Source organism: Oncorhynchus gorbuscha, linkage group LG04 (genome assembly GCF_021184085.1).
Source record: "Oncorhynchus gorbuscha isolate QuinsamMale2020 ecotype Even-year linkage group LG04, OgorEven_v1.0, whole genome shotgun sequence".
In the NCBI taxonomy this organism is placed as follows: Eukaryota; Metazoa; Chordata; class Actinopteri; order Salmoniformes; family Salmonidae; genus Oncorhynchus; species Oncorhynchus gorbuscha.
This window is the reverse complement of record NC_060176.1, coordinates 61,410,312-61,665,180: the sequence shown is the minus strand read 5'-3', so window position 1 is coordinate 61,665,180 and position 254,869 is coordinate 61,410,312. Positions and strand designations below refer to the sequence as shown.

The 254,869-nt window shown below is 42.8% G+C and overlaps 11 protein-coding genes and 1 pseudogene across 31 annotated transcripts in view; 4 read left to right on the top strand and 8 right to left on the bottom strand.

The window, feature by feature from the left end:
- Window positions 1–18,920: 18,920 nt before the first annotated feature.
- LOC124033354 (uncharacterized protein C22orf15-like) lies at window positions 18,921–24,106 on the bottom strand. 5 transcript variants are annotated; one of them, XM_046345366.1, is made up of 6 exons: window positions 23,972–24,093; window positions 23,619–23,705; window positions 22,141–22,263; window positions 21,838–21,912; window positions 21,512–21,670; window positions 18,921–18,977 (listed from the first exon to the last, which is right to left on the bottom strand). In XM_046345366.1, the coding sequence occupies exons 1-5, from the start codon at window positions 23,994–23,996 to the stop codon at window positions 21,537–21,539; spliced, it is 444 nt and encodes a 147-aa protein (XP_046201322.1). In that variant the 5' UTR covers window positions 23,997–24,093; the 3' UTR covers window positions 18,921–18,977; window positions 21,512–21,536. The 5 variants fall into 5 exon arrangements, with proteins under 5 accessions (XP_046201322.1, XP_046201323.1, XP_046201321.1 ...); XM_046345367.1 differs by lacking the exon at window positions 18,921–18,977 and adding an exon at window positions 19,183–19,242; XM_046345365.1 differs by lacking the exon at window positions 18,921–18,977 and having other exon boundaries at window positions 19,451–21,670.
- A 2,815-nt stretch (window positions 24,107–26,921) lies between these two features.
- LOC124033353 (adenosine receptor A2b-like) lies at window positions 26,922–37,235 on the bottom strand. 2 transcript variants are annotated; one of them, XM_046345362.1, is made up of 4 exons: window positions 37,053–37,235; window positions 35,123–35,207; window positions 32,141–32,865; window positions 26,922–28,897 (listed from the first exon to the last, which is right to left on the bottom strand). In XM_046345362.1, exons 3-4 carry the CDS (start codon window positions 32,473–32,475, stop codon window positions 27,874–27,876), a joined length of 1,359 nt encoding a protein of 452 aa, XP_046201318.1. In that variant the 5' UTR covers window positions 32,476–32,865; window positions 35,123–35,207; window positions 37,053–37,235; the 3' UTR covers window positions 26,922–27,873. The 2 variants fall into 2 exon arrangements, with proteins under 2 accessions (XP_046201318.1, XP_046201319.1); XM_046345363.1 differs by lacking the exons at window positions 35,123–35,207; window positions 37,053–37,235 and having other exon boundaries at window positions 32,141–35,112.
- Window positions 37,236–49,475: 12,240 nt separating this feature from the next.
- On the bottom strand, window positions 49,476–74,544 carry LOC124034423 (cytospin-A-like). Of its 6 annotated transcripts, none has more exons than XM_046347620.1 (16): window positions 74,330–74,544; window positions 67,632–67,806; window positions 67,113–67,251; window positions 65,364–67,006; window positions 62,905–63,112; window positions 62,370–62,443; window positions 61,992–62,167; window positions 60,531–60,715; window positions 60,272–60,375; window positions 58,315–58,405; window positions 57,674–57,769; window positions 57,289–57,439; window positions 56,410–56,512; window positions 52,920–53,036; window positions 52,184–52,243; window positions 49,476–51,492 (listed from the first exon to the last, which is right to left on the bottom strand). In XM_046347620.1, exons 2-16 carry the CDS (start codon window positions 67,779–67,781, stop codon window positions 51,403–51,405), a joined length of 3,387 nt encoding a protein of 1,128 aa, XP_046203576.1. In that variant the 5' UTR covers window positions 67,782–67,806; window positions 74,330–74,544; the 3' UTR covers window positions 49,476–51,402. The 6 variants fall into 6 exon arrangements, with proteins under 6 accessions (XP_046203576.1, XP_046203578.1, XP_046203579.1 ...); XM_046347622.1 differs by having other exon boundaries at window positions 57,674–57,766; XM_046347623.1 differs by having other exon boundaries at window positions 60,549–60,715.
- LOC124034746 lies at window positions 70,092–70,253 on the bottom strand (annotated as a pseudogene).
- A 1,636-nt stretch (window positions 74,545–76,180) lies between the features above and the next one.
- On the bottom strand, window positions 76,181–114,402 carry LOC124034421 (breakpoint cluster region protein-like). Of its 3 annotated transcripts, XM_046347616.1 has the most exons (24): window positions 114,243–114,402; window positions 112,437–114,060; window positions 96,648–96,826; window positions 95,706–95,810; window positions 95,366–95,551; window positions 94,389–94,496; window positions 94,146–94,203; window positions 93,843–93,895; window positions 92,831–92,971; window positions 86,862–86,983; window positions 86,492–86,657; window positions 86,188–86,307; window positions 85,914–85,989; window positions 85,711–85,815; window positions 85,488–85,562; window positions 84,849–84,946; window positions 84,624–84,755; window positions 82,348–82,407; window positions 81,905–82,014; window positions 80,520–80,659; window positions 80,002–80,136; window positions 79,743–79,848; window positions 79,437–79,599; window positions 76,181–78,116 (listed from the first exon to the last, which is right to left on the bottom strand). In XM_046347616.1, the coding sequence occupies exons 2-24, from the start codon at window positions 113,770–113,772 to the stop codon at window positions 78,027–78,029; spliced, it is 3,864 nt and encodes a 1,287-aa protein (XP_046203572.1). In that variant the 5' UTR covers window positions 113,773–114,060; window positions 114,243–114,402; the 3' UTR covers window positions 76,181–78,026. The 3 variants fall into 3 exon arrangements, with proteins under 3 accessions (XP_046203572.1, XP_046203573.1, XP_046203574.1); XM_046347617.1 differs by having other exon boundaries at window positions 112,437–114,366; XM_046347618.1 differs by lacking the exons at window positions 84,624–84,755; window positions 84,849–84,946; window positions 85,488–85,562; ... (12 more) ...; window positions 112,437–114,060; window positions 114,243–114,402 and adding an exon at window positions 83,300–83,891.
- Window positions 114,403–114,682: 280 nt separating this feature from the next.
- On the top strand, window positions 114,683–135,985 carry ift81 (intraflagellar transport 81 homolog). The gene is made up of 18 exons (XM_046347615.1): window positions 114,683–115,249; window positions 115,664–115,767; window positions 116,840–117,020; window positions 117,644–117,733; window positions 117,866–117,931; window positions 118,255–118,365; window positions 118,625–118,709; window positions 119,340–119,503; window positions 119,663–119,758; window positions 124,113–124,259; window positions 127,113–127,262; window positions 129,113–129,241; window positions 130,908–130,997; window positions 132,647–132,733; window positions 132,951–133,022; window positions 133,126–133,211; window positions 133,607–133,652; window positions 134,632–135,985. The coding sequence occupies exons 1-18, from the start codon at window positions 115,106–115,108 to the stop codon at window positions 134,812–134,814; spliced, it is 2,031 nt and encodes a 676-aa protein (XP_046203571.1). The 5' UTR covers window positions 114,683–115,105; the 3' UTR covers window positions 134,815–135,985.
- A 3,335-nt stretch (window positions 135,986–139,320) lies between these two features.
- LOC124034418 (sarcoplasmic/endoplasmic reticulum calcium ATPase 2-like) lies at window positions 139,321–170,690 on the top strand. 2 transcript variants are annotated; one of them, XM_046347611.1, is made up of 21 exons: window positions 139,339–139,919; window positions 143,375–143,392; window positions 143,598–143,680; window positions 145,730–145,834; window positions 147,395–147,533; window positions 156,666–156,746; window positions 157,479–157,564; window positions 157,908–158,372; window positions 163,036–163,124; window positions 163,251–163,353; window positions 163,449–163,580; window positions 163,676–163,795; window positions 163,916–164,134; window positions 165,777–166,112; window positions 166,225–166,445; window positions 166,545–166,747; window positions 166,941–167,026; window positions 167,122–167,255; window positions 167,398–167,515; window positions 167,607–167,727; window positions 169,956–170,690. In XM_046347611.1, exons 1-21 carry the CDS (start codon window positions 139,802–139,804, stop codon window positions 169,967–169,969), a joined length of 2,991 nt encoding a protein of 996 aa, XP_046203567.1. In that variant the 5' UTR covers window positions 139,339–139,801; the 3' UTR covers window positions 169,970–170,690. The 2 variants fall into 2 exon arrangements, with proteins under 2 accessions (XP_046203565.1, XP_046203567.1); XM_046347609.1 differs by having other exon boundaries at window positions 139,321–139,919; window positions 167,607–170,690.
- LOC124034419 (anaphase-promoting complex subunit 7-like) lies at window positions 170,078–176,652 on the bottom strand. 3 transcript variants are annotated; one of them, XM_046347613.1, is made up of 12 exons: window positions 176,506–176,641; window positions 176,226–176,343; window positions 174,909–175,095; window positions 174,614–174,733; window positions 174,347–174,458; window positions 174,082–174,235; window positions 173,809–173,951; window positions 173,532–173,649; window positions 172,654–172,850; window positions 172,282–172,506; window positions 171,990–172,140; window positions 170,078–171,835 (listed from the first exon to the last, which is right to left on the bottom strand). In XM_046347613.1, exons 2-12 carry the CDS (start codon window positions 176,324–176,326, stop codon window positions 171,646–171,648), a joined length of 1,698 nt encoding a protein of 565 aa, XP_046203569.1. In that variant the 5' UTR covers window positions 176,327–176,343; window positions 176,506–176,641; the 3' UTR covers window positions 170,078–171,645. The 3 variants fall into 3 exon arrangements, with proteins under 3 accessions (XP_046203569.1, XP_046203570.1, XP_046203568.1); XM_046347614.1 differs by lacking the exon at window positions 176,226–176,343 and having other exon boundaries at window positions 176,506–176,652; XM_046347612.1 differs by having other exon boundaries at window positions 176,226–176,631.
- A 4,226-nt stretch (window positions 176,653–180,878) lies between these two features.
- Window positions 180,879–203,348, top strand: LOC124034417 (ubiquitin-conjugating enzyme E2 G1-like). 3 transcript variants are annotated; one of them, XR_006838570.1, is made up of 8 exons: window positions 180,904–181,002; window positions 183,077–183,198; window positions 183,292–183,394; window positions 183,501–183,598; window positions 183,728–183,906; window positions 184,041–184,143; window positions 184,253–184,459; window positions 203,260–203,348. XR_006838570.1 is itself a non-coding variant. In XM_046347607.1 (7 exons), exons 2-6 carry the CDS (start codon window positions 183,129–183,131, stop codon window positions 184,125–184,127), a joined length of 537 nt encoding a protein of 178 aa, XP_046203563.1. In that variant the 5' UTR covers window positions 180,904–181,002; window positions 183,077–183,128; the 3' UTR covers window positions 184,128–184,143; window positions 184,253–185,642. The 3 variants fall into 3 exon arrangements, 2 of the variants coding, with proteins under 2 accessions (XP_046203564.1, XP_046203563.1); XM_046347607.1 differs by lacking the exon at window positions 203,260–203,348 and having other exon boundaries at window positions 184,253–185,642; XM_046347608.1 differs by lacking the exons at window positions 183,077–183,198; window positions 203,260–203,348 and having other exon boundaries at window positions 180,879–181,002; window positions 184,253–185,642.
- A 4,215-nt stretch (window positions 203,349–207,563) lies between these two features.
- Window positions 207,564–223,516, bottom strand: LOC124034416 (protein phosphatase PTC7 homolog). Its single transcript, XM_046347606.1, has 6 exons — window positions 222,953–223,516; window positions 214,432–214,611; window positions 209,909–210,107; window positions 208,955–209,078; window positions 208,697–208,826; window positions 207,564–208,479 (listed from the first exon to the last, which is right to left on the bottom strand). Exons 1-6 carry the CDS (start codon window positions 223,152–223,154, stop codon window positions 208,421–208,423), a joined length of 894 nt encoding a protein of 297 aa, XP_046203562.1. The 5' UTR covers window positions 223,155–223,516; the 3' UTR covers window positions 207,564–208,420.
- Window positions 223,517–233,583: 10,067 nt separating this feature from the next.
- LOC124034415 (serine/threonine-protein phosphatase PP1-gamma catalytic subunit A-like) lies at window positions 233,584–236,651 on the bottom strand. Its single transcript, XM_046347605.1, has 7 exons — window positions 236,263–236,651; window positions 235,645–235,776; window positions 235,309–235,539; window positions 235,051–235,155; window positions 234,643–234,866; window positions 234,417–234,551; window positions 233,584–234,220 (listed from the first exon to the last, which is right to left on the bottom strand). Exons 1-7 carry the CDS (start codon window positions 236,315–236,317, stop codon window positions 234,131–234,133), a joined length of 972 nt encoding a protein of 323 aa, XP_046203561.1. The 5' UTR covers window positions 236,318–236,651; the 3' UTR covers window positions 233,584–234,130.
- Window positions 236,652–251,797: 15,146 nt separating this feature from the next.
- Window positions 251,798–254,869, top strand: part of LOC124034414 (homeobox protein cut-like 2) — a 130,134-nt gene continuing 127,062 nt past the window's right edge. For all 4 annotated transcript variants that reach the window (XM_046347604.1, XM_046347603.1, XM_046347602.1 and 1 more), the window contains exon 1: window positions 251,798–252,055. In XM_046347604.1, coding sequence (XP_046203560.1) covers window positions 251,993–252,055 — 63 coding nt within the window. In that variant the 5' untranslated portion in view covers window positions 251,798–251,992. The remainder of the gene's footprint in view (window positions 252,056–254,869) is intronic.

The window sequence follows — 254,869 nt, the reverse complement described above, 5'->3', positions numbered from 1 at the left end:
AAATGTAATATACCAGAGTTTGTTATCGCGTAACTGAACATGATACAGGTTAGACCAGACAGTGATGTCTGTTAGTGTTTCACAGGTAGACAACCTGCAACTTTATGCACAGATCATGAGGTCTATGGATATGAATGTGCTGTGAGGCTAACGTTCAGCAACATGACACTTGTTAACATGTCAGTAGGCCCCGGGCCTGTTCTGGATGCAGAATGTAAATGGCAGACAGACACACTGCACTTGGGTGTGGCTCATATATCAAACATGCCATTGAGGCTCACTGTCAATGACGCTGGTATAGACCTGACCCATTTCTGGATATCCCTTTTGTATGCTTTACTTATTCAGAAGTATCTCTATTCATGCAGACATCCATGTCACATTCTTGACAGAAAGATACAGTGTTGATTGAGTACTTAGTTGAAAAACAGATATGCAGTAATATGCATGATACTACACGGTCCTAAAACAACTGAAAGATGTATACCTTTTTTTCCCATTCCCAGAGGTGAACTCATTCTTAAAGTGCTCCTACATAAAACAAGAGAGATATCCTCTTCAGAAATCTGCATTATGATGGTTCATACATAATATAGTTGTGTTCACCAGCTGTGAAGTCTGGCAGTGGCATACTGTATGAGGCTACACACAAAAGAGAGGATACCAGTATATCATGGATAATTGGACTATGGAGGCAGTAGAGGGCAGAATGGAATAGTGGTGTGGGGGCTGTGCTTTGGCAAAGTGGGTGGGGTTATATCCTTCCTGTTTGGCCCTGTCCGGGGGTGTCCTCGGATGGGGCCACAGTGTCTCCTGACCCCTCCTGTTTCAGCCTCCAGTATTTATGCTGCAGTAGTTTATGTGTCGGGGGGCTAGGGTCAGTTTGTTATATCTGGAGTACTTCTCCTGTCCTATTCGGTGTCCTGTGTGAATCTAAGTGTGCGTTCTCTAATTATCTCCTTCTCTCTTTCTTTCTCTCTCTCGGAGGACCTGAGCCCTATGACCATGCCCCAGGACTACCTGACATGATGACTCATTGTTGTCCCCAGTCCACCTGGCAGTGCTGCTGCTCCAGTTTCAACTGTTCTGCCTTATTATTATTTGACCATGCTGGTAATTTATGAACATTTGAACATCTTGGCCATGTTCTGTTATAATCTCGACCCGGCACAGCCAGAAGAGGACTGGCCACCCCACATATGCTTTCTCTAATTCTCTCTTTCTTTCTCTCTCTCGGGGGACCTGAGCCCTAGGACCATGCCCCAGGACTACCTGACATGATGACTCCTTGCTGTCCCCAGTCCACCTGACCGTGCTGCTGCTCCAGTTTTAACTGTTCTGCCTTATTATTATACAACCATGCTGGTCATTTATGAACATTTGAACATCTTGGCCATGTTCTGTTATAATCTCGACCCGGCACAGCCAGAAGAGGACTGGCCACCCCACATAGCCTGGTTCCTCTGTAGGTTTCTTCCTAGGTTTTGGCCTTTCTAGGGAGTTTTTCATAGCCACCGTGCTTCTACACCTGCATTGCTTGCTGTTTGGGGTTTTAGGCTGGGTTTCTGTACAGCACTTTGAGATATCAGCTGATGTATGAAGGGCTATATAAATACATTTGATTTGATATGAATAGATTTCAATGCCCTGGTACTTGGCTCAGCAATAAGAGGTTGTAAAAGAGATCATGTGGAACAACATAAACCAGTCTTTGGTGGTATTTACTGTCCCAACAAGGTTGATTCCACAGGTGAAGCAGTGGTTTGCTATAGCTGCATTCCTAGCCTCAATTGACCACATGGGCTCAGTGTGTTGAAGAGGATTTCTGCTTATATATCTGAGCCTAGAGGAAAGTCATTGTCCTCAGGCCTGGAGGGAAGCCAAAGTCCTTCCGCTACCCAAGAGTGGTAAAACAGGCTTTACTGGTTCTAACAACAGACCTATCAGCTTGCTGCCAGCTATTAGCAAACTGTTTGAAAAAATTGTGTTTGATCAAATACAATACTATTTATCTGTAAACAAATTAACAACAGACTTTCAGCATGCTTATAGAGAAGGGCACTCACCATGTACTGCACTGACACAAATGACTGATGATTGGTTGAAATAAATAAATAGGAAGAAGATTGTGTGAGCTGTACTGTTAGATTTCAGTGCAGCCTTTGACATTTTATTTATTTATTTATTTATCCGTTATTTTACCAGGTAAGTTGACTGAGAACACGTTCTCATTTGCAGCAACAACCTGGGGAATAGTTACAGGGGAGAGGAGGGGGATTAATGAGCCAATTGTAAACTGGGGAATATTAGGTGACCATGATGGTTTGAGGGCCAGATTGGGAATTTAGCCAGGACAACGGGGTTAACACCCCTACTCTTACGATAAGTGCCATGGGATCTTTGATGACCTCAGAGAGTCAGGACACCCGTTTAACGTCCCATTCTAAAGACAGCACCCTACACAGGGCAGTGTCCCCAATCACTGCCCTGGGGCATTGGGATATTTTTTAGACCAGAGGAAAGAGTGCCTCTTACTGGCCCTCCAACACCACTTCCAGCAGCATCTGGTCTCCCATCCAGGATCTGACCAGGACCAACCCTGCTTAGCTTCAGAAGCAAGCCAGCAGGGTATGCAGGGTGGTATGCTGCTGACATTATTGACCATAAGTTGTTGTTGAGAAAACGTATGTGTTATGGGTTTTCAACCTTTGCTATAATATTATGATGGATTCAGAGCTATCTATCTTATAGATCTCAGAGGGTTTTCTTTAATGCAAGCTTCTCTAATGTCAAACATGTAAAGTGTGGTGTACCGCAGAGCAGCTCTCTAGGCCCTCTACTCTTTTCTATTTTTACCAATGGCATTTAACAAAGCATGTATGTCCATGTAAGCTAATGATTCAACTATATACACATCAGCAAACACAGCTAATGAAGTCATTGAAACCCTTAACAACGAGTTGTAGTCTGTTTTGGAATTGGTGGCCAGTAATAAACTGGTCCTGAACCTCTCTACAACTAAGAACATTGTATTTGGTACAAATCATTCCTTAAGTTCTAGATATCAGCTGAATCTGGTAATGAATAGTGTGGCTGTTGAACAAGTTGAGGAGTCAAAATTACTTGGTGTTACCTTAGATTGTAAACAGTCATGGTCAAAACAATTCAATGGTTGTAAAGATGTCGAGAGGTCTGTCCATAATAAAGAGATGTTCACACTCCACAGAACAAGTCCAGCAGGTTCGAGATTGATCTTATCTTGATTATTGTCCAGTATTACAGTATGGTCAAGTGCTGCAAAGTGTTACGTTCTGACCTTAGTTCTTTTATTATGTCTTTGTTTTAGTATGGTCAGAGTGTGAGTTGGGTGGGTTGTCTATGTTCCTTTTTCTATGTTTTGGGATTTCTGTGTTTGGCCTGGTATGGTTCTCAATCAGAGGCAGCTGTTTATCATTGTCCCTGATTGAGAACCATATTTAGGTAGCCTGGTTTCACTTTTGAGTTGTGGGTGATTATTTTCCGTGTTAGTGTTTGTTACCACACTGGACCATTTCGTTTGTGTCACTTTGTTATTTTGTATTTTTGTAGTGTTCAGTTTGTCTATTTAAATTGAAAACTTAGCACGTTGCAAATTGGTCCGACCTCTCTTACTTCTCATCAGAAGAAGACGACGAGTGTTACACAAAGAAAGACCAAGTTAAGCTGCAACTGGCCCAGAACAGAGCGGAACATCTCGTTCTTCATTGTAATCAGAGGGCTAATATTATGCCAGTCTCTTTTGGCTGAGAGTTGAGGAAAGACTAACTGCTTTTATAAAAAACAATGTGTTGGAAATTCCAAATTGTTTGCATAGTCAACTTACACACAGCACTGACACACACGTACACCACCAGACAAGCCACCAGGGGTCTTTCACAGTCCCCAGGTCCAGAACAAATTCAAGGAAACGTACAGTATTATACAGAGCCATGAGTGCATGGAACTGCCTTCCATCTAATATAGCACAAGTGAACCTGGTTTAAAAAAAACAAGTAACGCAACACCTCACGGCTCAATGCCTCTCCCAATGTGACCTACTTGTTGTGTGTATGTACTGACATGCACGTGTAACTGATAGATGCACAAATTACACTACATGTTAATGTTTTTAAATGTATGTCAATTGTAAAGTCTTTTGTCTGTATTGTATTTTTCAGTATGTTTCAGACCACAGTAAGACTAGCTGTCGTCATCGGCTAATGGGGATCCTAATAAATAAAAAATCTAATCAAATCTCAATCCATTCATACTGTACATGAACCAGTTGAGAGGGTGATGGTGCCCATAATAGATGTTCATAGCAATCTTTCCAAACTGGGTCTGAAACACTCTGTGGCCAGTGTCGCTCTCCATGTAATTTGTGGACTGAGTTAGGGAGGGGGAAAAAGTCCAAGCAAAAGTCTGTGCATATCTGCATCCAGTATAGTATATTTGCCATAAAAAATGTAAGAGATCATTTTAACAGGGTTACATGTAACGAAATATAGAAGAAAATACAAAAGAAGAAGGTTCAAATACATTCTCAGAAGCTCTACAAATCTAATGTATTCCTAAGGAAATGGTTGATACTGTAGGTGTCAGTGTAGGACAATGAACATGAGCAATGCACATGTCATGCATGCCTTGTCATCTGCATGAACATACAGAATCCGTTGACCTGAAATAATAGGTGTAGTGGATGACATGACATGATTATTAACTTCTTGAGAAATGAAACAACAGCCCGTTGTGTTCAGCAAGTAATGAGTATGTCTTCCTACTGTAGACACACCATTGTGGGATGGCAGCTGGAAGAGTATAGTGTTGTGTGTGTGTGTGTGTGTGTGTGTGTGTGTGTGTGTGTGTGTGTGTGTGTGTGTGTGTGTGTGTGTGTGTGTGTGTGTGTGTGTGTGTGTGTGTGTGTGTGTGTGTGTGTGTGTGTGTGTGTGTGTGTGTGTGTGTGTGTGTGTGTGTGTGTGTGTGTGTGTGTGTGTGTGTCACAGACACAAGCAACTTTAGAGTATAAAGTACAAAGATGGCTGGAACAGTCCTCCTGACAGCCCTAATTACAAAGGTCTGTTCCTCACTCTGAGTATGGACATGCATCTAATGAGACAAGCACACAGGCAGATAAAAGAGATGGGGTCGTAAGCAGGGAACCTTTGTTGTGTTCAGGCCGTACATTGCAGAGCTGCAGCAAGTGTAGAACATATATAGCAGGGTGGGTTTCTTAAAAGGCCTTTTCCATGTATTCAAAGTGCACCCGCTCCAATTAACACTCATTTATTTTTGTCAGGGGTGAGCTACTGGCTCTAAATTCATGTTCCTGTTGGTTTACAGATCGGAATGCCAGAGACATGAGGAATTATTGTTTGATGAACAAATGGGACACTATTCAATTAACATGTACTCAATGATCTGCTCGGGACTTGATGTACACATACACTACGGTTCAAATGTTTGCGGTCATTTAAAAATGTCCTTGTTTCTGAAAGAAAAGCACATTTTTTGTCCATTAAAATAACATCAAATTGATCAGAAATACAGTGTAGACATTATTAATGTTGTAAATGACTATTGTAGCTGGAAACGGCAGATTATTTATGGAGTATCTACATAGGTGTACAGAGGCCCATTATTAGCAACCATCACTCCTGTGTTCCATTGGCAAGTTGTGTTAGCTAATCCAAATGTATAATTTTAAAAGGCTAATTGATCATTGGAAAACCCTTTTGCAATTATGTTAGCACAGCTGAAATCCAGAAAATTCAAATGTTTAGACAGAACAGTTGAAACTGGACAGCAGCACAGTCAGGTGGACTGGGGACAGCAAGGAGCCATCATGTCAGGTAGTTGAGTATCTGGAGCATCAGCATTTGTGGGTTTGAAATTTCTTCTGAAACTCATCAGTCTATTCTTGTTCTGAGAAATGAAGGCTATTCCATGCGAGAAATTGCCAAGAAACTGAAGATCTCGTACAACGCTGTGTACTACTCCCTTCACAGAACCAGAATAGAAAGAGGAGTGGGAGGCACAACTGAGCATGAAACTAGACACATTAGAGTGTCTAGTTTGAGAAACAGACGCCTCACAAGTCATCAACTGGCAGCTTCATTAAATAGTACCCACATAACACCAGTCTCAACGTCAACAGTGGAGACCTCTACTGCTGTGTTCCAAAGTACGTTGTGTAACTTTTCTCGCTACAAAATGGGCGATATCACTACGCTTTTGTATTTCTTTGCCAGCTGAAGACAAAACAAGAGTAGAGTTTAAGACATGAGTCATCATACAAAGACAAAAGGCTGGAATTGCCCATCTCCATCAGCACAAACAAATGCACGCACACACATGCAAACACAGAGGCATATGTGTGTGACAGCGCACAGCTACATGCTGGAATGCTCATATCAGACTGGAGCTGTTTTTATGTTCTAGACCCCAAACTGAGCATGAACTCCCACCACAAACATCTATTATTCACTATGCATGAATTAGATGACAGCATGCAAACTACCCCAGAGTACAATCACTCTTTGTTTCTCAACAGCTAGGCCTACATTATGTTGTAGAATGTGGCTTGTCGTTAAACATAATGGAAAATTATTTCACATGCTAAATAATACACCAAGGAGCGACACCAATCTCTAATCTATACAATGGCATTATTTGACTACAGTTTCATATCTGTTAACCTTATACTGCAGTGGGCTAAATCAGGGTCACACAGTGTTTCTTGGTAGTCAAATAAATCTACTCTGAAACAAAAGTACTCACCTTACACACATGGTTATGGGCTTACAAAAAGAAGACACCTGGACCATGTCAGATATAGAGTTGAATGTATAACATTTTTAGTTTGCAACTCAATATTACACTTTATATACATCACAGAAGACTGAAATATAACAACACTGTTTGATATAGAAACACAGGATTTGCGCCACAATTGTTTTGTTTTATTAATATGGAAATTATGAAAAATATGAATAACATTCCACCCATGAGGCCACTAGGTCATTTGACTGCAGGGATTTGTAAAACTACAGTTAAATGATGCATACTTACTACTACCTATACTATTGAATGGCTTCTACTATGACTGTTCTCAGAGTATGAGTCACTAGCAGTATTGCATTGGATGTGGTATATTCTTGTGCCGTGGATGACCCTTGACCTCTAACCTCTTGGCAGAAGCGGGTGGTGTATCCACCTTATGCAGACTCTGTCCACATTTCTTTCTCCCGGGTACGGAAGGCAAAGGGAGTACCTGTGATGGGGAACAAAGCAGGATCATCTCGAAAAACTCAGAGCCGTAAAATGGAGGTACACACTAGAGAGCACTTAAACATAACTGTTCATATAAGTATATCTCTCAGAGGACAGAAAATAAGCATACGATGCTCCAAAAATGTATCACGTGATCTGTCTTCACACCTTGTGAAGCATTTTGATGAACATCTCTGTGTATGCTTATTACTGAGGCACATAGCTGTGGGGATGGGGGTCAACTCCCTGATGGAGCACTTGGGGGTGTGTTTGGTGTATTTCTGCTATACTAGGACACTCTAAATAGGCAAGAGGCCATAGGAATGCACACCTCTTTCATCACGTTCAACACATCGTAATGTTGTTTAGGAGCCCAAACAAATAGGATAACAGACTGTGTTTGGTGTGCTGCTGATGTCCCTTTGACCAATTGAGGACAAATGAACCCTCTGCCGTATACCCAGATCCTATCACCCTGGCTGATCCAGTTAAAGTACAGTAAACAGATTGCACAAAGAAAATGTATGGAAAGCTCCAATAGGCTACCTCAGTAAAACAGATCTGTAATCTCACTCACTCCAGGCCTCCTGAAAGGAGACAATGTTGACCCCACACATGGCCGCCACATCGACCATCTCACCAATCCTTTTGTGGAGTGCTATTATCCGGGTAGAGGGATGAACACCAGTGAAGGCTGCTGTGGGCAGGACGGCTCATAATAATGGCTGGAATGGAGTGAATGGAATAGTGTTTGATACCATTCCATTTACTCCATTCTGGCCTTCATTGATGAACACAGAGATCAGTCACCAAGCCCCACGCGTCTTCTCAACACTGCTCATAGTAAGGACTTCAAATTGCAATTGGGTAAATCCATTTCAATTCAATAACTTTTTGACAGCACCCAATTAGATTTGAACAAAACGTTCCATACATATTTTCCAATTGTAGAAGGGCTCAGAAAGTTACTTTTTGGACTGAATGCCAAATCATTTAAGAGAAAAAGGTGGTCAAAGTTGACCCACTATACGATGAAACATCCATGTCATCACTGGAAAAGATAAACGGTTGAGATTAAAATAATAAAAAAGTTTACAAACAGGGTTGTCAAAAATGTTAGGTCATGTTTTAGCTTAGACCCTATTTTACATCATCTGAGGTTTATGTGTTGTGACCGTCATCAGTTGAGACACAATGTGCGCTTGAATACAGGGTGGGTGCCATGTTTTGGCTGATAAATGTACTAAAATGGGAATATATTGAGATGTCAACTTTCAAATGGTACGACAAAGATGGTTAGAGGTCCACACATCAGAGGATGTTGACTTGAATGGGAATATCTGTTGTTTTAGATTATACTTCCAATCCTCCATAAGAAACATGGCCATTAAGTTCAATATTCAACGATGGTTGGACCGGTGGTAGTAATTAAAAGTTAAAATTTCTATTCAATTTTAATGGTGTACCAGCTAAATTGCAGTGGTCTGAAAGGATATGGTCTGTTCTCTGAATTCTATTTCTATGGTTGAAATGACACCCACCCTGTTTTCAAGAGCACGTCGTGTCTCAACTGATGGCGGGCACAACACAAAAACCTCAGATGTGAAAAAGGGCCTAAGCTACAACATATGTGAATATGAACTAAATCTGAGTTAACGTGTGTTTAGATCATTTTCATTAAAGGTTTAAAATACACATTTTTATTTAAAAGCATTTTCTCAATAAATAATCAAATAGTGTGACTAAACTGTAAGCTTTAAAATGATATCGAACTCAACCGTTTATATTTTCCAGCAATGAAGACATGCATGTCTCATGGTATGTTTTAGCATTCAGGTCGTTTTAGCATTCAGAAAACTACTTTTCTGACCACTTTTTCCATGGGTAAACATAAAACATTTTGAGTAAATCAAAAGGGATGCTGTGAAAAAGTGATTGAATTTAAATGGATTTATTGTAACTTTACATGCACATATAACGAGAAGAACGAGAGAGTGCCATAGATGCAAACAATATTGCAGCAGGCTTTAGTTGGTAAAGAGATTGAACCTAAGTAGTCATTATTCTCTAATCTGAACCAGGACAGGGGCGTCAGTGGGCAGAACGATGCGGTTCTGAATGAGGACGTTTCTCGGGGGCCTGAGCTACTCCGGAGATGCATCAAGCAAGTACCCATGAAGCTCAAAGTCCCTCTCCAATGCAGCCTCCACCTCACATGCTGGGAGATCAAACTTCCTGCAAGAGATTGTCAAATGTGCTTTAAAGGTCAGCTAAACCTAATTATCCAGACAGAAGTGACTCTCATCTGGTTTCACAGACCCTCAGCAACACCTATATGAAATGCTGGTAAACCCTACAAACAAGTGCATCTTTGTGTGATTGTATTAACAGTTGAGTAATTAACAAAATACTACACAATTTCGATTGAACCATCCCTTTATTTTGCCATTGCTGCTAGGTGGCACCAGCCTGCCAGGCAGATAGTGTGTCGGTTGCTTAATGTCCATATATACTAAAGACTGAAGATTGCCCCTATGAAAGGTTCAATCATAGACATTAAAACCAGGGTTCAATACTGCCCCCATTTACAGGCGCTAAGACAGGGGTTGGTTGAAAGGACACTGTTTTGATCAAGTCCACTTGATTGTAAATAAATGACTCACTCTGCTGAACAGTAGACTCCAAACGAATAATTGAATATCAACATTTGAGACATCAACATTTACATATATTTTTCACTTTATAACAGCAGTGTCAAAATGTGGCTAAACCTCATGGATGAGAACATATTGTCCACATAGTTATGAAATGCAATCTACTGTATTTTCTATGGTCCCATGGCAACCTGGTATCATAGCATTTCATATTATTCTGTACATGTATCTGAAACATTCCATTTAGTATGATATGTTATGTTAGGTTTCGTATAGTATATATTTAGTCCCAGTATCCTTAGCTTAGCTCATCACTAAGCTAAGGATCCTGGGACTAATCACCTCCCTCTGCAACTGGATCCTGGATTTCCTGATGGGCCGCCCCCAGGTGTTATGGGTAGGTAACAACACATCTGCCACGCTGATCCTCAACACTGAAGTCCCTCAGGGTGCGTGCTCAGTCCCCTCTTGTAGTCTCTGTTCACCCACGACTGCATGGCCAGGCACGACTCCAACATGTCATTAAGTTTGCAGACGACACAACAGTGGTAGGCCTGATCACTGACAACAACGAGACAACCTATAGGGAGGAAGTAAGAGACCTGGCCGGGTGGTGCCAGAATAACAACCTATCCCTCAACGTAAGACAAAAGAGATGATTGTGGACTACAGGAAAGGAGGACCAAGCACGCCCCCATTCTCATCGACGGGGCTGCAGTGGAGCAGGTTGAGATCTTCAAGTTCCTTGGTGTCCACATCACCAACAAAATAACATGGTCCAAGCACACAAAGACAGTCATGAAAAGGGCCCGACAAAGCCTATTCCCCCTCAGGAAATGGCATGGGTCCTCAGATTCTCAAAAGGTTCTACAGCTGCAACATCGAGAGCATCCTGACTGGTTGCATCACTGCCTGGTACAGCAACTGCTCAGCCTCTGACCGCAAGGCACTACAGAGGGCCGTGCATTCGGCCCAGTACATCACTGGGGCTAAGCTGCCTGCTATCCATGACCTCTATTCCAGGCGGTGTCAGAGGAAGGCCCTAAAAATTGTCAAAGACGCCAGCCATAGACTGTTCTCTCTGCTACCGCATGGCAAGCGGTACTGGAGCACCAAGACTAAGACCAAAAGGCTTCTTAATTGCTTTTACCCCCAAGCCATAAGCTTCCCGAACATCTAATCAAATGGCTAACTGGACTATTCATTGTGTCCGCAACCCCCCCCCCAACCCCTCTTCTACGCTGCTGCTACTCTGTTTATCGTCTATTACTTTAACTAATCCAACATGTACATATTTCCTCAATTAGCCCGACTAACCGGTGCAAACGCACATTGACTCTGTACCGGTATACATAGCCTCGCTACTGTTATTAAAAAAAAAAAAAAATTCTTTAGTTATCTATTGTTTTCCTAATACCTATTTTTTACTTAAATACTGTTGGTTAAGGGCTTGTAAGTAAGCATTTCACTGTAAGGTCTACTACACCTGTTGTATTTGGCGCATGTGACAAATAAACTTTGATTTGATTTGAATTTGTGATTACAATTCGTATGATATGTTACGAATTGCAAGTCGTACAATATGTTACAAATTGCAATTTGTAACATATGTCATGAATTTTCAAAATGTACAATATGTTACGAATTTGCAAAATGTATGATATGTTATGGATTTGCAAAATGTATGATGTGTTATAAATTCCAATTTGTTGTTGCTAAAGTTAGTTAGGTGGCTAAGGGTTAGCTAGGGTCAAGATTAGGAGTTAAGTTAAAGGTTTAAGGTAAGAGGAATAGTTAGCCAACATGCTAAGTAGTTGTAAAGTTGCTAAAAAGCAGTAAGTAGTTACAAAGTTGCTAATTTGCTAAAATGGTAAAGTTGTCCATGATTGGATTGGAACACACAACCTTTGAGTTGCTAGATGTACGTTTTAGGGTTAGGGGAAGGGTTAGCTAAAATTAAGGTTAGGTTTGGGCGAAGGGTTAGCTTCATGCTAAGTAGTTCAGTTTTTGATTTGTTAAAAAAGTTTGAAATATCCAATAAATGTTGTTCCACTTCATGATTGTGTCCCACTTGTTATTGATTCTTCACAAAAAAATACAGTTTTATATCTTTATGTTTGAAGCCTGAAATGTGGCAAAAGGTCGCAAAGTTCAAGGGGGCGAATACTTTCGCAAGGCACTGTACCTCAAGTCCTCTTGTAATCCACCCCATTCTTCTGTCTGTGCCTTGGTAGGGCGAAGTCCAGCAAAAGAGTGTGATGTCCTTCCTGCCTCGATAGCATGCCTCAGAAAGTGCCGAGGTGATTTTTTTTTCTATAATAAATTAGCTTAGAAATAGTAATTTAATATTTGTTAATGTTTGGATAACTATTAGTAGTTTAACTCTCTCTCCCTTAAATGCAGCTGGTGATTCCGGAGAGCTGGCAGGCAACTCTCAACAGGAAGCAGCAGCAGTGGATTGACCGGACGCTGTTTACCAATAGCTGCCTACGGAGCTCACAGTTCATCACTGTCCTTGCCCCTGTGGGCAAAAAAACAGCAGAGGGCGATGTCCTTCTTGCCTCCAAGGCCTGCCTCAGAAAGTTCTGGGATGAGTTTTTCTATAATAAATGAGAAGCTTAGAAATGGTAATTGAATAGTTGTTGGGTTGACTATTAGTATAGTAGTATAGTAGTAGCATAACACTCTCTCCCTCTCCCTCTCTCTCTCTCAGCGCTTGCGGGCAACTCTCAACAAGCATCAGCAGCGGTGGATTGGCCGGACGCTGTTTACCAGGAGCAGCATGGGGAGTTCATAATTCATCACAGACTTGCTTGAGACACCAGACTAACGACGGTCCAGTGTTTGCTTGTCTAACCCATGCTGACAAGAGACATTTAAGTGTGACATTTTGTAACTAATCAGCATTTCACTCAAATGTGTGGCATGCATATGCAATGCTTAAAATTGTCTACTACAAATGGACAGTTATACATACACTCCTGTTATGTCTATGGCTTCCTCTAACTTCGAAATGTTAATTGTAAACTTAAAATAACTATGTTTTAAGTTCTGCTGAGTGGAAGATTGTAGAACAGTGGCTGGCGGAGATGAGAGACGCTAATGGGCGAGGTGCTGAAGGAAACTGAGCCACTCGTAGGCTGGTCGTGAAACAATCCTTTTGTATATACACTGAACAAAAAATATAAACGCAGCATGTAAAGTCTTGGTCCCATGTTTCTTGAGCTGGAATAAAAAATCCCAGAAATGCTCCATACACACAAAAACATATTTCTCTCAAATTTTGTACACAAATTTTTTTACATCCATTTTAGTGAGTATTTCTCCTTTGCCAAGATAATCCAGCAACCTGACTGGTGTGGCATATCAAGAAGCTGAGGACTATTTCTGTCTGTAATAAAAGCCCTTTTGTGGGGTAAAAGCTCATTATGATTGGCTGTGCCTGGCTCCGCAGTGGGTGGGCCTATGCACAGTCCCAAAAGACATGGCGCACAGTCACAAGAGGACCTTGGACAGGTGGGGGATTGCACCAAACTATACTGGTACATGATGGAACGTACCGGCAAGCAATTATGGAGGCTCAACCAATTCATGTCCTTGAGCCTGTTGTCCAGACCCCGCGCCTGCACTCCTTCCCAGACCACTTCCGAGATGCCCACTACAGGCGCCGGACTCCCTGCTTTTCTGACCTCCTTGTACAGGTGCCTGTGATCTAAACCTACTCGGGCAACTTCAACCTCAGGGTGCGCACGCAGCCACTTGGCCTCATGACCAAAGTGCCATGGCAGCTGTTCCGCCAGAGGACCCTTGTTAGACCACACCATTACGCTTCTCGCCTGATACGAGAAGAACACCCGCAGGAGGTAACCGGACGGGTGTATCACTGGCTGAGCAAGCTCCATTAACAAGAAAGAAACAAAAATTGTTTGAGGGGGAAATGTGGTACCCCCCTACCTCCCTCCCCGATGGGACAGATCATGGGACAGATCATGCATGCCCTGGCGACCCACTCGCACCTGCCACTCCACATACACTGAAACACAAGCCTCACTAGAGGCCTCCTCAGACAAGCCGGCAATGGGTAGATGTATGCCAAATACAAAAGAGACAGCAACACATCCACCTTTAGGACCAGGACTTTGCCCATAAAAGACAAATACCTAGCCTTCCACATTGCTAGCTTCCTCTGTACCACTGCGATACGCATGTTCCAGTTTAGCGTCGCTGAGCCGGAGGTCTCAAAATGGACCCCGAGAATCCTCAGGGCTCCCTCACAGAGAGATAACCCCCCAGGCACATCCGTTCTACCACGCCATCTTCCGAAAAACTTGATGGAAGACTTTGCATGGTTCAGAACTGCTCCCGACGCTCGGGTGAAATCCCCAAAGATGGCAAGGGACATTGTCAGGCACAAGTCCTTGCACAGCAGCAAGGAAGTGTCGTCTGTGTACTGCGTCATCTTAACACACACTTCCAGGGATCAACAAGCCTTCCCCCCCTGTGTCTGCCCCCAGAGGCTCCATGTACAGAACGAAGAGGAGAGCCGAGAGTGGGCACCCCTGCCTGACCCCAGACGAGAGGTCAAAAACGTCACCCAAGTGACTATTTACACTAACTCGGCACCCCGCTCCGACATATAATGTACGAATCCATCCTATGAACTTCTCCCCAAATCCTAATCGACCTAACACTCTGAATAAAAAGGATCTATTCACGCGATCAAAGGCTTTCGCCTGATCTAGCGCTGCTACCATTAAAGGCAGTCCTCTATCTTCAACCCAAGCGATGGAGTCCCTGACTAACTGTAGGTTCCATCTAATAGAGCGGCTCTCTACCCCGCACGTCTGATCCTCATGGACGACGTAGGGAAGGGCTGTGCGCAACCGGTTTGCTAAAACCTTTGCAAGTAGCTTGTAATCTACACACAGCATGGTCAACGGCCGCCAGTTGCCAAGGTCTGTTACTTCCCCCTTCTTATATAAAAGTGATAGCACACCAACAGCCATTGATCCCCCCGGGACCCCCGTCTCAAGGATGGCCTTCAAGACTTCGAGGACCACTGGTCCAAGTATACCCCAAAACTTGAGATAAAACTCAGCCGGCAGCCCATCTATCCCAGACACCTTCCCTTTTCCCATCCTCCTAAGAGCGCTCTCAACCTCTTCTAGTGAGATCTGGGCCTCCATCACTTCTCTAATGTCCTCCGGCAACCGCCTGGACAAGTGTTCTAAAAACACATTTCCCTGCTCTACATCTATTTCCCTTTCCTTAAATAAACCTTGGAAATGATCAGTTGTCACCCTGACCATATCCTCTGGTTCTCTAACTATATTACCTTTTTTCTTCCCTAACGCCATGCATTACCTTCCTACTCTGTCTTGCCCTAACCAACTTAAAGAACATAGCAGAACAAGTCTCATTATGTTCTAGAAAGCCACTATGCGCACGCTCAAGGAAAGCTCGAGCCTTCCGCTCCTGCAACTCCCTGAGCTGCGCCTTTAGGGTTGCGGATCTCTCCCAGTCAAACGACCCGCCGAGGTTGCCTGCCTCGTATTCAAGTTCAATTAACCTCTGGATACGATCCACCTCCCTCCTCTCCTCCCTTTTTTCCTCTTGCAATACCCTATTATAAAAGCCCTAATCCTCACCTTAACTAATTCCCACCACTCTAACACCCCCTCGCACATGGACCGGAGGCCCTCAAGCCTCCAAAAGAAACCATAAAACCCGTCAACAAAAGCCTGCTCCTCCAGCACATCCCGATCTAGCTTCCAGTACCCCCTACCAAAGAGGCAGACTGGCGACCCCACCTGCAGGAGCACCCCGTCGTGATCCGAAAAGAAAACAGGCAACAGCCTCCCAGACAACTTACCCAAAGACCTGGGTACAAAAATATAGTCGAGCCTCCGCTCAACCCCCCTGGAGTTGCGCCATGTAGGACTGTCCATTTTCAGAGTAGTGTGCAGACCACCATCTACCAGACCATGGCAAGCCATTAGCCTGGCAATGGCGCCCACACTGCTATCCCCCCTCTTCCTAAATCTGTATTAAAATCCCCCTATCACTAATTTCCTATTTGTGACACACAGGGCGTCAGACAGTCCACCATCTCCCTCCTGTCTGCCACCACCTGTGGCCCATACACCACCACTAATCTAAATTTACCATCCCTTTTCGTGACATCCACCCCTATAACCCTCCCCTGCATTACCACAAAAGAAACCTCCACTTTTACCTCCCTGTGCCCACACAAAATCCCTACCCCCGATGAGTGCACCCCCCCAACACCCCAAACCGACTCCCCCTTGTCCCACTCCCTCTTAAACCTAATAACATCCCCTCCATCCCTCAGGTGAACCTCCTGTAAAAAACAAAAATCAAACCCCACACCCTCCAAATAACTAAAAACCGCCATCCTCTTAACAAAATCCCTTAAACCCCTTACATTTAAACTAACAAAAGTAAAATTAGACTCCATGAAAAAAATAAAAACATGTAATACTCAAATTCTAAACCCAGACAGAAAAAAAAAAAAACAGGAGACTCACCCGATGCTCCCCTGCTCCATATCTACCGGTGAGAACACCATCCGTAATCCCGACACCCCCCCCCCTTCCTCCATCACACCATCCCAGGATGCAGGAATAGTATTTGGCTCCGGGGTGCCCTGCACCCTGGGTCTACCCCCACAATCCTCCCCCTGCCCAGTGTTGCAGCTGGTTTGGAAAAAAATTGGGGAGGCTGAGTCCCCAAACAAAAAACTCCCCACCTCCTTTTGTACCCAGTCCTGAGTCTTGTTAGGTGTGTCCCCACCCAACAGAAGTTGAGGGCCTGGGGAAACCAGCAGCAACCCAGAGGTTTCTCCCGCCCCCATCACTCTCTTGGCCATCCCCTCCCCCTCACTGTCGGCCAATCGCCCCCTCCTCTTCATTCTCTTCTTTGGTGATGGCGGCAGTGGAGATATACCACCCCCCCCCGCCAGCTCCTCCACCACACCCCTCATCTCTTCCACCAGGGCACTTTCCCCCCAGTCCACTTCTCTTCCACCGTCTCCTTCTCCACCACTCCTCCCTCGCTTTCTTCTCTCTCATGCTCCTCCACTCGGTTGCCTTCTTCCGCCGCTTTTTCTGGTTCTCCTACTCCCGTGCCTTCAGTTTCCTTCTCTCTTCCATCGACCGCTTCTTGCTACTCCTCCTTCCTTGTGGCCTTCCCCTCTGGACCCGAACTCTGGTCATGAGGCGTGCTTCCTTCCCCTCCTCTTCTTCCCCCATACCCCGTTCCTGCTCCCCCCAGCCGCAGACGCATATGACCTCTGACGGGCCGGGCTCCCCCGCCACAGGTGTGCTGACGAGCCACACCCATGGCACGTCTTAGGCTTGTCACAATCTCTCGCCTCGTGATCCTCAGATGCACAAAATCTGCATTTTTGTGTACTGCACGAGGCGAGTATGTGACCGTAGGCCATACAGCGCCTGCAAAATGGGGGCTGACGTGCATAAAACAACGTCCCCCTGTCAGCCCCCAGGGAGAACATAGCAGGAGGATGGAGATAGCCACCATGTCCCTTTGGGTCCTCTCTGAGGAGGGCCTGGAAGCCTCTCCTCCCATTCCAAAACCCAAGGGAGTCTTTGAGGTGCCTTGCTGAGGAGACGTTATCCATGTATCTCCCCAGAAAAGCCCTCACCTCTTCGTCCTTAACGTAAGGGTTGTAAATGTTGACAGTTACAACCCTAAAGTTATTCTTCGCCAGGCTTGTTATATCGTAGTGGCACATCGGCCTCTCACCTCCCACTGCTCTTGCCCTTCTCAGGATATCATCGTGTTTCTCCTCTGTACATAGTGCCACGTCGTATGCTCCCTCCAACGAGTTGCCTTGGAAACAAAACACGTCCTTCACCGTCAACTTTAGAATCCCCATCATTATTATCCTTCCAAAAGTTTCCCGTCCTAAAGGCTCCAACTCCTTTTCCTTCCAAGCAAACCGAATCGTGTTGGCCAGCCCAATCCCAGGGACCGACCGTGTTGATGTATTTAGCACCATCTCCGCAAGGAGAATGGCACTCGTTCTCTTCTTCCAAAACAAGTAAAAAGAAAAACCAAAGTGACTGAGCCTAAACTGGTGCAAACTAACACAGAGACAGGAACAATCACCCACGAAACACTCAAAGAATATGGCTGCCTAAATATGACTCCCAATCAGAGACAACGATGATCACCTGCCTCTGATTGAGAACCAATTCAGACAGCCATAGACTATGCTAGACAACCCTACTAAGCCACAATCCCGATACCTACTAAAACCCCAATACAAAACACCCCACATAAATAAACCCATGTCACACCCTGGCCTGACCAAAAATATTAAAGAAAACACAAAATACTAAGACCAGGGCGTGACATTTTTGTTCAGTATTGTTCACAGTTCAACTTGTTCCCCTCTACCAAGACAGTGTAGAGGCTTGTGTGTTTGGAGGACCCTCTGAGCTATATTGTCTATAGCCTATGACAAACTGCTCTGAGGTGACTCCCCAGCCTGACATCGGTTATTTTTTCAATGTGGGTCTAACCAATGCTAACAATTATTTATTCCAAAGGAACAGACATTTGGACATTGCTGAAATGTGTTTTAAGTTTGACATTTGTTACTAATTTGTAGTTCACTCAAATGTGGGGTGTGAATATAAGCATTGCTTACAATTGTCTTCTACAAAGGGACAGTTATACAGACTTTCCTGTCATTTCTGTGGTCCCCTCTTCAAAACATGAATTGTTTTAAGTGCAAAATATATGAGTACAAGAGACACGGTGTTATGCTGGTGAATGAGGACCCAAAAGCGACTTAACAGAAACAGAGTCTTTATTCCAGTCTTAAACAAAAACGATAATCCTGGATATTATCTTAGGTAAATACAAAACAGGAAAACTGAAATCCTCTCGTCAGTAGAGAGGAACGACTGGAGACGCGACCACAGACTGCAGGTCGCTTCGGGAAGGCACAGGCCGTAGCTGACATAGACACCTGCTCACACGCAGCATCTGAAGAAGGCAAAAACACGACAGGGCGGAACAAGGACACAGAACAGCAAACATCAAACAAGGATCCGACAAGGACAGAAGCGGAAAACAGAGGGAGAAATAGGGACTCTAATCAGAGGGCAAAATAGGGGACAGGTGTGAAAGAGTAAATGAGGTAGTAGGAGAATGAGGAACAGCTGGGAGCAGGAACGGAACGATAGAGAGAGAGAGAGCGAGAGAGGGAGAGAGGGAGGGGGAGAGAGAGAGATAGAAAGAGGGAAAGAACCTAATAAGACCAGCAGAGGGAAACGAATAGAAGGGAAGCACAGGGACAAGACATGATAATCAATGACAAAACATGACACACGGTAAAGGTTTATTTTACTTGATTATACATTCAAAATGGGAAAGGGATATGTTCAAAGAATATGTAAAAAATACCCTCTAAATGAAAATAAATACATATAAGAATTTGTGTGAGGCAGGGGCAATAGGGAGGGGGTGGGAAAGGGATATATCAACAATGTATGGAATTGAAATATGAACTGTAAAAAAAAGTCATGAGTTGAGTAGAATACAAGACATCTCATTTTCTGTCTACTACAAAGGGACGGTTTAAACTTGAACTTTTATGTATTGTAATTTAGTCCATCTTCTATCACCTTAACTTGCACAGTAGGTATACAGGGGACATACAGACAGTGGAGCAATTGTGCTGTGATGGTTTGGGGCACACGCTATCCTGTCATTTCTTTCACTGTGTTGTTTTCCACATTTTGTACAGGTGTGGCAAGCTTCTTTTCAACAGGAGCCATTTACTTTCCAATTTGTGTTTTCCGGTGATTGTATTTCAAATATTGGGAAAGGCCTGTTTTAGCTACGTTCTGTTCACTGAACAATTTTCTGCACGTTCCCAGCTGTAGGCGATTGTGATTGGGCTACACACAATCAACAGCGAGGCAAAAATATAAAATAAGCTATTGATCCTCTGTGGCTAAATTATAGGCCTACTCGTGGAGTAGTCTTATGAATTATTTCACTTACTTTTGAACAGGCAGCAGTAATTCTATAACTTTGGAAAAAGTGTTTAAATGTATCAGGGGTGCTGGGATACATCCAGCTCCCTTCCTGCGGCTATGATTCTATAAGGAAATAAATTATGAAACTGTAATGCTGGAGAGATGAGAGTTGCAGGCTCGTGTTCATCAGAGCAGAGAGAGGGACAGAGATCATAAAAAGTTATGTGAGAGATACAGGTGTGCTTCTCTCTCACCACAGCAAAGGCCACGCATTGGTCTATAGGCTACATGTTTCGCAAACGATAAACCCGGGCCGGCCCGACTCAAATCAATTCGTGGAATATCAGACACTTTTTCACATTACGTTTTTAAGGGGCAGGAGAATTACGGAGGAGGCAACTTGAATGAACTCTGATTGCTTTTATTATAATTTTTACATTGCAAACTGACAATTATTTTTTATGGCAATAGAGATACCAGATCTTGACAAATGGGATTACGGAATGAAACAGTCCAAAACGGAGAGGTGCAGGATCCTGTTCTGGCAGGATCCGTCTCAAATTATGCTCTGCGCTCACCCATCCACCCCGACCAACCACTCTCCTTTTGTTTTTGCCTTAAGTAACCTTCTGTCTCATGTAACCGTACCAAACTTTACATATCATACTAATTTGCATGCCCTGGATTTACTTTTACTATGTTACGTCTAGTCTATGAGACCAGGCTCAGCATACAGACAAGGAGACTTCTGCAGCCTGATAGGGCCGAGTGCAGAATTCAACAACAACTCACTTGGTTTCTTTTCCAAAAAAGATTCGTTTCACTTCTTTCAATTCCTCATCTGGAATATGTGTCTCCAGTATCTTCTCCAAAGATTCAAACTCAGACCCCGGCATTGTGAGGCTCCTTCTGTACAAGTTCCACTGTCCAAACCTTGTGCTTCTGTTAGTGAACCCGATAGCCCAGTGAGCCCGCCCCGTCGTCTATTGGGCAAAATAAACATAGTCATATTTTTATTATGACTATGTTTATGCAACCTGTCCGATTCTATCACGTTTTTCTGTCATATATCATCACGAAGATGATGAGTCACGCTTTACACTGACTACAGTTAGGAAGTCTATGACAGGTCAGGTACAGTATAGACAAAGCTTGTATTGTATAGAAAACGATGTGGTATACCTTTACTAGTTGTTCAACAATTGTTCTATTTTATTTTAACTTCATTAATTGTTGTGAATACATGGATAAGTAGATTTATGCATTTAATAAGTGGTCCATATAGCCCAACTCTCACACATAGTCCTATATGAGTACAAAACGTTTCTGGACCTATACCAGCCTCTAGTATGCACAGCAGACATGCAACATTCTTACATTACCTGTTGGGATATGTTGGAATGTTAATTTATCAACCTAAATGTACCTTTGTTAAAAAAGAATCGGAGTGAATAGTACCACAGCACCAATACATTTACTGTATTAGTATGTGGATCACATCGTTTTATTCATGCATGTCCATCACCACCATTTCACCTTTCTTCCTCTCCTCTCATCATAGTCAAAGTTTTCCAGAATGGCTCTTCTTGTTTCCAGCGGTGGCCTTGCTCCAGGTCTGGTTAACAGAGCCTTTCCTTGACGGAACAGCCTTTCTGTCCCGCTCCTTACAGGGGTTGGACAGCTTCTTTAGGACCTCTGAGGTAGAACAATTGTGCAACAGTAACACGGGTGTAGACAGTACATACAAACGTACAGATTAGCCACCCCTTTTCATAGTCTTAAATCAGACTTGATGTGGGTTTGCTCAAGGGAAGGGCGGTGCACATGTACAGTAACTAGGCAAGAGAGTCATTTGGCATTACCTGCTAACTCAGGATGGCTCTTGTCCAGGTCATTTAAGAGTGGCACATACTTCTGCCCTTCAGTCCCGTCACCTTCTGGGGGCAAAATATGAAGTGAATTAAAGTTAATCCGTTTCATTACTGTAAAATATCTTTAGTAATAATAACATTTATTGCAGCCATGTTAACAACCTATCTATAACATATTAGTAGGCATAGTAATAGTGTTTGGAAAGCAATGTGAGAAACCAAACTTTCATCCCATGGGATTTTTAATATGGACATGTGAAGCCTAGTGCCTTCACCATATTTTGAGAGACTCACTGCAGATGCGTATGAGAACGTAGCTGTGCCTCTTCTTCATCAGACTGCTGGCCTGCTCCATGCTCTCCTTCTTGTCACTCAGGTTCACCAGCTCCCCTGTCCTGTCCATCAAGTCCACACAGTCTGCAGAGTACATCTTCAATGTGACCTTTACACTGGGCTCTCTCGGCCTATTACATATTCACTTATGACATCTACTCAGTCAGGAAAAAATCTGTCTGAGTTACCATATAAACTCAGCAAAAAAAAGAAACGTCCTCTCACTGTCAACTGCGTTTATTTTCAGCAAACTTAACGTGTAAATATTTGTATGAACATAACAAGATTCAACAACTGAGACATAACCTGAACAAATTCCATAGACATGTGACTAACAGAAATTGAATAATGTAATAATAATTGTTCAGAGACACATCTGCAGTCTTCATGCCTCCTTGCAGCATACCTAAGGCACGTTCTCACACAGATGAGCAGGGACCCTGGACATCTTTCTTTTGGTGTTTTTTTGAGTCAGTAGAAAGGCCTCTTTAATGTCCTAAGTTTTCATAACTGTGACCTTAATTGCCTACCATCTTATCAGGATTTGGCCAGGGTTGTTCCGGTTTTTGGTCACTAGATGCCCCCATTGTGCCTTTTGACCTTTTGTTTTCCCTTGATCCCCATTATTATTTGCACCTGTGCCTCGTTTCCCCTGATTGTATTTAAACCCTTTGTTTTCCTCAGTTCTTTGCTCTGTGTTTGTATGTTAGCACCCAGCCCTAGTACTCTGTGAATCTCTTGTTGATCCCGGTGGACTCTCTTGTGGAATTCTGTTTTTTGTTCTTGTTTGCTTGTTTTTGAGTATCTTTTGAGGCTTTTTGTGCTGTGCCTTCCACCTTGTGGATTTACCTTTTTGTCTTGGAGGATTACCTTTGTTCTTGTGGAATTCCTTTTGAGGTTGTGGAGTTACATGTTTTCCTGAAGAACTTCACTTTTTACTTAATTAAATACACCGTCTCAAGTACTGCTGTGTCTGCCTCATCTTCTGGGTTCTGCCGACTATTCGTGGCTCAGTTGGTTAAGTAACTGTTTCTCACTCCGGAGACCCGGGTTCGTAACCGGGTCCTGACACATCTGTAAGCTGTTAGTGTCTTAATGACCATTCCACAGGTGCATGTTCATTAATTGTTTATGGTTCATTGAACAAGCATGGGAAACAGTGTTTAAACCATTTACAATGAAGATCTGTTAAGTTATTTGGAATTTTACAAATTATGTTTGTAAGACATTCCTGAAAAATGGCCGTTTATGTTTTTGCTGAGTTTACATTAAACCTCACACTGCAATGTACGGTTTAATTTATATCCAGTACTGTTTGTATCACTCTTTCATACTGTAACCACACTATCAGGTTGAATTAGGAATGTGATATTTGATGAAACACATCAGAAGTTGAACTGTAAATTATTTTTCTCTATGGGAGAAGTACAGGACAGTACCTTGAGGATCCAGATCACACCTCTCCTTCAAACTGTGGATGAAGTTTAGCATCCTGCAGTTCAGGTTAAACAATTCTGTTTGGGCCTCTTTCAAAGTAATAAAAGAGAAGTATTTTTGTACACGTCCTCTTTCTATAACCACATACTTCATTAAAGTAACCTGATTGTCACATCTAAATACCCACAATGATTTTCTTAAAGTTTGTATTCTCATATGATCCGTTTATATCAACAAAGCTCTCCATTACCGTATGTCAGACATTTCATTATAGGTCAGCTGTTGACCTCCACAGAGATGATGGAATTATGCTCAATCAAATCATGTTGATGATATAGCGCCATCTTTTACTTACCTCCAAACTGCACTGTGACAAACATTTCTCCTTCTCTCTATACAAAATGCTTCAGACCAGACCTCTATAGCCCCCTCCTGTAATGTTGCTACAAGCAGCTGAAGCACTCGCCTCTTCCATAGAGCCAAAAGAAGTAATGAGTTTGGGCTAAGCACACAGTGCCACAATAGGGGGTGTTAAATCAATGTTGTTGACTACAATCACACTTAGTGACAAAGCTTTGGCACTGAGGGATTGGCCATTGTGAATGGCTTCTGCAGTTGCTCTGAGCAAACCGACAGTTGACAGGGTAAATATTCTGTTTGGAATTTTAACCAGACATGTAAACAGTTTTGAACTGTTGCAGGGACCTCACATTCCCCCATGGTGTCGATAACCCCTCTGACACCCACTCTTCTCTCTTCTCCTTTCAAAAGATGAGATGACAGGAAGCCTTTTATGTGAAGAGACTGTTTTTGTTTGTATCCATGGAGTCAATATACAGACAGAGTTTTTACTGCTACTTGTTGAACACTGTGGTCTAACAGCTATACTGTGGGGGATGACTTATTGTCAGCCGACCACTAACTGGAATTGAAAACAAGACTGTGTATGACCTATAGAAACAATGCTACACTACTATCTAGCGAATTAAAATGGCAAGCCAGTTGTTACCACAAGCCTCATCACAACAACTCTAAGAGAGCAATATTCTGTCTTTATGCTTAAAGATGTTAGGGGCAGGAATCAGCTTTTCCTCTTACTTTACAAATACCACACAAGTTGTATTGAATACACTTCACACAATCTTTACTTACCACCATAACACTGACAGGTACAGTAGATCATCTGAGGACCTAAGTCCATTCATGGCAAGGCCTGCTGACTTGTATATGCTACATCAAGCGGGGCTGGTGAGAGATAAACCATCAACACTGAACTATGAATAAACTAGTATTTCCCCCTCTATGACCATGAAGAGAATTGCATTGCTCAAATCACACTATCAATCAGGTGAGCCAAGAATACCAGACCATCGAACACTTGATAGATTGTACAGTGAATGAGGCACTAGAACCACTTAGTGACAGAATTAGATTAGTCTTGTTCAGTGAGCACCATTACTCATGGCCAAATGTACAGTACACCATGTACAGTATCAGGACCAATGGTCATCACTGAGTCATGACAGGAAGGTAACATAACCCCCCAGGTCACTTAGGACAGTCACAGGTATATAATTTTACATTAGATTTGAGTCATTTAGCCGACGGTCTCATCCAGAGCGAATTACAGTAGTGAGTGCATACATGTTCCTACGTTTTCTTATATTAACAGTGGAGGTTAGTACAGTAACACTGGAATAAAAATAAATGTGAGTGAGGATGACACTGTAAAACAAGTGGTGAGTGAGAGATGTATTGGTCAGAATGGCCACAGCTAAAAGGGTGGGTTGTTGAAATCTGATTTAGTTATGTCAGAAATGGGGGGAGAGACAATATGTTGTTGTGCAGAAAACACCAGTCAACTAGGCTGGGAGCATCTTTAAAAAACATTCAAATGTCATTTCAGGAAGCCCGTGAGAGAATATCAAAAGGAGAATGCCCTGTAACCCTGTAACCTGGAATCATCAGGGAATTTGGATAAAAGCTGGGAAAGCTTGAGAAATCTGAGGATCTCACAGCTTGTGATAGGGGACATAAATCCCATAGAGGGCCTGTCTGCTCTAGTCTGCTCCCTCCTCAGACTCACCAGCAAGCCTGCCTCCGGAGCTTCACTTCCCTTTGTCCAAAACTCCTCCCTGCTTGGAGCAAAGCCATGGTGAGCCCTAGAACTTTCTCTGCGCTTATTGATCCATTTTGGGAAAGCTAATTGATCAATAGTTGGGAAAGCTTATTGATCAATAGTTGGGAAAGCTTATTGATCAATAGTTGGGAAAGCTTATTGATCAATAGTTGGGAAAGCTTATTGATCAATAGTTGGGAAAGCTGATTGATCAATAGTTGGGAAAGCTTATTGATCAATAGTTGGGAAAGCTTATTGATCAATAGTTGGGAAAGCTTATTGATCAATAGTTGGGAAAGCTGATTGATCAATAGTTGGGAAAGCTTATTGATCAATAGTTGGGAAAGCTGATTGATATAATATATAATAATATATGCCATTTAGCAGACGCTTTTATCCAAAGCGACTTACAGTCATTGATATTGATTGATCAATAGTTGGGAAAGCTGATTGATCAATAGTTGGGAAAGCTTATTGATCAATAGTTGGGAAAGCTGATTGATCAATAGTTGGGAAAGCTTATTGATCAATAGTTGGGAAAGCTTATTGATCAATAGTTGGGAAAGCTGATTGATCAATAGTTGGGAAAGCTGGATAAGAGCGTCTGCTAAATGACTTAAATGTAAATGTAATAGTTGGGAAAGCTGATTGATCAATAGTTGGGAAAGCTGATTGATCAATAGTTGGGAAAGCTTATTGATCAATAGTTGGGAAAGCTGATTGATATGGGAAAGCTTATTGATCAATATTTGGGAAAGCTGATTGATCAATAGTTGGGAAAGCTGATTGATCAATAGTTGGGAAATTGATCAATAGTTGGGAAAGCTATTGATCAATAGTTTGATTGATCAATAGTTGGGAAATTGATCAATAGTTATTGATCAATAGTTGGGAAAGCTTATTGATCAATAGTTGATTGATCAATAGTTGGGAAAGCTGATTGATCAATAGTTGGGAAAGCTTATTGATCAATAGTTGGGAAAGCTTATTGATCAATAGTTGGGAAAGCTTATTGATCAATAGTTGGGTAAGCTAATTGATCAATAGTTGGGAAAGCTTATTGATCAATAGTTGGGAAAGCTTATTGATCAATAGTTGGGAAAGCTGTACAGTAATTGTAATGCGTAAACAGTGCAACATGGAAACGCAAACAAATACACTTAGAAATGACAATTACATATAAATATTTATTTTCAAACAGGAGGTATTGCGTCCTGTATTGCATCTGAAAATGTGAAAATGCAGAGAATGCCATAGCTATGTAACTCTTGAGAGTATATTCAGTGAAAAATGTAAGCTGTATGTGTCATTGATGAATTATTTTGGCCATTTAATTGTCTGTGTAATCTCAACGATCAGCTCAACAGTTTTGGTTTGTGTTACTGACAGTTAGACAAGTTGAGAAAGTGCCCAGTAGTTTAGATATTCCTCAAAATAGTTTAAAACCATTATCATTTTTTGAGCATTCATACATTTGCAAGATCATAAACCTGAACATCTAAGGGATTGCTCTTATCATGTCCATCTGTATGGGGCACAAACATTCTAAATCAATGCAGTAGTACCGTCCCCTCATCACGAACCTGGAACATCCCTGCCATCCCCAAACACACAAGATTCATCATAAAGGTGATTTAATAAAACCTCACCAGTTATCATAGAACAAAAGTCAATTGTGAGGATTCCGATTTAAGCACCAGACATGTCACAGAGCAAGAGAATAAACATCGTAAACAGAATCACATTTAACCATTCGAGTCACATTAACGTTTCTTCCATAAATAACTAAAATGATTTTTGTTTGCAAATTTAAATAGAATTGTTCATGCCCCCAAAATAAGTTGTTCTCTTCCGCATGGTGAATGTACAGTAGGCTTTGTATGCTTGCCTTTGTGTAGGTCCTCGTTTCGTACTCATTCAGGACCAACGGTTACAATCCTTGGCGATAGAATGCCTCCAAGTATGTGGAATTACACCATCTGGATACAACCAAACTCTGATCCTCAGATTGTGAGCCTGACTGCCCAGTAATCTACTATGAGCTGACTCCAAAACAATGTACACATCAGCAGTAATTTCACACCAAAGGCCAGGTGATAACGATCCTTTGTAGCTGTCTAATGCCCATTCTGTGTCCATTATAACACCTCAGTGAGCTCAGTGAAGCAGGTTTTATGTTTATAGAACAGTGTTTTGACCTGGACAGGGGAGAGATCCTGCCTGTTCTTTACCTCTTCCACCTCCGGACCATTGTGAGACTGCTGCTGCTGGTCCCCATACTGCAGGGGATGACATAACGGGTGTGTATGTGTCTGTCTGAGAGGCTGTGGCACAGGGGGGCTTTCCCTGTCATTGTGGGAGCTAATCACGGTAAGAGGGTGGTTGTGAATGGGCGCTGGCTTCAGACCGCCACCTGCAGGTTTGGTATGGCTATGACAGTGGTGGGAGCTCTCACAGCTGCTGCTGCTATACTCGGTAAAGAGATCGAAGCGGAGGCCATTGGCCTTAGCCCTTACTGAGCCGCTGATACTGTTGTGGGTGGAGGTGTGGCTGCTGCCACCAATGTCAAACGGATCCCGGCGGAACAGGACATGGCGGCGGATGACCCTCTTGAAGGTGTGGCGGAACTCCTGGATGCGGTTTGCGTAGATGAAGGGGTTGACCACTGAGTTGCCGTGAGAGAGGATGATGGCAACGTATATGATCCAGAGGGGCGGGCGGGCACACTGAGGGCAGAACAGGGTGAAGCAGTTGATGATGTGCAGCGGCAGCCAACAGATGGCAAACAGGCCCACGATGATGGCCAGCGACTTAGCCGCCTGGACCTCCTTCTGCAGGGTGGAGTGGGACTTCCCCCCGTGGACAGCCTTCAGTTCTATGAGCTTCAGCTGATGCCGAGCTGCCATGAAGATCCGCAGGTAGATGACCAGCATGAGTAGCAGAGGCATCAGCACACAGGCGAAGAAGTTAAAGTAGACCATATAGTCCATGACCACCACATCCTCAAACAGGCACTCCATCAGGCCTGGGGGACAGGTGCTGTTGGGGCGCTCAGTGAACTTATTCCAGCCCAGCATCGGGGTCAGGCCGATGATGATGGACAGCACCCAGCAGACAGCAATTATCCCCTTGGCACGCTGGCCTGTCACCAGGCTATTGTACCTGTGGGAATAATAAAGATATGGACTGTCAGTAAGACACACATTATGGGCTCTCTTGGCTGGAGGAGGATAAGTTCTCTCTGGAGGGTTAGACTCCCCCAGAGGTTAAGGGATAGTGAGTTAAATAATAAACACTATAATAGTGGGCATATCATTAGCTAGGTTTCCATCCAATTTGCGACCAATTTTAATGAGAATATTCTAAAATCTTTATTAACCAATATGCGCATTTTCCCACCAGAGATGTTTCCATCAAACATACTTTTTGCAGATAAAAGGCTGTGCATGATGACATTTTCAAATCTACTGATGGTTTTGTCACAAAAACTGTTGTGGTATTCAGCAAAAGTGCCCACTCCAGTCTTATAACACATGCACTCTAGCCAACAGCTCACAGATACAGCAGGTAGGCTACCTACATTATGTGATTATTATGGATAAGAGCAATATTATTTTTATTTGTCAAATGGCAGCCAAGCATCGATTATCATGTCACCAGAATAAGACCCTTGATATGTATTGGAAAGGAGCATCAAGCTCATCACCTTTAACATCCACCACACTGTGAAGTTCATCATCAATTCTTTCATCTGTAGCCTAATAAACTGCATGCTTTCCCGAGTCGTAGTGGGAGGACAACACAACATACACTACATGAACAAAAATATGTGGACACCTGCTCATCTAATATCTCATGCCAAAATCATGGGCATTAATATGGAGTTGGTCCCCATTTGCTGCTATAACAGCATCCCCTCTTCTGGGAAGGCTTTCCACTAGATGTTGGAACATTTCTGCGGGGACTTGCTTCCAATCAGCCACAACAGCATTAGTGAGGTGGGGCACTGATGTTGGGCGATTAGGCCTGACTCTCAGTCGGCGTTCCAATTCATCCCATAGATGTTGGGGTTGAGGTCAGGGCTCTGTGCAGGCCAGTCAAGTTCTTTCGCACCGATCTCGACAAACCATTTCTGTATGGACCTCGCTTTGTGCACGGGGGCATTGTCATGCTGAAACAGGAAAGGGCCTTCCCCAAACTTGGGTTGGAAGCACAGAATTGTCTAGTATGTAATTGTATGCTGTAGCATTAAGATTTCCCTTCACTGGAACTAAGGGACCTAGCCCAAACCATAAAAAAACAGCCCTAGACAATTATTTCCCCTCCACCAAACTTTACAGTTCACACTATGCATTCGGGCTAGTAGCGTTCTCCTGTCATCCGCCAAACTCAGATTTGTCCGTCGGACTGCCAGATGGTTTAGCGTGATTTATCACTTTGGAGTCCAATGATGGAGAGCTTTACACCACTTCAGGCGACTCTTGGCATTGCGCATGGTGATCTTTGGCTTGTGTGCGGCAAGTCGGCCATGGAAACCCATTTCATGAAGCTCCCGATGAACAGTTATTGCGCCGGCCTTGCTTCCAGAGGCAGTTGGAACTCGGTAGTGAGTGTTTCAATTGAAGACGGGCGATTTTTACGCAATATGTGCTTCTGCACTCGGCGGTCCCAGTCTGTCAGCTTATGTAGCCTATCATTTCCAGCTGAGCCATTGTTGCTCCTAGAAGTTTCCACTTCACAATAACAGCACTTGCAGTTGACCAGGGCAGCCCTAGCAGGGCAGAAATTTGAAGCTGACTTGTTGGAAAGGTGGCATCCTATGACGGTGCCATGTGGACAGTCACTGAGCTCTTCAGTAAGGCCATTCTACTGCTAATGTTTGTCTATGGCGATTGCATGGCTGTGTGCTCAATTTTACACCCGTCAGCAACAGGTGTGGCTGAAATAGCCGAATCCACTAATTTGAAGGGCTGTCCACATACTCTTGTATATATGGTGTATCATTGCGTGACTCTAAGTTTACTTCGACATGATAGTTATTATATCAATATTTGCGCATAAAGGCATTTGCACTGCTTTTCTTGCATAATTAATTTTATAGACACAAAGAGATCCCACCATGTCGAACTAACAAATTGTCTGTCGGCATATATAACATTGCCCGGTTGTGACTTGTTTCATGCGTCAGTTAATTCATCTGCATGAAATGTTTGGATGGAAATGTGGTTAGACTATCTTTTTATGGGAAAACCTCTCATCTAAGTTATAAAAAGAAACTTAAAAACAAAACGTCAGTATTTAGAAGGGAAGTCTATTTCAAGTGTCTGTTGGTCAGTGTGGGAGTGCAGCTGATTTTTTTGGGCCTGTTTCTGTCACATTCTCTAGACGTTGAGGTTGAAAGGTTAGCTGTGAGAAAACAGCAACCCCCCCTGTGCAGCAACACAGACATGCACAAATGCCCTTAACACATCCCAGGGACACAACAGAACAGCAATCTTGGACGCAATAAAAAGGGAATGAATGGCATGTTGTTTTTAGGTAATGCACACTATCAAATATGCCGGTAGGAGTGAGGTTGAAAAGAGTGTGTGAGCAACAATCTACACACACTATCCAGAAAGTGTATTAGTAATTACTGATTAATAATACATTTTAGGGAATAATGTAATTTATATTTGTATATCAAGGAAAATAAATGACTAGTCTGAACAGCTATTTTATTTTTTACATGCTTATAGTTCTGAATGGGGATCATGGTCTGTATAAACTATTAGTAAGAGGAGATTGCAGTTAACTGGGTGAGATGGCCTCCTAGGAGACTATAGCTGGTTCCACTGCGGAAATCAAAAGCTCATCTGGCCATTTGGTCCAAAAACCTAAAGGTCATTTAAAAATAGCACGGTCCTCTGCTACTCTATTCTGAAAATATCTCACACAGATTTTAAGATTAAGAAAAATGTAGCAATGTGCTACTGGCATAAAGCATGAACTACACAATGTACCTGCAACCTGGGTAGGCAAATCAATCAATAACCCTATACAGCCTCAAAGGGTAGATTTAAATCTTTGAAAAGCCTAACCCAGGGGTGGGAAACTTTTTGACTCGAGGGCCACATAGGGATTTTGAAATTTGGCCGCTCCGATTTCTTGTGGGCCAATTTGTTAGTCAGCATCAATTTGCGGGACAGAAATATGGCAGTTATTTAAAATATAAAGGGTCCAATATCATTTCTACATACTTTCTACTTTTTTTAACCTAAAATAATACTTTCCCCCCAAAAGTTGTTTGCTCACCCCTGGTCTAACCTCTTTCTCCATATATGGGAGTGGAAAGCAGCGCGGCAGCAGCAATATGTTTAAAATGGTTAGCACACTCTCTGTTATGGTCATACAATTGGAACTGACCTGAGGGGTATCTTGATAGCGATGTAGCGGTCTATGGCAATGGCCAGCAGGCTGAAGATGGAGCTCTGGGTGAGCACCAGCACAAAGCAAGCAATGAAGAGGCAACCATAGAAGTTGGAGCAGAAGCCTGTGCTGATGACGATGGAAAAGGGGATACCCAGCACTCCCACAGCAATGTCTGCCACCGCCAGGGACACCACAAAGAAGTTGGTGATGCTCTGCAGGTTGCTGTTGAGACAGACGGCCCAGCAGACCAGCACATTGCCCAACACAGACAGTACAGCTATCAGCAGCTCCAGCACAATGTAGATGACAGACGCAGCATCGTTCAGCATGGTGAGAAGAGCAGCGAGGTCACTGAGGAGGAGGGAGGACCATTCTCCTCAAGGTCCATAGCTGCAGCCTGGCAGCAGTTCACTTACTCTATAGGGTGTATCTCACTGCCTGGGACTATGGCTGAGCTCTCCACACAGAGACCACTTCACCTTAAAGCCTCTTAGAAGTCCCACACAGTTGGTGGTCAGATAAGCAGTCCAAAGGCTAAGGCATTCTCCTCACTTAACATATAAGGCATGACAGTCTCCTTTCTGTTATGGTATCTGCTGTCCTTTTCTGGCCCTCTCCTCTCAAGTCCTTCACCGCCACTGTTTGAAGATTCAGCCCTGTGAAACTCAGATGGGGCTCAGACTGAGCCAGGAAGTGATCACATGGGCGTCATACTGCTGCTGATAAAGGGAAGAAAGAGTAAATAAAGTGGAAATGCTGAATTCAGAAATGACTACACAAAATACCAGTGAATAAGAGACTTTCCATCAAATATTAACCACATTTGAAGTCAAACAATAAATTACAATGTATTGTCTGCCATGATACTCTGGAATTTCCAATGTAGCAAGTCAAATAACAATTGTACTGTTTACTTTACATAGACAATGTACTGCATTCCCCATACAACTGCCGGTCATCATCATTGATATTTGATCCGAAACAACATCAAGATCTGCAATAGTAAGCACTGACATCTGACTACAGTATACTGACTACATTACACTACCTGAGCAACTGCAGTGGTCATGTTAACACATGATAACTGACTTTCCACCAATCCTCCTTTTTACCATTAACAACAGTCACTAAACTGTAAACCAGGGCTAGAGGAAATAATGCCATGATGACACGGTGGTGTTATGGAGCCACTATCACACTGACAGTTAAATGTCAGCTGTACCAGAGAGAGGAAGCAGCCAGATGCTTCAGGGACTGGAATTTTCTATGTCCCCCTGAGATCATCCAACCCCTGCCTGATAAGGAGAAAGTAGTCTTGAGGACATCCAGAGACAGAATCACTAAATGAGGACACCAAATTAAGCATTCAAATTTCGTTAGAGAAGGGTGTCGTCACGCTTAAGAAAAACAAAAAAACGAATAAAAACAATTAAATTAGTACAGTATGTGCTTTGGGATTACAGCAGGCATAATCTACACTTGAAATGACAATTGTTTTAAACAAGGTCTAATTTGTCAATCAACTGTGGTCACTGTGCCACGCTCAATTTCCCTGGAATTATATATGAGTGTGAAAAGGTTTACAAACTCCTTTCATACAGAACTCTGATCATGTTTATGGAGAATTCCCACAGTGAAGCCAATGATGTTTTCTGAGGTTACTCATGGTTTCAGGAGAGAGCAGTTGTGATGGAACTGAAAGGCCTTTGCTCTCAGAAACATTTCCATTCAGGTGGGACTGAGGTTTTTTCCGACCAATCTCAGTTACTGTTTTAAATTTATCACACACATACAGTATAAGGCACAGAGGCTGCTGTTGCAAATAGTGTCAGTCTTGGAGCACATGTAACCCAACAGTAACAGATCTGATAGCCATAGACTAGTATACTGTAGGAAAAACCCTTTGCATTGCAAAAAGCCTATAATGCAGTCGTGAAAAGAAAAGGCAACATTTTGTTCACCCTCACACAGAGTGGTACCTTCAATATAGAGTTTACAACTGGATTAGAAGTGACATCTCAATGTGACTGCATATGTGACCCTATCTCAGTCACCTTACAACAGCAGACAAAAACGAGGTAATAACAGGGTATTTCAGTTGTCCCCTTTGACAGCACTTGAGGGGTATGAATAGTCCAAGTATAGTCTATAATGTTAAATTCATTTTTATTCCATTGTGAAACAGCTGTAGCAAACAAGAGCTCTGATTGTATTTTGCTGAACAGTGGACCCTGGTGGTTGGATTTAAACCAAGCGTAGTGCTTTGATACTGCATCTCAGATTTAATTAAAGTATTATTTAAAGTAACTGTCTAGTGTTTCCAGATTTCTATGAAATATGAAGGGTCATTAATTACGTGAAATTGTTGTAATTCCAATAAATTATGATAAAGCATGTTAAAAAGCATCTTTTCTGTGTTGGAATGGTGTAGACGTACCCCAACAACAGAAGGGTGTGGGTGTATATGGGTCATAAAATAATTATGTAAGTAGACCACTGATTGGCTAGCTCATCGATGACATCATCCTCTATGAGGAAATAGCAAACATTAAAAAAAAAAAAAAAAACGTTATATCAAATTTATGCTTTGGTCACAAATATGAGCATGAAACAAAAACATTATTTGTGTATGAGTTAACAGAATATGAATTTATAAATGTTAGATTTTATCTGGACAGTTACTTTAAGCTTGACACAAAATATGTTCAGGCTTGACACAAAAAGCTAATTAAATAATTCCCATGAAGATAAACCAACTGAAAATACAGGGCCTCAATAAGTGCACATTAATAGCTTCATGTAAGACTGTTTGCTGAGGAAACCAGAGAACATAAGGAATCTGACTCCCACTTTAATACACTTACCTGGAGAGGTAAAACCACTGTGGTAAAATGGAAACCTAATATACTTGGCACACCCATCAACATTATCCTTACCAGTAAGTGACAGTATTAGTATCCCTAACTATCTACTCACCTCCATCTTGTAGTTCCCTATCAAAGAGGGAGTATTTGTTTATTTGGATCCCCAATAGCTTTTGCAGAAGCAGCAGCTACTCTTCCTGGGGTCCACAAAAAACACAAAACATGACGAGTAACAAAACACTGATACACTGCTAGACAAGGACAGTCACATTCATGTTTAAATACAATGATTTACAAACAACATAACACACAAGGGGATCTGTGTAAACATAATATCTAGAAATACATAAAGTGATTAAAAAACTTCCCAAAATGTATTGGGCACAATTATCCATAATATACAGTGCCTTCAGAAAGTATGCATACCCCTTGACTAATTCCACATTTCTTGTGTTACAGTCTGAATTCAAAATCTATAAAAATACAACAAATCTCACCCATCTACACACAGTACCCCATAATGACAAAGTGAAAACATGTTTTTAGACATTTTTCCAAATTGGATAGAATTCCAAGTGTTTGGATTTCTAGTTCACCCTTCTAACTCAATTTTATTCATCTATTATCTATGAATTAATCCATGTATGTAAGCGCTTTGCACACCTGGATTGTACAATATTTGCACATGATTCTGTTCAACATTCTTCAAGCTCTGTCAAGTTGGTTGTTGATCATTGCTAGACAGCCATTTTCAAGTCTTGCCATAGATTGTCAAGACGATTTAATTAAAAACTGTAACGAGGCCACTCAGGAACATTCAACGTCATTTTGGTAAGCTCCAGTGTATCCTGTATTTGGCCTTCTGTTTTAGGTTATTGTCCTGCTGAAAGGTGAATTTGTCTCCTAGTGTCTGTTGGAAAGCATACTGAACCAGGCATACCCATAACATGATGCAGCCACCAACATTCTTGAACATATGAAGAGTGGTACTGAGTGATGTGTTGTGTTTGATTTCAAACCATTAAGTTAATTTCTTTGCCACATATTTAGGAGGCTTACTTTAGCACCTTACTGCAAACAGGATGAAGGTTTTGGAAGATTTTTTATTCTGTACAGTTTCCTTCTTTTCACTCTGCCATTTAGGTTAGTATTGGGGAGTAACTACAATTCTCAGTTTTCTCCTATCACAGCCATTAAACTCTGTAACTGTTTTAAAATCCTCTTTGGCCTCATGGTGAGTTGTTTCTTTTCTCTCTGGCAACTGAGTTAGAAAGGATGCCTGTATCTTTGTAGTGGCCAGGTTTATTGATACACCATCCAAAGTGTAATTAATAAGTTCACCATGCTCAAAAGGTTATTAAATGTTGGCTTTTATTTTTTTTACCCATCTACCAATAGGTGCCCTTGTTTGCGAGCCATTGGAAAACCTCCCTGGTCTTTGTGGTTAAATCTGTGTTTGAAATTCACTTCTCGACTGAGGGACCTTACAGAGAATTGTGTGTTTGGGGTACAGAAATGAGGTAGTCTTTCAAAAATCATGTTAAAACACTATTAATGCACACAGAGTGAGTTATTGCAACTTATTATGTGACTTAAGGAAATCTTTCCTCCTGAATTTATTTAGGCTTGCCATAATAAAGGGGTTGAATACTTATTGACTCAAGACATTTCAGTTTATCATTTTTTATTAATTTGTAAAAAAGTCAAATAACATAATTCCGTTTTGACATTATGAGATATTGTGTGAAGGCCAGTTACACATAATGTCAATTTAATCCATTTTAAATTCAGGCTGTAACAACATAATGTGGAAGAAGTCAACGGGTGTGAATACTTTCTGAAGGCACTGTAAACCTTGCATAGGCTGTCCCGTGTCTGTGTACCTGGCCGAAAATCCTTTAGATTGCACCAGCACTAACTGTTGTATAAACGTACATTGTCTAACAAAATGTTTAATTAGGCTATTCATTAAATAGTTAAAATAATCTAAATGCAAACCCCTTGACTTCTATCCAATTCTATGTTCAATAAAAATAACGTACCTTTTTAAATGTATGCCTCGTCGTATTCGAAATGAATTACAATCTTTTTAGAAATTAGTTTTCACCATATTTATAATCATCGCTTAATAAAATAATATAATTCCTCGAAACCCCGTTGTGAAGAATAAGAAATGGGAAACTCAATTTGTTAGGCTACTTGTGCGCTCCGCTCCCACTGTTTCACTACCGATTCTCCGTTCAATACCTCAGGCTGACCAGATTTACACCACGTGATCGGTGTTGTGTTCGTGCGGATAATTACTTTTCTACACTGAGAAAACGGACAGTTGTTTTGGTTTTAGCCTGCCTTGACCTGTCTATTGCCTGCCCCTGTTGGAATATTAAACCATTGTCAATTTGGCATGTCTGCATCTGGGTCTTACCTTGATTCCCGATAGAACTGCTGTTATTGTAAATGGTTAGCTAACTGATATATTCTAGCTAGTCACCTCCAAAATGATTGGCAAAAAATACTTTATAAATACAAATACTGAGCTATATTGTAGGCCTACGGAAAAAAAGTATATTTTATACAATTGCTCAAATATGTTTTAAGTAATTTTAAAAAAGGTGTCAATTATTAGCACCTTTTTTCAATACTTTGTGTACCTTGCCCTTGTGAGGATAACAACATTAACATTTAGCCTTTTTCTAGAACTCAGATCATTCCTCCATACAGAATCTTTCCAGAGCCTTGATATCCTTCGGTCTGCACTTATGGACTGCCCTCTTCAATTCAAACCACAGGTTCTCAATGGGGTTCAAGTCCGGAGACCGAGATGGTCATTGCAAAATGTAGAATTTGTGGTAAATTAACAATTTCTTTATGGATTTTAATGTTTGCTTGGGTCATTGTCTAGCTTTACGATCCACTTGAGGCCAAGTTTCAGCCTCATGGCTTAGGCAACCAGGTTTTTGGCTAAAATGTCCTGGTACTTGGTAAGTTATTGATGCTGTTGACCCTAACAAGAGCCCCAGGTCTAGTGGAAGCAAAACATCCCTATAAAATCAAAGATCCACCACCATATTTTACAGTAGGTATGAGGTTCTTTTCTGCATATGCATCCTTCCTTCAAAGCCAAAACCACCACTGGTGTGTGTAGACAAAAAGCTCTATTTACATCTTATCTGACATAGCACCCAGTTCCAATCTAAGTGTCATGAGAATTTTCAATCCCAATGATAGTAACTATCAATCAATCAATAGCTTTGACCAATCCCCGAGGTTTGTAAGACCGTGGGTATAATAATAATTAGGCAAAGACTCAGCTTTATGCAAAAGGTCTGTACAGTTTATTCAGAGAACGTTCTAAAGTCAAGAATACAAAGACATCCATTTTATACCAGGCTCCTTAATTACGCACATACTTTCACACAAACAGTAGATATCCTACGCACATACATACACACAAACAGTAGGTGAGTTTCCCAAGTGAGGATGGCTTTCACTTCAGCAGTAATAAATTCATGAACTTCTTTGAGGAAAAGATCATGATCATTAGAAAGCAAATTACGGACTCCCCTTTAAATCTGCGTATTCCTCCAAAGCTCAGTTGTCCTGAGTCTGCACAACTCTGCCAGGACGTAGGATCAAGAGAGACACTCAAGTGTTTTAGTACTAGATCTCTTGACACAATGATGAAGAAAATCATGGCCTCTAAACCTTCAAGCTGCATACTGGACCCTATTCCAACTAAACTACTGAAAAAGCTGCTTCCTGTGCTTGGCCCTCCTATGTTGAACATAATAAACAGCTCTCTATCCACCGGATGTGTACCAAACTCACTAAAAGTGGCAGTAATAAAGCCTCTCTTGAAAAAGCCAAACCTTGACCCAGAAAATCTAAAAAACTATCGGCCTGTATCGAATCTTCCATTCCTTTCAAATATTTTAGAAAAAGCTGTTGCGCAGCAACTCACTGTCTTCCTGAAGACAAACAATGTATACAAAAATGCTTCAGTCTGGTTTTAGACCCCATCATAGCACTGAGACTGCACTTGTGAAGGTGGTAAATTACCTTTTAATGGCGTCAGACCGAGTCTCTGCATCTGTCCTCGTGCTCCTAGACCTTAGTGCTGCTTTTGATACCATCGATCACCACATTCTTTTGGAGAGATTGGAAACCCAAATTGGTCTACACGGACAAGTTCTGGCCTGGTTTAGATCTTATCTGTCGGAAAGATATCAGTTTGTCTCTGTGAATGGTTTGTCCTCTGACAAATCAACTGTAAACTTTGGTGTTCCTCAAGGTTCCGTTTTAGGACCACTATTGTTTTCACTATATATTTGACCTCTTGGGCATGTCATTCGAAAACATAATGTTAACTTTCACTGCTATGTGGATGACACACAGCTGTACATTTCAAAGAAACATGGTGAAGCCCCAAAATTGCCCTCGCTAGAAGCTTGTGTTTCACCCATAAGGAAGTGGATGGCTGCAAACTTTCTACTTTTAAACTCGGACAAAACAGAGATGCTTGTTTTAGGTCCCAAGAAACAAAGTGATCTTCTGTTGGATCTGACAATTAATCTTGATGGTTGTACAGCCGTCTCAAATAAAATTGTGAAGGACCTTGGCGTTACTCTGGACCCTTTTGACGAACATATCAAGACTGTTTCAAGGACAGCTTTTTTCCATCTACGTAACATTACAAAAATCTGAAACTTTCTGTCCAAAAATGATGCATAAAAATTAATCCATGCTTTTGTTACTTCTAGGTTAGACTACTGCAATGCTTTACTTTCCGGCTACCCGGATAAAGCACTAAATAATCTTCAGTTAGTGCTAAATATGCCTGCTTAGAATCCTGACTAGAACCAACATTTTTTATCATATTACTCCAGTGCTAGCCTCCCTACACTGGCTTCCTGTTAAGGCAAGGGCTGATTTCAATGTTTTACTGCTAACCTACAAAGAATTACATGGGCTTGCTCCTACCTATCTTTCTGATTTGCTCCTGCCGTACATACCTACACGTACGCTACGGTCACAAGACGCAGGCCTCCTAATTGTCCCTAGAATTTCTAAGCAAACAGCTGGAGGCAGGGCTTTCTCCTATAGAGCTCCATTTTTATGGAATGGTCTGCCTACCCATGTGAGAGACGCAGACTCATTCTCAACCTTTAAGTCTTTACTGAAGACTCATCTCTTCAGTGGGTCATATGTTTGAGTGTAGTCTGGCCCAGGAGTGTGAAGGTGAACGGAAAGGCTCTGGAGCAACGAACCACCCTTGCTGTCTCTGCCTGGCCGGTTCCCCTCTCTCCACTGGGATTCTCTGCCTCTAACCCTATTACAGGGGCTGAGTCACTGGCTTACTGGTGCTCTTTCATGCCGTCCCTAGGAGGGGTGCATCACTTGAGTGGGTTGAGTCACTGACGTGAACTTCCGGTCTGGGTTGGCGCCCCCCCTTGGGTTGTGCTGTGGCGGAGATCTTTGTGGGCTATACTCGGCCTTGTCTCAGGATGGTAAGTTGGTGGTTGAAGATATCCCTCTAGTGGTGTGGGGGCTGTGCTTTGGTAAAGTGGGTGGGGTTATATCCTGCCTGTTTGGCCCTGTCCGGGGGTATCATCGGATGGGGTCACAGTGTCTCCTGACTCCTCCTGTCTCAGCCTCCATTATTTATGCTGCAGTAGTTTATGTGTCGGGGGCTAGGGTAAGTTTGTTATATCTGGAGTACTTCTCCTGTCTTTATCTGGTGTCCTGTGTGAATTTAAGTATGCTCTCTCTAACTTTCTCTTTCTCTCTGAGGACCTGAGCCCTAGGACCATGCCTCAGGACTACCTGGCATGATGACTCCTTGCTGTCCCCAGTCCACCTGGCCGTGCTGCTGCTCCATTTTCAACTGTTCTGCCTGCGGCTATGGAATCCTAACCTTTTCAACGGATGTGCTACCTGTCCCAGACCTGCTGTTTTCAACTCTCTAGAGACAGCAGGAGTGGTAGAGATACTCTTAATGATCGGCTATGAAAAGCCAACTGACATTTTCTCCTGATGTGCTGACTTACTGCACCCTCGACAACTACTGTGATTATTATTTGATCATGCTGGTCATTTATGAACATTTTAACATCTTGGCCATGTTCTGTTATAATCTCCACCCTGCACAGCCAGAAGAGGACTGGGATACCCCTCATAGCCTGGTTCCTCTCTAGGTTTCTTCCTATGTATTGGCCTTCCTAGGGAGTTTTTCCTAGCCACCGTGCCTCTACACCTGCATTGCTTGCTGTTTGGGGTTTTAGGCTGGGTTTCTGTACAGCACTTTGAGATCTCAGATGACGTAAGAAGGGCTATAGAAATACATTTGATTTGAAGTACTCCCTGTCCTCATAAGTTTCTCAGAGTCCTAGCCAGGTCGGTTCAAACACACTTTAATTGTTCTTCTGTATTTTCTTAGGCACACACACATTTCTCTCTTTCCCAGTCCAACCTAATTGGACTTATGTTTAATACTGTAATTATTCCTTCTACATGCTACATAACCTATACTCCCTAATGATTACGTTTCAGGGTAGAATTATTTAATCATCTTCAAACATATAAATTATTTTATCACTAAGTGCCAATGCCGTTTAGCAAACTCCAGGTGTTTACATGTCATGTTTTGTCTTATATTGTCTTGTCATTATGCTTTCCCTTCTGTTCGTTTCCCCCTGCTGGTCTTATTAGGTTCGTTCCCTTTTTCTATCCCTCTCTCTCCCCCTCCCTCTCTCTCCTCTCTCTATCGTTCCGTTCCTGCTCCCAGCTGTTCCTCATTCTCCTACTCAATCATCTAGTCTTTTCACACCTGTTCCCTATCTTGCCCTCTGATTTGAGTCCCTATTTCTCCCCTTGTTTTCCGTTTCTGTCCTGTCGGATCCTTGTATATTGTTCGCCGTGCTGTGTCTTTGTCTCGCCCTGTCGTGTCTTGTTTCCCTCAGATGCTGCGTGTGAGCAGGTGTCTGAGTCTGCTACGGTCGGTGCCCTCCCGAGGCAACCTACAGTTAATGGTCGAGTCTCCAGTCTGTCCTCGTCACTACGAGTGGAATTAAGTTTTTTATGTTTTGTTTTCTGCTCTGATTGTCCAGGAGTATTGCCTATTTCCTTTACTGGAATAAAGACTCTGTTTTCGCCAAGTCGCTTTTGGGTCCTCATTCACCAGCATAACATTACATTTGTTGTTTGCTCTGAATAAAGTTTTGTTTTATTCCAACTCTTCCAAATAGCCTATAAATCAAATGTTATTGGTCACATACACATATTTAGCAGATGTTATTGCGGGTGTAGCTAAATGCTTGTGTTCCTAGATCCAACAGTGCATTAGTATCTAAAAACGATTCACAAGAATACACATCTAAAAGTAAAAGAATGGAATTAAGAAATATATAAATAGAACTATGTCGTAGTGGTATGAATTAAAATACAGTAGAATAGACTACAGTATATCCATATGAGATCAGTAAAGCAGTTCATAAACATTAAAGTGGCCAGTGATTCCAAGTCTGTCTATAGGGCAGCAGCCTCTAAGGTGCAGGGTTGCGTAACCGGGTGGAAGCAGGCTAGTGATGGCTATTTAAACAGTCTGATGGCCTTGAGATTGAAAAACAGCTTCTATCTCTCGGTCCCAGCTTTGATGCACCTGTACGGACCTCTACTTCTGGATGATAGCAGGGTGAACAGGCCGTGGCTCAGGTGGTTGATGTTTTTGATGATCTTTTTGGCCTTGTTGTGACATCGGGTAATCATTAGATTAAGCCGCCTCAACATTTGTAGCCGTAGGCGGTAATATCTCTCTAGAAGTTTATCCATCGTCAGTATTGTGAGATACTGAATGATTTGAAAGGAGAAAGCTGATTCAAGAGCAGCACTCCTTTTCTTTTGATCCTATCAGTATCGACACATGCTCCAATGACGCACTTAACAGTTTTATCTGCGTGGCGTTTTGGGAAACACAAGTTACATCTTCGGCCATTGTAGGAAAGATGTATCATGAAAACAATCATAAGCCTCAAAAGTTCCATCGTTATCAGGAAACCGGGACCAAGTCAAAACATTGTGTTGCAGTGTGTTAAAGCACTGCGGAGAAACAAAACAACAACCGGGGTTGTAATCAATTAAGGTTACGAAATTTGGTTAGTTTGTAGACTGTGTTATTTTTATTCAAAGAAAATAGTCTGCGAAATGTATAGGCCTAACCTACGTTTCACATGAAAGTGGTGTTTGCATAAGATGAGAGCGGCATCGATTTCAGCGCCAGGGAACTGGACTGCTCCCCCAACTGGATCATGTAAAAAACCGAACATGCCCCCAAAGATGCTCTTAGCAGTGGTTCAGCATATGCGGGAACTCCTTCCAGATTGTTGAAAAAGCATTCCAGGTAAAGCTGGTTGAGAGAATGTCAAGAGTATGCAAAACTGTCATTAAGGCAAAGGGTGGCTGGTTTGAAAAACCTCAAATGTGTTTGGATTTGTTTATCACTTTGTTGGTTACTACATGATTCCATGTGTTATTTCATAGTTTTGATGTCTATTATTCTACAATGTAGAAAATAGTAAAAATAAAAACCCTGGAATGAGTAGGTGTGTCCAAACGTTTGACTCTTACTATATGTATGTATGTATGTATGTATGTATGTATGTATGTATGTATGTATGTATGTATGTATGTATGTATGTATGTATGTATGTATGTATGTATGTATGTATGTATGTATGTATGTATGTATGTATGTATAAATAATTACCAGAACAAGGCTGCTGGCTGTATTCCAAATCCCACTGGCTAGCTGACTGAATTAAACACTATTTCATCAAACAATGAATGTCCCAATCTAATTTGATATAATACCATGATCTAAATCACACCAGTAGTTTAATATGCCCTCTTACAGAGAATCAGAGACAGAGTATTACTGTTTCCTGTTTCATAAGAGACGATTCAAGGAATTAAGTTTTGTTTAGCAGTGCCTTCATTAAAAACTTCAGACTAGCAATCTGATTATAACACATATAGTGCTACAGTTAAATCATAGCCTTTTACTCTATAAAAAGGAGATATGACTGAAATAACCACATGAACAATTGTGTTCACAAAACACGTACCTGTTGCAGTGATCCTTTAATATTACTTTCTGCAAAATAAAATGTAAACACATATAGAAAACCTTAATCAACCATTTCTAAAAAGGAGAAAGAGGATCATAATACACAAGCATTTGGTCTACTTCCCTACACAACACCATACTCTTTCTATTATCAGTATCAAATCACCAGGACACGTGTTTCTTTCAAGATACTCCTTCGGCAATTAAGTGGCAACCATGACTTCTTAAAACCAGAATAAGACGCCATGGATCTCTTGGTCTCTTTATTACCGAGTAAAACTCTGGCAAGAATGACATTCATTTGAATGCAAAAAGCACCATTAATAAGAAAGAAAAGAAAGGCTTAGAAACATTTAAAACCTTTCAAGTAAACAAAATGAACTTATAACAAATGGACCCGTAAAACAAAATCAAACATGCTTGAAGTTCTTTTCACATTTGTTGTGATGTAGTGAAAAAAATAAGCAGAAGAACATGCTGAGCAAAATAAAGTCTAAAGAAGCCATGGAAAATTAGCAACTTATTGAATGAACTCAAGCACTAGCTACAGTTGAAGTCGGAAGTTTACATACACCTTAGCCAAATACATTTAAACTCAGTTTTTCTTAATTCCTGAAGTTTAATCAGAGTAAAAATTCCCTGTTTTAGGTCAGTTAGGATTACCACTTTATTTTAAGAATGTGAAATGTCAGAATAATAGTAGAGAGAATTATTTATTTCAGCTTTTATTTCTCTCATCACATTCCCAGTGGGTCAGAAGTTTACATATACTAATTGAGTGTTTGGTAACATTGCCTTTAAATTGTTTAACTTGGGTCAAACACTTTTCTGCTCTTTTGCACACCAGTATTTCTACTTGCACATCGACCACTCCAGTGTTAATTTGCTAAATTGTAATTACTATGGCCTATTTATTTCCTTACCTCCTCACGCCATTTGCACACTGTATATAGACTTTCTTTTTTTCTATTGTGTCATTGACTGTACGCTTGTTTATTCCATGTGTAACTCTGTTTGTGTCACACTGCATTGCTTTATCTTGTTCAGGTCGCAGTTGTAAATGAGAACTTGTTCTCAACTAGCCTACCTGGTTAAATAAAGGGTGAAATATATTTTTTATAACAAACAGAGTCAAGTTTGTAGGCCTCCTTGCTCGCACTCGCTTTTTCTGTTCTGCCCACAAATTTTCTATAGGATTGATGTCAGTGCTTTGTGATGGCGACTCCAATACCTTGACTTTGTCATCCTTAAGCCATTTTGCCACAAATTTGCATGTATGCTTGGGGTCATTGTCCATTTGGAAGACCCATTTGCAACCAAGCTTTAACTTCCTAACTGATGTCTTGAGATGCTGCTTCAATATATCCACATAATTTTCCTTCCCCATGACTCCATCTATTTTGTGAAGTGCACCAGTTCCTCCTGCAGCAAAGCAACCCCACAACATGATGATGCCACCCCCCTTTCTTCACAGTTGGGATGGTGTACTTTGGCTTGCAAGCCTCCCCCTTTTCCCTCCAAACATAACAATGGTCATTATGGCCAAACAGTTCTATTTTTGTTTCATCAGACAAAAGGACATTTCTCCAAAAAGTATGATATTTGTCCCCATGTGCAGTAGCAAACCGTAGTCTGGCTTTATTATGGCGGTTTTGGAGCATTGGCTTCTTCCTTGCTGAGCGGCCTTTCAAGTTATGTCGATATAGGACTCATTTTACTGTGGATATAGATACTTTTGTACCCATTTCCTTCAGCATCTTCACAAGGTCCTTTGCTGTTCTGGGATTGATTTGCACTTTTCACACCAAAGTACGTTCATCTCTAGGAGACAGAACACATCTCCTTCCTGAGCAGTATGATGGCTGCGTGGTAACATGGTGTTTATACTTGCGTACTATTGTTTGTACAGATGAATGTGGTACCTTCAGGCGTTTGGAAATTGCTCCCAAGGATGAACCAGACTTGTGGAGGTCTACAATTTCTTTTTCTGAGGTCTTAGCTGATTTCTTTTGATTTCCCCATGATGTCAAGCAAACAGGTACGGAGTTTGAAGTTAGGCCTTGAAATACATCCACAGGTACACCTCCAATTGCCTCAAATTATGTAAATTAGCCTAGCAGAAGCTTCTAAAGCCATGACAATTTTCTGGAATTTTCCAAGCTGTTTAAAGGCACAGTCAACTTAGTATGTAAACTTCTGACCCACTGGAATTGTGATACAGTGAATTGTAAGTGAAATAATCTGTCTGTAAACAATTTTTGGAAAAATGACGTGTCATGTACAAAGTAGATATCCTAACCAACTTGTCAAAACTATAGTTTAACAAGAAATTTGTGGAGTGGTTGAAAAACAAGTTTTAATGACTCCAACCTAAAATGTATGTAAACTTCAGACTTCAACTGTATGTTCTTCAGTGGTCAAGATGATCGTCTGATATTTTGACATTGTATTATCTATAATGTTAGGGAAAGGTTTCAGTCCTCATAAATTACAACATATACAGTGGCTTCAGAAAGTATTCACACCCCTTGACTTTCTCCACATTGCTGTTATAGCCTGCATTTAAAATGGATTAAATTGAGATGTGTGTCACAGGCCTACCCACAACACTATAATGTCAAAGTGGAATCGTGCAATTTAGATGATTTTTTAAAACAAAATAATTAAAAATGAAAAGCTAAAACAGAGGCAATAAGTATTCAACCCTTTTGTTATGGCCTAAATAAGCACATTTTTACTCCTGAACTTAACAACTCACATAATAGGTTGCATGGAGTTTATTGGCTGTGATAAGAGAAAACTGAGATTGTAGTTACTACAAAATACTAACCTAATTGACAGAGTGAAAATAAGGAAGCCTGTACAGAATACAACATTCAAAAACATGCATCCTGTTTGCAACAAGGCACTAAAGTAAAACGGCAAAAAAATTACAATAATTATCCCCTGAAGAAAGTGTTACGTTTGGGGTAAATCCAATACAACAAATTAGAGTACCACTTTTTATTTTCAAGCATAGTAGTTGCTGCAACATGTTATGGGTATGCTTGTAATCGTTAGGGACTAGGGAGTTTCAGGGTAACAAAGAAACAGAATTGAGCTTCGCACAGAAAAAATTGAGGAAAACCTGATTTCCATTAGACACAGATGAATTCACCTTTCAGCAGGACAATAACCTAAAACACAAGGCCAAATATACACTGGAGTTGCTTACCAAGAAGACAGTGAATGTTCCTGAGGGGCCGAGTAAGTTTACTTAAATCTACGCCAATACCTGAAAAGGGTTCTCTAGCAATGATCAACAAACAATTTGACAGAGCTTGAAGAATTTAGAAAATAATAAAAATGGGCAAATGTTGCACAATCCAGGTGTGGAAATCTATTAGAGACTTACCCAGAAAGATTCACAGCTGTAATCACTAACAAAAGGTGCTACTACAAAGAAATGACTCAGGGGTGTGAAAACACGAGATATTTCAGTATTTAATTTAATACATTTGCAAAAATCTCTAAAAACATGCATTCACGGTGTCATTATGGGATATTGTGTGCAGTAGATGTGATCAAAAAAATGTAGTTAATCCATTTGGAATTCAGGCTGTAACAACAAAAAGTGGAATAAGTCAAAGGGGTATGAATACTTTGATGGCACTGTACCACTTATCAATACCAATATACATTGGAACACGATCAAGAGACATTGAGGGTGTCTTAGAGATATGCAAAAAACATTTCAAATTCACATGCGTATAATACACACTTGTACATGTGTGAAATAGGACAAATATAAGCATACTCACCCAATTATTATTACATTGTGTACTTGGCAAGAAGTAGCAGAGGAGCTTCACATAATAGAATCATAGCAAACCAACTACTGTTTGGATCCAATGAAAGTCAGATTTTAGCCACAAGTTTGCAGTAATGGCAATGGGAAATATGAATACATGAGATTTAGAGGTAACATACTATTCAATGTTCAACAGTAAATACTGTACAAAACAAAATCACAGCTCATGCGCTCTCACAAATTAGTGTTCATCCATACAATCCCTCCCTACAACTTAAACCACACAGTCTTACTCTCCAACCACACTGATCGAAAAAAAACGACCACCCATGCTCCTACATTTAAGTCATTTCTCCTAGTTGTGCTTGGTCAGTGAGTGCTTCAATCACCTGCAGTGCCTGGCAAGCAGACCAGAGTTAATGTGCTTTCAAATATATATATAATTTTTATTTTTTAAAGTCCCTCAAAAGTTTCATCGCCACATGCAAGTGTGTTATATCGTAGATGTATGGTGGCCTAAACTAAGGTGGTATGGCAACGAGGGAGCATCCACAGCTTCCTGTACCATTCTGAAATTATACAGTAGTGTGGTCGGAAAAAAAAGGCAACAAGCCAGCTTATGTTATGAGCTTATGAGAGATATCAGTGCAGCAGTGTGATGAAGTCATAGATTGGTCACATATACTTTTTGGTTATGTAGTGTGTGGACACCTGCTCGTCAAACATCTTCTTACAAAATCATGGGCAATAATATGGAGTTGGTCCCCCCTTTGCTGCTATAACAGCTTCCACTCTTCTGGGAAGGCTTTCCACTAGATGTTGTAGGAACTTGCTTCCATTCAGCCACAAAAGCATTACTGAGGTCGGGCACTGATGTTGGGCGATTGGGTCTGGCTTGCAGTCGGCGTTCCAATTCATCCCAAAGGTGTTTTATGAAGTTGAGGTCAGGGCTCTGTGCAAACCATTTCTAGATATTTCTCGCTTTGTGCACAGGGGCATTGTCATGCTGAAACAGGAAAGGGCCTTCCCCAAACTGTTGCCACAAAGTTGGAAGCACAGAATTCTCTAAAATGTCAGTATGCTGTAGTGTTAAGATTTCCCTTCACTGGAAGCAGCCTGAAGACCCAGATCTTTATTCCTCCTCCGCCAAACTTTACAGTTGGCACTATGCATTCGGGCAGGTAGCGTTCTCCTGGCAGCCGCCAAACCCACATTTGTCTGTCGCACTGCCAGATGGTGAAGTGTGATTCATCACTCCAGAGAATGCGTTTCCACTGCTCCAGAGACCAATGGCGACAAGCTTTACACCACTCCAGCCAACGTCTGTGAGCCAACTCCAGGTCCCGTTCTGTGAGCATGTGTGGCCTACCACTTTGCGGCTGAGCTGTTGTTGCTCATAGACGTTTCCACTTCACAATAAAAAATAATAATAAAGTTGACCGGGGCAGTTATAGCAGGGCAGAAATTTGACAAACTTACTGGTTGGAAAGGTGGCATCCTATGACAGTGCCAGGTTGAAAGTCACTGAACTCTTTAGCAAGGCCATTCTCCTGCCAATGTTTGTCTATGGAGATTGCATGGCTGTGTGCTTGATTCCATACACCTGCCAGCAACGGGTGTGGCCGAAATAGCCGAATCCACTCATTTGAAGGGGTATCCACATACTTTTGTATATATAATGTCCTTTAACATTTCTAACACTTGCCTCGCTATACTGGATGATGGATTAAACCACACTAATAAACCCACAGAAACTAATAAGCAGAGGCACAATAACATGACAGTCATTCTTCATTCCAATATCTTTCTTGCCAACTATGTAAACTACATAGAATTGAGTTCCACATTAATGTTAGTAAGGCTTTATATCAATTAAGTAAATTTGGTGAAGATAGCGCAGATATATAATTTACATAGGTGTTACTTAAGCATTTCTTTGTAGGCTAGGTAAATGTTACTGGCAAGATGGAATATATCAACTTACAAAAAGTTTGTTTACACACACACACACACACACACACACAATTAGTTAAATCCATTGTGAGTTGAGCTCAGAGTATCTAATAACATCAATCTTATAGTTCAAGAGCACTGGACTGTGAACAATCCAGGGAGTTCAATGTATGGAATGCAAATCAGTCTGCTGTTGGTGGAAGTAATGTGTCAACACTAACAATATGTTAATACATTTGGGTCCAGCAGCAAAACTGATGCATTTTGCAATTGAAAAACTTTACCAATCTTGATTGATGACAACAACAAAAGTGACTATGAAGAATGTTTAACCTTGAGACTCAACATCCTGTCCAAACAGTCCAATCAAATCACCAAGAACCAGGGCTTTTGCCAAGTCTAGCCCTAGACTTCACATAAAGAAAAAACACATTCCTTTTTTTGGTTCAGGATTAAGACAGTTCTATGTGAGAAAGCTGTCACAGAGAGGCATTGTGTTGGTCCCGTAAAGTTCATTGGTCTCTGTTACCAATACAAAATGCTACTGTAGCAATGTTCACGCTCCTAAAAACAGACCAAAAGCACATCAACATTGTAGCTTGAATCTAACAGGTGATCGTGAGAGCACCTGACAGCTTTATCCCTTATGATGTAGCTAGTGTTTTTCATACAACTGCTCAATAACTAGTGTTTTTCATACAACTGCTCAATAACTAGTGTTTTTCATACAACTGCTCAATAACTAGTGTTTTTCATACAACTGCTCAATAACTAGTGTTTCTAAAAAGCTTCACTTCGATTTCTCCAAAGATGCTTTGAAAGCACGGAGCATTGAAACAGTTTCATTGAGACATTTTTGCTACAACCTCTCTTAGGAAGTCAGTGATGCGATTTAAACAGGCACTTAATCCATGACAAAAGATGAACCTGCACCTGACAAAGTGTTCCATTTGTCCCTGTTATTTCCATAGAAAATAAGTGCCATGAACATACTACACACAATGGGTATGGTTTGGCTGAAACATTTTGGATAACCCCTTGGCTAGAAGAGTAAAGGCTGGGTGCAAGGCACAGCGACTGGGATAGTCTGTAGCATGTTCTCCAACTGGTTTAACCAGATCATTTGGATTAAGGGTCATCTCAACCGGGTTATCCAGTAACGGATCAGAGTAAAAATAGAATCCCCAACAGAGCAGGCCCTGAATAGGTGCTTGAAGTGGCCTTAAGCTGTGTGTCCATCACACATAAGGTGTCAGTGAAAAGGGCAAGACTGTTCACAATAGCCATATCATGAATAGCTTGCAGTGAGCTTATTTGTATGTTTCTTATGGTGATTCAAAACTAGCAGGCCTCTAGACCAGAGACAGTGGCCGGAGTGTGGCACGGCTGGGATGAGGGGTGGTTCAGTGAAGTGAGCTATAACACCAGAGTTGAATGTCGAGTTGAAGTGTTGGAAGTGCAGTGAGGTCAGAGGAGCTTCCGAGCAGGGCTGCAGGTTGTGCTTGCAGTGTTGGGTGGGGAAATCACATCAGGTCTCAAAGTACTTGTAGATGGCCGTGACGTAGGTCATCACACTCTGCCAGTCTGGTCTCTCAGTACTGGCCATCTCATTGAGGTCCTGCAGCAGAGAATGAGACCACGGGGGTGACAGAAGCTTTGTCGTTAAGACACATAATGCCTTGGAAAAAGTCCTTGCCATTTGTTCATCTTTGTATCATTTATTTCTATAAAAACTTGAAATAACATGCTGTTGTTGTCTAGGTCAGAGTTCAACAATCTGACTAGAAATAACTGTGGAGGTCAGAAAAGTGCTTTTGTGGCATAAATTCTGAATATAAGAGCTTGTATCTTCTATTTCTGGAACCAAGTGAACCTATAAAACAAATGTCAGGACAATTCACACAGGGCCTGCTTTATACCTAGCTATGGATAGTGATATACACTCATGTGAGGACTTATTTTGTGAGAAGGGCTAAAATAGCTGTCCAGGTGATGCTATGAAACTGCACCTGCAAGCCTGCTCAATGAAGGCAGTTTCATCCTAAAGATCCTCTCTACAGGAGTGTGCCTATAAGAGCCATGAGTACAGTTCACAATCTCAACGCCTCACAGAAAACATACCATCCTCAACATGCAATAGAATAGCAGGCCACAATTCACAACCTTGCCAGTGACATTGTGGTGATTTTTAAAGGTGAAATGATCCTGAAAGATTCTCTATTCAAAATTAGATTTTTTTTTAAAGCTGTCAGATATAGTTTTGAATATAATCCTGTGAAAATATTCAGTTCAGTTAATCTTTCACTTACCAGAGTGGACTTGATCCCCACACTCTCTGCAGCCTGGAAGGCTAGTGTGAAATTTTGCCTCTAAAGATAGGGAGACAAAAACACACTATAATGATCCCTGATGACAGATTAATGAGACAACTGTAAACAATAGCTAGGTTCTCATCCAATTGGTGAGAGATATGTAAATATTCAAAAACCTACATAAAAACAATATGCACATTTTCCCACCCGAGTTTCCATCAAACCGACACGGTGCAGATAAAGCACGTGCGTGCCGACACGGTGCAGATAAAGTGACTTGTGGTTATGTTCTCATGTACCGAATAAAAAAACTAAGTTAAATGGGCTTCCATCGCAACTTCAACTCTAATGATGACTTTGTCACAAAAATTGTTGCGATAAATAGCAAACTTGCACAACCTGGTTTTAGCACACGCTCTCTGGACTTGGCTGAAAGTGGACAGGGGGATATATGATTTTAAAAGAGCAAGACTTTTATTTAATATTTAGCAGCCAAGCACCGATCATCATGTCATCAGCATTCACATAATAGCCTACCTTTGATATTTAGCCTATTGTAAATTAGCATTATTACCGTACACTCAACCAAATAAACTTTTGATGCTTTTCCGCGTGGTGGTAGGCCCATATTATCTTGTGACTCAGAGTTTACTTCGATATGATGTTATTATATCAATATTTGCACATAAAGGCATTTCCACTGCATTTCTTGAATAATTCATTGTAGGCTTGCCTTGTCCTGGCTCGTGAGCTCCTGGTAGGGGATGTGAGCAGGCAGGTAGGTGTGTAGCACAGCACAGAACGCAAGGCCGTCGTTCCAGCTGCTGCTGAAGTTTGTTATGTCGATGTTCTGCCAGAAAGGGGTGCAAAGGGTTATTTTCATTGTAGTGCAAATGTACAGTGTAAAGACATGTGGGATGCAGGAGGAGTTTGGTATTGATAATACAATATATAACTAGGTCAGGTCCCAGACCTTGGTCCTAAAAGCACCATGCTGCTTCATCCTACTGGTGGCTATAATGTCTCAAATAAACAGGCTTGTGTTCCCCAAGAACAAGCCGTTTTATGAGAATGACCTCGTTTCTCTGAAGGATGAGGTCGTATACACTGAGTGTACAAAACATTAAGAACACATTGCAAATATTGAGTTGCACCTCTTTTTGCCCTCAGAACAGTCTCAATGCATCAGGTCATGCACTCTACAAGGTGTCGAAAGCGTTCCACAGGGATGCTGGCCCATGTTGACTCCAATGCTACCCACAGTTGTGTCAAGTTGGCTGGATGTCCTTTGGGTAAGGGACCATTCTTGATACACAAGGGAAACTTTTGAGTGTGAAAAACCCAGCAGTGTTGCAGTTCTTGACACATCACATTTACATAAGTATTCAGATCCTGTACTCAGAACTTTGTTGAAGCACCTTTGACAGCCTTGAGTCTTCTTGGGTAGGACGTTACAAGCTTGGCACACCTGTATTTGGGGTGTTTCTCCCATTCTTCTCTGCAGATCCTCTCAAGTTGTCAGGTTGGATGGTGAGCGTTGCTGCACAGCCATTTTCAGGTCCCTCCATAGATGTTTGATCGGGTTCAAGTCCGGGCTCTGACTGGGCTACTCAAGGACATTCAGAGACTTGTCCGGAAGCTACTCCTGCATTGTCATAGCTGTGTGCTTAGGGTTGCTGTCCTGTTGGAAGGTGAACCTTCGCCCAGTCGGAGGTCCTGAGCGCTCTGGAACAGGTTTTCATCAAGGATCTCTGTATACTTTGCTTTGTTCATCTTTCCCTCGATCCTGACTAGTCTCCTTGTCCCTGCCGCTAAAAAATAACCCCAGAAATGTTTTGGTACCCTTCCCCAGATCTGTGCCTCTACACAATTCTGTCTCTGAGCTCTACGAACAATTCGTTTGACCTCATAGCTTGGTTTTTGCTCCGGAAGCGAAATAAACTCACACCTGTTTAGGCGAGATGCTGGTTAGTGGAGTAGAATACTTGAAAAAGGAGAGCTGCACACTCTAGGAGCTCAGATGAAATAATTCAATAACCAACATTGACAGACAAGCGGTCTTCATCATTGGTTTTTGCTCTGACATGCACGGTCAGGTGTGTGCCTTTCCAAATCATGTTCAATGTCCAATCAATTTAATTTACCACAGGTGGACTCCAGCAAATTTGTAGACACATCACAAGGATGATCAATGGAAAAAGGATGCACCTGAGCTCAATTTCAAGTCTCATAGCAAAGGGTCTGAATACTTATGTTAATAAGGTAACTGTTTCTGAAATGTTCAAAATGTCTAAAAACCTGTTTTCGCTTTGTCATTATTGGATACTGTGCGTAGAGTTTTTATTTATCTATCAACCTTAAAATAAGGCTGTAACATAAAATGTGGAAAAATGTCATTACCTTCCGAATGCACTGTAAATCTTTTGTCTTGCCCCTTCACCTTCTGAATGGCACACATATTGTACACAATCCATGTCTCAATTGTCTCAAGGCTTAAAAGTCCTTCTTTAACCATCGCCTACCCTTCATACACTGATTGAAGTGGATTTAACAAGTGACATTTATAAGGGATCATAGCTTTCACCTGGTCAGTCTATGTCATGAAAGAGCTGGTGTTAAATGTTTTGTATACTCAGTGTATGTTGATTTGAGTATGATGTGTCTGCTCAAGTTATTCTGACCAGAAGAAATGATCAAATATATTTTATAAAGCCTTTTTACATCAGCAGCTGTCACAAAGTGCTTATACAGATATAGCAATGCAGATGTAGAAGCACAGGGGCTAGGAAAAACTCCCTAGAAAGACAGGAACCTAGAGAGGAACCAGACTCAGAGGGGTGGCCAGTTCTCTTCTGGCTTTGCCGGCTGGAGATTAAAAGAGTACATGACCATTAAGGCCAGATAGTTCTTCAAGATGTTCAAACGTTCATAGATGACCGGCAGATAAGATGACTAGCAGGGTCAAATAATAATCAGTGGTTATAGAGGGTGTAACAGGTCAGCACCTCAGGAGTAAATGTAAGTTGGCTTTTCATAGCCGAGCACTTAGTTGGTCGAGACAGCAAGTGTGGTAGAGAGAAAGAGTGCGATAGAAACTAGATTTCTGTTAGCACATTATAATCCTGGCAGGATTATTTCCTCAGCAACAACAAAAGAATTCCCCACAAAAAACAAAGATGGTTAGTTTCCATCCCACTAGCGCAATGCATTACATCCCAATGCTCTCCTCCCAGCCAGGCAAACCACAGCTTTTCTGTCAGGCAGTTGAAAGGACGTGTGTAATTTGGCACAATTCCTAAAGAGGACCTCTGTAAAGGGGGAACCATGACAACCATTCACTCTCTGCACCAGAACCAACAAGACCATTGAAAACAAAGCTGTTTCAATATGATAGAGTGAGTCTTAAAAACGTGCCCTAGATAGAAAATTCAACAAATCAATATAGTTGATTTATAGTAGCTAAATGTTTATTCCCTCTCTGGATGACGCTTGAAGCCGTTCCCAGGCACTGTTGGTCCAATCCCATGCTTTAGAGTAGGAGAGGAACCCTAAGGACAACACAATAAAACTGACAAGTCCTCATGACATCGAGAATGGTTTAGGACTTGAAAAAGAGAGCATAAAGGATGCACTGATATAGGTGTCTGAGAGGGGCTTTTAAAACTCAATCAACTAGACCTCTGGAAGAATAAAGGACATTCTGACGCTATTCAACGCTGTCATTTTTTTATATATATTTTTTTAACCTTTATTTAACCAGGCAAGTCAGTTAAGAACATATTCTTATTTTCAATGACGGCCTGGGAACAGTGGGTTAACTGCCTGTTCAGGGGCAGAACGACAGATTTGTACCTTGTCAGCTCGGGGGTTTGAACTCGCAACCTTCCGGTTACTAATATATTTTAACTTAAAAAGAAACATCCTTAGGATCAGTCTCACTGTTGAGATATTTAACAAAATAAATTATTTTTATTTTTTATTTTTACCTTTATTTAACCAGGCAAGTCAGTTAAGAACATATTCTTATTTTCAATGACGGCCTGGGAACAGTGGCTGATCAGGGGCAGAACGACAGATTTGGGGGGTTTGAACTCGCAACCTTCCGGTTACTAGTCCAACACTCTAACCACTAGGCCCCGGCGGCAGCGAGTAGTGACATGAGGTGAAACACCCAAGATATCATTCTCATCCCAACCCGTCTGTTCTGACTGAACAACACATACCTGGTACCCCTCAGTCTTCTTCTGACACCACTTGAGCAGTGCGTTCCTCTTGGAACCCCCATACTCCCGGGCCAGCGCTGAGAGGGGGTCCTTCCGCTCCTCTCTGAACACACGTCACATAGGAAAGGGCAGAGAGTCATTTGAATTAATACACATATCCAGATTCCATGTACCTGGCTAGTCCACAAAGTCAATTAAAGCCTAAATGCTATAGTCAAAATCAGTGTTGTAGTACTCGAGACCGGTCTCCAGACCACGCATTGAGTGTCTCAGTCTCGACTAGGTCTCGGACAAATCAGGACTCGTCATTTCTTCCCGAGACTATTAATAATTATCAGCTCCCATTCAGTAAGCGCATGAAACCACTTCATCAGGCCTACTATCCACACTTAATTTAGGACACAATAGCTTTTTACCTACCTGGGCTTCCTACTTCAACATTACTGTCCTCTACTTCCGTTGAAAAAATATCCTCAAGCTTTGTTTGCGCTCGTCAGAATTTCCTTGCTTTGCTAGCATTCTCACTATTAGTAAGTTGGAGATTGGGGAAGTTGTAGAGTGGCTCCCTATTTGCCCTCAGCTTGCATTCTGAATGTCTAAATATAAACACACAGAAACACTGGACATTTTCAACTCTTATTATGGTGGCGATTTGACACAATTACAATCAAGGTCTTGAATTGGACTTTTTGTGCATTTTTCTGGTCCGGTCTTGACTCGCTCTCGAACCCCTCCCGGTCTTGGGTTTGCCTCGATTGAGTCAGTCTAGCTTTAAGTGGTCTCGAAAACAGAACTGGTAAAAATAGAATGTTAACCATACAAAGGACTTAGTGGACTCCTATGTATGGTATGAAAGTATGGAGCTGATAAGGCTGTTACCGGAGGCGGCTGCGTGCAGTGGGGGTGACGGAGGCGGTGGGAGAGGAGGAGGACAGGGAGGAAGCAGAGCCCATGGTCATCAGAGAGGACGAGGTGCCACCCTCAGGGGCAGAGATGTCCCTCTTCATCTCCTCACTGCTCCTGCGGGACACTGGCCACCACACAAACAGACAACCATACAGTGTGGCTGACACGTCTTCACAGCAAGTGACACCTCAGAAGTCTGATCTGTGCTGTGTGTGCATGGTAGGGGAAGCAATTCAATAAAATATTTTGTCAAATGTCATTGATTTCTTTCTCAAAATGCACTTAATTTTACTGGTAACCATTTAGAAGAATTGCGGATTTATTTCAAGGTCGATTCCTATTTACAGGACTTTGATACCTGATATGGCCATGGCCTTAGATGATTCCATGTTTGAGACCCTCTGCAGAGCAGAGGCAGGGCGGCTGGCAGAGGAGCCCCTAAGATGATGCTCTGCTGTGGAGGGAAGGACAGTGGCAATATTAACCAGATACAACCAGTCAAGAAACAATTATGACTTTCAAGCAAGAGGGATGTGGGATCAAAAGAAACATTCCAGGCCTGGAACTGCCAAGCACCATGGAAGGAAGTTAATTTTCCATGCAAGAAAACAGCCGGGACATTAAACGAAACACTGGAGGCTATGACCACTATAGTACGTTCACATTTATAGGCCTTTGAACATGAAGTTAGCAGGGCTTCATGTTTACCCACCCATGGTGATTTGTTACACCTCCCTCACCATATTAAAGTCAACATGAAGCTCTGCTGACTGACTGCACGCTCACCTCCTCAGGGGCTAATTACACCAGCCCCCCTGCTTGAGGCAAGGCACCACCACACTCGCTGAGATATAGCCACATAATGAGGACTCACTGAGGTCTAATGTCCAAGATGAAATTGTATTATTTTCCTGTGACATATTAAACGCCTCTCTCATTTTGTTCAAGAGAGATCGAATGAGATCCAGACATGGAGCTTGGTTTGTGCTACTGACTCACCTGGCATGCTGATGTCTGTGTAGCTGGGCCTTTTGTCATTCAGAGAGGATAGGGGTTTGGCTGCTGAGATGGACCCAGTTATGGACTGTCTCTGAAATAGACCAACAATCATTTGATTAAAACTCTCACATACAAAATGTATTCATCCTCCCAACAGAAGTAGCCTACTGTTGGCCATTTCTGGAAAAAGGCCCAGCTTGAGGTCATTTTGACAGCAGCACTAGCAGCCAGCCACTGGCAATAATCCTGTGATTGCAGAGGAGGTAAAAAAAAGAAAGATGTAACAACAAGACTGAAGACTTATGAAAGTTGTATATGAGGAAACAGAAAAACCCATCTCCCCCTGAACTCTGATCCTTTTATATGAAAACACCAGATTCTCTACTAGAATAATGCATGTAAAATATCGAAGGCTCATATTTCCCCCCTCTTATCCACAGTACCCACCTGGACCTGAATGTGTCCGTCTACTGTATAGCACCACAAAGTTCATGACAAAGGTGGTAGTCCTTGAGCCATGAAGCTCATTATGTTCTCAAAAATGTGTGAGAGTTTAAAACATGAGAAAAAAAAAATGGGGCAATTGAATGCACCGAGAAAGAATCTATGGATGATGTGGATGCACTGAGAAAGAATCTATGGATGATGTGGATGCACTGAGAAAGAATCTATGGATGATGTGGATGCACTGAGAAAGAATCTATGGATGATGTGGATGCACTGAGAAAGAATCTATGGATGATGTGGATGCACTGAGAAAGAATCTATGGATGATGTGGATGCACTGAGAAAGAATCTATGGATGATGTGGATGCACTGAGAAAGAATCTATGGATGATGTGGATGCACTGAGAAAGAATCTATGGATGATGTGGATGCACTGAGAAAGAATCTATGGATGATGTGGATGCACTGAGAAAGAATCTATGGATGATGTGGATGCACTGAGAAAGAATCTATGGATGATGTGGATGCACTGAGAAAGAATCTATGGATGATGTGGATGCACTGAGAAAGAATCTATGGATGATGTGGATGCACTGATAGTAAATCACTCTGGATAAGAGAATCCACAAAATGACCAAAATGTGAGGTAATGGAATTAGAGTGGGACAATACTCTCAATCAAAAACTGAATGTCTGTTCCATCTCACGGTCTGTGTATGAGGCAAGCCCAGCTGTGGCAAAGTGCCAGAATAAGAAATGCCACCTGTAGAGTATTGGAGGTCTATAAACACTGTGAATATAGAACAACTCTTGACCTGGTGGTCAGAGTAACTCTTTAACTACTGCACCACTGCCCATCCTACACTGCTCTGGTGGGTTCTAAAAACACTCCATTTGATCTAGACCTTAGTAAGTAGTTCTGTGTGAATGACTGGTCTAGTGTAAGCCAGGGATTCTGTGTGTGTGTTTGACCAGATGCCTAGAACCCACTACCCTGGCGTTACAAGCACCATGCTCTACCAACTGAGCTACAGAAGGACCACAAGATAAAGCATAGCAATACAACAAGATTTACACATGGAATAAACAAACATAGTCAATAATACAGTAGAACAAAAGAAAACAAAAAGTCTATATACAGTGAGTGCAAATGAGGTAAGATAAGGGAGTTAAGGCAATAAATAGGCCATGGTGGCGAAGTAATTACTATATACACACTGGAATGGTAGATGTGCAGAAGATGAATGTGCAAGTACAGATACTGAGGTGCAAAATAAATAAATACAGTATGGGGATGAGGTAGGTAGATGGGCTGTTTACAGATGGGCTATGTACAGGTGCAGTGATCTGTGAGCTGCTCTGCCGATTCCCGAGACCACCCAGAATGTATGCACACATGACTGTAAGTCGCTTTGGATAAAAGCGTCCTCTAAATGGCATATATTAGAGCTCGCCATGCAAATAAACACACTGAAATGGGTCAGTGGGTCAAATGTTCCAGGTGATATACCTGCATGGGTGTGATGGCGGCTGCAGGAGGGGTCTTCATGGGGCTGGGACTCAGGGGAGTGCGTGGTAATGTGACAGCAGGGGCAGCGGTCGGGGGGACTAGGCCTGTTGTCAACAGAAGAAGACACAAAATCAGTCACATCAGGTAGAAATCCCACAGTAATAGAACTACACTGTATAAGGAGCAGTGATGCTTGGTGGGCTCATTACTAGGAATGTACAGGTCAAATTAGAAGTCAGGAAAGGGGTCCATATCTTACACTCGCAGGTTGGGGTACCTTGTGAGGAGGCATTGTCGAAGCTCTTGATGAGGGTTTTGACAGTGGGAGAGGGCTCTGAGGAGGTAGAGGAGCGACGGCTCAGGCCCATACCCTGCCTCAGTGCAGCCAGATCTCTCTCCACTGCATTCATGTAGTTATACACCCTGCCCCTCTCCTCATCCTGCCTGAGGAAATCAACAAAAACACACATACAGACCAAGGCACATCAGGTGTCACATCACCCATTTCATGTATATGAAAATACAGACCAGCACATCCAGCTTGATCAATGTGACTATCACTGTTAAACCCAAACCTGCAGATACATCTCCCTTAATGGCCTCCAACTGCTCCTAAACTAAATGCATGCTATTCAACCGATCACTGCCCGCACCTGCCCGCCCGTCCAGCATCACTACTCTGGACGACTCGGACAACTACAAATACCTAGGTGTCTGGTTAGACTGTAAACTCTCCTTCCAGACTCACATTAAGCATCTCCAATCCAAAATTACATCTAGAATCAGCTTCCTATTTCGCAACAAAGCATCCTTCACTCATGCATGCCGATCCTCGACTTCGGTGATGTTATCTATAAAATAGCCTAGAACACTCTACTCAACAAACTGAATGCAGTCTATCACAGTGCCATCCGTTTTGTCACCAAAGCCCTATATAGTACCCACCATTGCGACCTGTATGCTCTCGTTGGTTGGCCCTCGCTTCATACTCGTCGCCAAACTCACTGGCTACAGATTATCTACAAGTCTCTGCTAGGTAAAGCCCCGCCTTATCTCTGCTCACTGGTCACCATAGCAGCACCCATTCATAGCACGTGCTCCAGCAGGTATATCTCACTGGTCACCCCCAAAGCCAATTCCTCATTTGGTCGCCTCTCCTTCCAGTTCTCTGCTGCCAATGACTGGAACAAATTGCAAAAATCTCTTAAGCTGGAGACACATATCTCCCTCACTAGCTTTAAGCACAAGCTGTCAGAGCAGCTCACAGATCACTGCACCTGTACATAGCCCATCTGTAAACAGCCCATCTACCTACCTCATCCCCATACTGTATTTATTTATTTTGCACCTCAGTATCTGTACTTGCACATTCATCTTCTGCACATCTACCATTCCAGTGTGTATATAGTAATTACTTCGCCACCATGGCCTATTTATTGCCTTAACTCCCTTATCTTACCTCATTTGCACTCACTGTATATAGACTTTTTGTTTTCTTTTGTTCTACTGTATTATTGACTATGTTTGTTTATTCCATGTGTAAATCTTGTTGTATTGCTATGCTTTATCTTGGCCTGGCCGCAGTTGCAAATGTGAACTTGTTCTCAACTACCCTACCTGGGTTAAATGATTTTATTTTTTAAATGATCACAATACAGCTGGCGTCGGCTGACGAGACACTTGAGAAATCAAGCACAGCATGTTCCTCAGTGTCTCTTACTTGCGGTTCTTGACTTCCTCCAGCTCCTTGCCCAGCTTCTCGTTCTTCTCCTGGGCCTCGCGGAGACGGTGACGCATATCCCCAATCTCCTCCTGTGCTTCCGACTTGATGTCATTAGCGATGACCACGGCCGTCTGCAGATCAGCCTGGAACTGACGCCACTCTGCCGACTCTTCCTGAACACATACAGCGAAACAAAAACAAGCGCATCATGAAATACGGCCCTCAATGCTGAGGCTGAATTTTTGGGGGGGAACCAAACATTATTATATTGCTTTCTAGTGAATTCCAGTTGTAATGAACATGGCCCAAACCATAGTGCTGGTGTGCTTGACCGTGTCAGTGAACCCTGGTCCTCAGATGGCCCTGTCCACTCACCCTCAGCCTCCGGTGGAGGATCTTCATCTCCCGCTCCATGTCATGCTTCTGGTCCTGTAGTTTTTTCACAGAGTCTGAGGGAGGAAGCAGATACATGGCTGAGTTCATGTGAACAGGCCACAGGATATATTCACACGCAGCACAGGAAGATACGTGTGCCTTTTATTAGCCTGAGTGACTTATAACCACACAAATAAACAAAGGTGCGAGTACAGAAATCTCTTATTCTAACAGAGGACTATTCACACTTTCCTCAGGCTGCAAGAAGCCTGACCGCCACCATGTGGGCAAAAGTGGATTATGCATTGTGCGGCTCCAGTGATATGATGTGATATGATGACGTGGTTCTATGATGCTGTGCCATGTTTCCCGCCCTTGGCCGAGCCCACTCACTCTCCAGGTCTGTGATGACGTGGTTCTATGATGCTGTGCCATGTTTCCCCCCCTGGGCCGAGCCCACTCACTCTCCAGGTCTGTGATGACGTGGTTCTATGATGCTGTGCCATGTTTCCCCCCCTGGGCCGAGCCCACTCACTCTCCAGGTCTGTGATGACGAGGTTGTCGTGGAGTTTGACTGCTCGGTGCTGCTCCACCTCATCCTCCAGCTCAAATATGGTCTCCTTCATGTCCCCGATCTCAGTCTCCTTCTCCAGCAGCTCAACGCGCTGTTTCTCCAGCCCACGCTTCTGCTCAGCCATCTGCTTCTGTACCTGTTCCTGGAAGTCCTGGTACTCCCCATCCAGCTGCACACACCACCCAGGACAGAAGAAATCAATCCTCTCATTCATTGACTAATGGCCCAAATTAATACTCACCCCCCAGTGGTGAGGGAATGCAGTGGTTCGTCCATTAAAAGTTGCAGCGTACTGCGGCGCAGCTTGTATGGTGCTGCAGAAATCTATGGCACGTTATTTAAGTATGAACCACTGGTGCCATTAATGCTAGTTAGTGCTAGTTTGACCACCAGAGGGCATCTTTGAGAAGCATTTGATAGCCTTTAATAGTGGCTGTATTAGAGAATTGAAAACCTTTTTTGTAAGAAAATAGTATATGGGACTGATTAAGAAATCTTGCTTAATTCATTTAATAAAAATGGTGTTTCTATTCCAAGAAAAACCCTCTGAATTTCCATTAGGATGGAACGGAAAAAATGGTGCTGTACAACGTGATGGTCGGGAGTAGGCTACAATACTGGGCTATTTAGCTAAAGAATCCCCGTGTCATGCGGGCACGTGGGAGACCGGGGTTCAATTCCCCGACGGGGAGGAAGGAGTAGACTGTCCTTGTAAATAAGAATTTGTTCTTAACTGGACATGCCTAGTTAAATAAAGGTTACACTAAGAGCATAACATTTCTACACCCTAATTGTATAATTGTCATCTAACCAATACCCAAACAGAAAATCAGTCAAAATAAAAATCTCATTGATTTATCAAGACAAGTTCCCACGCTCGTCTCAGAGCAGTGATAAAATAGTTGAAGGCTTTTGCTTCTAACTTCAATATGCTCTTTAAATAAATAAGACTCACACCGCTTTTAACAGCACATTACTCAACACTAGTGAGACTCATGTCGCCTACAGTAGGCCTACAGTATATTGAAAAATATGAAGTGACTCTCCGCCAATAATTACATACAGAGGATCCTTCTGTAATTCACCGATATTTATTCCCATAGTAATTTGTTATGGATCCATAACTAAATAAACATCGGCATTTTGAAAGAGTATTTTTATCATTATTTTATTAACGAAAGTATAAAGATGCCATTATTAGTTACATTGTTTTACTTTTAACGTGCAGATTGGCACTAAGCACCCCCCTCCCCATGGGCTAGGTCGGTCTTCTGTGCGTGGCTCTGCGGCCCATCCCGTGCCCCCTGCCCTCGTGCCTTTAACCTTGCACCCTTTCAGTGGATACAGCTGGAGAACTGCAAGGCAATCCCATTGTGTGCCAATCAGGAGCTATGACCAATATATATTGTCCTGCTGATAACAGGGTTAATAATATGGGCGTGAATATCCAAGGGGCTTTCATATAATTCTAAATGAATAATAAATCACTTCGTTTAAAACAATAACAATATTTTGAAGATGAATTTGTTTTCAAATAAAGTAAAATGAGTGAGAAAAGGGCCATTCTTGAACACGGGGTGCGATATTTACTCATTTGTTATTTAGAATGGATTTATTTCTATTGAGTCATTCTGATGGCAGAGTCAGGATTTGGCATAAATAGCATGAATTCAAAGACTCATCCTGCCTGGTGTCAATGGTATAGGCTGGTGGCGGTGGTCTACCGCCATCTGATCTGCAGCAAATATGCGATGCCATCACATCAGCATAGACCAAAATTCCTGTAGATCTTTTCCAACTTGTAGAATCCATGCCCCAAATAATTCAGGCTGTTCTGGAGGAAAAGGTGAGTCTGTCCCGGTACTAGATGGGTGTACCTAATAAACTGACCAGTGAGTGCATAAAGCAGACAGATGCAAAGCTTTAAAGTAACTGTCCAGTGAAAATGTAACTTTTAAATGTTCATATTCTGTTAACTCATACCCAAATAATGTTGTTGATTCATCCTATAAGCATAAACTAAAGAAAACAAATACGTAAACCCCACCTAAAAAATGCTTTCTATTTCCTCATAACGTGATGTCATGTTGGCTCATTTGCTGAGCTGGCCAATCAGCTGTTTACTTGTCATGAATATTCTTAATGACCGGTATACCGCCACACCATTCTGCTGTTGGGTACGACCCATATCATTCAAACACAGAAAAGCTGCTTTTTAACATAATTTTAAAAAATGGAAGGAAAACTATTTCACTCATAATGAATTAAAAACACTGGACAGTTACTTTAAGGTGGTATAGAGGAAAGTGGACTTTTATGAACTTTTCACAAGTTGGATACAGGAGACAGAAGCAACCATCAAAAGGGTTGGATGAAGGAAAGTGTACTACCTCTGTAGGATAGTGTGTACGTGGACTCACCTTATTGAGGGTGTCCTGCAACCTGGTGACATCACTGCAGGCGTGGCCAAGGTCCTCCTGCAGTTTGGCAGCCCTGCCCTCTGCCTCCTCCTTGTCCAGCCGAACACCCTCCAGTAGCTGGCAGATGTCACTCTTGTCTCCAGAGTTGTGGATGGAGTAGAGCTCAGCCACCTTCTGCCTCTCCTGGTCCAGCTGGGCCCTGCAGCGGCTCAGCTCTACCTGGTCACTGCTCACCGCCGCCTTGTACTCCTCCAGCGCTGCCACCATGGCCCCCCGGTCCTGCCTCTCTGACTCCATGATGCGCTCCATGTGGTGGTTTCTCTCCTTCAGAGCGCCGATCAACTCCTGGGCCTCGGCGTTGTCCTGCTCAGCCATCTTCAGTGTGTTGCTGAGGTGCTGCTGCACCCCCAGTAGCTGCTCCCTGTCGAAGCGGGTGTTGTCGGCCAGGTCCACGTAGCGCTGCTCCAGCTCCATGTAGCGGCCGCTCTTGATGTCCTCCTCCAGGACGTAGGACACGTGGTGATCGTCCAGCAGAGAGCGGAAGTACTCAATCTGCCGGCCGTAGTGCTCCAGCTTGTCGCTCTGCTGACACAGAGAGTCCATGAGGATTACCTTCTCTTCCCCTAGCCTCTCGTTCTCTCCATTCAGCTCCTGGGTGATCTGCTGCAGGTCAGCCAGCTCCTGTAGTGTGGCCTGCAGCTCCTCGGCCGTGCTGTGCTGGTTCTCCTCCATTTGGTGGATTCGCTCTGTCAGGCAGGCCAAAGACACCTCGCTGGCGTTTCCGCTGCTGCCCCGGCATGAGCGTTCTCGGCTGGGCAGGCTCTCAGACTCGGAGGAGGAGGAGGCTCCGGAGGGGGCGTCCAGGGCGTCGTCGCTGGATGTGACACCCTGGTAGACCTCGCTGGACTCACTGTCCAAGTTGTCCAATGAACCTCCGTGCTGTTGGTCCGTCAGCAGGTCCTCCAGGGAGCCCGGAGCAGAGCCCTCCACAGAGGAAGTGAGGGTACCAGTGCACCTGCCATCGCTGTGTCTGCTGCTGGCAGCCAGGTCTGGGCTCAGGGAGGCGTAGTTAAAGAGCTTGTCAGAGCCATCCAGCCTCTGCTCCAGGGAGAAGCCAAGCGCATTGAGTCGGTCCTTCAGCATGCGGTTCTCACTCTTCAACAGGTTCAGTTCCTCACGGATGGCATGGTTCTGCTCCTGCAGGAGGAGCAGCGTGGACTCCACGTCCGCTGCTGTGATGGCCGACACCTCCCTCTCCAGGGGCTTCTCATCCCCCCTTCCGCCTTCTCCCTCCTCTGGGGGCACCTCTTCCCGTCCCAGGCCCAGCTGAGCCCTCATATCTCTCAGCTCACTGCGTAGGTGCAGGATCTCCACGTCTTTGCTCTTGGCCAAACCCAGCAAGTCCTCCACCTTGGCCTCCAGGGCCACCTTGTCACTGATCTGGCTGTCTGATTTAGACTTGTTCATGCGGCCCTCTGACTCTGTTAGCTGCTGGCTGCGAGAGCGCTTTCCCTGGGCCACATCTCCCTGCCCTGCCCCTGATGACTGCTTCTTACTAGGCAATGTTCTGGATGTCCGCAGACGATCCCTTGATGAGTTGGGCTCCTTGGAGGTCGAGGACGTCACACGTTTGGCTGAGGAACCTTGTAAAGAGAGAGAACAGAGCAAGCATGAAATGCAGAGTAATAATAAATATGATGAAAATATACTAGAGCATTTGAGGTTAGTCAACTAATATAAAGATAATACCTGTGCTAGTCTTTGGTTTACTGTCTGGGTTACCATTGCAGTTCCCTGTGGAGGCAGTCCTCTTATTCTTGGTCACAGTGCGGTTCGTAGCTGGAGTTCCCCCTGCCATTGCTGCTAGCAGATCATCATTGCTTTTAACCTGGAGAACAATCACATGAGAAAGTTCACTTTGATACCAGTCCCACTGATCCAGCCAGCCACCAGAAGAATAACTTAGCAATGTTCGGTACCATGGTAAACATGTACAAATGGGTGTTGGCCTTTGTATTTTTAAGCAATAAAGCATGGGGGGGGGTATATATGGCCAAAAAAAAAAAGAGCTAATAGCTTTTCTTAGGCACGACGCAACGTAATTAGAGCAGTAACAAGACATGTTTTGTCATACCGATGCTATACGGTCTGCTATACCATGGCTAATCAGCATTCAGAGCTCGAACCATCCAGTTTCTAATACATAATATGGTAGAAGTGTCCCTGGCTTAGGAACAAAAAGTGTAGTGAGAGATAATAGAAGAGTACCTTTGACAGTGGTGCCGTTGTGGTGGTCTTGGCTGCAGCCTTGCCAGTGGTTCCTGTAGCAGTGCCTTCAGTCTTCACCCTCTCTCCACTCTGAGCCTTAGTCCCCACCGGCCTGCCTGTCTTCTTCATACTGGGCTCTCTGATGCCCATACATTTACACCTCAGTGTGGACACACTAAAGAGGTTAAGGACAACACATCAGTGGAAAGATTACAATCAACTACATTTCATTGAAACAATTTCCATAAAAAGGAAAACAGCGTATCTCCACAAGTCTGGAAAACAAGGCCTTCTCCTTTGGAATTCATCTTGCTCAGTCTCAGATTTCCTGTCAACTCCACTAGATGGCAGTCACTGGCTGGTTTGGGTCTAACTGGGGTTGTTCTGCGGTCAGAAGTTCTTACTGTCACAGATGAAGATTTAATACACAATCCATGTGTATTAGCTCACATCTCACCCAGGTGCATGGACAACTGGCCTTGCTGTCATGATGACCAAGGTAGGGAAAGTATGTGGGGCTTTATGACAGCAGAGCTAATAAAACAGTGTTAAAGGACAAATGAGGCATTCTTTTTCATCCGGAAAAAAATACAATAAAATGGTTGTGTAACATTGCAAGAGAACTGAGAATAGCACTGAGAATAGCACTGAGAATAGCCTAAAAATAAACTAAATCCGCTAAATGGGTGAACCAATTAGCAGAGTAATGGCTTTCCAAAAGGCTCGGCAAGGCAATACAGTTCTTAGAGATATGGACATAGTTTAAATTTAAATTATACTGCCGGAGACGAGGGGGAGTCTCAGTAAAACCGTTCTTCTGTATGCTCTCCCCTAAGATTCCTACGATCGAACCCAACCTGCTGCTTCTGGCTATACCTCACTGCATAGCCTATGTGACCATTAAACCAAAACATGCTTTCTGGGTGTCTTTGTGCCTGCTCTTAAGATGGGCGCAGATGGAAGTACCAACTCTCTGCCTGGAAAGTCTCATTGTTTAATCAATTAAGAAGACAAAAAGTTACGAGTAAATATTATACTTGCTTCATTTTAAAATATAAATTACATAGGGAGCATTTCTGGTTAAAGACAATTATCTGTGCCTGTGACAATGTGAACTTTTCCTAAACTCTTTTGTTTGGCGTATTAAGAAATTCCAACTTGAAGCCAAAACTCTTTCAATTCTCTTTCTTCTTTAACTGACATAATCCATCAAAAAGAGTTGCAAATAAAGAGAACACACCGTCTGGTCCTTGTGCTGGAGTTATGAGATCTTTCCAGAGCTTTTCTAACAGTTCTCCGTTGTCCTCCCTCACCTCATTTATGGCAGAGCAGCAGAGGGCTTGTGCTCATGAGGAGTGGGCCTAAACTCTGCCTAATGTCTCTCAGCTGTGCGCAAGTGTGTGTGTGTTGCAACGCTGTGGTGGGGAGGTGCTTGTTTATTCAGACCCCCCATTGAAATATATCTAGTGTACACATTCCTGAACAGCCAGAGGGCAAGAGACAGGCCAGACTGTGAATGTTGAAATAACTAAAGGGAAATACAGTAACATAAACATTCCACTTATTGGCAGTATTAATGTAAAAATTAGCATTGGAATATTCCTTTACAGTTGCCCCTATAATGCAAAACAAAAACACAGAAATAGGGACATCTTGCAACAATGAGTGTTCTACTGAAGCCTATACATTCCAGTCAGGTGTACGTAGGCCTGTTCTCACCTCCATCTGACCTCTATTTGGATTCTGCAATGCATATTGCCAGCTGCTGACATGGGCTCTCAACACACATACTGGGTAGGCTACAGTTGTCTGTAGCAGTTGTCTGTAGCTCAGATGTGAGTCAAACCAGATCACCCAAACACACAACCTGGACCTAGAGGGCCGCTCTTTTCTGTAACTATGAATGAATGGGACTGGGTGACAGAGACTGGGGAATAAACTGACCTTCAGTCTATGCTCACTCTTCTGTAGACCATCAGGTTCAGGTGTGAAGTAATACTTCAATGCCTTTCTTATAGTCAACATACACTGAGTATACTAACCTCTGATCTCACAGTCAAACATCTTCCAAAGCCGAAGAGCCAGTCCTAACAGATCCAACCAAGACATTTTTCCTTTTAAGATCACAAGGTCCAACCCGAGATGTGACTTCCACTTTATCTCAACCCGTCCAAAAGATACACATACCTCTACAGGATAGGTTGGAGGAGGGGGCTGCCACACTGGGCACCTGTGGAGCAGTTGTTTTGGGGGGGGTTAAGTGCCTTTCTCAAGGGCACAACAGCTGGCAATGGCATTTAGGACTTGATACCAGCAGCAACCCTCCAGTTGCCAGCTCACTTAATACCAGAGATTTGACCTGGCAACCCCGTGAAAAGTGGTGCACCATTAACGGGGGTACTTCAATACCGGGTAGATGCTGAACAAGGCAGTTAACCCACTGTTCCTAGGTCATCATTGTAAATAAGAATTTGATCTTAACTGACTTGCCCAGTTAAATAAATAAGTGGAGCAACTCCCATTTCCCACTCCCCATTTGAAAACCCCATTTAATAAGTAATCCCCCGACAGGGGATGTATTAGATAAACTGATAAGAACAGATACTACACTTGACAAGGGTTGCAAAATTCTGGCAACTTTCAATAAATTCCCTGGTTTTCTAAAAATCCTGGTTGGAGGATTCTGCATTTCCTGCTTATTCCCTCCTGGTACCGGGATCCTCCAAATGGGATTTTGAAAAACCAGCGAATTTATTGAAAGTTTCTGAATTTTGCAACCCTACACTTGATTTTATCCAAGTTAACACTATCATGTACCTATTATGCTGGATTGGGAAACACTGCGCTATGCAGTGCAGAAAACATGGCTAGGACCTTGTATGGGAGGTTAGGGGATTTTGGTGAACAACTCACAAAGGAGGACACAATCACACATGCACGAACATATTCTTTTTAAAGGGGGAATTGGCTCTGGAAGCCAAAACAGCCAAATACTCCATCTAAATCGATTCTCAATTATGGTCCAGTTCTAGAAACATAAATCCCTCTATTTTCATATCATGTCAAAATATTTTCACAAATCCAAAATACACCCTGACTGTTTTAACCTGCTTTAACACATTTGCAGCCACCAGTATTTTTCAGTGACAACTTTGTGGCATCGGTCTTCCGTTTACAGGTGTTCGGAGACACAGATAGCTAATTAGCACAGATAGCCCACTCCGTCTTCCATCTGTTTTCCGTAAACAAGCGCTGTAACATAGAAATATGACCATGTGGGAACACTAACCCTATAAAAGGAGTGTATCAATTAAACTTTTTAAAATGATTACTCGCTGATATGAAAGATAAGGTTTCAACACACTATCGCTCGCGGTACGGTTTATGTTCAGACCGAGCATTGCGGCTCTTAACAAAACTTACCCTACAGAAGCCTTCGTCCAATGACTTAAATATAATGGAACTGAGTGTCATGACCAAGAGCTAGTGCTGAGGGAACCTCCAGCTTTAAGAATGTGCTTTGTTTGGCAGGGGTTTCCTTTCAAACTGAAGGAGGAACATTTCCAAGAACTGAAGATTTTTCACTTTGGGACATTTTTCCAGAAGGCAGGCTGCAGAGACACGGAGGAGTAGGCTAGGCCTAATACCTATTGCATAAGTCACATTCCTTGGACAAGACATTGAAGAGAACCAAAGCATCACCAAATTTATATGGGGCAATAAAAAACCTAGGATCAAGTTTTCCACTCTATCGAAACCTGAATCTAAGGGTGGTCTTGCCCTTCCCTCCCTTCAGTTGTACTACTGGTCTGCCCAAATCCGCAACATGCTAACATGGATCACAAACAGACAAGAGTCAACGTGGATTCAGATAGAAGCCCAATCCTGTGGTTCATTGCCCTTAAGCTCAATTATATTCATTAATAACTTTAGTGAAGTGGGCAACATAACCAAAACCTTTGTGATTTACAGCACCCTACTAGCGTGGAGGGACTGTAAGAAATACCTGGGCATTTCCTCCCAAATATGTTCTCACTCGCAAATACGTTATCACTTTTTGTACAAATTTTATTATACTCCTTTGAGACTCCATAGAATGAAAACAGATAGGAGACCTAACTGTAAAAGATGTACCTCTGAAAGTGGAACCTATATGCATGTATTTTGGAGCTGTAGAGAGATTGCCAGATTCTGTACATACTGCTGCACAGAAAATACTAGAGGTACAGTTTGATATGACCCCGTGTATCTATCTTCTTAATGCTCAGCAGGACTTTGTTCTTGATCCTGACAGAGAGAATTTGCTTATGACTATTACATACTTTGCTAAGAAATGTATTCTTCTATTGTGGGCCTCTAATACCCCTCCTACATTTAAAATGTGGATTGACCAGATTGTTGACTTTCACTTATGACCTCCACAAGAGACAGCCCAAGTTTGATAGACTCTGGTCTCCACTATATTTCAAACTGGACAGATTGAACGGGGTGACTAGGGAAGTGCGCAGATACATGTTGTGTAAGGTACTGTAAAGCCTAAAAACAAATTATTGGCCCGTCGTCTCAGCGAATGCTTGAAATAGCTGATAAGAACCTTGATGGTGCAGCTGCAAGTGTTATGTTTTTTTGTGTGTTTTTATTTTAATTTGGTTTTTGAGTACGTGTGCGTATGTATGCATGTATATATGCACCAAGGAAAATAAATAGATTAAGAAAAATAAATGTTTTAATTTGACTTTATCATTCATTTTAATTGTATTTTAATTATCTTTTTCAAATGTATTATTATTTTTTGACTTTAAATTTTTTACGCCTGTCACATCTGTGAATGTGTAATGTGTTGTTGGTTGATTGAAAAACAAGAAAACTTAATAAAACTTTAAATTGAAAAAAAAAGACATTGAAGAGCAGATCATAAAAATATAGCTTAATGATGCACTACGCAGAAATTTCCCCACCATTTCCTGGTTGGTGGGGCCTAAAATTCTAATAGTTCACTTAATTTCAGTTTGTGACAAAACAAGCTAGTGTAGAGAATCATTGTACCATCTAAACCACTGTGAAATACATTTTCCATAAGCAAAAATATTGTATTAACAGCTGGTGTACAAAACCAAAACTATACCAAACAACAATATAAAATGCAACATGTAAAGTGTTGGTCCCATGTTTCATGAGCTGAAATAAAAGATCCCAGATATTTTCCATACGCACGAAAAGCTTATTTCTCAAATGTGGTGCAAAAATTTGTTTCAGTCGCTATTAGTGTGCATTTCTCTTTTGTCAAGATAATCCATCCACCTGATAGGTGTGGAATATCAAGAAGCTAATTAAACAGCATGATCATTACACAGGTGCAGCTTGTGCTGGGGACAACGAAAGGCCACTAAAATGTGCCGTTTTGTCACAACACAATGCCACAAATGTCTCAAGTTAAGGGAGTGTGCAATTGGCATGCTAATAACTGCAGGAATGTCCACCAGAGCTGTTGGCAGAGAATTTAATGTTAATTTCTCTATCATAAGAAAAATGTTGTTTTAGAGACTTTGGCAGTACTCCCGACCGGCCTCACATCCGCAGACCACGTGTAACCACGGCAGCCCACGTGTAACCACGGCAGCCCACGTGTAACCACGGCAGCCCACGTGTAACCACAGCAGCCCAGTAATTACACATCCGTTTTCTTCAACTGCGGGATCGTCTGAGACCAGCCACCCGGACCTAAGTATTTCTGTCTGTAATAAAGCCCTTTTGTGGGGAGAAACTCTTTCAGATTGGTTGGACCTGGCTCCCAGATTGGCCCCTGCCCTCCCAGACCCACCCATTGCCACGCCCCTGCCCAGTCATGTGAAATCCATAGATTAGGGCCTAATTAAATCTATTTCAATTGACTGATTTCCTTATATAAACTTTAACTCAGTAAAAACGTTGCGTTTATATTTTTTGTTCAGTATAAAATATGCAAAAACGAAACTAACAGCTTTTTAGACTTACTTTCAATGAGAATGACAGATTTTTAGCATTTATGCGAGTTTGGTCGGGTTGCCCAAAAAGTATTTCATTAAGTCAAATAAAGTTGTCAGTTAAAAGATCGACTCACAATTATTCTACTGTACGAGAACAGTGTGCGTTTTAACAAAAATAAGTATAGCCTTTAAAGAAATCTCTAAATTGCATGCGGTAATGAGTGACATGTTTCAAGTTCAAGGAATCAAACATTTAATTACATGACAATTGGTTACTAATGTAATGACATTTGAAATAGAACAGTTGACAGAATGTCACCGAATTTACCTTGCTTGTCAGCTATCAATCTAATAGCTTGCTGCCAACATTGTTACCTAGCCAAACGCTTGTTTTCCCAGTGCTTGTATATGACTAACTAGCAGACATAGTTATCATTATACGACAAGGACTACATTAATTTTAGCTCTATTTTCTAATCACGTTCGCTAGCCATCGTTTTATCACGCAAATCAATCAATACAGCCACTCATGAGTTGTCAGCTAACGTAGCTACCTACCGTCGCTAACCGTTTAAGTTAGCTAACGTTTGCTGCGTCAAACTATTCAGCTGTAATACTAACTAATTAGCTAGACAAAAATACACCCACCTAGCTAGTTGAATGTTCCAGGAGCCGTGAACGCTGTAATGTTTTCATTAGCTTAACAGCTATCTAGCTGGCTAAAAGTCATACCTTGTTCTTGGCTTTTTCCATTTGATCCTTGAAGATTAAAGATGACTTCCGGGGTGCGAGTACATCTGAAGAAAGCTTTGTAGCCGAGACAGATAGCTACTGGAGATTATCCCAATATGTCCATCTGACACGATGCTTTTCAGTTGTCAATGCAGCAACTAACAGCAGCCTGATTCTTGCTTGGTCAGTGCAATCCGGGATCCTTGGGACGTCCCTACCCATACATTAAAACCCCTTCCCAGAGCCTTGCCCTGGTCTGGAAAGCATCGTTCATAGATTCGTATTCTAGCCCTTCTATCTCCATCTTCTTCTTCTGTGGATTTTATATGGCTGTTGGCAACCAAATTATCTCCATCTAGAGCCCAACTCTAGTTGAGGGCAGGTTATACAGTATATATGAATGAGATGTACAAGTTCTCATTTGCAACTGCGACCTGGCCAAGATAAAGCAAAGCAGTTCGACACATACAACAACACAGAGTTACACATGGTATAAACAAAACATACAATCAATAATAGGGTAGGAAAATCTATATACAGCATGAGCAAATGAGGTAGGATAAGAGAGGTAAGGCAATAAATAGGCCATGGTGGCAAAGTAATTACAATATAGGAATTAAACACTGGAATGGTAGGATGTGCAGAGGATGAATGTGCAAGTTGAGATACTGGGGTGCAAAGGTGCAAGATAAATAAGTAAATAAATACAGTATGGGGATGAGGTAGATTGGATGGGCTATTTACAGATGAGCTGTGTACAGGTGCAGTGATCTGTGAGCTGCTCTGACAGCTGGTGCTTAAAGCTAGTGAGGGAGGTAAGAGTCTCCAGCTACAGAGATTTTTGCAGTTCGTTCCAGTCATTGGCAGCAGAGAACTGGAAGGAGAGGCGACCAAAGAAAGAATTGGCTTTGGGGGTGACCGTGAGATATACCTGCTGGAGCGCGTGCTACAGGTGAGTGCTGCTATGTTGACCAGTGAGCTGAGATAAGGCAGGGCTTTACCTAGCAGAGACTTGTAGATGACCTGGAGCCAGTGGGTTTGACGACGAGTTTGCACCTCCATAGAGACTGCCAGAGGTCCGGACAACAGGCCCCCAATTTGACATACTGAACTCTATCGGATAAGTAGTTGGTGAACCAAGCAAGGCAATCATTTGAGATACCAAGGCTGTTGAGTCTGCCAATAAGAATGTTGTGATTGACAGAGTCGAAAGCCTTAGCCAGGTGGATGAATATGGCTGCACAGTAATCTCTTATTGATGGCGGTTATGATATCGTTTAGGACCTTGAGCGTCGCTGTGATGCACCCATGACCAGGTCTGAAACCAGATTGCATAGTGGAGAAGGTACAGTGAGATTCAAAATGGTCAGTAATCTGTTTGTTAACTTGGCTTTCGAAGACCTTAGAAAGGCAGGGTAGGATAGATATAGGTCTGTAGCAGTTTGGGTCTAGAGTGTCTCCCCCTTTGAAGAGGGGGATGACCGCAGCAGCTTTCCAATCTATGGGGATCTCAGACGATACGAAAGAGAGGTTGAACAGGCTGGTAATAGGGGTTTCAACAATTTCGGCAGATAATTTTAGAAAGAGAGGGTCCAGATTGTCTAGCCCGGCTGATTTGTAGGGGTCCAGATTTTGCAGCTCTTCCAGAACAGATTGATGAAGAACATGTATTTAATCTCTGTAGCTCATGCAGCTGGTTTGAAGAATATTTGTAGCTAATACATAGTGAGGAAAAGAGAACAAACATCAACATACGGTGTAGTAGACCTACATAAAACACGTGAACAAACAAATGTAGTTCAATTATGTTCTCAGACGACAGAAAATCAAGAAAAAAAAATACAAAGCACATGGAAATCAACTCTTTATTGTACATGTACATACATTATTGGGATAATGACTACAACAGTGTCTGGAAGGAAAAAGAGATGTCAATTAAGTGATTGCTGATAGGCTACATACAAACAGTCAGTTAGCCTAACAGTTTCATATGTGCTATAATGGTATCTTAACTTGCGTAACATCTCAATTCAGATATCTGTAAACATTTGGAATGATTTTCACTTTGCCAGCACAGATACATTTTCCAAGAGCTTTCGAAGTTACAGCTCACCAGGCAGAGAACAGTAAACCCCATTATACATTTTACTAGAAACAAAATAACACAACAGAAGACAATGGTGCCCGTCACAATGCCCATATTTGTTTTCATACCCAGGAGATTTGAATATTAGTGGATCAATACCAGGGTAGGGTAGGCTACCACTAAAATGTAATAAAGAGACAAAGCTTAGCTCAGTGCTATTTCTGTCTCAGTTCCACATGACAACACTGAACAGTCTGTGGTTTTAACCCTTCTGAAATAAAAACTAAATTCCTCCTGTGAAGGGATGGTATTTTCAAATTAATGAGCTCTAATTGAATCAGATCAAAATATAAATGATCCTAAAGAGGAAATGCTTAAGGCCAATGTAGGACCTTTATAAGATAACAAAACTCTGATAAACGTTTGTGGTCCACTTTTATAACCTGCCAGAAATCTCTTAATCAAAACTATCACATAGGCAGCAGTTGAAGAGAAAAATATTTAAAACATATTTAAGTCAACATGCCTGCATGTTAAATATACCTACTTAAAAGTGTGATCAATCTCACATTCCTTACAAAATAAAGACAGCATTTGCATAAACATCTGGTAAACACCCCTGGCACATGATTCCACAATGAAACAGGCCTAACGAATTAGCTCCATAATAAGGATTTTAACTACTGTATCTTTCGGGTTTTGAGAATTGTGCTCATTAGTGGATAACCAGTACCTCTAAAATGAATTGATTGTCAGATATAAGTAACATAAATACATTTTGACACACTATCTGTAAGTGCTCAGCACACCTAATATGTGGTAATGACAATGAAAGTATAAATATCTAAAGATTCCAAATTATATCAGAATATCAGTGTGCAATATACTGTAGTAGAGAATGTTTTTCTCTTTTGCAACAGCTGCATCATGGAGTTGACAATTTGCCTCACTTCCATGATCTGGTTAAACTATTATTACCTTTGAAAATCATATAAAGGAATGGCCTGTGCTTTGATCTGACCACATTCAATGGTTTTCTTTGTGTTTGATGTTTGTTTGATGTCAACATGGTAAGGATGACATTAGGATCATTGATCATATTGGAATGGCTTTGGTCACAGTAATGAAGTATTAGTTCTAGTATGGAATGTGCTGTTAACTCCATCTGGTGGCCATTTCGAGGAGCTGCGCTGTAATCCAGCCATTGCTGCTCAGCACACAGTAAAAACATTTTTTGGATTCAACAAGTTATTACTAAGTAACTGGTTCCAGAGCCTTTTTTTTAGTTTACTCAACTTTTCAATCAGTGTTACCTGAACGTAACATTTTTAGTTGGCCCAAAATAATTATTTAGTTGGCCCAAAATGATTACTTCTAGTTGAATAAACATATGAGACAAGTTAAGCAAAAACATAATTTAAAGTTATGCCTAAGCTTTCTCAAATTGGAGCTAGGTTTGGACCAACTAAAAATGTTACGTTCAGGTAACACTTTGATCAGAAAGTTGTTAATTACCTCCTGCCACAGCCATTCTTGGTCACAGCCAACAATTTACCATGGAAGGCAAAATTTGGTCAAATTCTTCCTCATATGGAAATGTCCATGCTCCCGCTATACTTCAGTGGAGAAAAGGATGCTTTGACGTTTGCTGTCAGGTGTTGGGATGCCTTCAAGCTGAAGGAAATACAGTAGGACCTGTACCTACAGAAGGGGAAAGGGACAAAGCAGAGGAAAGGGATAATTAGAATCATAACACAGACTTATGGGCTCTACAAATACACCACATGACCAGAAGTATGTGAACACCTGCTCGTCGAACGTCTCATTACAAAATCATGGCCATTAATATGGAGTTGGTCCCCCCTTTGCTGCTATAACAGCCTCCACTCTTCTGGGAAGCCTTTCCACTAGAAGTTGGAACATTGCTGCAGGGACTTGCTTCCATTCAGCCACAAGAGCATTAGTGAGGTAAGGCACTGATGTTGGGCGATTAGGCCTGGCTCGCAGTAGGTGTTCCAATTAATCTCAAAGGTGTTTGATGAGGTTGAGGTCAGGGCTCTGTGCAGGCCAGTCAAGTTCTTCCACGCCGATCTCGACAAACCATTTCTGTATGAACCTTGCTTTGTGCACGGTGACATTATCATACTAAAACAGAAGTTGGAAGGGCAGAATTATCTATAATGTCATTGTATGCTGTAGCATTAAGATTTACCTTCAATAGAACTACGGGGCCTAGCTTGAACCATGAAAAACAGCCCCAGACCTTTATTCCTCCTCCACCAAACTTTACAGTTGGCACTATACATTCGGGCATGTAGCATTCTCCTGGCATCCGCCAAACCCACATTTGTCCGTCGGACTGCCAGATGGTGAAACGTGATTCATCACTACAGAAAACGCGTTTCCACTGATCCAGAGTCCAATGGCGACGAGCTTTACATTGCGCTTTGGCATTGCGCATGGTGATCTTAGACCTGTGTCCATCTGCTAGGCCATAGAAACCCATTTCATGAAGCTCCCGACGAACAGTTATTGTGCAGACGTTGCATCGAGAGGCAGTTTGGAACTCAGTAGTGAGTGTTGCAGCCGAGGACAGATGATTTCTACACGCTTCAGCTCTCGGCGGTCCCGTTCTGTGAGCTTGGCTCAGGCATGAAGTGGTAGGCCACACGTTGTTGGTCCTAGACGTTTCCACTTCAAAATAACAGCACTTACAGTTAACCTGGACAGCTCTAGCAGGATAGACATTTTACGAACTGACTTGATGGAAAGGTGTCGTCCTATGACGGTGCCAAGTCACTGCGCTCTTCGGTAAGGCAATTCTACTGCCAATGTTTGTCTATGGAGATTGCATGGCTGCGTGCCCAACTTTATACACCTGTCAGCAACAGGTGTGGTTGAAATAGCAGAACCAACTAACTTGAAGGGGTGTCCACATGTTTTTGAATATGTGGTGTACCTCAATCTACCTCAGCAACAAAAATCAACATCGAAGCTTCCTTTCAATAAACACTATAGTACCTGTGACATAACCTCCAGTGACCAGCTGTCATTCATAGTGATGGGCTGTGTGGCATTGCTTGGGACCTTGCTGTCTTTCTCAGAGGGGCGGAGCAGGGTGGGGCCAAAGACCGTGGCCAGGTTGTGGAAAGACATCTTGTTAACGCTCTCATTATCAGCAATCCTGTAAGAACACAGATGAGATGAAGTCTCAGCTTGTGGGATGCAGAGAAAAAGGAAGGAGAGATTAGCAAGAGGATTTGAATGACAGATATGACTGTATTCATGTGACAGAATAGAATACGATGCCACTTTGGGGGACTATACCTCTTTAGGTGGTCCAGCAGAAAGAGGAAGGTGACCAGGTTGGGTTCTGGGAGTGACAGCAGCAGGTTCAGCATACAGCTCTCCTTAGCCACACTGTCTGACAGGGCTGAAAGAGAATACAATTAGTTAGCTTTTTTTAATGGTACCTGTACTACCTGATCTATGTTTAATGGTTTGTTAAATTTCACGCTTATGCTGTATTCACTATGACAATATGAAAAGCAAATGGTAGGCTTTGAGGTTACAAGGAGAGACTGACCGATGCCTCCAGCGAAGTTGGGGTACAGGTCATCTGTGAAAAGAGGTTCCGGCAGCTCACGGAAATACAGCTTCAGCGTTCCAGCAATGGCATTCACATCCATCTCACTCATCATCACCGACACATCCTTATTGTCTGTCAATCACAGGAAGGAAATGAATGATAATCATGGGGGAACAGTAAGCTGCAAGACGGTATAAATAATAGCAATCCATTAATGACATTGTATACCTCCTGCTGTATTATTTGCAGGTTAGCGTTGTTGGTCACGTTATGGAGGCAGCTCTGCCTCTGCTCACTAGCTGTCACAGCCACAAAGTCATAACATCTGATTATGTTGAGGACAAAAACCAAATGTTTTATTGTCATGAATTTTTACAATATAGCCTATTTTGATTTTGCAGTTGGCCTATCTAAGGGAAAATCGCTCAGTTCTGCCTCCAGTACAAGACTCATGACAATAAACGTCAACCTGCGTATTATTTGCTATGGAGGAGATCCAAGGTCTGTGTACTCACTGGCATCAAATGCAGCCTTCAGGGCCTGGATGTCTGTGGCCACCCCTGAGACCCGGTAGATTCCCACCTCCTCCATGCCCCGGCGCTCGATCTCCTCTACACACTGCTTCACGATGAGGGGCACCTTGGACCGCTCCCGTCTGTCAAGGACACACACACAAACACACAAACACCAGGATTAAAACAGGATCAATGCAGGAGAAGTCCAGTGCTTTACACTACTGTTACCTGTGACTGCACAACTAACTCGGTGTCTCATTTCTGACTACACAGTTGGTGTTTAGGTATTGTGGAAGTGCATAAACTATATTGAGATTATTTTTCTGTTTCAATATAATATGTAAAACCTCAAAGTTCCCCGGTATGTAAAACCTGTTCCCCGGTATGTAAAACTTGCTCCCCGGTATGTAAAACCTGCTCCCCGGTATGTAAAACCTGTTCCCCGGTATGTAAAACCTGTTCCCCGGTATGTAAAACCTGTTCCCCGGTATGTAAAACCTGCTCCCGGTATGTAAAACCTGCTCCCCGGTATGTAAAACCTGCTCCCCGGTATGTAAAACCTGCTCCCCGGTATGTAAAACCTGCTCCCCGGTATGTAAAACCTGCTCCCCGGTATGTAAAACCTGTTCCCCGGTATGTAAAACCTGTTCCCCGGTATGTAAAACCTGTTCCCCGGTATGTAAAACCTGTTCCCCGGTATGTAAAACCTGTTCCCCGGTATGTAAAACCTGTTCCCCAGTATGTAAAACCTGTTCCCCAGTATGTAAAACCTGTTCCCCGTATGTAAAACCTGTTCCCCAGTATGTAAAACCTGTTCCCAGTATGTAAAACCTGTTCCCCAGTATGTAAAACCTGTTCCCCAGTATGTAAAACCTGTTCCCAGTATGTAAAACCTGTTCCCCAGTATGTAAAACCTGTTCCCAGTATGTAAAACCTGTTCCCCAGTATGTAAAACCTGTTCCCAGTATGGAGAAATGGCCGCTGCCTTCTAGAGAGTAAAGATAGTAAACTGAACACTAAAAAGACGTCCATCCTGCAGTATTGCATCTTCAGCACTATAAAATGATGTTTTCTCAAATAAAAGCTGCCCATAAGGGACTGGAGTTTAGAGTTACTTTACAAATTATCATGAGAGCCTTGGGATCCCTATGAAAATAGAAAAACCCAAACAAGGCATGTCTTTGAGAGTTATTCCTGGCCTTACATTGAAAGTGAAGGAGGTTGGAGGAAGTATCCCATTAATTTGGCAATATTAGGTCTGATCTGTGTTGGTCACAGAAATGTGGTATGCATTACACTGAGGCTCTCATGACAGGCTTAACATGAGCTGATTTGGTTCTGGGTGTTGAGATTATACAGAGGCTAACAAAGACACATTCACTCACTTGGTTACAACACTTATTTTCACCCCAAACACGCCTGACTGTTTCCGCGAGGGCATTCTCTTTAGACTGAACTCTCTGCTGGTGAACTTCATCGACAGCTTCACCTCAATCTGCACCAAGAGAAGTTAACAATTAGCCAGCAGTCAGAGAAAGGAAGACTATTGCATGTAACATCATCAACACAGTACATGTAAATACAGGGGTCACACTTAATATTGAAAAGTCTTTATACCCCAGTAATCATCATGGGAAAAACCATTGTAATTACCATGTTATACAGGCCTAGATAACTTATTCAACAATGTTTACACTGGCCACTGGAGAATAAAGTGGTGCCAAAAATGCTCCCTTTGCAAAATAAAAAACAGTAAGATGTTGTGGTTTCGGAAAAGATTTGTGCAAAACAGTGAAGATTTAACATTTTCTATGCTGGTAATACATACTCCGTTCATGGTGATGACTGTTCTTTGCCAGTCTTTGCTTTGCAGGGCCTGGGGATCCAGCTAGAAAATATGGAGACATCTGTCAGTCAGAGCAATCATCTGACCCTGTAACGCTGTGCAGACAGACGCTGTATGGACATCGTGATGCTGTGGGATTGATGCAGTCTTCATCTCAGTACAGACATGTTATAGTACCGTATTAATGACATCCATTTTATTATTAAGAACCAATGAGATATTTAAACCACTCAAAATCCTGCTTTGTAAGAATGTTTCACACAGTTAGCCTCTTGATCCTTTCCAATTGATCAGAGACTAAAGCAGAATATAACAAATCAAACTTAATGAAACTGTCCACATTAGAAGGAAATGATAATTTCACAGAAGAAAAGCTAAAACTGGACAAAAGGATTGATTCAATGATGAAGATGGTTATTTTGCATTTCTTTCCAATCAGTAAACCTGGGTCTTACATATCAGTTACCCATAACTTTCCCTCATCCTTACATAAACTCCATATGGTTGAGTAGTGTCAACTCAAGTTACTGTGCTATTTTAATCATCTGACTAATACCAAGCTGCCAACAGTTATTTCTAGTGGTCAGGCACAAGTGTTGTGATAACATCATCTCATGGTATTCAGATGACCTACCATGACAGGTGTCCTCTCAGCCAAGGAACCAACAGACACTCAATATAACTCTGATAATCTTAATCTTTTTGTTCTGTGGACATCTCTCTTACATAAGGCAGTGGACTTATCAAAAGAGAATAGAGTATTAAGTATGAGAATATAACACATTCAAGGATTCTTAAAATATGTACCAACTAAGGATGTATGTACATATTAAAATATATCTACCCTACCGTCTATTAATGATCCTAATCAAATACCATCCATGACAAAAATAAAGAAAGACCATTCTCTCTCTTATGTGTGCCATGTCTTTACCTTCTGTCTGAGCAGAGTGCTGCGGACCTTGCCCCACAGTCGTGCCCCTGTGCCTGGGGGCTTCCTGGGACCTGTGTCCCCCTCATCCTCCAGAGAACAGCTGCTAGTGAACTGACTGCTGGTCTGATCCAGAATCAGCTCTTCAGTACAGGTCTCACCCATTCTTTTAGTTGAGACTCACTCTACTTTCACCACTAATGTACTGTCCCAAACAATGGGACAAACAAAACAAGACAGCAGTCCAGAAAATAATCTTCCAAATCAGCCACTCTGTCCTAAACAATCCCCAACTAACAGCATGGATCCCTCTGATCTGATATGGTTATTGGATTGTCTCAAAGAATCCTGAGGCCCGCATAGTCTTTTAGTGGTCCAGTAGAGTCCCCCACAAGTGTGTGTGTCCTATCAACTTCTTAACCCTGTCATGCTATCAATCCTTCCACGCCAGATAAAAATCAAGTTGAACAAAGGCAGCCACTCGACCACGCTGCCTCCCTGTTGTTCCAGTTCCCAGATGGATCTGTGGATTAACTCCTGAGAATCCCCTCCTCCTGTGATTATCTACACATGCTGGCGGCTGCTCAGAGGTTGTTATGAGCACTACAACCCCAAGCCTCCTACAGGATCCTCATCAGTCACCAGTTAGATATGTTTTGGGTCTACTGGCTCCTCCTAACTGAGCGCCTTTGTCTGACCCTTTCTCCTTTCAACCAAACCCTCCCTCATCTGATCTGTCTCTTTTTAATCCCCAAACATTTGGGAACACATGCACACACAATGTTCAGACTGCCTCTCCAATCAGCACTTATCTCAAATTCCACAAACAGATCAGACCCAGGCCAGAGGGTCACACACAATTGAATTGAAGTGTGGGACCACGTTTGTTGTGGATTGTCCAAAAAGACAATAGAAACAGCACATTGTCTTTTGAATAGACAAACATACAATGTTCTGTATTGGATGTTTTCAGGGTTCTTCTGAGAGGGGTCCCGCTCTGTCTCACTTCCACTGGATAGATATGTACCAGGGGCTACATTTGGTCAGCCTGTTTCCCTTATCAACTGTAATCCCCCTCTGTCACAACACCCAATCACCAGTCAGGCTGAGGTGACCCAGGAGCATCCCCCACAGTCCTTTTCCTTTTCCACACCATAGAACTACATATGGTGGGATTATCCACAGACAGGCAAGCTATTGGGGCTGGTATACTAGATAAGTCATTTTCACCACTGTGGCCTATTAGTGAATTCAGCTATGTCACTGTTGACACTGTAGACCAGCGTGACAGGCAACACAAAATGTGCTTCATACTCTCAGTCCGTACCTGTATCTGTCCTTTGGCCATGATCCTGTCTGTGTTCTCTCCGTCCTCCTTGTTTTGCTTGGCTTTGTTGTAGCACTTCTCATAACACAGCAGCCTCAGAGTCTGAGATCCTTCCAGCTCAATCTCAAACTCCTGCAGGGAAACAGCAAAAAGAAAACAGGTAAAAATCAATCCAGCAGATAAGGCTGAATAGACAGGACACTAACTGGCACGTGGCATCCTCACCTCGTTCCACTTGGGTTGTGTGGAGTCCCTGTACACTCGTGTCTTGGCTTTGTTCACAAAGTAGCCAAAGGAGTCCACCTCCAGAGTGCAGTAGAGATCTGTGTGGTAGAAGAAACAGTTAATGGGAGTTAGCGTGGTTAATAGGGATACACACTGAGTCACAGTAAGACCTGGATGGAGGAGTATACATGTACTTTGCCCTACACTGTTAAACCATACTTTATGACAATCCTCACAATACAACTTGCCATGCCATCTGAATCTGGTAAGTACTGAGGATAATATTTCCTCTCCAGAGTATGTTTACATCTGGATTAACAGGTCAGATTTGTTATAAAATAAGAAAAACTGTATGCATCTGAGCTGTACGCGTGACTGTATTTGGGACAAAGAGTGAGACGACAGGGGTTTTCCATCCAGACCAGCTGTGGCCGGACCACAGTGTTCCTTGTTAATCCGCAGAGTTCTGACTGTTCCCCAGCAGCTGCTCCCCATGGGAATGTCTGCTGACTGCCAGGTGACAGCCGGACTGGAGGAGACTGACAGCGGAAGGGAAGGACAGCCTTGGCTATACTCCATTCAAGGTGATCAGGGTAGGACACCAAAAATATGGAGAAAATACACAACTGAGCCACTTACTCAAGCTCTGTTGGAGGCCTGATGCAGAGTGAACAATGACATTCAGAAAACCGTAGAATCCAGACGATTCATCTTCTAAAGAGAGGAGAGGGAAAAGTCATGAGAGTTGTTCAATCAAAAACAATACTAATAAACATCTCCCTCTCTTATTATTAATAAGTGTGGCATTACTAACCAGCCTTCCATCCTTACTAATACTGTATCAGTTGTGTCTATGGCCTACCTTCTTTATTCATGGTCATTGGTATAGTATGGACCGTCTGAAGCTTCACACATGAGTTGGTGAGCATCTGCAGCTCCAGGGAAGTCAGAGAGAAGCTTTTGAAACCTGCAGGAGGGAATGGAGTTCAGAGAGAGACTGACGGCCACCATCAGCTCAATTATGGGATTGTCACAAGCATTGCTTATGTTTCAGAGAACACTCACACTTCTTCTGTTGCTCGCGGATGATGTCCTTCCACTCTGCACGTTCGTAATCTGACGAGATGAGGAATGTGAAGCCCTGAAACACACAAAAGAACATGCTGTACAATACAACAGACATCTTAGCAATGCTGTACCACATTTCTACACCTGTAGGGGGCAGCAGATCCTGGACCAAAATATTTCAAAGTACAAACAATGAGCTGTGTAGTTGTTAGATATGACCTTGCAGGACCATAGGTGTAGAGAGAGAGGAATCAGTCAGTGGCTGGCTCACCTTGCCGTTCCTGTTGGCCACTCTGAAGGCCATGCTGGGGGACATGAGCAGCAGCAGAGACTCCTGCTCCAACAGCTTCTTCCTCAAACGCTCTATCGCCTTCCCTCCTTTAGTGGTTCTCTGCACAGACGCATATAGAAGAAGAGCACTCAGGCAGCTGCTGCCATCTCAATGTATAGTACTGTCTCAGTGATTAATGGCTCTTAAGAAGTCATGATCTGGTCAAGTGTTTCAACATTATTATAATAAAGTGATCCGTTATAACACCATAGGGACTTCCCGTCTTTCTGATATCTGTTGGCACCTTCTCTCTCTGGAGCTCATTCTTGATCTGTGAGATTCTGATCTTCATGGCGTCAATCTCCTCGTCCTGGACCTGGGGTATGGGCGTGGCCTCCGAGTCCTCGATGGTCTGGAAGGTGAGGTCTGACAGTGGGATGTACCACTTACAGTCATACTGCTGGCCTTTCCTGGAGAGAGACAAACACACACACACACACACACACACACACACACACACACACACACACACACACACACACACACACACACACACACACACACACACACACACACACACGAAACATCAAACACACACACACACACACACGTAAGGAACACCACAGCCAGGATATTAAACAAACCATCTGGTCCATCAGTAAATCTACACTTACCCTGCAGTCTGTTTCTTCAACTTGGCACAGAGAAGTAAATCTGTGAAGAGGAAGACATGGCGAAGCTTTCTGGATCCCTCCACCAGCTCCACCATGAAGCAGTCCCTCAGCAGCTGACGGTTCTACAGAAGCAAAACAGGGAATCACACATTCATTGGATATTTTATCTATTCATATTCCCACCCTTAACCCCCTCATTCAATCAATTCACAGAACACAGATTATACACGGAACACAGAATCAGTAGTTGTCGAGTGGGTTTCATAAACAATAAATGTACTCTGATGAATCACATGACCAGGGTTGCAAAATTCCGGGATTTCGGGAAAATTTATTGAAAGTTGCTGGAATTTTGTATCCCTACATATGACATATGGTCACAACATGTTATTATGGCCCTCAAGTGGAACCAGTATCTGATGTATGTGGCCTGACTGGTTCTAGACAGGAGGAGCATCTCTAAAAGGAATACTTGCACTGAATAGCAGAGATGAGGACTCGAGTCCCATGACATATTTGATGACCTGACACTTGACAAAAAATAAAATAACTTTACTTGGACTTAGAGCCTCAAGACTCGGGACTCGACTTTGACTTGAAATTATCTGGCCAGGTTTTTGTAACGTTTTACAAAACGTCACTCATTTTGTGGCACAGAGTCTCTACTGTCCAAGCAGCCAGAGACAACTGCATGCCAGCGTCACACTTGCAAAAAAAGCAGATTGGCTAGTTAAAACGCACACTTGGCCCTCTGATTGGAATTTCAATCAACAGGTCGAGTGAGCTAGCAGTGAGTTTCTTTTTTGCATCAAGCAACAATTTCTAGCATAGGGCTACTGGTCTAATAATTGATCATTTACTTGAATTTGGAATTTGTTGTTAAAATTAATTACATATTCAAAATTTGTTGTAGACAAGAATAATGAAAAAAGCCCTCTGGTAAGTCTCAATAAATAGACACAGACTTGTATTTCAGTCATTGCACGTATAGGTTGTTTTTTTCCTGACTTGAAAAAAACTTGTGACTCGCTCTTAGAATTTACGACTTGGACTTGACTTGAGACTCAACCCGTTCTACTTTGGACTCGACTTGAGACTCAGACCGTGTGACTTGCTTGTCACTCGAATAATAAGGAAATAGGTCTCACCTCTGCTGAATAGTAACAATATTTTAACTAACTTTTAGAAGCTGCTGGGATAAAGATAGTCTCTTCTCATAAATAAAACATCTGTCCTCAAACAGATTTGAGACCTGGTTGTAAAAAGTGTAAATGAAAGACAAGTTAAATCAGTGTCTTGTTATCAAAGAAAATCAAATCAAACTTTTTTGTCACGTGCCAAATACAACGTGAAATGCTTACTTTTACAATCCCTTAACCAACAGTGCAGTTCAAATAGTCTCAGTGGCCATTTGATTCATTGTTCAGCAGTCTTATGGCTACACTTTGTAGCACCTTACGGTCAGATGCCAAGCAGTTGTCACACCAGTCAGTGATTCAACCGGTCAAAATGCTCTCGATGGTGCAGCTGTAGAACTTAACTTAAGCATCTGGGGACCCATGCCAAATCTTTTCAGTCTCCTGAGGGCGGAAAAGGTGTAGTTGTGGCCTCCTCACAACTGTCTTGGTGTGTGTGGACCATGATAGTTTGTTGGGGATGTGGACACCAAGGAACTTGAAACTCTCGACTCGCTCCACTACAGCCCCGTCGACGTTAATGGGGGCCTGTTCAGCCCGCCTTTTCCTGTAGTCCATGATCAGCTCCTTTGTCTAGCTCACATTGAGTGAGAGGTTGTTGTCCTAGCACCACACTGCCAGGTCTTTGACCTCCTCCCTATAGGCTGTCTCATCATTGTCAGTGATCAGGCCTACCACTGTTGTGTTGTCAGCAAACTTAATGATGGTGTTGGAGTCGTGTTTGGCCACACAGTTGTGGATAAACAGGGAGTACAGGAGGGGACTAAGCACACAACCCTGAGGGGCCCCAGTGTTGAGGATCGGCATGGCAGACGTGTTGTTGCCTACCCTTACCAGCTGAGCTGTAGTCAATTAATATCATTCTCACATCAGTGTTCCTTTTGTCCAGGTGGGAAAGGGCAGTGTGGAGTGCAAGAGATTACGTCATCTGTGGATTTGTTGGGGTGGTATGCGAATTGGAGTGGGTCTAGCTTATCTGGGATGATGCTGTTGATGTGAGCCATGACCATCCTTTCAAAGCACTTCATGGCTAAGGACGTGAGTGCTACGGGGCGGTAATACTTTTAGGCAGGTTACCTTTGCTTCCTTGGGCACAGGGACTATGGTGGTCTGCTGGAAACATGTAGGTATTACAGACTCAGTCAGGGAGAGGTTGAAAATGTCAATGAAGACACTTGCCAGTTGGTCTGCGCACGTGGTATACTCAACGCCATTGGATGAATCGCGGAGCATATTCCCGTCTATGCTAGTAAAACAGTCCTGTAGCGTAGCATCCGCGTCATCTTACCACTTCCGTATTGAGCGAGTCACTGGTACTTCCTGCTTTAGTTTTTTCTTGTAAGCAGGAATCAGGAGGATAGAGGGAGAGCTTTGTATGCATCTGTGTGTGTGGAGTAAATGTTGTCTAGAGTTTTTTTCCTCTGGTTGCACATTTAACATACCGGTGGAAATTCGGTAAAATGGATTTATGTTTGCCTGCATTAAAGTCCCCAGCTACTAGGAGCGCTGCTTCTGGATGAGCATTTTCTTGTTTGCTTATGGCCTTATACAGCTGGTTGAGTGCGATCTTAGTGCCAATATAGGTTTGTGGTGGTAAATAGACAGCTACGAATAATATAGATGAGAACTCTCTTGATAGATAGTGTGGTCTGCAGTTTATCATAATGTACTCTACCTCAGGCGAGCAATACCTTGAGACTTCTTTAATATTAGACATCGAGCATCAGCTGTTATTGACAAATAGACACACACCCCATTGGCCAATAGAACGGATGGCAGCAGGGGTTTAATCACTTGCCTACGAATTCTCAGAAGGCAGCCCAACCTCCTCCCCCTTTTTCTCCGTCTTTTCTCCATGCAAATGACAGGGATTTGGGCAGTTCCCGAGAAAGCAGTATATCCTTCGTGTCTGACTCGTTAAAGAAAAGAGCCAGTGTTTACAGGAATAGATCCTAATAATCCTGCCTGCCCGGCCAGTCCAGTGGGCGGTTGGTAACTGATGCAGTGACATCTGCTCTTCCTGTGGCCAGAGCGCGGCTGTGAATGCTTGGATTGTTAATACTGTTAATACTGACCTTTGACCCAGCTGTAAGCTGCTTATCTTTTTTATTTTTTTAAATAGCACCCATGTGGGACTCTACCAATCCATCCTAACCACATTTATGCAAAAACAAGGAAAACTCCACCAGGGAGATGCCCTCGTGGATTTATGGTCACTGTATTTACATGGTCATCGGTTACGTTGACATATCTCAAAATGGAGGATGACTATCTGATGACAAAATTGGTAAGATGGGCCCAACTAGGAGGTGGAAACTTTCCCTGGGAATATAATGGAAATATATGAAAATTAACATGAATACCATTTAAATGTAGATGTTTTTTGCATTAGAAATATTTACCATATCATATAGACATAAACCTTTTACCTTATCATAAGTAGGCATAATTTCAAATGATTAAATCCATCCAATAGAAATGTTATTATGAATTGAGCATTAATTAAATGGGTTGACTCTTCACATGGGAAGATTTCACTGAACAACAGAAGGGAATAAAATGATTCTGATTCCAGGAGGACCATGAGCTGTTGCTATCGATAAGGTGTCCGATTCATAATTTTCACCTCGAATAGAAGTAGAGGGACTTTTGTAAGAGGTTGCTTGTTGTGAGCGCTGAGGGAACTTTATGCACGTGGCCAGGTGATTCTGCATCTTTGTTTCATTCTTCACATATGATTTGGCACAGTATTTGCAAATGTGTCCAGATTTTCCTTCTACATCAGCTGCAGTGAACTGTCTCCAAGATTTGACGAAAAATATATACAATTCCATATACAGATAAATAGTCAAGCAGTTAGATTAAACAACTCCTTTGTTTTTTATTGTATTTAACATGTATGGATTAACACTCCTTAGTTAGCAGGCACAAGCAATCTAAAACCCACATGATAGCAACTAACTATCAGAAATTGTTAACAAGTTAGAAATGATTTAAACACACTTTGCTGTAGACTATTTACTAGTTACATGATTTTTTTGTTATGTAATAAAATATATTTCACCCCACCCAGTATTGTATTCAAAACTTACCAGAAAGCATATAGTCCTTGGCTCAGACAGTGTAGTTGTGTGGGCTCAATAGCATCTCACTAGTGTGCAAGAGCTTGAGAATCAGGAGGATATGTGATGGAAGAGTGCACTGTGCATGCAGAGAGTTGCAATTCCATTTAATTGGGGATAGTTTAACCAAAATATGCCATAAGACCTAGAATTGCCTTATGTGTATCCCACAAAAAAAATGTTCACTGTTATAAGCTAACCTTTTTGATGAATTTAAGCAAAATTCCCAAAATTCTGGGGCTTAACTTCCCAGGGAAAATCTCCAGAAATGTACAGGAAGGTTTCCGACCCTTTGCAACCCTCGGCCCAACAAAATCAAACCCTGGATTTCAATCACCACAGTATGTTTATCCAGTTAGCTACCAAACTCCAGTCACTTACAAGTACTACATTTATTTTGCCTTTAGCAAATAGAGGCCTATGAATTGTGGAATACTACAATAGAGCCAACCCATACAGAAATGTAATCTGTCTGAGTTCCATTCTCACGTTTACTTATTATAAGCAGTCTGTTGGACATAGTTGGACAGGTTTCCAGTAATAATAGATGAAATTCAGCAGGGGTGAGGGAGTGAGGGTAAGTAACTAGTACGTGCCGCCACGGGAAAGGGTGGACAGATACACTTGATAAGACGTGCTACAGGTCATTTCTGGGAAGCAGACTTCAGAGTGGGAAGGGAGGATGGGAGAGGGGGAGCCAGGACAAGGATGTAGGCAGTGCGATGGGCTTTCCTGGTCAGAACCATATTATTTTGTCATGAGCTTCCTCTATGTTCCACTTCCCCCACTAATAAACCAGACAGGCAGAGATGACTCATCAGGAATCTGACTCACAACGCAGGTTTATTGGAGTTTACAGACACACCTTTTCCCTGGCTTTTACAGGAACTGAGAAGCACTGATTGGCTAATTTACAGTAACCCTCAGATTCCTAATGTATAGCTCTGAACCTGTGTTGCTTGGGGGAATCTATCTTATTATGCTAACTACTGTAACTGTCTGAATGGACAAGACGCAGGCTGTGTAGTCTGACACTATTTTGCTTATGGAATGGTGCAGTGTGACATCAAAGTGTCTGAAAAGAAGACAAGTATGAAAGCATTATAAGGGAGGTCCAGATAGCCACAAGACCAGGTTCGGGTGTCTGTGTGCCTCTAAAGCCGTGTTCACATTGGCAGTTTGAAGCGACTCAAATCCTATACATTTGCATATCTGATTCGAATCTGATATTTTTCCTGCAAAAAAGCACACAGATTCTGACAAATCTGATTCCTTGCCAAATCTGATTTATTTGCCCTCAAGTGGTTTTTAGACTTTTATTCAGCATATATTGTTTCTTGCTAGCTACTCTGCTGACAGTTTGACAAGAACATGTGCTAGCTAGCTAGTTGACCGCTGTGGCCAAAAAGATATTGTTTGAAAGTTATGTAGCTTGCTACATAACTTCTGAGTGACAGGAAGCACAAGCACCAATCAGCCTACCCTACTGCACACACACACCCGTCGTTACTGTGACAACTAGTGGAGCCTCGACAGCAAATGACTGCCGTCTGAACATACACAAATTCGATTTGGTCACTTGAAACTTTCTGTTTGGACAGTCAGTTGTCCAAAATGCATGCCACCTCATGTCATAGCCTGCCACACTCACCTCTCCCTTCTTCACTGTCATAGACTGCCTGCGTGGGGTGATCTCCTCGTTGATGCTGGACAGGAAGTTCTGGGAGATTCTCAGGGCATCCTGCAGCAGTGGATAGTCTGAGTGGCTGGAGGGGGTGTGTTTCAACAGGTCCTGAGAGAGAAAGAGAGAAAAAGATAGAAAGAGGGTGAACGAAAGAAAGAAAAAAAGGGGGGAGAAAGGCAAAAGAAAGGAGAGAGAGAGAGAAGGTGAAAGAAAATAAGAAAGAGATAGAAAAAGAGTGAAAGAGTAAGAAAAAAAGGAGAAAAGATGGAAAGAAAGAGAGAAAGAGCAGAGAGAGAAAGAAAGAGTAAAAAAGGAGGAGAAAGAGTAAGAAAGAAAGAAAGAAAGAAAGAAAGAAAGAAAGAAAGAAAGAAAGAAAGAAAGAAAGAAAGAAAGAAAGAAAGAAAGAAAGAAAGAAAGAAAGAAAGAAAGAAAGAAAGAAGAGAAATAGTAAGAGAGGAAAAGAAAAAAGAAAGAAAGGAGAGAAATAGTAAGAGAGGAAAAGAAAAAAGAAAGGAGGGTGAAAGAAAGAAACGAAAGAAACAATGAATGAGAGATAAATAGTAAGAAAGGAAGAGAAAGAGGAGAGTGTGAAAGAAAGAGGGTGAAAGGAGGAAAGAGAAAAAAGAAATAAAGAGAGAAAGAAAGAAATAAAGAGAGAAAGAAAGAAAGAATCAAAGAAATAAAGAGAGAAAGAAAGAAATAAAGAGAGAAAGAAAGAAATAAAGAAAGATAGATAGAAATAAATAATTAAAAAATTAAGAAAGGAGAGAGAGTGAAAGGGAAAGAAAGAGGAGAGAGCAAAAGAGAGAAAGAAAAAGATAGGAAGAGAAGAAAGAGAAAATGTGAAATAGAGAAAGAAAAAAATAAAATAATTTGAGATAAATTATGATCACTTTTTCTAAGATATGTGAAGCATTGTTTTCATAAAAGAAATTCAGGTCTGAAGGGAAAAAATCTTCAGTGTGTTGATTTGACTTACATGCAGAACCAGGGTGCTGCGGGTGACTCTGTCCACGGGTTTATAGAGCAGAGCTGAGGGGGACAGGGTCATAAAGTATATAAAGTCCAAGGCAGGACAAGGCAACGCAGAACTAACAACATAGGACACCTTGAGGTTGAGGGTCATATTCAATATGCTTTAACTAAGCATATACCACTCTTTCTGAATTCAAATAACTAGAGGGTTGAATTCTTCATAATCTCGAACTATAGATATTTAAATAAATGTAAGGTTTAGTTCATTTTGACTGTGAATTGTTCAAAATAATGAAATTGCACTTACTTTCCAGTGAATTTTTTGCCTGGTCTTTGCATTCCTTGGTGCTTATGACCTTAAGATTCTGAGGGAACAACAGGAATTGAGAAAGGCATAATGATACGAGTACACCATTTCAACACAGCATCACAGTAATATAGATTTTAATCTCGGTCCACCCAGCCGGTTCTAGCAATTGAGCCTGGGGATGAGGTATTCTATCCGAAACGTTGCCCTTGTAAAAGTAGACATATAAAATACAAAACATACCTGACATATTTCAGCAAACTGTATGTTGGCCTGGCAGCACTTGTCAGCCGTCTCCACAGCAACCGTATAGTTATCCACAAAGGCCCTGTACACTCCTAGCTGGCTGGCCTTTAATAGAGAGAGACAATAGAGAGTAGATACGATGTAGTTAACCTGTTGTTGGACTCATGTACCCAGTTTTGGCTGCTCTCTACTCCGGTCATACTAGTTGCTTTCCCTTCTCAAGGTGCTGAGAATAGCGATCAGACGAGGTATGGCCTTTCAACAAAAACAGCATTGATAACATGCATCCTATCAGTCATAATTTGTCCTTTTTTTATGACTGCGCACACACACACACACACACACACACACACACACACACACACACACACACACACACACACACACACACACACACACACACACACACACACACACACACACACACACACACACACACACACACACACACACACACACACACACACACGTAGTGAGTGTGCGTGCAAACAGTCATTAAAAAAGGATAAATTATGTGATTTTTTTCATGCATCTTCCTTTCCTCCACTGTCATACTGAGGCAGCTCTTTGCAGTCAGGAGCCTCTTAGTGATGTGTTGTCCTCCTTTACTGCCTGTTATATGCTATAGCCAGGCTTTTATCTAAGTGGGAGATGTCTCCAGGCAGTCTGCTCACATGTGGGGTCCAGCATCCACTGCACATTATAGCCGGTCTAACTCCCTTTTTCTACTCTTTAAATCTCTCTTCAGTATTATTAATGATCAAAGGAAGTCTACTAATATTGTCTTTAAAAGTGACTTACTTATTGGATAAATATCCGCTTACTCACAGAAGAACGCAGTTTGTGGCTGGGGGGGGGGGTCTATTTCACGTTTTTGTACTTCTGAACAAAGGAACAAATGCATCTGGAAGAACTAACACAAAAGAACCATAACAGCATTTCCTAGGTCTTTACAGAACAATAATAATGCTCACCAGTTTCTGGAAGAGATCGCCCACACACTGGTTGTGGCACCACTCCTGAACTCTAGGTAGCAGGGCATCGTAGAAGTCATTGTGGATCTCATGGAGCTCCGTCACCTTGAAGAAGATGGTCTCTATCTGCTGGATGGTCAGCATCGGCTGGGAGGTGGTGGCCGCTGCCCTCAGAGGCTTCATGGGCTGGGAAAATCAATGCAAGACAAGCATTACTGTGTGTGTGTGTATACATCCATCAGTCTGTCCATCCAACATGTTACTGTCCCAATGCTCTGAAATCACTGTTCATCACAGTGAGGTGTGTCATATTCCATTAGCTCAAAGTCTTGTCTCTTACCAGTAAGATAGCCCCCAGGTGGCTGAGATATGTCTCCTCACTGGCCAGGATCCCTGACAAAACCCACTTCCGCATCTCCAATTCTTTCTCCTGATCCAGCTCTGTCTGTGTGTGAGAATGAGACTAACAGTGAATGGCAGAGAGAGAGAGAGAGAGAGAGAGAGAGAGAGAGACAGTGAGAGCGACAGACCGGGGATTCACTTCTACCAGGCTTATTTGGTGATTCTAATTGTAACCAGAGCAGATCTTCCCTAATACCCCTGGGTGTTGAATGAGACCGCTAAACAGCTACGAGTAGAGACTGTCGTCTCATGGCAATCCAATACATTTGATTAAATCCTGTTGGAGATGTAGAGGGTAGAGGTCAGAGGCCAGGGTCAAAGATCCATTGTATTGTGGAGGGAAACAATTGTTTTCCTAGCCTAGGATGGGACCTTTAGTTACCGATGGGTCAAAGGCATCAGTGGTTTCTGACAGTCTGTCGCTCACGATTCCATTTATTCCGTTCCAGCCATTACTATGAGCCCGTACTCCCCCGTTAAGGTGCCACTAGCCGCCTGTGGTCGGTCGATATGAAGCTCATGCACAGAGCAAAAATGAATAGCCCTGACATTCCACAGCTGGAATACTAAGGGGGCACAAGAGAAGGCCTCCCCCTGGATTTAACCTTTGAAGATCAGAGAGCTGAGCACATCAGAGGAGGATCTAGGGGACACCGGAGATTGGCTAGGTACAGTACAATAGAGGTGGATGAGATTTATAGGGTGAGTGAAAGTGTGGTTGGAACAAGCAGAGCATCTCTATTAAATATACTCAGAGAGCCCAAGGCAGACTTATAGAGGACGGGGGCATTAACAGACAGCTGCACTGGGTGGAAAAATCAGACACATGGGCTTTAAGAGTAGAAGATGGAGGTGTATGATAAACTGGCAATAACCTTACCGACAGGGTGGACTCCAGGGAGCCAGAGGAGTGTGTGTGCTGGCTGCTGCAGCTCTTGGAGCGGAGGCGAGGTGAGGAGGTGGGTGAGGTGCTGAAAGGCAGGAGGTCATGGTGCTGCTGGTGCTCCTCCGCCTGCTCCAGGTCATAGCCATAGGAAGGTGGGGTCCCACTGTAGGGGACTTTTGGCAGATGGAGGGGATTAGGTGTGGTAGTGTAAAGTAGGTTCCAAGACCGTGGCACTGTGTGAATCTCTCTCTGACACTTCACACCCTTCACATGCAAGACATCCTCTCTTCTCCTCTAAAAACACCATTAAAGTCACTGAACAGGCAGTGAAAGAAGATAGAAATGTGTGATCAGTTGTCATGACCGATTTGACTGGAAACATCACCTCCCTCCAAAAAACATGTGTCTATATTCATCTGCTCTTTGAAATATATATATTTTTATTTAAAAACAATAATCCTTTGTTGAGACGAGAATATGGTGCAGACTCAAAAAGAACCAAAATAGGTCTTACATCAAACACAAGGGCGTAAAAATATTACTAAAATAAAATAAAGTTATTCATATCTGTATATCAATGGTATTATATAAAAGCTACAGTACATTCAAAATAACTAGAATGACCTGATGAAAACAGCTCTGTCATTCAAACTCTCATGTGCTCTATTCCAATACATTCTGTGTCTCTGTGCTTCAAATCCCCTCTGATCTTCAGAGACTGTGCCAGACACACAGGGACCATCCCACAGCAGAGGATAAGCCAGGAGAATCGCAGCAAAAACTCTGACTCACTTGTGTGGTGAGGAGAAGCATTAGTCAGTCCCTCTACTCTCTGTACATGACATACTTTAACTGTACAGATGCAGAAGCAGTTAAAGGCAGATATACTGAACAGGAGCTTATTAACCATAGTAATGCTTTATTTCCATATCAACTCGATGACAATAAAAACTCGAGGGAGGGCACAGAGTATGCGAGCAATCAAAGAGGAATTCATTCTTAATGATCACTCAGTAGCCATAGGTGAACCAGTAGCCTGAGGGACAGATATTTGGGACAATGGGAGTTCCGCCACTCGTCATCATATCTTCTCCTCTCCTTCCATCTCAACCATGTCGGATTGTGGCTGTGTGGTTTTCAAGTTCATTCTTGGTGAATAAATCCAAGGTGTAGGGAAGTGGCCAAGGCTACATTAGACCGCCCCGTTACAGAGAGAGAGGACTAACCGCAGCTCTTCCTGCTCTCTGGTTTGCACTGTAGGTGTTAGACACAGACCAGAAAACACCCCCTTTTATTCACAATCACAGCAAAGCAGACATTCTGGGTGGAAGTGTTTGCAGACACAATGCAACACAGGGGTCTATCTTGATGTGTTAGCTGCTGTTGTCTAGTTGTTTCCGCTATTATTCATCTATATAGTTTTGCATCAAGAACGGTTCAATCCCTTTTATTGTCAATATGAGTCATCAACAACATCTACCATCATTGTCAGTATCAGTGTGGCAGAAGCACAAGCACCACCAGTGGAATGATACAAGCTGTGGTGTTTGTTTGTCTGTGAGGCCTCAGTGTTAAAATAGCTGAATGTAGCTGAAATACTGTATGTTCAGAAGTGGACACTGAGATAACTATACTGAACCAAAATATAAACGCAACATGTAAAGTATTGGTCCCTTCATGAGCTGAAATAAAAGATCCTCGAAAATGTCAATATGCACAAAAAGCTTATTTCTCTCAAATTCTGTGCACATATTTTTTACATCCCTGTCAGTGAGCATTTCTCCTTTGCCAAGATAATCCATCCACCTGACAGGTGTGGCATATCAAGAAGCTGATTAAACAGCATGATCATTACACAGGTGCACCTTGTGCTGGGGCCAATAAAAGGGCACTCTAAAATGTGCAGTTTTGTCATACAACACAATGCCACAGATGTCTCAATTTGAGGGAGCGTGCAATTGGCATGCTGACTGAAGGAACGCCCACCTCCAATTGCGTTTTAGAGATTTTGGCAGTGCGTCTAACCAGCCTCTTAACAGCAGACCACGTGTAACCACCCGAAACCAGGTTCTCCACATCCGGCTTCTTCACCTGCGGGATCATCTGAATTGATTTGGCCTAATGAATTGATTTCTGATTTCTGATTTCCTTACTTTAACTGTAACTGTAAAATCTTTGAAATTGTTGTGTTTATATTTTTGCTCAATGTAGTTCACCTCTGCTAGAAAACAGGAAAGAGAGGATTCCGGAAGCAAGGAAGGCAGATGGAACCCAGCCATGTGGAGTGGTCGGGGGCTGGTTGAGTCAGGCTGACAGTGGGACACCCCCAGAGACCATGACAAAGAACCTGAACAAAAACACTGGGCCGTGCAGAGTGAAACCCCTGTGTTTACTCTGGAGGAGCAGGCAAGGGGCAGAGCAGAGAGAAACCCCTGTGTTTACTCTGGAGGAGCAGGCAAGGGGCAGAGCAGAGTGAAACCCCTGTGTTTACTCTGGAGGAGCAGGCAAGGGGCAGAGCAGAGTGAAACCCCTGCCTTTACTCTGGAGGAGCAGGCAAGGGGCAGAGCAGAGAGAAACCCCTGCCTTTACTCTGGAGGAGCAGGCAAGGGGCAGAGCAGAGAGAAACCCCTGTGTTTACTCTGGAGGAGCAGGCAATGGGCAGAGCAGAGTGAAACCCCTGCGTTTACTCTGGAGGAGCAGGCAAGGGGCAGAGCAGAGTGAAACCCCTGCGTTTACTCTGGAGGAGAGGAGCAGGCAAACCCCTGCGTTTACTCTGGAGGAGCAGGCAAGGGGCAGAGCAGAGTGGAGGAAAGCAGAGTGAAACCCCTGCGTTTACTCTGGAGGAGCAGGCAAGGGGTTTACTGCGTTTCTGGAGGAGCAGGCAAGGGGCAGAGCAGAAACCACTGCGTTTACTCTGGAGGAGCAGGCAAGGGGCAGAGCAGAGAGAAACCACTGTTTACTCTGGAGGAGCAGGCAAGGGGCAGAGCAGAGAGAAAAAACTGTGTTTACTCTGGAGGAGCAGGCAAGGGGCAGAGCAGAGAGAAACCACTGTGTTTACTCTGGAGGAGCAGGCAAGGGGCAGAGCAGAGAGAAACCACTGTGTTTACTCTGGAGGAGCAGGCAAGGGGCAGAGCAGAGAGAAACCACTGTGTTTACTCTGGAGGAGCAGGCAAGGGGCAGAGCAGAGAGAAACCACTGTGTTTACTCTGAAACCCCTGTGTTTACTCTGGAGGAGCAGGCAAGGGGCAGAGCTGTGTTTACTCTGGAGGTGAAACCCCTGCGTTTACTCTGGAGGAGCAGGCAAGGGGCAGAGCAGAGAGAAACCACTGCGTTTACTCTGGAGGAGCAGGCAAGGGGCAGAGCAGAGAGAAACCACTGTGTTTACTCTGGAGGAGCAGGCAAGGGGCAGAGCAGAGAGAAACCACTGTGTTTACTCTGGAGGAGCAGGCAAGGGGCAGAGCAGAGAGAAACCACTGTGTTTACTCTGGAGGAGCAGGCAAGGGGCAGAGCAGAGAGAAACCACTGTGTTTACTCTGGAGGAGCAGGCAAGGGGCAGAGCAGAGAGAAACCACTGTGTTTACTCTGGAGGAGCAGGCAAGGGGCAGAGCAGAGAGAAACCACTGTGTTTACTCTGGAGGAGCAGGCAAGGGGAATACAGGGGAAGTCAATGTGAAAGGCCACACTGTGTATCTGTCAGATTATACAACAGCAGTGACCCTGGGTGAATAACCTCTCACACTGCCACAGAGGCCTGGAAATCATGGTCAATGGACACACACTGACCAATCATACAGACACAAATATATTTCCGTAAAATGGACATAAACTATAAAACATGTCTTAAAATGTTATTTCTTACATTAATTGATATTAACTAAAATAATGTTCACAGAGACCGTTATTTACATGGCTCTGGGAAAACCATGCTTTTCAAATGCAGAATAGTTATCCATGGTAGGATGAAAAAGCAGGCAAGCTTCCCAACATTGAGTGAAGAGTATTTCACAATAGACGAGTTCCTCAGTACAGCTTAGTTCTCAGACTGCAAGGCCTGTTGCTAAGGAAGTGTCCAGGCAGGTCTGTCCAGAACATTCAGCAAATTCATCAACTTCAGAGCAGGAAACAGACATTCTGCACACGGTCACCTTTTCACACAAACATCCCCCTCCTCCCACACGTACACATTTAAATTAATATTAAATATCATATCAACTCTGGGATTGCTGTCCTTGAACCAACCCTGTGAGTTGTCTAATGCATTGACTCTTTCCTAAGTTAAATCATGGTAAAACGTTTAACAAAGAAGATCAGCTACAGCTCTGTGGGATTACCAAAGAGCTAATGCAGTTTCCTCTGTGCAGTATTAGTATGGAAAGCCGTTTTAACATAGTCAGTGGCCAGTTCACGAAAATGGTTCGCTCATACAGACAGTGAGTCACAAGGCCATGGCTTGCTATATAAAGCAGGCAGACAGGCATTCAGTTACTTTTCTATTGAACATTAGAATGGGCCAAACTAGTGACGTAAGTGACTTTCAGAGTAGTATGATCGTCGTTGCCAGGGGCGCGGGTTCAAGTATCTCAGCAACATCCGGCCTCCTGGGATTTTCACGCACGACAGTGCCTAAGGTTGGCCAATAATGGTACGACAAACAAAAAACATCCAGTCAGCGGCAGTCCTGTGGTCGAAAACAACTCGTTGATGAGAGAGTTCAAAGGCGAATGGCAAGAATCATGCAAGCAAACAGGCTGGCCACAAACAGGCAAATAATAGCTCAGTACTACAGTGGTGTGTAGAACGGCATCTCGGAACTCAACTCGTCGGTCCTTGTCACGTATGAGCTATTGCAGCAGAAGGCCACACAGGTTCCATTCCTATCAACTAAAAACAAGAAGAAGAGGCTCCAGTCGGCACGCGATCACCTACACTGGACAATTGTGGAGTGGAAAAACATTGCCTGGCCCGACAAATCCTGGTTCCTGTTTGGTCATGCTGATGGCTGAGTTAGGATTTGGCGTAAGCAGCATGAGTCCACGGCCTCATCATGCCGGGTGTCAATGGTACAGGCTGGTGGCGGTGGTGTAATGGTGTGGGGAATGTTTTCCTGGCACACGTTAAGTCCCTTGATACCAATGTCAACACCCCAAATAATTCAAGTTTTTTTGAAGGAAACGGGGGGGATTGAACCGGTATTAGATGGGTGTACCAAAATAAACTGTATATTCATCACGTTTTATATTAATAATGGATTTTTTTTAATGAATAATGGAATTTTCTATATCAATATTATTTTACTTTGAAAATGTGGAGTAGGTTGTGTACATCAATATGAAAAATATCAAATGTAATATTTTTTAGATAAAATTTTAAGGCAGCAAAATGTGAAAACTGTGCAAGGAGTTTGTAGACTTTCACTAGCACTGTATGTAGGAGCACGCAAATGTAATCCCGACCCCATGAAGTTCATTATAATACAGTGGGCCAAAAAAGTATTTAGTCAGTTACCAATTGTGCAAGTTCTCCCACTTAAAAAGATGAGGCCTGTAATTTTCATCATAGGTACACTTCAACTATGACAGACAAAATGAGAGAAAAAAAATCCAGAAAATCACATGATGAATTAATTTGCAAATTATGGTGGAAAATAAGTATTTGGTCACCTACAAACAAGCAAGATTTCTGGCTCTCACAGATCTGTAACTTCTTCTTTAAGAGGCTCCTCTGTCCTCCACTCGTTAATGGCACTTGTTTAATTAATGGCACCTGTTATCAGTATAAAACACACCTGTCCACAACCTAAAACAGTCACACTCCAAACTCCACTATGGCCAAGACCAAAGAGCTGTCAAAGGACACCAGAAACAAAATTGTAGACCTGCAGCAGGCTAGGAAGACTGAATCTGCAATAGGTAAGCAGCTTGGTTTGAAGAAATCAACTGTGGGAACATTTATTTGGAAATGGAAGACATACGAGACCACTGATAATCTCCCTCGATCTGGGGCTCCACACAAGATCTCACCCCGTGGGGTCAAAATAAATCACAAGAACGGTGAGCAAAAATCCCAGAACCACACGGGGGGACCTAGTGAATGACCTGCAGAGAGCTGGGACCAAAGTAAAAGCCTACCATCAGTAACACACTATGCCGCCAGGGACTCAAATCCTGCAGTGCTATGCATGTCCCCCTGCTTAAGCCAGTACATGTCCAGGCCCGTCTGAAGTTTGCTAGAGAGCATTGGGATGATCCAGAAGAAGATTGGGAGAATGTGATATGGTCAGATGAAACCAAAATATAACTTTTTGGTAAAAACTCAACTCGTCGTGTTTGGAGGACAAAGATGGCTGATTTGCATCCAAAGAACACCATACCTACTGTGAAGCATGGGGATGGAAACATCATGCTTTGGGGCTGTTTTTCTGCAAAGGGACCAGGACACCTGATCCGTGTAAAGGAAAGAATGAATGGGGCCATGTATCGTGAGATTTTGAGTAAAAACCTCCTTCCATCAGCAAGGGCATTGAAGATAAAACGTGGCTGGGTCTTTCAGCATGACAATGATCCCAAACACACCGCCCGGGCAACGAAGGAGTGGCTTCGTAAGAAGCATTTCAAGGTCCTGGAGTGGCCTAGCCAGTCTCCAGATCTCAACCCCATAGAAAATCTTTGGAGGGAGTTGAAAGACCGTGTTGCCCAGCAACAGCCCCAAAACATCACTACTCTAGAGGAGATCTGCATGGAGGAATGGGCCAAAATACCAGCAATAGTGTGTGAAAACCTTGTGAAGACTTACAGAAAACATTTGACCTCTGTCATTGCCAACAAAGGGTATATAACAAAGTGTTGAGATAAACTTTTGTTATTGAGCAAATACTTATTTTCCATCATAATTTGCAAATTAATTTATTAAAAGTCCTACAATGTGATTTTCTGGATTTTTTTTCTCATTTTGTCTGTCATAGTTGAAGTGTACCTATGATGAAAATTACAGGCCTCATCTTTTTAAGTGGGAGAACTTGCACAATTGGTGGCTGACAATACTTTTTTGCCCCACTGTAAATAACAAAATATAAATGCTATTGTCGCTATCAAAAATGTGAATAATTGCTATCAAATTTTTTTTTGATATCCAAAATTGTCATTTTTATATTGATGAATCATATAAATTAAAAAATATATATTAATGACATTTTAACATAACATTTTGTATGTTAAAACAACTTCCCTAGTAATAGTGAAAACAGAGGGGTTTACTCTTCAAACACTATGTGGTTGAATGGTGGTAGAGTGTATCTGTGTCTCTCCTCAATTAACCTCAAAATGGTTACTAATGTGCAATAGAGCTGGAACAAATATATTCTAATAACATTGCATAACAGTGCTCAAACCAACAGCTGGGGCTGAGAGGGTTTTAGATGTCGCAGCAAAGGACAACGTTTCTCTGGACTTTTAGTAGAGAATCCTGCAGAATTTAGAGGTTCTTTCAGCATTATTGAATTTGCCAGTGTTCTGATCTTTGGGTTTAGGAAGCCAAAGTTCATCAGGCTCAGAAAAGCTTTGGCTGGATCTGGAAGTTGTGTTTGTTTAGTGTAAAAGTTTGTAGTTCCCGAGGGAGCCATTTGGCCACACTACTACAAACCTGCTTCTCTTTTATCTTTTACAATAGGACAAGGCTGACCTATAAACAGCTGTCTGCTAGGATTCCAAACATAACAGGTTAACATGCTCTTAAATCCTAGTCCAGAGAATAACCTGTGCACTGTCAACATGCACTCTGTCCCTGTGGATGCAACAATTGTGGAGAGTGATGAGAGGTTTGACGCAACACACACAACAAAAGCATCAAGGACATATTCACAGACCTGTAATCCTAATCCACATGTATAGATTATGATCCAGAGAAGGGGAATGACAGATGTGTTAGCAGGACAAATCCACAGAATCATAAACACAGAAATTCAACATCACAACTGTGATGTGACCTTGCTTAGAGAGCAGGGTTCACACAGTTTTGGCAGGATACAGGATATCCATATGAATGCTAAAAAATACATTTAAAAAAAGACTTGTCTTGAAGATATAGTTCCCTTTTCTTTCTCCCTTGGATTAACACCGAGAGCTTGATTGTGTTGAAGCTGAATGTAGCTGCTTTTAGAATCTCCATGTAATGCATCAAAGCACTGTCACACTTCACTGCATTGGCTGAAGGACACTTTAAATATTTCTATGGAGAGAAGGATAAACTCTGCATTTGTTCTGGAAATAACTAAAAAGGAGGAAATGGTCCAGACAGTGATCAGAGTGACAGCCTGTAGAGATCCTGCCAGTCCCACCTGGACACGCATTAACCGGGATGGGATGCAATGGACAAAACAGAGTACACCGATTCCTCTTAATTGACCACCAGAATTGAGATTTAAAAATCTGTTAAAATGAGACACAAATGTTAAAGGATTCTCCAAAGAAGGGGCTAATATTCCCTTTAAGACTGATTATTTGGGACATTATGGTCCAGGAATAATAACTGTAGTATTAAGTGTAGCACAATGACAGTCTCTGTCACCTCTGACAGCTTATAGATTAGAAAAGATATGGCACCTTCTAAACATTTGTTATATTTTAGAAATGATGCTGTTAAGAGCTTTGGAAACTTCCTGCTCCACTAAATGGATTCTCATCCTGATCGTGTGATCACTGGAGAGACATCTGTCAGCTAACCGAGAGGAAACAAGTGTTACCATGTCTTTTACCATCCAGCATGTATGGAATGTACAAGTAGAAAGTTATGCAGGTTTATCAATACAGATCTGCTTTACTAATCCTCAGCCTACAAAGAGTTGCACTTCAATCCCACTACTACGAAGGGGTCTTTTCATCCCTCACAGCTAACACAGGAAGGGATGGGTTGGGTGGAGATCTTTCAGTACTGCATACACTTCATTTCAGCACATCTGGTTTCTCTCTGACTGAGCTTCACCCATCAGGTTGAAGAGAAACAGGTCTGAAAACGTGGCACCTGCAACGGGGCGGTGGCACTGCAGCCCTGAAAGAAGCTGACTGGGTGTTTCGGCAGATCAGCAGAGTGCGAGCCAACCAACCATCAGCACATTCTGGCACATCTGAAGTGCCCTGTTGAAGTGGGAGGGAGCCCGACCACAGGCCCAGTAAGAGTAGTGAGGCCCACCAGCTCTGCTCAGATCGGTTATGGGACAGCCTAAAATTAGCACCAGCCATTGAGCAGTGTAGGTCAGAACTCAGCTGCCCAGACCACCACACTTACTAATCAGCGTGTTGAAATAGCTCAGGGTGGTCACAGTAATGCTCTGTATAACAGAATATCAAGGTTCAATAATTGCTCCAGTCTGTGACCTACAGGATAAACAGTACCAGTCAAAAGTTTGGACAAACCTACTCATTAAAGGGTTTTTCTTTATTTTTAACATTGTAGAATAATAGTGAAGACATCAAAACTATTAAATAACACATGTAACCAAAACAAAGTGTTAAACAAATAAAAATATATTTTAGATTCTTTAAAGTAGTCATCCTTTGCCTTGATGACGGCTTTGCACACTCTTGGCATTATCTCAACCAACTTCATAAGGTAGTCACCTGGAATGCTTATCCAACAGTCTTGAAGGAGTTCTCACATATGCTGAGCACTTGTTGGCTGCTTTTCCTTCACTTTGCAGTCCAAATCATCCAAAACACAACTGATTGGCTCAAAAGCAGTAAGGAAAGAAATTCCACAAATGTACTTTTAACAAGGCACAGCTGTTAATTGCATTCCAGGTGACTACCTCATGAAGCTGGTTGAGAGAATGCCAAGAATGTGCAAAGCTGTCAAGGCAAAAAGGGTTGCTACTTTGAAGAATATATTTAGATTTGTTTAACACTTTTTTGGTTACTACATGATTCCATATGTGTTATTTCATAGTATTCTACAATGCAGAAAATAGTAAAAAATTAAGAAAAACCCTTGAATGAGTAGGGCTATCCAAACTTTTGACTGGTACTGGTACTGTGTTTGTGTGCACACACAAACTTGACTGATACAGTGAGGGTGTGATACTAGCTGAAAAAGAGGGAGAGAAAAGAGGCAACCAACACAAAATGTGTTTTCCCCTCATATCATAAGTTATTCAGATCTCAACACCCATGTCTTATCTTCTCTTTTCCAATAAACCACAAGAAAAACAGATTGCAGACACACACAAAATTCAACCCAAACAGATGCACTCACATGAGACAGTCGAAGAGTTGGACACACAGAAGGCCAGGTTTAGAGGCTTTTCCACTCAGCACTGTGGATAACCAGGAAATGGGAGCAAAGACCAGGAACTAAACATGATTATTCCCTATAATTGTGCTTTCAGAGCAATTTCAAGAAAAGCTGTTTAGCTTCCAGGAGGAATCTTCTTAAGGACTCATGCTTGTAGATATGCGTATTTGTTCTACAGTACATCTTATTAAAGTAAATACATGAAATAGTACTGTCTGCCAGAAGCGACATCCACAAACTAATTATTGTCTAACATGGCCCAGGCAGTTTGTGCAGAGGTGAGCTCATCCCATATAGCACATTACCATCGCTGTGTTCCCCCACACCCCACAAGCAGCTGAAACATTCCATAAACATGTGGCTTGCCAGCCAGCAGCACAGAGGGCCCTTTGAATAGGACCTGTAAAGGGAGCTAAGACCAGGGGAACAGAAGTGGACGGAGACGGAGCACGAGGGAGGATTAGAGAGGAGGAGGAGGCCTGGAGGGAGGGCCAAAAGATCAAACATTTCTCATGCATTTTTACCATTATCTGTAAGAAAATATATGGATATGGAAAACAGCCTGGGGTAGACACAAACACTTTCAGATGTGCTGTTCAATCTGACAGTATTTCTCATGTTTCAGAGTTAAGGGTTGAAATTGCGCCAAGTAGGCTACTGCCCAACCGTTAACCCCTATGCTGGTGTAACTTGAACTGGATAGGGCCTGCTTATTACAGATATTAATGGTGTGTTTGTCCCTTCGCTCCATCTGAATGCAGTTGGCAGGTCCCTGGCCTGCTGCTATGATCCCCTGCCAGCTCTCCAGGCACACTCCATTCTGTGCCATTTTACCAAGTCACCCACCCGAGAGGACAGGTGACACGAAACACAGAGCTCAGTCAGGGTGCACAAGAGCTCTTTCCCTTTTCTGTGCTGGCGCCACTTCATCTAAATTGTTGGACACGTATCTTGTATGTAAACTCAATGAGAGGGAGAGGTGAAATCATTTTTGCTTCCTTAACCACTAAAAGGCTCAGAATGTTGACATTCAGGTACAAAAAAGAAACAGTGTGAGCTTCATCAGGAGCTCTGAAATATTCATGATTGGATCGTAACCCTGGAGGGTGGGCCACCACCGCCGCTGTGATTTCTCCTGTGGTTGCAAATACAGCCCTGGACTGAGGCCAGACACGCTGAGAGATAAAACCACTATCAGACCACCTGAGTGAAAGCTTTTCATTAGTGTCAAATGAGACATACAGACCTGTCTAATTGATATTAAGTGGAAGCTCCTCTTGGCCTGGCACAGGTTCACTCAAAGTGCAGACATTCTAACAAAACAATCCCCAGTAGACCTTTTTATAATGTACTCATGATTAGCCATGAGTCAAAGTACTGGCCACTGGCATATGCCTGTGTTATAGTGATAATTAACTATAGCAAAGCAGACAAACCATAGAAGTTGCTTCCTTTAAGCCACACAGCTAACCAGCAGCTCTATTCAGAGCTAACCAGCAGCTCTATTCAGAGCTAACCAGCAGCTCTATTCAGAGCTAACCAGCAGCTCTATTCAGAGCTAACCAGCAGCTCTATTCAGAGCTAACCAGCAGCTCTATTCAGAGCCAACCAGCAGCTCTATTCCGAGCCAACCAGCAGCTCTATTCAGAGCCAACCAGCAGCTCTATTCACAGCCAGGAGTGACAATTGGCCTAGATCTCCACATATGATGAGACTGGTGCTCATTCTCTAATTCCTAGGCTATTCTAGGAAAAAGAGACCTTAGAGATTTGTACATTTTAGACTGGCTGTTTCCCGATGATTACAAGCGGGAGGTGTAGCAGGGTTTGTAGAGTCAGTGTGGCAAGGACAGAGGCCCATTTATGCCATTCAGTACTGTTCCCAATACTAGGGCTGTTTCCTCCTCCTCCTCAGGCAGACCCAAAGTATGCCACAATGCCAGACAGTAAAACACTAGAGGTCTGCTGGGTACTCAATGCCACCCCATGTTTGACTGGCTGTTTGCTCATGCAGTCACAGAAAAAAAACACATCGCTGAGTTGTTTTTTTTCTTAAAATGTAGCAATGACATATTGCAACTTTAACTAATTAAAATGAAGGCAGTGCCATCTGAAAGGAACATACGAACCCTCCTAAAGCTACAGTAAATATTCACCAGAACGCTTACGTAACTAGAGCACAGTGGCCCTTTATAACATTGTCATTATAAAATAGCTTTAGCAGAGTACATGGAATTTATTGAATGCTGCAAGGAGTTTTATGATAAAACTAAAAATGACATTTCCCACACACTCTAAAAAGTCAGTGCCCACAACAGAGGACAGCAGTTTGTCATGCTCACCTCAAAACTACTGCTTATCACAGCACTGATCCAGCAATGTATGCAATAATGTTCCTACAACATCAGAAAATAAATCCAGATCTCTGTTAGTCCACAAAGCACGGTTTGCATGAAGTGATCCTGCAGCAGGACCGTTACCTCAGCAACATGGCCTTTAAGACAACCACTCCAGGGACAGGCTCAGCAACATGGCCTTTAAGACATCCACTCCAGGGACAGGCTCAGCAACATGGCCTTTAAGACATCCACTCCAGGGACAGGCTCAGCAACATGGCCTTTAAGACATCCACTCCAGGGACAGGCTCAGCAACATGGCCTTTAAGACATCCACTCCAGGGACAGGCTCAGCATCATGGCCTTTAAGACAACCACTCCAGGGACAGGCTCAGCAACATGGCCTTCAAGACATCCACTCCAGGGACAGGCTCAGCAACATGGCCTTCAAGACATCCACTCCAGGGACAGGCTCAGCAACATGGCCTTTAAGAAATCAACTCCAGGGACAGGCTCAGCAACATGGCCTTTAAGAAATCAACTCCAGGGACAGGCTCAGCAACATGGCCTTTAAGACATCCATTCCAGGGACAGGCTCAGCAACATGGCCTTTAAGACAACCACTCCAGGGACAGGCTCAGCAACATGGCCTTTAAGACATCCACTCCAGGGACAGGCTCAGCAACATGGCCTTTAAGACATCCACTCCAGGGACAGGCTCAGCAACATGGCCTTTAAGACATCCATTCCAGGGACAGGCTCAGCAACATGGCCTTTAAGACATCCACTCCAGGGACAGGCTCAGCAACATGGCCTTTAAGACATCCACTCCAGGGACAGGCTCAGCAACGTGGCCTTTAAGACATCCACTCCAGGGACAGGCTCAGCAACATGGCCTTTAAGACATCCACTCCAGGGACAGGCTCAGCAACATGGCCTTTAAGACATCCACTCCAGGGACAGGCTCAGCAACATGGCCTTTAAGACATCCATTCCAGGGACAGGCTCAGCAACATGGCCTTTAAGACAACCACTCCAGGGACAGGCTCAGCAACATGGCCTTTAAGACATCCACTCCAGGGACAGGCTCAGCAACATGGCCTTTAAGACATCCACTCCAGGGACAGGCTCAGCAACATGGCCTTTAAGACATCCACTCCAGGGACAGGCTCAGCAACATGGCCTTTAAGACATCCACTCCAGGGACAGGCTCAGCAACGTGGCCTTTAAGACATCCACTCCAGGGACAGGCTCAGCAACATGGCCTTTAAGACATCCACTCCAGGGACAGGCTCAGCAACATGGCCTTTAAGACATCCACTCCAGGGACAGGCTCAGCAACATGGCCTTTAAGACATCCACTCCAGGGACAGGCTCAGCAACATGGCCTTTAAGACATCCACTCCAGGGACAGGCTCAGCAACATGGCCTTTAAGACATCCACTCCAGGGACAGGCTCAGCAACATGGCCTTTAAGACATCCACTCCAGGGACAGGCTCAATGTTTTTGCTGGACATTTAATCAGAAAGCTGTAGCAATCGCAACTTTCTCTGTATCTGACAGCCGGCTTCCCTATTTTCTACAGGTCAAGCTGCATTGGTAAATAGGTGTTATTGTGAAGAAACAATCAAATGGTAAGACAATGAGGAAAACCACACATTACAGTGTTATTGCACTGTCCTAAAGCAAAATATTTGACCACAAGTCTCATGGACTTGTGTACTTTGTCAGAAGAGCCACATACTGGCTTACTGTTCTCATGCTGATTATTTCCCTGATTATTTGCTTGTTCATTGCACATTTGGTTTACAATCCTATGCTTTCCAGCCTATCACCTTTCATAACAGCCTATTCTCAACAATTGCTACCAAAAAAAAATGTTTTCTGCTCTTCTCATTTGAATTATGGAAATGGAAGACAATGAATGACCCTGACTGATTTACTACAACCAAGAGTCTGCTTTTATGACTTCAGTGAAATCATGTGATATGAGGAAATATGTGGCATTGAGTCAGCCATTCACTTAGACATGTCTATACCTATTTGAGTCATCATAGACCTGAGCAACCAAAAATATCTCAATCACTGTTCATATAGAGACTAAGAACGACACAGGGAAGAAGACAGAATATCAAATCGTGACCTTTCCCTGTCAGTCTGTGGCTAAGGAAATCAGTTCTAAAGACTAACGGAGAGGAAATCAACATTTGGCTTTTTTCATCTCCACCAAAATAGTATTTTCAAGACCAGATCAAAGCAGTTAAGCACAGGCTTAATAAGAGAGGGAGAACATATGTTTGTTTTTCCTCAGCTGTCTGGAACAAAGTGTTTTATAAAACATACACCCTGTCATGTATTGATGCTTAAATAAATATTTTGCATTGAACTCTCTCTTCTCTGTCCTTGCAGTACCTAGTACCACCCTATCCCACTTAAACATTGTTGCAGTGTCAATACGTTCGACATGAGTGACTCTCCTATTGTGTTCACACATCACAACAGGAAACACTGAGGACTGAAATGTTGATGGGACGATGAGCCCTCCATCCTCTTTTTAGTGAGAGTTATCAGCCCTTTCCCTCCCCACCCCCAACAAAGAGCCTCCCTAAACGTATCGCGCTACACAAACCCTTAAGTGAATTACTCCTAGACAAGGACAACAATGTTGATGTGTGCTGACACAAAAACACTCCGGGTGGACAGGGCCGAGCGACTGGACAGCCTGAGGGCACGCACGGTCTCAATCAGGGCATCTCTAGATGAGCACTACAACACTCAATGGTAGAGAACAGAAGGGGGAAAGGGGGCAGGCATGCTTACAAAGTGAAAAGAAAACAGTCGTACAATCCACAAAGAACCACACAATCTCTACGGTGCTTTGCAAAGGTGGGCTGCGCTAATGGTTTCATATAATCATATGTAAACAAATTTGGCAGAGCTATAGTACACTATAGCATCATGTTGCAGCTGCACATATAGGCACATTGCTGCATGAGGAGAGATCAAGGTTAGGGCAAGTACAGGCATCTCTAGTAAACACATGAAATGGCAGTGGCTATTGAGCCCTAAGGATGCATTAACAGTTCATGTGCTTTTTTACGTAAAATATAAATAAAAGACTTGAGTACAAAAGGACAGTATAGAGACTATGGCCTTGTAGACCTACCCAGATCTCCATGGAGACTGTTGTCATGCGAGGTCCTACTGGACGTAGTGGAGTCCCCATCACCGGGCCAGATCTGGCCTATTTTACGGACACCCACGATGGAGGCCTCGGACACCAACACTTCCTGCTTCAGACGTTTCTGAGACAGTGGGGAGGGCAGGCTGCTGCTGTCAAAGGACTGCTGGGAAATCTGGGAAGGTGAATGAATTTTCTGACTGTACATGTGATTGGTGGTAGGACTTGGGGACATGTGACTTGACTGGCCAGAGGAGAAGTCTTCCTCGCTGGACGTCAGGTTCTCATTGGAGCTGCAGTCTGGGGTGTAGCCGCCCCCAGCATCGTAAAAACTGCCAGGTGAGTAGGAGCGCCTTGGCCAGTTTTGGCGTGAGTCCTCCTCCACACTGTGGTCCCTGATGTGAATGACCCTCCCCTCCCCCTCTGCCATCAACCCCCCAACATACACACTGGTGTAGGGTTGACAGTTTGTCGGCTGTCTCCCCCCATTGGAACGGATCACACTGTCCTTGAGGAAATGTGGGTTCACCTCTGTGTCATCATACAGCCCATTGTAGCCACAGCCGCCCTCTGTGGACCTGCATCGGAGTACAGATTTGCGGATCTCCCCCATAGCAGTGGATAGGTTCCCGGGCAGGGAGTGCATGGACCTGTTGCGCTCCATTTGCATGGCCTGGCAGCCCAGGCTGCTGATCTTATCTGAGACTTTCCTGTCATTTACCTTCACGAGGCCTCTCTCATGGTGGTACTCCATGTTCACGTAGAAGGGTCTCTCTGTCCCTCCAACCCCCTTCCCATCTCCAGCTGTGTGAGAGTTGGCTATCTTGATGCGCTCGAAGGTGGACCGCAGTGCTGCTACTGAGCTCATGCCCACCCTGTCCCTGTCCAGATCTGTGTCTGGGGGACACAACTCACCCCTCTGTTCGTAGGGAGTCACCCCATCTACCTCTCCCTCTGGATACTGTTTATAGCTCCCTGTGTCGACTGCCTCTCTCGGCTGCTCCTCCACTGTAGGCTCCTCATCTATGTGGGATGTCTGGGTGTCTGAAAAACTGGATTGGTCTCCAATAGTCATTAGGGACATCCTCTTGATGCCCCATCTCTGCCCATCATAAGCCTTCCTCTCCTTGGCCAGTAATGTCTGCAGGTAGATCATCTGAAAGCGCTCTTTGTTTTCCTCTAACTCCAGCTGCCTGATAGATGACTTGCATTTCTCCAGCTCCTGCTCAATATCCCCCAATGATTTCAGCTCCATGCTTGGGGCATCTGACTCAGGGAACTGGGCTTTCCAAGCCTCCACAAAACCTACTGGTTCAACCATAGTTTGTTTTGTTTTACCTAGTCCACTGAGAATAGAGTAATAGAGTATAAACTAAGTTTCTACTAAACTATAAGATTCGTTTCCAATCAAAATTATTTCTGAAGCATGACTTATAATGGCCATTAAAAGCTATTTCCACACTCCACTGACTGAATACATTTTTCACAAGACTCATGCAAAAAAATGTCTACTTATCATGCACCATTATATTATAGTCAGATCGAGTGTTTACGGGCACCAGTGAGAATTGACATGAGGCCTGTTCTCAAAACGAGCCAGTTCAGATACCTGCAACAAAAGAATAACAAAGAATAAGTGTCCTTCCATATCTTCTGTAATGTCGGTCACAAACAATTACTCTTCATTCATCGTAAAAGCAGAATCACTGTCCTATCCAGAAGTTCCATTCAATTATTTAGTGTCCAGGAACAATTAAAAATTTCCAGTGTAATAGGTGTTTTTAATGTTACCGGTAATTCGTTATCCTGCACCCGATTGAAAGTTAGTTTGAATGTTCTCTCGTTAACCTTACACTCACTAGACATTAGATACACTTCGTCGGATCGCACACTGGCTACGGTTACTGTGTTTTGGTCATTTTCTTTATTGAGTTGGTGCTGAAAAGAGAGGGAGGGACTTTGATGTGTCCAGTTTTAAAGACGCAGGCACGTCGAGAACACAAAAGATAAAGCCAAGCTGCAAAACAACTCTGGAAAATATGATTATATGGTCTATCTATATTATGTAAGTAATAATGTAGACTAATCTTTTGCTATTTTGAAAGATTAAAAACAGAAATGTTGTATTATTACGGTAAGTAGGCTACAAACCGCCTGAAATAATGCTATTTGTCTCCATCTACTGGTACAAAAGAGAAATCCAGACGGACAAGAACCCGCATGCAACTCTGCGTGTGCACTTGGCAGAATCTTGCGCAGCATGTTCCACAGGCTGAACCCACTGCAGGCTGACCCTCTTGAACAAGCCGAAATACTTCCGGTTAGCAACCAGCTCGAGGACGCTTGTGTCTGGTTTCCAAGACGGATTGCCTTGTGACTGTACACGTTGTCTTAGCGGTTTAAAACGAGTTTTTCTCAAAAGAAACAAGGGGACTAACCAGCTGGCCACTTTGTGCATACGAACGGGCTTGTCAGCGTGTAGCTAGCTATGCTTCAAGCTATCCACCTCGGAAAGTAACGGTAGCTAGGCTAGTAAATAGCTAGCAAGCTAATGCTAAGGTTGATTCTGACTTTTTGCTAGCTAATCGTCTTCACTTGCTTGCAGCTAAAGTTCTTTACCTCGCAATAACATTAGCTGACCAGTTGATTTCAAGATGAGCGAGCAACTTAAATTTATTGTTGAACACCTGAATAAAGACCCCTTCAAGAAAAACTTTAACCTGATCACCTTTGACTCACTGGAGCCAATGCAACTTCTGCAAATTCTCAACGATGTTCTGGCCGAAATAGACCCTAAGGTGAGACAATGTATGTTTTGCAATGTACACAACAACCTCATACTTGATCACGAGTTGTCCAGTGGTGTATATCAAATTCAAATCAAATGTATTTATATAGCCCTTCGTACATCAGCTGATATCTCAAAGTGCTGTACAGAAACCCAGCCTAAAACCCCAAACAGCAAGCAATACAGGTGTAGAAGCACGGTGGCTAGGAAAAACTCCCTAGAAAGGCCAAAACCTAGGAAGAAACCTAGAGAGGAACCAGGCTATGTGGGGCTATATAGTTGTCCCAGTTGATATTACGCCTAAAATGGTATTATCTTGATGATGACACCTGCCCCATTTGGAGCTCCACTACTATTGTGTTTACCAGTCAACCAAAGTGTGTGTAAAATGTGTGAATTACATGTAAATCATATTTTATTTCAGCAAACTATTGATATCCGTGAAGAAATGCCTGACCAGACAGCAAAGAGAATGTTCACTCTGCTGGGGATGTTGAAATACAAACCACCTGGGAATATGTCTGAGCCGTAAGTATTCTTCTGATCAAATCAAATCAAACTTTATTTGTCTACAACAAGTGTAGACTTTGTTGTGAAATACTTACTTACAAGCCCTTAACCAACAGTGCAGTTTGAGAAGAAGAAAATGTTTACCAAGTAATAATAAAAAAGTAACACAATAACAATAACGAGGCTATGTACAGGGGGTGCCGGTACCGAGTGTGCAGGGGTACAGGCTAGTTGAGGTAATCTGTACATGTAGGTGGGGGTGAAGGGACTATGCATAGGTAACAAACAAACAGCGAATAGCAGCAGTGTACAAGAGGGGGGTTGGGTCAATGTAAATTGTCCGGTGGCAATTTTTATGAATTGTTCAGCAGTCTAATGGCTTGGGGGTAGAAGCTGTTGAGGAGCCTTTTGGTCCTAGACTTGGTGGTCCGGTACCGCTTGCTGTGCGGTAGCAGAGAAGTCTATAACTTGGGTGACTGGAGTCTCTGACAATATTGGGGTTTGACACCTCTGACACCGCCTATTATATAGGTCCTGGATGGCAGGAAGCTTGGCCCCAGTGATGTACTGGGCTGTTCACAGTACCCTCTGTAGCGCCTTACGGTCAGATGCCGAGCAGTTGCCATACCAGGCGGGGATGCAACCGGTCAGGATGCTCTCGATGGTGCAGCTGTAGAACCTTTTGAGGATCTGGGGACCCATGCCAAATCTTGAAACTTGAAACTATCGACCCGCTCCACTACAGCTCCACCTTTTCCTGTAGTGCACGATCAGCTCCTTTGCCTTGCTAATATTGAGGGAGAGGTTATTGTTCTTGCACCACACTGCCAGTTCTCTGACCTCCTCCCTATAGGCCGTCTCATCGTTGTCAGTGATCAGGCCTACCACTGTTGTGTCGTCAGCAAACTTAATGATAGTGTTGGAGTCGCGTTTGGCCACGCAATCATGGGTGAACAGGCAATACAGGAGGGGACTAAGCACACACCCCTGAGGGGCCAAGTGTTAAGGATCAGCGTAGCAGATGTGTTGTTGACTACTCGTCAGGCAGATTTCAGCATTAGTGTTTACTGTCCTCTCTTTTTAAATACAGGAGCAGTTTCAGACAGGGCCTGGTGACGGGCAGTAAGCCTGTGATACACCCTATCCTTCACTGGCTGCTGCAGAGGGTCACAGAGCTGAAGAAGAGAGCTTACTTGGCTCGCTTCCTGGTTAAGCTGGAGGTGCCTGCTGAGTTCCTGCAGGATGATGTCATCACTGACACCTATCACCAGGTTTGTTTAACATTGGGCAAATTCGTTGGCCCGCCATGCAAAACAATTTGCCCACTGACTTCAAGGTGTAAGCATAATGCTGTATTCATAACCAAGTGGGAAGGTGATGCATTCACGTGTTTTCAACTCATTCAGAAACACGTATTGGCTCATGGCCTACAAGCTGCATCAACCATAAACTAAAAGTACTGCTATAATGCTTGCAAACAAATTATTGTGTTTAAAAAAAACATTAATAGATTATTTATAAAAATAAATGTTTTGCTGTTTCATTTAACTGTCGAAAATGCTGTTCTACCTTCGTATGTGATGTCAGAGGTCAGCATGTGTGAGAAGTCAGAGCTCAGGGATGATAGAGGAGTTTCCCACTAGTAATCACCAGTTGGAGGGATGTTCAAGTAGATTTTTCCTAGTCATACGTGGTAAATGCCACCTTCCCATTAGGTTCTGAATGCAGCATAATATTTAACATAGGATCTTGGCTCCTCTTCTTGCTAGACTAAAGAGATCATTAAAACCATTATTTTATTATTTAAAGGTCACTGTGTTTCGGACAGATGCTATGTGCATAACTCAGAAATATGATTCATAGTTTCATAGTGTTTGATCTGTTGTTTTTGTAGTATGAAGAATTAGTGGAAGGATTCAAGACCTACCACAAGGAGTGTGAGCAACTGAAAAGCTCTGGCTTTTCCACTGCAGAGATCAGAAAGGTAAAAACGGAAACAACATTTTATGTTTTCCACTCATCACTTAGTATCTTATGGAATTCTCTTAAGTTAAGCCACAGATGGTGATATGTGCACAGACATAGTGCTAAAACACAATCTTTTCCCTAACCTCAGGACATTGGTGCTATGGAGGAGGAGAAGGACCAGCTGATCAAGCGAGTGGAGAGGCTGAAGAAGAGGGTAAGGCAGACATGCAGTCTGTTTGAGGAAGCCCACCCTGTCATAATGCCTGGAACTCACAGGGATTCACAGAGTAATGAAAACATGACCTCTCATACACGCCAAAAGATTCCTTGTGGTAATGAGACTAGACAAGCATCTGACAGGCTCAATGCTTCACCCTTTTACAGGGCAGATGAGTAATGGAGTGATCATTTAGAGGTCATACTTTTAAGCCATGCCAGAAAGGGGAACTGAGTCAGTGGCAGCAGTGGCTCCTGGCAGTCGTGTGTGGTGAAACTCAGATGCCGGCACAGTATCACAGTTTACTATGTGTCCAACAGGTGGAGTCAGTGTCCAACCACCAGCGGATGCTGGAACTGGCCAGACAACTACGGGTGGAAAAGGAGAGAGAAGAGTCTCTGGCTCAACAGAAGCAAGAGCAGAAGAACCAAGTAATGAATTGACTTTTCTTAGTCTAGTTTACATCCTGTTTTGTCTACCTTTCCAATTTACAGGCTTTGTTATCCATATGATCAACTTTACTGCATACAGAGTACAAATAAGTGATACAGACTTTAGGGGAAAGGTCTACATGTTATCACAGATGGTTGTCAATTAGATATCCCAAATTCACCTACAAGTAGATTTATCAGCATGATGTTGTTTTTTTTAGATGCTGATAAGTGTGTGTTGCCATTTGGATATGTTCAGCTTTTCCAGGCAGAACAGAGACTGCAGAGATCTCAGCAGCAGCTGAAGGACCTGCGACAGGCAGCAGCGGATGCCAAGCCAGAGAGTGAGTAGGCATGTTCTGCATCACCCTCAACGCCACAGCTGGTTGAAAGGTCAGGGACACATCAGGTCAGGCTGAGTCTCTGTTAATTGTTTCACCTGTATTAAGGCCCTGTAATCATGCTGATCTTTTATGTGCTCCATTAGAGCTCACCATATGTGGACTTGCCTCTTTTTTTGTTGTTGTTGTCCTGATCTACTAGTAGCATTTTTACAATCACACAGGAGATTTACACATTTACAGTTTAAAAATGGACGAAAGCAAAGATGTGGCACACCAACAAAGAATTTGACAATCCAATGACTCGAAATTTCACATATCAAAACATTTCCTAATGTGACTATTTTGTAATGGTTTTCGGTCTCATATACAGTAGGCCTACCGTGCATCAGAGCTCAACAGCAGCATTTAAGTGCACAATCTATGTTGAGGTTACATGCCCCTGAGATAGTTAATTTAGACAGTGTTATGCATACGCTCTTGATCTGATTATGATGAACAGGTGTCTCAAGTTTAAGATGTGCATATCACCCTCCTTTACTTCAATGAGCAGGTGTGCCTCATTGTGTGTCAAAGAATGAGGTATCCTGATCAAAGGTGTAAGAATGAGCTTTGTCTTTGTCACTGTCTCAGGCTTAATGAAGAGACTTGAAGAGGAGATCAAGTTCAACTCCTACATGGTGTCTGACAAACTGCCCAAGGAGCTGGAGAGTAAGAGGCGGATGGTGCAGTACCTGCAGAAGGTGGTGTCTGAACCGGCCATGGGCCAAGCTGAGCTTGGGGAACTAGAGGACAAGGTGAGATATCTCTACCTACCTGAGCAATTAAGCTATTGAGCTTTGCAAGTTTGGTAAATTTGGTTCACACATATTACAACAAGAATGACTGACAATAGCCAAAAAGTTTGATTCTGACAAATTGAAAGTTTAAGTCTGACTGTTCCCCACTTTGTCCAGATTCGAGAAAACAACATTGAAATAAACCTGCTGATTGAGAAAAGAATGATGCGAAACGACCCCATAGATGATAAACTGTCTCTTTTCAGGCAACAGGTGATTATTATTATTTTTTCTTATTTTCTATTATCACATTCTTCAGAGATAGAGTAGCGTTATTATTATATGACATAACACCAGCAATTACCTAGGATGAATGTTGTGTACATTTCAGAATGCCATTCTCTGTCATTGATACTAAACTCAGCAAAAAAGAAACGTCCCTTTTTCAGGACCCTGTCTTTTAAAGATAATTCATAAAAATCTAAATTACTTTACAGATCTTCATTGTAAAAGGTTTAAACACTGTCTCCCATGCTTGTTCAATGAACCATAAACAATTAATGAACATGCACCTGTGGTACGATTGTTGAGACACTAACAGCTTACAGACGGTAGGCAATTAAGGTCACAGTTATGAAAACTTAGGACACTAAAGAGGCCTTTCTACTGACTCTGAAAAACACCAAAAGAAAGATGCTCAGGGTCCCTGCTCATCTGCGTGAACATGCCTTAGGCATGCTGCAAGAAGGCATGGGAACTGCAGATGTGGCCAGGGAAATAAATTGCAATGTCCGTACTGTGAGACGCCTAAGACAGAGCTACAGAGCGGACAGCTGATTGTCCTCGCAGTGGGAGACCACGTGTAACAACACCTTCACAGGATCTGTACATCCGAACATCACACCTGTGGAACAGGTACAGGATGGCAACAACAACTGCCCAAGTTACACCAGGAACGCACAATCCCTTCAGTGCTCAGACTAATAGGCTGAGAGAGGCTGAACTGAGGGCTTGTAGGCCTGTTGTAAGGCAGGTCCTCACCAGAAATCACCGGCAACAACGTTGCCTATGGGCACAAACCCACTGTCGCTGGACCAGACAGGACAGGCAAAAGGTGCTCTTCACTGACAAGTCGCGGTTTTGTCTCACCAGGGGTGATGGCCGGATTCGCGTTTATCATCGAAGGAATGAGCATTACACCAAAGCCTGTACTCTGGAGCTGGATCGATTTTGGAGGTGGAGGATCTGTCATGGTCTGGGGCGGTGTGTCACAGCGCCATCGGACTGAGCTTGTTGTCATAGCAGGCAATCTCAACACTGTGCGTTAAAGGGAAACATCCTCCACCCTCATCCTGAGATGACCCTCCAGCATGACAATGCTACCAGTCATACTGCTCGTTCTATGCGTGATTTCCTGCAAGTCAGGAATGTCAGTGTTCTGCCATGGCCAGTGAAGAGCCCAGATCTCAATCCCATTGAGCATGTCTGGGATCGGAGGGTGAGGGGCCAGGGCCATTCCCCCCAGAAATGTCCAGGAACTTGCAGGTGCCTTGGTGGAAGAGTGGGATAACATCTCACAGCAAGAATGTGTAAACATGTTAAGTTTAATGAAAATAAACTCAGTTGACAGTGAGAGGACATTTCTTTTTCTGCTGAGTTTAAATCAGACATATCTTTGTCAGCTATATGAATTTGTATGAGCTGGCTGTTTGTGTATGGTTAAGTGTTTGCTGGCTGTTTGAACTTTTGTGGATGATTGATGTTGTCTGTAGTGAGGCAACTTTATTTTTCATCAACATATGTATTCATGTTATCATATTGATATTTTAATACATTGTTTTGTTGTCTCTTTTGCTATGGTGAGGCAGATCTAGGATGAACTGCTCTGGTTTTGTCACTGTTCTATACCTATTCTATACCTGTGAAATGTGTGCATGTTCTGCTTGGTTATTTTGTGTGAATTAGAATAAATCGATATATATACAGTACCAGTCAAAAGTTTGGACACTTATTCATTCCAGGGTTTTTCTTAATTTTTTTTACTATTTTCTACATTGTAGAATAATAGTGAAGACATCAAGCTATGAAATAACACCTGGAATTCATGTTACTACATTCAAAAAGTGTTAAACAAATCAAAATAGATTTGAGATTCTACAAAGTAGGGCCTCCGCAGTGATTTAAGGCAGTGCTAGCTGTGCCACTAGAGATCCTGGTTTGAGTCCAGGCTCTGTCGCAATCGGCCGCAACCGGGAGACCCATGGGGCGGCGCACAATTGGCCCAGCGTCGTTCGAGTTAGAGGAGGATTTGACCGGCAGGGATGTTCTTGTCCCATTGCATTCTAGCGACTCCTGTTGCAGGCCGGGTGCAATGCACGTTGTTTCCTCCGACACATTGGTGCGGCTGGCTTCCGGGTTAAGCGGGCATTGTGTCAAGAAGCAGTGCGGCTCGGCAGGTCGTGTTTCGGAGGACGCACAGCTGTCGACCTTCGCCTCTCCCGAGTCCGTACAGGAGTTGCAGCGATGGGACAAGACTGTAACTACCAATTTGATACCATGAAATTGGGGAGAAAAAAGAGGTTAATTCTTTCTTTTTTGGGGGGGCATTCTCGCAACCAGCTTCTTGAGGTAGTAACCTGGAATGCATTTCAATTAACAGGTGTGCCTTGTTAAAAGTTAATAGCATTTGAGCCAATAAGTTGTGTGACAAGGTAGGGGTGGTATACAGAAGTTAGCCCTATTTGGTAAAATACCAAGTCCATATTATGGCAAGAACAGCTCAAATAAGCAAAGAGAAACGACAGCCCATCATTACTTTAACACAAGGTCAGTCAATGTGAAGAATTTCAAAATGTCATCAAAGGGTGGCTACTTTGAAGAATCTCAAATATAAACACTTTTTTGGTTACTACATGATTCCAGATGTTTTATTTCATAGTTTTGATGTCTTCTATTATTCTACAATGTAGAAAATAGTAAAAATAAGGAAAAGCCCATGAATGAGTAGGTGTGTCCAAACTTGACGTATTCAGAGTATTCAGACTCCATTACTTTTTCCACATTTTATTACGTTACAGCCTTATTCTAAAATTGACTAAATACATTTTTTTTCTTCATCAATCTACACAGAATACCCCATAATAACAAAGCAAAAACAGGTTTAGAAATGTTGGATAATTTATTAAAAACTGAAATGTTATAAGAATTCAGATCCTTTTCTCAGTACTTTGGCGGCGATTACAGTACAGAATCGATTCTTCTTGGTTATGACGCTACAAGCTTGGAGCTGTATTTGGGAAGTTTCTCCCATTTCTTTGCAGATTTTCTCAAACTCTGTCAGGTTGGACGGGGAGCGTTGCTGCACAGCTATTTTCAGGTCTTTCCAGAGATGTTAGATTGGGTTCAATTCTGGGCTCTGGCTGGGCCACTCAAGGACAGTGAGACTTGTCCTGAAGCCACTCCTGCGTTGTCTTGGCTGTGTGCTTAGAGTCATTGTCCTGTTGGAAGGCGAACCTTCGCCCCAGTCTTAGGACCTGAGCGCTCTGGAGCAGGTTTTCATCAAGGATCTCTCTGTACATTGTTCTGTTCATCTTTGCCTCGATCCTGACTAGTCTCCCTGCCGCTGAAAAACATCCCCACTGCATGATGCTGCCACCAACTTGCTTCACCGTAGGGATGGAGCCAGGTTTCCTCCAGAGGTGACACTTGGTATTCAGGCCAAAGAGTTCAATCTTGGTTTCATCAGACCAGAGAATCTTGTTTTTCATGGTCTGAGTGTCTTTAGGTTCCTTTTGGCAAACTCCAAGCAGGCTGTCATGTGCCATTTTACTGAGGAGTGACTTTCGTCTGACCACCCTACCATAAAGGCCTGATTGGTGGAGTGTTGCAGAGATTGTTGTCCTTCTTGAAGGTCCTCCCATCTCCACAGAGGAACTCCGGAGCTCTGTCAGAGTGACCATCGGGTTCTTGGTCACCTCCCTGACCAAGGCCTTTCTCCGCCGATTACTCAGTTTAGCCAGGTGGCCATCTCTAGGAAGAGTCTTGGTGGTTCCAAACTTCTTCCATTTAAGAAATATAGAGACCACTGTGTTCTTGTGTCCTTCAATGCTGCAGAAATGTTTTGTTACCCTTTTCTAGATCTACGGACAATTCCTTCGACCTCATGGCTTGGTTTTTGCTCTGGCATGCACTGTCAACTGTGGGACCTTATATAGACAGGTGTGTGCCTTTCCAAATCATGTCCAATCAATTGAATTTACCACAGGTGGACTCCAATCAAGTTGTAGAAGCATCTCAAGGAGGATCAATGGAAACAGGATGGACCTGAGCTCAATTTCGAAACTCATAGCAAAGGGTCTGAATACTAATGTAAATAAGGTATTTCTGTTGTTTACTTTAAATAAATGTGCGAAAATGTCTAAACCTGTTTTCGCTTTGTTATTTAGGGGGTATTGTGCGTAGATTGTTGCGTTAAACATTTTTTTTAATCCATTTTAGAATAAGGCTGTAACGTAACAAAATGTTGAAGGAGTCGAGGGGTCTGAATACTTTCCGAAGGCACCGTATATATACTGGCTGTATCTGTATTGACTGTATCTGTAATAATATGACTGGTGTGGCTCTTCAGGCATCGATTATAATTCGTAAGAAGGAGGCGAAGGCGGAGGAGCTACAGGAGGCGCGGGAGGAGCTAGCTGCACTAGACAGAGAGCTGAACCAGAAGAACAGCCAGGCACGAGACCAGGACGGAGACGAGGTCATCCGGGGAGATGAGGTAACATTACAATAACTAACTGCCTCTCACAGCTCAATACTCTTGTCTGAACATCATCATCCACACCAATAGTAATCACCTTCCTCACCAGTCAATGTTTGTGGAATAGGGTCATATACTTTTGTCATTTTGCAGCAAAAAGACTGCTACCACTATATACAATCTGCTCAGTATTCACTTGCAACGTTGTACAATTGCCCACCACTCAAAACTGAACATCACTATCCAAACTTTCTCAAAAGATAGTAAAATGCATCAGAGATCATATATTTTCCATCTTTAGGGGTAAATTGATTAAACATTCTACTGTTTGCTTACGTCTACTCAGATACATAATCTTTGTTGAGAAGGGTGATGTGCGGTAGTTGTGGATCCCAGTAAACATGAGACGCTATTTCTGCTCTTATGTAAACATAGGGGAGCTTACAGGCTAATGCTACTTATCCCTCTCCCCTCACTCTCCCACTTTCCCATGCAAGGTTAAAAATAGACCACAACAGGGGCTACCCGGAACCAGGACAGTATTTAACAAACTGTCTGAAATGTATTTTATTTTTATATCTCTTGTGTAAATCTTCTTAATTAATTCAGCAAAACAAACTATTTCAGTGTAAATCCTTCAACTAACTTTGACATCTATGGAGGATATTTTACCGCAAAGAAAACAAACTGACATGAGGTTTTGTTTATATTTTTGTACTTTTACCCCTTTTTCGTGATATCCAATTGGTAGTTAGTCTTGTCCCATCGCTCCAACTCCCCTACGGACTCGGGAGAGGCAAAGGTCGAGAGCCATGCGTGCTTTGACGCCATGTTTGGTTAGATCACTTAGTATAAACCATTGGCAGAGAAAGGTCTCTCAAATTTGAGTGCCTTTTTGCCTCTGCAACATAGTGCCAGGAGCCATCACTCCTGTGTGTCAACACACCCTGTGCCTGGCTCTGTAAGATCAAGGATAAAGAGAACGACCACTCTTCACATCTCAGACTAAGCCTGTTCCTGTTTGTAGCGCGACCTTCGGCCATTAACAGGTCTATATAGTTGGTGGTAGCTGATGCATAGGGCATGTGCTGTACCCATATGTTGTCTGAGTGGTTTATGGGCAGGCGTTCCACACTCAGTGAAAACATTGCGCTGACAGCTGGACAGGCTGGCGAAGCACAGGAGCTGCATGTCTGAAATAACATCCACTTTCTCCCTGCTCTCCTCCGTGCCCTGTTCAATGTGTGTGGTTTCATCTGCTCCTCTGGATAATGAGTGAGTGTGTTTGATGTGAAAGGAAACTCTAAACCTGACTTTTTCTCAGTATGGTAACAGTAGGTGAGAACCGGATGGAGGAGGAGTCAGGGGATTTATGGTAAATGGAAAGGGTCTAGTCACACTGGGCTTATCTGTCTCTCCCCGGGTCCATGGGTCATGGTGGAAATGAGCACCTTATCAGAGGTATTTTCCATTATGCTGCTAACATGTCATCACATGTCACCCAGCAACTGCTCATCCTCAGTGAGCTTGCTTTTACACCCACTACAAACTAGTCCACCATGTTGCTAGTGTTCCATCATTACATACACTGAGTGTACAAAATATTAAGAACACCTTCCTAATATTGAGTTATTGGCCTCAGAACCGCCTCAATTCGTCAGGGCATGTACTCTACAAGGTGTCGAAAGCGTTCCACAGGGATGCTGGCCCATGTTGACTCCAGTGCTTCCCACAGTTGTGTCAAGTTGGCTGAATATCCTTTGAGTGGTGGACCATCCTTGATATATATAGGAAACTGTTGAGCATGAAAAACCCTGCAACATTGCAGTTCTTGACACAAACCTACTACCATACCCCGTTCAAAGGCACGTAAACCCTTTTGTCTTGTCCATTCCCCCTTTTGAATGGCACACATACACAAACCATGTCTCAAGGCTTAAAAATCCTTCTTTAACCTGTTTTCTCCCTTTCATCGACAATGATTGAAGTGGATTTAACAAGTGACATCACTAGGTCAGTCTGTCATGGAAATAATAATGCTTTATGTTCACTGACACCCCAAATTCCCCCAACGTAAATAACAGATGTTTGCTCTGTCTGGAAAAGCTATTCACCCTGCCAAAATGGATTTCACATATAGTAGGTTACTGCTATTTATAAATATGCTCAGTGCATATACTGTATGGGCACAATGTTTCATTATCTATTATAAACTGGGTGGTTCGAACACTGAATGCTGATTTGGCTGAAAGCCGTGTTATATCTGACCGTATACCATGGTTATGGCAACAAAAAATTTTTACTGTTCTAATTACTTTGGTAACTAGCTTATAATAACAATAAGGCACCTCTGGGGTTTGTGGAATATGGTCAATATACCATGGTTAAAAGCTGTATCCAGGCACTCCGCATTGCGTAGTGCGTAAGAACAACCCTTAGCCGTGGTATATTGGCCATATACCACACCCCCTCGGGCCTTACTGCTTAACTATCCCAATGTGCTGCATTTTCCAGAACTATCCTCCTGTCCAGAGTATGTGTGTGTCTGACACAGGGTAATGATAAATAGTTCAAACCCTTCAAAGTTGTGTTGGATAATTTAGCAGCTGTTTTGGGGACATATTGTATTGATGGAATGCTACGAAGCCTTATTCTGGCTGCTAATTCCCTCTCAACCTTGTCTGCCCTTGATGTCCCAAAATAAAACAAACCATGCATGCCCCAAGTGATTTACAGGACATTTTCTGGGATTCTCCAGAAGGAATACATTTTGACATGCACAGGAGTCTGAGGCACCTCGATCTATTGTTTTAATGTTGTCATTTCTGTCTTGTTTCATTCATGACAATAGTCTCTCTTGATTCCTCTCAGTTTAAACGTTTTGTGGGGAAACTGCGCAGCAAGGGGACGGTGTTCAAGAAGAAGCGTCAGGAGATTACCGAGCTGAGAGCTGAGTATGGGGTCTTGCAGCGGACAGAGGAAATCCTAAAACAGAGGCACGAGGTTGGCCAACAGCAACTGGTAACTATGCACCACAGCAATCCCCTTCGCAGCAATCCACCCTACCACCCTACCTGCTCCCCTCCATACCTCATAGAAGCCCCTGTATGTGTATAGTGGGACACTTACCTTTCCATCCTGCCCTTGTTCATGCAATGTACATTAACAGTAAAGTGACATACCTTCCTGGAAATGACTTCACACCTCCGTTCCCTCCCAGCTTCTGACTTGCTGATAGCCTGGCTGACACAGTAAGGGCTGGGCTGCTGCTACTTGCGATGGCTGAATCTGCTCTTCTCTCTGTCTGATGCTGGTATTTTTTAAAATCAGTGGATATTAGCATCTGAGCCCTCTCTCCTCTCACCACCTGCATTCCTGTTCCCATCACTCACCCACCCAGTCACCCCAGCCCAACTGTTACCCCTTCAACCTACAACTATAAACCATTTACTGCAACAATGTTGGTTATAGCCTACTGTATAACCCAAAACTCACTAGAAGCCCTGCTTGCAACTGTGAACTATGTATATCAGAACCAAATATTATAATGTAATTTAATGAGGTCATTTACATTGTCTTTACCTGTGAACAGATCTGCAGGAGGATGGATGGGTGCTACATGGGAAGGAAATTGTGTTTCTTTTCATAGATCACAGATTTCTCACTCGTATAATAGACCACACACACGTCCTGCTATCTCAACCGCATGTAATCTTCTCTTCTTGGAGAACAAAGTGGCCTCTACTCCCAGGTGTTGAGCTGACCCCTGCCTGTTTGTGTGGACACAACCCTTCACAGTGCTTAGAGCACAGGCGCCAGGGTTCATTTCAGGACTAGGCTCCATGCTGCTATATATCCTACCAGACAGAGAGGGAGTAACTCAGTCACTGTTTCAAGTTTCAAGTTTTATTAGTCGTATGTACAGGATGTACACACAGTATTTCCAACTAAATACTTACTTGCCGGTTCCTTCTCGACAATACAACAACAATAAGAAATAATACAAGATACGAGTACAAACATAAAGTAAACGGCAGTAGAATAGTACATTTTTAGCGTAAGCATAATATAGGATGGCACAATTTATAGTCCAATATTTACACATGTATCAGGGAAGGGGGGATTGGGGCCAAGTGTTTAAATTGTGCAGTTGTGATGTGTGTGTAGCATGAATATATGTGTGGATGTGTGGAAAGTCAGTCTAGTTCAAGTGTTCAGCAGTCTGATGGCTTGTAGATAAATTGTCTCTGAGCCTGTTGGTATCAGACCTCATGTTCCGACACCGTCTGTCTGACTAAGGGATTGAACAGTCCGTGGCTGGGGTGTGTGGGGTCCTTGATAATGCTGCGGAACTTCCTCAACCACCGTTTCTGAGTTATAGCTATAGGCTTACATTTGTTGACATGGTGCAAACGAATCATTAACAATTAACAATTATTAACTTGAATTCACTAATTTCATCTTACTGCCTTCCAGCTCATGTGGGTGTGTAGACTACATTGCTCAAATTTTTATTTATTTTTATTTTATTTAACCAGGCAAGTCAGTTAAGAACACATTCTTATTTTCAATGACGGCCTGGGAACAGTGGGTTAACTGCCTGTTCAGGGGCAGAACGACAGCTCGGGGGTTTGAACTCGCAACCTTCCGGTTACTAGTCCAACGCTCTAACCACTAGGCTACGCTGCCGCCAGGTGTTTCTAGTGAACTTGTGCCAGGTCCAGTCCCTAAACTGACATTTGCCTCAGGATTCTAACACTGGATACAATCGCATCATTTTATGCTGCTGCATTACAAGGCTGTCATATTTGGTGTAGTTACAGATGTTTCACCCCATATGCCCTCTCATGCTCTTATTGTGGTCCATTTAGCAATCCATGGAGGCACAGAAGGGGATCTCTGGGTACAGTGACACTCAGGAGGAACTGGAGAGAGTGTCAGCTATCAAGAGTGAACTGGACGAGATGAAGGGGCGCTCGCTGGACGACATGTCAGAAATGGTGACTATATCGGGATCGGAGCCACTATCTGAGTAGCATCTCACTTTACCACAGTGACAGATCTTTCCCCACTCCAGACCTCCCATACTCAGTCACAGGATCATGCTGATTGCGTTCAGATGCCCCTTCTAATGGGATACACAAACACAGCACAATTTGTTTTTCCAGAAGTGTCCTAGTCCTGTTTTGTTTGTGTCGTTGATTTATTTGCATTGATTTAGTGACTTGATACCTTTTGAAATACCACTTGTGTGTAATTAATCTGTCTTTTTGTGGGGAAAGGAAGAGTAATTGCTGAGTTTTAAGCCAAGTTGGATCACCAAATCACTCTGTTTTATCAATCTGTCATCCCATTGCATTGAAGTTCAAATAGAACCAGTTGCAGCCGTTTAGGCCCCAGTCCAAGATGTTTTTGAAATTATTTAAAGGGTAGTCAGGGCTTGTGGTTAAAGCTGGCAGTTTGCACACTTGTGCTGCTGCCAATGATTCAAACATTCCTGGCTGTAGCCATAAAGTTGACTTTCACTCACTTCACAATCTTTGGCCTTAGATAGCTTTGCCTCTGAATGCACACCCTGTAAGGCCCCTGCTCGTGTACAACACAGGTGACATAAACTCAGCAAAAAAAAAGTCCTCTCACTGTCAACTGCGCTTTATTTTCAGCAACTTAACATGTGTAAATATTTGTATGAACATAACAAGATTCAACAACTGGGACAAAAACTGAACATGTTCCACAGACATGTGACTAACAGAAATTGAATAATGTGTCCCTGAACAAAATCAAAAGTAACAGTCAGTATCTGCTGTGGCCACCAGCTGCATTAAGTACTACATTGCATCTCCTCCTCATGGACTGCACCAGATTTGCCAGTTCTTGCTGTGAGCTGTTACCCCACTCTTCCACCAAGGCAACTGCAAGTTCCCAGACATTTCTAGGGGGGAATGGCCGTGCCCTCACCCTCTGAACAGGTCCCAGATGTGCTCAATGGGATTGAGATCCGGGCTCTTTGCTGGCCATGGCAGAACACTGACATTCCAGGAAATCGCGCACAGAGCGAGCAGTATGGCTGGTGGCATTGTCATGCTGGAGGGTCATGTCAGGATGAGCCTGCAGGAAGGGTACCACATGAGGGAGGAGGATGTCTTCCCTGTAACGCACAGCTTTGAGATTGCCTGCAAAGACAACAAGCTCAGTCCGATGATGCTGTGACACACCGTCCCAGAACATGACGATATCGATCCCGCTCCAGAGTACAGGCCTTGGTGTAATGCTCATTCCTTCAACGATAAACGCAAAGCCAACCATCACCCCTAGTGAGACAAAACCGCGACTTGTCAGTGAACAGCACTTTTTGCCAGTCCTGTCTGGTCCAGCGACAGTGGGTTTGTGCCCATAGGCGATGTTGTTGCCGGTGATGTCTGGTGAGGACCTGCCTTACAACAGGCCTACAAGCCCTCAGTCCAGCCTCTCTCAGCCTATTGCAGACAGTCTGAGCACTGATGTATCAAGACAGGGTCTGGAAAAAGGGACGTTTATTTTTTTGCTGAGTTTATAATGATTATTATGGTCATAGTCATCTTTAACTGACATTTATGTGGATTACTTTTCCCACCAAATCAGGATGTTGGCAGATGGGTTGAAATATGTGATGCTTTTTTTCAGGTGAAGAAACTGAACTCAACGATAGTGGAGAAAAAGTCTGCCCTTGCTCCGATAATAAAGGAACTGAGGCCTTTGAGACAGCAGTGTCAGGTGAACGTCACATGCTATAAAACTTTGTCTGCAGTTTCATCTTCAAATTGTGTCATTACACAGATCTGTGTCTATAGAATAACCTAAATGTACAGTACCAGTCAAAGGTTTGGACACCTACTCATTCATGGGCTTTTCTTTATTTTTTACTATTTTCTACATTGTAGAATAATAGTGAAGACATCAAAACTATAAAATACCACATATGGAATCATATAGTAACCAAAAGAAAAGTGTTAAACAAATCAATATAGATTTTAAATTCTTCAAAGTAGCCACCCTTTGCCTTGATAACAGCTTTGCACACTCTTGGCATTCTCTCAACCAGTTTCACCTGGAATGCTTTTCCAAGAGTCTTGAAGAAGTTCCCACATATGCCAAGCACAAAAAAATGCTTCAGAGTTCAAGTAACAAACACATCTCAACATCAACTGTTCAGAGGCGACTGCGTGAATCAAACCTTCATGGTTGAATTGGAGTCAAGAAACCACTACTAAAGGACACAAATAAGAAGAAGAGACTTTCTTGGGCCAAGAAACACGAGCAATGGAAAGCATTCCAGGTGAAGCTGGTTGAGAGAATGCCAAGAGTGTGCAGAGGCTGGTAACCCTAATGAACGTATCGTCTGCAGCAGAGGTAAGTCTGGGTCTCCCTTTCCTGTGGCGGTCCTCATGAGAGCCAGTTCCATCATAGCGCTTTATGATTTCTGCCACTGCACTTGAAGAATCTTTGAAAGTTCTTGAAATTGTCCGCTATATTCTGTATACCACCCCTACCTTGTCACAACACAACTGATTGGCCCAAACCCATCAACAAGGAAAGAAATTCCACAAATGTACTTTTAACATGGCACACCTGTTAATTGAAATGCATTCCACTACCTCATGAAGCCGTTTGAGAGAATGCCAAGAGTGTGCAAAGCTGTCATCAAGGCAAAGGGTGGCTTTGAAGAATCTCAAATATAAAATGTATTTTGATTTGTTAAAACCTTTGGTTACTACATGATTCCATATGTTTATTTCATAGTTTTGATGTCTTCACTATTATTCTACAGTGTAGAAAATAGTCAAAATAAAGAAAAACCCTTGAATTAGTAGGTGTGTCAATTATTGACAGGTACAGTACAACCACAGATTAAAAAGCATTACAAATCATGACATGAGGCCAAGAGATTTGACAAAAGAAGCGGGGAAAACCCTGAGGCATCAGCCAGCTGTTGTTGACTTCATGCAGGATTGTTGTGGAGTCCATTAACGATAATTGAAACATAGTCTATGTGCATAGTGTACGACAGGGAAAGCACCTCACATCTCTCAGCTAAAGCTGGGGATCATATTTTCCAGATTGTGTTCCCTGAGTTGGTTGACCATACTGGCTAACATTTACTAATGATGAAAAGTTACGTCAGAAATGTATGAATATACTCAGCTAGAGCTTAGGCTTAAGTAAAACGGTGCAAATACATGGGCTTTGATCTGATAATGATATGAAAGGGGTTGGGGAAACTAGAATTTATGCATACATAACAGACTAGAATGGTGAAAAGTGTTGTCATTGTACTCTGTCTTTTTAAATGATTTTGAATATGTCCATGTATGTGTATCTCTTTGGGTTCATGTATCTGTGAATGGGTATTTCTTTCATGACAGGACCTAACTCAAGAGTATGAGGAAAAGAAGGCCCAGTATGACAGCTGTTCTGCAGGTCTGGAGAGTAACCGATCCAAACTGGAGCAGGTATAATATGAATGCTATGTGTAGACCCCTGGTCTATCTACCAACACACCCAACAGATCAGCATATCACCACATCAAATCTTCTCTATTTACATCATTGGAATGTGCTCTGCGCGAGGACCAGTTCAGTACTGCCATAGCAACAAGCATCTGATGCTTCAGGCCTGATGCTCCAGTTTCCTATTGCCACATGTTTTCATTCACCACCTCCATTGCAGGAGGTGAGAGCTCTGAGGGAGGAGATGGCTCAGGAGGAAAACCGATACCACTATATCAACTGCATGAAAGAGGTAAGGGGTTCAGGTAGCAAACAACCCCTCCCCCAACACCTGTTCTGTGACCGTCAACCAGAGCTCTCTCTCTCTCTCTGCCCATCTCTCTCTCTCTTCACAGATCATTGAGATGCAAATGCAGCGAGCAGCAGAGGAGATGAAGGCTTACGTGTCTCCGGATCCGCAAGAGAGGAGGAAGACCATCAGGTGAGTCTGCCAGCTGCTTAGGATTTCTATTACTACAGTCACCTCCATATGCTACGATTACAACACAATGGATGCATACTGTATGTTACTGTTGCCACCCACCTCCCCCTATACCTCCCTCAAAGTACACACTTACAGCAGTCTGTTAGTAGATTCACCCTCATAGGTCACCCTCATTTCCAAGTGTGTCCAGAAGTATTTCTTTGCTATAGAAAAATATGTAAATCTATTTATATTACTGGTTTAATAAAATATGTTATGGATGTTTGCTATGTTGTTATTCAACTACTAGGTAGTATTTTCCTTGTAAAATCACAGTAATGTCATAATAGCAGCATTGAGCTTGCGAAAGTGAAAAGGCTCACATGAACTCTGACCCTCTGGCTGTTTCACAGGGAGCAGTACATGAAGAACATTGCAGAGCAGGAGTCCCTGGGCAAGGTGAGCAGAGAGGTGCTGTTTGTGCTTTGTCAGGGTGCAGGCACGGTGCCAATCCTGTGCTGCACTGGCATCTGAAATGGATCCCCTGCAAACACAGGCACCATGCTTTGGGTTCCTTCCTTCTTCACCCTGATAAGAGGGATGCCAGAGAGGAGTAAGTGTATGGCAGAGGTGGCTCAGCTGCATTCCTGCTAAACCATTTGGCCCAGTAGACAAACTGTAATGTAGATGTGCTGCTGCAGTAGACCAGCAGTGGAGGCTCCTCAGAGGAGGAATGGGAGGACCAACCTCATCAGTAAATTTCATAAAAATTGTGAAACATTAAAAGTAATCATTTTTAAATAAAACTATACTAAATATATTCACGTCAAAAATAATAGAATAAAACACACTGTTATTTATGAAAATCTACAGTAGCTTCAACAGCACTCTCTAGGGTAGCACCATGGTGTAGCCGAGAGGACAGCTAGCTTCCATCCTCCTCTCGGTACATTAACTTCAATACAAAACCTAGGAGGCTCATGGTTCTCACACCCTTCTATAGACTTACACAATATGCTGTAATAGAAATAAGTCCATGCTCATACAAGCATTTTTACTTCACACCAGTATAGGTGCAGCTTGTATAACACAATGTCCATCCACATCACTGGAGCAGCTGGAGGGATGCATGCTGATTTCTCTCTACCCTAGCTCTATCCTAGTCCTCATCTACACTCATCTACATCTCCCCACCCCTGTCACATTCGTGACAAGCTACTTCTTTTTTAGGGTTATGAATAGGCTATATGCTAATTCCTCTTAAGTAGTAAGTATTTGGTTGGTCAAGCTTCCCGTTAATTTTAAAAGGATGTCTTGCCTTGCAACTTATAATGAAAAGGTATTCAACTGAAAAAAGGCCATTGAACAATGCTGATCATACACTGTATGCATGTTGGGCTGACATTAATTTTTAGTCTTTCCCTTTGGACAACAACAGAAGTTGCGTGAGCAGCAGAAGACTGTGAGGGAGAGCCATGGGCCGAACATGAAGCAGGTGAAGATGTGGCGCGACCTGGAACAGCTGATTGAGTGCAAGCGCCAGTGCTTCCTGAGGGCCCAGAGCCAAGCCTCCATTGGCCAGGTCATCCAGGAGGGCGGTGAGGATAGGCTGGTGCTATGAGGACGAGGAGAATATTAAAGCAGGGCCAACTCTGGTACACTAAGCTCTACCACAATGACCAGGACTTCTCACTCATCTAACTACTGGACTTAGTTTGCCAATTATAGTTCATTAATATGTTCTGTTTGTCTTGCATTATATATATTTTTAGGTGAGATATTTACTCTTCGTGCATCAAAACTACTCTGCTTTCATCGCCTACAGTTAAAAGGATTCCATTCATCCAATCTGTGTTAATCCTGGTTTAGTTAGCGATTTGTGTTGTTTGTAAATAATCCCAAAGTAGGATTTAGTTTAACTGATTTATCTCCTGTGAGGAACACCTTTCTGGTGATGATATTGTGAGAGTTGCCTGATGAATCCAGAACCAAAGGGACACATGTACTAGGAGGTTTCAGCCAGATAAGATGTTTAACTCTCTCTGGCCCTCTGACTTTAAACAAATCCACAGCCTCCATTTTAAGAATACAGTTTAAATCTATGTGTCTAAAGATAACAGCGTACAATGTGTTGCACTTGGGACGCAGCTGCACTCAGTTATTTTGGGAAACAACAGCCACACCTTGGGTAAAGGAGCTTACCAGTTTTGGAATTCTACTGGGCTTCTGGTTCAGATGGAACAGTGCAGAGTGAACTAATCAAGCATCATATTCTTGCATCTTGTACTTTGGTGAAGTATATTTCTTTGTAACACCTCTATGTAACACCTTTATTTGTTCCATAAATTATACTGAACAAAAATGTACATGCAACGATTTAAAAGATTTTAGTTACAATTCATATAAGGAAATCAGTCCATTTAAATAAATTCATTAGGCCCTAATCTATGGATTTCACATGACTGGGCAGGGGTACAGCCATGGGTGGGCCTTAGAGTGCATAGGCCCACCCACTTGGCAGCCAGGCCCACCCACTGGGGAGCAAGGCTCGGCCAATTAGAATTTGTTTTTCTCCACAAAAGGGCTTTATTACAGACAGAAATACTCCTCAGCACCACCACCCTCCACTCAGAAGCTGGATTTGGAGGTCCTGGGCAGGCGTGGACACACGTGGTCTGCGGTTGTGTTGGCCAGTTGGACGTACTGCCAAATTCTCAATTTTTTGGGAGGGATCTTATGGTAGAGAAATGAACATTCAATTCTCTGGCAACAGCTCTGGTGGACATTCCTGCAGTCAGCATGCCAATTGCATGCTCCCTCAAAGCTTGAGACATTTGTGGCATTGTGTTGTGTAACACAACTGCACATTTTAGAGTGGCCTTTTACTGCCCCCAACACAAGGTGCACCTGTGTAATGATCATGCTGTTTAATCAGCTTCCTAATATGCCACACCTGTCAGGTGGATGGGTTATATTGGCAAAGAAGAAATGCTCACTAATAGGGGTGCAAGCAAATTAGTGCACAAAATTTAGAGAAATACACTTTTTGTGTGTATGAAAAGAAAATGTTTTTTTTTTCAGTTCATGAAACATGGGACCAACACTTTACATGTTGAGTTTATATTTTTGTTCAGTATAATATATGAGTTACATAATATCCTGTTGTACTTCTCATTTAACTTTGTTCATAAAAATATATTCTTATAGAGATTCTCTGGAACTTTTGTATACTTATTAGCGAGTAGTTCTGAAAGTAGGCCACATGAGCCACAAGTGGTTCATTAAAATTGCATACTACATCACATATGTGCAGATATGTACACCACGTCATTGCTCTCGCTCTGCTGTGTGTGCATCTTGCTAGCTGTCACTCAATTCGTGAGGAGCTGAAGCTCATCCACTAGAACTTGAATTCCTAGGGTGTTGGACCATGTGGGGGAAAAATGTAGAGAAATGTCACATTGTTCAGAAAAACAGTCGCTTTCAGACTAGGGATTTTGTGGCTAATTGAGGTAAGATTATGCATTTCTGAACTACACATTGACACATCCAGTCCAAAGCGGGAGGTTTAAAAAATACTTAGTAGTTACCAAAGTTCCGGAGCATGTATTTAATACGATATTTAAAGTTTATTGATATTTGGTTGTATTACTGTCTGACTAGTCACAGCCTTCTAAAGGGGATGGAAAACAATCAATGATAAATCAAACTGACCGGTCATCCTTAGAATAAATCTCCTATTCACAAATCAATCATTCTGAATACCTGTCTATAAATGCTGATGTGAGTAAGGGGACTTGTCACTTGCCGTACCCAAGTCTTAGCTTTGACTATAGCTTGGGGACTTGAAGGGGGCACCCATGGTAATTTCAGCCCCCCTCCCCTCTCCTTCCTTCCTCTGGGTATAGCATATACACTATAAATAGAAAAGTATGTGGACACCCCTTCAAATGAGTGGATTCTGATATTTCAGTCACACCTGTTGTTGACCGGTGTATAAAATCGAGCACACAGCCATGCAATCTCCATGGACAAAAAATGCCAGTAGAATGGCCTTTCTGAAGAGCTCTGTGACTTTCACCGCTGTTATTGTGAAGGACAACAATGGCTCAGCCACGAATTGGTAGGCCACACAAGCTCACAGAACGGGAACGCTGAAGCACGTAGCATGTAACAATCGTGTCCTCGGTTGCAACACTCACTACCGAGTTCCAAACTGCCTCTGGAAACAACGTCAGCACAAGAACTGTTCGTCCTGAGCTTCATGAAATGGGTTTCCATGGCCGAGTAGCCACACACAAGCCTAACATCACCATGTGCAATGCCAAGCGTCGGCTGGAGTGGTGTAAAGCTCGTCTCCATTGGACTCTGGAGTAGTGGGATAGCATTCTCTGGAGTGATGAATCACGCTTCACCATCTGGTAGTCCGACGGACAAATCTGGGTTTGGCTACCTGCCCCAATGAATAGTGATAACTGTAAAGTTAAGTGGAGGAGTAATAATGGTCTGGAGCTGTTTTTCATGGTTCAGTTTGGGCCCCTTTGTTCCAGTGAAGGGAAATATTAATGCATACAATTACATACTAGAAGATGTTGTGCTTCCAACTTTGTGGCAACAGTTTGGGGAAGGCCGTTTCCTGTTTCAGCATAACAATGCCCCCATGCATAAAGCAAGGTCCAAACAGAAATGGTTTGTCGAGATCTGTGTGGAAGACGACAGGTAGCCTAGTGGTTAGAGCGTTGGGCCAGTAACCTACAGGTTGCTAGATCGAATCCCTGAGCTGACAAGGTACAAATCTGTTGTTCTACTCCTGAACAACAACATCATCATTGTAAATAATAATTTGTTCTTAACTGACTTGACTAGTTAAATAAATAAAAACCTTGACTAGCCTGCAAAGAGCTCTGACAACTCCACCAAGCACCTTTGGGATGAATTGGAAGGTTGACTGTGAGCCAAACTCACTAATGCTTAATGGAAGAACATTTTCAACATCTAGTGGAAAGCTTTCCCAGAAGAGTGGAGGCTGTTGTAGCAGCAAAGAGGGGACCAACTCCATATGCCCATGATTTTAGAATGAGATGTTCGACAAGCAGGTGTCCACATACTTTGTCATGTAGTGTAACTCAATATACTGCAGACTGTCCTGACAGCCACAGTTAATGGTCTCTCCCTGTGCCAGATGGATCGCGTGTGAATTCCAGAAGGCAGCTTGACTCGGAACTGTTTGGGATAGAATTATAACTGAACAACAGGATCGGCCTTGTCCCACTGGAGGCTTCATTTAGAAGTGTCAACAGATTAAACAAGCCAGTCCTGTTACAAGAATTACCCCTAATAAACACAGTGGGGTGTCATCTTAACCTTGTGCCCTTCGCTGACATAGTTCAAGCCATCATAGTAGTTTGCCTGTGATTGCTTTGCATCACTTGGTTTGACAAAGAAATGATGCCTTTGTTCACATCAAATTATGATTTCAAGTGAGGTCAGGTGAGGTGAGAGCATTCAAATATATGCATGCTGCTAGGGTCCAGTCACTCTCATTGTTGTTGGTCATACTAATGTACGTAAATAATGGCTGTGGCTAGGTATGCAAACTCAGTGTGGATCACAATCTATACTGGTACATAGACTTTCCATTGACAATATCCAGCCTGGTTCTTCTACACCTGCATTGCTTGCTGTTTGGGGTTTTAGGCTAGGTTTCTGTACAGCACTTTGAGATATCAGCTGATGTACGAAGGGCTATATAAATAAATTTGATTTGGTCAGTATCCCATGTCAAAGTATCTTGATATAGTTCACAGTAAATAGTCAATGGCTTTTTATTTTGCTAATTTAACAATTCAGAGCAAACTCTGGCACTGGAGAGCATGCAGGCTTATATAACAGCCCCATGACTCAGCTAATTATGGCCCAGACTAAATCCCATGCTACATTTTATTTTAACATGGTCTGTTAATGATGCACTGGAATAAAAGCTTGAAGGTCGACACCTCTGGACCTTGAGTTGGAGAAGCCCGAACTAGGGCCTACTGATCCTGGAAAAGGGAAATGAATCAACCAGATTTTCTGCATCATATTCAGATCACTACAGAGTATTGTTGTTTGGCCGTGTTTGTCACTGACTGCTAATATCAAACTCTTGGTAAATCCTTACTTTTGAGAACATTTCCGGACTACTTACGTCCAATGAGAGTAGTCCACATACTGAACATGCAAGGGGCAGTGTTGAGGCACTTTTGAACAAAACAGATGAGCACTACAGTGTGTTACCACTGAAGCTGAGAGGGTAGACCAACGCAAACCGAGGGTATAGCGCAAGGATTGGACTGGGTGAATTGCAGCCCTCAACAGTGGCGATTGCGGCATTCTTTTCCACCATTTTTGGGGAGATAAGAGGACACCCAATGTAACATGAACTTTCGTCGAAGGGTCATGTTTCGTTCATAAGGCTAACAATTTACTATTCGTGTCATCAGGCAGTCATCTGAATGCATATTTCATAGTTGGCAAGCTGTATTTTTTTTTCTTCTGAAATTGTTGACTTTTAAAGAGACTGAGTCGGCTGAGTAACGTTAAACGAAATAAGGAGCCGATAGTCCACCATGGATAACGCTCACACAAAGAGTGTTGAAGAAGTTTATAGCGATTTTTCTGTCAACGAAAGCACAGGACTTGGTTTGGACCAGGTGAAACGTCAGAAGGAGAAATGGGGCTCGAACGGTACGTTATCCTCTAGCTACACTTACTACTGGTACCAGTATTTAAGCTAACTATATTTCACTCGCAAGGGAACTAGATCAGGGTTTCCCAAACTCTGTCCTTGGCATTCCCCCGGTACACGTTTTGGTTTTTGTCCAAGCACTACACAGTTTGATTCAAATAATTAAAGTTTGTGTAACCCTTGTCTAGATAACGTACGGTCATTTGTTATGGTGCTTTCAAGAGAACGGGGGGGGGGGGGGAATAGGTCAAATTATGACGTCAGTGATCTTCAGGTCTGAAAGTTGGAGCTCTAGAAAGAGGCCCGAGTTCCCGACATGGAATTCTGTTGGATAACCGTTCAACACGAATTTTCCCAGATGGAGCTCGTTCTTTTCCCGAGTTCCCACTGGTCTGAGATTTCCCAGTTCAGTTATTTTGAACGCGTCATTAGCTAAACGTCAGCACACACCCAGCTTGGTCATTGGTAGACGTCATTGTATACTACCTTGTGGGTTTCAATCTTACATTTACACATTTTACTGAACGAAGTAGTTACACGGGGTAATTGTCCAATTAGTTCATTTAAGGGTGCAAGACCGCTGCGCTGACCTGTGCATTTGGTCAGCATAGCCGCCCGCACAGGCCCATGTAGCTAGCTATAACGATGCTCGCTGGCTAACTATCTTTAGCTAAAACGAAAGCTGGTTTAAAGGATCCTGTGGTCTGTCGTTTTTCTAGATGGTTATTTAGTAGTATTCTGGTGGCACCACAAATTATGACGTCATGTGTGTATTGTAATGAGGAAGCCTTCAGAATAAAAGTCCGTATTCCAATGTGGGTAACTCATTCAAAATAATTAGCATTTTAGTCAATTGCAACTTTTATTTTGCCAACAAAAGAATAAATAATTTATTAAAACAAATGTTTTAACTTCTTCATTATTGGTGTAAAAAAAAGGTAATTTGTTGACACTTTGGGCTATAGAGAACTTTTCTACCTGTCTCAACTATAAAGTGTATTGGAAAATGCTCAGTAGAATCTTAACTAACCAAATATATGTAGTTTTTGAGGGGAATGTGTCATACTTATCCAAAAGCACTTCGTTCTCCACCCCATCCATAGCTGAGACCTGTTTTCTCTCTACAAGCCAATATGTACCCCATGTAAAGTCTATTACAGTGCATTATGATGGAGGTGGAGACCAAAGTGCTGCTGGATATGTATGACACCAGTCCCCCTCCAAAACTACACACATTTGGTTAGTAAAGACCCTACTGAGTATTTTTCATCCCAATGTATCTGAAACGGGTAGTAATGATTTTTTTCTCTCTCCACATCCCAATAAGTATCCCATATAGAGTGTTTTGAATTGCAGTAAATGGAGTTGGAGTAAGGAGTTACCCGCACTCTGTATTGTACCTGTTGCCCAGCATGAGACCAATTACAGTTTTGCAGGCTCTATTGAGTAATTCCAATAACATGTGTTTTATTAAGTGCATTTCTTAAAATGTAGCCAACACAATGGCTTTCAACGTAGTACAATTTTATTTGTTACACGCACCGAATACAACGGGTGTAGACTTTAGCGTGAAATAAATGCTTACTTACGAGCCCTTTCCCAACAATACCGAGTTTTTGTAAAAGGAATTTTAACACAAAATAACGAAGCTATATACAAGGGGTACGAGTTATTTGAGATGATATGTACATGTATGTATGGGGTAAAAGTGACTAAGCACTGAGGATGGATAATAAACAGCAGCTTATGTGAAAGTGTGTGTGGGGGTAGAAGTTGTCCAGGAGGCTTGGCACTCTGGTATAGCTTGCTGTGTGGTTGCCAGGAGAACAGTCTATGACTTGGGTGACTGGAGTCTTTGACAATTTCTAGAGCCTTCCTCTGGCACCGCCTGGTATAGAGGTCCTGGTTGGCATGGAGCTCGGCCCCAGTGATGTACTGGGCCTTCCTCTGGCACCGCCTGGTATAGAGGTCCTGGATGGCATGGAGCTCGGCCCCAGTGATGTACTGGGCCGTACGTATTATCCTCTATAATGTCTTGCGGTCAGATGCCAAACAGTTGCCATACCAAGCGGTGATGCAGCCAGTCAAGATGCTCTCAGTAATGCAGCTGTAGAACCTTTTGATGTGCGGACCCATGACAAATCTTTTCAGTCCCCTGAGGTGAGAGCAGCGTTGTCGTGCCCTCTTCACGACTGTGTTGGTGTGTTTGGGCAATAATAGGTCCTTAGGGACGTGAACACAGAGGAACTTTCGACCCACTCCACCACAGCCCTGTCGATGTGAATGGGGGCGTGCTCGGTTTTCTGTAGTCCACATACTTTTATTTTGAAAGTTTACACAAATTAAAGGTATTTTATTTTTACGGTTCCTGACCAATTGTGCTATTTTGTATTTTTTTTTATTTTTGTTGCTGATCTTAACTAAAAAAATTTAACATGAGCAAAAAGAGCTTCTGTACATCAGAACAGTGATCACTAACCTCGATTTGGATGAGGATTTGTACTTCAATGAGTCGGCGGCGAAGGACATACTGCTCATCCCAGACCAGGCCCAAATCACAGACACTCGTAAAAGGAATAAACAGCTTTCTAGAGGTTGACGTGCGGGATACCTGACGAGACTACGTCGGCGAGTGGATAAACCGCTTCTACCCTCTGTTGTATTGGTGAACGTTCAGTCACTGGAGAATAAACTGGGCAAGCTCCATCAAGACTATCATATCAATGTGAGCTGAAGAACTGTAATATCATGTGTTCTCAGGACATGGTTGGACATGGAAAATATAAATCGAGTTGTTTTCATCCACAGACAACGCAATCTCTACTGCACTCCGCACTGCCCTTTCCCACCTGGACTTCCTGACCCCAGGTGGTGAGGGTAGGCGGCAACAACATCCGCCACGATGACCCTCAACGCAGGGGCCGCTCAGGGATGCGTGCTTAGTCCCTTACTGTACTCCCTGGCCGGGCACAACCGATGACATGGCGGTGGTAGGCCTGATCACCGACGATAATGAGACCGCATATAGGGAGGAGGTTAGAGATATACACAAGATTATATATTGGATGTCTGACAACTTTCAAGGTGACCTCTGAGAAGATGGGTTAAAAAGAATCCCTACACCACCATGAATTCAAACATTGAGTGGGCAATGTTCTTACCCTCTATGCTTTTGCTACCGTTAATGACTCAGCCAAACTCAAGGCTGTGGTTTCACGCAGTGAATGCAATTAAATGAAGTCCCTGTTTTTCAAATTCCTGGTGGCAATCTAAACCAGGACATAGGGGGTTAGTGGGAGTCATTGGGGTCGGTGGTAGTCAAAGCAGAGGTGGAGATCAACAAATTGCAATGCCATGTCATGATTGATTGTCAAAATGTAAGAACATTACTAAACCATTTTCCCTAATGGTGTTTTCTCTTTTCCCTGATGCACTTTGGATTGGACCATCTCAGAGCTACCTGCTGAAGAAGGTAACACTTGTTAAAAATAGTTGGTTGTAAAAATTAAACCTAATACTGATATTTTCTCCAATTATTTGCAAAAGAGCTGATCTGATGGGTCAAAAGACCAATTTAGTGAAAAAATATCCAGAATGAGCTGCCTGTGTAAACGCAGCCTATGTGATGCATAATTTTTTTATTGATTTCATGTCATTTAACACCTTTCATTCTACAGGGAAGTCTCTATGGGAGCTTGTTGTTGAACAGTTTGAAGATTTACTTGTAAGAATTCTTCTGCTGGCAGCTTGTATATCTTTTGTAAGTATATCACCTGGACAATTTATTTTTCTTCCTGAGATGGGGTTGAGGGCACACTAAATTTGGTACTGCTGCTGCTTGTCATGGGTCAGTTTTCCCCCTTTTAATAGGCGAGCCCTTGATATCAATCAACCAACATTTTACATTAGACAAGTATAGATTGATGTCTGTATTAGAAGCATGTCACTCTGGGGAATTTAGTCACAGTATTCTTGCTGTCACCGTAAAGGTTTAAATGAATATACTTTTGAATGCATTTGATTGCTTTGATTTATTATGTAGCTGTGTCAATCCTCTTATAAGCAAACACCTAAATCATCTGATCTTATGCTTGCTGTCTGGAGTTGCTGAAAAAAGCTAATGAGTAGGAGTGGGCTGTCCAATGGAAATGGAAAGTATGTTTGGCCTCTTGGCATGAGGTGTGGACAGCAAGTGCAAATGTCTTCTGTTTTTATGCCTCTGCTGAGGTTACATTCATAGATCAGGTGGCTAAACGGCTGAGAAGGCTAGCTACACATCTGAGGAATGGTGACAACAGCAGTTGCTTGAATCGAGTTGCTATCACCATGTGTCTAACAAGACATTTGAGTCATTTGCCTATACACAAGCTAAATGGTTTGGTGGAAATGTAACTGACAGCATGCAGTGATCTAGCCTAAATTCCATAGTCCTACGGTATTATCACTGTACTGCTACATCTGTTTACTATTCATGTTCTTAGGTAGTGGACAGACGGATGTTTTTGCATTGGATAATATAATGTCAGATACCATGCGCATTGATTTGAGGAGATGTGGTCCTTTTGAGGCCAATATGGAGGGTTCAAGAGCTGGAATCTATCATCCCTGGTGTGTGTGTGTTATAGAGGAGCTGGTATGTAGTGTGCCCAGCCGTGCGATATGAAGGTGTCAGTGGCTGCTGTCCGGGGGACAGGGCGCCACTGAAGACCAAATTTGGGCTCTTACCTTCAGTGGGAGGGCACACGCCAGATGAATGCACCATGCCCCTCACTCCCATACTTTTGGTCGGTGGTCAGATCTGATTGTGGGAGTACTACAAGGCTAAAAGACAGTGAAATAAACTGGTGCAGCAGGTTGTTCATGATGGTGTCTGTGTTATGCAGAATTGTCTCGTTGAAGTGAATTCGTGTGCTCTTATTCTCAGCAGTTAAGAGGGACATTATTCAAATGAGTCCCATTCCCAGAAGAGGGTTTTTATCTCCTGTTTGTGAGAGAGGAGTAGTGCTGAGTTGGAGAAGAGCTTTACTAAATGCACAATGTGTGGGTTGTGATTGATTACAGAAGCAGTGGTCCTCCTGGTAACTGGTTTAATGTTTGTGGGGGGTTGGTTTGAGGTGGTAAGATGGTTGTCTGTTGGTTTCAACTGCTCATATTTGATATGCATACTCTGTATGATACTGAGGGCCATTGATTAATTTAGCCAAATGTACTGTTATGTGATGTGCTGACACCGATACAGCATTACAAATCCAGTCCATCTTTTATCAACTTTGTGTCCTTACTATATTTTCTGTGTTTGATTGACAGTTTTGTAGTGCAAATGCAATTTATGTGCAACATTTACCATAAACCTCAATTAAATCTGGCAGCATGATTGAATTAAATTCTGGTTCAATAATCACCTCCTTATAATGAAAATTGTTGAAGAAAAGTTTCAAATTAAATCATGTTGCCAGATTAAAATGAGGTTAATGGTTACTTTTTCACTTATTAGCTCAAAGCTTTTACATTTAAAAAAGTAAATGTGACTGCCACTGCTAAGTTAATTAGTCATTCAGATTGTGTACTTCTACCATGTTTGGGTCCATTGGCAGGCATGGATGAAGTTTGTCTGTATTTTTAACAGCTATGCTTTCTCCATGACATTTAGCACAACCTTATTTCGCATATTCATATTTCACTTCAATCATAGCTTTCTTAACACGATTATTTAAATTCATAGTTGTAAGTATCCAGGGGGAATAATGTTGGTACGTGCTCCTGTACTATGTGCAATAATGGATCATCTCGTTGTCTTGTTTACCATTAGGTCTTGGCCTTATTCGAGGATGGAGAAGAAACAATCACAGCCTTTGTGGAGCCTTTTGTAATCTTACTCATTCTTATAGCCAATGCCATAGTGGGTGTGTGGCAGGTGAGCAACTCACATTACATCATTTTGACCTCTTTTACAGTATCTTGAATGTCCGTGTGGAGGTGCAATGACAAGTATTTAGAAACTCTTGTTGTGCTTGTATGCTGCTAGCTAGTGACTATAGGCAAAACAGGCCACCATTAAAACGTTACAGGTAGGAGCATCCACAAATCTCATACATCCTGCATGCTGGTCACATGTCCGCTTTACGCTTAACTCTTATTAATGTCATGCTTTTCAATAGAAAGTAAATGGGCAGAGGAAGGAAGTGGGTCATTGACAGCATTTGCGACAGTTTAGATGAGACCAAAGTGACAACCCCCCTCGCCCAGCCTTGACATGTCTGTTGATGTTTATACACAATGGTCTCTTAGCCATTCTCTAATCCATATTTGCAGTTTTTGCAAAGAGAACTCAGCCTGTAGCAACACAAAAAGGCTATATGCTCCCTTAGGATTTATTCATTCAGTCTAAACTCATGCATATTTCTGGCCTGCGTGATTTCGTCCAGGAGAACTAGGTTACATTTCCTCAGCTGTCTGTCAACATAGATGGCATGTTTGTGAGCAAATGACCTTGAACATTTGATTCCAATCCATAAAGCATTTATGCACAGCCATAGAATGAGCATAAAATATTGTCAATAACTCTGTTTCAAACAACATGTTCATAGTTGTCTTTCTTACTCAGTTTTGATGCCCAATTTCTAGTGTCAGTTAGAATGTCTGTCACACTGGTTGACTTTGCCTACACTGTCAGGCAGCTCCTAGGAGGAATTTCCAAATCACTGTGTGCCATGGAGTAGACTCTAACATATGTCCCTGTAGCCCTAAATTACCATGCTCAATAGACAATAGGCTCTTTATTAACTTATGTCAATCAGTAAAATGTCATTCATAAATCCCTTTTCACATAAACTGTTTTCACTAAGTGCTATACAGATTCCCAGCCTAAAACTCCAAAGATCAAGCAATGCAGAAGCACTTATATGTTGAAGCTGGTCAGGAAATGTGGACTTTAGAACCAAGCATTCTATTCCTCCAAGTTATTGAGTAAACACAAACGTGACATTGGCACAGTGTGTGGATTTTCTTATTTAGCTGTTCTCATAAATGTGACATTCCCCTATGACGCAGTGTTACCAACTTACACTTCTGTTTTCTTAATCATAATCAGTACAGAAATGGACTATTTTCAGAGTGTAAAATATGCAAAGGGATCCCCTGGTCCTTGTCATGCACAATCTCTAAAATATTTCCTGTTGTCTGACTTTGTGGTTACATTTTTACAGCCACATCCATCAGAGTTAACATTTACATTACATTTAAGTCATTTAGCAGACGCTCTTATCCAGAGCGACTTACAATGAAACAAAGTGGCATGGTTAGGCTGTTGAAGTGACAGATTGTGCCTTTTAAAGAAGTCCCATATCTGCAGTTTGTGGGATGGTCAAAAGTCAAATAGGCTTATTTGATTTGAATTGGCTTCTAACATGTCATCAGATCATCTATTTCGGTATGTAATATGTAACCAAACAGTCAACGTTTCTAATCTACACAGGAACGCAATGCTGAGGATGCCATTGAAGCCCTTAAAGAGTACGAGCCTGAGATGGGCAAGGTCTACCGCCAGGACAGGAAGACCGTTCAGAGGATCAAGGCCAAAGAAATCGTGCCTGGAGACATCGTGGAGGTTGCTGGTAAGTTGGCCCTGTCTTTCTCAGTGCTGTAGGATGCATTAAACCCACATCATTTTTTGTGATTCAGTCATTTGGCTTATGAATAACCATTATTTAAGATTGAAGCAAAAACAGTTCTTAATCTTCGTTAGGAATAAAAGGACACTCCTTCTAATCTATTTTCACTTAAACCAGCATAGTTTGACTCCTCACTCGGGTACATTTTATTTTTAACTGGACTCGTGAATCCAGGCATGGTTAGGCTTGCATTTTAACAGAGAAATCTAATTTAAATTGCCCTCTCCCCCAGTCCCACTGCAGAGGTGACACGCTACATGAGAGGTGTATTTTGGGATGTTTCTATTAACCCATTGTCCCAAAGGACTAGGCACTAGTGGTGCTAAGGACCTCTCGAAACACATGAGCATGTTTCCTAGGGTGCTAAACTCACGAAGGTACACGGCACACCACCATGACGAGGCTCCCATTGTGTTCAACCATAGCGCCATGCTAGCACATTCCCATTGGAGCCGGTAAACTGAACCTCGGAGTAGCTCATCTCTCACGTTTCCTGGTATGAGCCTGGTATGACTTACCCAGCGAGAGAGACGTTTCTGATTGATTTTCAGAGGAATTGTGTCCTGAAAAGCATGTGGCTGCAGTGCAGCAGGGGATGGACATAGATGTAGTCGACTGATGTGCAGTAAAATACTGGAGTCCTTGAAGCGCTGATGTTATCATGGTACTTGGTTTAACCCTAAGCCACTGAGGTGATACTGTGATTTTCTGTGCATAGTGGTGGGTTTTATTTTTAGCCTGTCTAGATTATGGAATCATGGTGTATTTATAGCAGGCAGTGACGGTAGATCCTTTCTGGGGAAAATTGATGCTGTGTATGACGTGGGACTCCAAACTCACCTTGAGAAGGGCACCGGCAGCACAGTGCATTTGCTGCTTGCTCGTTTCTATGAAACCTATTGTTTTAGAGTGACGGAACATTTGGTTTGGGGGTTCATGTTTAACAATACCTTCATGATGGTATGGTTATCAAAGTGGGTCCTGGATGTATTAGTGCGTGTTCTGTATATTTGCCTTTATTTGTTGCTCAGAAATCCTTGGCTGGTCCTTGCTGTGTAAAAATATGATTGAGTATAGGCGTCATTAGTTGTGTAGAGTGAAGGTCGCTTATGGTTTTGCTGTATGTTTGCTCAGGAAAATGACTGACGGCCTTGCTCGGAAACCAGACTCTCTTCAAGGGAACAGTTGGCAAAGCAGATATTGTCAGAGTGATGCATTGTGGAGGCTGTCAGGTGGAGATTGAGAATGTCACCTAAGCTTAGAGAGCACATTGGGGAAATCCTGCAGAGCCTTTTCAGATTGGTTTCTGTGAGGCTCCTTTCTGAATGTTTGCCCAAATCCCCAGTGTGAACCCCTGCCATGCAGGAAGGCTGGTCATGACGCAGATGCCAGCTTACTGCTGAGGCAGAGGACGCAGGCTGCGCTGACTGGCTGAGCTGTGAGCAGAATACTAAACGGGCCAATCTCTGGCTCTGCCTGTCAGGGTACCACTGTGTGCCCTGACACAGCCAGCCTCCCGCTCCACTTGTCGATGTGTTTATTACACATAGCTAGTAGTCATCAACATAATGTGTCTATAGCCAGAGGTGTTGCAGTTCCACAGGACTGAGGAGAGTCTGGTCTGGTCCCTGGCTGGTGTATGTTCAGTACAGTAAGGGCCCAGATACTGATGGGGCAAGTCTGTGTGGGGGGGGGCGCTTCTATTGTTTGGACACCAAGATGACCTTGTAGGGAAGTTTGTGTCAGTGGTGGATCGCGATCTCACCCCCGCCGACCTCCAAGCCCAACACACAGAGACCCTACCCATCACTACTCTCCATGGCCTGGGATTCCAGACACTCAGCATGGCATTTTGTGTGGCCTGCTGTGGGGTCTTTTGGCAAGTGTCTGGTCCAACCAGGTATTTGCTGTCCCCAGCTTGTCTGCTGGCGGCACAATGGCTGTCTTGGACTTAGATGAATAAGGTGGAGGGATCTGTATGTTACTGCATCAGCATCCCCTTTTCAAGTTCAATCTGCTGTTCATTTAGCCCTGGGCCCGGTTTCCCGATAGCGATGGAACTTAGGGAGTGTTATAACAATGCACCTTTCCTACAAGGGCTGAAGATGTAACATGCATTTCCATAAACACCCCGTAGAGAGAGTGTTTAACAAGTGAGTCATTGGAGCATGTAGCAACTGATAGGATCGAAAGATCAGATCAGCTTTCTCCATTCAAATCTTACATTAGTATTAGAATTGTGCCACAATACTGACGACGAATAAGCTCCTAGACATATTATCACCTATGGCTTCAAATATTGAGGTGGCTTATTCTAATGCTTAGCCTATAATAATGCACTAAATCAAGATTTGGCACAATTTTACGCATGTTTACGCATGTTACGCATCATGAAGTGTATAGAGGCAATTTTTATACAGTAGCCTACAATTAGCAAAATAGAGCTCAATATTATTTAAATATATAGTGTCTTCAAAGTAATAGATTTTCTCACCAATCTACACACAATACCCCATAACGACAAAGTGAAAATGTGTTTTTCAAAATAAAAATGCAAATTTATTAAAAAATAACAAATTTACATACAGTGGGACAAAAAAGTCTTTAGTCAGCCACCAATTGTGCAAGTTCTCCCACTTAAAGATGAGAGGCCTGTAATTTTCATCATAGGTATACTTCAGCTATGACAGACAAAATGAGGGAAAAAATCCAGAAAATCACATTGTATGATTTTTTAAATTAATTTATTTGCAAATTATGGTGGAAAACTTTTATTATTCACCAAATACTTATTTATCTCAGTACTTTGTTATATACCCTTTGTTGGCAATGACAGGGGTCAAATGTTTTCTGTAAGTCTTCACAAGGTTTTCACACATTGTTGCTGGTATTTTGGCCCATTCCTCCATGCAGATCTCCTCTAGAGCAGTGATGTTTTGGGGCTGTTGCTGGGCAACACTGACTTTCAACTCCCTCCAAAGATTTTCTATGGGGTTGAGATCTGGAGACTGGCTAGGCCACTCCAGGACCTTGAAATGCTTCTTACGAAGCCACTCCTTCGTTGCCCGGGCGGTGTGTTTGGGATCATTGTCATGCTGAAAGACCCAGCCACATTTCATCTTCAATGCCCTTGCTGATGGTAGGCTTTGTTACTTTGGTCCCAGCTCTCTGCAGGTCATTCACTAGGTCCCCCCCGTGTGGTTCTGGGATTTTTGCTCACCGTTCTTATGATCATTTTGACCCCACCGGGTGAGATCTTGCGTGGAGCCCCAGATCGAGGGAGATTATCAGTGGTCTTGTATGTCTTCCATTTCCTAATAATTGCTCCCACAGTTGATTTCTTCAAACCAAGCTGCTTACCTATTGCAGATTCAGTCTTCCCAGCCTGGTGCAGTTCTACAATTTTGTTTCTGGTGTCCTTTGACAGCTCTTTGGTCTTGGCCATAGTGGAGTTTGGAGTGTGACTGTTTTAGGTTGTGGACAGGTGTCTTTTATACTGATAACAAGTTCAAACAGGTGCCATCAATACAGGTAACAAGTGGAGGACAAAGCACTGTTTAAAGAAGAAGTTACAGGTCTGGGAGAGCCAGAAATCTTGCTTGTTTGTAGGTGACCAAATACTTATTTTCCACCACAATTTGCAAATCAATTCATTAAAAAATCCTACAATATGATTTTCTGGATTTTTTTTCACTCATTTTGTCAGTCATAGTTGAAGTGTACATTTACATTTACATTTAAAATTGCAGGCCTCATCTTTTTATGTGGGAGAACTTGCACAATTGGTGGCTGCCTAAATACTTTTTTGCCCCACTAAGTGTTCACAGCCCTGAGTCAATACATGTTAGAATCCCCTTCGGCAGCGATTGCAGCTGTGAGTCTTTCTGGGTAAGTCTCTAAGAGCTTTGCACACCTGGATTGTACAATATTTGCACATAAATAATTATTCAAGCTGTCAAGTTGGTTGTTGATCATTGTTAGACATAGATTTTCAAGCAGATTTAAGTTACAACTGTAACTCGGCCACTCAGGAACACGTTGAGGCTTCACTGTCTTCTTGGAAAGCAACTCCAATGTAGATTTGGCCTTGTGTTTTAGGTTTTTGTCCAGCTAAAAGGTTAATTTGGTCTGTTTTGAAAGCAGACTGAACCAGGTTTTTCTCTAGGATTTTGCCTTGCTTAGCTCTACGCGGTTTCTTCTTTATCCTAAACTCCCTAGTCCTTGCCGATGACAAGCATACTTATAACATGATGCAGCGACCACTTTGCTTGAAAATATGAAGTGGTACTCAGTGATGTGTTGGATTTTCCCCATGTATAACGGTTTGTATTCAGGATATAAAGTTAATTTCTTTGTCACATTTTTTGCAGTTTTACTTCAGTGTTTTTTGCAAACAGGATGCATGTTTTGTAATATTTTTATTCTGTACAGGCGTCCTTTTCACTCTGTCATTTCGGTGATTATTGTGGAGTAACTACAATGTTGGTCCATTCTAAGTTTTCTCCTATCACATCCATTAAACTCTAAATGTTTTAAAGTCACCATTGGCCTCTGAGCGATTTCCTTCTTCTCTGGCAACTGAAGTTTGGAAGGATGCCCGTATCTTTGTAGTGACTGGGTGTATTCATACACCATCAAAGTGTAATTAATAACTTCACCATGCTCAAAGGGATATTCAATGTCTTGTTTTATTTTTACCCATCTACCAATAGCTGCCCTTTTGAGTCATAAAAACTTCCTTGGACTTTGTGGTTGAATCCGTTTTGAAATTCACTGCTTAACTGAGGGACCTTAAAGATAATTATGAGTGGGATACAGAGAGTCTACCAAATTGTATTTATATGTTTTTTACAAACCATTCAAATGAAAGTACTTGTTTTGGACAACAACAAAAAAACACATTATTTGAAATACTAGATACTCAAATACACATGTTTTTGAACCCAGGTCTGGTATCAACCAACAGTTATTAAGCCACTGCAATTTTCTGAATGTTGTTTTTACATTGTCCTCGCGTTCAAGTGGCAGCTAATCCTGAGGCATGTCCTGCATTGACTGCTGGGAATCTGCGCTATGCTGTCTTGTTCTAGAATTGGTTGTAAAGGGGAAGACATGCTGGTCTGACCCTGGAGAGACTCTTAAGCGGAGCCACTAACAAGGAAGAGGCTGACAACGGGAAACATTAGTACCCTTCAGAGTTTCTTCTTTCAGAATACATTACTGTGGTCAGACTGTAGCATTGTACACAGCTTCTCATCTTCACATGTGGAACAGTGCATTAGAATATTAAGAAGACTGCTGTGTGGAGAGGGAAGGCAGGACGAGTTATCAACACCCTTTTCATTAAGCTAAGTAGAGGGTTTAATTACAACCTTTTCATGGTGTTAATGGCAACAATGCACTGGGACCGGACATCCAGAGTGGTCTTTAGCGATCCATTTCAATGTCTGAATAAAAATATTTGTCTAGTGTATGATGTGTCCCAGCATATAGAGGCCATAGAGAGTTTGAAGGCATGTTGACCCCTGACCTCTGCTCTTCCTTCCTATCTCCCAGCAGAATGCTGTTAGTCGGGCAGCATCTGGTCTACATCTCACACAGCATAGGCCGCTGGTCTTAATCTAGGTGTCACGTGGCTCCGTCGCAGTGTCCTGTTGCCACCGCAACCAAACCTGGCCCAGGACAGGACATGGTGGTCTGTTTGTAGTGTACTGTACAGTCCTACACACAGCCCTGTTCTGTTGGTTATGAGAGGAGACTGGAGATCTCAGTACACCCACTGAAAACAGGAAGTAGAGATTAAAGCCAGACACATGGTTGTTACTCCAACTAGCTTTAGGCTAGTGTTCATGGTCTCTCATGCTCTGTTTTTCCTTTTCTAATTTTCTCTGATTCAACAAGTTCTTTGGCCTTTTGAATTGTTAGTGTACTGTACACTTGGTTAGTGGTGAATGCTTTCTAGACAAGAACAGCTGGTTAAGAGCACTTGAAGAGTTCTAGGACGTAGTTCGCCGCCAAGTGCTTCTAAAATAGCCTAATCAGAATGAGCTATTTAAACCTTTTGTTGTAGCTGCCATAAGCACCTGCATCCTCAGGATTGTCCACAGAGAAACCTGCCGTGTCATGCAGTCATACACAGCAGGGCCTGTGTCAGTCTGTCAGCGAAAGCAGTTTTTCTGTCTTCTTAGTGTGGCAGCCTTGCTTGGACCCACTCCACAGTTGTAAAGAAGGGCACCCCTGGAAGTCATGTCTGGCACTGGTTCACAGACTCTTCTGTCTGTGCCGCTTGTTGCTACGCGGCCTGTCTCAATCTCCTCCGCTTGTTGCTACGCGGCCTGTCTCAATCTCCTCCGCTTGTTGCTACGCGGCCTGTCTCAATCTCCTCCGCTTGTTGCTACGCGGCCTGTCTCAATCTCCTCCGCTTGTTGCTACGCGGCCTGTCTCAATCTCCTCCGCTTGTTGCTACGCGGCCTGTCTCAATCTCCTCCGCTTGTTGCTACGCGGCCTGTCTCAATCTCCTCCGCTTGTTGCTACGCGGCCGTGTCTCAATCTCCTCCGCTTGTTGCTACGCGGCCGTGTCTCAATCTCCTCCGCTTGTTGCTACGCGGCCTGTCTCAATCTCCTCCGCTTGTTGCTACGCGGCCTGTCTCAATCTCCTCCGCTTGTTGCTACGCGGCCTGTCTCAATCTCCTCCGCTTGTTGCTACGCGGCCTGTCTCAATCTCCTCCGCTTGTTGCTACGCGGCCTGTCTCAATCTCCTCGGCGTGGAGAATCACTTGTTGGCAAGCCCTGGGGTGAAAAGGTGTTCATGTTTGAGGAGACTTTTGGCCTGGTACCAAGTAGGATGTTGACTTAAAGGGATAGCTGATGTATTCAATAATATAATATAATAATATATAATAATAATAATAATAATATATGCCATTTAGCAGACGCTTTTATCCAAAGCGACTTACAGTCATGTGTGCATACATTCTACGTATGGGTGGTCCCGGGGATCGAACCCGGGACCAAACACACTTCACCCAGAGCAGGCCTGCAGACCTGGCTAACTGCACCAGGACAATCTTACGTGTTTTGTACCCCCATAAGGACATCAAGTGTTATTGTAATTGGCTTTACTCCCTGTAGTCACCAGTGTTTCTTAAAACATTTGAATGTGTCTTGGGACAGGAAGTGTTGCACAACCCTAAGGATGTGGCCGTTATGGGGGGAAACGTTTGACTGTGGTCATGTTTTCTTACAATCTGACGCCAAGCTGAACTGAATTTTGAAACTCCTCCCAAATGTGTTATCTTTCTTTGGCCTGTAGATAATATTCTGTAACTGTTTGCCTTTGTCTGAATAGCTTTCAAGTGAGCCTGATGATAATTTGATGCTGCAGCCCATCCAAGGCCAATCCATTGCATACTTCCCTCTGTGAGTTAGGTCTCCTGACCTTTTCAGAAGTGAAACACATTGTTCCACATTTAGACAGTTGAAAGATGCCATTGAGCTCTACACAATTATTTCTGAGAAAAGCTGTCTGTCTCTCTCTCTCTCTCATGATTGGCCCATTTCCACTGATGGTCCAGAGCTCCTGGCACCAGTGTCAGCATTAATATGGCCTGACACACACACCCAACTGCTCGCATCTCTCTCTTTCTCTCTCTCTCTGAGCCAAGGCCTTGTAGGTGTTGAGGCTTGTGTGTCTAGCTTTAATATGTGACAGCTTAGGGACACCCGCTTGTTAATTTGAAGGTTTGAAAACAAGGAGTTTGAGGTTAAAGCGTGTACTGTGTGTTAAGCGCCACTCCTGTTGCGTCAATGAGTTTTGGAAAATGGGGCTTCATGTCTGAGTGACAGCAGCTGTTATTATCTCCTCCACCTCTTCCTGTGCAATGGGGAGGACAGGAAAGTAGCTGGCATTTAAACCAATCAATCAAATATTTTCTAAAACCTTTTTACATCAGCAGTTGTCACAAAGTGCTGAAACAGATACCCAGCCTAAAACCCAAAGAAGCAAGTAGTGCAGAAGCACAGTGGCTTGGAAAAGCTCTCTAGAAAGGCAGGAACCTAGAGGAACCAGGCTCCGATGGGTGGCCAGTTCTCTTCTGGCTGTGCCAGGTGGAGATTAGAACAATACATGGCCATTAAGGCCAGATCGTTTGGACAGCTCATTGGGGGAACATATTTAAATAGTTTTCCCATTTTTGGCTGTGCGTATTGTTCATCCCATGCTATTTTTCTCTCCTCTCAAGGGCACAGGGGGGGGATCGGATTAGTTTACTGTCTGTTCAGTCCTGAAAAGGAATCCTGACGTTCATGAACATGTTTCTCTTCCCTGGCTTCCACCAGTCTCCCTCAATCACCCAGATTGGCCATATTATTCCAATACTCACTGTGTGTCTTGAAAAGAAAGGGCATGATTGAAGGACATTGAATACATTTGAATACCATGTTAAGTCTCCAGGTCTGTGAGAGCCAATATATGTGTTTTTCTGTAGAACTGTGCCCTGCAGCATTTATGTACTAATAGGTTGCAGAATCAGGTCGCCACAATTCAGATGTGGCCCAAATTGTCTGTCTCCTTTGGGAAGGGCCTTTTTATGGCTCACCGGTCCTCTGTTTCCTCATGCTGCTCTTGCTCTCCTCTCTCCACTACAATATAAGCCCAGTACTCTGCCTCTGTGTGGCACAGCAAACAACCCTGAAATGAGCTATAGTCTGTCAGTTAACACTGATGCTGAATAAATGACTTCTCTATTTCAGAGAACGGCTGGGTGGTTTTCAAGGTCCAATGATCTAAGCACTCTGCAGGATCGATTATTTTTTATAATGTTCTGCTTTTAGTATTGGCTTCGACTTGAATATGACTTTGCACATCCACAACCAGTTTACTTGTCTTGAGACCTGTAACTGTATAGTATCTGTTGTGTGCTGCTACAATGACTCGACGTTTATGGAGGTCATGTGAATTATCTGTCTAGTTTTCCCTGCTTGCGAAATGTGCAATGCATCATTGTCCCGTCTATGATGTTTTTAAATCTGTGTGCCTCTAATTCTGTCTTTTATGTCTGGTTTCCCCTTCGCTAGTTGGAGACAAGGTTCCTGCAGACATCCGTCTTACATCCATCAAATCTACAACCCTGAGAGTAGATCAGTCCATCCTGACCGGTAAGACACACGGCTGTTTGCTGCTTTGTGTTTTTCTATACCGAACAAACTTAGGCTACTCTACATCTCTAGTCAAAATAGACAAACTGTCTTACTCCAAAAGCATAACAAAACTCTCTCTTCCTGTGTAATGACATTGTATGCTAATGTCAGGTGTTCTACAGCTGTCTTTGCTGAGTATGAGCTCCTCAGAGCCTGCAAGCATATTGTATGACTCACTTTTAATTGTCGCCTGCCACATGTTTATTTGCCTGTATTCCACATAGGCAAACTTGAACTGTTTATTCCTCCTCCAGAACCAAGTTATTCCAAACGTCATTTGATTGGAGAGTCATGTCCCTAACACATCACCTCCATAGACTGGTAATATTGTAATAGGCGAGGAATGTAGGAGTCCGTTCAAACCCAACTGCTTAGCCCCACCTCACAACAAAAGTTTGTTTTACTTTAGCTTATCAAAATAAGACTTATTAATAATTGAATAACATGACACTGTTTAATTAACCGAGTTCCCTCCTCTGAGTCTAGAGCCAGGGTTTCCACTTGATCCACATTATGATCAGAGGCTGTGCCCTGCACCATGTGCACCAAGAGCCATGAATGTTACACATTGATTGTGGAGTGGGAGTCTATGATTTGAAGTTGATAAGAGTTTTTCCCCGAGGCTTTAGACACAGCCAAAGGGAAATCGGTGTGATACGTGACCTGCGCTGCTCTCTGCTGTGATTCCAGGTGAGTCGGTCTCTGTCATCAAGCACACGGACCCAGTGCCTGACCCTCGAGCTGTCAACCAGGACAAGAAGAACATGCTCTTCTCCGTAAGCAACACTCTTCTCTCTTCACTCCTTACTGCTCCTTGTAGCGGCTGTGTGATGATTGAACTCTCCAACATCAGCTCGTAGTTTTGAGATTCTCCTTCAGTCACTTGTTTCAGTCAAGCTCAATGGAGTTGAAGAACATGCTTGATGCAGGTATCCCTTAACTTTCCTAAACGTCATTAACAAATTATGCCAGCATCACTCAATATCAAAAATGTACTTAGAAATACAGACCCTGCTATTTTATTTTGGTTTGTAAATATAGTTAAATATTCTATCTAGTCTGCTCTCCTCAAGCGTGTGTGATTTGTGTGGCCATAACGTTCCACCTTTGTGTTTTCAGGGCACCAACATCTCGTCTGGCAAGGCTATTGGTGTGGTGGTGGCCACGGGTGTGAACACTGAGATTGGTAAGATCCGTGATGAGATGGCAGCCACTGAGCAGGAGAAGACCCCCCTGCAACAGAAGCTGGATGAGTTCGGGGAGCAGCTGTCCAAGGTCATCTCCCTGATCTGCATCGCTGTGTGGATGATCAACATCGGCCACTTCAACGACCCCGTCCACGGAGGCTCCTGGATCCGTGGTGCAGTCTACTACTTCAAGATCGCCGTGGCCCTGGCTGTGGCCGCCATCCCCGAGGGTCTGCCCGCTGTCATCACCACCTGCCTGGCCTTGGGCACCCGCCGCATGGCCAAGAAGAACGCCATCGTCCGCAGCCTGCCCTCTGTGGAGACCCTGGGCTGCACCTCTGTCATCTGCTCCGACAAGACCGGCACCCTCACCACCAACCAGATGTCTGTCTGCAGGGTGAGTCTGGTTGGTTGTTTTACATGCTGACTGGACAGGGAAGTCTGCCTCTTGCGTTACTTTGCTGTGACACTGTTTCAGAGTATGTTTATGTGTGCAGAAGGCTCTTTTGTAGTGGAGAATCAAGAGTGAGATGTGTTACAAAGAGGTGGTTAGGCAGCGATGCGCTGCGGCTTTGATAGACAGTCAGCCATGAGGTGTTCATCCGTGGTGCTCTTGCATAACTGACCTTGCGTCTCCGCTCTGCGGAGCGTCCAGTCCCTCCCACTTTCTGAGTGGCACCCCAACACACCTACAGCTCTTTCCCAGAGCAGAGAGACATTTCATTATTCATGAGCATGTTTGTTCTCTTTTTGGTGAATATGCACAGATCTTTGGAACTGCTGACTCCACTCCTTTAAACTTTGACCTGTTGCATTATTTAGTAGGTCTATGTCTATCAAATGTTTCTGGATGAGAGGTTCTTTATTTGGTAGCGGCCATTTATTTCCCATAATACATTTTGTTTGAACTAGCATTCCATGGGTCTCTGGTCTGTTTTAATGTATGTCCCTCTGTAGTCACTTCCTTTCACCTCTGGTGCAGACTGAAATTATTAGGGGAAATGGGATGTCTAGTTAGTTGCGCAACTAAATGCATTCAACTGAAATTTGTCTTCTGATTTTTAACCCAACCCTTCTGAATCAGAAACTTCAGGATTTTGACAATGAGGCTTTTTAAAAATCTACTTCCCTGGAGTCTGAACTCGTGGATACCATTTTTACGTCTCCATGTCCAGTATGAAGTTAGAGTTCGCTCAAGTTTATGGGTATCTGGTAGCACAGGGCTCTCCAACCCTGGTCCTAGAGAGCTTCCATCCTGTAGGTTTTCACTCTAACCCTAATCTATCACACCTGACTCTAATAATTAGCTGGTTGATAAACTGAATCGGGTTCGTTACAACTGGGGTTGGACCTACAGGATGGTAGCACTCCAGGAGCAGGGTTGGAGAGCCCTGTGCTAGCGGATACCCATAGACGTCCAGCCATTGCGCTAACGTACGTTAGCATTGGATCACGAAACTACAACTTCCTTCATACTGGATGCATAACATAAAACTGGTATCATGAGTTCATCTGACTCCGGGGAAGAAAATAAACGGCCTCGTTACCAAAATCCCGAAGTATCCCTTTAATCGACGTCCATGTCATCGGCGCCCAGGGAGCAGTTGTTGTTCGGATGCATGATGCCATAATACACTAGTAAATGATATCATATCCTACTGTACATATCTCATTGTTTCCATGAAGTGATGATGACATTTGTTTAAGGAACACATGTTTTAGGCTGTGACGAGTTCTCCACATTGCTTTCACCTATCCCAGTAGTTTGAGAATGGGGTCTCTGGTGTAGAGGCTAGGAGCTGAAAGAGAACCATGCCTTTTTCAGGTTACTACCCAGTGTCCACCAAACAACCCCCATCTCCCATTTCATCTGTCAGTGATGCTTGGAAAATCTTCCACAAAATAGTTGGTGTTGAATTCACGACTTGAGCCTAATGTATTCAGCGAGAGGATGTAATGCTATTTTCTAATCATCTGACGTCAGCAGGGCTCTCTGAAGTGTGGCCTCCAGCTGGAAAAGAACATGAATGATTACCATCACTCTTCCTTCATCCTTTCTCTCTGACTGAGACTGCTGGCATGTCCCAGCAGACTGGCTGTTGTGACGTGGTGTTAGTTTGCACGTGCCTACTACTAGGCTTGGACCAGTCCAGTTCTTCCTGTGGGAAAAGGCCCAGCCCTCCAGGCTTCAGCGCACTCTTCTCTTTACGCTGGCTCCCTGACAGATGGCCTCCACTATTTACTTATGGACTAAACCAAACAAGCACTGCTCACTGCTAGACTCCTGCCTTAGCCCCCACACAGCCATTGGGCATCTAAATCCCTCCAGCCCAGAGAGTATAGTTGTGAGAGCTGATCTACAGCTATTATGTGGTGTTTGCTGCGATCTACAGTGTAAGTTCATAAACGGCCTCTAATGTAATGTTATAACCATACATCTCTTATGACTGAAAATAACTTCTAGACATCAGGACTGCGATTACTCACCACGGACGAGCAGGATCCCCTTTTTCCTTTCACGACTCTGATGAGCCCGACGCAAAGGATACGCTGCTTCCTCGGGAACAGGCCTCGATCCACGTGAAAAGGAGGCTGAAAAAGAGGAGTCGAAGGTGCGCCTGCCTTCTGAGAATTCGCATTCAATCAAATAAACCCCCACTTCCCTCCATTCTGCTAGCAAACAATCTTTGGACAATAAAATCATTGAGTTACACAGAAGATTGAACTACCAACGGGACATTAAAAACAAACATCTTATGTTTCACGGCGTAGTGGCTGAATGACGACTACAACATCAACATACAGCTGGCTGGTTATATGATGTAACAGCAGGATAGAAAAGTGGCATCTGGTAAGACGAGGGGCGGCGGTCTATGTATTTCTGTGAACAACAGCTGGTGCACAATATCTAAGGAAGTCTCGAGCTATTGCTCACCTGAGGCAGAGTATCTCATGATAAGCTGTAGACCACACAACCTACCGAGATAATTCTCATCTATATTGTTTGTAACTGTTTACATACCACCACAGTCAGAGGCTGGCACTAAGACAGCATTGAATGAGCTGTATTCCGCCATAAGCAAACAAGAAAACGCTCACCCAGAGGCGGCGCTCCTAGTAGCCGGGGACTTTAATGCAGGGAAACTTAAATCCGTTTGACCAAATTTCTATCAGCCTGTTAAATGTGCAACCAGAGGAAAAAGAACTCTGGACCACCTATATTCCACACACAGAGACTCATACAAAGCTCTCCCTCGCCCTCCATTTGGCAAATCTGTGAAAAAGACCTTTAAACAGGTCAACATTCACAAGGCTGCAGGGCCAGACAGATTAGTAGGACGTGTACTGCGAGCATGCGCTGAACAACTGACAAGTCTCTTCACTGACATTTTCAACCTCTTCCTGTCCGAGTCTGTAATTACCAACATGTTTTAAGCAGACCACCATACTCTTGTGCCCAAGAACACTAAGGTAATCTTCCTATTTAACTACCTACCCGTAGCGCTCACGTCTGTAGCCATGAAGTGCTTTGAAAGGCTGGTCATGGCTCACATCAACACCATCATCCCAGAAACCCTAGACCCACTCCAATTTGCATACAGCCCCAACAGATCCACAGATGATGCCATCTCCATTGCACTCCACACTGCCCTTTCCCACCTAGACAAAAGGAACACCTATGTGAGAATGCTACTCATTGACTACAGCTCAGTGTTCAACACCATAGTGTCCTCAAAGCTCATCACTAAGCTAAGGACCCTGCGACTAAATAACTCTCTCTGCAATTGGATCCTGGACTTCTTGATGGGCCACCCCCAGGTGGTAAGGGTAGGTAACAACACATCTGCCACGGTGATCCTCAACACGGGGGCCCCTCAGGGGTGTGCGTGCTCAGTCCCTTCCTGTACTCCCTGTTCACTCATGACTGCACGACTCCAACACCATCATTATATTTGCCGATGACACAGCAGTGGTAGGCCTGATCAATGACGAGACAGCCTATAGGGAGGAGAGCAGAGACCTGGTCGTGTGGTGCCAGGACAACAACCTCTCCCTCAACGTGATCAAGACAAAGGGGATGATTGTAGACTACAGGAAAAAGAGGACAGAGCACACCCCCGTTTTCATCAACGGGGCTGCAGTGGAGCAGGTTGAGAGCTTCAAGTACCTTGGTGTCCACATCACCAACAAACTAACATGGTCCAAGCACACCAAGACAGTCGTGAAGAGGGCACGACAAAACCTATTCCCAATCAGAAGGTTCTACAGCTGCACCATCGAGAGCATCACTGCCTGGTTGCATCACTGCCTGGTATGGCAACTGATCGGCCTCTGACTGCAAGGCACTACGGAGTGTAGTGCGAATGGCCCAGTACATCACTGGGGCCACGCTTCCTGCCATCCAGGACCTCTATACCAGGCGGTGTCAGAGGAAGGCCCTAAAAATGGTCAGACTCCACCCTAGTCATAGACTGTTCTCTCTGCTACCGCACGGCAAGAGGTACCGGAGCGCCAAGTCTAGGTCCAAGAGGCTTCTAAACCGCTTCTACCCCCAAGCAAAAAGACTCTTGAACATCTAGTCAAATGGCTACCCAGACTATTCACATTACCCCCCACCCCATCTGTTGTCCATCTGTTGTCATCTATGCATAGTCACTTTAATAACTCTACCTACATGTACATACTACCGCAAATAACCGGTGCCCTCACACATTGACTCTGTATCGGTACCCGCCTGTATATAGTCTTGCTATTATTATTTCACTGCTGCTCTTTAATTACTTGTTACTTTTATCTCTTATTCTTATATGTATTTTTTAAACTACATTGTTGGTTAGGGGCTTGTAAGTAAGCATTTCACTGTAAGGTCTACCTGTTGTGAATACAACATTTACATTTACATTTAAGTCATTTAGCAGACGCTCTGGATAAGAGCGTCTGCTAAATGACTTAAATGTAAATGTTGTATTCGGTGCATGTGACTAATACAATTTTGTGTGAGATGATTAGTTTGTGTGTGAGTCAGCCCTAACTTTCCTTGTCTGTGTTGTGGTCTCCAGATGTTCATCATTGACCAGGCCGACGGGAACAGTTGCTCTCTGAATGAGTTCACCATCACTGGCTCTACTTACGCACCTGAAGGAGAAGTGTAAGTACCAAATACTCTCTTAAACGCCAGTCCGTTTAAGAGACAATTATTTATTTATTTACTTCCAATTACATGAAATGTTGGAGGGAGTTAATCTTGTCTCCTGGCCTGTGTGTCTCCCTCCAGGTACCAGGATGGCAGACTAGTGAAGTCCTCTGCGTATGATGGTCTAGTGGAGATTGCCACCATCTGTGCCCTGTGCAATGACTCCTCTCTGGACTTCAATGAGGTCTGTGTGCATACCTGACCTTATCTCCTCCTTAATATGGATCATTAAAGGATGTTGAGTAGCGTTGACTGATTGGCTTATGTTTGTGTTGTCAGGCCAAAGGTGTGTATGAGAAGGTTGGCGAGGCTACAGAGACGGCTCTCACCTGCCTGGTGGAGAAGATGAATGCGTTTGACACCGATGTCAAAGGCCTGACCAAGATCGACAGGGCCAACGCCTGCAACTCTGTATGTACACTAACTTCAACCATTGAACAATTAAATGGTGTGGTACTCCACAGCCGGTTGTTAGCAGGTTTTCTGAGTGGTGTGTTGTCTGGCAGGTGATCATGCAACTGATGAAGAAGGAATTCACCCTGGAGTTCTCCAGAGACAGGAAGTCCATGTCTGTGTACTGCACCCCCAACAAGGCCCGCTCCTCACTTGGAAAGATGTTTGTCAAGGTATCACCACATTTTTATAAACTGCTATGTTTGACTCGCATTGAACCAAGCGTTAGTGTTTTTAAGTCACCCATGTTTTGAATCTGTGTGTCAACCTTTAAAACACTTTAATCCCCACAGGGTGCCCCCGAGGGAGTTATTGACAGATGTACTCATGTCAGAGTGGGCACCTGCAAGGTTGCCATGACCCCAGGAATCAAAGAGAGGATCATGTCTACGATCCGTGGGTACGGGACTGGGCGTGACACCCTGCGCTGCCTGGCTCTGGCCACCCGGGACACCCCACCCAGGAAGGAGGACATGGTGCTGGTTGATTGTGCCCGCTTCGTTGATTATGAGGTGAGCACTACTCATCACCACTGCATAGAGTAGGAGTTGACAGGCATTTTGCTAAAAGGCATTTGTTATGTGTAGATACCATATCTAACTTATACTGCTGGATCCTATTAATATCATATGAAGACAAATATAAATGCAACATGTAAAGTGGTCCCGTGTTTCTTGAGCAGAAATAAAAGGCCTGAAGTTTCCCATACGCATAAAAAGCTTATTTCTTTCAAATTTTGTGCTCAAACTTGTTTTACCTCCCTGTTGGTGAGAATTTCACCTTTGCCAAGATAATCCATTCACCTGTCAGGTGTGGCATATCAAGAAGCTGATTAAACAGCATGATCATTACACAGGTGCACCTTGTACTGGTGACAATAAAAGGCCACTTTAAAATGTGCAGTTTTGGCACACAACACAATGCCACAGAAATCTCAAGTTTTGAGAGTGTGTAATTGGCATGCTGACTGCAGGAATGTCCACCATAGCTGTTGCCAGAGAATTACATGTTAATTTCACTACCATAAGCTGCCTCCAACGTCATTTTAGAAAATTTGGCAGTACGTCCAACCGGCCTCACAACCGCAGACCATATGTAACCACGTCAGCCCAGGATCTCCACATCCGGCTTCGTCACCAGCGGTGTCGTCTGAGACCAGCCACCCGGACAGCTGATGAAACTGAGTTTGCACAACCGAAGTATTTCTGTCAGAAACCGTCTCAAGGAAGCTCACCTGCATGCTCGTCGTCCTCACCAGGTTCTTAACCCGACTGCAGTTCGGCATCATAACCGACCTCAGTGGCCAAATGCTCACTTTCGATGGAGAAGTGTGCTCTTCAAGTATTAATCCTGGTTTCAACTGTACCAGGCAGATAGCATGTATGGCGTCGTGTGGGCAAGCCGTTTGCTGATGTGAACAGAGTGCCCCGTAGTGGTGGTGGGGTTATGGTAAGGCCAGGCATAAGCTACAGACAACGAACACAATTGCATTTTATTGATGGTAATTTTGAATGTACAGAGATACCGTGATGAGATCCTAAGGCCCATTGTCGTGCCATTCATCCGCCACCATTTCAGCATGATAATGCACAGTTCAATGCCGCAAGGTTCTGTACACAATTCCTGGAAGCTGAAAATGTCCCTCACCATTGAGCACGTTTGGAATGCTCTGGTTCGAAATGTTTGACAGCGTATTCCAGTTCTCGACAATATCCAGCAACTTCGCACAGCCATTTCATAGGCCACAATCAACAGCCTGATCAACTGTATTCGAAGGAGATGTGTTGTCCTGCGTGAGGCAAATGTGGTCACACCAGATACTGACTGGTTTTCTGATCTGGGCAAAGATACTGACTGGTTTTCTGATCTGGGCAAAGATACTGACTGGTTTTCTGATCTGGGCCCTTACTTCTTTTTCAAAAGGATCTGTGACCAACAGATATCTGTATTCCCAGTCATGTAAAATCCATAGATTAGGGCCTAATGAATTTATTTAAATTGACTGATTTCCTTAAATGAACTGTAACTCAATAAATCTTGTGGCATGTTTCTGTTTTTATATTTTTGTTCAGTGTAGCATAACTTTTGGATGTATTGTGCAAAGTTCTAGTAGGAAACCTGATGGTGACTCTGTTTTTGTGTTTCTCTGCCCAGTCTGACCTGACCTTCGTGGGCTGCGTTGGCATGCTGGACCCTCCCAGGACCGAGGTGGCTGCCTCCATCAAGCTGTGTCGCCTAGCCGGCATCCGCGTCATCATGATCACCGGCGACAACAAGGGCACTGCCGTGGCCATCTGCCGCCGTATCGGCATCCTGGGTGAGGAAGACGACGTGGACAAAATGGCGTTCACTGGCCGCGAGTTTGACGACCTGTCCCTTCAGGCCCAACGCGATGCTGTTATCAACGCCCGCTGCTTCGCCCGTGTCGAGCCCTCCCACAAGTCCAAGATCGTTGAGTTCCTGCAGGCCATGGACGAGATCACAGCCATGGTACACTGACCCCCCCCCACTCGCATCCTTACTGTACATGCAAAGCTGTTATATCTATTACTGTTGTCTTGTAGCCTCCTATCCACCCTTAAGTATCTGTTGTTTCTCCCAGACTGGTGATGGAGTGAACGATGCTCCTGCCTTGAAGAAGGCAGAGATTGGCATCGCCATGGGCTCTGGCACTGCCGTGGCCAAGTCAGCCTCTGAGATGGTCCTGGCCGATGACAACTTTTCTTCCATCGTGGCGGCTGTGGAGGAGGGCAGGGCCATCTACAACAACATGAAACAGTTCATCCGCTACCTCATCTCCTCCAACGTGGGAGAGGTCGTCTGGTGAGTCTGTCATTTACGTACCTCCAGCCGCCAAAGTGATGTCTCTAGTGGTTTTATGGTGCTCCTGTGGAGGTTAATGATGTTTCTCTATGGGGGCAGTATCTTCCTGACGGCTGCCCTGGGCTTCCCTGAGGCTCTGATCCCCGTTCAGCTTCTGTGGGTCAACCTGGTGACAGATGGTCTCCCTGCCACTGCACTGGGCTTCAACCCCCCAGACCTGGACATCATGAACAAGCCCCCCCGCAGTGCCAAGGAGCCCCTCATCTCCGGATGGCTCTTCTTCAGATACCTGGCCATCGGCTGTGAGTTAATGGGACTGTTGTGCTTTGTTTCCAATTCTATATCAGATAGCTCAATCTTAACATTTTCTCAAGCTCACTGCTACTGGCATACCCTGCCACATACTGTTCTTGTGCAGCTCTCTGCCTGTCCATTGTCTTCCTAGTTATAGAACTAGTCTGTCCCACAGTCAGTCAGCTGTGTCTCTGTCCTCAGGCTATGTGGGAGCTGCCACAGTGGGAGCCGCTACCTGGTGGTTCGTGGCTGCTGAGGATGGCCCTATGATCTCTCTGTACCAGCTGGTGAGACTAACACCTAGATGTCAGCTTTACTGTCCAAATGGTGTTTTACCTCCCAGCCTTTCTTATGTCTCTCGTGTCTGACTCCTCCCCCACAGAGCCACTTCCTGCAGTGTTCCCCTGACAACCCTGACTTCTCAGACCTGGAGTGTCATGTGTTTGAGTCCCCCTACCCAATGACCATGGCCCTGTCTGTGCTTGTCACCATTGAGATGTGCAATGCCCTTAACAGGTGAGTCTCCTGCAGTGACATGAGCTTTCTTTCAACCTCAAAAATCATTTGCATTCAGTGGAGGACAGCTCCAACTTTTATAAGTACAAGAATAGAATATAGAGTTTTGACTTATCTGATCCACAATGTGACCTTCTCCCAGCCTGTCAGAGAACCAGTCCCTGCTGCGTATGCCTCCCTGGGAGAACATCTGGCTGCTGGGGGCCATCTGCCTCTCCATGTCCCTCCACTTCCTCATCCTCTATGTGGAGCCACTGCCCGTAAGTCAGCTTTACTTATATCAACCAGGTCAATCTATAGGTTCCCCATGTTCACTCTCTTTCCATCCCTCATTCTCCTCCATCTCTCCAGGTCATCTTCCAGATCACCCCTCTGGACCTGACCCAGTGGCTGGTGGTGCTGAAGATCTCCCTGCCCGTCATCCTGCTGGATGAGCTGCTAAAGTTCGTGGCCAGGAACTACCTGGAACCCGGTAACCAGCCAGAGTCTAAGTCAGCCAGCAAAGGCTGGTCCCTCTCTGCATGCACAGAGGGCATCTCCTGGCCCTTTGTGGGCATCACCCTCCCCCTGGTGCTGTGGCTCTACAGCATCGACACTAACGTGTCTGCCCTGTTCTGGTCCTGACTACACCACACAACCCTCCCAGTGCACCAGTGTGAGTGGAGATTAACACACGTCTAACAAAATCCCCCATTAACCAGGATCAACTACAACAACCACATCAACTGCAGTGAGAGCTCAAGTCAACATTTGTACCTGTGTTGATGACAGATGTAATCTGTGAGCCTCTGCTGGTTCATCTCCAGGACATTTTCACCATTCCGCTTTTTTATTCATATTTTTAATGTTTTTTGTTTGTCATTTGGCCATGTCTTTAATATCAAGCTTTTGGTTCTTTTTTTGCTCCCCATTCTTTTTGAACAGGCATAAAATAAATCTGCTATTTAGGAGCTGTTCCGTGTACAGAGAATTAACACTATTTTATCAAAATTAAGATTTTTGTAGCTTTGGGAAGGCGGGGGGGCAGCGCACAGAACTCAAACGTTTCACTTGTTTTCAGTGTGAACTTTGACCTCTGAAGAACTTGTAGATAACTATGCTGTGCCATAACTGTAAGGACCATCATTTGCACTGAATCAGAAGTCTGTACCAAAACTGCATGTATTCTGCCCAGGCATGAATAACGGGGATTTATTCACCAAATTAATGATTGTTCGTTCCCCCGTTTGCTTTTTTTAGTGTTTATTTTCTGCTCTAGTCTAGAGCACAGCTACCTCAATGCTATTGATATCACAATTGATTACTACCTGTTTTCCTCAGTAAGCTTTTCATAAACATTGTCATATTGAGTGTTGAGGTATGCGCCATTTCGCTTGTGAATAAGGAAAGCCCTCATTTGCCTTTTTATGTTGCTTTTTTAAAGTTAATCTGTGTTCTTTTGATGTTCCTTGAGGGAGGTTAAGGTTAGGAGAAATATGTAAATGTTACCTTAGTTCAATTCAAAGCAGTTTTTTGTAATATAGACAAGCCTGTCGTTAAACACGTTTACTTGAACACAATATTGTCTTTTCATTAAGGTTAACTTTTTTTTATGTTTGGTCTTCATTTATGGACACTGTAGTGTCTTATTACAATAATTCTATAGATTAAGTATTGTGCATATACTGTACTTTAATATGTATAAACACACCAAGTGGTGGATTTTCTTATCAGTTTAGCACAAGATGGATGCTTTGATGGGATTGTTGTGGTCAGCACTCCCTATTGGGGTGGATCACTAAGCAGACTGCTTTGGCCATAGTATATAGGCCCAATGCTAAAATGACTGGCTTGTAGAAGAGTCTGTACATATAACTCAAAATAGTATCTATGTGTATAGTTTTAAAGATGCTCCATAACTTTTACACTAGTTTTACTTGAGCGTGTTTTAGAAACACTGTAGGTAATGGTTATTCCTAGAAAGCATGCTTTTCCCAATACCATGCCAGTAAATGCTTGAGTGTTCTTAAACCTAACTGCTATTTCTTCCAATCAGTGGTGCAAAGAATACCCAATTGTCATACTTGAGTAAAGGTCTAAAAGTATTTGATTTTAAATACACTTTTACTTTTGATATGTAAGTATAATTTAAATAGCTTATTATGCAAACCAGATGGCACAATTGTTTTTATTTACAGCTAGCCAGGGTCACACTCCAACAATCATTTACAAATGAAGCGTTTGTGTTTAGTGAGTCTGCCAGATCAGAGGCAGTAGGGTGTGTCAATTGGACCATTTTCTGTCCTACTAAGCTATCAAAACTTTAATGAGTATTTTGGGGTGTCAAGGAAAATGTATAGAGTAAAAAGTACATCATTTTCCTTAGGGATGTAGTGAAGTAAAAGTTGACAAATATAAATAGTAAAGTACACAAAAAAGACTTTAGTACTTTAAAGTAATTTTGCTTAAGTACTTTACACCACTGAATGTCTTACTGCATTTATTCTCATCTTTCTGTTTGCATGTGGCATGGCCCTAGACATGACTGTAGGAAATGAAGCAGTAGATGACCTAATGGCTTTCTGTTCACCATCCCTTTTTAAATTCCCAGTGAGAGAGACATGTCTCTGTTTGCATCTTTGCTTTTTTGACCTATGCCTTGTTTCTGTCTGTCCTATGATTGATTTGGTTTCTCCCTGTCTTTCTCTCCTCTCTCTGCAGCTAGTGCCGTGTAAGCCCGCTCCTCCTATAAATCCCTTGTAGGAACTGCTTTAGTGTTGTGCATGTGTTTTGAGCAGCACATCTTCCAAGACCTGCATGTCAATAAAGAAGAGCTATCAAGACATGATTGATACATTTCATAAGCAATTACATGACAAAAAAAGTAATCAAATGGTATATATTTTTTAACTGAATGGGTATAAATGTTTTTGGAATCAAATGAACCAATCCCAGGTCCCTCCATCCTTACTACATGAAGAGCCATAGGCTACGTTTACACATGACAGCCCATTTCTGGTCTTTTGCCCAATTATTTCAAAAGTAGAAAAATATCAGAATTGGGTTGCCTGTGTAAATGCAGCCTTCAAACTAGACACAGAGTTCCTATGTTATCTTAATGTACACTTCCATGATGCATGTCCTCTGAAGCAGCCATTTTATCAGATGTGTAATAATTAATGTATTGATAAATTAAATGGACATAGTACAAATGTTATCTTTTCCTAAGGAACTCTTTTTGGGGGGGGTGTGTAAAATAACCAAATAGACTTTTCTTTGCGCTGTAATGTGCAACATTTTTTAAGCATCTGGGAAGGCGGAGGTGTGGCGATAGATCCATTACCCTGAAAGGAAGTCAGTCGCTTCAATGGCACACGTGTGCCAAACTCATTTCAGAGCTGAAGATTGTATAGTCATGACTTGTGGTTTCAGGTAAATAAAGCAATTCTACATTAATATGTTTCCGATCTTCTATATGCCAGATTGGAGATGTGTATTCATTTGTAGCTACCTTGCTTCTAGCCTAAATACAAGGCTGTTTTAGAGCAGTATTTCCCAACTCCAGTCCTTGTACCCTCAACAGCACACATTTTAGCCCCAGACAAGCAAAACTTGATTCAACTTGTCAACTAATCATCAAGTCCTCAATTAATTGAATCACATGCATTTGTCTGGGGGGTACTGGAGGACGAGTTGACTAGAACTGTTACTCAAGTCACTAATTTACCAAACTTCAATAAAATGTCAGGGCATGAGACCAGACGTCATGATTTTATATCTCCTACACACACACACACACACGGTTAAACATCTGCATTGGAAAACTAACATTACTTTGCAAAGAATGTGTCAAATTAAATGACCCCATGATTGACACACAACATTGAGAGACAGGTCTTAAGTTACCTGAAAGTAACTTAAGGGAAAGTATGTCACCAGTTTCACACCAATATGTGTTAATACATGCAAATATTACAAACAGAAAACTGAATTTCAATGATTACTGGCTTCAGATTATCTTGTGTTAACCCAACAAACAAGGAAACTCCGGGGCCATGGCCCAACAATCCTAAATAGCCTCAACTGCTTTACGCTTGGACCCCTGATGGTTATGAAATAGGTTAGTAACATTGATTTTCACCTACCAACTAATCAGTGATCGCAAAGGGAAGGAGACGTGGAATGGCAGGTTATAATTTTGGGCTGCTGGGTTATAAAATGCATCCTCCTCAAACCTCAGTGGCTGCTATGATGATGTCTATAACCCTGAGATGGGGCTTTATACACCTGTATCTTGTATACACCCATATAGAGTCCACCGGAGCATTATATCAGGAACCCATGATGCCCATGTGTGGCATATTCCCCCAGCCCCGTGCTATGCACCTGGTGTCTCTGCAGTGGGCCTGGGTCACTGCATGCCAAACCACTGCTCCTGGTCTGCCCACTGGGCTGCCTCACTGTCACTGCCTCCCAGCTCTCCATCCTCCCCGCTGCCCTCCATGTCATCTCCATCCAGCTCCACAGTGGCATCAGCAGGGCTCTCCTCCTTCTCCATCTTCTGCATTCCTTCCAGAGACTTCTGGTCATTCGGGTCCAGGCTGAAAGACAGATGGAGTCAGATGATAGAGAAACATGTGCAATCTCAAGATCAAAGTGCACCATTTACATATTTGAGAAAAGGTAGGCCTAAGAGCGACACTGCATTAACATTTCATGAGTTGTGTAAAACTCTGGACTTTGGTGTAACATTACCTAAGTGCTATGCTGTATTGGTCCATAGCCTCTTGGTAATCATTGACCGCCACCAAGAAATCTCCCAGCATCCTGTGCAGCACACAGTCGCTCTGATTGGCCAAGGCATTCCGGAGAAGAGCAATCCCTTCCTCGTATTTCTGTTCCCGACCTTAAAATGGGAAAACAAACACAATATCATCTCTTGTCCCCAACATCTTCAGTAAAAGAAAAATGACAAAGATACAATGGTTCTAAATCTCTACAGCAAAACAACTAATAGAACTTCAGGGTTTGCTACCAAGCCACATACTTAGCAGCTCTGCCTTCTTGACCACAGCCTTGGTGTAGTCAGGCCTCTGGGCTAGCGCCTTGTCCAGCAGGGTTTTGGCCTTCTCCTGGGTCACAGGGTCCTCCAGGCAGACTGTAGCCAGGATGGTCAGAGTCTGGGCATTCGCTCCCAGGGTCTTATAGATGTTATTGGCCATCCCCATTGCCTCTCGGATCCCATTGGATGCCAGGTAACAGTCAATCAGACCTGGGGACAGAGAAGGCTCATGACTAACTCAATACTAGTAACAAAACAAAAAACAACATCTGATGTTGCAGCTTTATGTGGGGGCAGTTCAAGATGAAAACAGATGTTCATTACAATGATGCGATCAGAACAAGAAGGTCCCCTTGCCTTCATAGCAGTCCAGACGGCAGGGCGCCAGGCGCATGGCCTCTCTGAAGTGGATGATGGCCTCCTGCACTCGGCCCATGTTCCTCAGTGCTGCCCCTTTCAGGAGGAGGGCTTGCACACTGTTGCTGTTCAGCTGGATGGCCTTGGCACCCAGGTAGAGGGCCCGGGAGTAGCGCTTACTGTAGAAGCTGTGACATCTGAGCCACCAAAAACCAGATTGGTAGGAACATGTATTTAGCCACTGTGTTCTTGGGGACCTTCAATGCAGAAATGTTTTGGTACCCTTCCCCAGATTTGTGCCTCGGCACAATCCTGTCTCGTAGCTCTACAAACAATTCCTTCGACCTCATGGCTTGGTTTTTGCTCTGACATGCCCTGTCAACTGTGGGACCTTATATAGGCAGGTTTGTGCCTTTCCAAATCTTGTCCAATCAATTAAATTTACCACAGGTGGACTCCAATCAAGTTGTAGAAACATCTCAAGGATGATCATTGGAAACAGGATGCACCCGAGCTCAATTTTGAGTCTCATAGCAAAGGGTCTGAATCCTTATGTAAATAAGGTATGTTTTTTTGTTTTTTTATACATTTGCAACAATTTCTAAAAACCTGTTTTCGCTTTGTCATTATGGGGGTATTGTGAATAGATGAGGTAAAAAAATTGTTTTTAATCCATTTTAGAATAAGGCTGTAACCTAACAAATTTAGAAAAAGTCAAGGGGTCTGAATACTTTCCGAATGCACTGTATAGTGAGCAATATGTTTGGAACATCGAATTGCAATACATATACAATCATGAGAATCGCAGCCGATATCGTATCAGCACCTAAGTATTGTGATTATCTTGGCAATTCCCAGCCATATTACCCAGATATTACCCAGATATGACCCAGGGCTCTGCATGCTGGTCTGAGATGTTGAACAGCCTTCCTCCTAGGACCTCAACATCCTCCAGGTGCCCCTCACGTGCCATAAGGTAGCCATATACATCCATGCCTGACAGTAAGTAAAGACAACATAACTGAATTAGTTCAACTATAAATAAAAACCTAATAGTTAATGTCTTAGATAAGAATCGCTAGACTGGCTTAGTGAGTCCTAGGAAACTGATTTATTTAGTCAGTGATGGGTTTTCTGATGTCTGCTGTCCAGTACCTTTGATCAGATAAGGGTCCAGCATCTGGGCCTGCTCAAACTTCAGGATGGAGTTCTTTGTGTCACCTGCCCTGAAGTACACATCTGCCAGGCTCACCAGCAGGTCCACATTGTCACGCATTAGAGACTTCTTCTCCAGGGAGCTGAGAAGGAGAATCAGGAAACAGAGAAACACAACACCCAGAATGAGAGCCATAGTTTAACAACACCGGAGATTATGATTCATGAAAGGAATAACACCCCCATGGTGGGATGAGGAACTGGTCGGCTCACCGGATGGAGTTGATTGCTCTGTGGTTGTCCCCTGCATGTATGAAGGCATAGGATTTGATCCACACAGAGAGCCACTCCAGGTTGGGAAGACTCTGGATCACATCCATAGTCATGGACGCCACCTCAGCTCCCTTCACTGACAGAGACAAGAGACCTGCAACAGACACGAGTTAAAAGAACCCTTCAAAATGAAGAGCACAACAACATGGGCTTTTGGCATGTCTGTGTGACGCACTACAGAAACATCCCAGTAACTAGTCCACACCAATGATGGCATCCAGTGCCAAGGGACACTGTCTCAGGACCTCTTTGTAACTTGTGACAGCAGAGCGTTCGTGTCCAGCCTTCCTGTACAGATTAGCCAGCATCATGTTGATCTGAGGAAAGATAAACAAATATGCAATTCGGAAATTCCTCACAAGAATCTGGGCTGCTTTACTTTATTGAAATAGTCATAAAACGGCACTGCAAGCTTGGGTGTCATTGAGAGAGGATGGGGCTTTCAGGAGGGGACCTCAAAACAGCAACCTACCTTTGGGGTTCTCTGTCTAGATGGAATCCCATCAAGCACTGCAATTGCATCCTTATCCAGCTTCAGGATGGTGTAGCACTCTGCAATCTTATACTTGACCTCAATCTCTGAGGGAAAACTCTGAAATAAAGAAAAATGGCATTTGGTCAATTCAGAAGGCAATGCACATTGTACACTATTACAAATAGTCTGTAGAGCAGCTCAGTCAAATGTGCATTATTTTGAATGAATGACATGGATGCCTGTTGCTACAGCCAGATATGTTGTAATTGACAGAGTTGGGAGCCTTCCACACCTGTGACTGCAAGGAGAATGCAGTTCCCCCGGTAGATGGCCGCACTTTAGAAGTTTTGCTGAGCACTTTCTTCTGCTGCAGTGCCATGTTGTACTTGCAAGCAGCATTACGGTACTCCTTGTCATGGAAGATGGCATCTGCATGATAAACCAGCAGCTGGTACTTCTGGGATGGTGAGAACAGTTCTCTGAAAGAACAGATGTGGTACATGCATCACCCTCTGGCACAGTATTTGTCTGACAATATAACTATATGAAGTGGTCAGGGAAATTAGCAATCAACATACAAAATCTTTTCACAAATAGTCACATTATTAATCCAGATACAACTACACTTCCAGATACAACTACACTGAACAAAAATATAAAATGCAACATCTAAAGTGCTGGTCCTATGTCTCATGAGCTGATCCCAGAAATGTTCCATATGCACAAAAGTTTATTTCCCTCAAATGTTGTACACAAATGTGTTTAAAATCGCAATTGGTGAGCATTTTACCCGTTGTCAAGATCATCTATTCACCTGACAGGTGTGGTGTATAAAAAAAACCCAGCATGATCATTACACAGGTGCACCTTGTGCCGGGCACAAAAGGCCTGTGCTGTTTTGTCACGCAACAATACCACAGATGTCTCAAGTTGAGAGAGCATGGATATGGCATGCTGACTGTAGGACTGTCCACCAGAGCTGTTTCCAGATAATTTAATGTTAATTCCTCTACCATAAGCAACCTCCAACGTTGTAATAGAAAATTTGGCAGTACATCCAACCAGCCTCACAACCACAGATCATGTGTAACCACACCTGCCCAGGATCCTCAGTGAGTTAACCTGGCTCCCAAGTGGGTGGGCCCATGCCCTCCCACGCGTGGCTGCGCCCCTGCCCAGGATCCTCAGTGAGTAAACCTGGCTCCCAAGTGGGTGGGCCTATGCCCTCCCACGCGTGGCTGCGCCCCTGCCCAGTCATGTAAAATCCATAGATTATGGCCTAATGTATTTTTTTTTTCAATTTACTGATTTCCTGATATGAACTGCAACTCAGCAAAATCTTTGCGTTTATATTCTTGTTCAGTGTACATTTACACCCATCTTAAGCTAGTTGGCTTGCTAGCTAGATATAAATACTGCCAACTGCGTCCTTGTCAGCTTGGCTCGTGACGATAAGCATGCATTGATTGGGACATGTGTTATCAATTGTACAGAATTATATGCTTTTGAAGATGATCGAACGGAGTGAATAACTAGTTGGGTAGCTAATACCTCAGAGGGATGTTCAGTAGCTAGCCAGCCAGCTAGCTAATACTATACTGTTACTTACGGATTGTTATTGCTCATTGTCAGCAGTAAACTACTAATTGTCCGAACGTTTGAGTGAAGTCCCGCGGCGGCCATATCCCTCACATGATCTATGACGTTCATTTCGATGTAGTGGCTTGCTTTAAGATACAAATCTAAAGTTTACGATTGCAGACAGCTAGCAAGTAAACTACCTATCATCATAAACTGCGATGTATTAAATATGGCGCCGTAAGTTGAAGGACCATTCAATTGTTTTTCTTTTATAAAAACATATCATTGCAACGTGTCATAAATATTACCGTTTTTTCTCCTCTGTATAAATGACAAAAATGTAAGTAATCCGTTTTAAAACCTTAAACGGACAGAAAGTTGTCCTGTTCAGGCGAATAGAGTTGTAATACCCTAGCGGTCAAACAGGAAAATTGTCAGGGTTGTCAGGTCTAACTAAAATGTCTAGCCCAATGAAATCTGAAAACCTACGCAGATGTGAAAACTTGCCCCAAAAAGGTTTTTCGCAGAAAGAGGGGTGTTGCCACATTTATCCAATAAATGTTTGTTTCCCCATAACGTTATTGAGCAAATTAAGGATTTTTTAAATGACGTAGGCTATTAAGCAAAATTCGGTTTTCTATCAAAATAATAATTATTGCGAGTTTAAGAATGTCACAAGAGAAAAGATCAATCGCCTTTATTAAAACTCTCCAGATCATTTTCCATCAATGGATGTCGATGTAACTTGTTTTGACTGCCATGATTAAACAATAAGGCCCGAGGATGTGTGATATATGGCTAACATACCACGACTCAGGGCTGTGACCAACTGGCAAGTGTCTTCACTGACATTTTCAACCTGTCCCTGGCCAGGTCTGTAATACCAACATGTTTCATGCAGACCACCATAGTCCCTGTGCCCAAACACAATAAGGTAACCTGCCTAAATGACTCCGGCCCATAGCACTCACGTCTGTAGCCATGAAGTGCGTTGAAAGGCTGGTCATGGCTCACATCAACACTATTATCCCAGAAACCATAGAGCCACTCCAAAATGCTTGTGCTTCTAGTTCCGACAGTGCAGTAATATCTAACAAGTAATATTTAACAATTACACAACATCAAATAAAATGTTATTGGTCACATACATATGGTTAGCAGATGTTAATGCGAGTGTAGCGAAATGCTTGTGATTCTAGTTCCGACAGTGCAGTAATATCTAACAAGTAAACTAACAATTCCCAACAACTACCTAATACACACAAATCTAAAGGGATGGAATAAGAATATGTACATAGAAATATATGGATGAGCGATGCTGAGCAGCATAGGCAAGGTGCAATAGGCACAGTATATACATATGAGTATTGTAAGATATGTTAACATTATTAAAGTGGCATTGTTTAAAGTGACTAGTGATCCATTTATTAGAGTGGCCAGTGATATGAGTTTCTGTGTAGGCAGCAGTCTCTCTGAGTTAGTGATTGCTGTTTAGAAGTCTGATGGCCTTGAGATAGAAGCTGTTTTTCAGTCCCTCTGTCCAAGCTTTGATGCACATGTACTGACCTTCTGGATGGTAGCGGGGAGAACAGACAGTGGCTCGGGTGGTTGTTGTCCTTGATGATCTTTTTGGCTTTGCTGTGACATCGGGTTCTGTAGTTGTCTTGGAGGACAGGCAGTTTGCCCCCGGTGATGCGTTGTGCAGACAGCACCACCCTCTGGGAGAGCCTTGCGGTTCAGGAGGTGCAGTTGCCCTACCAGACTGTGATACAGCCCAACAGGATGCTCTCGATTGTGCATCTGTAAAAGTTTGTGAGGGTTTTGGGTGACAAGACAAATTTCTTCAGCCTTCTTAGGTAGAAGTGGCGCTGTTGCACCTTCACCACACTGTCTGTGTGAGTGGACCATTTCAGTTTGTCAGTGATGTGTACGCAGAGGAACTTGAAGCTTTCCACCGTCTCCACTGAGGTCCTGTCAATGTGGATAAGGGGGGGGGCACCCTCTGCTGTTTCCTGAAGTCCAATTTCATCTCCTTTTGTTTTGTTGCCATTGAATGAGAGGTTATTTTCCTGTAACCAGATTCTCAGAGCCCTCACCTCCTCCCTGTAAGCTGTCTCGTCATTGTTGGTAATCAAGCCTACTACTGTTGTCATCTGCGAACCACATTCTTACACATGTATTCCTCTCGTCTAGATGGGATAGGGCATAGTGCAGTGTGATGGTGATTGCATCGTCTGTGGATCTATTGGGCATGTAAGAAGATTGAAGTGGGTCTAGGGTGACAGGTAAGGAAGAGGTGATATGATCCTTGACTAGTCTCTCAAAGCACTTCATGATGACAGAAGAAGTGCTACGAGGCTATAGTCATTTAGTTCAGTTACCTTTGCCTTCTTGGGTACAGGAACAACGCCATCAATGTGGTCTGTGGTTGTGAGGCCGGTTGGACATCCTGCCAAATTCTCTAAAATGACGTTGGAGGATTATGGTGGAGAAATTAACATTCAATTGTTTGGCAACAGCTCTGGTGGACATTCCTGCAGTCAGCTTGGCAAATGTATACTCCCTCAAAATTTAAGACATCTGTGGCATTGTGTTGTGTGACAAAACCGCACATTTTAAGCTTTTTGTGCATATGGAACATTTCTGGGATCTTCTATTTCAGCTCATGAAACATGGGACCAACACTTTAAATTTTGCCTTTATATTTTTGTTCAGTATATATTTTTTCTTCTTCCAAAAGCAACACAGGCCTAATACCTGTAAAGTCATGAGTGACCATTTTTTGAAAATCATGGGACATATAGTCTTTGGTTGCATGCTATTTTGGCCAGTCAGGTAGGTCTGGTCAGCCAAGCAGCTAGGTCTGGCTGCCAGGTAGTTAGGTTGGTCCGGCTGGCCAAGATAGGAGAAAAATGTGTGGTTTTACGCTTCCATCTATTGGAATTATTTAGCAATTGCAGTTCATACATTTTTTGAACAATGTGTTGATCAGATCAAAAAGTTTCTTTACCTAAGGTCACTGAATAAAGTGTATTCCCTACTGAAGTAGTAATTGCCAAATATGAAATATTTGCTAGTTCATTTGATCACTTAAACCACAAAATAACAATGTATAGCATAATGGCATTTATAGCATAACGGCTTTGGTGAAGGAGGTTACGGATGTTCACATAACGGAAGAAATAGGTGTCCCTTCCAGTAATGTGGAGTGGACATTGGACTTGATGCCAGTAAGGATGGTCTTTACGGAGGCTGTAATACACTCCCTCCTTGATATAGAAATCCGTAGACTTCACTGCCTCTTCAATGGTAAGGTCCCTTGCACCATAGGGACACTTAACCTCCACCACTGCTGTGGTGCCCATCCGACACTCCGGTGAGGTACCCAGGATCCCAGACCCTGTGACCCAAAGCCCTGACTACTGCACATCCATCCCTGTAGCCATTTTGAATGCCTTGATGCATATATATATTTTTCCTCGGTGTGACATTTCATTGACCGTGGATTTGGTTATCGGTTTTGTGCCCCACTTTACAGACAACGCCCCATCCAAAGACAGTGAACACCTTGAAATTAATTTGTTGTAAGAAATGTCCTATATAAATCAAGTTTGATTTGATTGATGACATTGCAGCTGTAGAATATTTAATAAACTGTCATTTTCACGAGGAGGATTGCAGTTTTTCCATAAACTTAATTGATAACTTAGGATTTTATCATTTGACATATTAATCATACAGTGGGAAGGATCCTATAAATCAAGACTGTGTGAAGGCATGTACCACTCAGGATAAATAAATACTGTGCCTTTAAAGATCTGTCTCTGGTCATGAAACTACAATACAGGCTGGATGTCTAAACAAAGTCCATTTTGAATATATATATTTTTTATTCATTCTCATCAATGACAGCATTCAAGTACTGAGTTATCACTCGTCAGTCTGGTATCTGGTTAATGATTATATAATTGATTAAGTGGCTCTTTCCTTTGTAGAATGTTGACCGCTGTATAGAAAACATTACTGCTATGATGCTCAAACTTAACTTAATAGCTAGACTCACTGACACAAACTTTATCCCTCATGCTGGCCCTGACCAAACGCAAACCTGTAAATTGCCCCTCTCCACTTGGCCAGACTTTTAGTGGTCTTCTCCACATGGCCAGACTTTTAGTGGTCTTCTCCACATGGCCAGACTTTTAGTGGTCTTCTCCCCTTTTAATGTTCTAATGCTCATCCATGAAAAATGCCATAAGGTCTGAAAGACACCAATGTCACATACTTTGCAAACAATTATCTAGGCTAAGTAAAACAAGCATTTGTTGATCTACTGCTCTGCTAACTAGCTAGCCAAAGTGTAGTTAGTGGCTAGCTAAAACAGAGAAAGGGGATGCAAATTCATGGCTTGGGCTAGAGATGACATGCAGTAGCTTTCTGCAGGAATGTGTAGTCTTGCTGAGGTCTTCTCTGTTGCTAATTAGCATTTAGATTTTTTGGAGAGTAAATTGAGGCCAATCTATTGAGAATATTCTACTTGTTCGATAGAGAATTGCATGGCATTCAAAACGTCCGCCCACGTAAATCTACACGAAACACAGACCTTATATGAAGTAGTTCTAAAATTCCCGATGCAAAAAATTAATGGGGAAAAAACGATTGGAACCATTACCGGGTTTTACCGCTAGGTTTTATGGGTAGTATGACGCGTCCACTGTGCCGGTCTATTTGGCGAAGCATTTATTTTTGTTGAAGCCCACATACCATGACTGAACAATCAGCACTACTTCTTCGAAAGCAATTGGCAGGTAAGCCAACGATTCAAAGAAAGAAATAACTCCTAAGCTAGCCTAGCTAACTTTCCATGGCCGGGCTTCCTCGACGGCAGTCATGATTGTTTGTTTACATTGCATTAGCGCGATCCAATTATCTCGGCTGTAAAACACATTCTAGATAATATTTTTCCGCTAATTTATCATACTTGTTAAGATGACTGAATTCAACTTCACTAGCCCCATCTAACGTTATGCATTGAACAAGTCTAAACTGGTGAACTAAGGTTAGCTATCATTAGCATTTTGTCTGTAAGTGAGAACGTCACCAGGCAGCGTTAGCTGGCTAATTTAGCTAGAAAAATCAACCTTTTGTTACTGATTCGAAGTATGGTGGAAATAACTAGCGTTATCTAGCCTTAGTCTAATTTTACACAAACCTCTGCTGTAAATCACAACCCTAGTTAGATATTTACATGATCTGGCTTGCTATAGGCTACTACCTAGCTGACAAGATAACAAAGGAATAATCAGCCCCATACCCATCTGTCAGTGATGGGAACATCACATAATTATTAGCCAGTTCACTGGTTCTGGCAATGGCCACACTGTAGCAAACTCCATGAGCTGTTAACAGCTAGCATATACAACAGGGATCCTCAATTAGATTCAGCAGCGGGCCGATTTTTGTTCTTGAGTGTATGTGGACACCCCTTCAAATTAGTGGATTCGGCTATTTCAGTCACACCCTTTGCTGACAGGTGAATAAAATCGAGCACACAGCCATGCAATCTCCATAGACAAACACTGGCAGTAGAATGGCAGAGCTCAGTGACTGTCAACGTGGCACCTAGAGCAGCACAGGTCAACTGTTGTAAATGACTTAAATGTAATGTAAATGTTGTGAAGTGGAAAGTCTAGGAGCAACAACGGCTCAGCCGCGAAGTGGTAGGTCACACAAGCTCAGAGAGCGGGACCGCTGAAGGGCGTAAAAATCATCTGTCCTCAGTTGCAACACTCACTACCGAGTTCCAAATTGCCTATGGAAGCAACATCAACACAATAACTGATTGTTGGGAGCTTCATGTAATGGGTTTCCATTGTTGAGCAACTGCACACAAGCCTAAGTTCACCATGCGCAATGTCAACAGCTCCCCGCCATTGGTCTCTGAATCAGTGGAAACGTGTTCTCTGTAGTGATGAATCACACTTCACCATCTGGCAGTCCAACAGACAAATCTGCATTTGGCAGATGCCAGGAGAACGCTACTTACCCCAATGCATAGTGGCGGAGTAATAATGGTCTGGGGCTGTTTTTCATAGTTCGGGCTAGGCCCCTTTGTTCCAGTGAAGGGAAATCTTAATGCTACAGCATACACTGACATTCTAGAAGATTCTGTGCTTCCAACTTTGGCAACAGTTTGGGGAAGGCCCTTTCCTGTTTCAGCATGACAATGCCCCCGTGCACAAAGCGAGGTCCATATAGAAATGGTTTGTTGAGATCGGAGTGGAAGAACTTGACTGGCTTGCACAGAGCCCTGACCTCAACCCCATCGAACATCTTTGGGATGAATTGGAACACTGACTGCGAGCCAGGCCTAATCGCCCAACATCAGTACCCGACCTCACTAATGCTCTGCTCTTGTGGCTGAATGGAAGCAAGTCCTTGCAGCAATGTTCCAACGTCTAGTGGAAATCCTTCCCAGAAGAGTGGAGACTGTTATATCACCAAAGGGGGGGACCAACTCCATATTAATGCCCATGATTTTGGAATGAGATGTTCAACAAGCAGATGTCCAAATACTTTTGGTCATGTAGTGTAATTACAAATAATTTGTAGAATGCAAATTGACAGCAAGTATCCCAAATAGATATATTTGACATAACCATGATCATTTCAAACCCTGCTTACATTTGTATACGATCACATATGTCTTTCTATTATGTGTGGGAATATTTGGAACTGATTTCCTAGTGTGTTTATTTTTTTTTTTTTGGGGGGGGGGGGGGGTGCTCAAATAAAACCAACTCAGGGGCACCAGTTGGGGATGCCTGATATACACGTTTTTAATTCAATTGTACACTAACCCCCTCCCTTTCTGTATTTTAGGAAACAGGTTTAACTTATCTTTTCTTAGACATCATGCACATTATTTCAGCCAATGGATAGTCATGTGCACCTGATGTGGGCAACATACAGGCCACTTTTTCAATTGGCACCACTGACAATAGGTACCTGTCACTCATTGTCTACACAGCATTCCACTTTTCTGTGTTTTTTTCTTAGTTTATTGCATTTTGTTACCTTGTGTCTTTCTATTTCAGAACTCAACAAGAACCCAGTGGAGGGCTTTTCAGCTGGCCTAATAGACGATGACGATATATACAAATGGGAGGTTGTCATCATAGGGCCACAAGACACCCTTTTGTAAGTTAAGACACAGGTTGCTATTCTGAAAGAGGAGGAGTACATATTTTAAATGTACTCTCAGATGGGGATGACTGCTTTGCTTTCTCTGTTCTCTCTATTACAGCGAAGGAGGTTTTTTTAAAGCATACCTGACCTTTCCCTATGATTATCCTCTACGGCCTCCCAAGTTGAAGTTCATCACTGAAATCTGGCATCCTAATGGTAAACACACTGTTAACACTTTGAGCCCTACTAAACCTAGCACTGTAATATTTTATAATCATTAGTGGGATTTATGTGTCTCCTACCATGTTTGCTAATGTATATAATGACTTTTCATCTCTTTCTTAGTGGCAAAGAATGGCGATGTATGTATCTCAATTCTGCATGAGCCAGGAGAGGACAAGTTTGGCTATGAGAAGCCAGAGGAACGTTGGCTTCCTATCCACACTGTAGAGACGATTATGATCAGTGTAATCTCCATGCTGGCCGACCCAAACAGTGAATCGCCTGCTAATGTGGATGCTGCGGTGAGTTGTAATAATACATGTATTTAACACAGACTGTGTGTTACAGTAGCCAAGTACGTCCAGAACCTGTGTCAAAGTGACAAGGACAACTGTGCTCTTGAGATTTTGAAATGGAGTTTGCGCTGGTCCCACAGAAAGAGTGGAGGGAGGATCCAAATGGTGAATTCAAGAGGAAGGTGGCTTGCTGTGTACGGAAAAGCCAGGAAATGGCATTTGACTAGAACCCAAACTCAATGGGTGAGTAAGCAACATACACCTAGAATCTGTGTTTCACCCAGTCTTGTTGCTATTGGAAGAAATGCAGTCAGTATTTTGTAATGTTCTGTTTTTCCTCTCTTCCATCCAGCTAAAGGACATGGGTTCAGAAGGAAAATAGTCCATTCAGCAAAAGGCTTCAGCACCCATTCTTTTGCCATTGAAGGGATTTGTTTGGTCAGACACTTTTTCTTTTCTTTCTTTTTTTCTGAGAGGTCTTTTGTTTTTCGTAAGAGGAATAAATTTGAGAAACCTACCAGTGAAAATCTCCCTCCATTTCCTAACTGGAATTCTAAATGTAAGTGAATTTATTTTGGAAAAATATAGATTAGATTTCAAGTTTAATAGTCACATGTACAGGGTTGCAATGATGTAAGATGTCACTACTGTAAATTAACATGCTTTTTTATCTGCTGCTTAACAGTTTTTCTACTTCGTATCAGGTTTCTTATGCAATTTGTTTGTTGTGCTTGAAGAATTTAAAAGACGTGAAAGTTATTCTCGTTATTAGGTTTTCACCAAGTGTCCCATCCACACAATCACCTTTACATAATGTCGGCCTGCCTGCCAAACCTTGTCAAACATGTTTTTGTCGTTCCACAGTCATTTGATCCCTCTTGCCTAATGTTAGTTCTACTCCCTCGTGGTGGTTTTTCTCTCCCTGGAGGGTTTGTAAGTGTGCTTGTTGACTGGGTCCTTTACCCAGATAATCACAATGTCTGCTACCAATCATGTCCCAGTCAAGTCTCTGAGGTCCTACTCACTCCGTTTTAATGAAACTTTCCGAACCAACCAAAAAGTTATGTTAAGACTTAAGCTATGATTATTCAGTGGATATACCGGTTTGCTGGCATCTGAATTTACCTCAATTTAAAAGGATTACACATTTGTTTTCAGGTTTTATGGATGTTTTATTTGTTCTTAGTCTAGTGTTACATGGGAGCTGTAAGTGACATAGAACCTGACTCTCTGAGGTTGTTTCTGAGTGATGGGTGGCACATTTGGCTTCTTGGTGCATGTGTATTTGATCAGATCTTGTACAATTCACAATTACCCCAATATTTATATTCTGATTTGTGTATTCAGATGTTACAATTACAAAAGCCTCAAACTAACGCAGTCTAATTTTTAGTTATGGGTGCAGCCTCTTCTGGACAACCTGTTTTTCTTTGCTCTAAGGACTATCAAAAGTCTCATGATAATAACTGCCATATACCATCTGTTTACTCTTGGTGAAACCAGGTGGTACATCACTGGGAGGTATGCAATTACACCATTCGTTAAAACAGTTCACAAAATGCAGAAGGCATCTAGAGTTGTTTTGTCTTATTATATGGGATTTTGCTGTTGGTTTGTTGATCAAATCAAATTGTCACATGCGCCGAATACAACCGGTGTAGACCTGAAATGCTTACTTACAAACCCTTAACCAACAATGCAGTTAAGAAAAAGTGTTAAAGTATTTACTAAAATAAACTGAAGTAAACAATAAATAAAAATAACAAATAATTAAAGAGCAACAATAAAATAAAAGTAGCGAGGTTATATACGGTTACAGAGTCAATGTGAGGGGGCACAGGTTAGTCGAGGTAATTGAGATAATATGTACATGTAGGTAGAGGTAAAATGACTATGCATAGATAATAAGCAGAGAGTAGCAGCAGCGTAAAAATGGGGGGGTTGCTGTCCAAGAGTCTTATGGCTTGGGGGTAGAAGCTGTTAAGAAGCCTTTTGGACCTAGACTTGGTGCTCCGGTACCGCTTGCCCTGCGGTAGCGAGAGAACAGTCTATGGCTAGGGTAGCTGGAGTCTTTGGCAATTTTTAGGGCCTTCCTCTGACACTGTCTGGTATAGAGGTCCTGGGTGGCAGGAAGCTTTGACCCTCTATATCGCTTTGTGGTTTGGGCCCGAGCAGTTGCCATACAAGGTGGTGTTGCTCTCGATGGTGCAGCTGTAGAACTTTTTGAGGATCTTAGGACCCATGCCAAATCTTTTCAGTCTCCTGAGGGGGAATAGGCATTGTCGTGCCCTCTTCACGACTGTCTTGGTGTGTTTGGACCATGACAGTTCATTGGTGATGTGGACACCAAGGAAGTGTCAACCTGCTCCACTACAGCCCTGTCGATGAGAATGGGGGCATGCTCGGTCCTCCTTTTCCTGTAGTCCACGATCATCTCCTTTGTATTGAACACGTTGAGGGAGAGGTTTTTGTCCTGGCACCAGACTGCCAGGTCTCTCACCTCCTCCCTGTAGGCTGTCTCATCATTGTCGGTGATCAGGCCTACCAATGTTGTGTCGTCGGCTAACTTAATGATGGTGTTGGAGTCGTACTTAGCCATGCAGTCATGGGTGAAAAGGGAGTACAGGAGGGGACTGAGCACGCACACCCCTGAGGGGTACCGTGTTGAGGATCACTGTGGCGGATGTGTTGTTACCTCCCCTTACCACCTAGGGGCTGCCTGTCAGAAAGTCCAGAATCCATTTGCAGAAGAGGTGTTTAGTCCTTAGCGTAGTGATGAGCTTTGAGGGCACTATGGTGTTGAACTGTAATCGATGAATAGCATTCTCCCATAGGTTATCCTTTTTGTCCAGGTGGGAAAGAGCAGTGTGGGGTGCAATAGTGCGTCATCTGGGAGTTTTTCCTAGCCACCGTTCTTCTACACCTGCATTGCTTGCTGTTTGGGGTTTTAGGCTGGGTTTCTGTACAGCACTTTGTAACGTCAGCTGATGTAAGAAGGGCTTTATAAATACATTTGATTGGTTGATCTGTTGGGGCGGTATGCACATTTGAGTGGTTCTAGGGTTTCTGGGATAATGGTGTTTATGTGAGCCACGACCAGCCTTTCAAAGCCCTTCATAACTACAGACGTGAGTGCTACGGGTCGGTTGTCATTTAGGCAGGTTAACTTGGTGTTCTTCGGCACAGGGATTATGGTGGTCTGCTTGAAACATGTTGGTATTACATACCTGGCCAGGGACAGGTTGAAAATGTCAGTAAAGATACCTGCCAGTTGGTCAGCGCAAGCTCGCAGTACACGTCCTGGTAATCCATCTGACCCTGCGGCCTTGTGAATGCTGACCTGTTTAATGGTCTTACGCACATCGGCTACGAAGAGTGTGATCACACAGTCATCCGGAACAGCTGGTACTCTCATGCATGCTTCAGTGTTGCTTGCCTCAAAGTGTGCATAAAAGTTATTTAGCTTGTCTGGTAGACTTGTTTCACGGCTGTGCTTCCCTTTTGTAGTCCATAGTAGTTTGCAAGCCCTGCCACATCCAACGAGCGTCGGAGCCGGTGTAGTACGATTCGATCTTAGTCCTGTATGGACACTTTGCCTGTTTGATGGTTCGTCGGAGTGCACAGCGGGATTTCTTACAAGTGTCCGGGTTAGAGTCCCGCTCCTTGAATGTGGTAGCCTTTAGCTCAGTGTGAATGTTGCCTGTAATCCATGACTTCTGATTGGGGTATGTACGTACGGTCGCCGTGGGAATGACATAATCGATGCATTTATTGATTTAGCCAGTGACTGATGTGGTGATGTGGCTCACGCCACCGGAAGAATCCCGGAAATGGTCAGATTTGCTAAATGGAGGGCGAGTCAGAGCTTTGTGCGTGTCTCTGTGTGTGGAATAAAGTTGTTCCAGAGGTTTTTTTCCCTCTGGTTGCACATTTGATATGCTGGTAGAAATGAGGTAAAACAGATTTAAGTTTCCCTGCATTAAAGTCCGCGGCCACTAGGGGCGCCACCACTGGATGAGCATTTTCTTGTTTGCTTATGGCCTAATACAGCTCGTTGAGAGCAGTCTTAGTGCCAGCATCAGTTTTTGGTGGTAAATAGGCAGCTACGAAAAATATAGATTAAAATTATCTTCGTAAATAGTGCGGTCTACAGCTTATCATGAGATACTCTACCTCAGGGGAGCAAAACCTCAAGACTTCATTAATATTAGATCTCATGTACCAGCTGTTCTTGACAAATAGACACAGACCGCTACACCTTCTCTAACCCGGAGGCAGCTGTTCTATCTTGCAAATGCACAGAAAACCCAGACAGCTGTATGTTTTCCATGTCCTCGTTGATATGTGAAAAGGAATGAAAATTCCAAGTAATCTGGAATCAAGTGTTATTGTGAATTAATATGGACAATTATGGTGCATGTTGATTTTAAGATTATGCACAACAATCAATGTTTAAATTGTGGTGGGGGGCTTTGCCATAGGCTTGATAATCCTACTTTGCTTTGATAGTGTTCTTTTCATTAGAGCCACCATAAAACCTACACCAAATCATCATCATCAATGTCATAGCCTTGACCAATACTTAAACTAACAACTAATGACACATACAATCATGTTTGCAGGTTTACTTGCTAACAAATTAGCTATGCTGGGATTGCATACAAATGCAGATATTCATGTGATTGGATGTGACAAATGATGTAAAATGTATGGTACTGTGTAGGCTTTATGACTCATAAATGACCTTTTTCCTCTTGTTTTGCTAACATGACCACCTCAGACTGTTAATCACTGTATTTACAAAAGAGACTCAGTGCATTTAAAACATTGAAGCAATACACTCAGATAATCTCAATGGTGTTTATCCAAGTAATCCTGATATCTCACCTTATCCCTCGTTTGTTGTTTTTACCACTTTGTTTATCCAATGTGTATTTGACATGAGCTCAATAAAATGTATTAACTGTCATACTCTTGGTCTTTTTGTATTTTTGTTTGACCTATTTAGTTGTATTTATCTAGTGATGGTCTAATCGGATGGCAAGATTACTTTATATAACCTCTTGTCAAGGCTGCGCTGAATCCGCCCAAAGGATTGAAATTCTCTCCTGGTCATGCGACCATGGCTCTGTAAGCTTGATACTTGTAACTACTAATATTAAAATTGACCTTGATTTGTTACAGTGACCAGGAGAGAATGTCAGTACAAAGTAATGAAAAACAGGTTACATTTGTCTGATTAAAACGCAGTGGTAGCTGCATTTTAGCAACAAGGTAGGCTTACAAAAATAGCAAATTTTATGCTTCTGTAATGAATGGTAATTAATTTAATTTATATGTATAGACCTGTTTTTAATTACTTATTTGAACTTTTGTAATATTGCCTTCAATGTTGATCTCAGTTCAAGTTTCTATTATTTCATTGTTCTAGGTCTGCAGAGTCCAATAACATGTAGAATCATAGATATGGGTATGTATAGCCTACTGGTTGTTCAACTTATGCATTGCATGTTTGCATTGTCTGAAACTATAGGGTGTTTTGTGTGTCAAATGCAGTGTGAAACCGAGACCTGAAATGCAATAGCCTGCATGTGGTGTATTAGACGCCACAAGCCAGGAGGTAGGCCATATATTTTCTAGTTGTTGTTTGTGGCATATCGAAATGTTAATATGGTGAATAAATCTAACACTTGATGATTGAGCTAATAGCCTACCCATTAACATGTTACTCCTTCAAAAATGAAAACAAACCTTGTGATTCATTCAGATCAAGGCTTCATTAACACACCCATCTACAGTGGATTCGGAAAGTATTCAGATCCCTTGACTTTCTCCACATTTTGTTACGTTACAGGCTTATTCTAAAATTGATTAAATTGTTTTTCTCCCTTGTCTACACACAACACCCCATAATGACAAAGCCAAAACAGGCTTTTAGACATTTTTGCAAGTTAATTAAAAATATATATATATATATACAGTGGGGAGAACAAGTATTTGATACACTGATGATTTTGCAGGTTTTCCTACTAACAAAGCATGTAGAGGTCTGTAATTGTATCATAGGTACACTTCAACTGTGAGAGACGGAATCTAAAACAAAAATCCAGAAAATCACATTATATGATTTCTAAGTAATTAATTTGCATTCGTCAGTGTATCAAATAGGGAGGAGGTGAGGGCCCTCGGCGTGTGGTGTCAGGAAAATAACATCACACTCAACGTCAAAACTAAAGAGATGATTGTGGACTTCAGGAAACAGCAGAGGGAGCACCCCCCTATCCACATCGATGGGACAGTAGTGGAGAGGGTAGTAAGTTTTAAGTTCCTCGGCGTACACATCACAGACAAACTGAATCAGTACAGGTGCATCAAAGCAGGGACCGAGAGTGAAAAACAGCTTCTACCTCAAGGCCATCCGACTGTTAAACAGCCACCACTAACATTGAGTGGCTGCTGCCAACACACTGACCCTATCCAGCCACTTTAATAATGGGAATTGATGGAAATTGATGTAAAATATATCACTAGCCACTTTAAACAATGCTACTTAATATAATGTTTACATACACTACACTATTCATCTCATATGTATATGTATATACTGTACTCTATATCATCTACTGCATCTTTATGTATCACTAGCCACTTTAAACTATGCCACTTTGTTTACATACCCTACATTACTCATCTCATATGTATATACTGTACTCTATACCATCTACTGCATCTTGCCTATGCTGTTCTGTACCATCACTCATTCTTATCTTTATGTACATATTCCTTATCCCTTTACACTTGTGTGTATAAGGTAGTAGTTGTGGAATTGTTAGGTTAGATTACTCGTTGGTTATTACTGCAGTGTCGGAACTAGAAGCACAAGCATTTCGCTACACTCGCAGTAACATCTGCTAACCATGTGTATGTGACAAATACATTTGATTTACTTGTTCCCCCCACTGTATATATACACACACAGTTGAAGTCGGAAGTTTACATACACTTAGGTTGGAGTCATTAAAACTCGTTTTTAACAAACTATAGTTTTGGCATGTCGATTAGGACATCTACTTTGTGCATGACACAAGTCATTTTTCCAACAATTGTTTACAGACAGATCATTTCACTTATAATTCACTATCACAATTCCAGTGGGTCAGAAGTTTACATACACTAAACTGACTGTGCCTTTAAACAGCTTGGAAAATTCCAGAAAATGATGTCATGGCTGTAGAAGCTTCTGATAGGCTAATTAACATAATTTGAGTCAATTGGAGGTGTACCTGTGAATATATTTCAAGGCCTACCTTCAAACTCAGTGCCTTTGCTTGACATAATGGGAAAATCAAAAGAAATCAGCCAAGACCTCAGAAAAAAGTGTAGACCACAAGTCTCGATCATTCTTGGAAGCAATTTCCAAACTCCTGAAGGTACCACGTTCATCTGTACAAACAATTGTACGCAAGTATAAACACCATGGGACCACGCAGCCGTCATACCGCTCAGGAAGGAGACGTGTTCTTTCTCCTAGAGATGAACGTACTTTAGTGTAAAAGTGCATATCAATCCCAGAACAACAGCAAAGGACCTTGTGAAGATGCTGGAGGAAACGGGTACAAAAGTATCTATATCCACAGTAAAACAAGTCCTATATCGACATAGCCTGAAAGGCCACTTGGCAAGGAAAAAGCCACTGCTCCAAAACCGCCATAAAAAAAGCCAGACTATGGTTTGCAACTGCACATGGGGACAAAGATCATACTTTTTAGAGAAATGTCCTCTGGTCTGATAAAACAAAAATAGAACTGTTTGGCCATAATGACCATCGTTATGTTTGGAGGAAAAGGGGGAGGCTTGCAAGCCGAAGAACACCATCCCAATCGTGAAGCACGGGTGGCAGCATCATGTTGTGGGGGTGCTTTGCTGCAGGAGGGTGTGGTGCACTTCACAAAATAGATGGCATCGCGAGGTAGGAAAAGTATGTGGATATATTGAAGCAACATCTCAAGACAACAGTCAGGAAGTTAAAGCTTGGTTGCAAATGGGTCTTCCAAATGGACAATGACCCCATGTAACGGCGTTCGTCTGTAGAAAGAGAGTCGGACCAAAATGCGGAGTGGTGGTTACTCATGTTCTTTAATGAAAGTGAACGAGACATGAAAATAACTTTAATATTACAAAACAACAAACGGAACGAGAACCTATACAGCCTGTCTGGTGAACAACTACACAGAGACAGGAACAATCACCTACGAAAACACTCACAGAATATGGCTGCCTAAATATGATTCCCAATCAGAGACAACGAGAATCACCTGACTGATTCAGGAGACACCTGAAACCCCACCTCTTTAAGGAATACCTAGGATAGGATAAAGTAATCCTTCTCACCCCCCCCCCCCCCCTTAAAATATTTAGATGCACTATTGTAAAGTGGCTGTTCCACTGGATGTCATAAGGTGAATGCACCAATTTGTAAGTCGCTCTGGATAAGAGCGTCTGCTAAATGACTTAAATGTAAATGTAGTGTAAATGAGAACCGCCTCAGGCAGCCATAGACTACGTCGACGCCCCACAAAACCCCAAGACAAAAAAACACACCACAATAACCCATGTCACACCCTGGCCTGACCAAATATATAAAGAAAAATATATAATATATTTATATAAATATATAAAGAAAACACAAAATACTAAGACCAAGGCGTGACAGAACCCCCTCCTAAGTTGCGGACTCCCGGACGCACCTCAAAACCATAGGGAGGGTCCGGGTGGGCGTCTGTCCATGGTGGCGGCTCGGGACGTGGACCCCACTCCATAAATGTCATAGTTCCTCCCCCTCGCGTCCTGGGATAATCCACCCTCGCCGCCGACCATGGCCTAATAGTCCTCACCCAGAACCCCAGTGGACTGAGGGGCAGCTCGGGACTGAGGGGCAGCTCGGGACTGAGGGGAAGCCCGGGACTGAGGGGAAGCCCGGGACTGAGAGGAAGCCCGGGACTGAGAGGAAGCCCGGGACGGAGAGGAAGCCCAGTACTGAGAGGAAGCCCAGTACTGAGAGGAAGCTCAGGCAGGTAGTAGTTGGCTCCGGCAGATCCTGGCTGGCTGGCGGATCTGGAAGAGTCTGGTTGACTGGCAGATCTGGAAGAATCTGGTTGACTGGAAGAATCTGGTTGACTGGCAGATCTGGAAGATCATGGCTGACTGGTGGATCTAGCTGCTCTGGCTGCTCCATGCAGACTGGCAGCTCTGGCTGCTCCATGTAGACTGGCAGCTCTGGTTGCTCCATGCAGACTGGCAGCTTTGTGCAGACTGGCAGCTCTGGCTGCTCCATGCAAACTGGCAGCTCTGGCTGCTCCATGCAAACTGGCAGCTTTGGCTGCTCCATGAAGACTGGCAGCTTTGTGCAGACTGGCAGCTCTGGCTGCTCCATGCAAACTGGCAGCTCTGGCTGCTCCATACAGACTGGCAGCTCTGGCTACTCCATGCAGACTGGCAGCTCTGGCTGCTCCATGCAGACTGGCAGCTCTGGCTGCTCCATGCAGACTGGCAGCTCTAGCTGCTCCATGCAGTCTGACAGCTCAGGCTGCTCCATGCAGACTGGCAGCTCAGGCTGCGCTGAACAGGCAGGAGGCTCCGGCAGCGCTGTAGAGGATGAAGGCTATGAAAGCGCTGAACAGGCGGGAGACTCCGGCAGCACAGGAGAGGAGGAAATAGCTGGCTGCGCTGAACAGGCGGGAGGCTCCGACAGCGCTAGAGAGAAGGAAGGCTCTGGCTGCGCTAAACAGGCGGGAGACTCCGGCAGCGCTAAACAGGTGGGAGACTCCGACAGCACTGGAGAGGAGAAAGGCTCTGGCTGCGCTGAACAGGCGAGGCACACTGAAGGCCTGGTGCGTGGTGCTGGCACAGGTGGAACTGGATAGAGAACACGCACAGGAAGCCTGGTGCGGGGAACTGCCACGGGAGGACTGGTGTGTGGAGGTGGCACTGGATAGACCGGACCGTGCAGGCACACTGGAGCTCTTGAGCACCGAGCCTGCCCAACCTTACCTGGCTCGATGCCCACTCTAGAGCTGGTATGTACCGCAACGGGCTATGCACCCGCACTGGAGACACCGTGCGCTCCATAGCATAACACGGTGCCTGCCCGGTCTCTCTAGTCCCCTGGTAAGCACAGGGAGTTTGCGCAGGTCTCCTACCTGGCATAGCCATACTCCCTGTAAGCCCCCCCAATACATTTTTGGGACTGACTCTCAGGCTTCCATCCGCTTCGTCGTGCTGCCTCTTCATACCAGCGCATCTCCGCTTTTTACCGCCTCCAGTTCTTCTTTGGTGCGTCGATATTCACCAGGCTGTGCCCAGGGTCCTTTTCCATCCAATATCTGCGCCCAAGTCCAGAAGTCCTTTGATCGCTGCTCCTCACGATTAACAGGGGGAGTTGGCTCAGGTCTGAACCCTGACTCTGCCACACTCTCCCTGAGTCCCCCCCCCCCCAATACATTTTTGGGGCTGACTTTCGGCTTTCCTTGCCAACCATGTTCCCTCGTAACGTCGGCTCCTCTCTCCGGCTGCCTCTGCTCTCCTAAGTGCCTCCACCTGTTCCCATGGGAGGCGATCTCTTCCAGCCAGTATCTCCTCCCAAGTGTAACAACCCTTGCCATCCAAAACGTCTTCCCATGTCCATTCCTCCTTTCGCTGCTTCTGCTCTCGCTGTTGCCTGTTACCACGCCGCTCGGTCCAGGTGTGGTGGGTGATTCTGTAACGGCGTTCGTCTGTAGAAAGAGAGTCGGACCAAAATGCGGCGTGGTGGTTACTCATGTTCTTTAATGAAAGTGAACGAGACATGAAAATAACTTAAATATTACAAAACAACAAACGGAACGAGAAAACCTATACAGCCTGTCTGGTGAACAACTACACAGAGACAGGAACAATCACCCACGAAAACACTCACAGAATATGGCTGCCTAAATATGGTTCCCAATCAGAGACAACGAGAATCACCTGACTCTGATTGAGAACCGCCTCAGGCAGCCATAGACTATGTCGACGCCCCACAAAACCCCAAGACAAAAAACACACCACAATAACCCCTGTCACACCCTGGCCTGACCAAATATATAAAGAAAACACAAAATACTAAGACCAAGGCATGACACCCCAAGCATACTTCCAAAGTTGTGGCAAAATGACTTAAGGACAACAAAGTCAAGCTATAAGAGTGACCATCACAAAGCCCTGACCTCAATAACATAGAAAATTTGTGGGCAGAACTGAAAAAGCGTGTGCGAGCAAGGAGGCCAACAAACCTGACTCAGTTACACAAGCTTTGTCAGGAGGAATGGGCCAAAATTCAGCTTATGGAAGGCTACTCGACATGTTTGGCCCAAGTTAATCAATTTAAAGGCAATGCTACCAAATATTAATTGAGTGTATGTAAACTTCTGACCCACTGGGAATGTGATGAAAGAAATAAAAACTGAAATAAATCATTCTCTCTACTCTTATATTTTACATTCTTAAAATAAAGTGGTGATCCTAACTGGCCTAAGACAGGGAATTTTCACTCTGATTAAATGTCAGGAATTGTGAAAAACTGAGTTTAAATGTATTTGGCTAAGGTGTATGTAAGTGCCGCTGCAAAGCTATTTTCAGGTCTCTCCAGAGATGTTTGATTGGGTTCTTGTCCAGGCTCTAGCTGGGCCACTCTAGGATATTCAGAGACTTGTCCCGATGCCACTCTTGCATTGTCTTGGCTGTGTTCTTAGGGTTGTTGTCCTGTTGGAAGGTGAACCTTCGCCCCAGTCTGAGGTCCTGAGAGCTCTGGAGAAGGTTTTTCGTTAAGGATCTCTCTGTACTTTGCTCCATTCATCTTTCCCTCAATCCTAACTAGTCTCTTAGTCCCTGCCTCTGAAACCATCCCCACAACATGATGCTGCCACCACCATGCAACACCGTAGGGATGGTGCCAGGTTTCCTCCAGACTTGAGGCTTGGCATTCAGGCCAAAGAGTTCAATCTTGGTTTCATCAGAACAGATGTAACGGATGTGAAACGGCTAGCTTAGTTAGCGGTGTGCGCTAAGTAGCGTTTCAATCGGTGACGTCACTTGCTCTGAGACCTTGAAGTAGTAGTTCCCCTTGCTCTGCAAGGGCTGCGGCTTTTGTGGAGCGATGGGTAACGATGCTTCGTGGGTGACTGTTGTTGATGTGTGCAGAAGGTCCCTGGTTCATGCCCGGGTATGGGCGAGGGGACGGACGTAAAGTGATTCTGTTACACAGAGAATCTCGTTTCTCATGATCTGAGAGTCTTTTAGGTGCCTTTTGGCAAACTCCAAGCGGGCTGTTGTGCCTTTTAGTGAGGAGTAGCTTCCGTCTGTCCAGTCTACCATAAAGGCCTGATTGGTGGAGTGCTGCAGAGATGGTTGTCCTTCTGGAATGTTCTCCCATCTCAACAGAGAAAATCTGGAGCTTGGGTTCTTGGTCACTTCCCTGACCAAGGCCCTTCTCCCCTGATTGCTCAGTCTGGCCGGGTGGCCAGCTCTAGAAATCATCTTAGTGGTTCCAAACTTATTCCATTTAAGAATGATGGAAACCACTGTGTTCTTGGGGACCTTCAATGCTCCACATTTTTTGTTACCCTTCCCCAGATCTGTGCCTCGACACAATCCTGTGGCGAAGCTCTACAGACAATTACATCGACTTATGGCTTGGTTTTTGCTCTAACATGCACTGTCAACTGTGGAACCTTATATTGACAGGTGTGTGCCTTTCCAAATCATGTCCTTTCTATTGAACTGACCACAGGTGGACTCCAATCAAGTTGCAGAAACATCTCAAGGATGATCAATGGAAACAGGATGCACCTGAGCTCAATTTCGAAGTCTCATAGCAACGGGTCTGAATACTTAAGTAAATAAGCTATTTCTGTTTTTGATTTTAAATACATTTTCAACAATTTCTAAAAACCTGTTTTTGCTTTGTCATTATGGAGTATTGTGTGTAGATTGATGAGGAATTGTTTTATTTAATACATTTTAGTATATGGCTGTAATGTAACAAAATGTGGAAAAAGAGAAGGGTTCTGAATACTTCCCGAATGCACTGTATATGACAGACACTGAGCATGTGTATAAGGAACTAAACGCCAGGGTGGAGACGCACAGGACAGCACATTTCAAGGTCTCTGACAACCAGCAGGTGAAAACCACACTAAGTCCACGGTGACTGCATAATTACTACAGGTAACATGTCCGCAAGTTATTTGCCATATACCATAATTAATATATTTCTCAATTTAAATGTGGTGTTATACTAAATATTATAATCATGTTCCAGCGTCCAACCCTCACAACTGGACAAAACCTTTATCTCTCCACCATTGCAAATGTCTACAGCACCGACCACGTGAGAAGACTGATGAGGCAACACTATCTGTATGTGCTGCTGTAACCGATTTGAAATAGCTAGCTAGTTAGCGGTGGTATGTTCTAATAGTGTTTCAAGGACCGTGGCTTTTGTGGAGTGATGGGTAAGGATTCTTCGTGGGTGTCAGTTGTTGATGTGTGCAGAGGGTCCCTGGTTCAAGCCCAGGTTGGGGCAAGGAGAGGGACGGAAGCTATACTGTTACACTGCACAGGTGTATTTCGCCAGGTGTGTTGTAACTGTATTTACTTTAGAATTAAATATGGACCAACTATTGCCCATCTTTCATTAAATATTTCCCCCCTACATCATAGCTCTTTGGATGGAATCAGAAATACTACTGGATATCCGCTACTTAAAGCTCATGTTCAAGATGGACATTGAGCAAGATTCTGGATCTAGGATCAAGCCATATGGACAGAGGAAGGGCACCACAGTGCACTCTAAAGTTATCCTCTCAAAGATTGCCAAGTCACAGTGCAGAGTTAGAAGATGGTATTTTAAGTAATTGTATTTAAGCCAGTTAAACATTTAATTAATCTGACAATGTATTGAGCTGTAGTATAATATTGAACATTTCAAAATACTTTCATACTGCTTATTGGTAAATTAATTTCTGTCTGCCTGTAAACTGTGTACAGGGTTGGGGAGTAACAGATTACAAAAAAACAACCTGTAATCTGTTACGTTACCAGCTGAAATATTGTAATCAGATTACAGATACTTTTGAAGAACTAGGTGATTACTTTTAAATTCAGAAAGGATGTTAATGAGAGAAAAAAATACATTGATACCTTTTTAGTTCTTCTCGATAACATTAAGTTCAGCACTAGGCGGCAGGGTAGCCTAGTGATTAGAGTGTTGGACTAGTAACCGAAAGGTTGCAAGTTCAAATCCCCAAGCTGACAAGGTACAAATCTGTTGTTCTGTCCCTGAACAGGCAGTTAACCCACTGTTCCTAGGCTGTCATTGAAAATAAGAATTTGTTCTAAACTGACTTGCCTAGTTAAATAATGGTAAAAAAGGGCACACTTTTAAGTTTGTTCCACCTGAGCGAGTCTGACCACATATCAAATACCGCTATGATGATACACAATGCAGTTGATGGTTCCTTTTGGCTTCTTCGAATGCCTTTTAAGGGAAAAGTCATCCAAAAGTACTGAGTTTGGGTAATCCATAAATGACGTTACTGATTACAATTTAGACAGTTTGGGTAATCCATAAATGACGTTACTGATTACAATTTAGACAGTTTGGGTAATCCATAAATGACGTTACTGATTACAATTTAGACAGTTTGGGTAATCCATAAATGATGTTACTGATTACAATTTAGACAGTTTGGGTAATCCATAAATGACGTTACTGATTACAATTTAGACAGTTTGGGTAATCCATAAATGACGTTACTGATTACAATTTAGACAGTTTGGGTAATCCATAAATGACGTTACTGATTACAATTTAGACAGTTTGGGTAATCCATAAATGACGTTACTGATTACAATTTAGACAGTTTGGGTAATCCATAAATGACGTTACTGATTACAATTTAGACAGTTTGGGTAATCCATAAATGACGTTACTGATTACAATTTAGACAGTTTGGGTAATCCATAAATGACGTTACTGATTACAATTTAGACAGTTTGGGTAATCCATAAATGATGTTACTGATTACAATTTAGACAGTGGATTACATTTAGAAATGAACCTTATCAACCTTCTCTGTGTATAAGCACTATCACATACAGTAGTTTATTAGCCATGTAAATACTACAGGCTACATTTAATATCTCTTCATTATTTATATGTGATTACGGTTAATTGTAATGAATTGTTTATAACTCTAAATTTTCAGTTTAAGAGTTAAGTAATGGTATGAGTTTGAGCATTTTCTTATCTCTGGGCTACCTGCTGTTTTGAAGCTGATGGAAAAGACTTTGAGATCTGGTATCAGCCTAACTAGCACGCAACATCAGCACCATAGAAATAAGAATGAATTTTGTTGCACACTTATGCTTGTCTATATTCCAAAAGCTAATATAACTGATCTCAGAAATATTCATTTTTATACCATGGCATTGTTGAATATTCCTTTCTGATTGGCTTGAAGGGCATTCCAACATCACTATTCTGGACGGTTCTGACTTAGAATATGTGGACAACTACAAATACCTAGGTGTCTGGTTAGACTGTAAACTCTCCTTCCAGACTCATATCAAACATCTCCAATTCAAAGTTAAATCTAGAATTGGCTTCCTATTTCGCAACAAAGCATCCTTCAGGCAATGCTGCCAAACAGACCCTTGTAAAAGTGACCCTCCTACCGATCCTCGACTTCGGCGATGTCATTTGCAAAATAGCCTCCAATACCCTACTCAATAAATTGGATGCAGTCTATCACAGTGCCATCCGCTTAGGGGCCAATACATATTTATTCAGCCTAATGAGGTTGAAGAGGCATGACATTGGTCAAATTTGCCCTGTCACCTAATGTACATTGCTGTCTAGCAGAGTAGCAGAACGTTGTGATACACCATGACCTGTTATTTTCATGTGTGGTGAATGATCAAACTTTGAGACATCAGTTAATGATGAACATTAGTTGTCTCCAAACATGCATGTGTTTAATATATTAACCTCTTCTCTAGGGATTTCTGTAATTTTCTTAATCACATGGTCTACAGGGGTCTGCCCACTTTGACGCTGCATGAAAGTAAGTATCCTGGTCCTTGTGATTATACCTCTTTTTACTTAGATCCTAAATAAGGTCCAGAGTTTTTCCCGGTCTGTTCACATGATTGGAGAAATCTCAGTGCCCTGATTACAGGTATGCTGATGCTGTGCTCTGCTGTCTGTCAGGCCTGTGTCCTTCAGTGTGGAAGATATGGTGCTGGAGGTCAGTGTGGTGTTGGCTACTTTTGTCCACCCAGAGAGCAGGACCCCTCCCAGGCTACAGAGGCCCAGGCTCCTGCTGCACTAAGGTACCCATCACCATACAGTAATTACACCACCACCAATAGGGGAGGTTCTGTATTTGGTGCATCATTGTGTAATACACAACATCACCAGTATCACTTACTGCTCTTAATCTGCTTCTATCTGCATCGTCTATTATGTCGTCACCAGGGCAACCATAAGGGTAAATTAAATGATGTTTTATGTAGAAGTGGCCAAGTTATTTCAAATAGACATTGGCCAAATTATTTCAAATAGATAGGGAAGCCCTTGTTAGGGAGCATGTTGTGGAAAAATGGAGGACATTTTGTCCTAGGGAGAAGCAGTTTCTCAATAGCATATAAAAAAGCAAACAGCCGTAAATAGCCTTAAAGCGCTTGTCCAATCATGTGACAGTCACAGTAGAGTATATTTGAATCCTAGAACTAGCTGTGCCAGTGATGTCATCCTTATTGGAGGCAGTTTGCCATTGTGTGTTTTTTTTGGTGCCTCAGTGGGTGTTGTGTTACAGAACAGTGTCGTGGTAGTTTAACAGAGCCTGGCTATCTGGGGCAAGGACGTGCTGGCTGGGTTAGAGGCCTGACAGACTGACAGGCTGTAATCCCTACATCCCCTACAGTCACTAACCTGTTACGTTGCTGTGGCGATGATGTCACTCAGTGTGGCTCTCTTTGCCCGCCTCTATCTATTTCTCTTAATTGTCTGCTCTGAGCTGCCTGAGGTGGATTTTGCACCCGTCCTAGTCAGACCATGTTGACCATGTAGTTAACGCCTGTCAGGGCTCCCTCTCTCTCCCCAAGCTTAAACATGTCCTGTGTTATGTACCCACAGCTTTCAAATGAATTGTACATATAGTTCTGGCCAAATATAGTGACACTTTTGCACTTTTCTTAGATAATTCCCTATTTCTCTTAAAATAAGCTGAAACTGAAAAACACTTTTGGTCTCCACACCTTGTTATTGGATTTTCAACATTGCAGAACCAATTTTATTTTGTAAACTTAAGTTTACAATTTATTTTTTAAATTTTAAATGAAGACAAATGGCATAGACACCCTGGAGCTAGTACTTGGTTGCACAGCCTTTGGCCAAGATAACTGCAGACAAATGTTTCCTGTAACCATAAACGATCTTGCTGCACCTTTCTACTGGTAATTTGGCCCACTCTCCAGCAGCATACTGCTCTAATTCTTCAATGTTTGACGGGTTCCCTCCACCAACTGCTGTTTTCAGATCTCGCCATAGGTTTTAATTGGGATTCAGATCTGGACTCTTTGCTGGCCACTCCAGAACAGTCCAACGTTTCTTTTTTAACCATTCCTGGGTGCTTTTTGATGTGTGTTTGGGGTCGTTGTCCTGCTGGAATACCCACAACCTTCAACGGAGACCCAGTTTTTGGACACTGGGTTGAGCATTGGACTCCAGAACACACAAATATCTCCTGATTTCATGATGCCTTGCGCACTTCAAGGTCCCCAGTACCAAAGGTGGCAAAGAAACCCCACAGCATTGTCAAACCTCACCCGTGTTAGATTGTAGGAAGGGTGTTCTTTTCATTGATTGGTTCATTTGGTCGCTGTGCATGAAAATTGGCAAGCCACCCCGGGTCCTCTCCAAATACTACCACTGCATCATCGAGAGCGTCCTGTCCAGTTGTATTACGGTCTAGTAAGGGAATTACTCCATCCACGACCGCAAGGCCCTCCAGCGGAGGGTGAAAACGGCCCAGTACATCACCGGGCCCGTGTTTCCCACCCATCCAGGACATCCACCATACATTGCACGCTATCTCATCTAACTTCTATTGGGTATCTACTGTATGTCTATTAGAATACAGTAGACCTATTGCTTTAGTTTGTTGACTATCACAAATGTAGTTAGTTCATTTATATTGATTTAAGACTGACAGGCATAATCTGTTTTAAATCTTAAACTGTATATAAAGATAGGCAGGTCACTAGAGGGAAATGCTAAAGGCAGACTTCGAGTAATGGTCCTTATATGCTCTCGGGTGTGGAAGTTCTGCACAGCTTCCAGAGGGTGAGGCAGATGCTGGTCCCCCCTGGCCCAGGGGTTTCCCTCTGCAGGCAAGTTGCTAGTATCCAGCCAGGGAAGCCCAGTGTTCAGTGGAGCAGCCTTCATGAAAGAAGATTTTGACAGTCAGAACACCACATTACACACACAGAGGTCTTGGCATCACAACTCCTGCTTCCTCCAAGGTCAACTGTTCTGCCTGCGGCTATGGAATCCTGACCTGTTCACTGGACGTGCTACCTGTCCCAGACCTATTATTTGACCATGCTGGTCATTTATGAACATTTGAACATCTTGGCCATGTTCTGTTATAATCTCCACCCGGCACTGGCCACCCCTCATAGCTTGGTTCCTCTCTAGGTTTCTTCCTAGGTTTTGGCCTTTCTAGGGAGTTTTTCCTAGCCAACGTGCTTCATCACCTGCATTGCTTGCTGTTTGGGGTTTTAGGCTGGGTTTCTGTACAGCACTTTGAGATATCAACTGATGTACAAAGGGCTAAATGCTATATGAATTTGATTCGATTAAATAGAAATGTTCCCCAAAGATAAATTAGAACAGAGTTTGAACTTTGGTGGACCTCCGCTTGTGCCCTCAAGCCACTGTGTTCTGGTATTTTGGCAGGCTCTGACTGGTACTATACTTTGGTAAGTGCCAAATTATGGATAATGCCTTACTTCAACCTTTAAATTAGAAAGACATTTGCAATAATGTCTCACCATGTGAGGTGTGATTGCCCTCAGACAGACAGGATGAATTGTGATGGATGCAAGGTGTCTGGCGGGTTGCACAGCCTTAATATTCCCAGCAATTTTACCTTAGAACTGCCAGACCATACTGCTGACAATATGTTGAAAACGGTTTTACAGCTTGGTGATTGTTTTTCTCATACACGTAGTCTGCTCAGCTGTCTATTAGCAATGAATTGTGTTTTGGTTCCTTAGGTTCGCTCCCTCCTCTTTGGGGCCTTGTCCTGTGACCAGGGTGATGGTTGTACCTTTGTGCTGCCCAGTCTGGTGTGTTCCAGTGATACAGAAGATGGGGGGATATGACAGTGTCAGTGGTGCACTGTAAGTTACCATAGAACAATGAACCAGCCAATAACTATTTTTGTACCCTGCAATTTTTTTCAGCAGACCATATTTTGTCTTTTTCCATTGTGTAGTGTCTTGACTTTACTTTCATTAATCTGATGATTGTTATTTATTTAATCAATTAACTATGTTTAATTGTTACCCAATTAAATGAATCATGTAACAATTAACTCATTAGGATATGGGGCACCATGGAAGAGGTTATTTAAAGAATTACCATCTCCTGAATTAAACTCTAAAGAGCTTTAACTATCACATCAATCTTCTACTGTTGTTCACTATGGAAGATGGCCAGCCATGTCGGTGGTTCCCATTGGTGATGAGGGCAGCTAACCAGCCGCACCAGTGATTGTCTGGGAGACAAGCCTCTTGCCCACGCCTCGTGCCGATTGCTCAGGGTTCAGGACTCAGACCCCTTCACATGAACAGCTGCAACCCGGCAATGTTCCGGTCCAAAGGAAGGTGAGTTTATTTTGTCACCTTGTGTTGAGGTTCAAAGTTCCAACCATTTCAAATGTGTAGCCCCCGTTTCCTGGTCTCTGAGATTCTGCGTTTAAACCACTTTAGACTTGGCTGCAACTCCCCGTCTTTCTTGTTGTAATGTTATTTTTGTGGCAATCCTTTTATGCACTCTGGCCGAAGTGGACGGTTCCATCAGGCTTGACATGCTCTCTGACCTCAATCGGGGGCGTGGCTACTTACTGTGCACAAAGTTATGTAAAACTAACTCTCTCTTATGGCTCCAAAAATCACATTCATATCTTTAAAATAAATAAAAAAAATAAAAAAATAATACATTTTTCATATTATATGGAAACTTGATAAAGGGGCCCGATATACTTTCCAAGTTATTTTTTTTCTCCCCAATTTCATGGTATCCAATTGTTGTAGTAGCTACTATCTTGTCTCATCGCTACAACTCCGGTACGGGCTCGGGAGAGACGAAGGTTGAAAGTCATGCGTACACAACCCAAACAGCCGCACTGCTTCTTTACACAGCGCACATCCAAGCCGCACCAATGTGCCAGAGGAAACACCGTGTACCTGGGTTAGCACGCACTGCGCCCGTCCCGCCACAGGAGTCGCTGGTGCGCGATGAGACAAGGACATCCCTACCAACCAAGCCCTCCCTAACCCGGACGACGCTAGGCCAACTGTGCGTCGCCCCACGGACCTCCCGGTCGCGGCCGGTTACGACAGAGCCTGGGCGCAAACCCAGAGTCTCTGATGGCACAGCTGGCGCTGCAGTACAGCGCCCTTAACCACTGCGCCACCCGGGAGGCCATACTTTCCAGGTTACAGTATTTCATCCATCCCGCTTTTCATTTTGTGATGTCATAAAATTGTTTTTTTTATAGCTCCCCACATTCTTATGTTAAAATTATTGTTCCAGTTTCCACTTTTGACTTTCAGCGGGAAAAGCCTATTAACAAAGAAATTCCTCTGGTGGATTTTACTGGAGGGGGAGAAGGAGCCCTCTTCTCCTGTAATTTACAACAGGGTGTGAACTGTCAAACAGGCCCAGTTCCCTCTTCTGTGGGTGAGAGAAGGTCTGGTTATTGTAACCATTGCCAAGCCGATCTGACCCATTGTGATCCTCACAGGACAGTCATGACAAATGTAATTGTATTTAATATTTAAATTTGAGTGCTTTAAATGATAGTTCATAAAATATGGCCATTTGTTTTTACTTACAAATAAGTTATTCCAATGGTATATGTGCATCTTTTGCAAGGAAGAAAGTAGATTTGAAAGTCAGACATCAAAAACATAAAGACTCCGGACATTTTGCGAGAAGATTTTTTATTTTTTTAACTCCCACTTTGGGCTGGATGTGTAGTTCATACATGCATAGGCATGAGTGACAGCTAGCAAGATGTACACACAGGAGAGAGAAATGATGTGGTGCACATATCTGCACATGAGTCCATTTTGGCTCGTGAGTGCTACTTTCAGAACTACTGGCTAAAAAGTATCAGAATCTCTTTTAAGTGATGTATAGTGTAGTTGATCTAGACCTGTCCATGAAAAAAATCCTCAAGCCAAGCGCATGGATGCCACACCTGTGGAATGTGTAACTAAACATACAGATCACACTGAGCATTCTCTTGTAGCTTCAGGCAGTTTCCTCTGGTTGCATAAGAGCAGACAACTGCGAGGGAAACAGGCTCATAGTGAGTCTGGTCCACTGTGGTACTGAGGCAGAGGCATTGACAAGTCACAGTAGTGAATTGCTACCCTCTCTTCAGGGTTCCATCTGAAGAGAGAACTATGGAGAGTCCTCTATCAGAAACACTATGTGTAACAGTATAGCTTACCTAGCTGGTATTACAATTGTAGCCTGTTCTTGTTCTAGATGCTCGTGTTCTTTTGACATGTGTTCATTATCTCAGGACATGTTCAGACTACTGTGCAAGTAAATATAACTTTCAGAGACCAGTGAACAAACAATATTGACACAAGAAGAACCTATGACAAGGAAAAGAACAAGGGTAATAAATACTATACTCTTTATTTAAATATGACAGCTTTGAAAACATGTTTAATAGAACCTGCCTCTGCATTGAACTGTACAATCAAAATAAAGATACAAGCAGCTCTCATTGTAACAAAATTTGCTTTTTGAACGAAGTCTAGAATTGGCCAACAGAACAAAACTGTCTGGTCAGGTCACTAGGCCAGTGGAGACCCGGACATGGACATCATGGGGAAGCTAGCTTTGATATAGTGTCATCTGACAGGGAGAATTGCTTGTACTTTAAGGTTGGTGAGGTTATTGTCAACCTCTAGCTTACAAAAACATTTGTCATCCAGTGCAGATTTACATTTAAGTCATTTAGCAGACGCTCTTATCCAGAGCGACTTACAAATTGGATGCCTTTCATCTCGCTGCGCAATATGAAAGGCATGCAGGGTATTGTTAATGATGAAATACCTGATAGCCAGTCTGTACCAGAATCAATATTTTTTTCCTAGTTAGGGGAGAGCCCTTGAAGCAGGACAGTAGTCTTCAGTGAGGGTGCACCATTACATCAACAAGAACACCACCAAGGGTACCTCAGATGATACACAGAATATGAAGGATTCTGAGATCATGTCATACTTTTTCAAGCCTTAAAAATAGCTTGTTCATTCACATATGTCCCATGGTGAAAAGCATTGAACACATTGAAAGCGAATGAGAGGTCTCCGATCAGATGGCGTAAATTAATTAAGACAGCAGGGCATGATGGGAAAAGTGTGAATCATATGGCTACTTGTCAGTTTCTGCTCTGTGTTCATTAGCTGTTTAAATCAACATGTGCATAGTACATGTTACTCTTTAAATGTTGCTGCACACAAGTAATGTTGTAAATGCACAGTGCATTTGTCTGCAGCAACAATGAAAACCTGCAATTAAAAGATGAAATAAGTGACCTGATTATTATCACTTAATGAAATGTCCTATTGGAGCTACAGCAGGGACAACTGATGAGACAAGGAAATGCTGATTGTGAACAATTATGCCTAAAGCTAAATTGAAGTTGTGCGCAGTCCAGATTCCCACCAAACAAGTTTTAAAAAACATGGTCACCTGACCAACATCCACTGTGAGTTTTCAGATATGCTTTCTTTAACCTTGTGCGTAAATGGTCATTACCATTGCATCCAAATGGATACTGAAGAAAGCTGTGTAGCCTAGATGAAATAAAACATTCCACATGTATACAATATAAAATCAGACAGGCTAGAGGTTACTCTATCACACAATAACCTTCCACATCACTTGCAGTCACACCCTTTGCATCACAGCAGGAGTGAGTACTTCCGGCGCCGACAGAGATGGCCGCCTCGCTTCGCGTTCCTAGGAAACTGCACAAGCATTTCGCTACACTCGCATTAACATCCGCTAACCATGTGTATGTGACAAATAAAAATGGATAGGTTTAACAGAAACATCAAGTCAAAATGTCCCATCCTTAGAAACAATTAACTTGGTCCATGTACAACCCAAATTGAACTCAAATGTATTTTATAAAGCCCATTTTGCAAGAGCAGTCGTCAAAGTGCTATACAGATTCCCAGCCTAAAACCCCAAAGAGCAAGCAATGCAGATGTAGAAGCACAGTGGCTAGGAAAAACTCTAGAAAGGCTGGAATCACCTAGAGGAACCAGGCTCTGCCGGGTGGCGATTATAACAGTACATGGCCATTAAGGCCAGATCGTTGTTAGACGTTTAAACGGTCATAGATGACCAGCAGAGTCATAACCAAAGTGGTTATAGAGGGTGCAACAGTATAACACCTTGTGAGTAAATATCAGTTGGCTTTTCATAGCAGAGCATTGAGGTTGAGAGTGAGAGAAAAAGAGTTGAAAACAGCAGGCCTGGGACAGTGAACAGTCAGAAACTGATATGCAGCAACGGCACCTGGTCTTCATACAATCCATTAGATCAGTCAAACAACTTAAAATGTCACTTGTCCAAAAATATACCAAAACATTTCAACAACATTCATTCACATCACATAGACACATGCCCTTATGCCTACATAAAAATGTTTGCCCTTCAATATAATTTATTATTAATTTGATTTGTTTAATCTGAGTCACTGAAAGTTGTTTTTTTGAGGCCTTATTATTCAGACTTGATGGTAAATCTTAAGGATTCTCCTGCCTGTGAGTTTTCTAAATTTATGCAGCTCACTCTACCAATCCCTGCTGGTGCCAGAGAGACTAAGGGATCCCCAAACCCAGTGCCCTCTGCTACTAGATCACCAATATGTTGCTAGAGGGCAGGACACCCGACAGTCCTGCCTGCTCAGGTCAGAGCCTCCTCAGTCTCTCTCCAAGTGGACAAGAGTGATGAGTGTGTGGACAGTGGTGAGTGATGATATTGAACCTTGAAGATTTACTGTTTGTTGGTCTCAGGAGGGCAGCTCAGACACCAACATCAGTCCTTAATCCCCGCCAGCAGGAACCAAAGCAGTCTGACATCTTCAAGAGGCAGACAATACTAGCCTCCATACAATCTCTAGTTTGGGTACTCTGCCACTATTGACAGCAACACAGTGATGTCATCTGGCTTTCCTCCTGTGGGAACGAGAAGGAGATGCAGTCAGGGAACAATCAAATGTATCATCCCTAATGGAAAGGAAAACTATTTTAAAAAACAAGGGATCAGTCACTTCTTATTCCTCGCTGGGTGTCATTCTCCCTGAAGCAGGGCAGGAATGGAGCCAATGGACTGAAATGAGGACTACCTTGGCTTTGTCTCCAATTTCCACTCACATGAAGTGATAATCATTACCTCTTACATTCAGTCCATTGTCACAGGCAAACTGTGCAAAAGGTGACATGTAGTTGGGGTTGTATGCCAGAACATGGGCCTGCTCTGCAATGCTCCTGGCTGTCTGCTGGATACTCTCATAGTTAGTGTTCTGCAAAAAAAAAAATGGAGGATAGTGTTAACATTTTTGGAATGTCTCGTTCCTCCACTTCAATACTCTACTTACTGTAAACATGTTTGTTGCACACAGGTACTGCAAGGATTTATGAGAGGGTGTACCTTCACTTTTTTCAACTCCTGTAGGATCATGTGTTCGGGCATGTTGTCAAAGAGGCCATCTGTGGCTGTGAGAATGATGTCCCCCAACTGGACGTCAAAGGAGGAGCTGTCTGCAGCATCAGGACTGAAGGGGCATAGAGAGACACTGAGTCAGTGTGGAAGTCTTACAAGAGCATATCAACACAACGTAGGGAAATAAGTCTTGCGGCGCATTAGTTACCTGTCATGATTATACAGTGCCTTGGAAAGTGGCCTTAAATTCTCTCTGCCCCAGACTCCCCGCCAGTCATGGCTGTCATACAAACCATTTGTAACCCAGCAGTCTTTCCATTAAGGCTTTAGTAATACAGGTTTCAAAATAATCATGATTACAGTCACAGATTTAGCTCTAAATAAAACAATGAACATCTTGTCTGCCCACCAAGGGCTAAAAATGCTGCCTCAGGCACTTAACCCTAACTGCTCCAGGGACACCATTAATAACGGCAGACCCTGGCCGTGAGCCCACGGGAGGAGTTGGGATAAGCAAAAAAACATTTCCAATTCACACATGCGTATAATGTGAAATAGGACAAAACACCTACCAATTTAAATAATCTCCCTGTTCTAGAATACAGGGGTCAGAAAGCCTTTGGGCCAGCAGACCTGGGATTGACTGCTGTGAGGAGGGCCCTAAGTTAACCCCTCTGTGTGTCTGATGACACTTTGAGCTGGCTGGGACAGTAGCAGGGATCCAACACCCACCCCACACTGGAGTATCTAGCGCAGCTGATGGCATGCGACAGCAGCACACGGCCCCAGCTGCCCCTGGCCTGCATGCATACCAACTGTGGCAGTACTGGACAAACCAGGGAGCAGCTCAAGGGCTGAACCAATGCTGAGACTCTCTGTGCTTCAAAGCCAAACCACAGCTTCTTTACAATACAAAATATGGCCTCGACAGAATCCACTGACCTGTCACTGAGGACAGCCCCCTCTGCCTCAGGCGGGGCGATAGAGAGCTGGAAGGGGGTGTTGAAGTAATGCTGCTGTTCATCGGAGCGGTGCACTACCTCTCCTCCCCGCACCACCAGGAAGCCAGAGTCTCCCAGGTTGGCTGTGTGCAGCCTGTGACTCTGCCGGTCCAGCACCACGATACAGGCCGTGCTGCTGCCTGGAGGGAAACACAAGAGGATGAATAGATGGGTGGTGTAATGGGGATCTGAATTTTTGTGCTTTTCTAATAACCAATTTCTGTGTTCATTAAAGTGGCTGACTGTACAAATGATCAGTATCAGTAGCTGCAATTTGCCCAGACCGTGTTTGAGAACGAACGAAATATTTCCATTTCAAGGGCTCAGTTTAGAGAGAAAAAAGCCTTGTGAGGTGTTGGTCTGTCACATGTTATGAAACATTATTGGTCGGTCACATTTATATAAAAAAAATCCTTCATTTAACTAGGCAATGATTAATTAATACAAATATAACTTGTCTGTATAGCCGTATATAAGACAACTGCTGGGACTGCCCAGGTAGAGCTCTTGATTGACATGTGTACTATGGTGCATTGAGTTGGTTAACCTCTCCGGTGCATTGACAAACAATTCATTTAAGATTGACTTCAGGTGTCCCCGTGTAAGAATTTCCACGACAGTGATTCTATCTGTAACTAATGAAGTTGAATAGATTTCTCCCCAATTTCGTGGTATCCAAGTGGTCTTGTCCAAACAGTCTTGTCTCATAGCGGCAACTCCCGTGCGGACTCGGGAGAGGCGAAGGTCGAGAGCCGTTCGTCCTCCGAAACACAACCCAACCAAGCCAAACCCAACCAAGCCAACCTCCAATGTGTCGGAGGAAATTGTGCGCTGCCCCATCGGCCTCCCGGTCACGGCGGGCTGCGACAGAGCCTGGACTTGAACCCAGAATCTCTAGTGGCACAGCCCTACACCACTGCGCCACTCAGGAGGCCTTGGAAGGATAACATTTAAGGAAACAGAAAAGTAAACCGAACCGGAGAAAACATGGCTCTGTGTGCAGCCACACCCTGCTAAGGAGTCATCTAGTTTGGACCACCAGAATGTGCTATGGGTGCTCCATACAACCCCCCCACGCTCTGACTCCCGTTCTTGAATGTTTTTCCAATAGTAATACAATTACTGTTGGCCTCATGACCGCAATTGAAAAATACAACACCAACTTGTTGTCGTCTTCTACATGCGACATGGGATGAAAAAGTACAGACCGAGACAGACCGTTCTGGACTCCTTACGCAGTGCTTTCTCCCACATGTTTCTGCCCGCTTCATTCTAGCAAAGCACTGATCAAGACGAGATTCTGGAGCGGAGTTGCTGGTAGTAGGAATAGGCTACTAGTCTTTACATAGTAACAACAAAAATAGTAAGAGGCATGCAGCAGCTGTCTGACTCATGATGCAAATATCCTATCTAAATAGCAGCGCCCCATGCCACTTAGTCTAACCACACAGACCGAAAATAACAGCCCATCCCATGACTGTTCCCTCTACTGCAGTGGTTCCAAACCTTTTTAGGCCCACGACACCATTTTGATATGTGAAAATTCTTGCGATCCCAAATGTGAATGAAATGTACTTAACAGCCAATGTTAACTTTTTTATTTGGGGCTATGGTAGTCAATTGAAAAACTTTCTAAACATATTTCTGATTGTGATGGTGTGTTGAGAAGACATACTTTTAATGTGGGGCTGTTTTAGACTAATTTGCGATTGACTATGTTTCTTCTCACCACCACTAATGAGATGGGTGTGGCTTGATTCATGTCGCGTTGGAGTTTCTCAAAGTCAGGGGGCGTGGCTAACAGTGCGCACCTCATCTCTGGTGTAACATCCAGCCTGGAACGATATTTGCTTTTAAAACGAGAGCACTGATGGTGCTCTAAAGACAGCTGGGACCTCTGAAAAATACAAGGTCAAATCATGACGTCAGTGATCATGTCGGCTGTTCACGAGTTGGAATTCCGAGTTGGTCAACTTCAAAATGTTCCATTCGAAGCTAGTTTTTTGTTTGTCATTGTGAATGACAACCATTCCGCTCTCAATACAAAAAAATATTTCCAACACTCCCCCTTGATAACCACCAAGTCTCCATGTGAAATAGAACATTATCATACTCTGATTGCAAAAATATGTGGAGATATGAAAACAGGCATGTGTGCAGTGGATGTGGTTTGATGTACATTGAACAAAAATATAACCACAACATGTAAAGTATTGGTCCCATGTTTCATGAGCTGAAATAAGATATTTGACCAAGGACAAGAGCTATGGAATGCTGCATCAGATGACCTGGCCTCTACAATCCCAACCTCATCCCAAATCCCCATTTGGGATGAGTCGGACAGCAGAGTGAAGGAGAAGCAGCCAACAAGTGCTCAGCATATGTTGCAACTCCTTCAAGACTGTTGGAAAATAATTCCAGGTAAATCTGGTTGAGAAAATGCCAAGCGTGGCTATTTGAAGAAACTGAAATATATTTAACACTTTTTTTTGCTTACTACATGATTCCATGTGTTATTTCATAGTTTTAACATCTCCACTATTATTCTACAATGTAGAAAATAGTAAAAATAAAGAAAATCCTTTGAATGTGTAGGTGTTCTAAAAGTTGACTGGTAGTGTATATTTAAGGTTATCCACAATGCAATGATTTTGATATAAAAAAATGATATGATAGATCTATCCATCTATCTATATTTTGTATATACACTACAGTTCAAAAGTTTGGGGTCACTTGGAAAACAAGGTCATTTCTATGAAAACATACATTAAATGAGTTGCAAAATTAATAGGAAATATAGTCAAGACGTTGACAAGGATATACAATGATTTTTAATTTAAATAATAGTGTCCTTCAAACTTTGCTTTTGTCAAAGAATCCTCCATTTGCAGCAATTACAGCCTTGCAGACCTTTGGCATTCTAGTTGTCAATATGTTGAGGTAATCTGAAGAGATTTCACCCCATGCTTCCTGAAGCACCTCTCAAAAGTTGGAGTGGCACTTCTTACGTACCATACGGTCAAGCTGTTCCCACAACAGCTCAATAGGGTTGACATCCTGGGACTGTGCTGGCCACTCCATTATAGACAGAATACCAACTGACTGCTTCTTCCCTAAAAAGTTATTGCAAAGTTGGGAGCTGTGCTTTGGGTCATTGCCCTGTTGTAGGAGGAAATTGGCTCCAATTAAGTGCCGTTCACAGGGTATGACATGGCATTTCAAAATGAAATTATAGCCTTCCTTCAAGATCCTTTTACCCTGTACAAATTTCCCACTTTACCACCACCAAAGCACCTCCAGACAATCACATTGTCAAGCATGGTGGAGGCAGATGGCATCAGGCACTCCCCCAGCATCTTTACATTTTTTCTGCTTCTCACAAATGTTCCTCTTTGTGATCCGAACACCTCAAACTTAGATTAGTCTGTCCTTGACACTTTTTTCCAATCTTCCTCTGTCCAGTCTTCCTCTGTCCAGTATCTGTTCTTTTGCCCCTCTTAATCTTTTATTGGCTCGTCTGAGCATCCCGGAATTGCCTCTTCACTGTTGACGTTGAGACTGGGGTTTAGTGGGTACTATTTAATGAAGCTGCCAGTTAAGGACTTGTAAGGCGTCGGTTTCTCAAACTAGATACTAATGTACTTGTCCTCTTGCTCAGTTGTGCACCGGGGCCTCCCACTCTTTCTATTCTGGTTAGAGACAGTTTGCGCTGTTCTGTGAAGGAAGTAGTACACAGCGTTGTACGTGATCTTCAGTTTCTTGGCAATTTCTCACATGGAATAGCCTTCATTTCTCCGAACAAGAATAGATTGACAAGTTTAAGAAGAAATGTATTTGTTTCTGGCCATTTTGAGCCTGTAATCTAACCCACAAAGACTGATGCTCCAGATACTCAACTGGTCTAAAGAAGGCCAGTTTTATTGCTTCTTTAATCTGAACAACAGTTTTCAACTGTGCCAACATAATTGCAAGTGTTTTCTAATGATCAATTAGCCTTTTAAAATTATAAACTTCGATTAGCTAACACAATGTGCCATTGGAACACAGGAATGATGGTTGCTGATAATGGGCATCTGTACGCCTATGTAGATATTCCATAAATAATCTGCCATTTCCAGCTACAATAGTAATTTACAACATTAACAATGTTGACACTGTATTTCTGATCAATTTGATGTTATTTTAAAAATGATCATTTTGTTTGCTTCTTTCAGAAACAAGGACAAACTGACCCCAAACTTTTGAACAGTAGTGCATCTTTTTTTCCTTCAGATTTTGGCTATTTTCCCATGACCCCATTTTCATATCAGGAGACCCCGCATAGGGTCATGACCCCTAGTTTGGAAACCGCTGCTCTACTCTAAATGCCTAATCTAGTAAGCATGAGGCTGATACTAGTGATTTATTTTTGCACCAGCCTCCAGGTTCACAAAACAGTGTTCCTCAAGGGCTGGTTTTACTCACCTAGCAGAGGCACTTTGTTCTGTAGAAGCTCGTAGTAGCTGCTTGTGAGGACGCCCACAGGGTTGCCTGGAACAAAGCGTCCCTCCTTTACCAGCCGCTCACACGTCTTCATCAGGGTCCCTGAAAACTGGGATGGGTCCACTCCGTAGTCTCTCCAACCCCCCACTCCATCTGCAACGCCTGAGACCACAAACAGTTTGGTTAAAAAGAGGATAACACAGGATAGGAAAGAATCAGGATTGGATTATGATTATTCTTAACACTCCTGACTAAGACAATCCCAGAAGACTAGTTTCTTGGCTGAGACGTTTTCTACAAAAGGAAGAGGTCATATTGGTCGGAAACAAGAACTAGACGTTGTCACGCAGCTGTGACGGGAGAAACAATAGGCACATACACCAAAACAATGCATCGAGTGTACAGCATAACAGTGCTCAGAATACTTTTTATTTTACCTTTATTTAACTAGGCAAGTCAGTTTAGAACAAATCCTTATTTACAATGACGGCCTAGAAACAGTGGGTTAACTGCCTTGTTAAGGGACAGCACAACAGATATTTACCTTGTCAGCTCGGGGATACGATCTCGCAACTTTCCAGTTACTAGTCCAACCACTAGGCTACCTGCCGCTCCGAATGAGACAAGGGACACTTCAGATAAACATTTCTTTGACCTGCTTATTATTACGAAAGGTCAATTTGAGAAACAGGCCTATTTCCTGGAATAATCTCCATTGATCATTTGGCCAGTCTGGTACATAAACAACTTTTACTGATAACTATGCAAAACTGGAAGTTAGACATTATCTGCAGTTGTCAAGTTACATTATCAACAAGCCCCTACACTAGCTTGAGGTCACATTATCCCACTTCATAAAAACATGAAACATTTGTTTTCTCTGGTATTTGAAATGTCCCTCTGCCTAAAGTGTGGGAAGTTAGTCTGGCAGTCCATGTTTTTCCTAGAAAGGCAAGTCTATCCAGTTGCTTCCAGACACTATAAAAATCATCTCTTTCTGTGACCATACAAGGAGGGTTCTCCATCATTCTCTCCCTGCTAACCTGAGGCTACCGGTAGTGACAACGAGGAGACATGGCATGCCTCACAACTTCCTCCCAAACCACACAGAGAACAACATGTAGCCTCAAGTGGATGGTGATTTTCTATCTAGTCAAGGGGGATTTTCTGGCTTTTGTTATGGCCGGGGAAATTCCACGGTAACAGAATTACGTGGAGACGCTGATGTCTTCCCTTTAAAATGTATGCCAAACTAAAACAAACGTTCAAAAACCAATACAACCCTATGCACAATGACTATTTTGAACAATTGACAAAGTAAATGAAAACTTTGAAAATAATGTTTTAAATGTCAGAAGAAAAAAAAACATTTTGCAAAACTAACAGAATTACAGTAAAAATCCCCCTCAGTTTATTCTGGTACCCAACTTTGTATCTGCACAGTTCTTCCAGTAAATGTTTATTTTTTATTTTTTTAAGTTTGTGGAAATTGTTAAAAGTAACCAAAGAACAACATCCCAACCGTGAAGCACGGGGGTGGCAGCATCATGTTGTGGGGGTGCTTTGCTGCAGGAGAGACTGGTGCACTTCACAAAATAGATGGCATCATGAGGTAGGGAAATTTGGTGGATATATTGAAGCAACATCTCAAGACCTCAGTCAGGAAGTTAAAGCTTGGTCGCAAATGGGTCTTCCAAAAGGACAATGACCCAAAGCATACTTCCAAAGTTGTGGCAAAATGGCTTAAGGACAACAAAGTCAGGGTATTGGAGTGGCCATCACAAAGCCCTGACCTCAATCCTATAGAAAATGTATGGGCAGAACTGAAAAAGCGTGTGCGAGCAAGAAGGCCTACAACCCAACTCAGTTACACCAGCTCTGTCAGGAGGAATGGGCAAACATTCACCCAACTTATTTTGGGTAGCTTGTGGAAGGCTACCCGAAACGTTTGATCCAAGTTAAACTATTTAAAGGCAATGCTACCAAATACTATGAGTGTATGTAAACCTTGACCCACTGGGAATCTGATGAAAGAAATTAAAGCTAAAATAAATAACTACTATTATTCCGACATTTCACATTCATAAAATAAAAGTGGTGATCCTAACTGACCTAAGACATGGAATTAAATGACAGGAATTGTGAAAAACTGAGTTTAAATGTATTTGGCTAAGGTGTATGTATACTTATGACTTCAACTGAGAGAGATATATACACACACACACTACCCTAAAAAGGCGTCAGCATGCTTCAGCTCGCCTGGCGCCTAGTCGAACTTTAACGAGTGTGTTTGCATACTCACTTAAAAAGACCTTCGCTTGAAAAATGAGAGGACACGCAGCAATAGTTCTGTTTGTCCATTTTGAGACACCATAGAAACTATATACTTCCTCAAAATAGTCAGAATTTGATTGGACGTTTTTGCCAAAAAGATTTTAGTCGCGCAATTTTACATTAATAGGTTTGGTGCAGTATTTTTCAATATAAACATATGCATGAAAACGAGTCGTCACTCGTTGAATGACAAATACTTTGAAGAATCTCCAATGTTGACCAATCACCGACCAAGAGGTGTAGACTTTGGTGCCAAACTTTAGCTTTATTTTGGCACTTACCTGTATATATGAATGTTTTGTAACAGTGTTCTCCTGAGGTCTAGGACCAGTTAGGTACACCCTATATATTGTGGCCTGGGGTAATGTGTGAATGAAAAACCAAATCTGTCTGAGATGGACTGGTTGTAGCCAACATAGTAAAAACTAAATAAACAAGCAAGAGAAAAAAAGAAAAGGAAGCCCCCCATTCACGTCACCGCGCTGTAGATGAGTGGTTTGAGAGCTTAAAGTTCCTCGGTGTCCACATGACTAAGGATCCATCATGGACTGCACGCAACACAGTCGTGAAGAAGGCATGACAACATCTCTTCCCCCAAGGAAGGCTGAGGCTGAAAATGTTGGCATTGGTCTTCAAAAAAAGTTCTACAGCTGCACCATTGAGAGCATCTTGACTGGCTGCATCACCGCTTGGTATGGCAACCGCTTGGCATCCGACCCCAAGGCGCTACAGAGGGTAGTGCGTACAGTCCAGGAAATCACTGGGGCTGAGCTCCCTGCCATCCAGGACCTCTATGCCAGGATGTGTCAAAGGAAGGCCGTAAAAATGGTTAGACTCCAGCCACCCAAGTCATACTGTTCTCTCTACTACCGCACAGCAAGCACTACTAACGCACAAAGTCTGGAACCAACAGCACCCTGAACAGATTCTACCTGCTAAATAGTTTGAAAGTTGACCAAATAGCACCCAGAACAGCCTCAATCTGTCTGGGCATAGACTCCACAAGGTGTCAAAAGCATTCCACAGGGATGCTGGCCCATGTTGACCCCAATGCATGTTGACCCCAATGCTACCCACAGTTGAGCCAAGTTTGTTGGATGTAATTTGGGTGGTGGACTATTCTTGATACACACGGGAAACTTGAGTGTTAAAAACCCAGCAACGTTGCAATTCTTAGACACACTCAAACAGGTGCACCTGGCACCACACCCCTCAAAGGCAGTTAAATATTTACTCTTGCCCCTTGACCCTCTGAATGGCACATACACAATCCATGTCTCAAGCAAAAGGTTTAAAAATCATTATTTAACCTGTCTCCTCCCCTTCATCTACACTGATTAAAGTGGATTTAACAGGCAATATCAATAAGGGATCATAGCTTTCATCTCCAGGAAAGAGCAGGTGTTCCCAATGTTTTGTACACTCAATGTGTGTACATATAGTGCATTCGGAAAGTATTCAGACCCCTTGACTTGGTCCACATTTTGACACATTACAGCCTTATTCTAAAATGGATTACTTTTTTTTAAATACTCAATCTAAACACAATACCCCATTATTAAAGCAAAAACAGGTTGATTTTTTTTGCAAATTTATTTAAAAAATAAAAACATCAATAGCTCATTTACATAGGTATTTAGACCCTTTGCTATGAGACTCGAAATTGAGCTCAGGTGCATCCTGTTTCCATTGATTGGAGTTGATTGGAGTCCACCTGTGTTAAATTCAATTGATCGGCCATGATTTGGAAAGGCACACCTGTCTATATAATGGCCCACAGCTGACGGGGCGGCAGGGTAGCCTAGTGGTTAGAGCGTTGGACTAGTAACCAGAAGGCTGCAAGTTCAAACCCCCGAGCTGACAAGGTACAAATCTGTCGTTCTGCCCCTGAACAGGCAGTTAACCTACTGTTCCTAGGCCGTCATTGAAAATAAGAATTAGTTCTTAACTGACTTGCCTGGTTAAATAAAAGTAAAATAAAAAAGAGCAAAAACCAAGCCATGAGGTCGAAGGAATTGTCCGTAGAGCTCTGAGACAAGATTGTGTCGAGGTACTGATCTGGATTGCGTTGAGGTACAGATCTTAGTCAGGGAGGTGACCAAGTACCAGATGGTCACTGACAGCTCCAGAGTTCCTCTGTGGAGATGGGAGAACCTTCCATAAGGACAACCATCTCAGCAGTACTCTGCCAATCAGGCATTTATGGTAGAGTGGCCAGACAGAAGCCACTACTCAGTAAAAGGCACATAACTCTTTGGCCTGAATGCCAAGCATCATGTCTGGAGGAAACCTGGCACAATCACTACGGTGAAGGATGTTGGTGGCAGCATCATCTGTGGGGATGTTTCAGTGGCAGGGACTGGAAGACTGGTTATGATCTAGGGAAAGATGAATGGAGCAAAGTACAGAGATCCTTGACGAAAACCTGCTCAGGACCGCAGACTGGGGTGATGGTTTTACCGTCCAATAGGACAATGACCCTAAGCACACAGCCAAGATAACACAGGAGTGGCTTCGGGATAAGTCAAAGAAAGTCCTATTGGACTCTTTGCAAACTGGAATCCATATATCCAGAGGCTGCATTCATTGTAGCTGGGGATTTTAACAAGGCTAATCTGAAAACAAGACTCCTAAATTTTATCAGCATATCGATTGCACAACCAGGGCGGGAAAAACCTTGGATCATTGCTATTCCAACTTCCGCGACGCATACAAGGCCCTGCCCCGCCCTCCTTTCAGAAAAGCTGACCACGACTCCATTTTGTTGATCCCTGCCTACAGACAGAAACTAAAACAAGAAGCTCCCACGCTGAGGTCTGTTCAACGCTGGTCCGACCAATCTGATTCCACACTCCAAGACTGCTTCCATCACGTGGACTGGGATATGTTCCGTATTGCGTCAGACGACAACATTGACGAATACGCTGATTCGGTGTGCGAGTTCATTAGAACGTGCGTTGAAAATGTCGTTCCCATAGCAACGATTAAAACATTCCCAAACCAGAAACCGTGGATTGATGGCAGCATTCGCGTGAAACTGAAAGCGCGAACCACTGCTTTTAATCAGGGCAAGGTGACTGGAAACATGACCGAATACAAACAGTGTAAACAGTGTAACTATTCCCTCCGCAAGGCAATCAAACAAGCTAAGCTTCAGTATAGAGACAAAGTAGAATCTCAATTCAACGGCTTAGACACAAGAGGTATGTGGCAGGGTCTACAGTCAATCACGGATTACAAAAAGAGAACCAGCACAGTCACGGACCAGGATGTCTTGCTCCCAGGCAGACTAAATAACTTTTTTGCCCGCTTTGAGGACAATACAGTGCCACTGACACTGCCTGCAACTAAAACATGCGGACTCTCCTTCACTGCAGCCGATGTGAGGAAAACATTTAAATGTATCAACCCTCGCAAGGCTGCAGGCCCAGACTGCATCCCCAGCCGTGCCCTCAGAGCACGCCCAGACCAGCTGGCCGGTGTGTTTACAGACATATTCAATCAATCCCTATCCCAGTCTGTTGTTCCCACATGCTTCAAGAGGGCCACCATTGTTCCTGTTCCCAAGAAAGCTAAGGTAACTGAGCTAAACGACTACCGCCCCATAGCACTCACTTCCGTCATCATGAAGTGCTTTGAGAGACTAGTCAAGGACCATATCACCTCCACCCTACCCGACACCCTAGACCCACTCCAATTTGCTAACCGCCCAAATAGGTCCACAGACGATGCAATCTCAACCACACTGCACACTGCCCTAACCCATCTGGACAAGAGGAATACCTATGTGAGAATGCTGTTCATCGACTACAGCTCGGCATTTAACACCATAGTGCCCTCCAAGCTCATCATCAAGCTCGAGACCCTGGGTCTCGACCCCGCCCTGTGCAACTGGGTACTGGACTTCCTGACGGGCCGGCCCCAGGTGGTGAGGGTAGGCAACAACATCTCCACCCCGCTGATCCTCAACACCGGGGCCCCACAAGGGTGCGTTCTGAGCCCTCTCCTGTACTCCCTGTTCACCCACGACTGCGTGGCCAAGCACGCCTCCAACTCCATCAAGTTTGCGGACGACACAACAGTGGTAGGCTTGATTACCAACAACGACGAGGCGGCCTACAGGGAGGTGGTGAGGACCCTCGGAGTGTGGTGTCAGGAAAATAACCTCACACTCAACGTCAACAAAACTAAGGAGATGATTGTGGACTTCAGGAAACAGCAGAGGGAACACCCCCCTATCCACATCGATGGAACAGTAGTGGAGAGGGTAGTAAGTTTTAAGTTCCTCGGCGTACACATCACAGACAAACTGAATTGGTCCACCCACACAGACAGCATCGTGAAGAAAGCGCAGCAGCGCCTCTTCAACCTCAGGAGGCTGAAGAAATTTGGCTTATCACCAAAAGCACTCAAACTTCTACAGATGCACAATCGAGAGCATCTTGTCAGGCTGTATCACCGCCTGGTACGGCAACTGCTCCGCCCACAACCGTAAGGCTCTCCAGAGGGTAGTGAGGTCCGCACAACGCATCACCGGGGGTAAACTACCTGCCCTCCAGGACACCTACACCACCCGATGTCACAGGAAGGCCATAACGATCATCAAGGACAGCAACCACCCGAGCCACTGCCTGTACACCCCGCTATCATCCAGAAGGCGAGGTCAGTACAGGTGCTTCAAAGCTGGGACCGAGAGACTGAAAAACAGCTTCTATCTCAAGGCCATCAGACTGTTAAACAGCCACCACTAACATTGAGTGGCTGCTGCCAACATACTGACTCAACTCCAGCCACTTTAATAATGGGAATTGATGGGAAATTATGTAAAATATATCACTAGCCACTTTAAACAATGCTACCTAATATAATGTTCCCTACATTATCCATCTCATATGTATACGTATATACTGTACTCTATATCATCTACTGCATCCTTATGTAATACATGTATCACTAGCCACTTTAACTATGCCACTTTTTTACATACTCATCTCATATGTATATACTGCACTCAATACCATCTACTGTATCTTGCCTATGCCGCTCTGTACCATCACTCATTCATATATCTTTATGTACATATTCTTTATCCCCTTACACTTGTCTATAAGGTAGTAGTTTTGGAATTGTTAGCTAGATTACCTGTTGGCTATTACTACACTGTCGGAACTAGAAGCACAAGCATTTCGCTACACACGCACTAACATCTGCTAACCAGGTGTATGTGACAAATAACATTTGATTTGATTTAGTGACCTACCCAGAGCCCAGACTTGACCCTGATCACAAAAAAGCTGTGCAGCGATGTTCCCCATCCAACCTGAAGATCTGCAGAGACTAATGGGAGAAACTCCAAATACAGGTGTGCCAAACTTGTCGCGTCATACCCAAGAAGACTCGAGGCTGTAATCAATCGCTGCAAAAGGTGTTGTGTAGACTAAGGATTTATTTAGTTAATCCATTTTAGAATAAGGCTGTAACGTAACAATGTGGGGGGGGGGGGGGGAATCAAGGGGTCTGAATACTTTCCGAATGCACTGTATCTACCTCAATAACCTCAAACATTGAATCGGTACTTTATATAGCCAAGTTATCTTTACTCATTGTGTATTTATTTTTCTCTTTGTATTATTGGGACTGGCCAGTAAGTAACTATTTCACTGTTAGTCTACACCCGTTTACAAAGCATGTCACAAATAACATTTTATTTTAAGTCCTAAACAATTGCCAATACTCTCCATCTGTCTAATATATTTCTTAATGAGTCCATAAATGGTTATGGCTGCCCCACTCTCATTACAACTGACTTCCAGGACCCCTCAAAGGGGAGCAGAACAAGGCTGATACTAATGAGATTGCAATGATGGCAGATAACCCAGTAAGCAGTAAAAAAATATTGGCTTGAAGCAGTACATTATTTTCTTGGCTTGAAGTTAAGCGAATAGTTAATGCATTGGTCATTACAATAAAAAGTTGCGTCCCTGTTTTTTATTTTTATTGTTTGACAATATACAACACTAAGATTACAAACTATCTAGCAAATGTGCACTGTCTGGCCTGTTTTCTAGCTATTAAGCAAGCTAAACAACCTGACAGGTTACATCGTCACTCTACAGAATAGTTGTCAATGTAATTTATGCATTTTTAGCCAACTTAGTTTGTTACTCACCCAAAACATCGGCAGATCTATGTCGGGCAATAAAGCAAGCGTCGTCACCATAGCACATCCCTTTCTTTAAGATACCTTTTCGAAAATCCTTCCCAAACCCGCATCTTGCCGTTACCAGGCTGTAGTCACCGCTATCCGTTTGAGAGAGTCCGCCAATAACAGCTCTGGCAACAAGTCTACCGTACGAAAGTACGGACAACATCACATACACACCAGCTCCTACTAAAGCGCCAAGCTAGCTAGTTTAGCGCCGATGTAACCACACAATAGTCTTTCTAGCGTTCTACTGTGATGCTTGGACTAGTCAGCTAGATAGCCTGACAATAACATTAGCCATGCACAGACAAAGCCGCGCGCAAGCTGATGCGATAACGCCCCCAGACGAGACGTGTATTCTTTAGTCTGAAGAGTTTTTGCAAATTTAGTGACGCCTGTGCCGTAATTCAACGGAGATCACACACCCAGATCCCAAGAGACGTTCCAAGTTTGTCATAGCCATCGTGCCTGTAGAAGTGCCCACATTATACACATCTGCGACTGGGGAGCAAGCCAGAGTGATCTACTCTGTGGTCTTGTGACTGCTGACGTCCATCTCATTACTTCTTCTTCGAGGTTTCACGGCGGCTGGCATCCAATATATTGCATTACCACCACCTACTATATACTTTGCTTGACAAATAAATAAACACATACCATAACACTACACTAACAAAAAAAATGTTATAATAATACCACCCTACTCCACTATTTTAATATATTTAGTCCTACCTCATGCCAAGTGGATTAGGGGTCTAAGGCACTGCATCTCAGTGCAAAAGGAGACACGACAGACCCTAATGAGAATCCAGGCCTAATCACATCCGGCCGTGATTGGGAGTCCCATAGGGCGGCGCACAATTGGTCCAGCGGCGGCCGGGTTAGGACGCAATTGTAAATAAGAATGTGTTCTTAACGGACTCGCCTTGTTAAAGGTTAAATAAAAAATATAATGCCAACAACCTGAAAGAATGGGACATCACTTAATTAACACACCCTGTAACTCCTCGGATGTCAAGTCTCTCACACCCAAATACCTCTCTGCAGCAACCACCACAACCTCAATTTTCTGGACTTAACATTTACATTTAAGTCATTTAGCAGACGCTCTTAAGTTCCATCCATGCAGTATAGTTGATAAACATTGCTATAAATGCTAAAAACCCACTCTTACTGAAACCTATCTCTTGTTGGCCTATCCCTCTTTACTGGTACAGATCTACTCTTACTGAAACATATCTCTTGTTGGCCTATCCCTCTTTACTGGTACAGATCTACTCTTACTGAAACATATCTCTTGTTGGCCTATCCCTCTTTACTGGTACAGATCTACTCTTACTGAAACATATCTCTTGTTGGCCTATCCCTCTTTAATGGTACAGATCTACTCTTACTGAAACATATCTCTTGTTGGCCTATCCCTCTTTACTGGTACAGATCTACTCTTACTGAAACATATCTCTTGTTGGCCTATCCCTCTTTAATGGTACAGATCTACTCTTACTGAAACATATCTCTTGTTGGCCTATCCCTCTTTACTGGTACAGATCTACTCTTACTGAAACATATCTCTTGTTGGCCTATCCCTCATTACTGGTACAGATCTACTACTCACACCACCCATCTTCACTGCCTCAGCATGCCAATTTATCCACTACTCTAAGCCTGGAAACCTCAACCTGCCTCTCTCGCATAGGACATTTCTGATCCCCAGCCCATGGAGGCAGTGAAGCATGAGGTAGGCGAATAATTACAATTTTGCAGATTAACACTGGAGTGATAAATGATCAGATGGTCATGTGCAGGTTGAGATACTGGTGTGCAAAAGAGCAGAAAAGTAAATAAATAAAAACAGTATGGGGATGAGGTCGGTAAATTGGGTGGGCTATTTACCGATGGACAATGTACAGCTGCAGCGATCGGTTAGCTGCTCAGATAGCAGATGTCTAAAGTTGGTGAGGGAGATAAAAGTCTCCAACTTCAGCGATTTTTGCAATTTGTTCCAGTCACAGGCAGCAGAGAACTGGAAGGAAAGGCAGCCAAATGGAGGTGTTGGCTTTAGGTATGATCAGTGAGATACACCTGCTATAGCGCGTGCTACGGGTAGGTGTTGCCATCGTGACCAGTGAACTGAGATAAGGCGGAGCTTTACCTAGCATGGACTTGTAGATGACCTGGAGCCAGTGGGTCTGGCGACGAATATGTAGCGAGGGCCAGCCGACTAGAGCATACAGGTCGCAGTGCTGGGTGGTATAAGGTGCTTTAGTAACAAAACGGATGGCACTGTGATAAACTGCATCCAGTTTGCTGAGTAGAGTATTGGAAGCTATTTTGTAGATGACATCGCCAAAGTCGAGGATCGGTAGGATAGTCAGTTTTACTAGGGTAAGTTTGGCAGCGTGTGTGAAGGAGGCTTTGTTGCGGAATAGAAAGCCGACTCTAGATTTGATTTTAGATTGGAGATGTTTGATATGAGTATGGAAGGAGAGTTTACAGTTTAGCCAGACACCTAGGTACTTATAGATGTCCACATATTCTAGGTCGGAACCATCCAGGGTGGTGATGCTAGTCGGGCATGCGGGTGCAGGCAGCGAACGGTTGAAAAGCATGCATTAGCGTTTAAGAGCAGTTGGAGGCCACGGAAGGAGTGTTGTATGGCATTGAAGCTCGTTTGGAGGTTAGATAGCACAGTGTCCAAGGAAGGGCCGGAAGTATACAGAATGGTGTAGTCTGCGTAGAGGTGGATCAGGGAATCGCCCACAGCAAGAGCAACATCACTGATATATACAGAGAAAAGAGTCAGCCCGATAATTGAACCCTGTGGCACCCCCATAGAGACTGCCAGAGGACCGGACAACATGCTCTCCGATTTGACACATTGAACTCTGTCTGCAAAGTAGTTGGTGAACCAGGGAAGGCAGTAATTAGAAAAACCGAGGCTACTGAGTCTTCCGATAAGAATATGGTGATTGACAAGAGTCGCAAAGCCTTGGCCAGGTCGATGAAGACGACTGCACAGTACTGTCTTTTATCGATGGCGGTTATGATATCGGATTTGAGATGGTCAGTGATCTGTTTGTTGACTTGGCTTTCGAAGACCTTAGATAGGCAGGGCAGGATGGATATAGGTCTGTAACAGTTTGGGTCCAGGGTGTATCCCCCTTTGAAGAGGGGGATGACTGCAGCAGCTTTCCAATCCTTAGGGATCTCAGACGATATGAAAGAGAGGTTGAACAGGCTGGTAATAGGGGTTGCGACAATGGCGGCGGATAGTTTCAGAAATAAAGGGTCCAGATTTTCAAGCCCAGCTGTTTTGTAGGGGTCCAGGTTTTGCAGCTCTTTCAGAACATCTGCTATCTGGATTTGGGTAAAGGAGAAGCTGTGGAGGCTTGGGCGAGTAGCTGCGGCGGGAGGAGAGCTGTTGGCCGGGGTTGGAGTAGCCAGGAGGATGGCATGGCCAGTCGTTGAGAAATGCTTGTTGAAGTTTTTGATTATCATGGATTTATCGGTGGTGACCGTGTTACCTAGCCTCAGTGCAGTGGGCAGCTGGGAGGAGGTGCTCTTGTTCTCCATGGACTTTACAGTGCCCCAGAACATTTTGGAGTTAGAGCTACAGGATGCAAATTTCTGCTTGAAAAAGCTGGCCTTTGCTTTCCTGACTGACTGCGTGTATTGGTTCCTGACTTCCCTGAACCGCTGCATATCACAGGGACTATTCGATGCTATTGCAGTCCGCCACAGGATGTTTTTGTGCTAGTCGAGGGCAGTCAGGTCTGGAGTGAACCAAGGGCTATATCTGTTCTTAGTTCTACATTTTTTGAACGGAGCATGCTTATCTAAGATGGTGAAGAAGTTACTTTTAAAGAATGACCAGGCATCCTCAACTGATGGGAGGAGGTCAATATCCTTCCAGGATACCCAGGCCAGGTCGATTAGAGAGGCTTGCTCGCAGAGTGTTTTAGGGAGCGTTTGACAGTGATGAGGGGTGGTCGTTTGACTGCGGACCCGTAGCGGATACAGGCAATGAGGCAGTGATCGCTGAGATCCTGGTTGAAGACAGCAGAGGTGTATTTGGAGGGCCAGTAGGTCAGGATAACGTCTATGAGGGTGCCCTTGTTTACAGATTTAGGGTTGTACCTGGTGGGTTCCTTGATGATTTGTGTAAGATTGAGGGCATCTAGCTTAGATTGTAGGACTGCCGGGGTGTTAATATATCCCAGTTTAGGTCACCTAACAGAACAAACTCTGAAGCTAGATGGGGGGCGATCAATTCACAAATGGTGTCCAGGGCACAGCTGGCAGCTGAGGGGGGTCGGGAGCAGGCGGCAACAGTGAGACTTATTTCTGGAGTCATTTTTTAAATTAGTAGTTCGAACTGTTTGGGTATGGACCTAGAAAGTATGACATTAGCTTGTGTTACTGTAATTTAATGATGCCAATGTGTTTTCATTAATTGAAAACCCTTAATCTATTTTATGAGAATTTGTAAGATTCTTGTTTGCATAAAATTGACGGAGACCAGTCTTTCAATAATAGGTAACAGAATTTATTCTCGGAGCGAGCTGCCACTTTACCACGAGTAACAGTTTATATACAAATCATGACGTCATTTCATTGTTTTAACACAATCTCCTCCTCTTGACCGGGACAAAGTGAGGTGAAAAGTTAATTCTAACTTACTAACACACTCCCAGGTAACTTTTGACCCCTCAACATTATCGATCACCACTGAGCTGACAGTTCTAATTAACAGAAAACCTAGGAATGCACTCACTGCCTTATCTAAAAACCTCAGAGCTAAGTTTCTGTAGGTTCAACCATAGGTTAACGACCTTATGCGTTTACACAGTCCACAACCCATTAGTTTCTTCCTAGTTGGAATGGTGTTCATTAACTTTAATTACTCCTTGTCCGTGTCTCACAATCCCACCTTATGAACTCATATTGTTAATCAGATATAATAAAACAAAGTATTTGTTTACTTAGTTACAGTTCTATTTAAAATGGGGATATTGTTTATTCATAATAATTCTAACAGCTTGACACCTGTATTAACGTAATGTATTCGGTACAAAAGCTCTTACGGGATAACTTATATATCCTAACATCACTTTGTCAGGCAGACACAACATCAAAACTCAAAAGAACAGACAATGACTCTTCTGTTTCACCACCGTCTGCGTCGCACCAAAAGACAAGCATCACAAACACCAGGAATCGTCCCCTTGAGTTGGTAAATTTTAACTTTTATTGCTACCCCAAGTAATCGCTCCTTTCAAAGGCGCCATTTTCTTGAGAGCAAAACAATTTACATTTCTTGGCACCTCCTTGTGGCAGTAATGGAAAATGTCTACTTCGAGGCCCACCAGACTTTAAAATTGGGGACCCCTTTTCACATCGTCTGTCTGCTAATGCTACCCAGTCAGTTCTGTCAAGAGTGGTTTAAAGTGGCAATATTTCAATAATAAAGTCAACTTTTTGTGTGAAGAAAGTCAGTTATATTAAGACTAATGTAAGGGATTTGGTTACCTTCAATAAAATTTTATGAAAATGGTGGGTAAACTGCGTTTAGTTGCGTTTACCCTCCACTAGGCCTACACCCCTGCCGGTAGCCTACCCTCTCAGCAGAGGCACCCATGAACACACGCAGAACAGGTAGCCTTCTTTCAATATAAATATGAATCAAACCATGTTTCCACTGTAGTTTATGAGTTGTCCATAATTCATGAGTTGAATGCTTGGAGTCTTCACAGATCCTGTAACATAAAACACCAAATTTCTTTCCTTACATTAATGGCATGACCGTGTTATTTTTTAATTATTTAAATTATTAATAATGATCAATTATTTAACAATTGAATTAGAACATTGAACTTAAACCCTGCATGATTCCTGGATCTAAGTGTAACTATGGAAATAATACAGATACATAAATGGTCTACTTCTTCTGGCCACAGATGGCACAGACAACACCAATACATGCGCGCAGTAGAAAAACAAAGCAATGAGCCTCTAAACAGCTGACTGACAAAAGCAAACAATGATAAATCAATGGATAAATCAAATGCATTGCAATAAAGGCTATTTTTATCAACGGCGCATGGCAAACAAATGGTGAAAATGTTGACTGAACAAAATGATAAATGCAACATGTAAAGTGTTGGTCCCATGTTTCATAAGCTGAAATAAAAGATCCCAGGAATGTTCCATACATACAAAAATGTTATTTCTCTTAAATGTTGTGCACAAATTTGTTTACATTCATGTTAGTGAGCATTTACACAGGTGCACCTTGTGCTGGGGACAATGCAAAGGCCACTATAAAATGTGCAGTTTTGTCACATAACACAATGCCACAGATGTCTAAAGTTTTGAGGGAGCATGCAATCATGCTGACTGCAGGAATGTCCACCAGAGCTGTTGCCAGAGAATTGAATGTCATTTTAGAGAATTTTTCAGTACGTCCAACCGGGCCTGACAACCGCAGACCACGTGTAACCACGCCCATCCAGGACCTTCACATCCATGATAATGCATGGTCCTATGTTGCAAGGATATGTACACAATTCCTGGAACCTGAAAATGTCCCAGTTATTTAATGGCTTGCACAATCACCAGACATGTCACCCACTGAGCATGTTGGGATGCTCTGTAAACAATAGCGAAAATAAGTATCTCATGATAAGCTGTAGACCACACTATTCTGTTTCAATCTGTATTTTCCGATCAATGTGTACGACCGCACTCAATGAGCTGTATTCCGCCATAAGCAAACAGGAAAACGCTCAACCAGAGGCAGCGCACCTGTGGCCGGGGACTTTAATGCAGGGAAACTTAAATCTGTTTCACCAAATTTCTGTCAGCATGTTAAATGTGCAACCTGAGGGAAAATAACTCTGGACCACCTTTACTCCACACAGAGACGCGTACAAATCTCTCCCTCACTCTCCATTTGACAAATCTGACCATAATTCCATCCTCCTGATTCCTGCTTACAAGCAAAAATTAAAGCAGGAAGAACCAGTGACTAGATCAATAAAAGTGGTCAGATGAAGCAGATGATAAGCTACAGGACTGTTTTGCTATCACAGACTGGAATATGTTCCAGGATTCTTCCTATGGCATTGAGGAGTACACCACATCAGTCATTGGCTTCATCAATAAGTGCATTGTTGACGTCGTCCCCACAGCGACCGTACCCCAACCAGAAGCCATGGATTACAGGCAACATCCGCACTGAGCTAAAAGCTAGAGCTGCCGCTTTCAAGGAGTGGGACTCTAACCCGGAAGATTATAAGAAATCCCGCTATGCCCTCCGACGAACCATCAAACAAGAAAAGTGTCAATACGGGAATAAGACCGAATCATACTACACCGGCTCCGACGCTCGTCGTATGTGGCAGGGTTTGCAAACCATTACAGACTACAAAGGGAAACACAGCCGAGAGCTGCCCAGTGACACAAGCCTACCAGGCGAGCAAAACTACTTCTATGCTCGCCTCGAGGCAAATAACACTGAAACATTCATGAGAGCACCAGCTGTTCCGGACGACTGTGTGATCGCGCTCTCCGCAGCCGCTGTGAATAAGACCTTTAAACAGGTCAACATTCACAAGGCCGCAGGGCCAGACAGATTACCAGGATGTGTACTGTGAGCGTGCGCTGACCAACTGGCAAGTGTATTCGCTGACATTTTCATCCTCTCCCTGTCCGAGTCTGTAATACCAACATGTTTTAAGCAGACCACCATAGTCCTTGTGCCCAAGAACACTAAGGTAATCTGCCTAAATGACTACCTACCCGTAGCACTTACGTCTGTAGCCATGAAGTGCTTTGAAAGGCTGGTCATGGCTCACAGCAACACCATTTTCCAAGAAACCCTAGACCCACTCCAATTTGCATACTGCCCTAACAGATCCACAGATGATGCAATCTCCATTGCACTCCACACTGCCCTTTCTCACCTGGACAAAAGGAACACCTATGCGAGAATGCTATTCATTGACTACAGCTCAGCATTCAACACCACAGTGCCCTCAAAGTTCATCAATAAGCTAAGGACCCTGTGACTAGACACCTCCCTCTGCACCTGGATCCTGGACTTCCTGATGGATCACCCCCAGGTGGTAATGGTACGTAACAACATATCCGCCACACTGATCCTCAACACAGGGGCCCCTCAGGGGTGCGTGCTCAATCCCCTCCTGTACTCCCTGTTCACTCATGACTGCACGGCCAGGCACGACCACAACACCATCATTAAGTTTGCAGATGACACAACGTCGAGACAGCCTATAGGGAGGTCAAAGACCTGGCCGTGTGGTGCCAGGACAAAAACCTCTCCCTCAACGTAATCAAGACAAAGGAGATGATTGTGGACTACAGGAAAAGGAGGACCGAGCACGCCCCCATTCTCATCAGTAGTGGAGCAGGTTGAGAGCTTCAAGTTCCTTGGTGTCCACATCACCAACAACCTAACATGGTCCAAGCACACAAAGACAGTCATGAAGTGGGCAAGACAAAACCTATTCCTCCTCAGGAGACTGAAAAGATTTGGGATGGATCCTCAGATCCTCAAAAAGTTCTACAGTTGCACCATCGAGAGCATCCTAACTGTTTGCATCACTGCCTGGTATGGCAACTGCTCGGCTTCCGACCCCAAGGCACTACAGAGGGTAGTGCGTACGGCCCAGTACATCATTGAGGCCAAGCTTCCTGCCATCCAGGACCTCTATACCAGGCGGTATCAGAGGAAGGCCCTAAAAAAATCCAGCCACCCTAGTAGTAAACTGTTCTTTCTGCTACCGCACGGCAAGCGGAACCAGAGCACCAAGTCTAGGTCCAAGAGGCTTCTAAACAGCTTCTACCCCCAAGCCATAAGATTCCTGAACATCTAATTAATGCCCCCCACTCTTTACACCGCTGCTTCTACCTACATGTACATATTACCTCAATTACCTCGACTAACCGATGCCCCCGCAAATTGCCTCTGTACCGCTACCCCCTGTATATAGTCTTGCTATTGTTATTGCTGCACTTAAAACTACTTGTTACTTGTTACAAAAACCTCTCCCTCAACGTGATCAAGACAAAGGAGATGATTGACAAAGGAGATTATTTCTGATACATATTTTTTAAACTGAATTGTTAGTTAGGGGCTTGTAAACAAGCAATTCACTGTAAGGTCTACACCTGTTGTATTTGGCGCAAGTGACTAATACAATTTGAGTTGGTTAATTTATTTTCATTGAATAATTTCCTTATATGAACTGTAACTCAGTAAAATCTTTGAAATTGTTACGTTTATATTTTCGTTCAGTGTTCAAAGGAAAATATATGCTTTTAAAGGACCTCAGCTGAGGCCAAATTCAGCACTACTGAGTGGACAGAGCAGTGGACAGGGAGGTGGTATGTGCAGCCACGTAGAAATAAATGTTTCATTTGGAAGCTTTAATTTTCATAGTGATCAAATGTAAAACATATTTACCAATGCATTTTAAACTAATTTAATGGATAAATTAGCATTATTTAGAGACCCCCCAAAGTTTTGTTGCATTTAGGGGAGCGGTCTCATTTAATTTATTTAACTAGGCAAGTCAGTTAAGAACAAATTCTTATTTACAATGACGGCCTAAGAGCAGTGGGTTAACTGCCTTGTCAAGGGGCAGAACGACAGATTTTTACCTTGTCAGCTCGGGGATTCGATCTAACAACCTTCCAGTTCCTGGCCCAACGCTCTATCCACTAGGCTACCTGCCACTCATTCAGGGAAGCTGATCCCCCACTGGCTCCACTGTAATTCACACCCTGCTTTATCTTTCATATCAGCAATAAATAACAAAATAAAAGGTTAAATTACAACAAACCTTTATAGGGTCAGGGCTCCCACATGGCCATAGTTCCATGTTAGCTATCTGCATCTCTGAACACCTGTGTGTAAACAAAGACTGACACCACCGACGTGTTGTCACCGAAAAATACAGTCAGCTCCAACTGTTAAAAAAAGTGTACAGTAAGTGTATATTTTGCATTTGGAAATTATTTTGATGTGATATGACAACGACTTTATGTTTCTAGAACCATACAGCAACTGAGAATCGATTTCACGGTTAGATGGAGTATTTGGCTGTTATGGCTGCCAGAGCCAATTAGTCTCTGAACATGTTAAGGTCCTTGTACTATAAGGATTGATGTTAGGCTCCTTTAGTCCATAAGTGTCTTTCACATCACATATAGTAGCTAGTAATGCAAGAAGGCACGAGGGGGTGTGGTAAAAGGTCAATATACCACGGCTTCAGGCTGTTCAGATGCACAACACGGAGTGCCTGAATACAGCCCTTAGCCGTGGTATATTGGCCATATACCACAAATATAAATTGGTTACCAACATAATTAGAGCAGTAACAAGAAATGTTTTGTCATACCCAGTTAATCAGCATTCAGGACCTGAACCACTGTTTATAATAAAACATATATGGCAGTAATTAATTCAAGGTTGAGCTTCCCTTGTAATCCTCAAATAATTGATGAAGGAGCATGATGCTAATACAATTCAAATGCCAATTTCCCCCTAAAAGTTTATTAGAAAGATTTAGTCAACATTACAAGAATGCTTTATTTCTTCATTTAATTGAGCACAAGACTTGTTTTAAAAATGGTGAAGATGCAGGAGCAGAGTGAGTATTCAATGTCCTATGATAAAGAAAGTTATACAGAAATAAACAACTAAGTGTCTTGTGATATTTCCATAGTTGTTTTAAGAACCATTAATTGCATTATTGACATTGACAGTGAGAAACAGGTGGTGACAGAAATTTATGAAACATGAAATGAAAAAAATAGTGAAACAACTCTGCACAGCTTCAAACAAGGCATTTCTGTGCATTATCAGCCATATTGTTACATTGTTCCTGGTTGAACAGTCATATGTGGCAAAGACTAGTTGCAATGGAGTGCAAAACACCTGAGGTTTTCATGGTGACATATCCATTTACCCTTGTGGACAAAACAACAAAACATTTTGCTTTCATCAGGTTGGAGTGGATATCTTTTCAGTATTGGCAGCACAAAGGGCAACCAACCCTTCAGATGCAAAAGACGAAAGCAGAATAGAGAGTAGGACATAAGTCCTCTCATGCCACCTCATTTCTTGCCTTGCTTGGTGACCATGTTCCGTGGGGGTGTGACTGGACGGCTGCCATTTGGCTTCTTCTTCTCAGCGGGCTTCAAAATCTACAAGTGGAATGGACACAAGTAATCCAACCTAAGATGATGTTTTGCCCACTGCAATAGTCTTTACATCGTACAGTTTGACATAATGCCGAGATTGGTTATAGCGTTAAGATCTCCATACACTAGTACTAATACAATCATTGACACATTTACATTCCCGCGATAAGACAGAGTACATTCATGATGAAATACTCACCTGAAAAGAGCACATGAGGGTCTCATCCACACTCATCATAGCACCAGCATTGTCAAACTCCCCGCAGTAGTTGGGTGCTGAGAATAAAGTCACAAGCTGTCGCTTGGCGAAGAACTCATAGCCGTCCTCAACAACCTGCCGAAAAAACAACATTGATTATAGCTGGGTTAAAAATAAAAACAATGCATTCAACTCCAGACAGTACAGTGAAAGTATGCAGACATACCTGATGGGCGCGACAGATCAGATCCAAATCATGTTTGTGCAGGAACTTTGCCACAACTTCTGAGCCAAAAGTAAATGAGACGCCTCTGTCATTCTCTCCCCAGCCGAGGACATCTTTGTCTGGATCTGACCAGAGCAGGTCACACAGGAGGCCCTGGTCGGGGACGTCGGTGGGCCGCATGACGCGCCGGATCTGCTCCATGGACTGGAGGTCTGGTGACAACCCTGAGAGACACAGAAGGAGATTAACAGCAAGAATAAGGTTAATTGCAGTAAGAACTTGTTGGTAAATGAGAAGACAATTGAAATCAAATCAAATAGTATTTCTCAATATCACAGCAATGTCTTAGTGTGTCCTAAAACAGGACCACTTCTCTTCATGTTTAAGGATTACTAAAATGCAACCTACCTCCATGGCAACAGAAGATCTTCTCATCAACAATGGCAGAAATAGGGAGGCAGTTAAAGCAATCTGTAAATGTTTTCCAGAGCTTGATGTTGTACCTTCTTTTACCTAGAATAATAAAATATAATTTTAGGATGATAGTAAGCTCGGCAATGCGTATGACAGGAACCTATAACAAAATGCAATTTATGTAGATACAAAGACTATATTAAGTCAGAGAGTGCAGGGTTATGATTATTACAGCCACAACATATCACTCACACTCATCATAGAATCCATATATTCTGTTGATGGAGGCACACTCATGATTCCCTCTCAGCAGGAAGAAGTTCTCCGGGTATTTGATTTTGTAGGCCAGAAGCAGACAGATGGTCTCCAGAGACTGCTTCCCCCTGTCCACATAGTCTCCCAGAAATAGGTAGTTGCTCTCAGGAGGGAAGCCCCCATACTCAAACAGCCTCAATAGGTCGTAATATTGCCCATGGATGTCACCTGCAGAAGGCAAATGATTTCAACTTCAAGTTCTACACATCCCTCATTGGGATAGAAGACACATCATGTAACAGTTATGTTCACCAAATATTGATGATTACTCACCACAGATCTTGAGGGGGGCTTCAAGTTCAAGAAGAATAGGTTGGCTGAGAAATATCTCCCTGGACTTGAGGCACAATCCTCGGATCTCGTTCTCCTGCAGCTGCACATTCTTACCAGGCTTTGCTCCCCTGACTTAAAATGAAACAATCCTGATGAATCTACAAGCAAAGATACAGTATCTACCTAGTTCGACATCATACTCATTGCCATGTTGTCTGGATATGGGTGTGAATGGTGACCATCATTTCAGATTTCTCATGTTATTGACTTAATCGTTCACTGACTGACTGGGGCAGCTAGTAATTGACTGAGACAGTGCCCTGGATAATGTAGCTAAAGTAACGTTAGTTACATAGCTAGCTAACTACTTTGAATGAACATTTCTTAATGTGTAGATCGAGACAAATGTCAGGTTAACATTAAATAGTTAGATATGGGCAACAACAGCCTTAACTAATGTTAGCTAGTTACTAGCTAACTTTAGCTTAGCTAGCTACCGATAGCCAGAGCCAACCTGCGTCAACAACTAACGCGTTATCTAGCTAAGGCTTGCCACCTGTCATCTAACGAAGTAAACATAATATTGCATAAATAACGTAAGATGTACTCCTCCCTTACCTTCTAAAAGACGCTGGATGATACTGTCTATGTTGAGTTTGTCAACATCGGCCATTGCGACGTAGAAAAAAATGGCTGAGTGAGCTGCAAATCTAGTGCTGGTTAGCTAACGTTAGCTAGTGGTGGCTGCGATTGGCTAGTTTCACTAAATTGCTGGTTCCAAGAACGTGTAGAAATGACACCCTGTTATTTGGTTATCATACAAAGTTATATTATACCTAGCTAACTACTTCAACATCTTAGTGTTATACAAAACACCTAATATTAGCCGTCTACCGGGACAAAATAAATGTTAGCCTATCTATTAGCCGTTAACGATGCCCTCTGATCTAGCCACACCCACTATCCTACTTCAGAGGAATTTGCCCGAACAACCTTCTGGGTGGATTTGATGGACGCTGCCATCTACTATGCTGGCCTAAATTAAACTACCCCCCTAGGTGTGCCACACCGTGACATCCGTGCATGGCTGCTACCACAGTGCCAGCCTCCTCCCTAAATATTTCAGCCTCCGTAGAACTTGATTGTCAATGACAATTTAATTACTGTGATTTTCCTCTTCCCCAGAAGAACTGATTATTTTACTAATAGCCAAGCTTAGATTTATGAGAGAGGAGCAGGCGTCTGGCAACAATACCAATTTCAGACACCTCATTACTTGTAAGTGACAATTCGAGTTTTTGTTGCAATATTTGTATTGATAAATCTAAGGTTTTCAAGTGCACATCCTTGTTCACAGGACAAAACATTTGTGGAATTTCTGAACAAGATTACAAATCCACACTGTTGTGAACCTAGACTCTCTAGATTATTTTAGAACGTGTATGTACAGTTCAATTCATCTGATAGATCATAGTTACAATTGGATCTATATCCTGTATGAAAATGGATTATATACGTATAACCTGAAAATCCTTTATTTACAAGATGATCATGCCCATCTCAAACATTTCCAGATAGTTTTGATGCGCAGCGACGTGTAACAGAAGAGATGCAGGGACAGTTAGCAAGAGATGGATTTATTCCTGGCCCTTCTCTTCCCCATGTGTGATGATGTAGATCAGATTCTTGTAGTCCAGGTGTCCAGACACATCTGGAGGGAAGACGGTGAGGACCAAGGTGCAGCGTGGTAAGTGTTCATTTTAATGGTAAAACTGAACACTATCAAACAAGCAACAAAAGAACAACCGAAACAGCTCTGTCAGGTGCAAACACACTAAAAACAGAAAATAACTACCCACACCACACAGGTGGGAAAAGGCTACCTAAGTATGGTTCTCAATCAGAGACAACGATAGACAGCTGCCTCTGATTGAGAACCACACCCGGCCAAACAACACAGAAATCAAAAAGATAGAAAATGAACATAGAATGCCCACCCTAGTCACACCCTGGCCTAACCAAAATAGAGAATAAAAACCTCTCTATGGCCAGGGCGTGACAGCGGTGAACATCTGCTCCATCTGAAGGAATAGATCACAAAGCCTGTTTGAGAATATTATGAAAGTGGTTTTGCTTAGTATGTAAAAAAAAAAATATCAGTGATGATGGTTCTAAACTTTTCGCAGGAGAACCCATCTGCCTGGATTGTTAACATCTCAAATCGAATTGTATTGGCCACAAACACATGTTTAGCAGATGTTATTGTGGGTGTAACGAAATGCGTGTATTTCTAGCTCCAACAGTGCAGTAATATCTAACAAGTAATATCTAACAATTTCACAGCAATACACACAAATCTAAAGTAAGGAATGGAATTAAGAATATAATATTTGAACAAGCAATGTCAGAGCGGCATAGAATAAGACACTGTTACACTGTTATTTTATTATTATTATATATATATTTTTTTCTCCTTTATTTAACCAGGTAGGCAAGTTGAGAACAAGTTCTCATTTACAATTGCGCCCTGGCCAAGATAAAGCAAAGCAGTTCGACACATACAACAACACAGAGTTACACATGGAGTAAAACAAACATACAGTCAATAATACAGTTGAAAGATAAGTCTATATAAGATGTGAGCAAATGAGGTGAGATAAGGGAGGTAAAGGCAAAAGGGCCATGGTGGCGAAGTAAATACAATATAGCAAGTAAAACACTGGAATGGTAGATTTGCTTTGGAAGAATTTGCAAAGTAGAGATAGAAATAATGGGGTGCAAAGGAGCAAAATAAATAAATACAGTAGGGGAAGAGGTAGTTTTTTGGGCTAAATTATAGATGGGCTATGTAAAGGTGCAGTAATCTGTGAGCTGCTCTGACAGCTGGTGCTTAAAGCTAGTGAGGGAGATAAGTGTTTCCAGTTTCAGAGAGTTTTGTAGTTCATTCCATCATTGGCAGCAGAGAACTGGAAGGAGAGGCGGCTAAAGGAAGAATTGGTTTTGGGGGTGACCAGAGAGATATACAGTGCCTTGCGAAAGTATTCGGCCCCCTTGAACTTTGCGTCCTTTTGCCACATTTCAGGCTTCAAACATAAAGATATAAAACTGCATTTTTTTGTGAAGAATCAACAACAAGTGGGACACAATCATGAAGTGGAACGACATTTATTGGATATTTCAAACTTTTTTAACAAATCAAAAACTGAAAAATTGGGCATGCAAAATTATTCAGCCCCTTTACTTTCAGTGCAGCAAACTCTCTCCAGAAGTTCAGTGAGGATCTCTGAATGATCCAATGTTGACCTAAACGACTAATGATGATAAATACAATCCACCTGTGTGTAATCACGTCTCCGTATAAATGCACCTGCACTGTGATAGTCTCAGAGGTCCGTTAAAAGCGCAGAGAGCATCATGAAGAACAAGGAACACACCAGGCAGGTCTGAGATACTGTTGTGAAGAAGTTTAAAGCCGGATTTGGATACAAAAATATTTCCCAAGCTTTAAAAATCCCAAGGAGCACTGTGCAAGCGATAATATTGAAATGGAAGGAGTATCAGACCACTGCAAATCTACCAAGACCTGGCCGTCCCTCTAAATTTTCAGCTCATACAAGGAGAAGACTGATCAGAGATGCAGCCAAGAGGCCCATGATCTCTCTGGATGAACTGCAGAGATCTACAGCTGAGGTGGGAGACTCTGTCCATAGGACAACAATCAGTCGTATATTGCACAAATCTGGCCTTTATGTAAGAGTGGCAAGAAGAAAGCCATTTCTTAAAGATATCCATAAAAAGTGTTGTTTAAAGTTTTCCACAAGCCACTTGGGAGACACACCAAACATGTGGAAGAAGGTGCTCAGGTCAGATGAAACCAAAATTGAACTTTTTGGCAAAAAAGCAACACAGCTCATCACCCTGAACACACCATCCCCACTTTCAAACATGGTGGTTGCAGAATAATGGTTTGGGCCTGCTTTTCTTCAGCAGGGACAGGGAAGATGGTTAAAATTGATGGGAAGATGGATGGAGCCAAATACAGGACCATTCTGGAAGAAAACCTGATGGAGTCTGCAAAAGACCTCAGACTGGGACGGAGATTTGTCCTCCAACAAGACAATGATCCAAAACATAAAGCAAAATCTACAATGGAATGGTTCAAAAATAAACATATCCAGGTGTTAGAATGGCCAAGTCAAAGTCCAGACCTGAATCCAATCGAGAATCTGTGGAAAGAACTGAAAACTGCTGTTCACAAATGCTCTCCATCCAACCTCACTGAGCTCGAGCTGTTTTGCAAGGAGGAATGGGAAAAAATGTCAGTCTCTCGATGTGCAAAACTGATAGAGACATACCCCAAGCGACTTACAGCTGTAATCGCAGCAAAAGGTGGCGCTACAAAGTATTAACTTAAGGGGGCTGAATAATTTTGCACGCCCAATCTTTCAGTTTTTGATTTGTTAAAAAAGTTTGAAATATCCAATAAATGTCGTTCCACTTCATGATTGTGTCCCACTTGTTGTTGATTCTTCACAAAAAAATACAGTTTTATATCTTTATGTTTGAAGCCTGAAATGTGGCAAAAGGTTGCAAAGTTCAAGGGGGCCAAATACTTTCGCAAGGCACTGTACCTCCCGGAGCGCGTGCTACAGGTGGGTGCTGCTATGGTGACCAGCGAGCTGAGTTAGGGGGAGACTTTACCTAGCAGGGGCTTGTAGATGACCTGGAGCCAGTGGATTTGGCAATAAGTATGAAGCGAGGGCCAGCCAAGAAGAGTGTACAGGTCGCAGTGGTGGGTAGTATATGGGGCTTTGGTGACAAAACAGATGGCACTGTGATAGACTGCTTCCAATTTAATGAGTAGGGTATTGGAGGCTATTTGGTAAATGACATCGCCGAAGTCGAGGATCGGTAGGATGGTCAGTTTTATGAGGGTATGTTTGGCAGCATGAGTGAAGGATGCTTTGTTGCGAAATAGGAAGCCAATTCTAGGTTTAACTTGGGATTGGAGATGTTTGATGTGAGTCTGGAAGGAGAGTTTACAGTATAACCAGACACCTAGGTATTTGTAGTTGTCCACATATTCTAAGTCAGAACCGTCCAGAGTAGTGATGTTGGACGGGCGGGCAGGTGCAGGCAGCGATCGGTTGAAGAGCATGCATTTGGTTTTACTAATGTATTTAAGAGCAGTTGGAGGCCACGGAAGAGGAGTTGTATGGCATTGAGGCTCGCCTGGAGGGTTGTTAACACAGTGTCCAAAGAAGGGCCAGAAGTATACAGAACGGTGTCGTCTGCGTAGAGGTGCATCAGAGACTCACCAGCAGCAAGAGCGACATCATTGATGTATACAGAGAAGAGAGTCGGCCCAAGAATTGAACCCTGTGGCACCCCCATAGACTGCCAGAGGCCCGGACAACAGGCTCTCCGATTTGACACACTGAACTCTATCAGAGAAGTAGTTGGTGAACCAGGCGTCTGCCGATGAGGATGTGGTGATTGACAGAGTCGAAAGCCTTGTCCAGGTTAATGAATACGGCTGCACAGTATTTTTTCTTATCGATGGCGGTGAAGATATCGTTTAGGACCTTGAGCATGGCTGAGGTGCACCCATGACCAGCTCTGAAACCAGATTGCATAGCGGAGAAGGTGCGATGGGATTCAAAATGGTCGGTAATCTGCTTGTTGAATTGGCTTTCGAAGACCTTAGAAAGGCAGGGTAGGATAGATATAGGTCTGTAGCAGTTTGGGTCAAGAGTGTCCCCCCTTTTGAAGAGGAGGATGACCGCAGCTGCTTTCCAATCTTTGGGAATCTCAGACGATACGCAAGAGAGGTTGAACAGGCTAGTAATAGGGGTTGCAACAATTATAATTTTTAGAAAGAGAGGGTCCCAGATTGTCTAGCCTGGCTGATTTGTAGGGGTCCAGATTTTGCAGCTCTTTCAGAACATCAGCTGACTGGATTTGGGAGAAGGAGAAATGGGTAAGGCTTGGGCGAGTTGCTGTGGGGGTACAGTGTTGTTGACCGGGATAGGGGTAGCCAGGTGGAAAGCTTCGCCAGCCGTAGAAAAATGCTTATTGAAATTCTCAATTATAGTGGATTTATCGTTGGTGACAGAGTTTCCTATCCTCAGTGCAGTGGGCAGCTGGAAGCAGGTGTTCTTATTCTTCATGGACTTTACGGTGTCCCAGAACCTTTTTGAGTTTGTGTTGCAGGAAGCAAATTTCTGCTTGAAAAAGCTAGCCTTGGCTTTTCTAGCTGCCTGTGTATATTAGTTTCTAACTTCCCTGAAAAGTTGCATATCACGGGGGCTGTTCGATGCTAATTCAGAACATCATAGGATGTTTTTGTGTTGGTTAAGAGCAGTCAGGTCTGGAGAGAACCAAGGGCTATATCGGTTCCTGGTTCTAAATTTCTTGAATGGGGCATGCTTATTTAAGATGGTGAGGAAGGCATTTTTAAAAAGAGAAGAGTAGTAGTAGTTATTAGATGTCTACATACAGTATGTACTGTATGTAGGATCTTAATTTGATTACTCTTTTGTTGCTGAGAATTTTCAGGAAATGCAGCAGGATATGCATATGTTTAAGGTATTTGAAGTTTAAAAAGGCTTATTAGAGTTTGTAATTTCCACTTGGACATTTTAGACTCCTTTTGTCCTAACAAAATATCTATCAAACCCTGCAAAAATGTCCATGAATTATTATCCACATAATAATTCACGTTTCCAGGGCCTCCCGGGTGAAGCAGTGGTTAAGGGCGCTGTATTGCAGCGCCAACTGTGCCACCAGAGACTCTGGGTTCGCGCCCAGGCTCTGTCGTAACCAGCCGCGTCGCCCGGGTTAGGGAGGGGTTGGCCGGTAGGGATATCCTTGTCTCATCGTGCACCAGGGACTCCTGTGGCGGGGCGGGCGCAGTGCGCGCTAACCAAGGTTGCAGGTGCACGGTGTTTCCTCCGACACATTGGTGCAGCTGGCTTCCGGGTTGGATGCGTGCTGTGTTAAGAAGCAGTGCGGCTTGGTTGGGGTGTGTATCGGAGGACTCATGACTTAAAACTTTGTCTCTCCCGAGCCCGTACGGGAGTTGTAGCGATGAGAAAAAGATAGTAGCTACTAAAACAATTGGATACCATGAAATTGGGGAGAAAACGGGGTAAAAAAAAACAAACAAAAAACAAAAATAATAATTCACATTTCCTGTTGCTGCAGGATTATTTTATTGCTTCAGCAAACTGGCTCAAATTATGATCCTACATCTGTACACACCTAATATGTAAGACTGCATTGTAAGACAGGCACGATCACAAGTCCTTCTTCAAGGTCTCCTTCCCCTCAGGATCAAAGACTTTGAAGGCATTGAGGATGGTCTCCTCTGGGTCTGCACCTAAAGGATGACAGACAGACGGACGGACGGACGGTTGACCATTCTCACATACTTCCATTCAATACTTCCACTTATATCCTGTATAACCCACTTTATTTCATGAATTTATCTTGTACAAATGTATTAAACCATCCCTGTTTTGGTCCATGATAGTGAAAGCCTGTTGAGGGTTGATAGGGTGAGTAGGTGTACATGTATTCACATCACATACCTGCGTGCTCCTTTTATGTAAGTATATATTCAGATTCAAAAGAGAATTTATCTATGTACTGCCAGTGGTGTGTCAAGGGTGTCCAACCCCCCCGAATCTGAGATCTGATAGGTCGTCTCTGAATATAATTAATCATTTTGACCAAGACCAACACCTGACAGCAAGACTCACCAATCTCACCGGAGAAAGCATCAGAGCAAGCGAAACAGCGCACCTCTGCCTTGGTATGTGTAGCCCATGTACCTGATACTGTCTGGGCTACAGATACTAAGACAGAGGGGCGCTGTTTCCCTCACTCAGATGCCTCCTCTGGTGAAATATATTCAGCTACTTGCGAATTTAAGGAAAATTATGAAACATGGCTAGACACAAATGAGAAATCATTCAAGTTAGTTTAGCTACCATTTGAACAGGGAAATGTACCTAACCTAATCTGAAGCATTTAATACATTGAACCATCATATTTATATAGAAAATAAATCCACCTTGCATTGATTAAGGTTCAAAATGTTATGGCCCTCCTAAACTGGGTCTGTGCCCCACCTTGGCCACCCCATTCAAAATGTTCTGGACAGACCACTGTGTACTGCATGTGTCTATGGTTGTGTTACTTGGCAAAATCAATGGAAAAGAAATGTAACTAGCTTCGGAGAAGCAATTTATCAAGTTGGTCTACTTACTTCTTTGAACTCGTGGATCTGGGCCTGTTCAAACATGGAGAGAACACATTGGAGTTGGCTCCCTCTGCTCTCTTCTTTACTTTCTGTGGGCCTGGATTTAACAAACACACAGCAATTGGTACCATGATCACCTGAGATTGTTAATTTATTATTGGCTTTTTCACAAAATGAGATCATGTCAGCAAACTAAATATCTGACCGAGGTTACTATAACCTACTTAGATCATGCCAGCAAACTGGACAACTTCCGGTGAAACTGGGGGTGCATAATTCAAATAAATATTATGGATTTTAAATATTTTGGTACATATAAGTGTCTTATATCAGCTGAAAGCTTAAATTCTTGTCAATCGAACTACACTGTCCGATTTACAGTAGATATTACAGCAAAAACATGCCATGCGATTGTTTGAGGACGGCAACCCACATAAAAATATTTTTCAACCAGCACAGGTTTCATACATTCACATATAATGATTAAATATTATTTTTGAAAATCATCCTCTGATTTATCATCCAAAGGGTCCCAGCTATAACATGTTTTGTTAGGTAAAATCCTTCTTTATATTCCCAAAAGTCTGTTTAGACTTCAACTTGCAGAGAAAGGAATCCGAAATCTACCCCTAAACTTTGTTTCAACAAGTCAAAATACATTTCTATTTACTTCTCAGATACCCTCAAATGTAATCAAACTATAATATTTATTTTTGAAAGAAGTATGTTCAATAGGAAACCGCTTTTGGCAGGTGCGTAATTTCTTCATGGCGTGCAAACACAGATTTCCAAGACTGTGTCCTTATACTAAAACTTTTATTTCTTATTTGTTTTTGAAGTTACAAGCCTGAAACGTTGAACATAGTCTGCTGACACCCCGTGGAAGCCATAGGAATTGCATCCAATTTACAATATGGCCTTTCTCTTGCATTTTTAAGAGGATGGTCTCTCTCAAAAAAACAATTCTGGTTGGTTTTTCTTTGGATTTTCTCCTACCATATCTATTGTGTTATATTCTCTTATATTATTTTAACATTTCTACAAACTTCACAGTGTTTTCTTTCCAATGGCACCAATTATATGCATATCCTGGCTTCAGGGCCTAAGCTATAGGCAGTTTACTTTGGACATGTCATTCAGGCGGAAATGGAGAAAAAAGGGATCATACCAGCAAAATAATATATCTGACAGGGTTTACTATAATCTACTTAGATCATGGCAGCAAAATAATATATCTGACCGGGTTTACTATAATCTACTTAGATCATGCCAGCAAACTAAATATCTGACCGGGTTTACTATAATCTACTTACATCATGCCAGCAAACTAAATATCTGACTAGGTTTACTATAATCTACTTAGATCATGCCAGCAAACTAAATATCTGACTTGGGTGACTATAACCTACTTACATCATGCCAGCAAACTAAATATCTGACCGGGTTTACTATAACCTACTTAGATCATGGCAGCATTCTAAATATCTGACCAGGTTTACTATAACCTACTTAGATCATGCCAGCAAACTAAATATCTGACCGGGTTGACTATAACCTACTTAGATCATGGCAGCAAACTAAATATCTGACCAGGTTTACTATAACCTACTTAGATCATGCCAGCAAACTAAATATCTGACTGTGGTTACTATAACCTTGCACACTAAACATGATTGATGGTATAGCGCACATTTCATAATGAAGACCTGAAATACTTCTTATTTTGCAATTCAATTATTTCCATAGCCCTCTCCTCTCTGGGAGTCTATAATTAGCATGGTGAGGGAGTGGTCCTCCCGTACTCAGAGCCCCTGGATCATATGAGGGATTATGCACTGGGGCCTAGGCTTTGACAGGGTGGTGCACTGAGCCACGTTTGATTGGAGATATCTCATGAAGCCAGGGATTACCGTGGAATCGTGAAAACAGAGCATGGGAATGCAGTCTGATGACATTACAGTGCCAGGATTGGCAGGCATCTCTCGACAGCTGATGTCTAACAGATGCTGTGGATTAGCCCCACCAACAGTTGTGCTTCACAGCTGAAGGTCATTGTGCCAATAGGTATGTACTCATCTCAATTTAGTGAAAGATTGTCTGCGCAGAGTGGAGTTGAGTTGCATTGATGATGAGTTGAGTTGATGATGATTTGATCCAGAATGGGTTGAGATGAGGATGAACACAATCGTAGACCCATGGAAAATGTTTGCACCTCATTGTTGCTCCTCAATAAACATATGCCTTACATCTTATCAGAAAGGTATCTGATGTTTGATGTCACTGGTCCCATCTCTATTCCCATCTCTACTCCTTGCTCCAGTCCTCAGTTGTCCTCACCCCCAGATATTCACAGAAATTTTGCTTAATCTATTAATTTGGACATTCAAAGACATCTTAACTCTTACAGCAGGTCTTTCCTGAATTTCCAGAGCAAAGTAGATAAAGAACACAAACGAAAGATTCTAATTTGTTTACACAACTTACTTCTACTTCAATTTGCCCATTCTCTCAAAGTTAGATACCAACGATCTGCTCTATGTCGGCCCAAAAAATAACAATTTCATATTCTCGATGAACAAAAAAAGCAGCAATACACCTGAGAGAGAGAAGTCATCTCAATCTCAATCTTTCTGTACATTAAATAACAAAAAATATGAGAACTGCCAGCATCCTGTCCCCAGAGAGATACAACTAGAAGAGAACAGGAAATCCCCAACCAAATGATTCCTGACTAAAAAGCTATTTGGGATCACTTATTTCACGCAGTGAAATGCATATGGCTCTCTGAAGCTTCCTAGGATTAGATCCAGTCAAGGGGTGAGCATCTACTCACCACGTCTGTATAGTAGCTGGAAAAGGGCAAAGAGGGACGGTTTATAATGTGACAGGATGATCACTAGGGGGTAGATATTTCGGCTACTGATACCCCACCACACCCATTGCCAACCTTCCCTACCCATACACTATAAAGGCTCCATGCCTTCTATAGGCCATGACACTGGTAAAGAGCACTAAGTATTCCCCTTCCTTTTGGACTATTGTCAGTACTTTAACTACGATTTAGAGTAACAGCCCAACACTCCATCACATTACAGAGACACTAGAATCAGATATGGCTTGAGTAGAAAGCTAGAGGTTTGACTGACAGCTCCACTTGCTGGGCTCCATCCACCAGCTGTCCCATTACATTTCCTGATGGACCATAACTATTGTGATGAGAGGTGTTTCTGTGTAGCAGCTCTGTTTGTTTTAAACTTCTGAATTTTTGTCATATTGGTGGCTTTCTCACATAGCACAGGAAAAAAGCTATGGAAAATAGGGGTATGGTGCCCATTAAGGATTTTCTAATTATACAGTATCCAAATTATACAGTCAAAACATTTTCCACCCAAATAGACGGTCAGTGGTGGGGTGTGTTCTTGGGGGCATTTGAATTAATTGAATATATTTTGAATATTTGATTCTTCTTTATGCATTTTAGTCTTTGTAACGGAGTCACACATACTCTACATGGGAGATAGATGGATGGATGGATGGATGGATGGATGGATGGATGGATGGATGGATGGATGGATGGATGGATGGATGAAAGGATGGATGGAGAAAGAGGAGAGATAAACAGGAATTGTGATACAAACAGGGTGGCATGGATTTCAAAGTAGACGATGTGAAAATACTCCCTCACAATGTAGTTGATGTTATGTCTCTTCTCAGTTCTTCACACACCCTTTTGCACAAATTCCGGGATGTCTGATGAAATAGGATATATTAGAAGGGTTAAGTCCAAGAGGCTTACTGTTTTCCCAATGTCAGAAAGACAAGCCATCCTCCTCAGTAACTGCAGCTCTTTAAAGCAGGCAGCAGAGCATGATGTGCCCTTTCTACTCATAGTGATTTTCGACTGAGGCTTATAGGCTTGTAGGTATTTGTTAACATTTACAAGACCAATAACCAGAAAATGTTACACTGAAATCAAATCAAATCAAATTTTATTGGTCACATACACGTGTTTAGCAGATGTTATTGCGGGTGTAGCGAAATGCTTGTGCTTCTAGTTCTGACAGTGCAGCAATATCTAACAATTTCACAACATATACTGTACCCAATACACACAAACCTAAGTAAGGAATTGAATTAAAAATATATAAATATATGGACGCGCTATGTCAGAGCGGCATAGACTAAGATACAGTAGAATATTATAGAATACAGTATATACATATGAGATGAGAAATGCAAGATATGTAAACATTATTAAAGTGACATGGCCAATGATTTCAAGTCTGTGTATGTAGGCAGCAGTGATGGCTATTTAATGGTCCGATGGCCTTGAGATAAAAGCTGTTTTTCAGACTCTTGGCCCCAGCTTTGATGGGCCTGTACTGACCTCGCCTTCTGGATGATAGCGGGGTGAACAGGCAGTGGCTCGAGTGGTTGTTGTCCTTGATGATCTTTCTGGACTTCCTGTGACATCGGGTGCTGTAGGTGTTCTAGAGGGCAAGTAGTTTGCCCCTGGTGATGCATTGTGCACACCGCAACACCCTCAGGAGAGCCCTGCGGTTGTGGGTGGTGCAGTTTCCTTACCAGGCGGTGATACAGCCCAACAGGATGCTCTCAATTGTGCATCTGTAAAAGTTTGTGAGGGTTTTAGGTGACAAGCCAAATTTCTTCAGCCTCCTGTGATTGAAGAGGCAATGTTGCGCCTTCTTCACTACACTGTAAAGGCTTTGTCATAACAATGGACGGTGGCAATGGAGATAACTTTTAAACACGATACTAGGTTGCCCGTGCCTTGACTTTGAAAACAATTTATCCCTGTTGGCCAGTAGGCAGTGCTAGCAGCACATTTTTTTCTATGTGTCAAACCAAATTTATCTTGGCTCTTTGAAAATGAGCCACTGATACTGCACGTTTTGTAATACACCTGAATGATAAAGTTTTGCTGGCTCTTCTTCAATTTAATCATCTCTTTCTACTTGACCTACTGCATTTGATACACATGTAATAGAAGTGGAAATAAGCTGCATCTGTCAATATTGGTTGTTCATTCACTGCTCAAAAGTTGATCAAATATGTGAGATTACTCACTCAGTTGATTGATCGATATGCTTGAGAATGAAATCTGCAAGCGCTGAATTGTTCAGTCAAACTTAGACTAAAAATATATTTACATAAAACACACAGCCCGGTGGGTTTATTGTGGCAACAACCCTGGCATGAAATTGTCTTCCATATCAACTCTAATTTGAATGTTAAGTTTCCAGATAAATCACAGCTAACTAAGATGTTATTATTTTCATATGAGGCTTGCATCTCATTGCCACCCTCGAGCAACCAATAAAACGCAATAATACTGAAACTTTTAATAAGCTTCCTTCATAATTCCCCCTAGGTGATTTATGTCTGGCAAGAGAATATGAAATTCCTCCCTTACATATGGTTCAGATAGTAATAAACTTTAAGTTGCTAAAGTACAACAATATATGCATATTATTTTCTCTTTACAGACGTTTTTAAAGGGATGTCATGATGGAATAAACACATAAACAGCATTATGATGCATTTCACAGTGACCTGAGTTAATTACTTTTTCCTATATTTGTGATTTCACATGGCTCCAGATTATCATGTATGTACATTTATTACGTATTTTCTTATCAATGATTTGGTAATTAAATCAAAGGATGTGTTTAATTGTAACATAGGCCTACTTAGGCCTACTTTGTTTGGTCAGAATATTATTCAGTGCACGACTGTACCCTAAGAACATGTACAGCCACCAGGGGGCGCAGACAACACTAAAACAGTTCTTGTTCAAGCTTAGCTTTGCTCGGTATGCGTTGAATAGTGGAAGGAAATTATTTGTTGAAAGTGCAGAGTTGGTAAAACATCCAACTCCACCATCACCACTACAAAAATTTGAATGCAAGTCTATGGTGTACAGAGAGTCAAGTATGATGGAAAACAACTTTATTGTATATTATGGAATATGTCTGCAGCCTTCACTGGTCTTACAAATGCATTTATTTGTATTTATTTAACCTTTATTTAACTAGGAAAGTCTGTTAAGAACAAATTCTTACAAACCCCTTCATGTAAACAGAGGCAGGTTTTCCAGAGTAGTGGTGATGGACATGAATGCCTGCGTAATATATCGTCTTCGTATTTGATGTACATGTGTCTGTCTACCTGTGCTCTTCAAAAGTAAACTACCACTGAAAAACACTATATCAATATGATATTCATTACATATGAATCCTTCTCTGATTCACAGGCGTTGAGTCAATGTGGAAGAGACTTTTCGGATGAATGCATTCAGATGTGCAACTGACTTAGGCATCCCCTTTCCCCTTCCTTTCCCCTGTATAGCCTACAGATGTGATGAAACAGAAATACACACGTTTGTAATTCCTCAGATACCATATATGTACTGTTTTCACACCATAATCTTTCATTATCTAATCAAAATTAAGATCCAGTAATTGACCTCATAAACATGTTATTTGACCCCATACGGGCACTGCTCAGAGTAGACTCTAGAGGATTTGTGTCAAGTTGTCAATAATATGCATTATTTTAAGTAGGCTACTCAGTACATCCCATATGCCTTTGTTTTTACAGGTCTCATATCATCCAGTACCAGTCTGTATCCCAGATATACAATAACTAGATGTTTTCTATGCCTGCACACCCACTTTTTCTGAGACCCAGTTAACCCACCATATACCAGCCACTGTTCAATTTCAGATATCAAAGCTAGATCCAATTGCTAGAGTGATTAATTCATTTTCACACATGAACTAAGTTCTAAAATACGTTTCATATATTTTTGAATGGATCTTTGACATATCTAAATAATTAGTAACTAGGCATGTGTGGGAATCATTTTGCAAAGTTTAGACAGTGAAATGTTTATGAAGTTATTTCAAATCAGTTTCAAGTTTTTACAAGTCATATGTACAGGATACACATGGTATTTACTGTCCAATTAAATGCTTACATGCAGGTCCCTTCTAGACAATACAACAACAATAAGAAATAATAAAATATAAGAATTACAAATATAAAGTAAATGGCTCAGTAGAATAGAATAGTACATTTTAGCCCAAGTATAAAACAGGAAGGCAACAATCTATAGTACAATATTTACACAAAGCAGTAGCTACTCTTCCTGGGGTCCAGCAACATATTAAGGCAGTTATATTCAATTTAAAATATTACATGACATTACATTTCATAACACTTTTCACGACACATTAAGTGGGAAGGGGGATTTTGGGGCAAGAATTTGAATTAGCAGTAGTAGAAAATCGTAAATAAGTATTGTAGCAGCAGTTGTGATATGTGTGTAGCGTCAGTGTATGTATGTATGTGTGTGTGTACGCGAGCGCGTGTGCGCTAAGGTTTTTGTGATATTACTATTTCACATTTTGAAATGGTAATGAATTAACATGATCACAAATTAAACTAGTTTTTATTCGTTCACCAGAGCAGAGCATTGCCAATGATCTGCGCCTATTTATTCAGATGAGCAGAAATCCAAAGTGCAATGGATATATAGTCTATTCATCCATTCACTGTTATTTGTAGCCTAAACTAATGGAGGGAGGGGTGTAAACATAAAAAGAGGTGTTCTGTGTATTTCACTATTTAGTCTACTATTATTAAGGACTGAAGATATGGACGCAACTGTTTTATACCATGGTAGACGGATTTCCATAAGCACAATATGCATAGATTACATTGTTGTTCTCCTTCCCTTTACCAGACGGTAGGCTATTGATCAACCCCTTACGTCATTATTGATAACTTTGACAAACCAAAATCAAATGCAATTTGTCCGGATAACCGGGACTGCACAAATGCGTTGATACTATTTTTCTTTTCAAAAACACTCGCGGTCCACCAGGACATCACTTATTTTTTTTAACAAACACATTTGCGTTAGTTCAGTGGACTTTCTTGTGTTCGTTGCATTTTTTAAAAAGTAGAACGAGTAATCGTGAACGTTGTTTAACAAGGGAAATCCAGCCCACATATTTATTGCAGCCGCTGAAAAAAACATCTTCAATATCCCCCAAGATGGCCGCCGATGTGGGATCGATGTTTCAATATTGGAAGAAATTTGATCTACGGCGGCTTCAGGTTAGTGTTATCCTTTACCCTTTTGCTTGCATGTGTTCATAGAACATTGTATACTTTAAAATGATGGGAAATCTGTTATTGTGAACGAATGGAGAAAGAAATCGGCGGTGTTGCATTGATAGTTATTAGAAATTGATCCTTTTCTGCCTTTGTTCAGTTCAATCATTGATCAGCGATGGAACGACCATAGAGTAGCACAGGCGCTCTGTAGCCTCCGCTCTGCGTTCACCACTGGGATCAGCACCACGGACACAGACCTTATTTGTATACGATTCGGTCTTTATAATGCCCATCAGTGGTGTAGACAGAACGGATTGAAACTTTTTATGTCCTCGTGAATCTTGCTCCAAGGACGTAACTTTTCACCAGCTTAATGTTTTATTCCATTTGTGTCATGGTGGTGTGTGGTTTTACGATCTCTTTAGCGACATTTGGTTCTATTTTATTTTCTGTGTTAGATAACAATATGATCATTCGTTTTTGCTTGTAAATCAACTTTGTTTGCCACAATTAGATTGATGAAAGTTTTTTTCTTCTTCTGTTCGTCTGCTAAATAATCATCACTTATTCAAGTCATAGGCTATAAGCTACCGTTGGATAGCCTACTTGATTGACTGTTTGTTATTTATCTTTTAGATAATAGCCCAGTCAGAAAAAACTTGACGCGTATTTATTATAGGCTGAGTCTACCAACGACGTTATCATGTAATCTATTTAGGCTGTTGTTCATTCCGGTGTTGCACGTTAAAACATATGTGTAAAATCATGATAGTCTTTTTGACTAAGGGCAATGATGTAGGATTAATGCAACGCGTGTTCAGTGAATAGTCAGACATTTGAATGCGGATTTCACAAAATAGACAGCTTATATTGACTTGGTTATCACAAAGTTGTCAATGATCCTGTTTTACAAACTTGTCTAGTAAATTGACAAATAGTTTTACAACCTATTAGGCTACTGACATACGACTATAGCGTTTTTTATTAACCTTTTCAATTGAATTTCAGTAAGACTTGACATCACTAAAAAGCCAGAGTGTTGACGATGTAATTCGCTTATCTGTTCGTCTCGGTACAGATGTTTATAGCCCCTTCCTCTCATCTCGAGCCGCATTGTGAGCACAAGGCTATTCGGGCAAGGACTGTTGTAATTGTATTCTTCGCTAATGTTTGTAAATCAGGCTCGGCCAGCGCAAAAGCACAGTCTCTACTGTATGATTGATGTTCTGTAATATGAGAAATGACTGGAGCATGGCAAGCCAGGTCCCGCGGAAAAGCCTGCCGAAAATAAATCTGATCTGTTCTGGGTTGTCTTGTGTGGCCGGTTGTTATTGTGCCCCCCAATCGCTGGCCTACTCATTTAATCAGTGATGCAAAGGGCGAGTTTAGCTATTATGTAGCTATAGGCTACGTCGAGATTCATTTACGTCTTTCCTCTTACAAAATCCCATGTTTTTACATAATTAATTTGCTGCAATCCTGGCATTAGTGGCCAATGCTTAGAATCAAATTGCCAACTTCTCATTTTTTCAGGTTTGAGTCGAATAAATCAATTTGCACATTACTTTTTTTTCTACCTGAATGAGGCCTGACACCTCAAAATAAAGTGTTTCCAACCTAAATATCTATCAAGTCTATGATTTAACATAGCGGGAGGCCACTGATATTCGGTTTGACAAAGTCATTCATGTTCATAATGTAACGTTGAAAATGATAACATGACTAAATTACTGTTAACTGAATAATGCAATATTACTCAAAAGAAACATCTTGAAAAATCCCAATATTGATGTCAGTCATATGTTGGAGTTTATATAGTAGGCTAAAGTGAACATTTTATAGAATCTACAGAAATTACTATAAAACTTATATCTACATGGCCTTCAGGGCCTACAGCCTGAATTAAAAATGGATTAAGTCGGGGGGGGTTTCTACACACAATGACAAAGTGAAAACATGTTTGCAAATGATTTGAAAATGAAATACAGAAATATCTAATTTACATAAGTATTCACATCCCTGAGTCTATACATGTTAGAATCACCTTTAGCACAGATTACAGCTGTTAGTCTTTCTGGGTATCTCTCTAAATCTGGATTGTGCAATATTTGCACATTATTCTTTTCAACATTCTTCAAGCTCTGTCAAATTGGTTGTTGATCATTGCTGGACAACCATTTTCAAGTGTTGTCATAGATTTTCAAGCAGATTTAAATCAAAACTGTGACTCGGGAACATTAATTGTCTTCATGGTAAGCAACTCCAGTGTAGATTTGGCCTTAGGTTATTGTTTTATTGTCCTGCTGAAAGTGAATTCATCTCCCAGTGTGGAAAGCAGATTGAACCAGGTTTTCCTCTAGGATTTTGCCTGTGCTTAGCTCCATTCAGTTTATTTTTTGTCCTTAACTATTACAAGAATACCCATAACATGACGCAGCCAGATATTATGCTTGAAAATATGGTGAGTGGCACTCAGTAGTGTGCTGTATTGGATTTTCCCTAAACATCACACTTTGTATTCAGGCATATTCATAATTGCTTTGTCACATTATTTTCAATATTACTTTAATGCCTTGTTGCAGACAGGATGCATGTTTAGGAATATTTGTATTCTGTACAGGCTTCATTATTTTCGCTCTGTCAATTAGGTTAGTATTGTGGAGTAACAACAATGTTGTTGATCCATTCTCAGTTTTCTGAACACCATTGGCCTCATAGTGAAATCCCTTCCCCTCCGGCAACAGAGTTAGGAAGGACACCTGTATCTGTGTAGTGACTGGGTGTATTGATATACCATCCAAAGTGTACTTAATA

Coding starts and splice junctions, on each gene's coding strand:
- LOC124033354 (XM_046345366.1), bottom strand. CDS start 23,996: ATGTTTGTCACAGTGCAGTTTGGAG. Junction 22,264..23,618: donor GTGTGATCTGGATCCTCAAG/GTACTGTCCTGT, acceptor TGTACTCTGCAG/ACTGTGTGGACTTGATGGAC. Junction 21,913..22,140: donor CGTTCTCATACGCATCTGCA/GTGAGTCTCTCA, acceptor TTTTGCCCCCAG/AAGGTGACGGGACTGAAGGG.
- LOC124033353 (XM_046345362.1), bottom strand. CDS start 32,475: ATGCTGAACGATGCTGCGTCTGTCATCTACATTGTGCTGGAGCTGCTG. Junction 28,898..32,140: donor GCTATCAAGATACCCCTCAG/GTCAGTTCCAAT, acceptor TTATTCCCACAG/GTACAATAGCCTGGTGACAG.
- LOC124034423 (XM_046347620.1), bottom strand. CDS start 67,781: ATGGGCATCAGAGAGCCCAGTATGAAGAAGACAGGCAGGCCGGTGGGG. Junction 62,444..62,904: donor CGTCATCACAGACCTGGAGA/GTGAGTGGGCTC, acceptor TTCCTCCCTCAG/ACTCTGTGAAAAAACTACAG. Junction 62,168..62,369: donor TCCTCCACCGGAGGCTGAGG/GTGAGTGGACAG, acceptor GTATGTGTTCAG/GAAGAGTCGGCAGAGTGGCG.
- LOC124034421 (XM_046347616.1), bottom strand. CDS start 113,772: ATGGTTGAACCAGTAGGTTTTGTGGAGGCTTGGAAAGCCCAGTTCCCT. Junction 92,972..93,842: donor GCAGCACCCTGGTTCTGCAT/GTAAGTCAAATC, acceptor TTTCTCTCTCAG/GACCTGTTGAAACACACCCC. Junction 80,137..80,519: donor GAAGGCTGCATTTGATGCCA/GTGAGTACACAG, acceptor TGTGATTGACAG/ACAATAAGGATGTGTCGGTG.
- ift81 (XM_046347615.1), top strand. CDS start 115,106: ATGAGCGAGCAACTTAAATTTATTGTTGAACACCTGAATAAAGACCCC. Junction 115,250..115,663: donor TGGCCGAAATAGACCCTAAG/GTGAGACAATGT, acceptor ATTTTATTTCAG/CAAACTATTGATATCCGTGA. Junction 132,734..132,950: donor ACCGATCCAAACTGGAGCAG/GTATAATATGAA, acceptor CCTCCATTGCAG/GAGGTGAGAGCTCTGAGGGA.
- LOC124034418 (XM_046347609.1), top strand. CDS start 139,802: ATGGATAACGCTCACACAAAGAGTGTTGAAGAAGTTTATAGCGATTTT. Junction 163,581..163,675: donor GGGCCAACGCCTGCAACTCT/GTATGTACACTA, acceptor GTTGTCTGGCAG/GTGATCATGCAACTGATGAA. Junction 164,135..165,776: donor CCCGCTTCGTTGATTATGAG/GTGAGCACTACT, acceptor TTCTCTGCCCAG/TCTGACCTGACCTTCGTGGG.
- LOC124034419 (XM_046347613.1), bottom strand. CDS start 176,326: ATGAACGTCATAGATCATGTGAGGGATATGGCCGCCGCGGGACTTCAC. Junction 173,952..174,081: donor AGAGCAATCAACTCCATCCG/GTGAGCCGACCA, acceptor TCTCCTTCTCAG/CTCCCTGGAGAAGAAGTCTC. Junction 172,507..172,653: donor CCGTCTGGACTGCTATGAAG/GCAAGGGGACCT, acceptor CTCTGTCCCCAG/GTCTGATTGACTGTTACCTG.
- LOC124034417 (XM_046347607.1), top strand. CDS start 183,129: ATGGATAGTCATGTGCACCTGATGTGGGCAACATACAGGCCACTTTTT. Junction 183,199..183,291: donor ATTGGCACCACTGACAATAG/GTACCTGTCACT, acceptor TTTCTATTTCAG/AACTCAACAAGAACCCAGTG. Junction 183,599..183,727: donor TGAAATCTGGCATCCTAATG/GTAAACACACTG, acceptor TCTCTTTCTTAG/TGGCAAAGAATGGCGATGTA.
- LOC124034416 (XM_046347606.1), bottom strand. CDS start 223,154: ATGTTGTCCGTACTTTCGTACGGTAGACTTGTTGCCAGAGCTGTTATT. Junction 214,612..222,952: donor TAGATCTGCCGATGTTTTGG/GTGAGTAACAAA, acceptor TTGTGGTCTCAG/GCGTTGCAGATGGAGTGGGG. Junction 210,108..214,431: donor GAACAAAGTGCCTCTGCTAG/GTGAGTAAAACC, acceptor GTTTCCCTCCAG/GCAGCAGCACGGCCTGTATC.
- LOC124034415 (XM_046347605.1), bottom strand. CDS start 236,317: ATGGCCGATGTTGACAAACTCAACATAGACAGTATCATCCAGCGTCTT. Junction 234,867..235,050: donor GATCTTCTGTTGCCATGGAG/GTAGGTTGCATT, acceptor TGTGTCTCTCAG/GGTTGTCACCAGACCTCCAG. Junction 234,552..234,642: donor TGATCTGTCGCGCCCATCAG/GTATGTCTGCAT, acceptor TTTTTTCGGCAG/GTTGTTGAGGACGGCTATGA.